This window comes from Heterodontus francisci, chromosome 12, assembly GCF_036365525.1.
Source record: "Heterodontus francisci isolate sHetFra1 chromosome 12, sHetFra1.hap1, whole genome shotgun sequence".
In the NCBI taxonomy this organism is placed as follows: Eukaryota; Metazoa; Chordata; class Chondrichthyes; order Heterodontiformes; family Heterodontidae; genus Heterodontus; species Heterodontus francisci.
In genome coordinates, this window is record NC_090382.1 from 27,450,124 (window position 1) to 27,692,423 (window position 242,300).

At 43.9% G+C, this 242,300-nt stretch overlaps 1 protein-coding gene across 4 annotated transcripts; it reads right to left on the bottom strand.

Moving 5' to 3' along the window:
- Positions 1 to 63,322: 63,322 nt before the first annotated feature.
- LOC137375790 (regulator of G-protein signaling 14-like) lies at positions 63,323 to 189,127 on the bottom strand. Of its 4 annotated transcripts, none has more exons than XM_068043246.1 (15): positions 188,978 to 189,127; positions 160,601 to 160,622; positions 128,018 to 128,187; positions 119,480 to 119,572; positions 112,076 to 112,219; positions 104,801 to 104,980; positions 102,274 to 102,418; positions 99,494 to 99,609; positions 92,594 to 92,785; positions 86,659 to 86,735; positions 82,153 to 82,279; positions 78,828 to 78,921; positions 67,946 to 67,992; positions 66,966 to 67,104; positions 63,323 to 66,335 (listed from the first exon to the last, which is right to left on the bottom strand). In XM_068043246.1, exons 1-15 carry the CDS (start codon positions 189,023 to 189,025, stop codon positions 66,013 to 66,015), a joined length of 1,917 nt encoding a protein of 638 aa, XP_067899347.1. In that variant the 5' UTR covers positions 189,026 to 189,127; the 3' UTR covers positions 63,323 to 66,012. The 4 variants fall into 4 exon arrangements, with proteins under 4 accessions (XP_067899347.1, XP_067899346.1, XP_067899348.1 ...); XM_068043245.1 differs by having other exon boundaries at positions 160,558 to 160,622; positions 188,978 to 189,110; XM_068043247.1 differs by lacking the exon at positions 188,978 to 189,127 and adding an exon at positions 173,885 to 173,888 and having other exon boundaries at positions 160,601 to 160,623.
- Positions 189,128 to 242,300: the final 53,173 nt, after the last annotated feature.

Sequence of the window (242,300 nt, forward strand, 5' to 3'; positions counted from 1 at the left end):
GAGTAAAGCACGTGCGTGCGGTCCGCTATCTTCAAAGGCATAACGGAGACCTGCCTGGTGTGCGTTCAACTCCAGTACTTGAAGGGCCAATCCAAAATGGAATTTTGGAGGAGCTTGTAGTTAGAAGCAACAAAGGAAGAACTCTCAGTATGGAATCACGGTGTTTAATGGCTGCGCCCCCCCCCCCTTTCCCACTACCCACCCCGCTTTAATGTCTTCCTGGAGATGGTGAGGAGTCAGAGAGAGGTATTATTGCCCAGCAATGTGAGGACGAGACGGCTACTTACAATGAGAAGACATGACTGGAGGTGACAGAGGAGGTCAACAGCAGGACTGTAGTGGCACTTTCTTGGAATCAGTACAGGATCCACTCTAATGGCCTAACCAGTTCAGGAAAGGTGAGTACAATTGCACATTCACCTACATTTTTCTGTGCACATCATTCCAATGCCTCATTCTTCCTTCTCAAGCCTATTCAATCCTCACACCCACTCATCACACCCATGCCCACCCATTCTTCTCTTCTTATGAACATCCACACAGCCCCTTCTATCTATCCATCACTCCCACTCCCACTCACCTGCATCCTTATGCAATTTTATGCCTCTTCCTCATTGTCAGCCTTGCCAAAGGCACTCCATCCATCAGGTGAATACATCATTACATTTTCTGTTCTTTTCCTTGTTGCAGGGGAAGAGAGCATAGAAGGCCAGGGCGAGGGAGTGAACTGGAAGTGGCTCTCAATGCATTTTCCAACTTACAAGGACAGAGGAGATGTCATTGAAAATCAACAACAATAACTTGTATTTATATAGCACCTTTAAGGTAATAAAATCTCCCAAGGTGCTTCACAAGGGCATGACAAAATTATCTATAACAAGCTACACAAGGAGATGTTAGGGCAGATGACCAACAGCTTGGTCAAAGATTTTAAGGAGCTCCCTGTAAGAGGAAACAGAGGTAGAAAAACAGGGAGATTTAGGGAGGAAATTCAAGACCTCGGGGGCTAGGCAGCTGAAGGCCACCAATGGTGAAGCAATTAAAATAGGGGATGATAAAGAGGACAGAATTAGAGGAGCAAAGATATCTCAGAGGGTTGTGAAGCTGAAGGAGATTACAGAGATCGGGGGGGGGCAGGGGGTGGATGGTGGGGGCCGATGGGAGCAGGGTCTGTTGCGAGGCCATGGAAAGATTTAAAAATAAGGAGGAGAATTTTAAAATCAGAGAAGCTTTGGCATCTCTGGCCACTGGAGATGGGGAGACGGGAGTTTGCAGCAACCTGGTGATACATTTAAATATAAGCAACCCGCATGACATGCAGCACTCAGTTATGTTGACTTGATTTTAACTGCGGGTGAAAACAACATCTTCATAATGATAACTTGTAACATATTATTATCTTGCCAGGAATAATTCATGTCTTTTATTTCTGATAGGGCATTCGTGCATGCAACAGAAGTCAGTGGAGGTCACTGACAATGATTCCTCAGAGATGCTCAAACCTTCTGAGGGTGCACTGTCACAGGACTCATGTATGCCGTACAGCAGAGACTCACACTTTGGTGGGAATACATCAACAGACAGCTGGGTTTTTACCTGGTGACTCACACTTCACAAGTGATCAAGAACAGATGGTGGGGACAGCAGTGGAGTTTCCATGGCGAGGGGTGCAGCCCACTCCAAGCCCTGCTCAGCTGGACACAGATGCTGTATCCCGGGGGCCATTGATGGAAAGGATAATCATTGAGCAGCAGCAGACAACATGCAATGCACTGACAGACCTCCCAAGCACACTGACCACGATTGCAGAGAGAATGAAAGAGTCTGCCTCAAGCATGAGTGGGTTATTGTAGGATGTTGTATTGCGATAATTTCTTCTTGCATGGAGAGAGCGGCCAGCTCTGGGAGGCATTAAACATGGTTATTAACTGAGTCCATGCAGACCTTGACTCTTGATGACAGCATGTCTGCAACTTTATATAGCATGCCAGGTTCCCTAGCCTTGGTCTTTCAGTGCCCTATTGACCTACAGCAAAGATCTCTCCAGTACTATGGTAGGACTGAAATGCAGCTGGCCCATGAGAGGGATGATGGTGAAAGGGACATGGAAGTGGGAACCCCACTCAAAGAACTTCTCTTCTCACCCACCCCCACCAGTTAGTAGCCCACATGCTGCTTCTTCTCCCAATGCTTGAGTCTGCTCTGCACAGGTACAGGTGGAACAGTCTTTGGAAGTGCCCTCATGGAATTCAAAACCCAGGGGATGTTGGCCAGTAGCATTTCAGCATCAGAGCAGGGATCTGAGCAACCTGCCCCTATCTCCATTCAATCCACAAGGGCTGCACCATGTAGGAGCAGTGGGACAAGAAAGAATAAGGTTTTGGAATTGCACAAGGATAGGCACATGGATATATAAGAAAAATGTTGCGTTATTACGTTTCTGTTCTTTAGTTAGGTCACATAAATAGTATTATTTTATACCCATTTCCTGTCTTGTCCATTCTTGGGTGCTGGGTATTAAGTCACATTTTCACTTGTTTGATGACGAGCGAGAGAACATGAATTGATGAAGACCAATGGGAGGATGTTCAAGGGGTGGTTGGTTGTTCACAGGACTGCTTTGCGTCAGTGTCCTGGGGAGCAGGTGGCGGAAGATTGGCCGTTGCATGTGCTTGTACCACGGGTCCAGTGGTGCACCCAAAGTGAACCTTTCTATGATAAGGGCATTCCTGGAATCCTGGGCAAGCCTCATCACCTTCTTCCTGCTCAGCTTCCCCGACCTCTTTCTCCCCCTTTGAATCATCCAAGGAGGCTCTGGGTTCCACGCCTTGCTCCGCTTGCTGGTCCAAACCTTTGTAAGATTATTAGGTTACTAAAAAGTTACTAACCAGAATACCAATTGCTAAGTTATAGCTGTTATAAACTAACAACTGATTCATTAACATTAATTAACATTTAGCTTTATTAGACGCTTCTTTGTAATATGGTAAAGTAGGAAAACTTAAGAAATAGGGCACAGTATATACAAGATGTCACGGTAGAGGGATTCTGGAAGGTTACGTTAAGTTTTAAAATGCTTACTTTCAGCAAAAAGGTGAGACATTGAGAGCAGACAGTGAAAACAGCTTCTGTGACAACAAAATGTAGATTTGTCTCCCAATGAGATAAGAGACCATGGAATGTAAAGCATGAAGATAAAGTAGTCAACACAACGGGGTTAGCAACAGAGTTAGCAACAAAGAAAGAAGGATTTTGGTTGGTTAAGAAAGACATCCTTTAACACAAGGATAAAGATGATTGGGGGAAGGGAGGGTTAATTGGATAGCAGCCAGGATAAAAGATGTCTGCCTCTCTGTACAGCAGAGAATTTTTGAACAACACAAGAGAGACAAGCCCGACCAAAAAACTTGAAGACCAGAATACAAGAGAAAAGTCATGTGCTCTGCCATCCAGTCTCTAATACGGATAGTATAATCTGTGTTAGACTGTGAATCACTGTCTGAGTTTGTGACTTAAGAGTTTATCTGAAAACTTAATAAACTTGTCCTTCCCTTTATCTCAATAAAGTCGATTCACAGCAAGCCTTTTGCTGCCAAGTCTGTTCCCATCTTGGAAGGAGGCAAAAACCTCAACTACTTTATCTAATCTTACACCTTGCTGCTGCGTAATGTTGTGCAGATTGCAATGCACCACAGCTAGTCTGGAGATCCTGGCTGGTGCATATGAAAGGGCACCTCCCATTCTGTCCAGGCACCTGAACTGCATCTCGAGTGTGCCGATAGCTTGATTGATCACACATCTGGTTGTCATCGGACATTCATTGTAGTGCTGCTGGGGTTCATTGGTCTGGTTTCTGATGATGGGTGTCATCAACCAAATTTAAAATGGGCATCCCCTGTCTCCTCGTAGCCACTTCTTAAGCCTGCTTGCAAGTCTGAAAATAACAGGAGCTTGGACTGTCACAGGACAAAGGCATTATGGCAGCTGCTCAGGATTCTGGGGCACATCTGCAGAGATATCATTTGTGGTTGCACACCAGCTGCATAGCGATGGAGTGGACGAATACTCCTAATTGTGCTATGGGTGCCCAAATTGCGACGTCTGTGCAGTCAACGACGCCCTGCAACTTCGGGAAGCCACCCAGAGACACAAACCTGAGCACCCATTCATTCTGACTGGCATCTTCACAGACAAAGTTGACATAATTCCCAGTTCTGGCAAACAAACCATCAGTCACCTGATGTGATAATCTGAGCCTCCTGACACACTGCTGTTCAAGGAAACTCAGCCTCTGACTGTATACCATATGTCAAGGATAGTGCTGCCTGTGAGCTTCACCCCTCTGCTGCTGCACCCTCCCTGCTGCTGCACCCACTCTGCTGCTGCACCCACTCTGCTGCTGCACCCACTCTGCTGCTACACCCTCCCTGCTGCTGCACCCACTCTGCTGCTGCACCCACTCTGCTGCTACACCCTCCCTGCTGCTGCACCCACTCTGCTGCTGCACCCACTCTGCTGCTGCACCCTCCCTGCTGCTGCACCCACTCTGCTGCTGCTCCACTCTGCTGCTGCACCCTCTCTGCTGCTGATCCACTCTGCTGCTGCACCCTCTCTACTGCTGCACCCACTCTGCTGTTGCTCCACTCTGCTGCTGCACCCTCTCTGCTGCTGCTCCACTCTGCTGCTGCACCCTCTATGCTGCTGCACCCACTCTGCTGCTGCTCCATGCTGCTGCTGCACCCACTCTGCTGCTGCTCCACTCTGCTGCTGCACCCTCTCTGCTGCTGCACCCACTCTGCTGTTGCTCCACTCTGCTGCTGCACCCTCTCTGCTGCTGCTCCACTCTGCTGCTGCACCCTCTCTGCTGCTGCACCCACTCTGCTGCTGCTCCACGCTGCTGCTGCACCCACTCTGCTGCTGCTCCACTCTGCTGCTGCACCCACTGCTGTTGCTCCACTCTGCTGCTGCACCCTCTCTGCTGCTGCTCCACTCTGCTGCCGCTCCACGCTGCTGCTGCACCCATTCTGCTGCTGCTCCACGCTGCTGCTGCACCCACTCTGCTGCTGCTCCACTCTGCTGTTGCACCCTCTCTGCTGCTGCACCCACTCTGCTGTTGCTCCACTCTGCTGCTGCACCCTCTCTGCTGCTGCTCCGCTCTGCTGCTGCACCCTCTCTGCTGCTGCACCCACTCTGCTGCTGCTCCACGCTGCTGCTGCACCCACTCTGCTGCTGCTCCACTCTGCTGCTGCACCCACTCTGCTGCTGCTCCACTCTGCTGCTGCTCCCACTCTGCTGCTGCACCCACTCTGCTGCTGCTCCACTCTGCTGCTGCACCCACTCTGCTGCTGCACCCACTCTGCTGCTGCTCCACTCTGCTGCTGCACCCACTCTGCTGCTGCTCCACGCTGCTGCTGCACCCACTCTGCTGCTGCTCCACTCTGCTGCTGCACCCACTCTGCTGCTGCTCCACTCTGCTGCTGCTCCCACTCTGCTGCTGCACCCACTCTGCTGCTGCTCCACTCTGCTGCTGCACCCACTCTGCTGCTGCTCCACGCTGCTGCTGCACCCACTCTGCTGCTGCACCCACTCTGCTGCTGCTCCACTCTGCTGCTGCACCCTCTCTGCTGCTGCACCCTCTCTGCTGCTGCTCCACTCTGCTGCTGCTCCACTCTGCTGCTGCACCCACTCTGCTGCTGCACCCACTCTGCTGCTGCACCCACTCTGCTGCTGCTCCCACTCTGCTGCTGCACCCACTCTGCTGCTGCTCCACTCTGCTGCTGCACCCACTCTGCTGCTGCACCCACTCTGCTGCTGCTCCACTCTGCTGCTGCTCCACGCTGCTGCTGCACCCACTCTGCTGCTGCTCCCACTCTGCTGCTGCACCCACTCTGCTGCTGCTCCACTCTGCTGCTGCACCCACTCTGCTGCTGCTCCACGCGGCTGCTGCACCCACTCTGCTGCTGCACCCACTCTGCTGCTGCACCCACTCTGCTGCTGCTCCACGCTGCTGCTGCACCCACTCTGCTGCTGCTCCACGCTGCTGCTGCACCCACTCTGCTGCTGCTCCACTCTGCTACTGCCCTCTCTACTGCTCCCCTCTCTGCTCCTCCCCTCTCTGCTTCTTCCCTCTCTGCTGCTTCTCCCTCTGCTGCTCCCAATCAACCCAATCCCAATGTGCTATTTCATATTTGCTAGTTTGCCCTGGAGGTTTGCGAAAGAGCTGTTCTTAGCCCTGTTGCCTCGTTGGTGGATAAATCCTGAATCAGAATTGTTAGCACCAGCAATGTGAGATACCTGGAAGTTAATGAGAACAAGAATTTAAACTCTGTGTGTACCCGCAATACTCTATGGTGTATACCTATGCGGCTTATGAAGCCAACAGCCTTAGGTGCTTCTCTATCATGAGACTCAGCTCACTAAATTTAATCAGAGTCCCACTGTTAACCATTACAACATTTCAGCAAAAGCCTAATTACTGGGATTGTATGAAGTCCACTGAGTAGTGACACGGAGCACTGGGATCTGAGACTGAGGTTTCCTATGCAGTCAGTGCTGATGTCAGTGTTTTATCAAGGGACATAAGTTAGCCAAGCACAGACACCATTTAGATGCAAAGTAGATTAGAGACTGATCTATCACCAACCTTTCTCCCTCACCCACTTTTACACTCAAAGATTGGGGTTGAGAGCAAACCCATGGAACTTCCAGTTTAGTGTACAATAAGGGGTCTTCAATGCCTGATGATATCTGGCCCTCCATATTCATCTGGATTCCACTTACCATTAAATGCAAGGAACTGGATTCTATGGGCTGGTTGCAATCAATTGCAGATCCCCGGCAACATAACAGTCTTGAACCCTTCAGGAACTCTGTGCACTTGAACACTGACATTGCAAAATCCCTTCTGCTCACGATTGACAGCCATACCTTCAACTGTCTGAGCCCTAAGCTCTGGAATTCCTTTACTAAACTTCTAGACCTTTCCATCCTGTCTTCTCTTAAGGCTGTTCTTACTACCCTCCTCTTTAATTAGGTCTTTAGCTGCGCCCTCCTAATATCTTTGACTTTGGCCTGCCGCGATTTTATTCTACACCTCTGATGTGTCTTGGGACTTTTGACTCCATTAAATAGGAAGGTGGAAAGGGCAGAATAGCCTTTCTTCAGTACCCCCCACCACCAGCACAAACCCACAACCCTGACCACCTAGAAGGACAAAGGCAATAGATGCACTCGAACACCACCACCTCAAAATTTCCCAAGAAGCCACACACCATCCCGACTTGGATATATATTGCGGTTAAACCCTGAAAATCCCTACCTAACAGCACTGTGGGAGTACCTTCTTCGTAACGACTACAGCAGTTTGTTACAAAAATGCCTCTATGCTTTGTTAAATATATTTTTTGAGGATTCATTTTTGAAAGATTGAACAAAATTTTAAACTTTGGGGTTTTCAAAGGGGGTCATGTAAAGGCTACTTGACTTTGAGAAACTGTCCCTGGAAATGTTTTATAAAAGGGGCGCTGAAAGATCTTGTGAGGAAAACAAGCCTTTCTGGGAAACTACCTGACTTTCAACAACAACAACAGCAAACCTTTCCAGGAAGCCACCTGACTTCCAGCTCAATAAACATCAGAGAACTTTGGACACCTGGAAAAGTTGTTTACAAAGAAGTAACAGGTCAAGATTGATGGAGGTCAAAAGGTTAACCTCCTGTTGTCAGTTTTGCTATTGAATTGTTTTGAGTTAGGTTTGAGCTATATAAATAGGGAGAAAACTTCCAAGGAGAGAAGGGAATTCCCAAGGAAGGAGAGAAGACCACAACCCAGCTCAGCATTCCAGCACCTCTCTAAAAGACCCTGAGAAGTCCATTGTGTCAACTCATCTCGTTGCCTGTCTTTGAAGAAAAGCCTGCTAAATTAATTTTCAACACCGCCTGAAAAGAAATGTCCTAAAAGATCCCAGTGACCCATCCACGTGTACTCGGAGGCCAGACTCTATGCCAGTTTTGGAACACAACATATCTCATCTGCTGTTTCTTCAAGAATGAGCAAGTATTCAGCCCAAGTGTTTTTTTGTCTGTAATAGAGCTCTAAGAACAAAAATCCCTTTATTTTGCTGGCTAACCATTGTCTGTGTGTATGAGTGTGAGGGGCTAAGGTAAAATGGAAACTTTAATATTTCAATCTGTGCATTTATGCTTTACTTTATTACTGGTTAAGACTTGTTTTATAATAAACTGATAATTTTGTTGTTTATTAAAGAAACCTATTTGGTGTGTTTTATTCTGAGCTAAAAATATGGTCTATGATTGACTGTATCAGTAAGTGCGAAAAAATATAAATCTATGCTGTGACCTGTGAAGAAGTGGAACTCGAATAAACAGTGCACTCCTCCCACCTCGATCGTAACAAGTCCAAAAAGAAGGCAGCTCACCACCACCTTCTCAAGAGAAATTCTGGTTGCCAATAAATGCCAGTTTTGTCAGCGTTGCCTCGATCACAGGAGTAATATTTTGAAAAAAGCACTGGGTAGGATCTCAGAGCGTTCTTGAGATATCAACCTTGGGAATTATTGGCAGGAAGATCAACCCCTAATAATTCTAGCAGCAGCACTGATATCACACAAAAAACATTTCTACTGATTATAATGATGACTATCTAACTATGTGTTTTCCCTCCAACTTTCTCCTTGAGGGAATGATTGCATTTTTATACCACCATTCACAACCTGACAACGTCTCAATGGGCTTTACACCTAATTAAGTACTTTTGAAGTGTAGTCACTGTGAAATGTAGGAAATGTGACAGTCAGTTTGTGCACAACAAGATCCCACAAACAACAATGAAATACATGACCAGATCATCTATTTTAGTAATGCTGGTTGAGTGATAAATATTGGCTGAGGCATGAGAAATCCCCAGCTCTTCTTGCAATATTGCCATGGGATATTTTGCATCCACCCGAAAGGAAAATGGCACTTCAGTTTAACATCTCATCTGAATGACAGAACCTCTGACTGTCGGCTGTACTTAAAGTTGATAAGTCCACCAGGACCGGATCAAATGCATTCAAGGATACTGATGGAAGTAAGGTTGGAAATTGCGGAGGCAGTGGCCACAATCTTCCACACCTCTTTAGATATAGCGCTGGTGCTAGAGGACTGGAGAATGGCAAATGTTACACTATTGTTCAAGAAACGATGTAAGGATAAACCTGGTAACTACAGACCAATAATTTAACCTCAGTGGTGGGAAGGTTTTAGAAACAATAAACCTGGAAAATTGTGGTTAACTAATTTTAGTTTTTCGTTAAAGTAACAGAGAGAGTTGATGAGGGTAATGCAATTGATCTGGTGTACATGGACTTCCAAAAGGCGTTTGATAAAGTGCCACACAACAGGCTTGTCAGAAAAGTTGAAGCCCATGGAATAAAAGGGATAGTGGCAGCATGGATACAAAGGTGACTGAGTGACAGGAAGCAGAAAGTAATGGTGCATGGTTGATTTTCAGATTGGAGGAAGGGGTAGAGCGGGGTTCTCCAGGGGTTGGTATTAGGATCACTGTTTTTCTTCATCTATATTAATGATCTAGACCTGGGTGTACAGGGCACAATTTCAAAATTTTCACATGGCAAAACTTGGAAGTATTGTGAACTATGAGGAGGATAGTGATAGACTTCAAGAGAACTTAGACAGGCTGGTGGAATAGGTGGATATGTGGTAGATGAAATTTAATGCAGAGAAGTGTGAAGTTTTACATTTTGTTAGGAAGAATGAGGAGAGCCAAAATAAAATAAAGGATACAATTCTAAATGGGGTGCAGGAGCAGAGGAACCTGGGGGCATATGTGCACAAATCATTGAAGGTGGCCGGGCAGGTTGAGAAAGCAGCTAATAAGGCCTACAAGATCCTGGGCTTTATAGAGGTATAGAGCACAAAAGCAAGGAAGGGATGGTTAGCGTTTATAAAACACTAGTTCGACCTCAACTGGAGTATTCTGTCCAATTCTGGGCACCACACTTTAGGAAAGATATGAAGGTATTAGAGAGGGTGCAGTAAAGATTTACGAGAGTGATTCCGGGGATGAGAGACTTCAGTTGCGTGGATAGATTGGCAAAGCTGGGGCTGTTCTCCCTAGAAACGAGAAGGTTGAGAGGAGATTTAATAGAGGTATCCAAAATAATGAGGAGTCTGGACAGAGTTGATCGGGAGAAACTGTTCCCATTGGCAGAAGGGTTGAGAACCAGAGGACACTGATTTAAGGTGATTGGCAAATGAACCAGTGATGTGAGGAGTGGTTAGGATCTGGAATGCATTGCCTGAGAGTGTGGTGGAGGCAGATTCTATTTTGGCTTTCAAAAGGGAATTGGATAAGCAAAATTACAAGGCTAGGGAAAAGGCAAAGGAGTGGGACTTGCTGAGTAGCTTCTACAGAGAGTCAGCACAGACATCACAGTCTGAATGGTCTCCTTCTGCTCCTTTACCAGCCTATGATTCATTCCATCAGCATTCTCCATAAGTGTCAGCCTGTATTCAAGGTTCTAAAGTGCTTGAACCTATAACCTTCTGCCTCAGAGGTGAGATTGCTACCACTAAGAATCTGGAGCCATATGTATCTTTCTGATATAAGACAAAGCGACAGCTCATTTTGTGAATGAAAGTCTCACAGCTAGGATTGTTAACAGTTAATGACTCCATGTAGTTATTATTAGTTAGTTAGTTAGATATTAGAGTTAGTCAGAGATTATTAGAGTTAGTTAGTTAGAGATATTAGAGTTCGTTAGAGATATTATTAGAGTTAGTATTACTTGTGTGTCATTGTATTTCAATTGTATTTCATTGTCAAATACTTCATTGGTTGAAAAGTGCTTTAAGGATACTCAGAATGGTGCTATAGAAATGCAAGATTTTTTTCGATAAGACAAGGTCAGACACAACACTAAGTTCCAATAAAAACTTTTATTATATTCAGAACATACCAGGGCAGCCTGCCGAAGGCATTGCGAAATACAATTCCTGTTGGAGCAATGAATTCAATCATGACTTACAAAACATGATTAAGATATGAATCACTGTCAGACAATAATAGGTTTCAGTACTATAAATTCTACTCAGTGCCTGGTGAATCATCTGGTGCACCATTCAGTATTGAGAATTTAGCTGTTTTTGTTTAACAAGAAAAGCTTTTGAGGAAGGCTATCGGCAATTTAGACATGTCGAGTTTTCTGAATGCAAGCACTGAATCAAAAGTCATGAGTTGAATCCTTTGATGACTGGAGCTCCATTTCAAAGCAAATCCTAAATGAGATTGTTTTAAGTTATTAAAAGACAATTAAAATTTGGACTACAGTTCTGTTCATTTATCTGAAACCCAAGCTCTTTCTCGGCCCTTAATTCAACTGGTTTCTTTCATAACTGAACAGATTCAATGGACATTGGAGGTTCAACTGGCCTTTCAGTTGTACCCTGATGATATTAGGGGTAGAAAATACTTCTTGTGCTGTGCAATATTAAATATTTCATATGATCATAAACAATCTCCTAATGCTCAAATTACAATTGTCCATTGACCACCCATTCAAAAAACCCCTGAGCAGAAAATTGTGGGTTAGGGTTAGGATTACGGTCAGCTCACCTTTCAAAGTTTGCAGATGACACGTAACTTGGAAATGTAGTGGACAGTGAGGATAGTAATAACAGACTTCAGGAGGACATAGACTGGTGAAATAGGCAGACACAAGTCAGATGAAATTTAAAATATAGAATTGTGAAGTGATGCAGTTTGGAAAGTGGAATGAGGAGAGGCAATAGCAACTCAATGATTCAATTTTACAGAAGCACAGAGAGCTGGAAGTTCATGTACACAAGTCACTCAAGGTGGCAGAACCAGTTGATAAGGCTGTTAAAAAAAGTAAACAGGACACGGGGCTTTATAGATAGAGGTATAAGTGAACAAATTGGTTTAGGCTGGTTTTCGGGCATGGGGGCTCGCGATTTTTGATTACCCCCACCAAGCCCCTTGAGGCAGGCAGCACGCAAACTTTATGCTTCCCCCTCATTTCAATGATTTCAGCATGAGCCCAGCATGGAACATGTATGAGTTGCTACTGTATGATTGAAGAGAACCCAGCAACGTGCATGGCTAACAGGTGTTTCAGTTAGCTTGCATGGCTTAAAGGCAGCCTGTCCCTCTTAGAGAGGAGCTGCGCTCAATATACAGAAGTTGCTGCGGACTGTGAGAGATTTGGAGAGAAGCCAAAGCATAGAATATGGAGCAAAAGGCAAAAGAGAGGGCTCTCAGATTTTTGAATGTGCTGCCGAAGGCATTAGTAAAGGAGGTGGAAAGGAGGAGAGACACAATGTGCTGGATTTTGAAGTGCTGTCATCGGGAGCGGCGGCCAGTGCAAAACATGGCGCCCATCACACACATGACCCACACATCCATGCTGCCGCGATTAAGTGGCAGCCGCCCCTCCCCAATCATGTGACGGGGGCGGCATTGGCGACTCCATGAACAATGCCACCCATTGTAGGAGCAGATGCTGGCACTATCTTTAAAAGGCTGCCAGCCCCGCATTCACTCTCTCCCTGCATTGTACTGAAGCTCAGTGAAGCAACTGTACTGTACTGTGCCAGAAATTTAAAAGGCAGCAAGTGGCCCCACTGGGCATCCTTCTGGTCATGACAGAGTTCCAAGCAAGGGTGGCCCAACAGTTCAGTGATGCCCTCCTGCTTGTTCTCCTCCAGGCTTCAAGGGAACGACGGGAGGTCCCTTTCCCCTGAGATGGCAAGAAGAGGTCCTCCCGCCTGACCAGGTAAGCCTGGACAGATATCGCAGAGGAGGTTAGTAGCCATGAGGTCACCCGATGAAACTGGGTCCAGTGTCGGAAGAGAGTCAATGACCTTCTGAGTTCAGCAAAGGTAAGTGGCATGTTTCCAAATTGCTTGGTGTGATCTGGTTGTCACAACACAGTATAACACATGGGAGCCACTGCCATTTCAAAGATGGGGAGGTCATGGAGGAATGATGGCAGATGACTGACTGCATAGCTGAATCAAGTCTCCCTCTTTAGTACCCCAGAGCACATCAAACCCATGACAGGTTGAGTCAGTATGCCAGATAAAGCATCCCCCAGGTGTTGATGTCGCGCCCATGTTTGAAGAGCAGTGAGATTGACGTTTGGCAATGTTCATTATCTGCATTCTTGCTCTTTCAGGAGAAGATGGCCCACAACTGTAGGGAGGCATCTAGAATCAGTGGGGGAGAGGTGTGCCCGACCTGAGGCCTCTGTTGCAAGCTGAAGAGGAGGTGCTGGAGTTAGCCGGGAGCCAAGGAGCATGTGGCATATCGGACGTGGAGTCGGGGTCCCAGTTGAACAGAGTGATTATTGCCAAACACAGAATGATTCGCAATTACACCTCCTATGCAGATGCGATGCTGTCATCATTGCAACATGTGTACCATAACACCTAAATGTCTGTTCTTTACATTGTATCGCAAGGCGGCACTCACCAATGCCACCAGAGACCGAGGGAATGACGAGCACCTCTGAGGAAGAGAAACACAGAGGATGCACCAATGATACTCCTGCACCTTTGACCAGTGCAGACAGTCTCACCTTGGTAGGTATCAGTTCGACATTAGATTCGGGGTCACAAGTTGGAGTGAACACCACACACGCACCCGAGCAGCTGGCTGAGGCTGAGACAGCTGAGGCCTCTGACAGCCGGAGGACTGAGGGTGGCCAGACCCATGCTCAGCCCCACACTGATGACCAACCTCTGGTGTTGGCAGCACAGGGCATGCTGGAGCTGCAGGGAGAGGTGAGGCAACATCTAGCGGAGATGCGCAGCCATAAGCGGATGATGGAGAAGTCCATCCATGCCATGACTGCTGCCATGTCCCAGGCATATGAGCGTATAGCTTCATCCATGGAGAGGTTGGCGACCCTCATGGAGATTCACATTCCACAGATGTGCCATGACCTGCAAACCCCGCCTTGGCCATGACCTCAATTCAGTAGTGGCAGGGCGAGAGGAGGACCAGGAGCATGGAGAGTCATCCCGCTCCTGGTCCTTCTCCGGAGAGCAGTGAGGTTTCAACGAGACTTGATTGAGAAGAAGCGAGGCTGCGCTCCACAGATGGGGTCTCACCTGAGGGCAATTCGAGTGCTGACACTGGCTCCTCAGCCTCTCTGCCAGTGAGTCCAGCTCCAGCAGCCACAGCGCCTGAGGACAGTCCTGTATTGGTGCAGGAGGCCTTCAAGCAGCCGGGGCCCTCCAGGCCTCAGGCACCCAGAGGATGACTGTCAAAGTCATCCCAGGCCAAGAGGCACCCTGATTAGCAGCCTGCCTCTAGTCCAGCTGCCAGTGCAGAGGTTACATCATGAAGGAGCACCTGCAAACATATTAAAAAGAGACCTTGACACATATGGGTCTTCATGGCTGAGACTGATATGTCATGTTTACTTTAATTAAATGTTTTGTCCTGCCAGTCATCAGCCTTTATTGTCTGAATAACCCATTCGACCATGGATTGATTATGTGTCTTTCAATTCCATCATAAGCCTTACAGTACTGCCAATGTAAACAGTAACATCATTGTCATGCCAATATGCATGATGTGGCACTGCACGAATGAAGTCACATGGGCAATGGCTCAGTTAGCTGCTGCCAGTCATTCTGGAGAGACTGATGTTACAGGGGGAGAAGACTTCAGACAATGTGCATGATGGTGGGTTCGGTTTTGTGAAATATTTATTGATGTTCAGGAATTCTGGACGTGCTAAATTATCAGTCTTTGCCTTGCCTCCCTTGCTCGCTGCTCGCCACGTCGGCCCTCCATCACTGCTCTCTGATTTCCCATGTGTGCTTGTTCTTGAGTACCCTCTGTGTCCTCATTGCCAGAGGATGTGTCCTGCTCCCATACATCTTCATCTTGCAAGACCTCCCCCTCTCTGTACTGAGATGTTGTGCAGAATGCAGCAGACTACAACGATGTGCCCAACTCTGTCTGGTGCATACTTTAGGGCTCCACCGGACCTACTGAGGTAGCGGAACCACATCTTCAGCTTACCAATGGCCTGCTCGATGGTCACTCGGGTAGAACCATGGAAGGTGGTGTAACGATCTTTAGCATCATTGGTGGGGTTCTTCAGTGGCGTCAGAAGCAATGTTATCAAGGGGTAGCCCTTATCCTCAAGAATCCACCCCTGAAGGTGAGCAGGGAGAGTGAAAATCAGTGGCACCTGGGACTGGTGCAGTATATACGAGTCATGGAAGCTGTCTGGGAAAACAAGAACACGAGAAATAGGAGCAGGAGTAGACCATATGGCCCATTGAGCCTGCTCCACCATTCAACACAACCATAACTGATCTCAGGATTCAATTCCACTTTCCCATCCACTTGCCTTGATTCCCTGAGAGACAAGTGTGCACATACTGTAGGAAGTGCTTTCTGTGGTCACACACTAGTTCAGCATTGATGGAATGAAAGCCCTTTCTGTTTATGAAGGTGGTTGGTTGTTCCATGGCAGCCTTGATGGCCATATGTGTGCAGTCAATCACACCTTGCACCTGTGGGAGTCCCACAATGGCCCCAAATTCAATGGCTCTCCCGAACAGAGCATGAGTAACCTCCTTGCTGCAGCGGTGCATTGCAGATTGAGAGACCGCACACATGGCACTGGTGGATCCCTGGCATGATCCAGAGGTGTAGAAGTTTAGGGCCACAGAAACTTTGAGGGACACAGGCATAGGGTGACCACTAAAGCCCATTGGTTGCAGGTCATTATTCAGCAGTGCACAGAGGTGTGTGACAGCCGCTCTGGTCTTCCGCAGTCATCTCTGACACTGGCGCTCAGACATCTGCAGGTATGTCACCCAAGCCCTATAGACTTGCTGGCATATGTGGGCTACTCTGCGCATTGGTGACTGCTGCTGCATGTGTCTGGGAGGTTCCTCCTGACTCTTAGGCCCACCTCTGGCGGAAATGCCTCATCACAACAAGGGAATCCAGGAAAACAGGGTGAATCATACACATCTCCAAGCTCCTGGTAACTTCGGGTTCCTTCAAAAGGTCAATTACACCTATTTGGACAGAGGTTTGTGTTAATTCCTGCTTCAGCAGTATCCCAGCATGAGCATTATGGTATGGAATCACATTGCCTGCACAATGTGACAGAATACCATTTGAGTTGCCTGTACTGGACCGCTGAGAACAGCAACCTACAAAGTTTCCCAGTTGTGCCCCCCAAACAGTGTATCCACATACAGAGTTGCCCCCTTCCCTCCCCCACTATTGATAGACAAATGCAGAGTTGCCCCCTCTCCCCCTTATCGATAAACAAATGCAGTGCTGACCCCTTCCACCTCCCCCCACCTTATCGTTACACAGATGCAGAGTTCCAACCTCTCCTCACTTCCAGTGATTCAACTTAGTGGCAGCGTCCGAGGTCACAACAAATTTGAAGGATAGCAAGGCCAAACTTGCCTAACCTTTGCAGGCACTGAGGACTTTCACCTCGGTGGCACCAGATTTCCAAGATGGGAAAATGAAGGCAGGTGAGTGCTGTCCATCGAGCACAAGATTGGGAACAGCTGGTAGGATTGCAGCGATTTGCATTAAAATGAATGCAAAAAGGTTCTTAGCATATTTAAAGAATGGGCCTATCGCAGAGTGGCAGAGATGCCGCCACGGAGCTTTGCTGCCTCCGGGAGAATTGGAACCTGGAATTCCAGCATCGAGTTCCGTGGCAGGCGTTACTGCTCCAACTCTCCAGCCACCCCCCACCGCGAAACCCGCCTCTGAGTGAGCAGATTAGATTCAATTTGGTTCCACTCAGCATGGGAACGTTTATTGTAAGTAACAGTTCACGGAAAAGGTACACTTAGAATATCCTGAATCTTTGAGTTACCCTTGCGTGGGAGCGAGATTTGCTGGCCGGTCACTCCACGTTATCCCGTCTCTCTGGGTCTTCAAGTGATTGACCAGATCATTCCTACCCGACTGCAGTACCTGAGGCTTCACGATCATTATATAACAATAAAAACAAAATACTGCAGATGCTGGAAATTTGAAATAAAAACAGAAAGTGCTGGAAATGTCAGGCAACATCTGTTGGAGAGAGAAGCAGAGATAACATTTCAGGTCTGTGACCTTTCAGTCACGCACGTGGTTCTGCAGGCCCCAGTTTTAAACGGTGAGATTTTCCATAACAGTAAAAGGGTGCCACTCTATCGATGCTCAGTTGGTGTTTGATCTCAGCTAAAACACCCTCTCAGTCAATGCCTGCTATCCTGGCAGCAGCCACAAATTGAATCTAATTTGAGTGTGCATCCATCCAAGTCCAGAATAAGGCTCCAAACTTAAAAGTTCAGATGAAAGGTCATAGATCTGAAATGTTAACTCTGCTTCTCTCTCCACAGATGCTGCCTGACCTGCTGAGTATTTCCAGCACTTTCTGTTTTTATTATATGACAATGATTAGTTTAGCGATCCCATGTATTTGAAACAAACAGGTTGCAGCCGATTCATTCATCTACTGTCACATTTGAAAAAAAAAACACAAGTCCACAAAGACATGTCAATTTCAAAAGCTCATTAAACCACGACAGCAGTCTGCCTCTTTTGTAATCTTGCTGTGTCCCCTCTACAAATCATAGAATCATATACGCCAAAACACATTTCAGAGAAACGCACTGATACAAATATAAAACGTACGCAGAAATTAGGCAACAAAGGTTGAAAAGAATGGGTAGTGAGCATTTTGACTTACATCAATGCAAAGAGGATGCAGTCTCCGCTCCTGAGTCTCTGTGACCTCCCGAAGCACTGATGAATGGCAAACTGAACAATGTTACTGACGTCACCTACTGCTGCCTGGAAGAATCCACTGGCATAGAAATTGAGGACAACAGTGATCTTCCTGGCCACAGGCAGCACCACCCTTGCCCTGTTTTGAGGTTATAGATCAGGTTATCGGAGGTGGCATAGTTCAGTCCCCACCTCCTTTCTGAAATGTAGCCACCTCAGATACTATTCCTGGCTGAGGCGGAGGCAGGAGAAGTCTTTCCTTAAGACCCTTGATAAGTAGGGCTTTCTATTGAGAATCCTTCTCCTCTTCCATCTGCACACTGCTTTATGCCATCTGCTACTGGAGTTCCACTTCCACATCACATCACAGCGAAGGAATCACTGCATATATATCGCCCATAACTCCAGCACGCTTTCTCTTGACAGGGCAGAAAACTCCTCTGAACTCACTGTCAGGATGCAGCACCACTCCTTTGAGAACAGAGCACAGTATTTCCACAAACTCTGCACCTCACCTGCAAGTTAGATGGTTGCTCCTTTAAATAAACTTAGTGGGGGTTCCTGTATGCAACTGAACACTAGTTCAGCTGGGAGTGAATGGGAGAGGACATTAACTGAACTTGCACAGTTCAAAATGACAGAACATGCTTCAGATCACCTGAAGAGGCTGGTTGATGTCACAAACCGTCCACTCTGCATACTTCTGGTGCACACACAGAACACCTGTGCCCCTGCCCTGTCAGTGATGGCACATGTGCCAGAGGGGGCTGGAAGCATTCAGGCAGCCATTACTTCTCTTCGGGACTTCCATAGCGTCGGCACCAGTGGGGCGAAGGAGCCCAACTTCATGGCCTTAGAGTACAAAAGCAAGCAAGTTATGCTCAACCTTTCAGAATCTCTGATTAGGCCTCAGCTGAATTAATGCATCTAATTCTGAGCACCACTTTAGGAAGGATGACAAGGCCTTGGAGAATGTGCAAAGGGCATTTACTGGAATGGTACCAAGGATGAAAAACTTCATTTATATTAAGAGACTAGAGAAGCTTGGATTGTTCACCTTAGAAATAGAGAAGTTTCAGGAAATATTTCACAGAGATGGTTAAAATTATGAAGGATTTTGATAGGCTAAGTAAGGAGAACTTTTTCCAATGGCCGTGAGGTCAGTAACCAGAAGACACAGATTTAAGACAATTGGCAAAAGAACCATAGGGGAGACGAGGAGATCTTTTTTGATACATCAAGTTGTTTTGATCTGGATTCCACTGCCTGAAAGGGTGGTGGAAACAGATTTAATATTAACTTTTAAAAAGAAAGTGGATATGTAATTGTAAAGGAGAAATTTCCAGGGTTCTGGGAAAGAGCAGTGGAATGGAATAATTGGAAAGCTTCTACGATTCTGTGACTTTTTCATACATGAGGCAGTACTGTAAAGCACTGGCCCAGGAGGATTAAAGGACATCTCCTGTCTTCAGAACAACTGTACACCTGCTTCTGCCTAGTGACAATAGCTGCAGTAGCCTACCACTCACGCCACACTTGATACTCTGTCAGAGTCCCATTGACGTAATACACTTTGCTGGCTTCCCTCCAATCATCTCTCCATCATGTGCACACATGCCCCTTAATTCCATGCAGCATTATCTTTGCCATAGACTCTCATGGACATAGACAGGTTGGTGGAATGGGCGACATGTGGTCAATGAAATTGAATGCAGCGAAGTGTGAAATGTTACATTTAGAGTCATACAGTCATGGTCATTATGGCACAGAAGGAGACCATTCAGCTCATTGAGTCCATGCCAGCTGTCTATAGAGCAATCCAATCAGTCCCATTCCCCCGGTCTGCCCTCGTTGTACTGCAGGTTTATTTTCCTCAACTGCCCATCCAATTTCTTTTTGAAATCATTCAAAATCTCTGCTTCCACCACCCTCTTAGGCAGCGAGTTCCAGGTCATTACCATTTGCTGTGTAAAGAAGGTCTTCCTCACATATCCCCCTGCATCTCTTGCCCAAACCTTAAATCTATGTCCCCTAGTCCTTGTACCATAATTCTTTGTCTACCTTATCGACAACTGTCAGAATCTTTCACACCTTGATCAAATCGCCCCTCAATCTCCTTTGCTCCAAGGAGAACAACTCCAGTTTCTCCAATCTAACCTTGTATTTAAAATCCCTCATCCCCGAAACCATTCTGGTAAATATCCTCTGCAACCCTCTCAATGACTCCCACATCCTTCCTAAAGTGTGGTGACCAGAAGTGGATGCAATACTCTAGTTGTGGCCTAAGAGCTTTATAAAGGATCAGCATAACTTTCCTGCATTTATGCTCAATACCTCTATGTGTAAAGCTCAAGATCCAATATTCTTTGCTAATTACTCTCCCAATATGTCCTGCCACCTTCAAAGAGCTATCTACATGAACCCCCAGGTCCCTCTGTCCCTGCACACTCTTTAGGATTTTGCCATTTAGTCTGTATTGCCTCTCCATATCCATTCTGCTAAAACACATCACCTCACACTTCTCTGCATTAGATTCCATCTGCCACTGTATGCCCATTCTGCTAGCCTATCTATTTCCCGTTGCAGTTGATTGGTATCATCCTCACTGTTTGCCATTCCTTCAAGTTCAGCATCTTCGGCAAATTTTGAAATATTACTCTGCATTCCAATATCTAAGTCATTTATAAAAAAAAGTAGTGGTCCTAGAAATGAACCTTGGGGAACACAACTGTCTACTATGTTATGACCAGGTGAGAAGGGGTCTAGGGGGTTCCCTCTCAACCTTCACCTGGTTTAACCGTAACAGGGTTTAATTTTTAAACACCGTGTCTTTAGTTCCCCCTCAGTGAATCCTTGTTCACTGCTCCAACTTGTTCCAATGTAGGAGTCTTCACTCTTGAGGTTTATGTGACTTCCGTGGGTCTGATGGCTTGGGAGAAAGTGAGATGGAGGGAGAGAGGCTTCCTTGCTCCAGCTTCAGTTCAAACAGCCTTCTGCCTTTCTCTGTGGCACAGTTCAAAAAACCCCAGGTTGTTCAGCAGTTTAGTCATGTGACTAGCTGGTTTGCCCACTTCTGTTTGTGGATTCTGCCATCTTAACAGTCATCCTAGAATGTGAGCTTTCTCAACTTCTATGTCTGGTGATCACAGTCCATTTTGGGTTAAGTGGACCAGGGAATAGTCCTTTGTATCTCCAAGTAATATCTGTTAGTATGCAAATGTTTTTCCAGCCAAGTGTCTGGTGATTCTTTTTTAACAAGTTCTTTCTTTACTCCAGCAAGTTTAAAATCAATGTTCATATGACAAAATTAATATGCCTCATTCTTGGCAGGTGGGGATCTGCATGATAACTATCCTCCAGTCTGAAAAACAACTATTTACCATGACTTGCTGCTTTCTGTTCTTAAGCTAATTTTTTATCCAAGCTGACACTGACCCTCCTATTGCATGAGCCTCAATTTTGTTAACCAGCTTTTTATGTGGTACTTTTTCAAATGCTTTCTTAAATTCCATATAGACAACATCCATTGCTTTCTGTTCATCAACCTTCTCTGTGACTTCATCAAAAAATCAAGTAAATTAGGCAAACACAATCTGCCTTTTACAAATTTGTACTGGTTCTCTTGAATTAACTGAACCCTTTCCAATTGCTTGTTGATATTTTCCCTGATTATTGTTTCTAAAACCTTACCACTGAAATTAAACTGACCCATTTATATTTGCTAGTTACACCCTTTCATGAATAAGATCACATTTGCCACTCCCCAATCCTCTGGCACCTCTCCCGTGTCTAGGGAAGATTGGAAGATTATGGCAAGGCCTTCTGCTATCTCCACCCCCACTTCCTGTAGCAACCTAGGATGCAAAACATCCGGATTAGGCGACTTATGCACTCTAAGCATGGCCAGTTTTTCCAGTACATCCTTCCTATCAAATTTCACTCCATCCATTGTCTCTACCATCTCCGCTCTTGCTGCTATTTTGTCAGTGTCCTCTTCCTTAGTAAACACCGATACAAAATACTCATTTAGTATTCTAGCCTGGCCCTGCACCTCTAAGTATATATCACCCTCTTTGTCCTTCATAGGCTCCACCCCACCTCTTACTACCCACTTTCTATTTACATGCTGGTGGAAGATTTTTGTGTTCCCCTTTTTGTTAATTGCCATTTTATTCTCATGTTCTCTCTTTGCCAGTATTATTTTCCTCTTCACTTCCCCTTTCAACTTATTATATTTGGCCTTGTTCTCACTTAGAAAATTCACCTGATATGCATCATACGCACACTTTTTTGTTTCATCATATTCTCTATCTCCTTCGTCATCCAAGGAACCCTGGCTTTGCTTCCCTTAACTTTTTCCCTTTTTGGAATGTTCCTAGCATGTACCTGAAATAAATCCTCTCCTATTGTTCCCTTACAGTTTTTCCTGTCTATCTGTGCTTCCATTTTACCCTGGCTAGATCCTTTCTCATCCCATTGAAGTTGGCCCTATTCTAATTTAGAAAATCTACTTTCGATCGCCCCTTGCTCTTCTCTATTACTAATCTAAACCTTATGATGCAATGATCACTGTTACCCAAATGCTCCCCCACAGATACGATCTACTTGGCCCACCTCATTTGCCAGCACCAGATCCAACAATGCATCCTTCCTAGCTGCACCAAGAACATACTGATCAACGGAGTTTTCCTGAACACATTTCAGAAATTCTTCCCCCTGCTTAACCTTTACTCAAACATTATCCCAATTGACATTTGGGTAATAAAAGACCTCGGTATCGTCACTCTATAGTTCTTCCACATCTCTGTGATTTCCCTGCCAATTTGCTCCTCTATATCTCTATCACTATTTGATGTCTTATAGAATATCCCAGTAGCATGATCATATGTTTCTTCCTTCTCAACTCTAGCCAAATAGATTCTGTCTTTGCCCCTTCAAGGACATCCTCTCTTTCCAACACTACAATGTCTTTCCTAATCGGTACTGCCACCCTACCTCCATTTTCTCCTTCTCTATCTTTTCTGAACACTTTGTATCCTTGAATATTAAGCATCCAGTCCTCATCAGTTTTAAGCCACATTTCTATTATTGTCACTACATCATAGTCCCATCCTGCTATTTGTGCTTGTAACTCACCAACCTTATTCACCACACTTTAAGCATTGACATACATGCATTCTAAACCTGTCTTTATATTCCTCATAGTCGTTCTTAGTTTGCTCCTATCTAATATGGTACTACTTCCTTCTCCAGTACTATTTAACACTCTCAGTTCATGCACCTTATTCCTCTTTCCTACTTCTATATGCTGGTGCCAACCCCTGCCAATTTAGTTTAAACCTGTCCTTTTTTGAAGAGGTGCCTCTTGCCCCAGAACTGAAGCTTCCCTCCTGCACCATGCCTCAAGGCTCGCATGGAACCAGACCTCATGAGTGCCCACAAGACAGCAGTGGAGGAAATTGGTGGTGAAAAATTGATACTTCATTTAAAATTAAACATGCAATACTGTGGGAATACCACATTGTTAGGGATGCCATCTCTTAGATGGGATGTTAAACCAAGGCCTCATTTGCTTATTCAGATCCAATAACACTATATGAAGAAGAGTAGGGAGTTCTCCCAGTGCTCTGGCCAACATTTCTACATTACAACAGTGACTGCACTTCATAAGTAATTAATTAGCTCTAAAACAATTTGGGAAATATTGAGGTCATTAAAGGCACTATACAAATGTAAGTCTTTCTTTATAACATTCCTCCCTGAACCTATACCATCCTAAACAGTTTATCTGGTCATTCACTCGCTGTTTGTGGGCCCTTGCTCTGTACAAATTGATTCATGTTTGCCTACATTACAACAGTGACTGCATTTTAAAAGCAATGCATTGTAGTACACTCTGAGTACCTGTCAAGGAAGTATGTAAAAGCAGACACTTTCTTCTTTCTTTCAAAATATACAGAGATTAATTATCATCTGAAGCATTAACCTGCTTTTCATCTCCCAGCTGATGAGTTTACTATGTATTTCAATACTTTCCTGGTGTTATTTCAGATGTTGAATATTTAGGGTTTCTTTCACATTTTCTCTAATGAATTCACTTCAATCTATCAAAATGGTATTTAACTTGAAATGGGGTGTTTCAATGTGACAGCCTTCCAAATAATAACGGCCTAACAGGATCTTAGTTATAATTTTCTCAGCTGGTTTAGTCACTAAGATGCTTCAAAAGTCATAGCAACCTGATGCAAACAATTTAGGCTTTGCCATGCAAAGAAAAACTGAAACAAAGTCAAGAAAGACTTGTGCTTATATAGTGCCCCAGGATGTTCCAAAATACTTTGCAGCCAATGAAGTATTTTTGAAGTGTAGTCACTGTTGTGATGTAGAAAACCAAGCAGCCAATTTATGCACAGTATGCTCCGACAAGCTTAATGAGATAATGGGCTGGACATTGCTGCAGAAATAACAGAGAGGCGAACATTACTCGCCATTATTAAAGAGTAAATGCAACAGAAACTTCTGGCAATCACACATGTGCAGCTAAATGAGGAAATCAGGAAGTTGCTGTCCGATTCGCCCTGCTCGACCACAAGTGAAATTTTGATAGCTTGATATGTCTAAATTACTACCAAACAAATTAAAGATTTACCTTGACATATGTGGAGTTTTGTTCCTTTAGATTGTAATTATTTTTGGACATTTAAAAAAACAAAACATGTAAGATTTTTTTTACTTTTTATTCCTGCCTCTTTTATCTCTCTTTCTCTCTTAATCACATTTTTCTTCTCCTCTCTTTCTGTACCTGATTTAACAATGCATTAAATATTCTAACTTACTCCTGGTTCAGACTCTAACAATTCTTCAATCTGATTGTTTAAGAAGATAGATAGTTGCTTGCCAATTTCACAATGTAACACCCAGGTCCACCCCTGAAAAAAGGGTATAAAAGATGTTGTAAAATGACACTTGGGGATGCAATTGAAGGCAACTTGGTCAGTTGCCAATTAAAGAGCTACATCAAGTCATTGCCAAACTGACCACTCGCTGGTGTTTGTATTATGCACAAGGTTTTAACTTATGGTCATTTGAGCTTTAAGTAAAGGGATAGATCTTTGCCTGCTTATGTCTAATCTGGGATTACTATGTAACAGTACTATTGGATGCTTACTTGTAATCTCCTGCTGATTTTTGTTAAATAAAAATAACATTCTTAAATCTTATTTTGAATTATTTGTTCCACAGTTCCAAATTCAGTGAACTGTTTGACAAGGGAACAGCCTACAGCACAAGTCACAGATGCCCTGTAGAGGGCATCACATTGAAATAGTTTTTTAATTACAGTAAGTTCCCATATAAAATCCCATTGAAAGTCTGTGGACAAATGCAAATGTAATGAACAGCTGGATCTATTTGTTCATCATTGAGAGCAAAATCCAGCCCAAAGTCTTGACAATCTCTTTTAGTGATGATGGTTGAGGGTAAACAATGACCGGGATACCAGGGAGAATTCCACTGCACTTCTTTGAAATTGTGCTATTGATCTTTTATATCCACCTGAGAGGGTACACAGGGCCTCAGCTTAACATCTCACCTGAAAAACAGCACCTCTGATAGTACAGCACTCTCTCAGTACTGCACTAGAATGACAGTCTTGATTCTGTGCTCAAGTCTCTTGGAATCCAACCCACAACATCCTGACTCAAAGGCTAGACTGCAACCACAAAGACACGGTTGACACCCGTGAAGGTGTATCAACTAAGCAGGTAAAGTGCAAAGGGGTATCAGAGTGCAATGAAACTCTCATGATTGGGCATCAAATTTTGAAACACCACTTTAGACAGAACACAAGGAATCCATATAAAATGGTGATATCATCTTAAAATTAGAATTAGTCTAATTAGGAGTGAAATCTGATGAATCTGCATTGCAACCCATTCAAGCTCAATATATCTTTCCTGAGGTGCAGTGCCCAACGTTGAGCCTAGTACTTGAGATGGGGTCTAACCAATGCTCTATACATCAATCATTTCCTCACTTTTGCACTACAAGACCTTTGAGATAAAAGGAAACAACCCATTATCCTTTTAGAGTACTTTCTGTACCTGTGAACTAACTTTTTGTATTTTGTATGCATGGACTCTAAAATCCCTTTGTTCCTCCACAGCTCCTAGTCTCTCACCATTGAAATAATATTCTAATTTGTCTTTCTCAGATCCAAAGCAGACAACCTCACACTTGTACACATTGAGCTCCATCTGCCATAGTTGTAGGACTGAAGTCAGGAAGCACTTTTTCACACAAGTGGTACCAGAAATCTGCAACTCTCTCCCCTAAAAGGCTGGGGATGCTGGGTCAACTGAAATTTTCAAAACTAAGATTGATAGAGTTTTGTTAGGTAGGGATATCCAGGGATATGGAATCAAGGTGGGTAAATAAAGATAAGGTATAGATCAGCCATAATCCAATGAATGGCAGGGATAGACTCTAAGGCCTCCTCCTGTCTTCATTTTTATGAGCTCGCAGTGTTCAGATCAACATTTATCCTTCAATCACCATCACCAAAGGAACAAATTTGTCTCATTGCTATTTGTGGAATCTTGCTGTGTTTAATTGGCTGCTTTTGCTTCATTAACACTAGCTACACTTGAAAGCAATTAAGTGAAACACTTTGGGACGTCCTGAACATGTGAAAGCTGCAAAATAAATGCAAATTCAAGCAAGCAATCAGAGGTAGAAATGGGTTCAATGCCTGAGGCAAATCATTTATGAGGTAATTTTCTGGAAATAATCTTCCCTTTGAGAGCTATCCCACAGTATGTTGCATTGACAAGTGCATAAAAATACTCAGTTCCAATCTAATGGAGCATGATCTAGTTGTAAATAGGAATCTACAGCTTCACACATCGCACATTGTACTTTATATCAAAGCTGATATTTCAGTTTAACAATCATTTTAAAATTTTATGAGCGGATATTCTATTTTTGTTCCAGTTCACTGCCCTTTCCCCATAGGTATGCAATTTTGTTCTGAAACACTCAATACCTTTTCTGAGTACAACAAAAAATGTAATATTAGTGGGTCATTGTGACGTTATAGTTTGATGGAGGCAATACAGCCTCAGAGTGGGCTCAGCAACAACACAAAGAAAACAAAATCAATTTGAAAATAGTGCAATACTGAACCATACAGAGCTGATGGTCTCAGGTTCTATTCATGGATTGTTAGCTGGTCTCAGTCACAATATCAAATGTGGAGGCTACAATTGGCCTGGGGCATTGACCATGGGAGGGGGGAGGAACCTTTTTTATTACTTGTTCGTGTGATGTGGGCGCCGCTGGCTAGGCCAGCATTTATTGCCCATCCCTAATTGCCTTTGAACTGAGTGGCTTGCTAAGCCATTTCAGAGGGCATTTGAGAGTCAATCACATAGCTGTAGGTCTGGAGTCACATGTAGGTCAGACAAGGATGGCAGATTTCCTTCCCTAAAGGATAGTAGTGAACCAGGTGGGTTTTTACAACAATCGACGATGGTTTCATGGTCACCATGAGACTAACTTTTTAATTCCAGATTTATTAATTGAATACAAATTTCACCATCTGCCATGGTGGGATTCGAGGCCATATCCCCAGAGCAATAACCTGGGTCTCTAGGTTACTAGTCCATTGACAATACCACTACGCCACCACCTCCCCTTGCTGGAACCTCAGATATGAAGAATGGCTAAAAGGCAAGGGACCAGTGGCATGTAGAAACAAACCACAGCCAGAGAGAGTGCCTTCAGGAGAGGAATGGAGAATAGGGTGAAAAAGACTGAAACTAGGACCAGTAAAGGGGGAAGGTTCAGTAGATATAATAGTAATTGAAAGGTAAGAAGTAGAAGTGATGAGAGCAATGGCCAGAGTAGAAAAAGAACTAAAAATGACATAAATATTCAGGGGACTGAAAAGATTATATGAAGTAATAAAAATTTGTTAAAATAAGCAAGAGTACTGAACAATAAGAACCATTTTAAATTGCCTGTATAGCAACATACCGCGCAACAGCAGCTATATAGCACATATTCTCATATCTATGCAATTTTCAGCTAATCCTGTCTCCCTCAATCCCTGACTCCCAATGGTCCTCTGACCCTCAATCACTGACTCCAATTGTTCTTTTGGCCCCTAATCCCTGAAACTCATTGGTTCCCTGACCCTCAATCACTGATTCCTATTGGTCTCCTGGCCCTTAATCCCTTACTCCCATTGGTCACCTGGCTCCCAGTCACTAGCTCCTATTGATCTTCTGGCCCTCAATCTCTGATTCCTATTAGTTTGCTGGGTCTCATTCCCTGATTCCCATTTGTTCCCTGGCCTTCCATTCCAGACTTCATTTGTCTCCTGATCCTCAATCCCTGACTCCCATTGGCTTCCTGGCCCTCAGTTTCGGAATTCCATTAGTCTTGTGGACCTCAATCCATAACTCTTATTGGTCTCCTAACCCTAGAAACCCTGATTCTCACTGATTTCCCAATCTCAACCTCTGAGTCCCGGTGGTTTCTGGATGAAGTTGTTTACTGATAATCTCTCAACCCAAAGCCCTGACACCCATTGACTGGATATCCTGAATTCCTGGCTCTCAGTAGTCTCCTGACCTGAAGCATTGACTCCCACTGATCTCCCATCCTGCAGACCAAATTCCTGTGGTCACTTGACCTGATGCTCAGACTCCCGTTGGTTTCCCAGACCTGAAGCCCTGACTTCCGCTGGTGTCCTGACCAGAAACCTTCTATGGCCCTCTGACATGCTGCTGTTTTGCCTCAATGCTAAATATCAGAACTGCATGGATAGTGAACCCTACCAGCTACTGGGTGTCCACATAATATCTATTTATCCTAAAGGATGAAAGACCCAAAGTCTGTGAAATATCAGTTAGAAATGCTGCACGGCACATCTGTTATTTTATGTAAAACTAAATCATGACTTTTGCTGAAAATTGAGATTATTACTATGAAGCTTCCACTGAAGATTTATTAAAAGAAAGAAGTCATTTATATCGTACCTTTTGCAATCTCAGAATGTCCAAAAGAGCTTCACAACCAATAAAGTACTTCAGAAATATTGTCACTGTTGTAATGTAGGAAACACAGCAGCCAATTTGTGCACAATGAAGTCCCAGAAACAGTGATGTGATAATTACCTAGTAATCTGTTTTAGTGATGTTGGTTGGGGCATAAATATTGGCCAGGACAATTTGTTCTACTCTTCTTTGAATAGTGCCCTGGGATCTTTTACTTCCACATGAGAGGACAGTCGGAGCCTCAGTTTAAGGTTTCATTCATAACACAACACCTCTTCCATTTCAGCATTCCCTCAGTATTACACTGAAGTGTCAGTTAGATTTTGTGCTTGAGTTTCTGGAGTAGAGACATTCTGACTCAGAGGTGAAAGTGCTACCACTGAGCCATGACTGACACCCATATGTGCATTTTCCAATCAGGGGAGGGGAGTTTGTGGGGGTTGGGGTGGTCTGGAGAAGAAAACCTGACAGATTGTTCCCCTTCTTTAGCCAAATGGATCTCAACATTTAAACATTTCATTCCTCCAACACACCCTGTAATTCAGAATGCAGTCTGTCAACAATCTAGTCAGGTTTACAATGTGTTGCATTCTCTGGCATGTGATACCTCACAAGGGGGAAGACTATGCCTTGTTATCGACCCAGTCCTTGAACATCATGGAGAAAGGATAAAAAACCTTTAGCTTCAGCCCAGTAATTCTATCACAAAAGCTTTTTCCAACAGTAATATTCTGAACAGAAATAACATTCTTGAATACAAAAAAAGCATACCAAATCTGCTTGAACCTCCTCCTCACCTTCCAGTTCTTTTTCTAAGGACATGAAAAGATGTTTGCTATTTGTAGGTTTACAATGTGTTGCACTCTGGTTGCAATATAAAATCAGGACATGTTCACCTGTTCATATAGCAGACTCCCTATAGAAGAGGACCTTAAATAGTATATATTGAAACATGCACATACTGTTCTCGAAATAGTAAAGATCCTGATTCATAACTTGCTTTACTATCACAAGTCCACATTTACACCTAGTACACTTTAAACACTCAAGAAACTGTTGTTACAGTCCTTTATAATGACCCATAGCAAGTGCAGTCAGCTCTTGTTCATTCAAAGTCATTTTCATGCAAATAAAAATCAAATCACCAGTCATTTTGAATTAAAACAATTTGAATAAACAGTACAGGAGTTTTTTTTTTGCATAATTTCAATTCAACGTAAGTGATACTTCAAATGAAGCAACTTCAAATAAAGAGATTAGCCATCAGCAGAATAAACAAGCTAGGGAAGGAAAAGGTTAAAGATTAAATATTTCAGTTATAGTGAAAGGTTTTCAGCTGCTTGTAATTCATGTACAGTACATAAAACACACACTATCAATAAATAATATTTTACCCTTCTATTCTATGCTATTTTTTTGCTAAAAACTTACATTTTCTTGAAGAAATTATATTGCTCAACCAGATTGTGAGCCCTATGTTTAAGAGGCGTACAAAGCACAGTGAGATGCTCACAGATTCCTTCTCTCCATCCCTTGTAGTTACCTCATAAAGCTCAGTCCCAAATACACAAATGGTTTCATTCATTAGTTCAGAACAATTTTCTGTGCAGCAGCTCCCCAGGTTAATGTCTGGAGAGGCCACGTGAGATGCCGAACAGCCTATCAGACCCCAACCAATACTGGTGGATGGTGTAGAGACATCAGGCACTGAGACATCATGCAGGGTTTCTTGTTTTAATCAGATAGGCATGCCATCTATTGCTTGGACGGTTTTTGCCAAGAAGATGTTATGGATTGCTTGGTCCCTCAGGCAGTCATACAGTGGAATCCTGTAAAACATTTCTGCAGTAAACTTTGATAAAATTATTTTGAAAACCTGTATCTATTCAATGCCTAAGTGAGCTGAATGTTAATTCAAACCTATTCACTTAAAGAAGGCTTACACGAAGCACCCCCAGTCCATCTGGTATAACATAAGCAACAGTTTCTGTAGGTTTTAATGCTTTTAAATCACAGACGCGTTGAACTAGAAAAATCACAGGCATTTTAATTCATATATAGCTTGTAATGCCAGTTATTTACGATTACTCACAGACTCCATTCCCTAGCCATTGACTCCATCCCACTCCCTGGTCACTGTCTGGGGCTGAACCGGACTGTCTGTGCCCTATTTCACCCTGAGCTGAGCTTTAGGCGTAGATCTGCTTCATCACCAAAACCTCCTAATTCCACCTCCGTAGGATCGCCTGTCTCTGCTTCCGGCAGCTTATCTGCTGCTGAAACCCTCATTCAGGTCTTTGTTGCCTCCAAGCTTAACTATTACAACAGTCTTTCAGCCAGCCTTCCAATGTCCACCTTTTCTGTAAATTTCAGCACATCCAAAAATCTGATCCCTATATCCTTGCTCCAAGTCCTGTTTACCCATCTGCCCTGTGCTCACTGATCTATATTGGCTTCCAGGCCAGAAACACCTCTATTTTAAAATTCTGATCTCTGTGTTCAAATCCTTCCATTGCCTTGCCTCTCCCTATCTCTAAAATCTCCTCCAGCCATACAACCTTCCGAGATCTCTGCACTCCTCCAATTCTGGCCTCTTGCACATCCTCTATTTCCATTGTCTTGCCATTGACAGCTTCCCCTTTAGCTGCCGGGCCCTAAGCTCCGGAGTTCCCTCCTCAAACCTCTCTGCATCTTTACCTGTCTCACTTCTTTTAAGTCACTCCTTAAAACTTACTTTTTTGACTAATATTTTGGTCACATGTGTGGCTTGGTGTTAAATGCTGTCTGATTATATTCCTGTGAAGTGCCTTGGTAGGTTTTTACTACTTGAAGGTGCTATATAAATGCAAGTTGTCGTTATTATTTTACTGCATATTATACGATCATGTTCATGACCAGTCCACTTTTTCTGAAAGCATACTTCATATGGAGAAGAACTTTAAATTGGTACATGCAGGTGTATATTAAAAAACATGGATAATGTTCTATAGATAGTAAATGGCCTGAGTCATACCTTCCTTCACTATCACAAGTCAGACTGGTGCCAAGTGCACTTTAATCTATCTTGCATCACTCCAATTCCAGTATATCCCATCTGAGGTGTGTACCCAGAACTGGACGCACTACACTAAATAGTGTTTAACTGGAGCGTTATATAAATGTAACACAGGGCAGAATTTTCCAGCCCAGTTGAGGCAGATTCAGGAAAACCCCAGAAATTTACCTCGTGTTGGGATCCTGCCCTTTTCCGGCTTTCCCCAGCTGGGATTGAAAGCAAGCAGGGAACCCCCTTGGATCCATTGCATAATTTATTAAGAAGTGGTTGAGGTTGTTAACAAACCAATTATTAGCTGTTTTAAACCTGCATCCTGGATTTCCTAGCCAGGGAACATGTTTCCTGGCCGCCAGCAACTCACCAGGGTCATTGAGAAGAGTGCACAGCGCGAAGAGCTTCTTCACTGAAACTGACAATCTGGGAAGCCTTTAATCAGTTACACAGAAGAGTTCCTGACATGACCACTGAGAGGCTGCTGTTCAAAACACTTCTTCTCTTACAGAGTACTTTCACTGCTTGACAGGTGATTGCCAACTTCTTGGAAGGCACTTCACCTGTCTAGCACTTCACTTACCCTGCTGCCAGTCTTCACCATGGCATGGCAGCAGCTTATGCAGCTCCACCTTCCACCTCTGCTGAGGGGTAAGAGGAGGGACCACACCACCACCAACTGCTCCAGCAGCAGCAGGAGCAATACCAGCAGCAGCACCAGCTTCCTCCTCCTCAGCCCCATGCCCCTCCACAGGGCAGATGGGATGAGAACGGAGATCCAGTTGGGAGGAGCCGAGACCCCCATCACAGTTTCTACACTCAGAAGATCATAGGTTCATAGAGTCATAGAGTTATACAGCACAGAAACAGGCCCTTCGGGCCATCATGTCTGTCCCAGCCATCAAGCACCTAACTATTCTAATCCCATTTTCCAGCACTAGGCCTGTAGCCTTGTAGGCGATGGCATTTCAAGTGCTCATCTAAATACTTCTTAAATGTTGTGAGGGTTCCTGCCTCTACCACCTCTTCAGGCAGTGCGTTCCAGATTCCAACCACCCTCTGGGTGAAACATTTTTCCCTTAAATCCCCTCTAAACCTCCTGCACCTTACCTTAAATCTATGCCCCCTGGTTATTGACCCTCCGCTGAGGGGAAAAGTTTCTTCCTATCTAACCTATCAATGCCCCTCATAATTTTGTATACTTTATACTTGTATACTTTAATTGAAAATTCTTCCTTTGGTAGAATGGATGCATCATCCTGCCATCCTCCATAATTGGTTGGGGAGCCCAGAGGCGGGATGACAATTGATGTAGTCTGGTGAAGAACAATGGCTGGGTACAGCATTCAAAGATTCGGGTTCCAAACCCAAAAATGGTCCCAGGGACTGAAGTATGAAGATTCTGCCCATAATGTATTTCTGCCCTTTGTATTCAAGATCCCTTGAGATAAGGGCCAACTGTCTATTAGTCTCTTTGAATATTTATTCTCCCTGCCTATTAGCTTTTTGTGATTTCTGTACATGTTTCTTAAACAACACCTTCCAAACCCGCGACCTCTACCATCTAGACAAACAAGAGCAGCAGATGCATGGGAATACCATTACCTGTAAGTTCTCCTCCAAATCACACACCATCCTGACTTTGTCGTTCCTTCACTGTCGCTGGGTCAAAATCCTGGAACTCCCTACCTAACAGCACTGTGGGGGTACCTACACTACAAAGACACGGTTCAAGAAGGCAGCTCTGTACTGCCTTCTCAAGGTCAATTAGCGATAGGCAATAAACATTGGCCTTACCAGCAGTGCCCATGTCTCTTGAATAAAAATAAAACATAGACCCCTAAACTTTTCTGTTCCTCCACTGTTCTGAGTTTCTCACCATTTAGAAAATGCTATGATCTATGTTTCTTAGGTCCAAAGTGGAAGATCTTAAACTTCTCCATCTGCCACAGCTTCACCCACTTGCTTAATTTATCAATGACCCTTTGCAACTTTCTGTTCCCCATCTACACAATTTTCTCTGCTGCCTAACTTAATGTTGCCACTTAAATTAGTGTTGTCACTTGGATATATTGCTCTCTATTCCTTCATCTAAATAACTCATTAATATATTGAAAAGTTGAGGGCCTAGTACAGACCCTTGTGTGACATCACTAGTCACACTCCACTATCTGGAGTACATACCCACTACCCCTATGCTCTATCTCCTCCGAGATACTAGCCTCCTACACACTTCCTGCCCATGTCCATAGGTTGTGCCCAATTCCATGCCCTCTCATTTTTGCGAACAGTCTCTTTGTCAAATGCCTTCTGGAAATCTGAAAAATGACAGTGGTCAGGATTTTATGAGTCCTGTGGCGTTCCCGACAGTGGGTCCGGAAGTTGGTGTAATTCTGTTTCCGCTGCATTTCCTGTTTCACACTCAATTTTATATGTAAATGAACCGTGCGGCGATGGTCATAGGAGACACGTGGGATCATGTAATGGAGGCGGCCTTTCATTGGTGGAACCCGCCAACACTGGCCCAAGCACCATGATCACCACAGATATAAAATATTCTGTGCTTGCAGCCTCAAGGAGCAGCAGCCATCCTTTCACGTAAGTATCTTCACATTAACCTAAATCGAAGCTTTTACATAAATCAAAATGTTTCTGCCTCCCTTATTTTCACATCATTTATTTTTCCTGCAACAAAAGTGAGTCAGATGTCAGCCAGTAGGCAGAGACCAGCCCTGTGGTTCAGTGATACCTCCCTGCAGGTTCTCCTCCAGGCCATCAGGGAAATGCGGGAGGTCCTCATCCTTGCAGATGGAAGACCCTCCCTCCTCACCAAGGCGGCCTGGATGGAGGCAGCAGAGGAGGTCACTTGTCGAATATGGGTGCAGTGTTGCAAGCGCATCAATGACTTGTTCAGATGAGCGAGGGTAAGTGGTCTGGGTGAAGCAGCTCCATTCTTTTCCTCCTGGGCTCCATGTCTTTAAGGCAGAGGGTACACAAGGAATGCAGTGGAATGTGTGAGCAGTCTTGATGCCATTCACTAAATGATTGTGCTTCAAGATGAAGATTGGCATTGTTTATGCGCTTGGATGTGTCGTATGAAAGCCATGCAGAGTGAGTGATGTTGATGCATTTATGCAATGGTTGTGATGCATCTTTTGCAATGTCATTCAATCTGCACTGTCTCCTGAAGGATAAATGCAGCCACAACCAGTGCAAGTGTACTAAAATGGAAGGACGGGTCCCTGACATCAGGGTGCTGGGCACAGCTGAGGAAGAGGATTCAGAGATCGTGAGAGAGGAGGGAGGCAGGGCGATCGCAGATGGCAAGGCAGGATCCACAAGGCAAAAGGAAATTTTGTGAACACATGTGCATGAGATGCTTAAAGTGAATCTGATTGTGTCTCCACTGCAGGTGCCTGCACTTGAATCATGGAGCACCACATAGCCCTCTGGGGAGGAAGAAGAAGCCAATGCCCCAGAGGGTGCACTGTCACCTGCCTCATCTTCCACCTCCGCCACTGCAGATGCATCCACATGATCTGCGGGGGGTGGGGGGGGGGGGGTGGAGGGTGGTGGTGGTGTGCAGTTTATGATTAGAATCTGGGTCACCAATGGGTGGTCACGACACAGACATGTCCCAGCAACTGAGGGAGCAAGTTCCAGTCAGATCCCCTGACAATCAGAGATCTGCTGGGGACCAGGCCCCTGCTCAGCTCCATGTTCCTGATGATCCCCTGTATGTTGCTACGGGAGATCTGCTGGATGTGCAGCAAAGCCATGCAGAAATTATGTTGGAGATGCCTGAGGTCATGCATGGCTTTGCACATGGCATGGAGGAGTCCATGCAAGCCATGACATCTGCCATGTCCCAGGCATTTGAGCACATGGCTTCCTCAGTTGAGAGTTTGGCGAGTTCCATGACGAGTCTGGTTGAGCACTCGATCTATATCCACTCTGACCTGCACTCCATCGATGTTGCAATGGGCTCCATGTAGCAGAGTCAAGGTGAGAGAGGGACAAGGAAGCTGGACCTCCCTCTGGGTGACCCTTCCCCTCAGGGAGACAGGCAGCTGCCATCGTGCACACAGATGGTGAAGGAGCATGTGCCAGCTGCCCCTGGGCTTCCTCTCAGGACATCCCCAGAGTAAACAACATCGTATTCTCCCCCCAACATTGACCCCCAGCAGGCGATCACACGGGAGATACTCAAGCACCATTGCTGCAGACCCCCAGTGGGATGGAGCCATCGAGGCCCCGTTCCTCCAGAGGACACCCACCACAGTCATGCACAGCAACGGAGCTGCGTACTGAGCAGACTGCCTCCACCTCAGCTGCTAATGTCACCGTAGCACCTAGACATAGTGGGAGAAAAAAAAAATTGAAACAGTTTTGAGCACAAAGGTGGCATGAGTGAAGTGCCTATTGCGTTAATAGTAAAGATTTTTCAATACATCTTTATTGAATTTGAAATTTGACCCACTCTCATAAATCTTTTGCTTGGTTTCAGATGGAAACAAAGATATTTTTTGGAAGCCTATGGCAGGAACACATTCATGCTTGCAAAGCATCTCAGAAACTGTCCAGTGTTCATTTCTCATTGAAATTTGAGCCTTCACTCTTCAATGATGCCTGTTTTCTTATTGATGATTAATAACTTTTTCCACTACTGCCATGCCTTACTTTTGAGTTTCTGCAGTCATAACTTAACTGGCTTACAGTGGTGTGTAATTGCATTCATCATAGCCCGTAGATGATTTCAAATGCCAATCACATGAAAGTGCAGCAATGCTTCGTTAAGATTGCAGAGATGAATAAGACCACAGGCAAAAGGGAATTTCTGTGGGGAATTGTTATGTTTCTCCTCGCAACATTCCTCGATGATGTGGCTTATTGTCCACTGAAACATGCATAAATAAGTTTCTCCCTGATGTCCCTTGCATGTCTCTCCATGGCCCTCATATTGATGACGGCATCATTGACATTGTTGTCCTCCTCCTCATTCTCTTCATAGTCATCCTCAGCTGAGGAGGACTGGTGTTCCTCCTGTTCCTCCACCTGCAGAATGTTGCTGCGTCTAATTGCAAGCATGTGCAATGCACAACAGACAACGATTATTCATGACACCCTTTGTGGCGCGTACTGAAAAGCCCCTCCAGACCAATCAAGGCAACGGAATCGCATTTTCAGCATGCCAATGGTATGTTCAATGATGGCTCTAGTGGATTCAGCAATGCTTTGGAGATGATGTACCGGTGTCATCAACCATGTACGACGGGGGTAACCCTTGTCACCCAGGATTCAGCCGTCCACTTCGGCTGGTTCCTCGAAAACTGCTAGCAGCTGCGAGTTCCTCCAAATGTAGGAGTCATAACAGCTCCTCTGTGTTCACAAACGAGTTGAATGTTTAAAGAATGGAAGCCTTTGTGATTAATGAAGACAGCAGGCTTGTCCCAGGGAGCTCTAATGGCTACATGAGTACAGTCGATCACCCCATGTACTCGAGGGAAGCCAGTGATGGTACTGAAGGCTGCAGACCTTGCTGTCTGTCTGTCCTCATCTGACACATCAAAAAAGGGCATTGGCCACTTCTTGATGCACCTGTCGGTCGCAGACTGTGAGATGCCACATATGTTGCTAGCTGATCCCTTGAAGGCCCCGCTCGCAAAAGAATTGAGTGCAGCAGTCACCTTGAGGTCAACTGACATGGGATTACCACCAAAGCCAAGTGGCTGCAGGTCATGCCGCAGGATCCTACAAATTTCTGTGACCATTTCACGTGACATCCTTACGCGTCTCTGGCATTGCCTGTCTGACATTTGAAGGTAATTTGTCTTTGTCCTGAGGATGCGATGACGTGCCAGTGCCCGTCTTCTATGAAGCCGTTCCTGGACATTATCATTCGGAGCATCCTCACCTTCCTGTTCTGCTTGTTGCTGACATTTAGGCATCATGAGTCGAGGGAAAAGAGCCCTCCTCAGTCTCTCTTTGCTCATCTTCCCGTGGTATTAGATAAATTGGGTGTATGAGACTCATGTCACTGCGGCTTTTCTGAACAATAAATATGAAGAGTATGACAATTCAGCCCTCTGTTGTCAGTGAGCTGAAACATCGAGGCAATGATGGGCTCCCTTATATCTGCCTTCAAATTGCAGACAGGTAGAAGACACACCCACTGTCATTTGTCTCCTCCCACTTTCCATTCTATCCTTGAATGTCTACGTGATTTCTATTATCATTGGAGAAAATGGTTGCACGTAGAATTCAGGGCAAGTCTCCCACCTTCCAACCTCCTCCTGCAACCTTCCAGCTTGAACCCATCACCCTTGACCCACTCAATGTTACTGTTTCCCTTCCCTCTGTTACCATTGAGCCTCCCCCATTACCGTGCACAGTGTAATCATCAATGTATTCATGCCATCCCTCCCCACTGTTCCTACTCCTGTTACTATCGACATGCCGACTCTTACCCTTGATCATTCTCACATCGAACTGACCATTATTGCCGTCCCGTTCCCCTCCATATGAAGCTGTCGAATACCCACCCTACAGAATCCAATTGCCCCCATTAACTGTGACCGTTCCCTCTGCTAGCCAGTACCCTCAATTTGCCCCACAGTTCCCTGATGTTGACAGCACTCATCCCTCCCTTCACACTGTACTGATCTAATCCATCCACCTCCCCCCGCAGCCGACAACATGCAGCTTCAGCATCAATAGCAACCATTCAACAACCTGGATGCTCCACTCCACCCTCCCTTGCTCCTTCAGGTACCTGATCATCCCCATCTTTCCCACCTCGAGTACCCTGCCCTGCTCCTCCATGCACCAGATCAGCCCCACCCTTCCCTCCTCGAGTACCATGTCCTGCTCCCCAATGTAGCCCCCACCCATGCCTTCGCCACCATCTCCTGAGAAGATTCATCCTTGTTGGGGCTGAGCCTGGAGGGAAACATCCATTCCAATGCTGACGTTAGTTTAGCGGATGAATTAAAAAGAGAACAGCACAGCCCTGAGACTCAACTGCACAAATCCGACTGCTGTACGCCATGGTAAAACAATGGCGAACTGGGTGGTACGGGAATAGTGCTCACCATTCAATTAATCTGGCTAGTAGGACTGAATTGTAACTATGCATATGGTAATAAGTATTCATGTTATTTAAATGAATGCAAAGTTGCAATCCACCATCCTGCTGGGGGAGCCCCAAACACCGCAAACCAGCCGCCAACTTAATTTGTCGAAAATATCCTGCCGTCAGGAATCCGAGAAAACACCTCCCTCCTAATTATATCACCCCACAAGCCACCAAATCCACTCTTGCACAGACCATGAAATTCCACCCATCTATCACATTAGTTACTTTCTCAAAAAATTCAACTAGGTTCTTTAGACACAATCTACCCTTTGCAAATTCATGCTAGTTCTCCTTGATCACCTCAAATTTGTCCAAGTGCTCAGTCACTCTGTCCCGAATGACAAATTCTAGTAACTTTCCCAGACCCCATGTTCGACTAATGGACCTATAATTTCCTCATTTATCTTACCTACCCTTCTTAAATAATGGATATCATTGGCAACTTTCCAATCCAAGGTAATGATTCTTTATTCTAGAGTGTTTTGAATGATCTTGACTGAAACATCTGCAATTTCTTCACCTATTACTTATACTATTCTGAGATGGAATCCATCAGATCCTCGAGATTTGTCAATACTCAGTCTCATTATTTTCTCCACTATCTTTTTATTTTCAATATTAAATTGAATAGGTTCCTCCCTTTGATTTATTTTTAGGTTTCCTCACATTTCTGGTACTTTATCCTCTTTTTTTACTTTGAAGGCCAACACAAAGTATTAATTTAACAAGCCTATCATTTTCTTATTTTCATTGACAATATCACCTGCGTCTGTCTTTAAGGAGCCCATATTATTTTTAGCCACCCTCCTTCTTGTAATATACTTATAACAAGCTTTAGTGCTGTCCTCAATATCCCTCACAAATTTTTCCTTTATTCCCTCATGCAGCTCTTACTACTATCTTTGTATCCCTTTGCTGTTCTTTGTAACTCTCCTAGTCCAAGGAGTCTCCATTATTTTTTGAATTTGTATAAACTTTTAGTTTTATGCTATCTCTCACCTCTTTTGTTGGTCAAGATTGTTTAAGTACACAAATGGAGCTTTAGGGATTATGTGGAGTTCTTGTATTCTACCAAATACTTCTTTGAACATCTTCTACTGCTCATCTGTAGATTTACCCATTAACAGTGCCGCCCAATTGACTGTGGACAATTTTTGCCACATTCCTTCAGAATTAGTATTATCTAATTTTAAAACCTTGAATTGTGATGCACCCTTCTCCCACCCAAACCTAACATTGAATCCAATCATGTTATGGTCACGGTTAGCTGGATGTTTCCTTACTGTTAGATTGTTAATTAAATTTGGTTCATGGCTCATCCCTAAATCTAGTATGGCCTGCTCTCTTGTTGGTTCAATAACATATTGTTCGAAAAAATTGTCCTGAGCATGCTCAACAAATTTGCAGTCTTTGGGTCTTGAGCTGTTTTGCTTCTCCCAGTCTGTGTGAAAATTAGTTTCCCATTGTAACCACTCTGCTTTTGCAACAAATTTCTCTGATCTCTGTGTTTATGCTACTTAATCACCACTATCATGAGGCCTTTAGACAACTCCCACCAAAGCCGTACATCTTTTTTCTAATTCTTAATGCGACCCAGAGAGTTTCTACTGCCTGTTCCACCTTACTGATATTCTGTCTTTCGAAGGCTATTATAGTGTCTTTTATCAACACTGCTTCTCACCCTCCTTTTCCAAATGTCCTGTCCTCTCCAAAGACTTTATAAACTGGAATATCAATCTTCCAGTTTTACGTCCAGCTTGCAGTCAGGTCTCAGTGATGGCCACTACTTCATACCAAAAGCATCGATTGTCTGAATTAGGTGGACATTTTAGATATCTAACGGTAGGCCTTTTCAAAATGGAGCCAGCTGCATTGCTAGTGTTAACAGGGCGGTAAGGTTATTGATCTCATTTTGAGACATTTATTGCCCCACTAACACCAGACGAGGCCAGTGCCTCAAAGGTTCTTGACACTTGCTGACTGATGAAAAATAGTCACTTTGGCAAGGGATTGGAGAGCTGCCAGATCTCATAGAACTATAGCCAGTGTAAGTCATCATTTCCAGTTGCTATTTCACTCATCCTGGAGGTTGCCTGAGGAACAGCTCTGTCCGCTGGGACAGGCTTAACACTAACACAAAATTGCCTGCTAAATAATTGATTTGAAGTATTGCTGTGATAATGAAATAAACATGGGACATTTTCAAGGCAGAGAGTGACAGTAGCCTGCTTTTTCTGCTGGGTCCTAGTGCCAGAGGACACTACCACCTGCCCAGTGTGTGCTGCTGTCCCCTGTCTAAATGTCTGGGGTCAGCTAATTCACATGGGCAAGATGTCAACAGAATTATGCTCAGATAGGCAGTCTGTGCCAGAGGGCAAGGAAAGTCCCCATGCAACTGCAGTCAGTTGAAGATAGGCATCCTTCTCCAAAGTGCATAATGTGGAAGCTGGGCAGGTGGGGGGGCGGGGTACTCGTTGATTTTAAGGTGAATTGAAGTCAGCTGTGAGAAATTCCCATTGAACCAGCAAGTTTGGAAGGGAACTTTTTAAAAATAGGAAAATCTATTGAAAAGTACGGAAGACTCAAAAAAGGCAAAGCTTTGCCAAAAAGAAACAAGAGAAGATATAGAATTTGCAGGACTTCCTTTGACACTGGAATACGATAAAAGAGCTCAGTTCCTTTATCCTCATGTCTTTGTGTCAAACCCTGCAGAGTTTATACATGAGGTATAATTTTCAGGGCCACGGGGTTGTGGGGGGAGGGGGGGCTCGGTCGGGGGTGAGTGGATCTAATTGGGATAGCTCTTTTAAACAGCCGGCTCAGGCTCAATGAGCCAAATAGCCTCCTTCTGTGCTGTAGGATTCTATGATTCTGCTAAATTACATGAAGTGCAACTGAGTATGGCAGAAGTAGGGTGTCATGCTGTCTTTTGACCCTGATTTTAATATACCTACTGAAGAAGGGAGCAATTTAATCAGACCTCTACATCCATCATCCTTACTACTAGGCGCAGCATGACCACTGACTGACTTTATCTCTGATGGGTAGGGTTATGTTTCTAGACTAGTAATCCAGAGGTCTGGACTAGTAATCCAGAAAACATGAGCTAAAATTTTGCCACAGTGGTTTGAGAATTTGAATACAGTTTAAAAGTATCAGTAAGAGTGACAGTGAAGCTGTCGAATTTTTATTAAAAAAACAACCTTGGCAGCTATGGTTTAGTTAGTAGCACTCGTGCCTCCGAGTCAGAACAACTGGGGGTTCATGCTCCACTCCAGAGACTTGAGCACAAAATTCTAGGCTGACAATTCAGTGCAGTACTGAGAGATTATTTTTTTCAGATGCGACACTAAACTCCAGACCCCATCTGCTCTTTCAGGTGGACATACAAGATGATCCCATGGCACTATTTCGAAGAAGAGCAGGACAGTTTTCCCCAGTGGCCTGTCCAATATTTATCCCGCAATCAACATCACTAAAACATTTGATCTGGTCATATTCACAATGCTGTGTGTAAAATTGGCTGCCACGTTTCCAACATCACAACAGTGAGTCACTTGAAAAGTACTTCATTGGCTGTAAAGTGCTTTGGAACATCTTGAGGTCATGAAAGGTATTATTTAAATGCAGGTCTTCCTTTCTTTAATTGGCTCACTAATGCCCTTTAGGGAAGGAAACCTGCCGACCTTACCCGGTCCAGCTTGCATGTGACACCAGTCCTATACAATGGTGGTTGATTCTTAACTACCTTCTGAAGTGGTCTAGCAAGTAACTCAGTTGTATCTAATTTTTTGCAGTTGAATAAAAAGGCCTCTCAACCCAGCTTCTCAGGTCAATTGGGGATAGAAAATAAATGCCAGCCTTGCCAGTGATGCCTACATCTCAATAATTAATTCTTTTAAGAAAAATTATCATAAAACCAAACACATGGCATGCGTCCATTTATGTCAGGATACGGTGATGACCTCACGATGGCTGATTCCATTTCACTCTTCACAGCTTTAGCCTGATTCTACAGTTATTATGGAATGAAATCTAAATACTCATTGGGTCCATTTATTTTTTTTACTCCTGGTATTTTCTCAGCTAACAGCACTAATCCATGCCAGAGTCCGATCCCAATAGTGCCAGTGTTTCTCTGCTACCTCAACTAATTTGACTTTTCTAAGAGCCCAATTCCGTGGTCTCTTTTGCTTCCAGCAGGGAAGTTTTCTGGAGAAAAGTCACAGGTGCAGAGCCCCCATTGAGCTCTACTGAGGACTAGGGTTGCCAACCCTCCAGGTTTGCCCTGGAGTCTCCAGGAATTTAACTCGAATCACCAAGACACTGTGGTGAGCAACCCAGGGAAAAATCAGAATGATATTAAAAAGAATTGTGTACTTTACAAAATATTCTTTGAACATTTTGGTTATTAGTTAGAAAAATACCCGAGATAAGAAACAATGTTGTTTGGCTGACTGTCAAAAGTTATCCAATCAGGTAATGAAGCATCTATTCCCTTTTTAATTGGTGTGGGAAGACAGTGCATGCAAATTAGGAGCAGGAGTAGGCCTCTTGGCCCTCGAGCCTGCTCCACCATTCAACAAGATCATGGCTGATCTGATTGTAACCTCAAATCCATATTCCTGCCTATCCCCAATAACCTTCCACCCCCTTGCTTATCAAGAATCTATCTGCATCTGCCTTAAAAATATTCAAAGACTCTGCTTCCACTGCCTTTTGAGGAAGAGAATTCCAAAGACTCACAACCCTCTGAGAGAAAGACATTCTCCTCATCTCTGTCTTGAATGGGCCAGCCTTTATTTTTAAACAGTGACTCCTAGTTCTAGATTTTCCCACAAGAGGAAACATCCTTTCCACATCCACCCTGTCAAGAGCCACAAGGATGATGGATGTGTTGGGCCACCAATGGCAGGAGTGTGTAGATGGGGCAGTCGGACAGAGGTGGTCATGTGATATAACCTTCCAAGAATATATCCAACCAGAGCTGGCAACCCTACTGGGAACTGGGAGCTGGGAGCACAGAATTTGCCCTAATGTAAGATTGGGCAGTGAGGGATGAATTGTCCTCCACTCTCAGATGTGAGAACTGTCGAAAAGTGGGTAAAATGGGCCTACTGCCACCTCATTACCTTCTGTCTGAATTTCTCTTGACCCACACCTTCTGGAATTGCCATTGGCTGTTCCTTTCCCCACCTGTTGCTTGTAAATGGCTGGGAGAGGGGACGGTTGGGGGACAGGATCTGTCCACATGACCCATTACCATCCCATCCCCCAATGAGTTTGTCCTCATGTGTTTCTCCCTGAGAATGAGGCCTTTGGCCAACATTCCAGTCTAGACTTTGTGGCCCCCCCTTTAATGTAGCAACACTGTGATTGTCCATTTACTGGTGGGAATTGTAGCATGACTGCACAATGACTCCCAACCCACTTTCCTGGGCTGAGGCAGGGGTAACTAGCAGAAGTCCTGCCCAACCCTGGATTAGGTAAATCCAGCCCCCGAATGTCTACAAGCCAGTGGACCATGACAGGTGAGGATTGGACGACCCTTCACTACCAAGCCCAATCTTTCCTTCTCCTGCGGCCCACACTCTGGATAGTGGTAATGAGTGGAGGCATTTGTAGGTTTTTCCTCTCCATGGCCCAAGGGGAACTGAGGGAAATTGCGAGGACCCCACCTCCGCCCAAAGTGAGATCAACAAACTTCTTGTAGACAGATATCAAACTGGATCAAGGTGAATGGGAAAAAACTGAAAAGTCCCCCCAGTATTCCTGCTCTTGACCACGATCCAGAATCCACATCACCAAAGACAACTTGCATTTAGATAGTGCTTTAACATATTAAAATGTTCCAAGGCACTTCACAGTTGTCAAACAAAATTTGACACAGATGCTACATGAGGAGATATTGGAACAGATGACCAAAAGCTTGCTCAAAGAAGTATGTTTTAAATATTAAAGGATTAGGAGGTGGATAGGCACAGAGCTTTACGGAGGGAATTCCAGAGCTTAGGCCCTAGACAGCTGAAGGCACTGTTGGAGTAATATATCCCGTCGAGAAGCACTATCTTGACTCGCACTTGAAGCACACAATGGTCATGTCTTCCCAGCAACAGTCAGCACCTTAAGGAGAGGAAAGCAAAAACCAGGGTAAATAAATGACAGTGCAATCAGGTTGAAATGATGCTGGGGCTCCATAATGCATTTTTTTTGGTTCTATTTCTGTAAATGTCAACATATATATTATTTAAAAATGTGATTTCTTCAGTCAGGAAGACACGATATTTTAAAGAAATTAATGAGCAGCCTTCAGATCTTTTCCCTTACTTTGCCCATCTCTTGACTATATAATTAAATCTCTTCAAGGCAGTTCTCTGTGCCAGACAGTACTTGTCTGACTCTGTAAGTGAGGATTAGGGCAGAACGAGTGTTTCTCCATTGTCGTTTCACATTACTTTGAAGACAGTTGAATAAATCTTGTAAAGTTAAGGGTAGCTTTTATTGGTTGTGACCAAGTTTTGTGTAACCCCAGTACTTTGGTTTTCCTATCTTTTCATTGCTGATTTTCTCCCTTGCTCTCCCAAAGGTGATGATCATTCTGGGCTGTTCAACCATGAGAAGCTTCATGGCCTAGCCTGTTATTTTTCTCAGCTGAAGCCTGCCCTTTCTTGCAGGGATAGCAATCGAGCTGGAACTCCAGTTGACGCCACTCACCCTGCTCAGCCCTCGGGTGTTGAGTTCAATATATCGCCCTTTCATTACTCTGGCTCAGCACAGCCTACTCAGTAAAGGCTGTAAGTGAAATCTGGGACCTCTAGTCCATACAGCCCAGTCCCATGCCAGGAAGTGCCTTTACACAACGGGCTGAATTTTATTCGCCCCTCGACGCTGTGGGGGCCGGTAATGTCAAGAAGGGCCCGCCGCTTATTACCGGCAGTGGGGGGACCTCGGTGTGGCGCCCCCCCCACCCCACCACTCGGCAGCGGCACCCTGATTACCATATTCAAAATGGTACTTACCTCTGCAGATTATGCAGTCCGCTGCCTCTCCTGCACCCTTCTGGATTTTACATTGAACGGGTTGATCCATGAAAGCACCCAATGTACCTGTAAACATCAATTCCCTGCCCTGTTAGGAACCTTTGAATAAATGAAAGGTTCAACTTTGTTTATCACATGCAAATAGGAATGGCTCATCCTACATTGTGTGATCCTTCGCTCCTGAGGATCCATATAAGCTGAGGCCACAATCAACCAGCAGGTGTGATCCATGTAGAGGCTCTCGGTCGTGAGCAGCAGCCCCCAAGGGGAGCTCACCATCCAGTCGCCGTGCATCTAAAGGCACCACATGTCAGCCATTGGATGTCAGAGCACCAGTGTCAGAGGCAATTGCACATGTAGAGAGGGTGGTGACACATCTCTGTGCCCTGCTCAAAGATGACCTGCGGCCCATAGGCTTCAGTGGGCATCCAATGCCAGTGGTCCTCATAGTGGCAGCGGTTCTCAAGCTTGCCGCCTATGCAGCTTTTCAAAGGCCATCAGAGACCTTTGTGGGGTCACACAGTCAGCAGTGCCCTGCTGCATGAGGGAGGTCACCGATGCCCTGCACCCGAGGGCCAGTGAATATGTTTACTTCTGAACGGACTCTCACAGCCAGGCCTAGAGGGCCATCAGTTTCAGCACCATTGCCGAAGAACCATAGGTTTTAATGTTCATAGACTGCACCCACGTAGCCATCAGGCCTCCCGGCAGGCTACCACCTACAGTCACCATTAAAGGAATCCTCTCAATCCAGGTGAAGCTGGTATGTGATCACCGGAGATGCTTCTTGCAAATCTGTGCCCGTTTCTCAGGCAGGTGCCATGACTCTTGGGCCCTGCGCCAGTCCCAACTGCCACTGCTGTTCACTGAACTGGCTCAGATGGTGGGGTGTCTTCTTGGAGACAATGGCTATCCCATGCAGACATGGCTCCCGATACCAGTGAGAGATCCCGCTACTGCTGCAGAGGAGAGATACAATACCAGCCATTGAACTACAAGAGCCACCATTGAACAGGTGATCGGCATGCTGAAAAAGCGCTTCCAATGCCTGGATAGATAAGGTGATGCCCTGTACTACGGGCCGAAAAGGCCAGCTCCTTTCTTTGCTGCTCGTGGTACTCTGCACAACTATGCACCCAATAGGGAGCAGGCCTGGCATGATGAGGAGAGACGTCAACAGGATTCTACCTTAGACTATGAGGACGCTGAGGACCTACATTAGGAAAGACGCATGGGAGGGCAGATGGCACCCAGGCTCTGCACGCAGGGCTAGAAGTGAGCTAGGGATGTACGGCAGTGGCTTATCAGACAAAGGCTGTCTGCTGCATAGGAACCGACATGAGCTCTGCAAGCCACACATCACCCTCGCTCACCTGCTGTGCGCCAGTCCACATCTGCAGCATCCCTGTGTAACCCATTATAGGCAGCAGCTGACTGAGCCAATGTCCATATCACTGCATGCGTGGAGACGCTCATGAGTATGGTGGAATGGCAATGATGTTATTGCATACATTGGCTCTCCTGAAGGCTCAACGGTGCAAAAGCTTCATGCTGGCACACATCATTCACTCAGAGAAAAGGACACACATGTTGGTGAAGAACATTTAGTGAAAGACGTATTTACATTCCTGTGACACGTGTGCATTCCCATTTGTGTCAGTGTGTTCTCTGTAAATGCTTGTTAGTGCTCCTTCACGGTGCAACCTCTGCGCTAGCGGCCTGACTGAAAGAAGGCTGCTGATCTGATTGCCCTTTGTCCGTGGATGACTTTGACACTCATACCCTGTGTGCACGAGGCCTAGAGGGCTCCGGCTGGCTGGGGGAATGATCGTTTATCCCCTTCCGGCATTGGACCCTTTGACGACAGATAGCCCCATGGCTGCTCACCTCCTCTGCCATCTCCAGCCAGGCTGCCTTGCTTCTTCTTACAATCACTGGTGAAAAGGACCTCCCGCCTTGCCCGCACAGCCTGGAGGAGAGTGAGTAGGGAGGCTTTGCTGCACTATGGGGCCACCGTACAGAATCCCTTTGTCATCCTCAGTTTTTGGCATGGTGGTCCTTTAAATGCAAAGGTGACTTCACCGTGTAACTGCTTGAACTTCTGGCTGCAAGGTTTGTCTTGCACATGTTTGAAAATCAATGCAGGACTAGTGAGGAAATCTGTGCTATTGTCATGGTTTTTCAACGATTACACATTGGCGCATGTTCATGAACACTTTGCTTCTGCAGCAGCTGATCATAGTTATTAGTGTAATATTTCTAATTGGCAATGCAGCTAGAATATGAACATATTTTCCTGTTTTTTAACAAAGATCATTCAATTGCAGTTACCTGTATTTTCACATAACAGCAGAGAAATTAATGCAGATTCCAAATGCATATTAGTCTGCGGCTTTTCACAGTCAGATAATTAGAAGCCCATAGTATGTAGATATTCTTCAATTATGACTTTATTTCTGCATTTAAGTCTCATGTCCTGGAATGTGCAAAATTAAGATTATTCACCCAGATGCGGTATGCCTACAAGAAGAAATGTAGCACTTGAGTGGAAGAAGAGGATCGCAACTTCACAGGACACTGGGGCACAGCAGAGTAAGTATGTGGCAGCAAAGCAGAAAGTGCTGGGGAAACTCAACAAGTCAGGCAGCATCTGCGGAGAGAGAAGCAGGGTTAACTTTCAGGTCTGTGAACTTGGTCACTTACTGCTTTGCTGCCAGATTGACAGCAGCCCCACTCTTCAACAGTGAGGTAAGTATTTCTTTTGCAGCTGTCAGGAAGCAGGTGCTGCGGAGCTTTAAATAGGGCCCCAGAACCTGCTGCACAACTGTCGAAAGGTTCCTCACTACGTTGAATGTCCCACCTCTCCCCACGTAATATGGTGGGTGGGGGGAGAGGCGGGGTGGTGCAGTTCATTGCAGTGATGCTCTGCGGAGGCACCCAAATAAAATTCAGGCCAACAGATTACCCTTATATTTTGCTTTTATCTTTGCGTGGTACAATTAAATATATATTTTACTGGTTTAAGGGCCTGTTTCAATACAGAAACTAATTTCAAATTTAGCTTTGTGTGCTCTGAACTCAGGATCAGTTTCCTCTGTCTGCACTCTGTACAGGTCTGATGTGAAATCAGTTCAGGCAACCTTAATACAGAGGACTTACAGACTTATCAGGCATGAATTTGATGCTGATTGACAAATTCATTCTGAGACACCACGAAACGTCTGGGTTGTAAATGTAAAAATGTCACACTGGTGCAGTAAGTTGTGGGGGGTGGGGGTGGTGAGCTTTGGGTACGCTTTTTCGAACTTGGGCCTGAACCATATTTTTGGGGTAGAGTAAAGGAAGCTTTCCTCTACATGCAATCCAGGCAATACCTATCCTGGAAGTGCTTGATGCAACAGTGTAAAGGGAGCTTTACTCTTTATGGAGCCTGTGTTGTACTTGACTTGGGAGTGCCTGATGGGTCAGTGTGGAGGGAGCTTCTTTTGTATCTAACTTGTGCTGTACCTGACCTGGCAGTGTTTGAGGCCTGCAAGAACAGTCTGACAATACTCATTGTCTAGGAACATATATACAGGAGTAGGCCATTCAGCCCCTCAAGTCTGTTCCACATTCAGTAAGATCATGGTTGATCTGCACCTCAATCCCATTTTCCTGCATTTGCTCCATATCCCTTGATACCCTCCTCCATTAAGAATAGATAAATCTAGGTCTTGAAAACTCCAATTGACCCAGCATTCAGCCTCTTGGGGACAGCGTTCAGATTGCTATTATCCTTTGTGTGAAACAAGTGCTTCCCCATTTCCCTCCTTCATGGCCTAAACCTATTTTTAAGATTATGTCCTCTTGTTTTGAATTGTGCCACAAGAGGAAATAGTTTTCTCTATTTACGCTATTGATTTATAATCATTTTAAATACCTCAATTATGTCACCCCTCAGTCTTCTCTACTTAAGGGAATAAAATGCAAGTCTATTCGATCTGGCCTCATAATTTAACTGTTTAAGCCCTGATATCATTCTACTGACTCTGCACTGCAGCCCCCCACAAAGTCCATATATCCTTCCTGAGATACAGTGCCCAGAACTGAATGCAATACCCCACCTGGGGACAGGCCAAGGCTCTGTGCAACTGAAACATCACTTCATTTCCTTTGTATTCAAGCCCTTTTTATATAAAGGCCAGCATTCCATTAACCTTTTTGATGACTTGTTGCCTGGGCTCACATATGAAGAGCCACTTGGGCTAAGGTACTGCAGGGAGGGAGCTCACCCCAACAAGAGTTAGCACTTTCAGGAGAGAAGGGACAAAAAAATGGAAAATTTGGAATGGACACTGATTTATGTGTAAATGTTTAAATCCTATTCTATATTTATTTTTCTTAAAGTCACTCATATCAAAAACAGAATAATGCAACCCGAAAGCTCCCAGAAAAAGGAGGGAACGCACATGTTCTGGCAGGTTGAGAATTTGAATTCAGTTTCATAAACTGGAAGCAAAAAATTGGTATCAGTAAAAGTGACCATGAAGCTCATGATTGTTGGAAAAACCCAATTGGTTCACTCTGCCTTGGGGAAGGAAATCTGCTGCTCTGTCGTATATGTGACTACATTCTCACACTACTGGGATTGCTTTTTAACTGCCCTCTGAAGTGACTTAGCAAGTCACGCAATTGGTGTTAAAAAGAATTCCTGCCATCACCATTTCAGTGCAACTAGAGATGGGTCAATAGAGCAGACTCCCTGGGATTGAATATAGTAAAACAAAAATCTGTTTCTCATGTATAATCTTGAAAAATGTAAGTTTGCTTTCAGACAGTGAGAGATGTAATTGTGGGCACTGATATGCCCTTGAACTCAGACAGAAAAGGTCAATCAAAGCTACACCATAGAGACTCAGCATTGCCACAAACCAACTAAGAAAGTGTATGCGGGGAAAAGAAGAAAATGGGTCTCAAGGCTGCCGAACCTATAAAATATAAATTATTGAATTGATGCTCATTGCTGTGAATCACTGAAGGCAGCTTGACAGTTAATTTGCCCAGAGGTCTAGAAGGAACACTCATCAAAAACCTGAGAATTTATGCAAGCAGGAGCATCTACTAAAATGCTTCATTTTCTACTTATCAATTATACAACACAGGAGGTTTAGCCAACTAGGAATTAAGTTGTCAACCATCCTTGTCCCACGTAGGGTTTTGACAGAAGTGGCTGATGAATATAATTGTACTTGAGTCACAATGCTCTGGAGAAATAAATTTTTGCGTGAAGGTTGCCATGGTCACCAATCATCCAATTCCATCAGTGGAATACAGACCAAACCAGTTCAGTGAAGCCATACAGTTGACCCACAATTATTTTCCCTTATCACATTTTCTGCCCCAAGAACTTTTCTGCAGTTGGGCTTTCATTTTTAGAGGTCAGCTCAAATGCTGAGTGTTTTGAACTGAAGTTTACCTTCTCTGGGTTCTTGATCCATGAGGTTAAGTAGTTGTTATCTGGATGGCATGTCTGAGATAGAATACTGGAGAGAGAGGTCAAGTGTGTACATGTGGCAGCACATGGCACTGAGTATGGATCTCAGGATGCGGTGAGAGCAGCAGTCCAAGGGACATTGCATTTCTCGGAGATACCTCTAATTCTATGTGGATTCAAAACATGAAGGATGGAACTTCAGGTGGAATCCACATGGAATAAGTTGGAACCAGAGACAGTCGCTGGGGGAGGTGATGTGGCTATGAAAACGAGTTTTGCTCGACACCTTATCAAACAACAGGAGCGAAGTGGAAAGCAATGAAAGTGAACAAGGTAAAAGAGACAAACGGAAATCCCGTCGGAGAGAAGAGCAGATATCTCTCTCCAGAAGCAACACCTCACCTTATCTCAAAGCTGTTCTGCTGCGCAGTTTCATTTCATCGTTCGTCTAATCCGACGCATTAACAAAAAACGTTTTCTCTTCCTTTCAGGTGTTAAGGAACACAAACTCCAGCAGCTCGTGGGTACCAATGCCTCTCCTGATCCTTCTTCCCCTTCACCTCCCTTTGACCCCATCCCTTCTCTTAATCTGACCCCTTGCCATGTATTTAAAATACCTTCTGGCCCTCCCATCTCTGACACTGAATGATCTGTACTTAACAAAGGACTGAGTTTTATCCCCCTACACCCCCAGCTAATGAATTTCGTGCTCGGCATGACATTTAGCTCTTCTTCCATGGTCTTCGCCTCAGGGCTCAGTTCTTTGACCAGGTGTCCTCCCCCCGACCAGTGGACCCTTTCACCCACCTCCAGTATTCTCCATCCACCTGGACCCCTCCCTCTGGCCTGTTACCCACTCTTGATCTTTTTATGGAGAACTGTCGGCGTGACATCAGCTGTCTCAATTTCTCCATTCCCCTCTCTCACTCTAACTGTCTCCCTCTGAAGTTGTTGCACTCCGTTCTCTCAGATCTAATCCCAACATTGCGATCAAACCTGCAGACAAGGGTGGTGCAGTTGTCTGGTGTACTGACCTCTACTTTGCAGAGGCTGAGCGTTAACTCTCAGACACTTCTTCCTACCTCCCCCGGATCATGACCCCTCCATTGAACATCAAGCCACAGTCTCCAGGACTGTCACTGACCTCATCTCCTCCGAGATCTTCCTTCGACAGCTTCCAACCTCATAGTCCCACAACCCCGAACAGCCCGCTTCTACCTCCTTCCCAAAATCCACAAACAGGACTGTCCTGGTAGCCCCATCGTTTCAGCCTGTTCCTGCCCCACTGAACTTATTTATTCCTATCTTGACTCTATCTTTTCTCCCCGGTCCAGTATCTTCCCACCTACATCCGTGATTCTTCGGACGCCCTGTGCCATTTTGACAATTTCCAGTTTCCTGGCCCTAACCACCTCCTCTTCACTATGGATGTCCAATCTCTCTACACCTCCATCCCCCACCAGAACGGTTTGAGGGCTCTCCGCTTCTTCTTTGAACAGAGGTCTAACCAGTCCCCATCCACCACCACCCTCCTCCGCCTGGCTGAACATGTTCCTACATTGAACAACTTCTCCTTCAACTCCACTCACATCCTTCAAATAAAAGGTTTTGCTACGGGTACCCACATGGGTCCTAGTTATGCCTGTCTTTTTATGGAATATGTCGAATATTCCTTGTTCCAGTCCTACTCAGGCCCCCTCCCTCACCTCTTTTTCCGGCATTGATGACTGTATCGGTGCCACTTCCTGCTCTCGGCCCGAACTGGAAAATTTCATCAACTTTGCTTCCAATTTCCATCCTTCTCTCACCTTTACATGGTCTATTCCGATACTTCCTTTCCCTTCCTCGACTTCTCTGTCTCCATCTCTGGGGATAGGCTAATATTCACTGTAAGCCCTCCGACTCCCAAGGCTACCTTGAACACACTTCCTTACACCTTGTTTCCTGTAAGGACTCCATCCTATTTTCCCAGTTTCCCCGTCTCCGACGTATCTGTTCTGATGATGCAACCTTCCACGACAATGCTTCTGAGATGTCTTCCTTTTTCTTCAACCGAGGATTCCCCCCCACCACTGTGGTTGACAGGGCCCTCAACCGTGTCTGATCCCGTTCCCACACTTCTGCCCTCACCCCTTCACCTCCCTACCAGAATCGTGACAGGGTTCCCCTTGTCCTCACTTTCCACCCCACCAGCATCCACATCCAAAGGATCATCCTCCTCCATTTCTGCCACCTCCAGCGTGAAGCCACCACCAAACACATCTTCCCTTCCCCTCCCCTGTCAGCATTCCGAAAGGATCATTCCCTCTGTGCCACCCTGGTCCACTCCTCCACCACCTCGACACCTCGACCCCTACCCATGGCATCTTCCCATGCAGTCGCAGGAGGTGTAATACCTGCTCTTTTACCTCTTCTCTCTTTACTATTCAAGGCCCCAAGCACTCCTTCTAGGTGAAGCAGCAATTTACTTGTACTTCCTTCAATTTAGTATGCCGTATTCACTGCTCACAATGTGATCGCCCTTATATTGGGGAGATCAAATGCAGATTGGGTGACCACTTTGCAGAACACTTCCGCTCAATCTGAAAGCATGCCCCGGAGCTTCCAGTGGCCTGCCGTTTTATCCCCCACTCCGCACCCCCCACCCCCAACCCCACCGTACTCTCATGCCAACATTTCTGTCTTTGCCTGCTCCAGTGTTCTGGTGAACATCAATGCAAGCTCGAGAAGAAGCATCTAATCTTTCGATTCGGCACTCTACAGTCTTGCGGACTGAACATTGAGTTTAGTAACTTCAGAGCGTGACTGGCCTTTTTAAAATATTTTTATATTTTTTATTTTATTTTATTTTTTAACCATGTGCCTGTTTTTCATGTAGTCAGAGCTGCTCATTATTCTGCCATTAACGCTCTCTCTGGACTAATGCTTTGTCTTTACAAGCATTAACATACGCTTTGCCTTTGTCCCAGGACAGCTTTGTTATTTAATCTCTCCTGCGCTCTGCCCTATCACACACCTCCCTTTTTTGTTCTGTTCCTCACCATCCCCCCACCCCCCCACCCCCTTCACTTGCTTAAAACCTAATTCTCTTCTAACCTTTGCCAGTTCTGATGAAGGGTCACAGACCTGAAATGTTAACTCTGCTTCCCTCTCCACAGATGCTGCCAGACCTGCTGAGTATTTCCAGCACTTTCTGTTTTTATTGCTATCTAGTCGGCATCATCGTTCTATCTGACCTCAATTCCCTTGGTTCTTTTTCTTTGAATTACTGGTGCCAAGGGTAATACAGCTTTTAGAAATGATAGCTCCTGGCTTTCCAATTTTCTTTTCTCAGTATTCTTGTGCAATGAATCACCTTGTGAGGACAATTCATTTTACTTTGATGGATTTTTGTGCCTGTGCTTGAGTAAAAACCAGCTCCCTCTTCATTGTTAAATAATTGAAGGGATGGGGTTGGGGGGAGGGGGGGGGGGGCTGAGCAATTATATGGTTCATTCAATACATGAAATAGGAAGATTCTCACTAATAACCCATTGGTGCGTCATCTTATATGTGTGGTGTCAAAGGTCCCATGCAAAAGTGAAAGGGACAAATTGACGCCACTGTGCTTTTCAAGAACTAAACCATTCTTAACACAAGGGACTAACTACTCGATCAATCATAGCCAGCAAGCCTGATTCACCAGGTTATCATGGACTAATTCCCGACTTGCTCAGCCCAAGCCATTGCTGGAATCAAGTCCCATTCACCATCATCCCTGTTCTCGCTGATCTACATTGACTCCTGGTTTGGCAATGCTTCAATTTTAAAATTACCAGAAAAGCAAAATACTGTAGATGCTGGAAGTTCGGAAAAAAGAACAGAAAATACTGGAAATGCTCAGCAGGTCTGGCAGTATCTGTGGGGAGAGAAACAGAGTTAATGTTTCAGGTTGATGACCTTCCATCAGAACTGGAAAAAATTTAGTTTGCTTTGATGAGCAAATAGAAAAAATTGCAGTGCAGTTTAGAACTAGTTAACAGAAATTATGTAAATAATCACCTTGTGTCTAAGGAGTCTATTTTAAGTTTCTAATTGGATTGTGAAGGTACAGCTGTGACCCATAGCCTGCAATTACTGCATTATGTGGTAACTTCAGGGTGCTTCACGTGTCCCAGAGGCCCATGATTGCAAGAAGTGCCTCCAGCTACTCGAACTCAGGCTGAGATTTTTTGAGCTTCAGGAGAAGCTGGATTCACTGCAGGGCATGCAGATAGCTAAATGTTTCCTGACTGCAGGTTCCAGGAGATGGTCACACAAGGGCAGATAGAGTTCAAAATAGCAAGTAGGCGGCCACTAGGAAACGTATGAAGAGGCAGGCAGTGTAGCAATCCTACAGGCGTAAGGCACTCTCAACCTGTTATGCAATATTGAATACCAATGAGGGTGACAACACCTCAAAGGAGTGCAGTCCCAAGCCCGGCACAATGAGGCAAAATCGGGTACAGCAAAGCATAGGAATGCAGTAGTAATTGGGAATTTGATCATCAGGGGGATAGACAGGCAGTTCTGTTGCCATTGTTGTGAGGTCCCTATGATACATTGTCTCCCTGCTACCAGGGAGACGTCATGGAGAGGATGCAAAACATTCTGTGGACCAGAGGGAGAAAGCCAGAAGCCGTAAGAGCCTAAGAAATAGCAGCAGGAGTAAGCCATTCATCATGGTCCATGTCTGAACCAATGACCATAGAAAGGAAGAGGGTTGAGGTGCTGCAGGCAAAGTTTAAGGAGCTAGAGATGAAGTTAAAAAGTCAGACCTCAAAGATAGCAATCTCGGAAATAGGAGGATATGGCAGGTTAGTGCATGACTAGAGGCACAGTGCAGGAGGGAGGTCTTCAGATTCCTGGGACATTGGAAACAGTTCTGTGGCAGGGGTGCCCTGTTCAAGGTGAATGGGTTCAACCTGAATCGGGCTGAGGCCAATATCCTTGTGGGTAGGTTGACCCACATGCTGAGGGGGAGGGTGTAAACTAATTAGTTGGGCATCAAGATGTAGTATTAAAAAGTGAAAGCAGAGTAAACGAAGGACAGAGAGAAATAATACAGTATTAATACAGTAAGAGTTAGAAATAATACAGAATTAGGTGGGATCATAGAAAATACAAAGAAATTTAATTTAGGTTTGGAGTGCATGTGTGTAAATACATAAAGTGTAGTTAATAAAGTTGGTGAGGTGCAGGCACATATAGCCATGAGAAAATATAATGTAGTGGCAATAATGGAGTCCTGGCTCAAAAATTGGGAGGATTGGATGCTTAATTTCAGAGTACAAGATATTCAGTAAAGACAGGAAAGGAAAAAAACAAGGAAAGGTAGCAGTTCTGATCAAGGAAAAATGATCGAAAGAGGCAATGTCCTTGCAGGGTTAAAGACAGAATCTATTTGGTTGGAGGTAAGAACCAATACAGGAGCTCCAATGTTACTTGGTGCATTTTATAGGCTCCCAAATAGCGGAAAGGAAACAGAGGAGCACATTTGCAAAGAAATAACTGAGAGATGCAGGAACCATGGAGAAATGAAAATGAGAGGCTTTACTTATTCCAATATTTAAGGGGACAGTGATTGTGTTAAGGACAGACAAGGGGACGAATTTTTGAAGTGTTTTCAGGAGGATCTTCTTGATCAGTGTGTTTCTTGCCCATTGAGGAAGGAGGATTGCTGGATTCAGTCCCAGGGAATGAAATGGGTCAAGTGGATAATTTCATAGTCGGGGAGCACCTAGGGAATAGTAATCATAGTATTGTAAGTTTTAGATTAGTTATAGAGAAGGACAAGGAGCAATCTAGAATAAAAATACAACTGCAGGAGTGCTAATTTCAGCGAAATGAGGGAGGGACCGAGTCATAGTAAATTGGATTCACAGATTGACAGGCGGAAATGTAACAATGTAATGTACAGCCTTTAAAGAGGCAATGGTTCATGTTCAGTCTAGGTACATTTCTACAAGTGGGAAAGGGAAGACAACCAAAACCCAGAGCTCATTGGATGACAAAAGTATTAGCGAGTAGGACAAAGCAGAAAAAGGGGGAATATGACAGATGTCAGCTTCATAATACAAGGGAGAATCAGGCTAAATATAGACAGTATGGAGGGGAAGTGAAAAAGGAAGTAAGGGGGCAAAGAGACTACAAGAATAGATTGATAGTTAATACAAAATTAAATCTAAAGGTCTTCTCTAGGCATATTAACAGTAAAATGGTTGACAGAGGAGAAGAGAGGCCGATTAAGGACCAAAATCTAAATCTTTTGATGGGGACAGAAGGCACGGCTGAAATACTAAATGAATACTTTGCATCAGTGTTTAGCAAGAAGGAGAACTTTGCCAAAGCTATGCTAATCAAGGCAGTTTTCTGGATACTGGATGATATAAAAATAAATAGAGGAGGTACGAGGAAGACTGTCAGTTGTCATGCTCACAGGAAGTGCAGCGATGGAAATACAAAATCAACCGAAGAGTTATAAAAACAGAACAATTTAAAAGACTGCTACACTTGCCTTCAAAAAGATGGCGGACAAAGTCACATGACACATACCTTCTTCTACACTGAAATACATATCCATGTCTGCTAGAACTGAAACTCATTAACCCTGTCTGATTTGGAATTAAACAGATCATCACGCATGGGTGTGAGCTATCCACAAAACGAGTTAAAACAAAGGCATTAGTAGACACTCCAACTCCAGCTACAATCACAACAATAATGTGTGAACGTCCATCATCTTATCAAAATGGGCTTAGATCAGAAGCTATTGTATAGCCCCTTAGGAACCGAAAGCCTCAAGTCACTTGGGTGAAACTAACACTTTATGAATGTATCTTTAAAGGTAACCTCTTTGGAGAACTAAGGAAGTCATCAGTCATAAAGTCATCATGACATCAGTCTGGGATCTCCAGCCACAGAGAGAATATTGAAAGCCATCTTGAATTCCAGCACAAGGCTGAAAGAGAGATCATTTCCAGCTAAGACAGTTAGACCATGCTGAGATGAGTTGGCAACCAACTGTAGCAGAGAAATAAGAGACTTCCTGTCGAACAACTCCTCCACATGTGAAAATTGAACTAAGAAATACCAGCACCATCTTTGAACTGACGTGTTTATTGCCAGGAGACTTCAGCAACCCAGCAAGTGCAAGGAAACCAGCAAACAGGCCTGCAACTTTAAAACTTACCATCCAAAAGGATCCCATAGGTTTTTCCTGAAAAAAGCAGACTTTTACACCTTGAACTGTTAGTGCTTATTACCCTTTACCTTCCTTTACCTTTTGTTAAGTGTAGATAAGAGAGTGAATGTGTGCATGTGTAGTGTTGCAAACATTTTGGGCAATTATCATTCAGTAATTATTTAATCTGCTGTTTTAAACTGATGAGAAAACCTGTCACTGTCTGTTTATTTGGCCAACAAAAGACAGGGGATGAAACATTAGTTTAACCAAAACACTATCTGGTTGGTTGGGAGGTGACCAGATGGAAACCAGCCACACCATTTCTCACCTGTCCATATCACAGTACTTAAAATTGATAAGTTACCTGGTACAGATGGGATACACCGTAGGTTGCTGAGGGAAGTAAGGGTAGAAATTATGGATGTACTGGCCACAAACTTCCGGTGGTGGGGAAGCTTTTAGAAATAATAATCCAGAAGAAAATTAACACTCACTAAGACAAGCATGGGCTAATAAAGAAGAGCCATCATGGATTTAATAATGGAAAACTGTGAGCATCCTCTATTTTAATTACTCCACCATTGGCTGCCATGTCTTCAGCTATGAAGACCTTAAGCTCTGGAATTTCCTGCCTACACCTCTCCACCTTTGTACCTCCCTACCTCTCTTTTTTCCTTTAAGACGCTCCTTAAAACCTACTCCTTTGATCAAATTTTGGTCATCTGTCCTAAATTATCCTTCGGTGACTTGAAATGTGTTGGGACATTTCCCTATGATAAAGGCACCATTTAAATTCAAGTTGTTGCTGTTACTGTTATAGTGAAAAGTTCCATCTAATCATCCCCTAACCTTCTAAATTCCAGGGATCACAGCCTTTGTGTAATCTCTCCTCATAATTTATAATTTTTGGAGTCCAGGTATCATTCTGGTAAATTTCCAGTGCACTCCCTCCAAGTGTGGTACCCAGAACTGAACACAGTATTCCAAGTGCAGTCTAACTAGGGCTCTGTATAGCTGCAGCATATCTTTTACCCACTTGTATTCTATTTCTCTAGGTAAAAAGGCAGCATTCCATTTACTTTTTTGATTATTTTCTGTACCACTCCATAATATTTGGACTATCTATGTAAATGGACCCCCACATCTCTTTGAACCTCCACTGTTTCTAGCTTTTCACCATTTAGAATGGATTCTGATCCATCCCTTTTAGATCCATAGTGGATGACCTCACATTTGTTTACATTGAAATCAATTTGCCACATTTTTGCACATTCACTTAATTCATAACTCTGTAATGTTAAACTTGCATTTACACTGCTTACAATGCAACCTATCTTTGTGTGATCAGAAAACTTGGATATGCGTCTTTCGATCCCACCAGCTAAGTCTTTAATAAATACAGTGAATAATTGAGGTCCCTGTGAGACACCAGTAGTCACATCCTGCCAATTAGAGTACCTGTCCATTATCCTGACTGTGTTTTCTTCTGCTCAGCTAATTTCCTAGCCATTTCCTAATCAGGTTAATAATTTGCCTTCAATTCCACAAGTTTCAACTTTGGCTAACAGTCTCGTATGAAGGATTTTATCAAATGCCTTCTGGAAGCCCATATAACTAACATCCAGAGACATTGCCCTGTCTACTCCTTTAGTCATCTCTTTAAAACATTCAGTCAGGATGGTCAGGCAATACAAATCCATGCTGGCTTTCACAATTCAGCTAAATATTTTCATGGTGTTCAGTCACTCTATCTTTAATTATAGACTCTAGTAATTTCCTGACATCAGATGTTAGGCTAACTGGTCTATAATTCCCTGGTTTTCCTCTCTTACCTTTCTTAAATAGCAGAGTGACGTGTGTAATTTTCCAATCTGACAAGGCAAAGAGATAAAGACAGGATCATACAGAGAACAAACAATGAGAGAAACAGCAAGAGGAGAGAGCGAGAGAGAAAGCAAGATACAGCGGGACAGTGTCAGAGAAAGACAGAAGAACATAAAGATACAGATAGAAAGAGGGAGAGACAGAAAAGAGAGAGACAGAGGCTGGAATTTTGCAGGCCCTTTGTCGACGGGCTGGATGGCAGGAAGGCTAGCATAATGTCACGGGAAGGCATTGAAGGGGTGCCCAATGTCCTCCTGCCGCCATGCCTTTTTGCCAGCAGCGGGAAAGTTGGCAGATTGGCCGCCTGCAGTGAGGCCAGTTGAGCCACTTAAGTGGCCAATTAAGGGCCACTTCCCGCCTCCTTGGGCATTCTGCCCACATTGGAGGGCAGGGGGGCCGCGGCATGGGGAGACCACCCAGTGAAACGTGGTAGCCACCCTGCAGGTTCTGGGGGGGGTATACCCTCCTTTATGGGCACTGCATGGTCACTCTTGCGACAACAGTGCTGCTAGCACTCAGTGACACCTCCCTCCTACTCTGATCGTCGGGGTCTGTCTGTCTGGCCCCTGTGTCCCTAACCCCATTTATCTTTTTTTGAGGGAGCCCAGCCAGTGAGGTGCCCTGTCCCTGGTGTTGCAGCCTCAGCAATGACCACCTGTAAGTCATTTGGGTTTCTCTTGTATTTTTTGCTATGCTGTGAGGCATTTGTTAATATCTCCTGCATCCCTGTTCATAAGTAAACTGTAACCAGTTGTGGTGTGGACCAGCATGTGGAGCTCACTGGGTAGTAAGAATATGGAGGCAGAGGACATCGGGATGAAGGGAGAAGAATTCTGGCCGCAGAAAGCATTGCTGGGGTTCATATTGGACTTTTTAAAAATAAAGGACAGCATAATTGAACAAGGATCCCCACATACACACAGATAGACAGACAAGTCAGGATATGCCACTGATGTGGTAGCCTGGGATGTAAAAAAATCAAACAGTCTGTCTACAACCACTCTCATTGACAATGGCCTTTTGAAATATGTGTGAATGGTTTCTTTCTTGTCTTGTCAAGATGCAGATATCACATCCATGGGTGGTATACACCTAAGACCCCCTTGCTGAGAGCAGGATATGACCACGTGCAGGTGGTCTTGCAAAGCCAGGGTGGGATTGATAAGGCACTGAAAACCAATCGGATGACCCAATTCAAAACATAACCTTATATGTCAAGGGACTGGAGTCAGAAAGGGGTACAAGGACATTGTTGCTGCAGCCAGGGTGTGTGACTTGGTCAGTAACAGGAAGTCGTGTGGGAGAAGTCGCTCAGCGAACCTGACCACCCAGGAATGAGCTCCAGTACGCATGTCTACTAAGCAACTGGTATTATAAGTATATACTATTGCTTGATGAGTTAATAAAGGTGTTCCACATAGAGTGGAAATTGTATCCAAAGTCTGTTTCGCGTGATTGATACTCAGTATGGGGTCAGGACCTTAGAGTGAAGTGAGACTCCCTTTATTCCGAGTCTTATATACCTGTTTGGGTTCGCTGTTTGGGGTGGGCCGTCATTCATAATTGGACGGCAGCCCCGGTGGTGGCCATTTAGATTAGATTAGATTAGATTAGAGATACAGCACTGAAACAGGCCCTTCGGCCCACCGAGTCTGTGCCGAACATCAACCACCCATTTATACTAATCCTACACTAATCCCATATTCCTACCAAACATCCCCACCTGTCTCTATATTTCCCTACCACCTACCTATACTAGTGACAATTTATAATGGCCAATTTACCTATCAACCTGCAAGTCTTTTGGCTTGTGGGAGGAAACCGGAGCACCCGGAGAAAACCCACGCAGACACAGGGAGAACTTGCAAACTCCACACAGGCAGTACCCGGAATTGAACCCGGGTCCCTGGAGCTGTGAGGCTGCGGTGCTAACCACTGCGCCACTGTGCCGCCCATTTAGTTGCCTGTCGCCGGCAATATGCCTCCTTGGGTCCCGCCACCGGCTGATGCAGGGTTGCCTCCCACTTTTGGCTCCAGCGGCGGGATTTCTGCCATGTCTACAAAATTCAGCCCAGAAATACAGATAGTGAAATAGGGAGATACAGATAGAGGAGAAGGAGAGAAAAAGAGAGATAGAACAACAAGAAAAGGTAGATTAAGAGAGTCAGAGATACACAGATAGAGAGGGAGACAGAGATACACAGATAGAGAGGGAGCAAGACAGATAGAGAAAGAGAAAGACAAGAAAAGAGACAGAGAGAGAGATAGAGATACAGAGATACAGATAGAGTGAAAAAGGAGATACAGATAGAGGGCAAAGATACAAAAGAAAGACAGACAGAGATACAAATAGAGAGAGCAAGACAGGGAAATATAGATAAAGAGAAAGAGATAAAGACAGTAAGAGAGGCAGATACAGAGAGACAGCAAGATACAGATAGAGAGAGAGATACAAATAGGGAGACAGAGGCAAGAGGAATGAGGGAGAAACAGAGAGCTGCAGATAGAGATCGAGACCAAGACATATATAGATATTGAGAAAGCAAAATACTGACAGATAGAAAGACAGTCACAGCAAAATACTGACTGAGAGAGAGGGGGAAAAGACACAGACATTGATAGAGAAGCAGCAAGAATGTGAGAACCATACACAGAGAGTTTCCTTTATTTGCTAAGAACAGCACAAAAAATTGTGAGACTGGTACTGAAAGAATTTCTAAAAAGTGGGCAGTTAGCTCAGCACACAGATTAATAGTGATCGCAAAATGGTGGACAATTCCGGTTTAATTATATTTTTTGCAACAGAAGATTTCATATTCCGTAATATTGCTTACAATTACAATCATTGAATAATATTTACAACCAATAAAACACTAGGCCGCAAGTATCAAAAGTTACTATTTAGGAAGTTACATCACTTAAGCAGCTCTTCCTCAGCCCTTAAAATAACCAAGGGAATAAATATATTACAGTCAGTGCCACTGTTAGAGGTCCTGCCAAAGCAGATCCACAAAACACACCAACAGGAGGGAAAGGAGAATTGGTTTTATTTCGGCCTGACTGCTGTAACTTCACTTGTCCCATATACTCTGCTTTGAGGTATGTCTTGTGTTCCAGTTTTATCAGGCATCACTGTCACAAACTCCATCCTTAACATGGAACATGTTTTTGACAAGGATACAGAATAGAACTGGAAGAAAATCTGAAAAAGAAAGCTGGCATCAGTAAAATGACTCTGAAGCTATCGAATTGTCGTAAAAACCCAACTGATTCACTGATGTCTTTTGGGGAGGAAACCTGCCGTCCTTACCCAGACTGGTCCATATGTGACTCCAGTCCCACGCCGATATTGTTGACTTTTAACTGCCTACTGAAGAGGCCTGGGGTGAGCCACTCACTTATATTAAAGCACTGAGCAGTATTTGAAGAAGTTCTCAGGGGAGGGCGGAATGGGCAATATGTGCCAACCTTGCCAGTAACAACTACATCCCGAGAATGAACAAAATAACGTCTCATAGTCCTCAAACATAAAAATGCTGGCCAACACAGACACACACACACACACACACACACACGCGCACACACACACACAAAACCATTAGCATACACAAAACAATACACATACTCAGAGACACACGCACACTCAGACACAAAAAATACACATACTCACAGACACACACAGCCACACTCACAGACACACACACACTCAGAGCAACACACAGCCACACTCACAAACAGCTACATGCATACATACACACACATATGTGCAACCACATTCACAGACACACAGACAGAGACACACACATAAACACATACAGGCACATCCACAAACAGATCAACAAATGCAGGCACCCTTAGGCACGAGTTTAAACAAGGGCTTCTATATTTAACCCTCACAACCATTTTTTCACAAACAATCCTGCAGTATTGGGAGCCTTGGCTATTTCTCTCTTGCCCCTTCTGCAGTTCTATGAATGTAGAGACCAGCTGCATTGTGGGCCAGCTGAAATTAGCTAACCTTTGGCTTTCCGGATACATAGAGTTGTGTGCTATCAGCGAGGACGCGTAATCTACACTGAAGTGCAGCCGACACAAACAGTTGCTAAACCAGCCACACAATGTCAACACATCCCTCTCAAACATATTCTCACAAAGTCATACATATAATGAAGTTTGGAATCCAAACAGGTTATTTCTCAGGTTTGACAGCCACGGTGCATATAGAACTAATAGATAATATTTAGTGAATGGATGGCTATCTGGTTTTGATTGTAAATGAACTGGCTTTGGCTTGTGGATATAAAACCAACCCTTTGGATCAGGGACCCCTTCAGCCTGTTTAGTCGCAAGCACCCAGTTGAAATAGCTGCACTGAAACAATAGACAGGTGTTCCTATGAGGGTTTGGGACATTATTTTGTAGCCTATGGATCATATCCACACAGAACCCTCTTGCTGGCATTGGGACTTCTCGTGTGTTTTATACACTACAAAGGTAAAAACTGCAGGTTGCACATAACGTTACTACATCGCCAAATCACTTGCTATAGTTATTGCTTTAACAACTGATGCTGTGCTCTACCATAGCCTGGGAGCTATATATATCTATACCCTGAGACTCACATTCTTCAGTTAGACCAAGAACAAAAAATATACCAACAACAGATATATGTAAACAAAATGGAGAATGAATAAGTGTGCCAATTGATGGTGCTGAAGTCACTTCGGGAATATCCGAGAAATGGTTATAATTAGGATCAGTCAGGCGTCTCCCTCGTTCATCCAGGTATCTGGCAATTTAAGTCTGCCTTCCTGACCAAGTGCACATTTCTCTGAGTGCAAATATGTTCGGAGCAAAATCCGAGCTGGTCTTCTTTGAGATCAACTCATTCAGGTTCATTGCACTCCACAGCATTAACAGGATATTAAAATGGAGATAAATTATTAAGATGAATGTTCCTCATTAGCGGTGACCAATACCAAGAGTGTTGTCCTGGGATCCAATATTCGTTATATTCCAATATTATTTCTTTCACAGCTTGGATTCTGTAAAGTGCCTTGAACCTACAATTCATAGAATTATACAGCACAGAAGCAAGCCATTCGGCCCACCTGGGAGGAAATGCAGTTCCACCACCGCTAGAGTGTCATCATCAGGCACAGTGCTGAAGGAGTTGACAGTGCTGGTTCATTGCGGCTCAACAGGGATTGAGATATCCTGCCCTATCGAGCTTGGCTAATGATCAGTGGCCCTGCTCCCATAATGGGGAAATGGAAAGAGGTGCAGCAGCTGCTCTAAGTGGACACTGCTTTGGATCTCGCTCTGCAGGGCATGACTACACTCTTTCTCCACCATTAGAAGTCTGTTTGCGGGGACATACTCTTCTGGCCCGTTGAATCTTCCTGCTGTGCGGCCTGTGAAGTGGAGACCTTTGGCATTGCTTCCTCACCCGGAGCTCCTGGGCTCTGTTCACTCTCAGTCATACCTTTCTCTGGAGGGGTTTGATTTCTGGCACCCTGTTCTCTCCCAGTGTCCGACTCAGATGGGTGAAGGCAGATGCCGTCCAGTTTTTCAGGAAGCTGCAGAAAGTCTGGAAGCACCAAGTCTTCCTTCTTCAGAAGACCTCGCTGATCATTGGCACGGCAGCTCTGTGCTTTTGACAACATCTCGAACAGTGCTGCAAGAGAAAGGACAAAACTCCAGTTATACCATAGCTCTGTTGGATAGGTGACTTTCTCAACCTCCAATTCTCTCCCTTCCTGAAGGTGAGAGTCAAGAGACAATAATCAGGAATGAATCCCAGAGCTGCTTCCCCTCATCATTCAAGCCGAGGGATGCTGAGTCCAATGATAGCATCTCCACTACTGCCACAGATAAAGTCAGCTAATGCTGCACAGTCCGGGAATTGAACGTAGGAGCTCTTGATTAGTATAACTCAATTTCACATTAGATAGTGTTTGCACCAGCTCAACTGACAACAATTCTTAAAGAACTCTCTCCTCGTCCCTTGCTCCCGCTGCTCCACCATTGTTAGTTTTCTGTTTCTCAATGGTTCTGTCCTTTGAGAGTGGGCTGCTAAGGCTAGTTGGACTGTATGCTGGGAGGTTACATTACATGACCAGTCATTGATCACCTGACTCATCGATCCTTCTGGCAATTGGCCAATAGTGACAGCTACAATGCCCACAATCTTCCCTCTACATTCCAAGCCCTCTCTGTTTCTCCCTTTTGTGCTCTTGTTCTTATAATATAGGGATTTGGCAAGTATTCTTACCCATGAACAGTTAAGTTATCTTTGTTTTTTTACCTTCCACATCGTAAGTCTTGCGGTACAGCTCCTTCCTCGCTTCATATTTTCCTTTAACTCTGCTTCTCCTAGAGGTTTGTGTTGAGAAGGAGGGGCTCTCCCAGGCTTCCTTTATGTCTGTGGAAGACTCCTGCTCCTTCTGTTGGTGAGATAATTGGATAAATCAGGGCACACCTTTGCTATAATGTACTTGACCCCTCTGCCCTTGCAAACCATTGCGCCACCTCCAACCTCACTTGGGGTAAATTCAGTGCTCCTGCACTCCCAGTGAAGAATCCTGCTCCAACAGAGCACAGAATGGTGAGAGTGCTACAACACCAATGCTCCATGCAGGCTTCTGTTGTCTGTAAACTCGTGCTTATCTAAAAGTCTAGTGCCCATATCCTAACTCACACCAAGTCCTGTCCACCTATCACCCTTGTACTTGCTGACCTTATATTGGTTCCTGGTCTGGCAATGTCTCCATTTTAAAATTCTCATCTTTCTTTTCAAACCTCTCCAAGGACTTGCCCCTCCCTATCTCTGTGACTTCCTCCAGTCCCACAACCTTCCAAGATATCTGTGCTCCTGATAATCTAGTCTCTTGTGTATCTCTTACTTTCATCGCTCCACATTGGCAGCCATGCCTTCAGCTGCCAAGGACTTAAGTTCTGGAATTCACTCCCTTTACTTCTACACCTTTCTAGCTCTCTCTCCTCATTTAAGACATCCCTTAAAACCTATCTCATTGACCAAGCTTTTGGTTACCTGTCCTAATATTTATTTATGTGGCTTGGTGTCAAATTTAGCCAGATGACCCTCTGGTGCAATGTCATGGGATGTTTTATTATGTTAAAGTTGGTCTATGAATGCAAGTCGTTGTTGTCTGCAACTGCCTTTGGTCTCCTGATAGTGTGTGTTTAGGGCAGGGCACTCTCTCCTAATGCAATGGTGCCTTTAATAGCGCCTCATTTGAGTATGGAAGATTTTGTTGTACTTACAGGGTCTGAGGATGATTGGCTTGAACTCTTTTTCTCCTGTTGACAACCTATGAACAATGAAAACAAGACTGATGGTTAGAAAGCACTCAGCAAGGCATTGTTTCTCATCCACTGCTCTTAGGTTTACTGGATCATTATGGATGAGGTAGACCTTTCGGCCCATCTTATTTCATCCAGCCAGAATGACCAAAGGTACCTTCCCACTGCAACATTCAATTTGTTCTTAAATGCTTCCAGGTTTCACCTTCAGGGTTTAACATGGAGTCTAACCCATGTGTTGACATCTCTACGTGTGATGTATATCTTTATATCAGTCCTAAATTTGCCTTTAGCTCTTTTTAACCTTTGTCTCCTTGCCCTTTTATCACTGTTCAGTTTGAAGCAATTTTCAGGATTTACTTCTTCCACTCTTTTTACTCTCTGATCTCTCTCTATACGATCACCTCTCAATTGCCTTCTTTCAAGGCTGAAGATCCCAAGTCTCTCCAGTGTTTCCTTGTAACTCAGATGCCTGATGCTAAAGATCAGCCTTGTGGATCTTCTTTGCACTTCCTCTAGTACTTAAATGTTTCTATTGTGTCTCAGTGACAAGAATTATAGGCAGTACACAAGATGTGGTCTGACTAAAGCATTGTTTGATCATGAGACTCTCTGACTAGCATTCCACTGTTTTACTTATGTAGTTCACCAATCGATTGGCTTTGTTAATAATAGCTCTGCATTGCCTGGACCATCGAGTTTACTAGCTTTTCTCGGCCTCCTTCAATTTCACCCTTAGCTATTTTATCGAGACATATAAATAAGACTGGCATGAATTATATGTTCACTGTCCTGATGAGTAACTGCCCTTTGTAGCACTAAGCCAACCAGCTCAGAAGGGCTTATGTTCAATTCTCAGTCTGTGCTGAGGTAACTGATTTCAATCAGGTAGAATTGACCAGGTCGTTCACCCTCCACATCAAATCCTGGAGGTGAAAACGCTGGATGCTTTGAAGAAACAATTGAATGCTGCGATGGGGAGGTACTGTAGGGTCGTTCTGGCTGGGTGAGGTTTTCTCCTATTGATAGCTGTCCATTGACTCCTGCTGGAGAAGGAACAGAGGGTTACTAGCACCTGTGGAATATCAGAGGAACCTGTGGAACCTTATTGTCGTGCAAATTTGGGGAAAAACTGGTTACTGAAGTGAGGCAGAATGCTTAATTTAACCTTAACTAGGCTAATGGTAACTTCCATATTCTTGGGCTAGGAAAGGGGAAGGAAAATTGGCCTACCTATTGCTAAGCATTCACTGCTAGAATGGAAGGGATGATGTCACCCATCATACGATAGCCTACTTAGATTCACTATTTCGCTCACCCCTGAAGAGATAGTCACTCAGGTGAGATAGGTCAATGTTCCTGCATAGGCCAAGGCCTTCAAGAAACTTGGAAAGGCAGAAATTCAAAGGTTTCCAAATGAAAAGCAAATCAATATCAGATGATTTTTTTTGCTAGATCTTTGGTTTATGAATTGAAGTGGGTTTGATTAATAGCTGTCCATTGCACTTTGATTGAACGGGCAATTCATTCCACCAGCAGCAGCCAAAATAAGGCTATTAACTATTTAGATGTGTGGGAGAAAAGTGAAAGTTGTGTTGCAAGAGCTCAACTTGAGAAATCTGAAATAAAAATAGAAAATGCTGGTTAACACTCAAGAGGGCTAGGCAACATCGATGGAAAGTGAAACAGTTCATGTTTAAGGTTGATGACCCTTCAGCAGATAGAAAATGTTGGAGATGAACAACTTTTAAGCAAATACAGAGCCAGAAACAAAGGTGAATGTGAAAGGAAAGGGAAGGTCTGTGATTGAGTAGAACAATGGTTCTCAAAATGTGGTGAGTCGCAAGGGTCCTCCAAGTGGTCCCTGGGCTGGTGCAAAATGCAGGTCACTGACATGCGACACCACAGCCGAGGTCATATGAAAGAACAGGCCAGAACCTACTTGCATGACATCACACAAGCAGACCGGCTCCCGCATGCACAGCCCGAATCATCATAAGTGCAAACACCAACAATGTCCTTTTATAAGTAAGATTTATGTTACGCTTGATTTTGTTTGATTCGTACTTTTTTTTATTCATTCATGGGATGTGGGCATCGCTGGCCAGGCCAGCATTTATTGCCCATCCCTAATTGCCCTTGAGAAGGCGGTGGAGAGCTGCCTTCTTGAACTGCTGCAGTCCATGTAGGGCAGGGATACCCACAGTGCTGTTAGGAAGGGAGTTCCAGGATTTTGACCCAGCGACAGTGAAGGAACGGTGATATATTTCGAAGTCAGGATGGTGTGTGACTTGGAGGGGAACTTGCAGGTGGTGGTGTTCCCATGCATTTGCTGCCCTTGTCCTTCCAGTTGGTAGAGGTCGCGGGTCTGGAAAGTGCTGTCTCAGGAGCCTTGGTGCATTGCTGCAGTGCATCGTGAAGATGGTACACACTGCTGCCACTGTGCATCGGTGGTGGAGAGAGTGAATGTTTGTAGATGGGGTGCCAATCAAGCGGGATGCTTTTCCTGGATGGTGTCGAGCTTCTTGAGTGTTGTTGGAGCTGAACCCATCCAGGCAAGTGGAAAGTATTCCAACACACTCCTGACTTGTGCCTTGTAGATGGTGGACAGGCTTTGGGGAGTCAGGAGGTGAGTTACTCGCCACAGGATTCCTAGCCTCTGACCTGCTCTTGTAACCACGGTATTTATATGGCTACTCCAGTTCAGTTTCTGGTCAATGGTAGCCCCTAGGATGTTGATGGTGGGGGATTCAGCAGTGGTAATGCTATTGAATGTCAAGGGGAGATGGTTAGATTCTCTCTTGTTGGAGATGGTCATTGCCTGGCACTTGTGTGGCGTGAATGTTATTTGCCACTTATCAGCCCAAGCTTGGATATTGTCCAGGTCTTGCTGCATTTCTAGACAGACTGCTTCAATATCTGAGGAGTCACAAATGGTGCTGAACATTGTGCAATCATGAGTGAACATCCCCACTTCTGACCTTAGGATTGAAGGAAGGTCATTGATGAAGCAGCTGAAGATGGTTGGGCCTAGGACACTACCCTGAGGAACTCCTGCAGTGATGTCCTGGAGCTCAGATGATTGACCTGCAACAACCACAACTATCTTACTTTGCGCTAGGTATGACTCCAACCAGCGGAGGGTTTTCCCCCTGATTCCCATTGACCTCAGTTTTGCTAGGGCTCCTTGATGCCATACTCGGTCAAATGCTGCCTTGATGTCAAGGGCAGTCACTCTCACCTCACCTCTTGAGTTCAGCTCTTGTGTCCATGTTTGAACCAAGGCTGCAATGAGGTCAGGAGCTGACTGGCCCTGGCGGAACCCAAACTGAGCGTCACTGAGCAGGTTATTGCTTGGCAAGTGCCGCTTGATGGCACCGTTGATGATACCTTCCATAACTTTACTGATGATTGAGAGTAGGTTGATGGGGCGGTAATTGGCCGGGTTGGACTTGTCCTGCTTTTTGTGTACATGTGAGATAAGTATTAGTTTTTCAGAAGATTATTACGATGATTTTATAATACCAATTAGAATGTTTCAAATAAAGGTGTTCTCTTGTGGTATTAATGTTTATAAAATGTCTTTTGCTTTTGGCATGAATTAATAATTTACTTATGATGTTTAATTAAAAAAATACACATACATTTATTACATGTGGTAGCGAAAAAGCAATTAAATATTTATGGTTTCCTAAGTTCCCATTAATTCTGATGTTTTTTTTTGCAGTGGCAAGCGAAAGCGGGTGGGTAGGACTGGCAGGTAGTCCGTGGGATCTTTTGCCCTGCCTAAGTGGTCTGCGGATGAAAAGGTTTGAGAATGACTGGAGTAGGGGGCAGGAGTGATTACAAAAGGGATGATGGTGCAAGGCAAAATGGGGTGTTAATGGGACAATTAAAGAAGCAAAAGGTGGGTCCAGAGGAGGTACGAATCGTTACAGCAGAATAGCAGAGGTGAAGGGAAGGGTAGAAAATTTGGCAAAGAGAAAAGACTCCTTTAGTCTGGAAATGTGGTGCAGAAAGGAGGATGCAGAGACTAGTCTTACTGTGTACCAATAGGGGATCCCCACCCTCCCCACACACCAGCCCACATCTACAGCACTCCCAGTGTCTCTGCTGAGCCACCCAATTTTACTAGCGCCTGCAGTCCTGGAGCAAAAAAGAACAAAGAAAGGAAGTATCTCTTTCTGGGACAAGGTCACATTGGCCTTGTACTTATAACCCACTGTGCAGCCATGCCAATGATTGAAAAAATAAAGGGATTTTTTTTAGTTACAGTGAACAGAAGGTTAGTCCTGAATGTGTAGTTTATGAGTCAGTCATGCAAAAGATGAATCCATACTTTACATAAGACATCGTAAACTAAAACCCACTGATGTCTGAATGGATAAAGGCTCTGTGAAGCAATAGGCTGTGAAAAAAGAATTCAACAGCTGTGGGACAAGATGAATGTGACAACCTAATATAGTCAATGAGACCTTCTGTGCGATCAGAACTGGCCAGTGAAAGGTCAGCTCTGTGGGAGCTGTATTTACAGTTGGTTTTTTAACATTTAAAGCTGGTTTCTGGTGACTCACACACAATGAGAAGCAGAGAGCGTGTCTCACTACCCAATAATTGCCTGCTCTTTGAGTCTGCTCACAGAAAGACGTGGATTGTTTCTCAAAATGCATAGCCCAACTGCCTGAAATGAACTGCTCAATGTGGTAGTGATTGCTATAAAACAGAGAAGTCCCAGCTCCAACCCTAAGCTTAGCTGTACTGAGTGATCTGACCTCAGCTGGGGAATTGCTGGATTGTGATAATTTTCCTCAGTACCCCTATGCTGGGAAATGGAGAAATTAGCCAGGATTCTGTGATATCTGTGTGCGTATATCTATCCTTGTAGACATATCCTTTGTACAAAAATCCTTGTGTCTTTCAGATGAGACATTAAACCGAACCTGTCAAGAAGGGCGGGGTGGAGGGGAACAGTGGTTATCACCAGTGTCCTGGTCAATATTTATCCCTTAATCAACATCACTAAAACAGATTATCTTGTCATTATCACATTGCTGTTTGTGGGAGATTGCTGTGCGTGAATTGGCTGCTCGCGTTTCCTCCATTACAACAGTGACTATATTTCAAAAGTACTTTCATTAGCTTTAAAGCACTTTGGGACATCCTGTGGTCATGAAAGGTGCTACATAAATGCAAGTCTTTCATTCTTTATATATATCTTTGATAGAGATGTACCAATAAAGAAGCTGCCTGGCACTATCTGATATAGAGGTTGGATCTTTTACTTATTGTGAATGCTTTCTTGAGGAACTGCCCTTCTCATAGTGGGAAGGCTCACAAGCTCCTATGACCCTGAGAGCTATGCTGGTTGGATTATAACTTTTGGTTAAGGCTCCCCAAGCCAGACGCATGAAACGGCAGGCACCAGACTAAAGGCAGTTTACTGCACTCCTGCTAGGGGCTAACCACCTATCCAGGTACAAATGCCTCTCATTATGGAAACAACCCAGGGACAAGTGGGGCCTGAAACCAATAGAAAAATATTAACATCAAGGCCTGGACTTTCCTCGCATTTGTGTCCGTTGGCACATGCAAATTGAACTGTTGAAAGGCCACAGACCTGAAACATTGGACTGAACTTTCCCCATGGAGATGGGAAACAGGAATCAGGATTGTTTTTGGGTCCCGATTCTTCCTCTGGTGGGAAATTGATTAAGCTCACAAAATCACGGGGGTGAGTCCTTAGTTGACATGGAGACAGGTTTCCTGCCTAATCAGAGCCAGTGAGAGCGGGAACGAAAATGGGTCAGATGACGTATGAGACTGATTTAGACACCCCCTCGGACACCATCACTGATTGTCCTAAGGGAGAGATCTGCTGATTGTGCCAAAGCCTCCCACAGCACCAGAGGCAAGCGAGATGTCACAGGAGAGCTGGAGGCCAGGCACCCGGGGCAGGGTTGTCCCTTGTTTCATCAATGCCGACATGGATCTAATGTTGGATGCCATAAGGGAGAGTAGGAAGGTCCTCTTCCTGGAGGGTAACACGCGGAGGCCATCAGCTGGAACCAAACAGCCGTGTTTCAGATTGCTGCCACCATCAGTGGCAGAAGCGAGTTGCAAAGAACCTGGATTCTGTGTGGTAAAAGGTTCAATGACCTCACACGTTCTGGCAAGGTGAGTGCAACACCCAGCCCTCCTGGTAGGTCTCAGATCTTGCACCCTCCAGCAGGCACACCACCTGAGGAGCCTCAGGGCGCATGCTGCTCCTGAGCATGGAAGTGGTGTGTACCCATCCCTCAGCCCAGCTTACAGCCATAGTGGTGCTGAGGATCTGTCACCACTGAGATACAGCTCCTAATACATAGGGGCAGATGATATTGGACACAGAGGCCAGCAGTGCCTTATCTCACTCGCTTTTGTTCTTGAAGGAAAAATGGGAACACAATCTCCAGGACAGGGCCCAGATGGGAGCAGGGGAGTCGTTCTTCTGCTGCATCATCCCAATGTAACAGGCAGCAATGGAGATAGCCAGGATAGTGGAAGAGAGGCAGTTGAGCCTGGTGAATCAGGAGCTCATGGTAGACCTGGTGATTGCAGAGGGCAATGTGGTCATTAAGTAATTACAGTGCACTCTACCATGTCCGATAGTGTGTCGTACACTGAGTAATATTGGGTAGCCTCAGTACTGCAGCAGTTTCTACACTGCTAGGCTAGCTCTCATCATCTCTTCTTGTGTCTCCAACCGGCGCAGATGTCCAACTCACGACAGCCTCTCCCCCTCCCTCCATGGTTCCAAAGCAGCAAGCAGGAGATGAGGGAGCACCGTCAGACTTTATGAGCCCACTGTCCACCAGTGCAGATACACTCACCTCGGTGGATCCTCGCATGTGTGTAGATATGGTGGCACAGGGTGATGATCATGGCATTAGTGGGCAGGAGGAGGTGCCAGAGGCAGAGGGAGCTGTGCACAGTTCCCCTTGGAGGAGGAAGGACAGACACAGCCGTGCTCAGCTGGACAAAGATGCAGGGCCTCAGGAGTCACTGCAAAGGAGGCTCTCCCTTGAGCAGTAGCAGGAGATGTGCTCCCACATGTCGGAGTTCCCTGAGGCAGTGCAGGGTTTTGGGCAGAGGATGGAGGTGTCCGTCCAGCTCATGTGCACCACAATGTCTCAGGGCTATGAGCGCATCAGCTCCTCCAATAAGAGAGTGGCCAACCTCTTGGCAAGCCATATGCGACATCACTCGGAGTGCATGCAGGAACTGCACACTGATGTCCATAGGATGCATGAGACACTATGCAGCCTGGTCCGGTCAGTGGTGCTGGTGGCGCAGAGATGTTTGGAGGGGATGCCAGTTGCGTCCCAGCTGGTGCCTTTCTCCAGCCATCCAGAGCACCCAGCAAGTGCTGAGAATGTCACTGAGGTGGATGAGGGTGCCACCCCTCACGAGCAGCCCTCATCCTATTCAGCATCCTTGGCCCCTCTGATAGTGGTAGCCTCTATGCAGCAGGGTCAAATGACAGAGACAGAGGCAATAATGCAGGTGCAGCAGCCTCTGAAGATGATGCCATGGGCACTTCTATGACAAGGATGACCATGACGTGCATCTCAGCTGCAAGCGAGGCAAGTGAACAAGCTGCCTCTACCTCCTCCAAGGCCGCAAGGTGAGCACAGCATATAAGTGGAAAAGTCTGGAGCCCACTGTGTCACACGGAACATGGAGTAGGTCACTGGGGTGTGTTTTCACTGTCTCTGTCTACTGTTTTCCTCTCTTTGCACGATATAAATGATGGCACTTTAAGCCACACATTTTGGCCTCCTTTTATTGCTGCCATCACAGAAAAAGTGGTATGAGGTGGTGAAAGAGGTAACAGGATCCTCCATGGAGAGGGCAAAGTCTCTGGGAAGTTGTGCTTCCTTCATTGGTGCTAAGTGATGAGATGTTCCAGGCTGCGTCTTCCATGCATGTGTTAGCACAGGTATCTCAGACTCCCTTCCATGTTATGCCCCTCCACCTGGGTTAGAGGGGCTCAGTTGAAATGTTCATGAATCAGGAGATTCCTGAAATCAATGGCACCCTCACGAACCCTTCACAACCTGAGCCATGCCTGGCCACCTCGTGTACAGCAGGGGCATCTCTCTGTTCAGCGTCATCTCCCTCCACCTCCACTTCCTCCTCCTTTTTCACCTCCTGCTCCTCCTCTTCCCCATGATAAACCATCTCCTTCCAGGGCCTCACTGTCCTTAAGTCCACTCCTCTCTGGAGGGCCATGTTATGGAGAATGCAGCAGACCACCAAATAACTGAGACCCTTGCAGCAGGTTATTGGTGAGAACCACCAGATCGGTCAAGGCACCGGAACGGCATCCTCAGAAACCTGATGGCCTGCTCAGTGTTGGTCCTGGTGAGCAGGTGGCATTGGTTGTATCGCCTCTGTGCCTCTGTCTGGGGCTTCCGCATAGAGGTGAGTAGCCATGTCTTCAAGGGTTTTCCCTTGTCCCCGAGGATCCATCCACACATCTTGGGGGTTGGAGTGAAGATCTAAGGCAGCCTGGACAGCAGCCAGGAAAGCAAGCACACACCTGGCAGAAGCTCTTGTGGTCGCAGCTGAATATTAAGGGAGAGGAAGTCCTTCCTGTTGATGAATCTGAGTTGGGGAGGGGCTGGGTGTCATGATGCCCTGCACCTGGGGGAATCCAGCCATGGTGAGAAAAACCAATGCCCTCTGTCTTTGAGGCCATATCTGTCGGGAACTGAATGTACTGTCCAGCTCTGGCAAAGAGGGGATCAGTGACCAGCGAGATGCAGTGCTGTGCAGCTGTTTGTGAGATGCCACTAAGTTCTGCAGCTGATCCTTGAAAGGAGCCAGAAGCGAAGACATTCACGGCCACAGTGACTTTGACGGCTATTGGAAAGGCATAGCGATGCTGTGATGTGCAAGTGCTGTGATGTGCAAGGTCTTTGGCGATGAGGGCACAGATACCTGTGATGATTTGCCTGGAGAGTCGCAGTCTCCTGTGGCACTGGTTCTCAGCCATCTCCATGTAGCTGCATTTTTGGTGATCGATCTTGTCTTCCAGTCCCTCTTTCCTCTCCCATGCCCTCCGTGTGCTTGAGGCTCCGCCCCATCGCCAGAGGGTTCAAAATCTGACAGTCGTGGCTCTATTGCCAGATGAAGCCTTCCTTTCGGACCCGGCGTCCACCCTATTGCGATTGCCCTTGTTCTTCGGCCCCCCACAACACCAGGGGGGTGATAGCCCTGTTCAATGCCAGAGTGCTCACTGCCTAATTTCACACCAAGGGCACCTCTTTTCTGCCCCTGCTGACCCTCAGAGCCAGGAAAATTCCCGGGGGTGGCCATGACTGGCTCCCCACTCTGTACCTGCCTCCATTCAGCTGATCAGAAATGGACAACGCGTGTAACCGATGCGCTCCAGTCAACATTTCTGCCTCTAAAAATGGTATTTTTTCTATTTTTATTTCTGCTGGATGTAAAGCAAGATAATACTCCAATAGGAGAACTGGCAGCTCAGCCATATTGGCAGCGCCACCAGGAGCGGTGGCCACTTCTAGTACTGCAGAGGCCTTGGACCCACACACAGTGCTGGCAACCCAGACCCGAAATAGGTGAAGGATGGGGGGGTGGGGGGGGGGGGGGTCGGTCACCAGGGCCAGTCCAGAAGGCCCCAGTTAGGGGTTGTGGGGGGGTGCTGGTCATGCAGTTCAGGGGGAGAGGAGTCCGGGGGTAAAGTTGTTGTCAGTGGGGTCCTCTGTGGGCCAGACATTGCCCACGAGGGAGAGACCTGCCCCCCGCAAGCCCGCAGGGAGGGCACCTCATGTTGCAAGTCGCCCACTCCGCCCGGCAGAAACATCCCCCCTGTGCAGGTGAGATCCCAGTGACAGCAGGAAGAGACCCTTAATTGGCCATTAATAGGCCACAAGGATCTCAATTGGCATCAGGGAAGGAAGTCCGTCTTCGGCTTATGCCCCCTCCCGGGAAGATCGCTTGGTGACAGGGAGGCTACGAGCCCTCCGCCCTACCATCCCCTCCCCCCCACCTCGCCACCCGTCGTGATACTTTATGCCCTCCCGCCTCCGATCCCACCTCGGTGGGGGTCACATAAAATCCAGCCCTACGTCCATAAACAAAGCTTGTCGATTACCAATGAAACAAATAGATAGGAGCAAGGATCCCAGAGCATTCGTAAAGCAACATTATAAGTGTCTTGGGTATTACAGTTTCCCAATCATATTGGCTATCTAGTCTCTCCTGCTTAAAGTTCCCAACCCTCCAGGATTTTCCTGGAGTCTCCAGCAATTAAAGACTATTCCCCAGGACATTGCTGCAAGCTATGAACAAAGTGTTTTAACTTTCTTTGAGCACTTTTGTTTACTAGTGAATAAAAATTGGACATGTGGAGAAAAGGCTGTTTGACTGACAGACATGAATCATTCAATTGGGTAATAAACAGTCTATTTGCTTTCCAATTGGTGTGGGAAAGTGGTGACCCCCCCCTCCTGAGTCTGGACATGTCAGCTGACCAATGGCGGAAGTGTGGGAGTGGGCTGGTTGGGAGGGGGATGACACCTCTAGGACTATCTCTGACCAGTGTTGGCAACCCTTACTGCCATTGGAAAGTCCGCATGCGCCAGCTATTTCGGGTGAAGAGTGAACAGGCTCCAGCTGTGTAGCCTTCCCTCCCACCCTCACGGTTGATGCTTAGATACAAAGGGAAAGGCACTGAAGAGGTCCCAGGGCCTGCAGAGCGCAAGGCAACAATTGGCACCTTCTGGAAGGGACAGGAGAAAACTGAACAAAAGAAAGATATCTGCAAAATACATACCCTGCTCAGGTTTTGTTTTCTTGTCCAGGATCACTCGCTGATTCTCCAGGCAGGAAACTGTGGCATCCAGTTTCAGAGGCTGGAAGCCTCCACTCTATTTAACATGGATTGAAAGAACCATAATTTACCAGACGCTTCTAATTGCTGCTGGTTAATGCTATTCCACCAGAGCCTGTGGCAACACCGCTTCACAACCAGCTTTCTTTAGGAGGTGCTGTAATAATATAGCAGTTCGGTTATGAAAATTTTGAGACTTTCATTTAATACCTCAAGCAAGAGCTGGACCTGCTTCTGGCTGGGTCAAGAATTACCTCATACAGAAGGTAAGGTCTGCTTAGAATTATCAGCACCAGGGTAATTTCCTGGGCTAGTTTTGATTGACTAGGTGGCGGGTTGGGGGTGGGGTTGTCAGAATGGAATTTCCCTTTTATTCCCAAACTTGCCTGTGTTTTTATCTGGATTTTTCCTCTCCCAGGAGATCACGATTGCAGGTGAGGTAGGGAACGTGCATATTGTGATGCACAAGCTATAACAATTGAGTGGCACAGGCTGGATGGACCAGACAGTCTTTTCCTGTCAATCATTGTCACATTCTCATACCAGTAAATATCTTGGTTTTCAAAGCAGCAACCAGTTAGATGCAGACTGGTGAAGTTCGTCTGCAAGGTGGAGTTTGCAAGCTAGCAGTGAACTGCTGTGTAGAAAGTTATCTCATATTTAGCTCTTTTTCATTCATCATTGTCAACAATATTTAAGAACATAAGAAGATAAGAAATAGGAGCAGGAGTAAGTCATTCAGTCCCTCAAGCCTGCCTTGCCGTTCAATAAGATCATGGCTGATCTGTCCCAGGCCTCAACTCCTCTTTCGGGCCTGCTCTGCCTAACCCTCAACTCTCTGAGATTTCAAAAATCTATCTACCGCCTCCTTAAATACATTTAGTGACCTAGCCTCCACAACTCTCTGAGGTAGAGAATTCCAGACATTCACCACCCTCTGAGAGAAGAAATTCCTTCGCATCTCAGTTTTAAATGTGTGCCCCCTTATTCTGTAATTATGTCCCCTAGTTCGAGATTCCCCCACTAGTGGAAACATATTCTCAACATCTACCCTGTCGAGCCTCCTCAGAATCTTATATGTTGCTATAAGATCACCTCTCATTCTTCTAAACTCCAGTGAATAAAGGCCTAACCTGTTTAGCCGTTCTTGATAAGACAGCCTGTTCATCCCAGGAATCAGCCTCGCAAATTTTTTCTGAACTGCCTCCAATGCTAGTATATCCTTCTTTAAATACAGGGACCAAAACTGTACGCAGTACTCCAGGTGTGGCCTCACCAACACCCTGTACAGTTGTAACAGGACTTCCCTATTTTTAAACTCTAACCCCTCACAATAAAGGCCAAAATTTCATTTGCCTTCCTAATTACTTGCTGCACCTGCATGCTAACTTTTTGTGTTTCATGCACAAGAACACTCAGATCCCTCTGTACTGCAGTATTTTGTAGTCTTTCTCCATCAAAATAATAATCTGCCTTAATAATCTGAACACCATCTGTCAAGTTTTTGCCCACTCACTTAACCTATCCATATCCCTTTTCAGATTCTTTGTGTCCTCATCACTACATGCCTTCCCACCTATTATTGTATCATCAGCAAATTTGGATACACTACACTCTGTCCCTTCCTCTAAGTCATTAATAAGATAGTAAATAGTTGAGGCCCTAGGACTGACCCTTGTGGCACCCCACTAGTTACGGCTTTCCAACCTGAAAAAGACCCATTGATCCCGACTCTCTGCCTTCTGTGTGTTAGCCAATCCTCAATCCATGCCAACACATTACCCCCAATACCCTGAGCTCCTATTTTGTGCAAAAACCTTTTATGTGGCACCTTATCAAACGCCTTCTGAAAATCCAAACACATATCTACTGGTTCATCTTTATCCACTCTGCTTGTTATATCCTCAAAGAACTCTAACAAATTTGTCAAACATGATTTCCCTTTCGTAAAACCATGTTGATTCTGTTTGATTGCATTATGTTTTTCTAAATATCCTGCTATTTCTTTCTTAATAATCGAGTCAAGCATTTTCTCAATAACTGATGTTAAGCTAATTGGTCTATAGTTTCCTGCTTTCTGCTTCCTTCCTTTCTTGAATAGGGGTGTCACATTAGCGGTTTTCCAATCCGCTGGTACCCTACAGGAATCCAGTGAGTTATGGTATATTATGACCAATGCCTCCACTATCTCCGCAGCCACTTCTTTTAAAACCCTTGGGTGCAGGCCATCAGGTTCTGGCGACTTGTCTGCCTTTAGTCCCATCAGTTTGTCTAGCACCTTTTCCCTCGTGATAGTGATTGTTATAAGTTCCTCCCTCCCATTAACACCTTGCTCATCTATTATTGTTGGGATGTTTATAGTGTCCTCTGCTGCAAAGACTGATGCAAAATATTGGTTTCAATTATCTGCCATTTCCCTGTTCCCTGTTACTTGGTGCAAACAGAACAGTGTTCAGCTCCTGCACGGACTGATTATTTCCACATCCTAGTGGCACAGTAGGATGGCCCTCTTCAATGTACTTGAGCAGGAATGTTTGCCAAGAGGATAGATTCAGCCAGAGGCTGCTGAGACAAAAGTTTTCACCTTCAAAAAATGCCAGTGGTTCAATGTCAGCTGTTGGTCTTGGTTCAGTGGTTGCATTCTCACCTCTGAATCAGAAAGTCATGAGTATGAACCCGCTCCTGCAACTTGAGCTTGTAATCTAGGTGAATGCTCCAACGCAGTAATGAGGGAGTGCTGCACAGTCAGTTGTGCCTTCGTTCAGTTAGGATGTTAAACTCGAGGCTGTCTGCCCGCTCAATTGGAAGTAACAGATCCCATAACATCATTTGAAGAAGTAAATTTCCCCCAATGTCTTAACCAATATTTATCTCTCAACCAACATCTAAAACAGACTATCTGCCCTTTTTGGTCATTGAGTATATTCAAGACAGAGATCAGTAGATTTCTAAATTTAAAGATATTAAGGGTTATGGGAATAGTGGGGGAAAATGGCATTGAGGTAGAAGATCAGCCATGATCTAGATGAATGGTGAAGCTGACTCGAGGGGCTGAATGGCCTATTCCTGCTCCTCTTTCCTATGTTCCTATCCCATTGCTGTTTGTGGAACCTTGCTGCTTTCAAATTGGCTGCCACGTTTCCTACGTTACAACAGTGACTACATTTCAAAAATAATGAATTAGTTGTGAAGTGCCTATGGATATCCCAAGGATGTGAAAGGCACAATAGAAAAGCAAGTTCTTTCTTTTTACTGTGTTAATACGTACAATTTTAGCCTCCACCTCCTTGGCATTTAAGTTATATTTGATCAGAAATGGCTGTAAAGCCTCGGACACAGTTTTGGTAGGTTTCGCCATCACCCAAAGTTTTTGATTTACTGGAATGAGTTCCAACCTGAAAGGGAATCAGAATGAAAGATGATGAATGAGTGAAAGTCAACAACCAGGAAATTCCCCCTGAGCTCACGGTTTAAAGCAATTTCACTTTCACCACAGCTTAGAAAACAAACTGGAGAGCAAATTCGCCAATTCCCAACCTCTCTACCTCTACCTGTGGGCCTCGATGGGATCACAGGCCAGAGAAGAGGCATTACAGTCTCATCTCAAGCCGACATTTGCATCAGGTGTGGCTCAGTTGATAAAACTCTTGCTGCTGAGTTAGCAGGTTATAGGTTCAATTCCTGTTGCAGAGAATTGAGCACATCAATCTTGCTTGAAACTCCAGTGCAGTATTGAGGGAGTGCTGCACTTTCAGAGATATTGCTTTCCTTTCAGGTGAGTGGTTGAATCAGATAGATATAAACAATCTCATTGCATTATTTCAAAGAAGAGTAAAGGAGTTATCCCTGATGTCTTGACCAATATTCATCTCTCAAGCAACATCACAAAAAGAAAGTATCTGATTATTGCTATTTGTGGGCACTTGCTGTGTGTAAATTGGCAGCTACATTTCCTATATTACAACAGTGACTACAGTTCAAAAAGTACTTAATTGGCTGTAACGCACATTGAGTTATCCAGTGGTTGTGAAAGATGCTGTATAAATAAAAGCTTTTCATTATTTTCTTCATGTCTTGCAAATGTGGTTTGGTGGAACTACCAGTAACACGGCAGGTGTGGCTAACTCAGTCACTTCACAGCTTCACAAGATCACAAGTGAATTACAGATGAAGAAGGTTGTTTGGCCCAAGGGTAAGTGAAACAGATTCAATATTAACTGTCAAAGGGAACTGGATAAAAAATTTGGGAGAAAACTACAGCACCAAGGGCTGGGGAATGAGACTAATTGGATAGCTCTTTCAAAGACACAGCATGGCATGATGGGCCAAATGGCCTTCATCTGTGCTTTAAGAGTCTGATCTTTGGTCATTAATCCAGAAAGAACCTAAAGTTCCTGCATTCAGTTGGTTCTTAAGTAATTCCAGTATTTTCAAGTCCATTTTTGGTGAGTAAATGTCATGTGTTGACAACTCTTCACATGATGTCAGACTGAAATTTGCCTTTTATTAATTTGAACCTGTGCCCATTTGTCCCACTTACGCTGTGGAGTTTGAAGTATTTTTTCCAGATTTTCCTTTTCCACACAGTTAGCTATCTTATACACAGCTGGAATATCACATTCCAGTAGCCTCCCTTCAAGTCGAGAAGTCTGACCTTTTTCAATCTTTTGTTCAATTTTCACTGTTGATATTGGTAAAGGTTTTGAGTTATGAGAAAAGTTTAATTTTAGTCATTCCATTACTTACAGTTACAGAGATACAGCACTGAAACAGGCCCTTCGGCCCACCGAGTCTGTGCCGACCATCAACCACCCATTTATACTAATCCTACACTAATTCCATATTCCTACCACATCCCCACCTGTCCCTATATTTTCCCTACCACCTACCTATACTAGGAGCAATTTATAATGGCCAATTAACCTATCAACCAGCAAGGCTTTGGCTTGTGGGAGGAAACCGGAGCACCCGGAGGAAACCCACGCCGACACAGGGAGAACTTGCAAACTCCACACAGGCAGTACCCAGAATTGAACCCGGGTCACTGGAGCTGTGAGCATGCGGTGCTAACCACTGCACCACTGTGCCGCCCCTATTATTTTCTGTATCTGTTTATGACATTTTAATGATCTGTGCACCTGGACCCCCAGGTTTCCTTGGATCTGCACTGTTTCTAACTTTTCACCATTTATAAAGTACTTTGTTCCATTCTTTTTAGATCCAAAGTAGATGACCTCACATTTGCTTACACTGAAATCCATTTACCTTAGTTTCGCCCATTCACAATCTATCAATACCTGTTTTAATTTTATGCTTCCATCTCCAACACTTACAATGCCGCATATCTTTGTGTCATCAGCAAACTTGGATGTGTGGCTTTCTATCCCATTATTAATGATTACGGTGAATAGTTAAAGCCCCAATACATTTTCTTGCGTGACCTCACTCGTCACATGCTGTCAATTAGAGTACCTGCCCATTATCCCTACTGTCTGAGTCTTGCCGCTTAGTTAATTTCCTAGGTAGGTCAATAATTTGCCTTCAACTCCATGAGCTCCAACTTTAGCTAACAGCCTCCTATGAGGGACGTTATTGAATACCTTCTGGAAGTCCATATAAATAACATCCAGAGACATTTCCCCATTCACTACTTTAATCAGCTCTTTGAAAAATTCAATCAGGTTCATCAAGCATGACCTACCCATTACAAATCCATGCTGGCTCTGTCTAATCAGCTGAAAATTTTCAAGATGTTCCATCACCCTATCTTTAATTATAGACTCTAATTATTTCCCAACAGATTTTAGGCTAACTGGTCTATAATTCCTTGGTTTCCCTCTTTCACCTTTCTTAAACAGTGGAGTTGACACGCCCAATTTTCCAATCTAAAGGAATTTTTCCTGAATCAAGAGAATCTTGGAAGGGGCAAGGATAAGACAGATGCCAGCTCGCAGGAGGGTGAGGTTTCACACAAGTTCCATTGCAGAGGACTCAGATGAGGACTGTGATGGGCCAGGCTACAGAAAAAGGCTGATGAGTGTACACACTGAAACTGCATTGTGAAAGTTGCCAGAAAGCTTATGTTCAATGTCTAACATTGGAGCACGGAGGAGTCGATGACACCAATTTGGCAAAGAGCTTTGTGCAGACCTTGGAGTCCATTCTTTCTGACATCGCACTGGTAGCTATCTCCAACAGGCTTGTGGACCCAACAATGGTGTAGTATCTGATGGCTGATGTTGCAGCGCAAACAGCTTCCACCAAAGTCTGAGTACTACAGTGGAAACTCAAACTGCTGTCATGCAAGCTCAGCTTTCTGCCTTGCAAACTCAGATTTCTGCCAACATGTCAGATTATAGTGTGTTAAGGGGCTTTGTAGGCCATCACAGTAGTCCTACAATCTGACATCCCGCAAATTACTAGGATTGCTGAAACGCTGCCCCAAGGGAGTGTCATTGGCTCCATAAAGCACAAACCTGCTGTCCCCTCTCAGGATGACAGCATTCATGATCCCACCTCTGCCCCTCAGCCAGTTTTCTTGCTTTTGCCTGTCAGCCAGCCCAGACTACTGCCGCTCATTCTGAGAAGGTGCAGTCTGAAGCTGGGGCTTTTTAGTCCAGAGCTGTTCGTGGTTGTCCTACAAGGCCATCTGTAATCTCCACTGAAAGTCAGCAGCTTTCCACTAACCATGCTGCAACCACTAAGGTAGCGCCTCATTGAAGCACTAGGACAGGCAAAGGTACATGGAAGACAAGCACGAAGGGAATACGCAAGGGTGATTAACTATATTTTGTATGCAATATGGCATTTCATTTATAAATTTGGTTTGGACTACGTATTTTGTGTTGGGTTTTAGTTTTGCATTGGGGCCAATAGAACAGTATGATGGTCAGTGACAAAGGGAAGCTCAGGCAGTGGGACTCTTGGTGAATGGAGAATTGGGGTTGATGGTACTGGTATTGCATTTGAATTATTTCTTCACATACAGCCCAGGCAAAAAGGAACTGTATAGGTCGCAGCCTCCTTTCCCCTTCCACAATATCCTCTTCCTCATTTTCATTCTCCTCTTCCTTCTTCTTCAAGCAGCTTGTCCTGCTTTGCATGCTGCTGATTATTCTCCCAGTCATGCCCCATGCGAAGAGGAAAGTCTACTAGCGTATCCATGCCTGGGAGCAACTGGCTTATGCAGAGGCCTTGAAATCAGCAAAAAGCCCCTCAGCAAGTACCACATCACTCCCTGTAGACCTTTGAAACTTAAAACAACTATGGAAAGCACCAAACACATACTGAATCATAGCAATAGCCATAAGAAATCAATCAGCAACTATAGACTGTAAGTAGTTGATGATCCGTTTTAAATACCACTGGTGGGGGCTTCTTCCTGCTGTTTGACGCATTTTCAGCGGTACGAGGTTAAGAGAGGGCATTGGCTGGAGCGTGGGCTCCAAGATGGCAGCGCTGGTATCAAACCAGCGTTGCATGCTGATTGATGTCACGACCTGCCTGCTCTGCATATTTCCGGCGGAGGTTAAATGCGCATTCACTAATACCCTCACTAATATGGTGTACGGTTTGACCTGCATCAGCGGTGTGAGTGCACACCCTGCAGACATCATTTTGGAATCCTATGGATATTTGTAGTGCCCAAAAAACAGGCGTTACCAAGCCTAATTTTGATGCCCAAATCTTTCCACTGACCAGATCACTGGACAGTTTGATTATTAGAATTCTCTGATACTTTTCTATTAATCTTATTCTAAAATGTACCACTTACTCAAAGAGTATTTTCTTCTCCACGCGAAGCTCCTGGTCACACAAGATCATACTATCCTGATCCAGCACGAGAGGCTTCTGAAATTTAAAGTAAAGTTAAGCCATAAACAATATGTTTCATAAGTCGGAAATGCTTATGTTTGGGCCTCCCCCAAATAAGTGAGGCATACTGACCAGGAAGGCTCTTGGATCAAACCCTGCTGTGGGCTGAGTTGATTGGTCTCAGACAAAGTGGCAGTGAGTGGTGTAACAGTTGGGTCTGGTGCTCTGAGGCTAGGAAAGGTGGGGGAGGGGCAATTAGCTAGGATTTTCACTCCAGATTGCCATTCAGTGGCTGGACAGCACATATATGGACTTCCGGTGAGAATAGAAAACAGGTGGCAGGGTGCTGGGGGAGTGGGGCTGGTGCTAGCTGCAAATTGCCCCTGCTCTCCACATGGCTTGTCAACATTTATTGTTGAGCATACAAGGGACAAGCTGGAGAAAGACAAGTCCATCACAAAGACCAGAGGTTCAATGGCAAACCTCTGAATCCATAAACACAGGAATTTAAACATGAATTGATTTGCACATCCTCTCAGGCTCTCTGCAGCACCTTGTGCTGGAGGGCAGGGTGTTACCCAACCTGTGGCTCTCCCATCAAGCCCTTATAATCTGACTCACGAAGCCCCGGTAAAGCCTTCTTGCACTTATATTTCTCAATCGCTGTTTTGTCCTGTTTAAATTCCGTGGGGCCTCGAGAGTTCTTCATTAGATATTGATGGATACATCCTAAATCAAAACTCTGAGCCCTGTTTGCATCGGCAACTGGAGATATCGGCAGATCAGCAACTTGGAATTAAACTTTTTAAATGGGCCCAAAATTTGGGAGGGACGATCTGACCAAAGTGTTTAATATGAGAAAGGATTCAATAGGGTGGAAACAGAGGCCTAGAAATTATGGAGGGTCCATTTTTGAGTGCTCCCCTTCCCCCAATCACTCAGCAGAGATCAAATAGTCTGCACTAAAATGGAGAGGTCCGAGGAGTCCTGGATCTCGGGCCTTGGACCTCATTATCACGAAGTTGGGGTGGCGGGAGGAGCCCTCGAAAGAAGGAATGAAGATCGGGTCATTTCTTGCGCTTCTGTAGCCTTTGGGTAAATGATGGCTTTGGGTGGGGTGGAAAGGAGGCAGAGGAAGGAGTGTTAGCATCGGGGGATCGTAGGCGCAAGTATGGGGATTGGAAATCAGGGGTGTCGGGGGGATATCAGGGGCCCTGGGAGATCGGGAGAAGGGGGAATGGAAGTGATGACGATTGAGAAAGTCCTTTAACATGGAGCCAGGAGGGTAACACTTTGTTTCTCCTTAACCACTATGGCAGGCAGGTTATCTCTGGTTGGAAGTGTGTCCACTTCTTACCCATCATTGTGAGGGCTTAGGTGTCCACAAAGCACCAATTTTTCAATTCCCAATTCCTAGGCCAGTAAATCTACTTCCTCTGGTGAGGGAATCATCAACTAAGAGACATAATCCTAAAATTCCAGTTTGGCCATTCAAGCATGGAATCAGTGAACATTTTTTCATCCAAAGGATAGCAGAATTCTGGAGTTCTCTCTCCCTCAAGGCTGTGGATACAGGGTCAATTGAAACGTTCAAAACTGAGATGGCCAGATTTTTATCTGGAGTTCAGGATCATGCTGGAATAGCCTTGAAACACTGAATGACCTCCTGTTGCTCCTATTGCTATACTTCTCTGTAGAACACACATTATGTGACGTATGAAACCCTTGTGATAGACCTGCCTGAGAACAAGCATCGATGTATTAAAGTCATGTGAAACTTGGTTTAACAAAAAAATGCCATGTGGTGTTAAAAACGCTCTTGACTTCACTAAATCACTCTTTTAATTACAAAACTGCTTTTACTTCCTATAGTAGTGCAAACTAAGATTGCAACTTTCTCCTTCCCTAGTGGCGAGCATTCACTTCACTATGAAGTGAAAGCATTGTGTTAAAACCAAGACCAAGCACAGAGCCTGACCAAACAGGGTAAATCCTGAAATTACATAGCATTTACAGCACAGAAACAGGTCATTCAACCCAACTGCTCTATGCTGGTATTTATGCTCCACACAAGCCTCAACCCACCTTAACCCATTTAACCCTATCAGCATAATCTTCATTTCCTTTCTCCCTCATGTACTGCCCTAACTTCCCCTTAAATGTATCTTTGCTATTCACCTCAACTACTCCATGGAGTAGTTGTTCCACATTTAACCACACTCTGGGTAAACTGACTTATGTTATAATTTCCAAACTTATCTATATATGCTAGAAAAGTTATTGATTAAATGTAAAATATGTACCATCAGGAGTAGACCGGAATAATTCAGGCCCTATTGTAACCAGTGCTGTTTGTATCATTACTGTATGAATATAGATATGTTTATACATTATTTTAATAGGGAATAAACAGTGAGTGTAACAATTATGATTTAACCACAGATAAATCACTCTGTTGGATGATCTTATCTTCCTAATCCCAGTGACAGCCCAGGACAAAAGTCATAGTTCAGGAGGAGCAATAATAGGAAACACACGTTACTGTGATAACATTGGGACAGGATATTGACCAGGATAAGGCCCTATAACTGTTTGTGTCCAACAAACCGTTCAATGGCCTAATGGTCATAAGACACTTGACCAATTCAAACTCAACAAGAATTAGCCAATGAATGCTTCATTTTTAACATAATGTAAAAACTGATACAAACTTCACTCAGGGAGGAACTTTGGCTACTTTCAAGGAGAACTACTGTGAATGGCCTGAACAAGCAATCACTCATCATTCCTGAGGAAGTCTCTACAACATGGTATTCTTGATGAAGGACAAGAATAACAACAACTTTCATTTATATAGCAGCTTTAATGTAGTAAAATATCCAAGACATTTCACAGGAGCAACAAATTTGACACCAAGCCACTTGAGGAGATATTAGGCAGATGACTAAAAGCTTGGATCAAAGAAATGGGTTTTAGGGAGTGTCTTAAACATGGAGAGAGATGGAGGGGTGGAGAGGTTTAGGAAGGGAAGTTCAGAGCTTAGGGCCTAGACAGCCAAAAGCAAGGCCGCCAATGGTGGAGTGATTAAAATCAGGATTGCTCAAGAGGTAAGAATTGGAGAAGTGCCAAAATCTCGGAGGGATGTAGGCTGGAGGAGGTTACAGAGATAGGGAGGTGCAAGACCATGGAGGGATTTGTAAACAATGATGAGAATTTTAACTCGAAGGTGTTGGTGGTTCAGGAGCCAATAAGTCAGTGAACACAGAGTTGATTGGTGAACAGGATTTGGTGCAAGATAGGATACAGGCAGTAGAGTTTTAGATGAGGTCAAATTTATGAAGGGTGAAAGTTGGCAGGCCAGCCAGGAGAACATTAAAATGATGGAGTCATCAGGTAGGTAACAAAGGCGTGGATGAGGGTTTCAGCAGCAGATAGGACTATATGTACTGCACCGTATGATGATATATAAAACCATAATAAATGAAGTTAATTGTCGGACATATTACTGCCTCTAGCTTTCGTGAACCTGTTGCTACAAGGATAAGGATTATCCTAATAATTACCAGTGAAGGTGTAGACTAAGGCTAGGTTTCTGGATACCCAGATAATCCACTTGTAACTCACCAAAAGGGCTAGCCACCGGGTCTGCACCTAGACACTAGATATTGGCAGGATACTTGACTGTAGGACAGCCAAACCTGTTGTACATCCATAATTCACAGCAGGGATGACTGGGATTAGGAACCTTGGCTGACCATCCCCTTCTCTAGTGCAGATGGACCTGAATCAAGAGTTTTCTACATCCCCACTCCCTGAACCCTCTGTTCCATTCACTTTGGCTTTGTGAAATTTTCTCCTCTCTTGCCCCAATATTAGTGTTTAGAGTTTAGGAACTTTGAAGGAGAAAGTCGATTTAGGCACCCAAAACAAGGGGATACAATCTTAAAGTTAGAGCTCAGCCATCCAGGACTGAAATCAGGAAATAAATTTTTATACAAAAGTTAGTGAAAATCTGGAACTTTCTCCCCCAAAAGGCTGTGGATTCTGCGGGTCAATAGAAGCTTTCAAAACTGAGATTAATAGAGTTTTATTGGATGAGGGTATCAAAGGATATGGATCAAAGGTGAGTAAATGGAGGTAAGGTACAGATCAGCCTCCTGCATTTGGAATCCCCTCCTTTAAAATCTTTCCAACCAAACTGTGGGCCCACCCTGGATAATCTGCCTCCCATTCCTCTGTGTTTATTCTTCATTTGCCTAATTATGAAACATCCTGAGATGTTCTTTATATTAAATCCTTTATGCCTGTGTCAGCCATGGCTCAGTTGGCAGCATTCTCACCTCTGAGTTACAAGGTTTCAAATTCGAGTCCCACTCCGTGACGTGAGCACAAAAACTAAGGCCCACATTCCAATGTAGTATTGAGGGAGTGCTGCACTGTCAGAGGTGCCAACTTTTGGATGAGACGTTAATCCGAGGCCCCACCTGCCCTCTCAGGTAAAAGATCCCATGACACTATTTCAAGGAAGAGCAGGGGAGTTACCCCAGTGTCCTGGTCAATTTTTATCCCTCAATCAACATTACAAAAGCAGATCATCTGGTCATTATCGCATTGGTGTTTGTGGGAGCTTGCTGTGCACAAATTGGCTGCTGTATTTCCTACATTACGACAGTGACTACACTCAAAAGTACATCATTGTTTGGAAAGTGCTTTGAGATGTCCAGTGGTCATGAAAAGTGCGAGATAAACACAAGTTTTTCTTTCTTTCTTTAAAAGCATAATGTTTTCGCCGCAGTATTCCAGATTCTTCCTTGGCCAAGTTTAACTAACTCAGCACAGAATTGGAATCTATATCGATGACTTGGAGGGTTAGACAGTTGTATATCCAGGTTGACAGTTGGCAATAAGTTCAGAGGCACAGTAATTGTGCAGATGGGAACAGGAAATTATAAAGGGGGATGGACAGATTAAATAAGTGAGCAAAACTGTTGGCAGATGGAGTTTAATGTGAGAAGTGCGGGATTATCCACTTTGGGCCAAGAAAGACAAATTGGAATACTTTCTTGATGGGGGAAGAGTTCAGGAACTCTGAAGGAGAAAGTTGATTTAGGCATCCAAAACATAGGGACACAATCTTAAAATTAGAGCTCGGCCATTTAGGACTGAAATCAGGAAATATGTTTTCATACAAAAGTTAGCGAAATTCAGGAGCTCTTCCCCCAAAAGACTGTGGATTCTGGGGGTCAATTGAAGCTTTCAAAACTGAGATTGATAGAGTTTTATTGGATGATGGTATCAAGGAATGTGGGTCAAAGGCGAGTAAATGGAGGTATACAGATATAGATCAGCCGTGATCTAACTGAATGGCGGAGCAGGCTCGAGGGGCCGATTGGTCGAGATCTGTCCAAATGTTAGTTGATGCCAGCTAAAGTAGCTGGTACTGTTGGCCTCAGTGCCCCTGGGATATGAGAGGGAAAATTAAAATCAGCTCCTCACCTGTAGACAAATCTCCTCACCTCCTACCTGAAGGAATGTAGGTGAAGAAACATGTCTGCCACATTGGGAGTCGGAAGCTGGCACAGGGAATTCAGGATTTTGTTAGGGTATCAAGGGGTATGGAGAAAAGGCTGGTAAAGGGAATTGAGCTACAGATCATCCAATTTAATAGAGTGATGGAACAGCCTCGAGTGGCTGAGTGGCCTACTCTAGCCTCCTCCCGCTCCTAATTTGTATGTTCGTATGCATGTATGTATGCATGTATGTATGAATCAACCCAGCCCTTGTGCTCTGTATGAAGCCTACACCAGGTGGTGACTTTACCCATGAGGCCAGAGGGAAAAGCTACCACAAAATTAAATGGTCTGTATATCATAAAGCGCTCAACACCAGCTTACCTTCTCGCTTCCAGCCAGGTAGACACTTGTGGCAGCCAAAGGAATCCCATGTCTTTCACACACACCAGACAGTAAGTCTCGGATGGTCAAACCAGGCCGAACCATTGCTAAGGAGGCAGTTTTGTCAGGGAGGTAAACGCAGCAGTATTTCACTTTTTTTTCTTTTTCTATCTCTGGGCTTGGTCTCTCACTCTGTAACCAAGAGCACAGACTGTGTTTAAAAACCCTCATGGTTCAATCAGTACGTCTCAGTATAGTTTTCTCTCTGATCAACAATGTTTGGAAACCCTTCCCTGCAACTGGAAGGTTCACACCCATCTGTACGGCCCCCTCCCTATCTCTGTAACCTCCTCAAGCCCTACCAGCCTCTAACCCGGGACTCTTTTGCATCCCCCACAGACTTCATCCTAGCCGGCTGGGCCCTAAGCTTTATAATTGCCTCTCCAAGTCCCTCCACTTCTCCATACTATTTTAAGACCTTAATTAAAATTCACCACTTTGTCCAAGCTTTTAGTCACTCCTCCTAATACCTCCTTTTGTGGCTCTGTGTCAGATGCTTTCCTATGTTAAAAGTGTTATGTAAATGCAAGCTGTTGTGGCTGTTGCTTCTGTTTGTCCTTTATATAATGCACACTATCTCCCTATAAGGGCACATCCCACTTACCCAAGTCCAGAGTGCCTAGGTACAGATTGGCAGAGCCAAGTACTAGGGATGCTCTATTGGACACATGGGTCATTCTAGCACTGTGCAGCTTACCAGAGTTGCTTCCAGCATCTTGTTCATTTAGGGACACCCTGCCTGTTGGGGCATTGGCTTGTAGAGTTATCTGGGGCAGAATGAAAAAACATTCCAGCTCCCAATGACAGATCTACCCCCTCTAGGTTTTATTAGGAAGCCAAACTTGCTGATCAATCGTTAACACTAGCATAAGGGACTGAAGACCAGACTGGTTCAGGTATCAGATGAATGAATCTATGACAGACTTGGTTATAAGTTTCGATTACGTTATTCATCTCAGAAGAGCTGAGAATTAAGCAGTGTCTTTTTTGTGAGATGAATAATCACTATCTGGTTCACAGACAGCTGCTGAGTGTAGGGCTGAGCCCCAGTGGATGGATAACAAGCACCAAGAGCTCCTCACAGGTGGCTAGGTAAGCAGCACAACACAGCATAAAATGTGTGAGTGCATTGTCACCATCCTCCTGACACTAAATGGGTGCACATCACTGAATGGTGTTTCCACCAGTTGAATATGTTGCGCTTCAGAAGCATGTGCTTGCTTCTCTGCAAACCCAGTTATAGTAATCAGCAAGTCCATAATACATGAGCATGTGTTCTCACACTCTGCCTCTAGCTAGTATTGTTCAATATGCTCACCATTCGTCACATGTGGCGAATCGGCCACTGACATATGGTGAATTGATGTTGTTTATTTTTACAGCCACACTATGCTGAATTGTTTTAAAGTTGCAGCAGTGGGTATGAGTATGAGTGACACTCGCTAGACTGCTATTTGTTGTCCACCCCTAATTGAGCAAGGAAGAATCAAACATCTTGCTGTTAGACAGGAGTCACATATTGGTCAGACTGCAACTACGTTTATCGGAATATAGTTCAGTTGTCGGGCTTCAAGTGACCTGGAAGTTGAAGGGCCGCTTGCTCAACGGAACAAGAAAAATAGCCCCCCGCTTATTACCTTCTCTGTTCCTGTTCTGTCTGGGTGCCTCTAATGATGATACATTTAGATATGCAGGACCGCTCTGTGATGCTCTGTGAAAGCAGGGACGGGCTTCCGAAGGACAGTAGTCCAACTGCTGTCAAAATTTTCTTGGGAAATCTAGTGGCATAGGGGTTGCTAACTGAAGAGCTTACTTTTGTTTAGCTGCTAGTTGGCAGTTTTCGCAAAACAGTTGATGAGTATGAGTGACAGACAGTGCTGCATGGCTGCCAATAAGGGTTGAAATGTGCAATTTTGGCAAGCTGGGTCAGTGCGGCAACACCCAACTGTGTTTAGCCTTCATCTTAATAGATCTGTTGAAACGAGCAATTGAAAGGAATAGGGTGCTATTGGAGTAAGTGGAGAGATTATAGGAGGTTGACCATAAGCCAAAGGTCAGGCACTGTGTTCAGAAATAGCAGGCGACAGAGTGTAAGCAAGGCCAGAGTCAGAGTGGAGAAGCCAACATGTAGAGATTTGTCAATATTTTTCCCTCCCCAAGTCTCCTAACATAACAATTCTGATAAAATAGAGACAGTTTACTCTTGAAGAAATTTTTTTTAAAAATAAACCAGAGCACATTATCAGAAACAGAATGCTTCTGTTAACAGATTGTCACCACCATTTGAGAGTGCATCCAGCAGGTTTGCTTCGTGGAGCAGTTGGATTGCAAACCCCTTTTGAAGCTGTTCTCCTGGCTCTGGCAGTGAGTCTATCGGTCTTGATTGTTGACAGTTTAAAATTAAAACTCCCTGGAAGAATTGACGTCAAGGAAAAACATGGAGGGTCATAAAGAAGTTCTTATTCCCTATTCCTTGCTGTACACTGTGATCCAATTAAGACAGCACTCAGGAGAGTCTGGTCCATTCATGGACAACTTGTCCAAGTGGCCATTCTTCACATGCAAGCCTGGACAATGAGCATCGACATGTTATTCAATTCTGGCAAGTACCACAGATAAGGCTGATCCTATCTGTGTCTGAAGACCATGTATGCAACTTTCCAACTGATGCCACTGGATATCGACCAAGGAAACGCAGTTGAGTTTCCCCTTTATGGCCCTGAAAATATTGAGGCCAATTGGAGTAGCTCCAACATTATCCCAGCTGAGATTAGCTATCTCAGCAGAGAGTAGGGATGTAATCAAGGGCCTTTCTGGTTTCTATAGCTCCGTTTGCACAGATTGAAGGTGATTAGCAAAAGACCCAGAGGTGACATGAGAAAAAACATTTCTACGTAATGAGCGGTTGGGATTTGGAATGCACTGCCTGACAGGGTGGTGGAAGCAGGTTCAATAATAGCTTTCAAAAGAGAATTGGATAAAAACTTGAAACAAAATGCAGGGATATAGGAAAAGATCCGGGGAGTGAGACTAACTGCATTGCTCTTCGAAAGAGCTGGCTCAGATTTAATAGTCTGAATGGTCTCCTTCTGTGCTGTGCTATTCTATGATTCTATGACACATCAACAGGAGATCTGTTTTCTGATATATGATTTAATTGACTGTAAGGAACTACAACTGCTTTACTGTATTGGCATTAACCTTTGATAAATAACTGAAGAAGTCTTTTACAGGTTGTACATACTGGAAAATACTTGGTTCAATAACTAAGCAATCAAAACTGTTCTTGCAAAACTTTGTCAATCATCTTGACAAATCTGAGATGAGCATTGAAATGAACATCATATATGAAATGCAATACAAGAACCTAATTGAAACAGAATGGGACATCTCTCCTTTGTATTATAATATGATGGAGGTTGTTGCTAGTGTTACAACCGAGGCAGGAGGAGTGCACTGTCTTTCTCTAGTTCCACTGCTCCACAGGTCACAACATATATTTAAGTGTTTACCCAGTTACCGATGCAGCCAATTATATACTTTATTTTTATTTCAGAATAAAATCCACCAGCCAGGCCTCTTCCATAAACAACAAAAGTATCAATTTATTATAAAATAAGATGTATTCAGTAAAGATGCAAAGCATTAACACACAGAATGAAATATAAAAGTTCCCTTCTAACTTAGCCCAACACATACACATCCACACACACACGCACAAACAGACGCACACACACAAACACCAGTTAAAGAGAAAATGAAGAGGTTTTCTCTGCAAAGATCACTTTACAAAAAAAGACAAAAAAATACTTTGGCCAACTACTTGCTAATTCTTGAAGGAAAAGGATAAGATATAGAATGATATCAATTGTCCCTTTTCTGGCATCCTAAATACACATAGACAGCTGCCACTGGGATCTTTTTGAAGCAGTTCTCTTCAGGTGACATTGAGGATTAGTCTGGCAGGCTTTCCAGGAGAAATGCAGTATCGGATTCTCAATTTCTCACATTGGATTCTCAGGGTTTCTCAGAGAAGTGGAGAAAGGATGAACTGGGTGCTTCTCTCAACCAAACTGACTGAAAACAATATTCGAAATGAAACCAACTCTTGACCACCATAAACCCTGACATGTTACTTCTCAGTAAACAATGCCCCTAGTCATCAAGGCTCTTGCTATTTACTTAGCTGAAGACATGTGACTTCCAGTAAGTGTTTCCAAACCAAGTCCCAAAGTCCTTCCAGTGACCTTTTTCAAAAAAAAACAAAGTCCAATATCTATGCAATCTCTTTGCAAAGATTTTTTTGCATAATTTGCAGTCCCAAATGAATCCATTTCTACAATTCTAAAACGGAGTCCTCAAAAAATATTAAAAAGGGAAGCATTGACATAACACTAGGTAGATATGTAAACAGACTGTAAGGATGTGATGTCATGGATTGTACAGATCCTCCTGTGAGCAGTATTGTAATGGCAGCCATGGATGATAGACATTTGTAAATAAACTCCAGTTACCTTAACTCACAGACTACTATCTTTACTCAGTACAAAGAGTGTAGTAACCCAGATATTACATTGTGGCAGCAGAAAAGTGATTGCAGAAGAGAAGAAAATATAACATCGAAAAAACAGAAGAAGATGGAAATTTTCATTGCCCTTTCAAGAGGCCTTCGAGCAGCTAGCAGGTCTGAACCAAGCCGAGGCATGGCCAAAATGGGTCCGGAGGTTTGAGAGGTACTGTTACGGTCAGAAACCAGACAAACAGCAGGTCAGTACATTGTTATACGCCTTGGGGGAGCGTGCAGACAACATTCTCATTACCCAAAGAATCGATGAGCAGCAAACTACTTCTGCTGAAGTCATGAAAGCTACAGAAGGACATTGCAAGATCAAAAAAATTATCGTTGAACATGCAAAATTTAATACAGCGCACCCAGAGAAAAGGGGAAAGAGTTGAATCATTTACTAATGACCTAATTAGATTGTTGAAGATTGCGAGTATGGAATCTTGTGTGAGGAACTGATTTGAGATAGGATCGTAGTCGGCTGTCAGATCCACTACAGTGAAGGGAAGACTTGAGTTTATAAAAAGCCATTCAGCTAAGCAGACAGTGGGAGGTTAGAAAATATAACTGACACGTAGTCTGAGGGGACGGGGAGAGTCTGATCTCGAAGGCAGTAGACTCAGTGGAGTTTGTGGGGAAAAAAAGGAACAGAATGGCGCCAAAAAGCCCGAAAGCTGCGAAAGGCATCAAGAGGTGGCAGCACTTAATGGTAGTAGGTGTGGCTGAGAGAGACATTGGAGGGAAAATTGACCAGTCAGGGAGGAGGAATGTTTCCTAAGTACATTAAAAGGACATTTTCGCAGAAATAAGCAAATGCTGCAGACCAGTAAAGGAACAAATAATTTAGACAAGAGAATAAACGAGGTACAAGATGAGCAAACAATTGAAATTCCTTTCTTAGGAAAAATATAAGTAGAAAATGAAAACTGCTGGACAGCGGATACCATGGTAAGAGAAAATAAAACTAGCTTTAAGTTAGACACAAGAGCAGCGGTTTCTGTTCTATTGGATAAGAAACCATGGCCACAGAAGGGAAGTTTTAGAACAGCAAACAAGAAGCTATATGGGCCTGGTGGCATAGAGCTGAAAGTTATAGGGGTACTGAGAATGACTTTACGATACAAGAATAAAGAGATTCCCGAAATGCTGCATATTATTAAGAATCAAAGTTGCTCATTACTCAACAGGAAGGCTTTCATTGACCTACAACTTATGTGCAGGTTAAAAGAAATTACCGGACAAGAGAACCAACCACGAGATTTTAGGGTTGAATTGCCGAAGCTATTTAGAGGATTGGGAAAATTGAAGACAGAATATCATATAAGTCAGAGAAAAGAGGCAGAGCCTGTGTGTTTATTTACACCGAGAAAGGTCCTACACCCACTACTGGAAAAGGTTAAAAAAGAAATAGAAGCAAGGGAGAACCAAGGGGTGATATCAGCAGTAACTAAACCAACCAGATGGTAATCTGATATGTTTCCAGTAAAGAAACCAAATGGATTCTTAAGAATCTGTGTAGATCTCTCTCGACTGCTTTGTTCATGTCACCCAGATGTTACATCCTAAAGGTTGGCCCATTTGTAACCAATTTGCTATTTATTTATTTGGAGATACAGCACTGAAACAGGCCCTTCAGCCCACCAAGTCTGTGCCGACCATCAACCACCCATTTATACTAATCCGACATTAATCCCATACCTTCCCTTAATTCCCCTACCTATTCTAGGGGCAATTTTACAATGGCTAATTTATCTATCAACCTGCAAGTCTTTGGCTGTGGGAGGAAACCAGAGCACACGGCGAAAACCCACGCAGTCAGAGAGAGAACTTACAAACTCCGCACAGGCAGTACCCAGAATCAAACCCAGGTTGCTGGAGCTGTGAGGCTGCGGTGCTAACCACTGCGCCACTGTGCCACCTGTGGACTGACCCACTAATATAGTGGGAGGCCAAATCCCATTCAAGCATTTTTCTAGGGTGACTGCTGCTGAGTCTCAAATATTGAAATGCTGAGAGACTGAGGAGTTTGCTAAGTCAGGGTAGTGTGCAACAAATTGACTACAAGATTCAGCTCTGCATGCCAGTAGAACCAACACCTCATTCAGCTGGCTTCTCTATTCCTCCTTGACTCAGCAATATTATAGCCCGAATTGACCTAGATGGCCAATTGCACCTATAGTGGAAGCTCTAGCCTATAATTTCTAATGTCTGCTGTAGATTTGTGAAGATTGAATGGTTAACCTCAATCACAGGCATTTTATTTCCCTCTGTCATACCTCAGTCTTGGCTGTGAGAGAGCTGAGGAAACCCAGTTCCACGCTGGCTGTTGAATACACAGACCCCTGGGACCCACGACGAGACAAGAAGAGGCCATTACTCTCTGAAAAGTCCACTGTAAAAGAAAGGGAATTGTTAATTACATTGTAATATGCTTCAATATGACCTAGATCAAGTTATAAAAAGCATGAATTAGCTTCCCTGATGGGTAAGAAGGCGAAGGCACCATCTAGTTTGGCATTAAGTTGCATAGACCAAAAGGTGGATCGATCCTTGATCTGCAACAAACTAGCTAATCTCATCCAAGATAGCAGAAAAGTAGGCTACGAAATAGCTCCTGGTGATTCCCTCCTGGAAAGGGCTCATGTGTGGAGGGGATGGTTGAGGATAAGATCAGTCTAGACTCTGATCCTCTCCACACTCAAATAGCCTGCCAGACACACCTGAAGATTGGTCTTTTGGTTGAGGTACTGGAGTCCAGCAGGGACGTATGGAACTGCACTCCAACATGAGTTGATACTTTCAGAGGATGAGGGGAGAAGGAAAAAGGAAATGATTTGTATTCATATAGTGCCTTTCATGACTTTAGGATGTCCCAAAGCACTTTACAAGCAATGAAGTATTTTGAGGTATAGTCACTGTTGTAATGTAGGAAACACAGCTGCCAATTAACACACAGCAGAAGCCCACAAACAGCAATGAGATACTGATCAGTTTTCTTGATGTTGGTTGGTGGATACATATTGGCCCAGGACACAGGAAGAACTACCCTGCTCTTCTTCGAATAGTCCAGTGTGTTCTTTTAGGTCCGCCCGTGGGGACAGATTGGACCTTGGTTTAATGGCTCATCTGAAGGAGGTACTCCCTCAGTGCTGCACTGGAGTGTCAGCCCAGATTTTGTGTCCAATTCTTAGAAGTGGGGTGAGAGTGCTACTAACTGAACCACAGCCAATATGTTGAGGGTTGAGGGGGTGGGGGGGAAGGATTATTAAAAGTTTGATTGTCATTATAAATAGTTATAATGTTTAGAATTTGAAAACCACAAAGAGAAAAGCTAAACACAAAGAAACTGGGAAATTCCTCTCAGTTAGTTAAATGGGGAGACAATGGCATAGTGGCAATATCACTGAACTGGTAATCTAGAGGCCCTGTTAATGGATTTTAGCAACAATCAATGATACTTTCCAGGTCAGGATTATAGGACTAAGTGGATATTACTTTCAGAGGCCTAGCACCAGTGAGATGGGCAGAATGGTCTGCTTCTATGCTATAAATATCTTGGAGTTTATTGTTCTGCCTATGATGCATTTTTCTTCCTGCTATACCATGAAACTTCGAATTATTGTAAAAATCCATCTGGTTCACTAATGTCCTTTAGGGAAGGAAATCTGCTGTCCTTCCCTGGTCTGGCCTACAAGTGACTGCAGACCCACAGCAATGTGGTTGACTCTTAACTGCCCTCTGAAATGGCCGAGCAAGCCACTCAGTTGTCAAAGGGAATTAGGGATGGACAACAAATGCTGGCCTTGCCAGTGATGCCCACATCCCATGAAAGAATAAAAGAAAATAGGGAGCTGAACTTAAAGTGGGTTGGTAACAGGTAATAGTTTTGTAGCAACATCTCCAACTTGTGCAACCTATGAGTGCAGTACCCCACCAGGAGTGTGGATTTGGAGCATTAACACTATCACCACTGATTGCCCAAAAGTAGCCTGTTGAAACTTCATACTGTCTTCCTCGCAGAAAGTTCAACGGAAATAAGAAATCTTTGATCTTTTAAAAAAATTCAATCTTGTGATTTGGGTCTCACTGACAAGACTGGCATTTATTGCTCATCCCTAGCTGTCCTCGAGAAGGTGATGTCAAGCTGCTTTCCTGAGCCACTGATTAAGGTACTCCCACAGAGCCGTTAGGTAGAGATTTCCAGGATATTTGACCTAGCGACAATGAAGGAGCAGCGATTTATTTCCAAGTCTGAATGGTGTGTGATTTGGATGGGAAGTTGGAGGTGATGGCCTTCCCATGCACCTGCTGCCCTAGCCTTTTTAGGTAGTGAAGGCTGTGGGTTTGGAGGGTACTGTCAAAGAAGACTTGGTGAGATAGTACACACTGCAGGTGGAGGAGGTAGACATTTAAGGCGGTGGGATGGGATGTACTTTGTTTGTTATGGAGGCCATTCCAAGACAGTAACAGAGCTGACAGTTAAGATAGCCCACAGTGCACAACATGGGACTCAAACTGTATTACTAGAAGGATTCAAGCTCAGCTCAGTGTCAGGTAAACACAGGATCAGAATAGGATGTGATGCCTTATAGCCTAATTAGCCTGACAATATTTACTGTCAGGCTTATCTGGGTGGAGTACCAAGGGCAGTTGGTGCCTGTGGAAGTGTAACCCAGCGTAAAGCTACCACGTTCAAGGGAAAATGGGGGACGTAGAAAATTGGGAAAAAATACACACATAGAAATCAGAGTTAGATAGTCCTCTAACATTCCAGGGCTGAGAGGTCATCATATTTGCTTTAAAATGACAAGGCCTGTTAACTAATGAGTAAATGCCTTTTTTACCTATAGCATCTCATGAAACTATATTACACCCCATTATAACTCAAAGCATCCCATTAAATTGCATCGCAAACCATCACATCATTCTAAGCCCATTACAGCCCATTGCAACCCTTTACGATGCATCACAACTCATTACATCATACTGCACCACATTACATTCCATTTATTAGATACTTTTTCAATAGTTTGAGCAGTTCCAGCTGGTGCCTCACCTCCCAGTGAGTCTCTTTTCTCTTTCTTCCGACTTAATTTGCTTGTACTCCTCCGGATCTGTTTTTCCAGGTTTCCTCCTTTTCTATCATAACTGTCCAGTGGAATACTGCTGAATGACTTTCCTGACTTCAGCTTCTTTTTCTGCTACAGGATGTAAGAGATGCATCATTATGGTTATTGCCTGTTCACTAGAAGTGAAAATATTCCAATGCCTTCCAAACTGTCTCTTTTGGGCTCAATGGAATGCATGGCACATGCAAGAGAACAAGGGCCAGATTTTGCTGAATAATAAGGGCCTGAGAATGCCACATACTATTATCAATGTGCAAACCAGCCAGCAGCTTGCAGTGAGGAAGAGGGATCCTGTGAATTGTGAAGCACCACAAGGTTCTGGATGATTTGTGCCAGTCTACGATTGGCCTTACAAAAATGGCACTTCGCATGAAACCCCCTCATGTGTTTCATGAAGGTGTTGCATTTACACACTAATTGCCCATTAAACTCACCACGGAAAGTTAACTCCAGAAACTAAGGGCTGAATTTTATTAGCGCGCTGCGCATCGCGACAGCACACTTTGAAGTCAGTGGCCTACCCGCACTGAGCGGTCGCCCCGAGCCCCCGTGATATTACGCGTGAGGGCTCATTTAAATGGAGGGGGCAGAGCGCCTACCCCAGATGACATAGAGCAGGCAGCCACCACGTCCCCGGCAACGACTTCCAGCGCCACCATGCAGGCGCTGCCGCCATTTTTAAAGGGCTTCATGCCCTCAGATGAAGTTTCATTGTTTAAAGGGATCATTTTGTTAATGCCTTAAAATAAAGGTCTGTTTACACCTGCAATCCCCTCTCCTATCCCTTCAATGAATTAGCAGTCAGTTATTTCCATAACCCCCCCCAAAAAGGGAGTTTTCACTCACAACCTTTTTCCCCCAAACTTTCTTACCTTTTACCCTAAACCCCTTCCCACCAACAGCCAATGTAAAAGGTTTTCCACGCTCATCCCCTCCCTGATAATTCCTCCCTCTCCCCTCTAGTGTCTCGACTTGGAACTCCGTATTGAGTTTCGAAGGCTCACGAGTTGCGGCTGGTGGCCGTAAAGTCGGTGTGGGTCGGCCCGCGGTGGCAGGTAAGTTCATCTGCATTTTAATTACCCTTATATGAATATTTTAATGAAGATCCCGCCGTTTGGCGGGGGGTGGGTGGCCGCACCAAGGCCTCGCTACCACCATTAATATCTGGTGGGGCCTTCTCGGCATTGTGGGTCATGGCGAACCGCTCCCGCTAGCATTTTACGGGCCTCCCCGCCACGACCCATAGTGTCGAGGGGCTGGTAAAATCCAGCCCGAACAGTGCAGGTACCCTTTTAACAACACGATAATTGTTAATGACTGCCAATCAACCTCTCTGGTCCAGAAAGTGAACAATTATAAGTGTGGCCTCTCATTCCTTCAGATTTTGAATAGTTGTTAGAGATTTCAAAAATTTCAAATTTAGAATTTTTTGTTTTTTTCCTTAATTTTATGTCTGTCTCAATTTTTCTCTCTCTAAAATCCAATCTTGCTTTCACTCTCTTTAATTCTCTTTCGGTATCTGATTTGACACAGAATTTACCTACTCTAATTTATACTTCCTTTTCAGTATTTCCTCTATTTCTCAGTCCTTAATTCTCATTCATAAATGTGATACACTGTTTGTCTTCTTATTCATAAAGGTCAGAGATGTCCTGTTGTCCTTGCTGTGCTGTTATCAGCTTCCACCTACAACAAAAATTTTTGAACCTAAGCATGCGTGAACCAAGTCTAACTAATAGGGCATGCTGCGAGATGCTCTGTTCCAGCAAAATCTGGCCCATTTTTTGTTTAAGAGATTCCTCCAAACCACTGCAGGATCTATGTAAGGAAATTGCATTTACCTGATGTAGAGTGTACACTCTCTGTAATTACACACCCGCCCATCATAAAGCTAAGACATATATTGGCAAGAATCGAGGCTTAGGTACATCCAAATGGGGCAGAGTGGAATTTAACCAGTTAAAGTCAACACATTATCATCATTATATCGCATAAAATTAAATAGGAGTACCAAAGATGGTCTCAATGTTGTGTTGCGACCAGGTGAGAAAGAGGTCTAGGGTTCCCTTTCAGCCTTCACCTGGTCTTACTGTAACAGGGTTTAATTTTAAACACACCGTGTTTTCAGCTCTGCCTTGGTGAATCCTTTTTCACCACTTTCCAATTATAAGGCAAAGAAACCAGCACAACAGGTTTTCTCGGGTTCACAGGTGACAAAATTAATGTGCCTCATTCTTGGCAGGTGGGGGCCTAGCAAAACAGTTGCAAGCCAATGAAACATGAGCATTAAAGAGGCTGATGTTTTTGCTGTGTGGCAAACCAATGAAATAAAAGCACTAAATAGGGTGATGTGTTTTCAGTGCTGCAAGCCAATTTAATAGGAATGCCAAAGGGGCTGTAAGTCAGAAGTTGGGTCAGATTCTGCATCATCCCATGTTAGGATTGAAACCTTACCTTCTTGGAGTCAAAGGGGCTCACACCCTCCTTGTCATGTCTGTGTTCTAAGGCTGGACTTGTTTGCCGTGAGTAACTACCAGGAAGTGGTTGACCCTCGACCTCCGCTAACACACACTGCTGGTAAAGTGGGGACTTCACAAATCGTGTGTAGCTATCAAACTTCATCAGGTTAAAGATCTGCAGAGAGGGAAATAAAGTTCAGTGTGATAAATCCAAATTTATTTGCATCAAAGTAGCATAATTCAGAACTTATTACAGAACTAGAAAGGGATCATGTAGTTGAGGGTTCAATTCAGAATCTATTTATTTAGATTTAAGGAACAATAGAGGAGCTATTATTCTACTAGGTTTATATCATGGGCCATTAAATAGTCGGTAGGAGATAGAGGAGCAAACTTACAGGCTAATTATAGTACTATGGAAGCACTTTTGTGATAATGGGGGGCTTAATGATCCTAATATATACTGGGGGAGTAACAGTGTACAGGGCAAGGAGGCAGAAGAATTCCTGAAATGTGTACAAAACATTCCTGATTAGTGTATTTCCAGTCCAATGATGAAGGAAGCAGTGCTGGATCTAGCTCTGGGGAATGAAGTGAGACAAGTGCAGCATATTTCAGTGGAGGGAAATTTGGGGAGCAGTGATCATAATCTTGCCTGGTTTAGAATAGTTATTGAAAAGGACAAGAAACAATCAAACATAAAACTATTTAATGGAGGAGGATTAAGTTCAGTGAGTTAAAAAGGAATCTGGCCCAGATGGATTTGAAACAAAAATTGTTGGACAAAACAGTGAACATTGGGAGCCATTCAGAAAGAAGATATTTCAGGTACAGAATCAACATATTTCCATAAGGGGGAAAGGAAAGACACCCAGACTCGAGCTCTCTGGATGACTAAAGATATATAAATTAAAATGAAACAGAAAAAGGAACTTATGACAGATGTAAGGTTCAAAATATACTAGAGAACTAAGGTGAATATGCAAGTACAGAGAAGATTAAAAAAAGGAATATAAGAAGGAATATAAGGGGCAAAGAAAGAGCATGAGACTAGATTAGCAGCTAATAAAAAAGGGAACCCAAAAGTCTTTTATAAATATATAAATAGTAATAAGGTAGTCAACACAATGGTGAGGGCAGATTAGGGGCCAAAAACAAAATCTTCTTGGGGAAGCAGAGGACATGCTGAGGTACTAAATTAGTATTTTGCATCTGTCTTTATGAGATAAAAAGATGCTGCCAATAAAACAGTAAAAAGAGAACTTGAATCGTATTGGGTAGTCTAGGGGTTCCTCTCAGCCTTCACCTGGTCTTACCATAACAGGGTTTAATTTGAAACACACTGTGTTTTTAGCTCCCCCTTGGTGAATCCTTGTTCACCACTTTCCAATCATAAGGTGAAGAAACCGGCACAAACAGCCTTTCTTAGATTTAAAGAAGAAAAGTTGAAATTTATTAACCTTAAACTTAAATTCTAATTCGGTTAATGCCTATGGATACATCACGGGCCCAACGCTATCATGCATATGCAATACACGCATGCAAATAGAGACAGAAAAGAGAAGAAAAATAACGTGGAAGCGTTTGAGACAATATCTGAAGAGTTGTTGTTAAGGTTCTTTGAGCTCACTGTAGTGTCATTGATTGTAGGTAGATCTTGATTTTCATTGGAGCCCAGTATTCTTCTTAAATCTTGTTCGCTGTAGGAGACTTTTCTCTCTTGGAGTTCATGTGTCTTCAGTGGATTCAGAGGCTTGTGAGAAAGAGATGGGAGCAAACAGCAGAGAGATCTTCTCAGTCCAGGAGCAAACAGATAATCTGAGTTCAAACTCTCTGTGGCCAGTTCAAAAGAAAACCTTGGAACAGCCAGGTGGTCATATGACCAGATGGTCTAACCAATTCTGATCCTTGTGGATTGTATCTTACTTAGTAGGCCCTGGAATGCACTTCCTCACCTTCGATGTCTGTTAGTATGGAAATGTTTTTTTTTTCCCAGCCATGGCTGATCTGTTTAACAAGTCATTTCTTCACTCTAACAACAGTTAAAAATCAATGTTCATGACAAAATTGATGTGCCTCATTTTTGGCAGGTGGGGGCCTAGCATGACACCACCACACCCAGCGGAATGAAATGCGATTTGGGAAAAGCACATTTCATTAAAAGAATCAAGAGAAAATATAAGGTACAGAAAAAACCCATGCATTTCTCTCATTCATTCACAAATCCTAAAGCTTATTAAAATTACCCGCTTTTTTGGCATCTCAATAAACGGGTAGTTCTTTTTTGGGGAAGTTTCTCCTCTGTTTGCCCATTTCCATGGCTGCCTAGGGTTTTTGTTCCTGCTGAGGTAATTTTTTTTCCCAGGAGAGTCAGTAGTGGGCAGGTCTATCCTGAATTCTCCTTCAGTGCTTTGTTGAGTCATGCAAAGGCTTTTGACGTTAGGGGGATGAGTGGTTTTCTTTTTTCTGACTGCGGGGGCAAGATTCTTTGCTAATTTCTCCTTTGTCCTCTGGGATACTCCTGCCTACAGGTATTTGTGCAGACTCTACTGCATGCCCCTGTGGCACTTTGACTAGATGAGGCATCACCCTCATGGTTTCTGTGCCCCCTAGAGTCTTTCTTTGTCTCTGCAGTTTCCTGTAAATGCTGTTAGCAACTCTGGTGTGTTGCTTCTAGTGTCCGCATTTATTTAGGAGCATGTGGGGTCTAACTTTTCACATTTTTCAGGGTTGGCTGACTGGACAGTAGGGGTTTTCGTCGGGGATTCCTCCCCGACTTACTTTAACCTGCCCTCTATGTCACTTTTTCCCCTTCTCTTTCCAACCTTTTGCCAACCTTGTGCCTGCCTGTCCCTTTAGTTCTCAGCGGGGGTCCTGTATAGTTTACCAGCTCTCTGCTGGAGGGTCCTCCTAACACCAGTACAGGACTTAGGGGTGCAGGTTTCACAGTAGGTTGGTGTTTCCTCTCAACCTGGCACATGTGGCAACTCCTGCAGTACTCCACCACATCTTTGTGGAGTTTTGGCTAGTCTTCCTGCTGTCTTATGCAGGCTTTGGTCTTCCATATACCGGCATGTACAGCCACTGTGTCACTTGGGCCCTTCTTAATATTTCTCTCCGGTACCTCTGTGGCACCACTGACTGGTGAACAATTGCCCACTCCTTGGTCTCAGGTTTGTGAGGAGAACTCCATTTCCTCATCAGTACCTCATTCTTTAAAGAGTAGTAATCAGGGATTCCCTCTGCTTCACTTTCAGACAGGGTAGCCTGTGCTAACTCTTACAATATTGGGTCGGCTCGTTGAGCCTCACCCAGGGAAAATCCATTTAATTCATTCCCTGGGTCTCCTAACTTTCCAAAGAAAGACTCAGACAGACAGACCTGGTCAACTGCCTGCATTGCTAATTCAGTCTCCTCTGGAGGAGCTGGTTTGATCATGGCCTGATCCACAAAACATTCAGGGAGACTGTATGGGACCATCTCCTGCCAATGCCCTGTCTCTCTGACCTCCTGCAGTCTTTCTGTCACTACTGGGGGGCTACCACCTTCACCCCCACCAAATCATTAGTTAGGAGCAGGTCAACCCCATCCAGAGACAATCTAGGGAGAATCCCTATGTTCACCAGTCCCAAAACTAGGTCACAATCTAGGTGCACTCAGTGTACAGGTGCAGGCGGACACTGCCCTCCAATGCTGTTTACCACCATTTTGGTGTTCACTGCACTCTCCGGGGGAAAGGTCAGGCCTTTTCCCAGTAAAAGGGATCAAGTGGCCCCTGTGTCCCTGAGAATCACTATGGGCTTGCTTGCCCCGCTAGAGGGTTACTTTCCCTTCAGACACAAAACCCTGATAACCTTCAGGAATCCTATTAAATTTTCCTGCACATGCAGCCTTAAGCTTTCTGGGTCTCACTCTTACTGCAGATAAAGCCACAGCCTGTTCTTCTGGGCTTTCCATCATGTTTCCTCTTCACTGAGCAGGTGTGCCCTGATTAACCTGACAGGTTTTCCCTTTAGTTTCCAGCAGTCAGCTTTTAAGTGCCCTGCTTTATTACAATGGAAGCACACAGGTCTCCGGATCTCACCCTTGCTCACAGCACCTTCCTTTTTGGTTAGAGGAGGGCCCCCTGTGTCTCCTGCTTTCTTTTCTCTCCCAGGACTGCTTGGGCTCCTATCACCTTCCCACCCTTTGTCCTTTTCGGATTTGTGGGGGTGACTAGGAAAGGTTCTCCCCTGGTAAACTGACTTATAAATTAAAGCAAACTCATCAGCATAGATCGGCCGCTGGCGGGCTCTCTGGACTTGCTGCTCCGCTACATGAGTCTTTATGGAGAGTGGGAGAGAGTGTTTAAATTCCTCTAACAGAATTACTTCTCTGAATTTCTCATAGATGATCTGTAGTTTAAGAGCTCTCAACCACTGGTCAAAATCCAGCTGTTTACTTCTTTCAAACTCCAGATAAATTTGATTAGCTTGCTGCTTGAGGGTTCTGAACTTTTTGGCAAAAGGCTTCAGGTACTAATTCATATGCCCCAAGGAAATCAATTTTTGTCAGTTCATAATTTGCTGAACTCTCATCTGGCAACAGGGAATAAACCTCATGGGCTTTTCCAGTTAGCTTGTTTTAAAGTAAAAGAGGCCAGATCTCAGCTGGCCATTTTAGCTGCCTTGCCAGTTTGTCAAAGGACACAAAAAATGTTTCTACATCCTCTTCATTGCATTTTGGGTTTAGTTGAGCGAGTTTTAACAATTCTGTACCAAGCCCTGAATTATGCTCCTCCATACTGGCCATGCTTTCAGTGGGGTTATTCTGTCGCCCCCTACTTAACTCAAGCCGCTTCAGCTATCTTTCTTCACATTCTTTCCGGAATATTCTTTCTCTCTCTCTCTTCTCTCTCTCTCTCTCTCGTTCCTTCTCCTGTCATTAGTTTTCTTCACGTTTCTTTTGGAAGGCTCTTTCTTCCTCCCTCTCTCTTTCCTCAAATTAAAGTTTCCTCTGTTCCAATTGTATCTTTGCTAACAATACCCTGTCGGAGTCTGCTTCGAACCCTGTTTCTGCTTCTTCAGATTCAAGGGAAAAATGGTCATTGGAGTTCAGACTTCCTAGCCTTGCCACGTACAGTGATCCCACACTGCTCAGCCATTTTCCTCAACTCCTCCATAGACAGTGCTTTTAACTCATCCCAAGTTACTTCACCCTGGCTTGGAGAGCTACTAGCTTCAGTCGCAGACCTGTTAGTATTCAAGCACACACAACCACAAGAAAACCTGTCTTGAAATCTTGCTCTTTTTTTGATTGGGGACAATTTGGCTTTCCACTTCCAATTTCTCTCGTTTGTCTGTGGGTAAAATTCAGGATGCTAGCACCCAAATTTCTGTTATGACCAGGTGAGAAATGTGTCTAGGGGTCTCAGCCTTCACCTGGTCTTACCATAACAGGATTAAATTTTAAAACCACTTTTTTTAGCTCTCCTTGGTGAATCCTTGTTCACCGCTTTCCAATTAAAAGGCAAAGAAACCAGCACAAACAGGCTTTCTAAAGTTTAAAGAAGAAAAATTGAAATTTATTGAACTTGAACTTAAACTCTAATTCAGTCAACACTTACGGATACATGACGCGCCCAACGCTATCATGCATACGCGATACATGCATGCAAATAGAGACAGAAAAGAGCAGGAGAAAAAGTGGAAAAGTTTGAGGCAATATCTGAAGAGTTGTTGTTATGGTTCTTTGAGCTCACTGTAGAGTCCTTGATTGTAGGTAGATCTTGATTTTCATTGAGGCCCAGTATTCTTCTTAAACCTTGTTCGCTATAGGAGCCTTCTCTCTCTTGGGGTTCATGTGTCTTCAGTGGATTCAGAGGCTTGTGAAAAAGAGATGGGGGCAGACAGGAGAGAGATCTTCTCAGTCCAGGAGCAAACAGTCCAGACACTCTGTGACCAGTTCAAAAGAAAACCTTGGAACAGCCAGGTAGTCATGTGATCAGCTGGTCTAACCCATTCTGGCCCTTGTGTATTGTATGCTCCATGGCAGGCCCTGGAATGTGCTTCCTCACCTTCGATGTCTGTTAGTATGTAAATGTCTTTTTTCCAGCCACGGCTGATCTGTTTAACAAGTCACTACCTAGCTCCAACAACAGTTAAAAATCAATGTTCATGACAAAATTGATGTGCTTCATTCTTGGCAGGTGGGGGCCTAGCATGACAGTAGAATTAAAATAAAGAGAGGAGATACGTAAAAGGTCGGCAGTACTCTAAGTAGAAAAGACATCTGGTCTGGGTGGGATGAATCATAGGTTGCTAAGGGAAAGAAGGGTGGAAACTGCAAAGGCTCTGGCCACCAACCTTCCAATCCTTCTTGGATATGGTGTTGGTGCCAGAACACTGGATGACTGCAAATGTTACACCCCTGTTTAAAAAATGGGAGAGAGATAAACTTAGTAACTACAGCCCAGTCAGCCTCGCGTTAGTGCTGGGGAAACAAGTAGAGAAATTAATCTGGAAAATTATGGGCTAAAAAAATGAAAGTCAGCACGTAGTTGTTAAAGGAAAATGGTATTTGACTGATTTGATTGAATTCTTTGATGAAGTAATGCTGAGAGTTGATGAGGCTGTTCATCTGAAAGAGCAGAGGTGGCCCAGGATTAGTTCAGCATAAGTAAAATGAAATCATCCAATGCTTTGTTGAGGGAAGGGAGAAATTGAAATAAATATTGTTGTGGGACCACCTTAAGAAGGGACCACCTTATCAGCAGACCATTTTAAGAAGCTGTAAGTGAAGGTCGCTGGAGGAAGTGATGTCCCATCACATGTGACCAGGGAGTTGTGGATGTAACCTGATATAGTAAGACGTGCATTGGTGTGCTCGTGCAGTAACTGTATATATATGTTCTGCTTAAGTTGTAATAAAAAACCACATATTCTTTGGATATTACTTGTGTCCTATGAATCTTACAAAATTTCACATACCAAAGGAACAAGTAATATTACAATATAACTCTAATTGCTCTGTCTTCGCTTGCTCTTGCAATCTTTGCAATCTTCAGGTTCTTCAAACCTTGGGTTGGAAATTCTTCTATGCTCATTTTTCGTTCTCATATGGGTCCGGACACAGCATGCACACTCCAAATAGGAGGCCTGAGGTGCAGTAAAGGTTTCCCAAACAAACACTTCCTGAAGATACTGTGAACTGATACCAGAGGTAACTTAACCTATTGACGGTTTGACATGTAATCATGAGGTGGAATGAGACAAAGACTGGAAGAGGGTACCTGAAGCTGCTGTGCTTTGAACATATCAGACTTGGGGTCATTGAGAACATCCTCCTCCAGTTGTGCTTGTCTGTCGATGTTGATGGGGCTGAGGGAGTTGCTGGACAGATACGTGTCATAGATCTCTGCAGCAATCTTTGAGAGCTTTACATAAAAACAATGAGAAATGGGTCAAAGCAGCACCGTTCTTGTAATGCTGGCAACTACACCTAAGAAATTAGGTGATATATCGAATAGTACAATGAATACACAATATTGATATAGCTTCAATAAGCCCAATAACTCCCACAGCTACCTCGATCACACTTCCTCACATGCCGCTTCCTGGAAGGATGCTATTCCATTCTCCCAATTTTTTATGCTCCATCATATCTGTTCTAACAATGTATGCTTCCAGCAGTGCTTCCGATATGTCCTCCTTTTTCCTCAACTGAGGATTCCTCCCGACAGTGCTTAACAGGGTCCTCGACCGTGCCTGTTCCATTTTCTGCATTTCTTCTCTCACCACTTCTTCCCGCGGCCCCAGAACCACAATCTGGTTTCCCTTGCCCTCACATTCTACCCCACTAGCCTCCACATTCAACAGATCAACCTCACCCATTTCTGCACCAAACCCATCTTCCCCTCCCCTTTCAGCATTCCTAAGGAACTGTTTGGTTGGCGACACCCTGGTCCATTCCTCAATCAACCTCACCATCCTCTCACCTTCCCATGACATCTTTCCATGCAAGCGCAGGTGATGTAACATCTGCCCTTCACCTCCTCCTTTCTCACCGTCCAAGGTCCCAAACATTCCTTCCAAGTGAAACAGCAATTTACATGTACTTCGTTCAATTTAATATACTGTATTCACTGCTCACAATGTGGTCTCCTCTGCATTAGGGAGACCAAAATGCAGATTGGGTGGCCACTTCTTCTGTGCTGGAGTTCCTCTGTTCATGGTTACTTGCTTATGCTTTGCCACCTTTCAGTCCGCAAGTGTGACCCTGAGCTTCCGGTCGCCTAAGTTTTTAATTCTCCATCCCACTCTGACCTCTCCGTCCTCGGCCTCCTACACTATTCCAATGAAGCTCAACATAAACTTAAGGAACAGCTGTCGATTAGGCACTTTACAGCCACAGCCTTTTAAGCTCAATATTGAGTTCAATAATTTCAGATCATAACCTCTGCTCGCTTTGTTGTTTTTTTGTGTTTTCTCTTGTTTTTAGATGGCAGCTGTTCATAATGATTCTGATTTTCCCATTTACACCTCCTCTAGCCCCATCTTTTATCTCTTTACTTGTCCCACTACCATCTTTTATTGCATTGCATCATCATCCCTTTTGTCATTTAATCTCTCGTGTCTTCCACCCTATCAGACCTTCCTTTTTATTCTTCCCCCACCCCGCTCCCCATTTTTCCTGCCTTGCTCAAAACCATCTCTAACTTTTCCCAGTTCTGATGAAAGGTTATCAACCTGAAATGATAACTTTGGGCTGGATTCTGTTCTCCACCAGGCATCGGGTTCCATGGCGGTGGGGGGCGGGGGTGTTGAATTTGGCTCCGGATGATGCCCACTATGTACCTCGATGCCAGGAGGCCTGGCGAGGCTCTGTGGTGGTCCCCCCATAACATATACAAATCAATAAAAATAATACATTCAAATAGACTTAGCTGCAATCTTGAGGGCCTGCCACAACCTTTGGTGTGGCGGCCGGCACTGCCACGCCTTCTGAATGCACGAAGCATTCGGAATAAAATTAATGAGTTAACAGCGCAAATAGAGATGAATTGGTATGATTTAGAGGCGATTACTGAGACGTGGTTGCAGGGAAACCAGGTTTGGGAATTGAATATCCAAGGGTACTCAGTATTTCGGAAGGATAGGCAGGAAGGAAAAGGTGGTGGTGTAGCTTTGTTAGTAAAGGAAGAGATCAGTGCTGTAGTGAGAAATGATATAGGCACTGGAGATCAATGACGTAGAATCAGTTTAGGGAGAAATAAGAAATAGCAAGGGAAAGAAGACCCTGGTGGGAGTAAGCTATAGGTCCCCAAACAGTAGCTCTGCAGTGGGGCACAGTATAAACCAGGAAATACTGGGGGCTTGTAAGAAAGGTACGGCAATCATCATGGGTGATTTTAATATGCGTATAGACAGGATTAATCATATTGGCAAGGGTAGCCTCGAGGGAGAGTTCATTGAACGTACTGGAGATTGTTTTTTGGAGCAATATGTTGTGGAACCAACCAGGGAGTATGCTATTCTAGATTTGGTAGGGTGTAATGAAGTGGGATGAATTAATGATCTCATAGTTAAGGATCCCCTAGGGAAGAGTGATCATAGCATGCTAGAATTTGAAATTCAGTTTGAGGGCGAGAAACTGGAGTCTCACACTAGCATTCTAGAATTAAACAAAGGTAATTACATAGGGATGAGGGCAGATTTGTCCCTAGTGGACTGGGCAGGGAGACTACAAAATAGGACAGTTGATGAACAGTGGCAGATATTTAAGGAGATATTCAATTCCTCCCAACTAAAATATATTCCAGAGAGGAAGAAAGATTGCAAGAGGGGGAAAAACATCCATTGCTAAGCAAGGAAGTTAAGGATACATAAAGACAAAAACTAAGGCATACCATATTGCAAAGGCTAGTGGCAGGCTGGAAGATTGGGAAACTTTTAAAGACCAACGAAGTGTTACTAAAAAAGTAATAAAAATAACAAAGGTAAATAATGAAAGAAAACTAGCACAAAATATAAAAATGGATAGCAAAAGCTTGTATAAGTATATAAAAGGGAAGAGAGTAGCTAAAGTGAATGTTGGTCCCTTGGAGGATGAGACTGGGGAGTTAATTGTGGGGAACACAGAAATGGCAGAGACACTAAATCAGTATTTTGCCTCAGTTTTCATGGTGGAGGACACTAATACCAACCCAATAGTAACAAGTAATGCAGCGGTAATAGAAAGGGAGGAACATAGAACAATCATCATCACTAGGGAAAAATTACTGAGCAAACTATTGGGATTGAAGGTAGACAAGTCCCCAGGGCCTGATGGCCTACATCCTAGGGTCTTAAAGGAAGTGGCAGCGGAGATAGTGGATCCATTGGTTATAATATTCCAATATTCCCTGGATGCGGGAAAGGTTCCAGTGGATTGGAAAAATGCTGATATAAAGTGCTTATTCAAAAAAGGAGGGAGGCAGAAAGTAGGAAACTATAGACCAGTTAGTTTAATATCTGTCATTGGGAAATTGTTAGAATCCATTATTAAGGAAGTAATAACAGGACATTTAGAAATTCAAAACGCAATCCATCAGAGTCAGCATGATTTTATGTTTGACCAATTTGCTAGAGTTCTTCGAAGATGTAACAAGTAAAGTGGATAATGGGGATCCTGTAGATGTTGTATCTCTGGACTTTCAGAGGGCATTTGATAAGGTGCCATACAAAAGGTTAATACACAAGGTAAGATCACATGGGATTAGAGGTAATTTATTAGCTTGGATAGAGGATTGGCTAACCAACAGAAACAGAGAGTAGGGATAAATGGGTCCTTTTCTGTTTGGCAAGATGTAACTAGTGGGGTGCCACAGGGCCCCAACTATTTATAATATGTATTAATGACTTGGATGCAGGGATAGAGGGTACAATAGCCAAATTTGCAGATGACACTAAAATAGGTGGGATAGTAAGTTGCAATGAAGAAATAAGAAATTTACAAATGGATATGAATAGGCAGATGGAGTTTAACGTGGATAAGTGTGAGGTTATCCATTTCGCTCGGTATAATAGAAAGGCAAATTATTATCTAAATGGAGAGAAACTTCAGAGTGCTTTGGTGCAGAGGGATCTGGGTGTCCTCCTGCATGAATTGCAGAAAACTAGTATGCAGGTACAGCAGGTAATAAGGAAGGCAAATGGAATTTCTGCATTTATTGCTAAAGGAATAGAGTATAAAAGTAGGGAAGTGTTGTTGCAACTGTACATGGCATTTGTGAGACTGCACCTGGAGTATTGTGTACAGTTTTTGTCCCCTTACTTGAGGAGGGATGTAGTTGCATTGGAGGCAGTTCAGAGGAGGTTCACTAGATTGATTCCAGGGATGAGGGGTTTATCTTATGAAGAGAGATTGAGCAGTTTAGGCCTTTTCTCTCTCGAGTTTAGAAGAATGAGAGGAGATCTAATTGAGGTATATAAGATGATTAAGGGGATTGACAAAGTAGATGTAGAGAGGATATTTCCTCTGGTGGGGTAATCTGGAACAAGGGGTCATAGTTTTAGGATTAGGGGTATCAGATTTAAAACAGAGATGAAGAGAAATTACTTCTCTCAAAGGGTCGTGAGTCTGTGGAATTTACTACCCCAGAGTGCAGTGGATGCCGGGACATTGAGTAAATTTAAGGAGGAGATAGACAAATATTTAATTAACAATGGATTGAAGGGTTATGGAGAATGGGCAGGAAAGTGGAGTTGAGGCCGAGATGAGATCAGCCAAGATCGTATTAAATGGCGGAGCAGGCTCAAGGGGATGAATTGCCTACTCCTGCTCCTAGATCTTATGTTCTTATGCTCAGCTCCTCATCCAGGGTAACAGGGCACCACGCTGGTTTGGAGGGGGGAACAGGTAAGTTTGTCAGTGTAGGGGGGTGCGTGGATGGGGTCAGATAAACATAATGGATGTAGGGGATGGTGGGAAGGGTTGAACATTAGACTTTATGCAGTTTGGGTGGGGGAATGTCAGATGTAAAAGGTAAGTGTTTTTGGAGGGGGTGTGGAAGGCCAAATAGTTAACGTATTTTTTTTTTTACAGATACAGCACTGAAACAGGCCCTTTGGCCCACCAAGTCTGTGCCGACCATCAACCACCCATTTATACTAATCCTACACTAATCCCACATTCCTACCACATCCCCACCTGTCCCTATATATTTCCCTACCACCTACCTATACTAGGGGCAATTTATAATGGCCAATTAACCTATCAACCTGCAAGTCTTTGGCATGTGGGAGGAAACCGGAGCACCCGGAGGAAACCCACGCAGACACAGGGAGAACTTGCAAACTCCGCACAGGCAGTACCCAGAATCAAACTCGGGTCCCTGGAGCTGTGAGGCTGCGGTGCTAACCACTGCGCCACTGTGCCGCCCACAGGAGGGGGTGGGAAAAGGGCATTATAAATTCATTTATTTAATTTTGGAGGTTACTTCTTTAAATTTTAAATGTGCTGGCAGGGTTGACAGCCCTTTAAAAATGCCTCCAGCGTCTGCACACAAGCAGCTGACACCATTGCCACAGTTAGAAATCCCGCCTCCTCCAAGTGAATGGTTGGGGGGGGGGGGGGGGGGCGCGGGCTGCCCCAACTATATAAATGAGCTTCCGCGCCGGAGATTGTGGCAACTCTTAGCGGGCTGTTATTTTTTGATCTCGCCGCTGAGATCGGCGGCGGGCTCTTAAAATCCAACCCTCTGTTTCTCTCTCCACAGGTGCTGTCTAACAATCTGTTTATTTTGACCATTTTCTGTTAATATTTCAGATTTCCAGCATATGCAGTATTTTGCTTTTGTAGTACTGGTGTTCTGTCTGGTATCCTGGCCAATATTTATGCCTTCACCAAGATCAATGAAAAATCAGATGATCTACTTATTTATAACATTGCAGTTTGTGGGATCTTGTGTACAAATTGATTGCCACATTTCCTACATTGCAACAATGACAACACTTCAGAAGTACTTCAGTGGTTATAAAGTGCTTTGGGACATCCTGAGGTATTGAAAGGCACCATATAAATGTAAGTCTATCTTTCTTCTTTTCTTTCTAAGGTTCCAGATTAAATCCCTTGATCTGCATTGAGTTACTTGATCTCAACCAATATTCTGCAATTGGCCTCAGCATCTCTCAGCTAAAGATGGGCCAGGAGATAACGAATACAAAAAGGGTTCCTGCTCTCATACATGGGTGGATGGTGGCAGAGGAAAGGATTACGCTTCACAGTGATGCCCAAGGTTGAATTGCCTACCGTAAATTTGCTATCCTGTTGTGATGTAAAATGCATCTATATCCAGGTTGGGGTACAATTTGGGATTGAGCCCCATGGCACTGGGTTTTCCCCACTCCCTTCCCTCTCAAGATTTATGCTAAATTTGGAGCAAGTTATATAATACATCTGTCCACATATAATGATAACACACAAATGAGGGAAATATGTCATTTGATATCCTTTGTTGTTTGCGCCTTACCATTGCCACTTTCCAGCAATGCCATAGGCAATTTGTAAAATTTAGAAGACTAGTTTTTGCAGTGCAAGGGCGGCACAGTGGCGCAGTGGTTAGCACCGCAGCCTCACAGCTCCAGCAACCTGGGTTCAATTCTGGGTACTGCCTGTGTGGAGTTTGCAAGTTCTCCCTGTGTCTGCGTGGGTTTCCTCCGGGTGCTCCGGTTTCCTCCCACATGCCAAAGACTTGCAGGTTGATAGGTAAATTGGCCATTATAAATTGCCCCTAGTATAGGTAGGTGGTAGGGGAATATAGGGACAGGTGGGGATGTGGTAGGAATATGGGATTAGTGTAGGATTAGTATAAATGGGTGGTTAATGGTCGGCGCAGACTCGGTGGGCCAAAGGTCCTGTTTCAGTGATGATCTCTAAATCAAATCAAATTGGTTAATGAGCGATTGAATGCGTTATAGAAAGTGCCAACTTTAATTTCAAGATAAACTTTGAAAATCAAAACAAATCAGTGGAAATAATATTTCTGTAAGTGAGTGGTCAATCTGTAGCATAGGTTTCCCATAGAGATCATGGAAGCATTTGGTACTGATTCATTCAAATGCAGATTAAATAGATTTCTTTCAGAAAACAACATTTTGTGATACAGAATATGAGTAATTTGAAACGTGTTAAGTGTCCCGTAGTTCCCAAAGCTCTCCACCACTGGAATTTTCTTCGCATCCTATTTGGGTCTGCTGTAGACTGATTGATAGAGATTTATTGCTTGATTGGTCATTATCATGGTATCATATCAACTGTTAGGGTGGTAGAAGGGGTATGAGATGGACCTTATCTTGTCTATCATTTCCTATGTTCCTATTCTCCCCATCCCAACCAGAGCTGGGAATTTCTGTAAATAGCCTCAGTATGTGCCCAAAATATTGAAATGACCCTCGATCCCAGGGTCTGGGGTTAGAGGTCGGGGACACAGGCAAGGGGCAGGTGAAAGTCCCACTTTATCAAGTATCCTTTAACAATGGGGCAAACAGGAAATTGAGGGCCTCATTATCCACACTTCGATATAATTGATGTTCACTTGGAGAGACCACAGGAAGGCAATCAGCGGATAGATTTTCCTAGCCTCAGCTAGAGGAGAGAAGAAAGTTGGAGACACACAAAATTGCATATGTGGGTAATAGAATCAGCCAACACTTACTTGATCCAAGTCATCTGCTGGGATCTGCTGAAAGCTCTCACAGGCTTGCCAAAATAATATGTTTTCCGCACTGAATTCCTTCTTTAAAAACTCCTAAGGAAAGAGAAAACAACTCAGTCATGTAATCATAGAGAAAGGGGACATAGCCAAACTATCCCACTCCAGTTTCAGAATCAACCTCACCTATCTACCATATCCCTGGACCATTTCTCTCTCCAGAAATGCAACGACTGTAGCTACCACAACAACAACTTGCATTTTTATAGTGCCTTTACTATAGAAAACATCTTTAGATGCTTCACAGAGGCGTAATCAAAAGAAAATATTAAAGATTTGGCTTTTAAGGAGTACTTTATATTCCTACACTATGCAGAGACCTGGAGTGATCCAGATTCATATTTCTATGTTCGACATGCACCCGAAGTGAAACAGATTTATTGTCTGTACTTTTCAGAGACCAGTAGTAAAGCAGATTTATACTCTTTCACTGTACAGAGACCAAGAATTATGCTATTTCACTATGTGGCGTCAAGACATCTTCCCAAAGGATGAGACAAAAATTTATTGGCTGTCGCTCCTAGGCCTCCATCATATGCCATTTGGCTGCCTGGTTAGATGTGTTTTGGGAATTTCTGATTGAGATGAAGTACTACAATACACCATTCTTCCCAATATAGAAGTTGTTTCCACAAATATACAAATTACTTTTCACCACAGAAAAAATACCTTTAGCCCTGTCATATGGCAATGATTGTCAACTCCCTAATTTCATTTCCTTCCAGGTTTGTGCAGATATAGATTTATTTATTGAATTTTCCTCCAATTCGCAACAAACCTACTCATGGGAGGTAGAATTTTAATCCCAAAAAACGAGTGGGTTTGGGTTGCGCTTTCCGACCTCCCCTACCCTAAGCCTCTGACCACCCACCCACCAAGATCCTTCCCCGAGGCCTCTGATCTCCATCCCGCTGAGGCCTCGACCACCCCTTCAGGCCTTTGATCTGCCCCTGTTGCCTCTGAACCCTGAGGCCTCCGATCCACAATCCCCAACCCCCCACTACCCAGGGTCAGCCTAGCCCCCTCCAAACCAGACCAGCAGCCCCTCCCCCCTCCATCCACCAGGATCAGAGTGCCCCCTCCCTGGGTCAGGGATCAGACCTGCCTGGTCCTGTGACCTATTCCCCAGCATTCTCCTCCAGACTGGAAGCCAAACTTGTCAATCAGGCTGACTTCCAGTCAGGAAAACAATTGGTGAGATCACACACACATTGTGGAGTTAAACCTCCACATAGGCAGGGAAACTTCTGGGTTTCCTGTGCACTACCATGTTGGCACCCCCACAACATCACCCCCACCCCAGCTCCCGGCGAATCAGAGTTAAAATTCCTCCCATGAATTCTACAGAACAGAAACAGGCCATTCGGCCCAACTACGCCATTGTTTATGCTCTACATGAGCCTCCTCCTACCCTACTTCATTTAAACTCATCAACATATCCTTTTACTGCACTCTCCCTCGTATCTTTATCTATTTTCTCCTTAAATGTACCTATGCTATTCACCTCACTACTCCTTTTGGTATTGAGTTCCACATTCTAACTACTATCTGGGTAAAGAACTATCTCCTGAATTCCCTACCAGATTTATTGCTTACTGTAATGTATTTGTATATGTTGACATGATGTCATCATGACATGATGATGTAATAACATAAATAAACCCTTCATTGAACTGGCCATCCTTGGTCTATTTTCTCCGTTAGTGAGATTCCAAATATAATATAGAAAATGGCAATCAGAATGAGTTTAAAGTCCATACATATATAGGCAGCAAACAGCAGGGACAGCAGTGAACATAATCAGCCAGCTCCTGGTGACCCACCTGCTCAGATGGTGGAGATTTTGGCTGGATTGTGCGAAGCCTGAGTCTCAGTTGAATAGAATGCAGCAGGGTCCTAACTTGCATGAGATTCAAAGTGCTCATTTGGGTAAGAGAATATTTTCATTCACCGACTAGACTGGTTTTAGGTATCACTGTTACGGACAACCACAGGAAAGTGTTTACTGGGTGACTGTGAATTTGTAAATAGGACAATATGGCTGTGCCCACTGGATACGTCAGAAGACTAGGAACATATGAGAGGGTTTGAGAATCATTCAGTTCGTATATTGAAAGAATGGACATGTTTTTCAGGCCTAATAACATTTTTGAACTTGAAGGTGAAATTGAAGAGGTATCAGAATAAGACAATTCTTGAGCACAAGAAAGCACTTGCTAACAAAAATTGGTCTAGAAGTGTATGGCACGCTAAAAAACCTTCTTGCTCCCAACAAGGCAAAAGATATGCCATTCAAAACAATCACCAAGTTACCGGAACACTTCAAACCTAAGCCACTAGAAAAAGCAGAAAGCTACAAATTTGGAACCAGAATTCAGGAAAGTAGTGAAACAGTTGATGAGCACGTTGTGGCACTGAAGAATTTATCACAACCTTGCAACTTTGGCACATTCTCAGATGATGCATTACAAGACAGATTTGTGTGCCAATTGGTGGGCGAAGGAACCCAGTCAAAGTTACTAAACATACAAAATCTTACATTTGAGCTAACATGTAAGATTGCTCTTTCTATGGAGATCGCATCAAAGAATGCTCGGGAATTTCATCCCATGCCAGTGATGAATTCAATTTCTGTCCACAGTCAGAAGGTTTATGCCAAGCCTATGGAAAGACCTAGTTAGAAGAGTGCTGGCTACAGTTTGATGTCTTGTTATTGCTATCAGGGCAACCACACTGCACAAGCATGTCAGTACAGAAATGCCAAGTGCTTTGATTGCCGAAAGATTGGCCATATTGCAACTGCTTGTCGAGCAAAGGCCAAAACAGGAAGGAGAGCTCATTCCATTGGTAATGGAAAGCAGGGGTGGAGTTCACAATCTGGAAGTGAATCCAGAATGCCTAAGCCAAGAGCAGCTAGGGCTGTACAGCATTTATGCCACTAGCAATCATTCAAATGACAGAGACTTCTGTTCAAAGGTGTTTGTAAATCAACAGTACATCAACATGCACATCGATATGACTGCAGAGTGCTCCATTATAAGTAGAGATACATATGAGAGCAAATTCAGTGACATACCTCTAACTGATAGCACAATTCTAATGTAAATCTACTCTGGGGAGGTATTGGAAACATGTTGACAAATGAAGTGCAATGTCCACCATAAGGCAAGTTCCTCAAGTTACCCATTGTTGTAGCGAGATATGTCAACAAGGACACCTATGAAGGCATAATTGGTGTGAAAGCACACATCTGAATCAGGCCTGGTGCAAAAGCAGTATATTGCAAGGCTAGGCTGGTTCCTTTTGCTCTCAAAATCCAAGTTGAAGAGCAGCTAAAGCAGCCAGAGAGAAAGGGTGAGATAGTGACAACTGACCACAACGATTGTGAAACACTAATTGTAGTGGTGCCCAAGTCAGACAAAACCTTAAGTCAATGTGGGGACTACAAAGTCACAATCAGCCAGGCAGTGGATGATGAGCAGTATCTACTACTGACCTCTCAAGATTTCTATGTGGAGTTAGTGAGATCCAAGTTGTTCATGAAGTTGGATTTGTCCCATGCTTATACACAGCTCAATGTGGATCGAGAGAGTCAGCAGTATCTCACGATAAACACACACATGGGGTTATATTCCTACATGAAGCTGCCCTATGGTGTGAGGTCTTCTCCAAAAATCTTCCAAGCTGCAATCGATAAGATTTTGTAAGGAGTGCCGCATTGCATGTGCAATCAAGATGATGTGCTGATCGCAATTGCAACAGAGTAAGAGAATCTTCATGTGTTGGATGAAGTGTTTTAAAGGCTCAATGAGCACAATCTGAAGTTTAAAAGGAGCAAGTGTGTCTTCGTGCAATCTGAGGTAGCGTACCTTGGCTTGCAAATCAGTGAAAAAGGACAACAGCTAGTGCAAGAGAAAACAGAGGCTATAGCCAACACCCCAAAGCCAGATGTGTCTGAGCTTAGACCTTTTCTAGGCATGGTCCAATACTACTCACAATTTTTGCCTGAGATTACAATGGTATTAACTCCACTATATGGGTTGTTGAAGAAAGATGTGAAATGGGAATGATCTACAGCACAGCAAGATGCTTATGATGCATGTAAGACAATCTTAATCAGTGATGCACTACTCATTCATTACGATGCAAATAATGAACAGAAGCTAGCATGCGATGCTTCACAGTTTGGAGTTGGAGCAGTGATCAGTCATGCCATTTATAATGGTCAAGAGAAGCCCATAGCATTTGTGTCGCATGCCCTGACCAAGAGTGAATGCAACTATGCGCAGATAGAAAAGGAAGCGCTTGGAATCAAAACGTTTCACCAGTTTTTGTTGAGTAGAAGCTTTACGCTAGTAACAGATGATAAACCCCTAAATGCTATTCTGGGACCAAAATCTGAAATACTGATGATGGCAGCATCAAGGATGCAGCAGTGGGCTGTATTTGTCTCACAGTACAACTACAACATTGAATATTGAAGTTCGAAAGAGAACGTTATCACTGATGCACTGTCGCGTTTGCCACATGAGGACTCAGAAGTAGGCTGTGAAGGTGTAATCTTCAGGAGTAGTAGATTATGACTTTCCAATCACTGCAACTGCAATTTGTCTCTGAAATTAAGAAAGAGTCAGTGTTGAGAAGAGTCAATGAATAGACATTGAATGGCTGGACAGAATATGGCCAGTTTACAGACAAGGAACTGAAACCATTCCACAATTGTCGCAATGAGTTGTCATTTGAACAGGGCTGCATTAAGTGGAGTCCTAGAGTGGTGATACCCAGCTCTTCGAGCGATAGGATTCTGGCAGAACATCATACTAAACACATTGGAATAGTCAGTATGATGTCCGTAGCAAGAGGCCTGGTCTAGACATTGACCTAGAATCATTGGTTAGCAAATGTACTATCTGCCAAAAGTGTAGAAATAAGCCACCTACAGCTCCTTTGCATTCATGGTCATGGTCAACCTGATCATTTCAAAGAATCCATGTAGACTTTTGTGAGAAGGAAAATGACAATTTTAATACTCATCGATAGCCACTCAAAGTAATTTGAAATCAAACACATGGGTCAAAACACCAATGCTGAACCAACAATAGACGAGTTACAGTCTATGTTTGCTTGTCATGGACTATCGGAGGAGCTTGTCTCAGATAATGGTCCTCAATTTCGTTCAGCTCTGTTCCAAACTTTTATGAAGCAAAACAGTATCAAACATACCCTCACTCCTCCTGACCATCCGGCATCAAATGGAGCAGCTGAAAGATCCGTTTTGATAGTTAAAGAAGCACTCAAGAAACAAGTGCTGCATGGGTGTTCAAATTTCAGTATGAAACAGCAGTTGGCTAATTTCCAGCTGAGGTATGGAGCAACCCCACAATCCACTACAGGATATATACCTGCTGAGCTTTTGATGAAGAGACGGTTAAGAACACGCTTGAGTCTAGTCCTACCAAACTCGACAGCTAAAGTTGAACGGAAACAGTTCTGTCAAAAATGTCAGTATGACACAAACAAAAGGGAACGCAGTTTCAGGCAAAATCAGCATGTTTGTGCTTTGAGTCCCCCTCACAAGTCACCCAACTGGGATGTGGTAAATATAGTAGAAGTGTGTGGAACCAAAAGATACTTGGTTGAAATTAATGGAAAAGTGAGAAACATCCATGTCGATCTCATGATCCTGGCAAGAGATGAACCATAACATGAGCATGATCCACTTGGTCACGAGCTCATGCCAGAGTTTGAACCAGTTCAGACTTCAGTATCTGAAGTAGCAAGTTCTGAGAAAGAAACAAGATCTTCTTTAAAGTACCGAACCAAAACCAAGCAATCCAAAACCTGACTCGACCATAACCTGTAAGGAGATTAGAAAGACTTCGCAAACCAGTTATTAAACTTGATTTATAAATATAATTTATTGAACAGAAACAAAATGAAAATACTTCTGTTTTGAAAGGGGAAGCAATATTTATATATTATTCTAATGACATGATGGCTTAATTATGTAAATAAACACTTCCTTGAACTGGGCATGCTTGGTGTCCATTTTATCTGCTCGTGTCACCCGAATATATTACAGTTACTATCTTATATTTATGACCACTAGTTGTGCTCTCCCCCACGAGAGAAGACATCTTCTCCGCTTCTACCTTATCATGCTCCTTCATAATTATAAAGACATCAGGTCACCCCACAGCCTTCTCGTTTCTATAGAAAAAATCCTCAACCTGTTCAGCCTCTCCTGTTAAGTATATCCTCTCAGTTCGAGTATCATCTTTCAAGAAAGTTAAAAACAAGAGACCTCAGTGGAGTAGACAGTGGAACAGTGACTGCTACATGACAGCATTACTGTTGATGGGATAATTTCTGTGAACATGATGGTTAACCCTTGAAATACTTCTGACAATTTCACAATACTCACCAAAATACCTCTGAATATTTCTGACGCTATATAACTTAGTCCAACACGCAGTTGTCCTGCTAATGTGGTGGTTAAATTACTAGACTTGGGGGTGAATTTTATGTTGCTGCCACCGTAACCAGAGGCAACCGTAAAAAATGGCGATCTGCACGCATGGGCTTTACTCGGCAGAGCTGCCACGATATTAAACGTGGCGGCTCATTTACATGGCCGGTGCAAACCGCCCACATCGCCACCCCCCCCCCCCAATAATTTTGCGGAGACGGACGGTTCGTCCTCGGCAACGGCATCCAACACCATTCGCAGGTGCTGACGCCATTTTTAAAGGGCTTCAAGCCCTTAACATTTAATTATAAATGTTAAAGAAATAGTCACTAAGAATTTATTCAAAGAAATTAAATAAATGTTTCAAGCCCCTCTCCCACCCCCCCAAAATCCAAAAAATTCATTCCTTGCCCTATACCCCCCCCCAAAATACTTAGCTTGTGCATCTGACCTTCCCCCCTCCCCAAAGTGCACAAACTTTAATCTTTACCCCTTCCCACAACCCCCTTGACGAATTAAATGAGTTCTAATCGCTTCCTCCCCCCCCCCCCCCCACTGAGAAACCTACCTCCTCCCCCCTCTACACCAGTATTCCACCTTACATCAACGCACGGAGATCTGAACGCACGGGAGTGCCGACCACAGGCTCCAATATGGCAATGGAATGGATGGTGAGAGTGGGTAAGTATTTAATTCAGTAATTTGCCTTTTTTTTATATATGTAAATATGTCTCCTGTTGCTGCGGGCAGTAAGGGGCCCTGCCTTCCCAGTGTTGAGGCCCACGGCGGGCTTCCCATGGAGGCATTTTCCAGGCCACCCCCGCCACGACCCCCGATGTTGGGGGAAGCTATAAAATCCAGCCGTTGTAATCCAGAGAATGTGAGTTCTAATATGATCATGGCCATTTCAGAATTTGAAATCAGTTTAAAACAAATCATCTGGTAATTAAAAAGTCAGTGGATCAATAAAAGGGGCATGATACTGTCTTTACTGGCTCACTGATGTCCTTTAGGGAAGAAAGCCTGCCGTCCTTACCTGGTCTGGTCATTCTTACCAATGTAGTTAATGTTTAACATACCTCTGAAGTGGCCTTGCGTGCCGGTCCTTTAAATCAAAATTACTGCCTGCAGTTTAAGAATAATGTCCACCACAACCTTCTCCAGGCAATTCAGGGTGAGCAATAAATGTGGGACTTGCCAGGCATGCCCACACCCCGAGACTACATCAAATTAAAACACCGGTAACCAGGGTCTTCAGAATCACAACATTATCCTCCCTTATCATCAATAGTAGTTCCTGAGCACCTCGAACATCAGAAAATTTCCCACTGTATGCCACACCATTACAAAAATAAGAAGAAAGACTTGCATTTATAGAGTGCCTTTCTTGACCTCCAGGACATCCCAAAGCACTTTACAACTAATGAAGCAAAATGGGAAATGAGCCAAAAGACGGAGATATTAGGTGGGATGACCATACAGGTGGGTTTTAAGGATAGTCTTAAAAGAGGAGGGAATGGTGGAGTTGCAAAGTCGAGGAGGTGTTTAAGGATGGAATTCCACAGCATGAGGATTAGGCAGCTGGAAACATGACCATCAATGTTGAGGTGTAGGTGGGAGGGGGCGCATGAGAGGCCAGAGGCTGTGGAAGGAGGTTGTGGGCCCTGCCAGAGACAGCATAAAGGGTTATGGGAGAGAAGCCTAACAGGGAGAGATAAAGAGACAAAAAGAGAGAAACTGGTTCAGGGTTAGGACAGGGGGAACCTGCAGAGAGATTCAACTTATTGGGAAAGGGGAAAGAAGGGATACAGCAGAGGTTGCTGAATAGGTGGCCTTAATCTTATATGTCTTGGAGGTAAGATTGGGGGAATGGGGAGAGAGGTTTAAGGAGATAGTTGGCAGTAGAGAAAAGAAGCTGGGGCTATCTTTACGTTCCCGGAAGATCCTGGAGGAGAGGCTGTTTGTGGCAGATGCATTTTGGTGCTGAATGGTGAAAAGTGGTGAATACTTACTGTGAAATACTTCACACCAACGGGGTCCTGCAAAAGCCGTTCAAAGGACACGGCCCAGCTGGCCACTGTTCTCTCAGAGTAGCATGCACTGCTCTGAACATTGGGAAGACTAGTATTGCTGTTCAGACTCTGGTCACTCCCACAGCCATCAGCCTCAGCGAAATTCAACTCTGCGGAGATTGGATCATGTTATTATCTTTGGATATCAAAGCACTCAACTGAATAAAAAAAAGTCAACACAATTAATGGACATGGCACTGAATTTGTTCAGCTATATGTTGGATACAGTATCTAAAGAGTTTAGGAAGATCGGAACCATTCATCCCCTCAAACCCCGATGATTCCCAATTAGATCATGGGTGATCTGTATCTTGACTCTATTTATCCACCTTTGCTCCATATCCCTTGAAACCTTTACCCAAAAAAGATATTGATGGACCACGATGGAGACGATGGACTCAATGGCCTTCTTTTGTGCTGTAATAACTCGATGACTCTATGATCTCAGTCATGAAAGTTTGGATTGACTATCAGCACCCACAGTCTTGACTTGTTTATCCCATGGCTATCGTGCAGCAAAAAAACAAGCAAAGAAATAGGTCGCGGCAAATGGAAGCAGACAGATTGCATCAATTGAGGGGTTTAAAATGAGGGGCCATGGATGATCAGATGCTCGAGATTTGGAACAGAGGGAAGGAGAAACTTCTTGACACAGAGAATTGTGAAACTGTGGAATTCATTCAGGGGTTAATGGTTGAGGCAGAACTTATGTCAACACTCAAGATTAGATAGGTTGTGTTTGAAGGAAAAGACAGTAAAGCATTAATGGAACAGGGTAAGTAAGTACTATAAGGACTAGATGCTTGCTTGACTAAATGTGAACAGGGATTGGTTGAGCCGAATGGTCTGTATCTATGTTGTAACTTTATACATCGCCTCCTTATAGTGTCAACACCAAGACTCATTGGGGGCAAAATTCATTTGCAGCACTACAAAAGCCTTTCTGGGTTTCCCATGGGCAGGCTGTGCTGCTGGTCACTATCTGTGAGGCCCGTATGCCATTTTTCAAGGATGTGCAGAAACACTTGATTTGGCGCTATCCTGACATCACACAGCCCAACTGGTTGTTATGGTGCCAGAATCCCAATTTGGACAACACAGGTCTTGGCAACATCTGTGTTGTTCAGTAATGAAAAAAGTGTGAAGTAGCAAGTTGGGCCCTGCAGTAGTATTATTTTAAAGGCTAGTCACCCTGATGGCAGATAAGTTAGATTTTAGGGGTTTTTTCTATTGCAAAGCTTTTGAAAATACTCTGGAGTATTTTTGGAGGTGTTTTGGTAAGTTCCTGCATTTGCTAGTGGGTGTTGTTGCATCCTCACAGGGAGGGCAGAGGAGTAACTGCTCTGTGCACATAAAGGGTTGAATTTAATGATCCGATACCTGTCCCAAATGGGTGCCATTCCCGTCCATCATGTGGACGGCCAATCCACTGTGATCATGTAGCAGACAGCCGTTTTGCATAGTGGAGACGTGCACCCGCTCCCACCCCCCCAACCAATTACATAGCAGAGGCAGGATGCGAGTCACTGCTTATGGTGCCAGATGACTCCAGTGTAGGTCCTGGTGCCATATTTAAAGCCTGCCAGACCTGCATTAACTACTGCCTTCGAGGCATTGTCAGCTTTATGCAACTGAAAACATTGCTGCGCTGATTCATGGACCCCCCTCAAACTCCCTGAGTACGGCAGCACAGGATAGCCGAGGCAAGACGCAGGGTTGCCCCACGGTTCAGTGATGCCTCCCTGCAGATTCTCCTCCAGGCTACAAGGAAAAGTTGGGAGGTTCTCTTCCCCAGTGATGGCAAGAAGATGTTCTCCCGCCTGACCAAGCAAGCCTGGGTGGAGACTACAAAGAAGGTCAGCAGCTGTGGGGTCACCTACCGGAACTGGATGCAGTGCCAAAAGAGAGTCAATGACCTCCTGCATTCGACCAAGGTGAGTGCTCAATACCACTCTCCTTTTTGAGAATTGCATGTGACTACACGGGAGGGTGCATGACATGGGGAGGGTGGCACTACCACGGCGATGGGAGAGAGGCCAGGGTATTACCTCATCCTGACGACGCATGGCTGCATCTCGGCCACAGGCCACCTTCCTTCATAGCTCACCCCCCCCCATTAACTCCCCTAACAGCATGTATCAGCATGAGGGACATCAGATCCCTCAGGAGGGGACAAGGGGCTGACAGTGACAGAACTGTCATGTTGATCTCTCTGCCAATTTTTACTATCTCCATCCTTCCTCTTGCAGCACAAGAGGGCCCACAATATGAGGGAGACGGCCCAGACTGGAGGAGTTCCGGATCTGCGTCCTCTCAACACCGCCGAGGAAGAGGCCTTGGAGCTGGCAGGGACCCAGGCGGTTGCACAATCTCAGACAGAGAATGGATTCTCTGTGCAAGATAGTGAGGATTCATTCAGCAAGATCATGGATGATCTGATTGTAACCTCAACTGCACATTTCTGACTACCCCTGATAACCTTTCACCCCCTTGCTTATCAAGAATCTATCTACCTCTGCCTTAAAAATAGTCAAAGACTCTGCTTCCACCGTCTTTGCAGGAACAGAGTTCCAAAGACTCACGACCCTCTGAGAGAAAAAAAAACTCCTCATCTCTGTCTTAAATGGGTGACCCCTTATTTTTAAGCAGTGACCCCTAATTTTAGATTCTCCCACAAGAGGAAACTTCCTTTCCACATCCACCCTGTCAAAACCCCTCAGGATCTTATATCTTTCAATCAAGTCACCTCTTACTCTTCTAAACTCCAGCGGATACAAGTCTAGCCTGTTCATCCTTTCCTCATAAGACAACCTGCCCATTCCAGGTATTGGTCTAATAAATCTTCTCTAAACTGCTTCCAACGCTTTTACATCCTTTCTTAGATAAGGAGACCAATAATGTACACAGTACTCCAGATGTGGTCTCACCAATGCCCTGCATAACTGAAGTATACTTTTGTATTCAATTCCCCTCACGATAAACGATAACACTATATTAGCTTTCCTAATTACTTGCTGTGCCTACATACTAAACCTTTGTGATTCATGCATTAGGGCACCCAGATCCCTCTGCATCTCAGAGCTCTACAATCACTCTCCATTTAGATAATAGTCTTTTTTATTCTTCCTGCCAAAATGGACAATTTCACAATTTCCCACATTATACTCCATTTGCCAGATCTTTTCCCACTCACTTAACCTATCTATATCCCTTTATAGCCTCTTTCTGTCCTCTTCACAACTTACTTTCCTACCTATCTTTGTGTTATCAGCAAATTTAGCAACCATACCCTCAGTCCCTTCATCCAAGTCATTTATATAAATTGTAAAAAGTTGAGGCCCCAGCACTGATCCCTGTGGCACACCACTCGTTACATCCTGCCAACCAAAAAATGACCCATTTATGCCTACTCTCTGTTTCCTGCTGGCTAGCCAATCTTCTATTTATGCCAATTTGTTACCCCCTACACCATGAGATTTTATTTTCCGCAATAAACTTTGATGTAGCACCTTATCAAATGCCTACTGGAAATGTAAGTACAATACATCCACTGGTTCCCCTTTATCCACAGCAAATATTACTTCTTCAAAGAACTCCAATAAATTGGTTAGACATGATTTTCCTTTCACAAAAACATGTTGACTCTGCCTGATTACCTTGAATTTTTCTAAATGCCCTTCTATAACATCTTTAATAACAGCTTCTAAAATTTTCCCTATGACAGATGTTGAGCTAACTGGCCTGTAGTTTCCTGCTTTCTGCCTCCCTCCCTTTTTGAACAAACCAGTTCCGTGCACTATTTTACAATCGAATGGAACCTTCCCCGAGTCTAAGATGTCACGTCAACTTGCTTTGTTGAATGATAATTTTCTTTACTCAACTGACTGGAGATCTGATTTTTTTTTGTGGAAATTTTAAAAAGAACAGATGAAAAAGATGACTTTGCCACCATCTTTGGATGGCCACCTAATTTGCAACACTGTATCCTACAATGCAAGCACTGTGAGGAGGGAGACAAAATGTCTGCTCGTTTCCCACAATTGCAAGAACCAAGGCCCAGGACGTTTAACGGAACTACCTGTTCTTTTAGCAAAAACAAATACTGCTAATTGCTATGCTTGAATCATTGAGTGACTGTCATGTGACAAATCCCCCCCACCCACTCTCATCTGTGGTTTTAAGCTTGTGTTTCTCTACATTAGCAAGGAGAAGCTTCTGGATTCTGACACGTGTAGACCCAAGTGGGGCTCTCTCTCTCTCTCTCTCTCCATTTCAGTTTACAAGCTTTGAAATCTGCCTGTGGATTGATCACCTTTCCATACTCTGGCTACAATCTGAAACACCATTGGAGGAAATCATTCACATCACTGTCTCCAAGAGACCCTCCGAATCAGTCATCATCCTCTTCAAAATAAAAGCCTCAGGACCACCGAATTCAGCTAGAAGCCAGCCAAATCACCAAATGCCACAGACTGTATGCTCCTTTTTTCTATGGAATCTAACTCAACCAATCTACCTTTTCCCGCTTTGTAACCTATTTCTGTTTGTGTAGACCTCTCGTGTGTGTATGTCTGTGTGTGTAAAAGTTGGTGCATAGTTTATTATTTCCATTAATTCAGTTTAGGCACAATAAAATTAACCTTATTCTTTGTTAAACTCAAGAAAACCTGTCCGATTGGTTCTTGTTATGATCAAAGCCTGTAAGTAATCAAACACCTATTGAATTGGCCAGTACATCCACTTTAAGAAAGAATTAGACCTGTTGTGGTCGAACAAGGAGAGGGAAAAGAGGGAAGCCCTTCGACCCCTCCTCACTTGACCAAAACAGGGAAACTTGGAAAATTAAAATCAACACATCAACTATCTCACTAGCCACTTCTTTTAAGACTCCAGGTTGAAATCCACCAGGACCCAGAGACTTGTCGGTCCACAGCTCCAACAATTTGCTCAGTACCACTTCCCTGGTGATTGTAATTTTCTTGAGTTCTTCTTTCCCTTCCATTTCCTGATTTACAGCAATCTCTGGGATGTTACTTGTATCCTCTATAGTGAAGACCGAAGCAAAATACCTGTTCAATTCATCTGCCTTCTCCTAATTTTACATTATTATTTCCCCAGACTCACTTTCTATAGGACCAACGCTCACTTCTTTAAACCTATTCTTTTTTAAATATCTGTAGAAACTTATAGTATCTGTTTTTATATTTCTAGCTAGCTTTCTCTCATACTCTAATTTTTTCCTCTTTATTTACTTTTTAGTCATTCTTTGCTTTTTTTTTTATATTCTGTCCAATCTTCTGACCTGCCACCCATTTTTGTGTAATTATATCCTTTTTCTTTAAGTTTGATACTATCTTTAACTTTTTTAGTTAACCACGGATGGTGGGTCCTCCCCTTGGAATTTTTCTGCCTCATTGGAATGTATCTATTTTGTGTATTCTGAAATATCCCCTTAAATGTCTGCTACTGCATCTCTATGGACTTATCCCTTAACCTAATTTGCGAGTTCACTTTAACTAGCTCTACTTTCATGCCCTCATAATTACCCTTATTTAAGTTTAAAATACTAGTCTTAAGCCCACTCTTCTCTCCCTCAAACTGAATGTAAAATTCAAACATATTATGATCACTGCTACCTATGGTGCCTTCCCTATAAGGTTACGAATTAATCCTATATTGTTGCACAATACCAGGTCGAGTGTAGCCTGCTCTCTGGTTGGCTCCAAAATGTGCTATTCGAAGAAACTATCCCGATAACACTCTTTGAACTCCTCATTTAGGCTATCTTTGCTCATCTGATTTTTCCAGTCTATATGTAGATTAAAATTCCCCCATGATTTAGCTGTACCTTGTCTGATAAGCTCCCATTATTTCTTCCTATATACCCTGTCCTACCATATGGTTACTGTTAGAGGGCCTGTACACCACTCTCACAAGTGACTTCTTGCCTTTATCATTTCTCATCTCTACCCAAACCACTTCTATATCCTGGTTTCCTGAACTTAGGTCATCCTTCTGAATTGTGCTAATACCATCATTAATTAACAGAGCCACCTCTGCACCTTTTCCGAGCTTCCTGTCCTTCCTAAATGTCATGTACCCTTCAATATTTAGGTCCCAATCTATGTCACCCTGCAGCCATGTCTTTGTAATGGCTATGACAATATAATTGACTCTTAACTGCCTTTTGAAATGGCTGCTCAGTTGTACCAAACCAATACAGAAAAGTAGCACTGTGAGTGTACCTACATCATATGGACTAGTGGTTCAAAAAGGCAGCTTACCACCACCATTCAAGGGCAATTAGGAATGGGCAACAAATACTGGCCTTGTCAGCAACGCGCACATCCCATAGAAAGAGTTGCATTTATATAGCACCTTTCATGATCACCGACATCTCAAAGCACTTTACAGCCAATGAAGTACTCTTTGAAATGTAGTCACTGTTGTGATGCAGGAAATTCAGCAGCCAGTGCGCACACAGCTAACACCCACAAACAGCAATGTGACAATGACCAGATAATCGGTTTTTAGTGATGTTGATTGGGGGATAAATATTGACCAAGGCATCAGGGATAACTCCCCTACTCTTCTTTGAAATAGTGCCATCCACCCAAGCAAGCAGATGGGGCCTTGGTTTAGCATCTCATCCAAAAGATTGCACCTCCGACAGTGCAGTGCTCCCTCAGTACTGCACTGGAGCGTCAGCCTTGATTTTTGTGCTCAAGCCCTGGAGTGGGACAAACCCAGATGTGAGAGTGCTACCAACTGAGCCACAGCTGACATAAATGAATTTTAAAAAAGCCTGAACATCTGCATAATGGGGAAGAGTTCACAATTTAAATAAAAACTGGGGCCATAATGAATGCACACACAGGAGATTTAACTGGTCTCGAGCATCATAGGCACTTCAGGACCAAATGAAGTATATTCCTCAGCCTTGAGTGCTGCTTTATATGGGGAGATAGTACATACTACATCTCCCTACTATGGGAACCAAGCATTTCATTAGATAGACCTCATAGAAAGAGAGAGGATTTTATTGAGATCAAACAAAGAACGTGCATATCATGAATCTAAAGTCCAGCTCTTGTACGAATGAAGGGCAGTGCAGGAGTCTCACTGTCCCTCATATTTATTTTCAGGTGTCTACCTCACATTACCAGACTTACACATCAGCTCATTTAATAATTACATATGAAGGGTTTTTTTTTTCCATTGTCTCAGTCCAGGACAAAGCTGCCTTAATTTGGCACAAATTGGCACAAAATGAACCTGTGTCACTCCTGATCTCTGCATCTGTCAGAGTATAAACCAATTTTACTCAGATATGCCAATTTGGTCGATGCAGGAGATTGAAAAAACTGTCACACTGATGCTGTTCGGAGTGCTCTTTTGAAGTTTGAGCAGTGTGAAGTTTGATACAATGAGCTGTGTTTGATATGGAACATATTGTTAGCCTTGGTTTGATGGTTGTATCCTCTGAGTCATAGGATCATGGGTTCAGGCGCCACTGCCAGGTGAGACAGTAAATGGAGGCGGCATCTGCCCCAAGAAGAGCAGGAACTTTCTCCCTGGAATACTGACCAACATTTATCCATTAGTCAACATCACTAAAATAGTTCAATTAGTCATTTATCTCATTGCTGTTTCTTGCACCTCACTGTGCGGAAATTGGTTTCCACGTTTCTTATGTTACAAGGGTGACCACACATCAGAAGTATTTCTTTGGCGATTAAAGCACTTTGGGATGTCCTGAGGTCATGAAAGGCAGCATATAAATGCAAGTCCCTTCTTTCTTTCTTGTCTTGTTTGGGAGTGTTTGATGTTGACACACGCTTCCACAAAAATAGAATGTGTCCTATTCTCCACCACTAACATCTGTCACCTCAGTGAATAGAATCTATTACAAAGAATGTGAAGACTGGACAGTTAGAAAATAATGGTAGGATTGGGCAGAGTCAACATGGATTTATGAAAGGGAAGTCATGTTTGACAAACCTGTTAGAGTTTTTTGAGGATATAACGAGCAGAATAGTGCATGTGGTATATTTGGATTTTCAGAAGGCTTTCGATAAGGTCCCATAAAAGAGGTTGGTAAACAAAATGGGATTGGCATGGATTGAGAATTGGTTCATGGACAGAAAACAGACTAAAAATAAACAGGTCATTCTCATGTTGGCAGGCTGTGACTAGTGGAGTACTGCAAGGATCAGTGCTTGGGCCCCAGTTATTCATAATCTATATGTATAATCTATATATATAATGCATATGATCTGAATGTGGGGATCAAATTTAATATTTCCAAGTTTGCTGGTGACACAAAACTAGGTGGAATGTGAGTTGTTAAGAGGATGCAAAGAGGCTTCAAGGGGATTTAGACAGGCTCAGTGAATAGGGCAAGAACATGGTGGATGGAATATAATGTGGAAAAATGTGAAGTTATCCACTCTGGTAGAAAAAAAACAACTGCAGAGTATTTCTCAAATGGTGAGAGATTGGGAAGTGTTGATAGCCAAAAAGACCCGGGTGTCCTTGTTCATTGAAAGCTAACTTGCAAGTGCAGCAAGCAATTGGGAAGGCAAAGGGCATTTAAGTGGTCATTGGATAGACATATGGATGAAAATGGAATAGTGTAGGTCAGATGGTTTCACAGGTCGGCGCAACATCGAGGGCCGAAGGGCCTGTACTGCGCTGTAATGTTCTAATTCAAATGGTATGTTGGCCTTTATTACAGGAGAATTTGAGTACAGGAGTGAAGATGTCTTGCTGCAATTGTTGTAGAGCCTTGGTGAGATCACACCTGGAGTATTGTGTACAGTTTTTGTCTCCTCAGCTGTGGAAGGATATACTTGCCATAAAGGGAGTGCAACAAAGATTCACCAGATTAATTCCTGGGATGATGGGATTGTCCTATGAAGAGAGATTGAGAAAACTGGGCCTGTACTCTTTAGAGTTTAGAAGAATGAGAGATGATCTCATTGAAACATTCAAAATTTGTACAGGGTGTGACAGAGTAGATGCAGGCAGGATCTTCCCCCCTGGCTAGTGAGTCTAGAAACAGGGGATACAGTCTCAGAATAAGGGTAAGCCAATTAGGACTGTGATGAGGAGGTATTTATTTCTTCACTCAGAAGGTGGATGAATCTTTGTAATTCTCTACCCCAGAGGGCTGTGGAGGCTCAGTCATTATGTCCAAGACAGAGATCGATAGATTTCTAGATATTAAAGGCATCAGGGGATATAGGGATAGTGTGGGTAGCGAAGTGTTGATCTATGTGTATCAGCCATGATCTAGTTGAATGGCGGAGCAGTCTCAAGGGGCCGAATGGCCTACTCCTGCTCCTATTTCCCACATTCCAATGCTTCTGAGACTCATGCAAAAAAAGTGGTAACTTCCTCCAGTTTCATTTTCTGAGTACTTGGTTTGAGTTACCGTCTGTCACTATTATGCATGTCTCTGCAATGAGATACCTAGGATGAAAACTGGTACATGTTACTTCAGGTTTCTCTTCATGTTTTTGGCCCATAGTACCTTAGTCATTCTCCACACTCCAACCACCCACTCCCCGTTTCATGCTTTTGCTGAAATTCCTATTTTGGTGTTTCAGATCATGAGTGCACTGAGGCATGTCAGAACAGGAACTACCCTGAACACTGCAGCACACAGCAGCAGTCAGGAAGACATCAGACCTTTTATCACCCTGGTGCATTGTTACAATTGGCATATGAATTAAAGAGGCTTGGTAAGGAATAAAATCCAAATTCAGGAAAGACAGAGAATGTTCATGGGTAGTTTGTTGCAGAGTGAACACAAGACACTATCAGGGACCAGTTTTTCTTTATGCTATGTACATTGAATTACATAGAAATTACAACATGAAACCAGGCCATTTGGCCCAGTCAGTCCCTGTCGGTGTTTATCCTTCACCTGAACAGTCATCCTAATCCCATACGCCCACTATGTTTTCTCTATACTTTACTCCCCTCTCCCTTCCATATAACCTATTCTTAAATGTTAACATGGGCTGGATTTTCAAAGTCAGAAGTAGGTGCGCACATGATTTGAAGATCGCGTTCTCGGAGGTCGGCACTGGCTCCCACTGCCTCTGAAATACAAAGCTATTTTTAAAGGGACGCCAGGAGGGAGGGAACAGCAAGCCTTGCACACCTTCAATGCAGTCTGTTGAGCTCACTGTGGGGCTCATTAGCGGGCTTTTCAGCAGCAGTTTGGGATTTTCAATGAAAGGCACAGGGAGAATGCCATGTCTGGAGCATGGTGGGGGATTAGAAGACATGAAGAGTGCAGAGAGCTATAAGGGCTATGGGAAGAGCTGATTAACATGATTCAGAGATCCAAGGTAAAGCTCAGCTGCTCCAAAAGTGCCACAGAGTAGCCATTGCTGGAGTGGTAGGAACTTGCTTTTCTCAGTGGTGAGTGGCAGGAATCCGAAGAGGGACATGATGCCACTGGCATCATTGGAGCAGCTGGGTTTGGTGGGGAAGGCCTAGTGAATACACAAAGCCCAACTGAGGGAGTTCAAATGGGAACAGGCTATTCTGACATTGGACAGAGCAGCCAGGATGAGCTGCAGCAGATGCTGCTGGGATTGCAAGAGGCCAGAGGAGCACAGCAGGGGGCTGCAAGGGGAAGAAGGGGCTACCCAAGACATTGGGTCTACTGCCCAAGTGTCAGCTACCTGCAGATGACAGACCGCCAGTGCCATGTGAGACTGCGCCTATCCAGGCAGATGGTCTTAGATAATTGTGCTCTGATCCACAATGACCTGAGGCCTCCCGTTCCCATGGCAGCACCTTACCTGCAACCATCAAGTTGCCCTGAATTTCAATGCAACCGAGCAGTTCCAGGGATCAGTTGCAGACCAAGGTGGCATCTCACAGCTGGAAGCTCATCATCCCGTCAGGCAGGTCACGAATACCATATTCAAGAGGAAAGGGGACTACATCCACTTTGGCACAGATGAACAGGCACAGAGAGTTTTGCTGGATTTCACCAGGTGCAGGACATCATCGATTGCACTCATGTGGCCATCAAGGCACCCAGCGATCAGTGAGATCTTTCAACAGGAAAGGCTTCCACTTCCTCAATGTCCACCTGGTCTGCAACCACAACAAGAGCTTCCTGCATGTGTGTGCTCGCTTTTCTGGCAGCTGCCATGATTCTTTCATCCTCCGCCAGTCCAGGCTGTCTTGGATCTTTACTCCATCTCCTAAACTGGGTGGATAGATCCAAAGGAAATTCCTTGAGGAGATGGGTACTGACCCCTCTATGGGACAGAGGCACAGAAGCAATAAATCCGATGCCATCTGCTCAACAGGCCACCCATTGAGAAGGCCATCAGGTTTCTGAAGAAGCAATTCCAGTGCTTGGACCGGTTGGGTGGTTCCCTCCCATACACTCCTGCAAGTGTTTTGGTCATTATGGTGCTCTGCTGCTCTCTCCAGAACTCAACCCTCCAGAGGAGTGTGGACCTTGAGGATAGTGAGGCCTTGGAAGGAGACAGCTCATCTGGGGAGGGGCAGGAGCTAAGAGAGGAGGAGGAGGAAGAGGAGGCAAAAGGGGATAACACTGAACAGAGAGGTGTCCCTGCTGCACAACAAGGTGACCTCCTCCTGCCACCTTCCTCTCCCTCACGGCCTACAGCATTAGATTCAGGTTGGTATTGATGAAGCGAGGGTCAGCCCTGTCCCTGGTGCCAGGCCTCCAGCTCCACTGTGACATCTTACTTCCCTCTGGTGCTGTATGAGGCTTTGGCACAAACCACAGATCTCTCCCACGGGACAAACAGCAGCCTCAGGGATGGCTGCTGTGGGGTGTCTGCATGAGTCTCACACATTATTTGGCCCACCTCCATTCCTGGCTCCACTGGCTGTACGTAGACAAGAAACCCATCTCTATATTAATTAAGGGCTTCCCAATTTGAAAACCTGAACCTGAATCTGTTTCCTGACAGAAGTGGGTTTCTGATCCAAAACCAAACCTTGCTCCTGTTTCGGGCTTCCATAATGAAAATCCAGCCCATGGTCTCTGTTTCAGTCATTTAATCCTGCAGTGCTTTCTGCATCCTCACAACCCTCTGGGATAAAAAAAATGTTTCTGCTCTCTGTTGCAAATCGTTTACATTTAATCTTACATCTATTATAATAAAACAAACACTTTCAGCTGATACTCCAGTGCAGTACTTTCAAATGAGACATTAAACCAAAGCACTGTCTCCCACTTCAAGTGAATGTAAAAAATGCAATGGCACAATTTGAAGAAAAGCAGGGGACTATACCAGTGTCCTGAGCAATGTTTATCCCTCAACCAACACCCCAAAACCAGATTCTTTAATCATTTATCTTGGTGATTTTTGTGGGATCTTGCTGTGTGCTACTGTAACAGTCATTGCACTTCAAAGTAAGTCACTCAGTGAATTGCTTTTGCACTCTTCTAAGAGGTAAAGTGAGATGTTGTAGAAATAAAAGATAAAATATTCCAGTTAGGAATAATGTATGGAGACCATGTGAGTTGACAGCATCTAATAGCTCAAGAAGTATTCCGTGAAGCTTCAGTGTGAAGGACAATTCCCATGTTCCTTGAGGCAGAGACCCAAAAACATGAGTTCAAGTTCCTCCATGGCCTCACCCCTTCCTATCTCTGTGACCTTCTCCAACCCTTCCTCTGCATTCCTCCCACTCTGGCCTCTTGTGCATTGCCCACTTCCTTCACTCCATCATTGGCAGATGTGCCTTCAGCTTCCTGGGCCTTAAGTTCTGGAATTCCCTTCCTAAATCTCTCCATCTCTTTCCCTCTTTCTCATCTTTAAGACACTCCTTAAAACCTACCTCTTTGACTAAGCCTTTTTCTAGCCTGTTTGCACATCTCTTTATGTGGCTCAGTATCAAATTCTGTCCGATTACGCTCCTGAGAAGTGCCTTACGATTTTTTTATGTTAAAGGCGCTATAAAAATGCAAGTTGTTGTTGATATTTTGACAGGAAGCAAAATGCTGAACCACCTTTGACCACCAGCCCTAGTACTTTCCAATACGATTTTTACATAAGGCAGAAGAATACAGTTTAGGAAGGCCACTCAGTAAATTATTTTCAATGAAAAGTACTGGATAAGCTTACACCTGGTATTGCAAACAGATAGGGCCCTGCTATACTGGAGGTCTACACTCAGTGCCTGCATCACACCCAAGTGGTTTCAGATGTATAATCTTACCCTTGGACCAAAGGAGATTGAGGGGAGATTTGACAGAGGTGTACAAGCTTATGACAGGTTTAGATAAGGTAGACAAAGAAAAGCTGTTCCCATTTGCTCATGATACAAGGACTAAGGGACACAGATTGAAGGTTTTGAGTAGGAGATACACAGGGGGGGAATATGAGGAAGAAATTTTTTACGCAGTGAGCGGTAATGGCGGAATTAGCCGCCTACGAGGGTGGTGGAAGCAGAGATGGTTCATGATTTCAAAAGAAAATTGGATGGGCACTTGAGGGAAATAAACATGCAGGACTATGGGGATAGAGAGGGGACTGGGACTGACTGGATTGATCTACAGAGAGCTGGCATGGACCAATGGGCTGAATTGCCTCCTTCTGTGCCATAATGACTCGACAATTCAATGGAACCATTTTTATGTCATGTAAAAATAGATTTTATCATTATAATTTATCAAGATAAAATGTTTCTGCTGCAGTGACAGCTAATAACCTTTTTAACAGGTGAGGCAGGCATAACCAAGCCTGCCCAATATCCATGGCAACGAGCGGGCACCATAGTCCAGGATTCAAGCCGTAATTCTGCTGGTGATTTTCAGGTAGTTCTCTTGAAAAAATAGCATTAAAAAAATACTCCACTGGGAGACACATGACTATCATAAGGTGGAATCTATTTCTGGAGACTACATCAATGATTTCCCTCAGGCCAGCTGACCCTATAAGAACTGCTATTGTTCAAATTCCTCTGTAGCAAGCATTTCCAACCCACCCCTGTTCTAATGGTGAGCTTTGAGTGCAGGCAGGAATACCGTTGCCCAAACATGAGCAAATTCACACAGGTCAATGGCAGGCCAAGCCCGATGGACATGAAGCCCACCCACCAGCCAGCCAAGTTGATACCAGGGACCACTCCCACAAAGACTCAGCTCTCTAAGTACCCTTTCTTTCCATCAAGCTTGAGGGTAATAAAATGACCCTTTGGTCCATCAGTTCTCCCCAAACGATAGTAACCACACATCAAACTGGCACTCACCTGAACTTCTAAAACTGTATCGGCCTTTAAAGAATCCTAAACGCTTTAAATTAAACATGTTAATCTCAGCACACGCCAACATGATCATCCAGGGCTTTTCAGAATCCCAAATTACTCCTTCCTCCTTTTCCCCACACAATTCACAGGAAGTGACACTCTAGTTCCCAAATACATTGTGCTCAGTTAGTCTCACTTTTCATTAACTCTTTCACCAGCATTAACACACACTGCATGGTGCTGTTCTATTACAAGTCACTTCCTGCCACGACAGCAGAGGCCAATCAGGCCACTCCCATCTTGCATGGATGATTGGAGAGGCCACATTTAGAACATCAGTCAGAATTTTTCATTGGGTGGGAGGCCCCATTCACAGTTGAAAAGTCGGTGGCAAGCCTGCCTTGCCAGGCCTGGGGAGCCAGACTGGGATTTTTCGCTCCCCAGGCCTTTAACCGGTCTTGGGCGGAACATGCACCTCCTTAAGGCAGGAAGTCCCACTTAATGTAGCTGCTGGCCAATTAGTGGGCCGGCAGCTCTAAGTACCAGCAGCGCCACTGGGAGTGATGGCCACTGCTGGGACTACACCCAGTCATCGCAAGCAAGATAAAAGATGGCCCCAGAACTAAGGTAAGTTTTTAAGGCCTCGCCGGGGACAATTGGTCGGGCTCCGGTGAGGCAAAGGGGCGTCGGTTAGGGGGAGGGGGGAGGTGTTGTTCATTGGGGGCAGTTGGGGCTTGGGTGGAGGCCCTCTGTGGGGCACAGGGTGTCCGATCAGGGTGCACCCCCCACTTGCCCGCAAAAAGCCCGCCTGGTTTCACTTGCGGGCTTTTTGAGGCTTCTGCCGTCCAGCCACTAAGTGTAAAATTCCCTCGGCAGTGGGCAGAGAGCCTTAAGTGCCAGTTAATTGTCCACTCAAATTCACGCTCTCCTCCCCCCACCAGCCCACTCGTTTGGGGGGGGGGGGGCGTAGAATTTGGGCCATTGTTTTAAATTCAGCCCTCCCACATTCCCAGTGGGCAGTGGTTCTTTAACAGAGCATGGATTGTCACTAGTGGTACAACATCAGCTGTCTGTCCCATACTCCCATTGTCTGTAAAATTGAGTTTATCCCAAACACTGCTGTCCATATCTTAATTTGCATCAAGTCCTACTGACCCATCATTCATGTGGTCGTTGACCTACATTAGTTCCCGGTCCAGCCATGCCTCGATTTTAAAATTCTTATCCTCATGTTTTAATCCCAGCATGCCCTCTTGCCTCTCTGTACCTCTGTAACCTCCTCCAGCCCTATAACCCTCCAAGATCTCTGAGGTCCTCCAATTTTGTCTACTTGCCCATTTCAAATTTTAATTGCTCCACCATTGGCAGCTGGGCCTTCAGCTGCCTCGGCCCTAAGCTCTGGAATTCCCTTGCTGAACCTGTCCGCCTCTCTAGCTTGCTCTACTCCTTTAAGATGCTCCTTAAAACCTACCTCTTTCACCAAGCTTTTGGTCACCTGTCTGAATATCTCCTCATGTGGCTGAGGGTCAAATTTTGTCTGATTACACTCCTGTGGAGTGCCTTGAGAGACTTAACACGTTATAAATGCAATATAACTGAAATTTGTTGCTGTTGTTGACAGCATGGACACAGTCATTTGTAAAAATTGAGCAAAGTGTTAAATAGGATAGTGAAGGAAAAATTATGGAATTATTCAAGGATTCCAGAATGATTGATTTAGTCCTTCTCATCAGGAGCATTAATTGTTGGGACAAGAGGCCCCTCTTTCAACACTGCCTCATAGCTGTTGGCCCCAGCTCTGCTATTGCAGAGGGTTGTGGCCTGTAGCAGCCATTTTACACCAACCGGTGTAAGGGTTCCATGGTGTAGGCAGGGACACGGCCAGGAATCTGCCTGAAACATGCAAATTAATCTGTTCTAGGTCAATCAGGTAGTCAGAAGACCCAACCTACAACAACAAATCTGCTGTTGGGGACAATCTAGGCTATAGGAACAGGGGTAGAAAATACAGCCTTTTGAGCCTGATCAGCCATTTTGTTAGCCAAGGCATCTTCATCGAATCATATACCACAGGCAGAAGCCATTTGGCCCAGCTTGCCTACATTGACTTTTTATCTAATTAGTTCCACTCCGACACCACAACAACTCGCCAAGGCTCCTTGGACAGCATCTTCCAATCCCGCAACCTCTACCACCCAGAACAAGTACAGAAGATACATGGGAACACCAGCACTTGCAAACCCCCATCCAAGCCATACACCGTCCTGACTTGGAACTTGTTAACAGTTCCTTCATGGTTACTGAGTCAAGATCCTGGAACTCCCTTCCTAACAGTACTGTGGGTATATCTACACTGCATGGACTGCAGCGGTTTAAGGAGGCAGCTCATCACCACCTTCTCAACGTCAATTAGGGATAGGCTTTAAATATTGGTCTTGCCAGCGAAGCTCACATCCCACAAACAAATTTTAAAAATAACAAACCTCCCCATAGCTCTGCATCATTTTTTTTGCCTTTCAAGTATATTTCCAATTTCCTATTGAATCTGCTTCCACTACCCTTTCAAACAGTGAAGTCCAGATCATACCAACTTGGGTTAAAAAAAAGATTTTCCTCATCTCCTCACGGTTTTTTTTACCAATTACCTAAAATTTGTGTCCCCTGGTTACTGACTTTCCTGCCAGAGGAAACATCTTCGCCTTATTTGCTCTATCAAAACAAGTCATAATTTAGAACACCTCTAATAAATTTCCCATTAACCTTCTCTTCTCTGAGGAGAGTAATTCCAGCTTCTCCCGTCTCCCCACAGAACTGAATTCCCTCGCCTTGGTTCCATTCTGATAAATCGCCTCTCTATTTCATTTTTTTCTGCGTATCCCTCACTTCAAAACTTTCTCGCTTTTAAATCTTTCAATTAGTTTTACATCTTTGGCCTTCCATGACCGCAACATCCCATTCTACACCCTGTATACAATCCTCCCATTCTACACTCTGTATAACATCCTCCCATTCTACACCCTGTGTAACAACCTCCCATTCTACACTCTGTATAACATCCTCCCATTCGACACCCTGTATACAATCCTCCCATTCTACACCCTGTGTAACAACCTCCCATTCTACACTCTGTATAACATCCTCCCATTCTACACCCTGTATACAATCCTCCCATTCTACACCCTGTGTAACAACCTCCCATTCTACAGCCTGTGTAACAACCTTCCATTCTACACCCTGTGTAACAACCTTCCATTCTACACCCTGTGTAACAATGTCCCATTCTACACCCTGTGTAACAACCTCCCATTCTACACCCTGTGTAACAACCTTCCATTCTACACCCTGTGTAACAACGTCCCATTCTACACCCTGTGTAACAAGCTTCCATTCTACACCCTGTGTAATAACCTTCCATTCTACACCCTGTGTAACAACCTCCCATTCTACACTCTGTATAACATCCTCCATTCTACATTCTGTATAACATCCTCCCATTCTACACCCTGTGTAACAACCTTCCATTTTACACCGTGTATAACATCCTCCCATTCTACACCCTGTGTAACAACCTTCCATTCTACACCCTGTGTAACAACCTTCCATTCTAAACCCTGTATAACATCCTCCCATTCCACACCGTGTAAAACATCCTCCCATTCTACACCCTGTGTAACAACCTTCCATTCTACACCCTGTGTAACAACCTTCCATTCTAAACCCTGTATAACAACCTCCCATTCTACACCCTGTGTAACAACCTTCCATTCTGCACCCTGTGTAACAACCTCCCATTCTACACCCTGTGTAACATCCTCCCATTCTACACCCTGTGTAACAACCTTCCATTCTAAACCCTGTATAACATCCTCCCATTCTACACTCTGTATAACATCCTCCCATTCTACATCCTGTGTAACAACCTTCCATTCTACACCCTGTGTAACAACCTTCCATTCTACACTCTGTATAACATCCTCCCATTCTACACCCTGTGTAACAACCTTCCATTTTACACCGTGTATAACATCCTCCCATTCTACACCCTGCATAACATCCTCCCATTCTACACTCTGTATAACATCCTCCCATTCTACATCCTGTGTAACAACCTTCCATTCTACACCCTGTGTAACAACCTTCCATTCTACACTCTGTATAACATCCTCCCATTCTACACCCTGTGTAACAACCTTCCATTTTACACCGTGTATAACATCCTCCCATTCTACACTCTGTATAACATCCTCCATTCTACACCCTGTATAACATCCTCCCATACTACACTCTGTATAACATCCTCCCATTCTACACCCTGTGTGACATCCTCCCATTCTACACCTTGTATAACAACCTCCCATTCTACACCCTGTATAACATCCTCCCATTCTACACCCTGTGTGACATCCTCCCATTCTACACCGTGTATAACATCCTCCCATTCTACACCCTGTATAACATCCTCCCATACTACACTCTGTATAACATCCTCCCATTCTACACCCTGTGTGACATCCTCCCATTCTACACCGTGTATAACATCCTCCCATTCTACACCCTGTATAACATCCTCCCATTCTACACCCTGTATAACATCCTCCCATTCTACACCCTGTGTAACAACCTTCCATTTTACACCGTGTATAACATCCTCCCATTCTACACTCTGTATAACATCCTCCATTCTACACCCTGTATAACATCCTCCCATACTACACTCTGTATAACATCCTCCCATTCTACACCCTGTGTGACATCCTCCCATTCTACACCTTGTATAACAACCTCCCATTCTACACCCTGTATAACATCCTCCATTCTACACCCTGTATAACATCCTCCCATTCTACACCCTGTGTGACATCCTCCCATTCGACACCTTGTATAACAATCTCCCATTATACACCATGAGTAACAATCTCCCATTCTACACCCTGTATAACATCCTCCCATTCTACACCTTGTATAACAATCTCCCATTCTACACCCTGTATAACATCCTCCATTCTACACCCTGTATAACATCCTCCCATTCTACACGTTGTATAACAATCTCTCATTCTAAACCCTGTATAACATCCTCCATTCTACACCCTGTATAACATCCTCCATTCTACACTCTGTATAACATCCTCCCATTCTACACTCTGTATAACATCCTCCCATTCTACACCCTGTATAACATCCTCCCATTCTACACCCTGTGTAACAACCTCCCATTCTACACCCTGTATAACATCCTCCCATTCTACACCCTGTGTAACAACCTCCCATTCTACACCCTGTGTAACAACCTTGCATTCTACACCCTGTATAACATCCTCCCATTCTACACCCTGTGTAACAACCTCCCATTCTACACTCTGTATAACATCCTGCCATTCTACACTCTGTATAACATCCTCCCATTCCACAGCCAGTGTAACAACCTCCCATTCTACACCCTGTATAACATCCTCCCATTCTACACGTTGTATAACAATCTCTCATTCTAAACCCTGTATAACATCCTCCATTCTACACCCTGTATAACATCCTCCATTCTACACCCTGTATAACATCCTCCCATTCTACACCCTGTGTAACAACCTCCCATTCTACACTCTGTATAACATCCTGCCATTCTACACTCTGTATAACATCCTCCCATTCCACAGCCAGTGTAACATCCTCCCAATGTACACCCTATCTCACATCCTTCCATTCTACACCCTGTATAACATCCTCCCATTCTACACCCTATCTCACATCCTTCCATTCTACACCCTGTATAACATCCTCCCATTCTACACCCTGTATAACATCCTCCCATTCTAAACCCTGTATAACATCCTCCCATTCTACACCCTGTATAACATCCTCCCATTCTACACCCTGTATATCATCCTCCCCTTCTACAGCCTGTATAACATCCTCCCATTCTACACCCTGTGTGACATCCTCCCATTCTACCCCTTGTATAACAACCTCCCATTCTACACCTTGTATAACAATCTCCCATTCTAAACCCTGTGCAACATCCTCCCATTCTACACCTTGTTTAACATCCTCCCATTCTACACCCTGTGTAACATCCTCCCATTCTACAGCCTGTGTAGCAACCTCCCATTCTGCACCCTGTGTAACAATCTCCCATTCTACACCCTGTATAACATCCTCCCATTCTACACCTTGTATAACATCCTCCCATTCTCTCGCCTGTGTAACAACCTCCCATTCTACACCCTGTATAACAATCTCCCATTCTGTACCCGGTGTAACATCCTCCCATTCTACACCTTGTTTAACATCCTCCCATTCTACAGCCTGTGTAACAACCTCCCATTCTACACCCCGTATAACAATATCCCATTCTACACCCTGTATAACAACCTCCCATTCTACACCCTGTGCAACAACCTCCCATTCTACACCCTGTGTAACAACCTCCCATTCTACACCCTGTATAACAACCTCCCATTCTACACCATGCATAACAACCTCCCATTCTATTGCCTGTATATTCTACGTGATGTGCAGTTCTAAATATGAGGTGGGTATTGCAAGCTGCTTTGACAGTACACTTTGGGTTCTCAAACTATGGTACTTGGGAAGCAGTTGTCACGATTCTTTAAAGATCTGAAAACGTTAGTCCCCAGCCATGTAAGTTAGTTATTTATTCATTTTTGATTCACTTCAATTATATTAGGATGGCACAGTGGCGCAGTGGTTAGCACTGCTGTCGCACAGCTCCAGCGACCCGGGTTTCTATCCGGGTATTGCCTGTGCGGAGTTAGCAAGTTTTCCCTGTGACCGTGTGGGTTTCTGCTGGGTGCTCTGGTTTCCTCCCACAGCCAAAGACTTACAGGTTGATAGGTAAATTGGCCATTGTAAATTACCCCTAGTGTAGGTAGGTGGTAGGGGAATGGTGGGGATGTGGTCGGGAATATGGGATTAATGTAGGATTAGTATAAATGGGTGGTTGTTGGTCGGCACAGACTTGGTGGGCCGAAGGACCTGTTTCAGTGCTGTATCTCTAAATAAATAAATATTACAATAAAACTGGGCCTAAGTGTTGCGTTTGATTGCTCCGTGACTGATTTCTCTGTGCTGTTTTATAAGACTGTTGACTATACTGTCAGTCAACCCTGAGGGGTTGTGGCTCCAAAAGTGAAACTAAGACAGATCCAGGCAGCCAGCTTGAATAAAGCCTGCACAGACAGAAATCATGAGTCTCATTTCTTCATGCTTGGAGTACGAAACATAAAATTGGCAGGCAAAGAAGGCAAGTAATTAAAATTTACTGGCCCCAGTGCCTTTCCTCTCATCACTGGGACTTCCTCCCATTCTGTGGGACAGATGAATATTCTGTATTTGAACCCTACTTGCTCACTACAGGTATGGATAGTACGGATGCAATAGCGACCCACAAGAAGCCGATACTCGTGCGTTGCCGCGGAGCAAAGGGTATATTTGAGCAGGTAATGGATGACATGTCTATGTTCGATAAGGCAGTAAGCACTCTCAAGAAATACTTATGTCCGAAGAAAAGTGTGATGATTGAATGATACACATTCCGCCAGGGAAATGGGGAGCCCGTAAAACAACATGCCAGTTGGCTTGTACATGAAAATTTGGTGCACTAATTAATGAACTAATTCGTGATCAACTATTTGAAAAAACTTCAATCCCACGAATTAGGGTATGCCTACTCATGGATGACGATGGTTTGATTTTAGAAAAGGCCATGACCTTGGCCGTCCAGATCGAATCCGCCATGTTAGATTTGAATATGTTACACAAAAGTACAACCTCAGGCTCAGGATTGCAGATGTGGCTTGTCCAATCAGCTCCAGTGCAAGGGATACGGACAAAGAGACCTCAGCAGGCTCATCAACACTTGCCCTATCAGGATCAGGCATTCTCAAAAACATGCCTTAATTGTGGGAGTAGCCAGGGATTCAAAACCATGTCCGTCACAAGGAAAAAAAGCGCAACTCATACTCTAGGATGAATTATTTCACAAAGGTATGCAAGTTGAAGAAGATGACTTTGTCAGTTCGACATGTGGAGAAACATGTTTCTGAGAGTGAAATATGGTATGTATATGCTATTGTGGACAGTAAAGCGCCCAGTTCCAGGCATAGGCATCACTTCAAGAATTACACAGTTGCGATCGTGGGCATTTCGGTGTCACTCCTCATCGAAGTAGGTGCGAAAGTACCCATATTGAGTAAAGACCTCTACCATTGTTATTTTTTGCAATTTTCTCTCACTTCTGTGACAGACACTCTTCAAACTTACAATGACACAATTATCCCAATCTTTGGAACGATCACAGTTCCCGTGCGCTACAAAAATGTCAACCTAAACAAGCTCAAGTTCTACGTGGCCAAAGCTGTGGGCCTGTTCAATAAGTTTGGCTTCAAACTTGCAGATGCTACTGGAGTGCACATTATTGTGATCAATGATGCAGACTATGCACAACAGTATCCTTCTTTATTCACCAAATTTGGGGAGATTAAGGGTACTGTCATGCTCCTCATGTCGACACATCGATTAAGCCTGATTCACAAAATTTGAGACAGTTGTCATTTGCAATCAGCATCAAAGTGTCACAGGAGCTGAAATGACTGGAAGCAGATGGCATCATTGAGTGAAGCAACTCATCCCCATGGATATCAAACCTAGTCATTGTGCGACCCAAAAATGGAGAACTGAGGCGTTGACCTTAAGTCAGTCAACAAAGCAATTATTCAGGACAAGTCCACACTCTCAACAGCCCAAGAACTATCGGCATCATTTCATGACTCCACAGACTTCATGAAGCTCGATATGCAATGGAGCTATCTTCAGATACCATTAGTGGAGCAAAGCTAACATCTTACAGCCTTTGTTATACAAGACGGCGTGTTTCTGTAGCGCAGATTGCCCTGTGAACTAAGTTCAGCACCTAGTGCATTCCAGAAGATTGTCTTTTCAGTTTTGTCAGACATCAAGGGGACGCTCAATGTAGAACACGATCGGCGGCTATCCTCAGTGTTTGTTCGACTCACGCAGCATAATTTGACACTCAACAAGGACAAATGCACATTCGCAGCATCCGAGATTGACTTTCTTGGATACAAACTTACAGTAGCTGGAGTAAAGCCTATTTACGACAATGTCAAACATGCACTTCCACCCCAGCTAACGTGAAAGAGTTGGCATCGTTCCTTAGCACTACCAATTTTTATCACAGATTTGTGCCACAGTAGGCAGAGATCCCGGAGCCTGTTCGAAAACTACTGTGCAAAGATACAGAATGGGAATGGACAATCGCACAGCAGATAGCGTTTGACATGTTAAATGCGAAAATAACATCTCCTCCGGTCCTCACGCATTTCAATCCACATGTGAAAATGTATATCACAACAGATGCATCAGGAAATTTGATAGAAGTTGTACTCTCACAGTACATTGGAGAAAGCGAACGACCGATCGTGTACGTGTCATACCCATTGTCAGAAACTGAATGCAAATACTTCACTGGAGAGAGAGAAGCACTAGCCTGCATCTAGGCTTGTGAACATTGGAACGTTTATCTCTATAGTAGGAAGTTCACCCTCTGCACCGATCACAAAGCACGGACTACATTGTTAGACACATCAGGATCTGGTCATCAACCTCAACGCATCAACCAATGGTCTGATCATCTTCATCAGTACAACTTTGAGGTTGAGTATCTCGCAGGTTCACGCAACCAAGTAGCTGACATGCTTAGCTGCACTACTATTGCAGACAGTGTTAATAATAAGAAAGTGTCTTGCAACATCGAAGACTATGTAGTTGTAGTGATTTTGCATGCAACTATGAATCTTGTGACACAAAAGGAGATAAAGGGAGAGTCAGCAGCAGACAGCATACTGAAGAAAGTAAGCCAGAATCTAAAAACTGACTGGCCTCATGAAATAGAGGAAGAATTGGCCCAATACTATCGAGTACGCAATGAGCTCGCATTGTTTGATGACAAATGCATCACAAGTGGAACTCAAGCGGTTATCCTGAAAGTGCTGCATTTCATGGGTGTTGCATTTTACCTATGAAGGTCATTCAGGTCTTGTTAAGATGAAACAACAATCACATGAAGCAGTCTGGTGGCCAGCAATAGATTGCTGCATAGAAGAGTTCAAATGTACCACTCAGTGAAAAATCTGCTGAACCGTGTCCCTCACCTCGACAACCGATCCCATGGCCAACAAAACCATGGCCACAACTCCAAGTAGATATTTTGGGAGAAGTGCATGAGCCCTGAACAATCAATGTTTTTGCATGTTGTTCACGATCGACATAGCAAGTGGCCGGAAATCGCTACAACAAATTCTGGACAATTTGTTTACAAAGTGGGGTTTGCCGGAAACTATCACTACTGACAAAGGACTTCTGTTTGTTTACAGTCAGCTCACGGAGTTCCCAGCAAGCTACAGAATTCACCACCATCTGACATTGCAATACAACCTGCAATCAAATGGTGCCATTGAACATTTCAACAGGGTGATCAAGGACAGTTTGAAAGCTAGCATGTCAGAGGGGAAAACATTTGAACAATCCATTCATACCCTACTTCGCACATATCTATCCACCCCACACTCTCTGACCAGCAAGACACCAGCAACATTTGCACATCACTGACCATTCATCAGCTATCACTGCCATGCAACAAGAATGTCAGAGCAAAAGCAGAAGAAATGGGGAAGTGACAAGGCATAATAAAAGCATACGCCGATAGCGAACACACATAAGAAAGCCACAATTTGCAGTAAGAGATTGGATTCGCATTAAATGTCCAAATTGCAAGCACAAGCTTGTGTCATCTATGTTGCAACCTAAGCAGATCAAGCGGATGCTCAGTACCAATGCTTATCTCTGGGATGACAACACCAAGTGGAACATGAGACGCTTGATTGCGAGCAGACCTGGAGATTTCAACAATCACGACTACGAGGGTACATTTCCTTTTCTGATTAATGATTGTGACGTTGATCACCTACCTCATCAAGATGATTGTGCTGACCCACAACCATGTTTTTGTTGATCTCAGCACTGTCATAGGCAACCGCCATATCTCAAAGGTTCTTTGTGTACTTAAAGGAACAAAAGACTCAATATATACCTGTTTGATACTTATGGAGGTTTAATTCAAAATAAGCTCCTTAATCTTGTGAGGTCATGCCTCACAAGCCTTATTGAATTCTTTGAAGATGTGACAAAACACATTGATGAAGGAAGAGCAGTGGATGTGGTGTATATGGATTTTAGCAAGGCGTTTGATAAGGTTCCCCATGGTAGGCTCATTCAGAAAGTAAGGAGGCATGGGATTCAGGGAAAGCTGGCTGTCTGGATACAAAATTGGCTGGCCCATAGAAGTCAGAGGGTGGTAGTAGATGGAAAGTTTTCAGCATGGAGCTCGGTGACCAGTGGTGTTCCACAGTTCCGATGAAGGGTCACTGACCCGAAACGTTAACTCTGCTTCTCTTTCCACAGATGCTGCCAGACCTGCTGAGTGGGTCCAGCATTTCTTGTTTTTATTTCAGATTTCCAGCATCCGCAGTATTTTGCTTTTATTTTAGTGTTCCACAAGGATCTGTTCTGGGGCCTCTGCTCTTTGTGATTTTTATAAATGACTTGGATGAGGATGTGGAAGGCTGGGTTAACAAGTTTGCTGATGACACGAAGGTTGCTGGAGTTGTGGACAGTGTGGAAGGCTGTTATAGGTTGCAACGGGACATTGACAGGATGCAGAGCTGGGCTGAGAAGTGGCAGATGAAGTTCAACCTGGAAAAGTGTGAAGTGATTCATTTTGGAAGGTCGAATTTGAATGTGGAATAAAGACAGGATTCTTGGTAGTGTGGAGGAACAGAGGGATCCTGGGGTCCATGTCCATAGATCGCTCAAAGTTGCCACCCAAGTTGATAGGGTTGTTAAGAAGGCGTATGGTGTGTTGGCTTTCATTAACAGGGGAATTGAGTTTAAGAGCTGTGAGGTTATGCTGCAGCTCTATAAGGCCCTGGTTCGACCACACTTGGAATATTGTGTTCAGTTCTGGTCGCCTCATTATAGGAAGGATGTGGAAGCTTTAGAGAGGGTGCAGAGGAGATTTACCAGGATGCTGCCTGGACTGGAGGGCATCTCCTATAAAGGAAGATTGAGGGAGCTAGGGCTTTTCTCATTGGAGCGAAGAAGGATGAGAGGTGACTTGATAGAGGGGGACAAGATGATGAGAGGCATAGATAGAGTGGATAGTCAGAGACTTTTTCCCAGGGTGGAAAGGGCTATCACCAGGGGGCATAATTTTAGGGTGATTGGAGGAAGGTTTCAGGGAGATGTCAGAGGTAGGTTCTTTACACAGAGAGTGGTGGGTGCGTGGAATACGCTGCCAGCGGTGGTAGTAGAAGCAGATACATTCGGGGCATTTAAGCGACTCTTGGATAGGTACATGGATGATAGTAGAATGAAGGGTAGGTAGTTACTTAGATCTTAGAGTAGGTTAAAGGTTCGGCACAACATCGTGGGCCGAAGGGCCTGTACTGTGCTGTACTGTTCTATGTTCTATGTTCTATAAGGGGGAAAATGTGTTGTATTTGATTGTTCAGTGATTGATTGCTCTGTGCTGTGTTTGTAAGACTGCTGACTATGCTGTCAGTCAACCCTGAGGAGGTGTGTTCCAAAAGTGAAACTAAGACAGATCTAGGCAGCCTTCTGAATGAAGCCTACACACACAGAAATCTAGTTTGTTCATGCTTGGGGTACAAAACAGAACACTAAGTCTAATTGCCCATAATGTAGTTATATTCAGTAGTCCCAACCTACTGGAAGCCAGGGGTTTATTTTAATCTAACCAACCCCCCAACCCCAACACAGCAGGAAGCAATACTTAGATTAGGCACTTGTTGATAGGTTTAAAATGGAACATCTAATCAGAATCCACCTCGTTCCCCCAGGGTTGATTCAGTTAAAGTATCCCTGTCCGCCTCGAAGAAAAAGCTCCAGTAAAAACCCTTTGTGCAAAATTGTGTTTTAGATGGTCAGCAATGTTCTGTTAATATTACAATAATACAGCAGTTTTCTGTTGTGATATGTCTTTAATTGCTTTAATACTGATTAGCATACTACTGAATATGTAAATAGTTTGGTATACATCATCAGAGGAAGTGATGCAAGTTAACGTGATACAGTAGTTGGAGCAGTGTTAGTCAGCAGGTAGCATATGTATTGGAGAGGTCTCCTAGAATCCTGTTGTTCAATAAAGAATCCCTCATTTAGTTTACCAATCAGTGTTTGGTATGTTTGTATTAAGGGCCAATAACACAGCTGTTTCTGATTGTTAAATAGATTTATTACTGCAATACTGGAGCATGTTTCAGCTACACAGTCCTTCCCCAATTTAGTTAGAGGAAATCAAATTCAAGGGATAGAGCTCACCACCTTGTTCACTGCTCTCCAGTCAGTATCCTTGCTCAAAGATTCTTTCATTCTTCTCCTGGTAATAGGTTCAAGCCCCACTCCAGAGCCTTGAGCACACAATGTAGGCTGACATTCCCAATGGAGTAGTGAGGAAGCACTGCAATATCATAGGTGCTGTCTTTTTAGGTGAGGCATTAAGTTGGAGGCCCATCTGCCTATGCTGAAGGACATTAAAGACGTCTCGGCCTTATCATTGAAAGAATAGAGTACTTCCAGTGTCCTGGTCAACAATCCTCTCTCAATCATCACCACCAAAAGCCAATTAACTAGTTATTAATTTCAGTGCTTTATATGGGATTTTGTTGTATGCAAAATGGTTAGCTAACAGCAATCACTTCAAACTAATTTTTGTATTGAACCACTTTTATGATATGATGCTCTGTAAATGCTCATCTTTCACCCTCCTTCGAGCACTGGTCACTTGGACACGAAAGCTGACACACTTTTGTTGTCACTTGTACAAGCTTGCCAAATGTTTGCAGCTGGAAGGATGAATTAGCAATTCTCACTGACCTAATGTAACCACAACTATCCACTCCCTCCCCCTGCCAAAGCCCCCCCTCCTTCTTCTTGGTAGGAACCCTGATTGAGCTTCTTCTCCCTAGACCAGTCTTGTCCAATATATTATCCACTAGCCGCATGTGGTTAATTGGAATTGGACATCATCGTTGGGCCTGTGATCTCAGTAATCATATTTGCATAGCATCTGCAAGTGAACTTTAACCTTTTTGTGCATTTGTAGGGAAAATGTTAAGATGACAAACAGTGTGCAAGTGTTTTACTTCTGTGAGAAACGTAGCCCACTTAATAATAATTTACACCAAGTCAAACTCTGAAGCTGAATGGTGGGAGATGTTTCACCTGTATTGTGCAAGGCATTTTCCACTAAAATTACTGCCTGTTGTCATAACAACATCTGTGGCTAGCCTGCAATTTCTATTAGATAGCACTGCTGTAGACAGGGGCTAAGGCCCATTTATTCAACTCAAAATGCTTGTTTCTTTTTGAAACCAGTACTATGAATGTTGTGTAGCAACTGAAACTGTCTAATCTACTTCCTCTCAAACCTGTGTCTGAGCCACACCTAAAAAGACTTTGAATCACCACAGAAATTCTAGACAAACACAATTGCCTAGTCCTGCTGCAGTTTCACCATCCTCTTACCAATGCCCAAATACTGAGGCTTTTAGCCTCGTGGTTGTTACTGGGTGAGTAATCAAGCAGAATGTGAGTTCAAATCTCGCTCTGACAGTTTCAGAATTTGAACTCAGTTTGAAACAATAAATTGGAAGTAAAAAGCTGGTATCAATAAAAGTGACTTATAAAAATACACTATCATTAACTAACGTTCTTTACAGAAGGAAACCTACTGTTCTTACTTGTTTTGACCTATATGTGATTCCAGTCCCACGTCAGTCTTAACTGATCCTTTGAAGTGGTCTAGCAAGACACCCAGTTATATCATAAGCAACTAGGGATGAGCAATACAATGCCAGCCTTACCAGTGATGGCACATCCCAAAGATAGGCATTTTTAAAATATCATCACTCCCACAGTTAATGTGTTCCATTGATTACCTAAAAATTCTATAATCATATTTGCCAGGGTAACCATTCATTTGATCCCATATTAGATGGTTTAGGTGCGAGAGGAGCTGCCAGGTCATTGGGAGGATTGAATAACAGAGGGAATTGCTTGGCTTTCCCTTGCGGCTTTTGAGGAAGATTCCGTGCCCCCTGCCCCGCAGATTCAACCGCAAAGCTGTGTTGTTGTTGCTCATTTCCCTATTGTGGTAATCCTGAGGAGCTGGGCTATGGGAAGGTGGAGCTGTGGCTCCTTCAATCTTGAGGTAGGAGATGATCAGGGAGAAGGAAAACTCCAGAAGCTTATGGGGGAGGAGAGAGGTCAAAGTTGAAGTGTTGTTGTGTCCTGATCAGCTTATCATTCAGAGCATTGAAAAGTAGAATTGGGTCGAGTGTAAAGCGATGGCCGATTTGATTCCACCAGTTTCATGGTGGATGGGTTAAGCTAAAATAACCCCACTCCATACCATATACTATTGTATTCTATGCCCCATTTACCTGGTGCTGAATGTGGGTCTCTACAATGTAATCTTCTACCCATTTCACTTGTGCCTGACCCTTTGTGGTTTATCAGCCAAATAACATGCAGCCATCCTCCCCTATCGCACTCCATAAATCAAAGCACCAACTGATCCTTAGTCAAAACTACTAAACTCTCGGGCACACTGACCATGAACAAGGCTTTTTCAAAGAATCCAAAACCTAATTACTTTGCATCATGATTTAACCCTTAGATTGCTCACAGATTCAGGGAATTTCAGGCTTCAAGGGCTGACCATTTGAAAATATATATACATTTGCTTAATTCACACACTCCAGCAGACAAATAATCCTCGACCAATCAGAGTTAACTTGCCAACCAATCAGCACCTTTTTTTATGCAGTATAAATTGGCGCTCCCTTTGAAATTTGGCATTCTTGTGTCTGTCCTGATGAGTGCAGGATGAAAAGCTTCGACAGCATGTCTCTTTTATCAGCAATACTCAAAAAAGCTTCTGACATTTCAGTAATAAAACTACCTCAATGCCAAGGACAGCTTTCCTTCTGTGACATTAACTTTATATTGGTAAAATAAACAATTATATTTTAATTACCTCTGTACTGCTCCTTATTCTATCTTCTCTGTTCTCTAATCACACTTGCATTATAAGAACTCCAGTTTCACCTCATTATGTAGGAACCTCTATGGTGAGTGCCAGTGGGCTATTCCACTTTGATGGGCCTCGCAGCTGACCATGATTCCTTCCAGACCTGGAGTTCTTGCACCCCCAGGTGGATTACTGGATAACGATCAGGTGCTGGACTCCCGGTTTCCTTCCCCCCTCACTAACCTAGTGCTGCTGAGGACATTTCTGTCCCATCCCCCATTACAACATCAAATTTCTTATTTTTTCAGACACACATCACTGACTTATGAGCAGGGTTAATATATTTAGACTGACTGGCTACATGACAGCCTGAGGGACAATTCCTGCGCTCAGGCCCTGTCCTCCCTGCTGCACTCACTCTGTATGAATCTCATATAGTGCTTGAATTAAATGCATAATGGTAGCAAAAGCAGCTGAAAGAAAATGACTGCATATGACACACTAATTCTCTGATGCAAATTTTATTTGGTTTAAAGCCTGTGATATACTAAGTGTGAAGGGTAGATATTTGCCAAGACTCACTTGTGCATCAGGCATCATCTGCGTGGAGCACGCACAGGAAAATCTGCACAGTACACTGGGAACACAACCCACCCGATAAAATAATGGGAAAGAAATCTGGCAAGTTTTGGACCTTTTCTTCCTGTAACTTCTTTGTTTCTGCAAGTGAAAATTGTCTTGGGTGGCAACTTAAAACAGGCACCAATGCATTGCCAGCCTGTTTACGTGCTACCCCATTTAAAGGGTGAGCTAATCCATTAACACTTGTTTTGTGCTACTGCCCAAGAATGTCAATTCCATAGTTTCTGCTTATTTTTTCATTGAGTTTCTTGCTGTCTCTAGAACTTTATCATTCTTCTTCTTTTGGTCTCTTTCTTCTTTTCTCTCTCCCTCTCTCTCACTCATTAAGAAAGGAGGTTCTGTAAAGGGTCCACAATTCTCCTCATGCCTGACTTTCCTTCCTGCGTTTTACCAGAATGCAGAGGCAGGAAAGGCAAAAATCTACCCTGCAGTGGCTCAGTAGTAGCACGCTTGCTTGTTGTTCAGAAGGCTGTGGGTTCAAGTCCTACTCTAAAGATTGAGCACAAAAGCTAGGCTGACAGTCTAGTGCAATGCTGAGGGAGATCTGCATTGTCTGAGGTGCCATCTTTTGAATGAAATGTTCAACCTCTCAGGTGGAGGTAAACGATCCCAAAACACTGTACACTACTCAAAGAAGAGCAAGGGAATGTGCCCTGGCTGTTATTTATCCCTCAACATTGCTAAAACTGATTGTCTAGTTATCATCTCAATATTGTTTGTGGGATATTGCTGTGGGAAAATTTGCTACCACATTTCCTGCATTACAATAGTGACTACACTTACTCAGTGCTGCACTGGAGTGTCAGCCTGGATTACGTATCGAAGCCTCTGGAGTGGGACTCATAGGAACCCAGCTCCATCTACTGGATACTCCAGCACTGCAGTTATCACATAGCAAGATCTATCGTGGATTCCATTAAACCAAGCACACCTTATATGACATCTCTAAGAGGCTTCCCTGTCCTGGCCAATGTGGTGCAAAGAAACACAAACATAGTGCCATCCCCTTGCTGGGAAGAATTAAGAGCAAGGATTTAGGAGTGAAATCAGGAAGCACATTTTCAGGAAGGGTTATGGAAACCTACAGCTCATTTCCCAGTAAACTGTGGATGCTGTGGACCAATTGAAATTTTCAAGGCTGAGATCAATAGATTGTTAAGAGTGCTGGGAAAGGAATAATAAAAATCAGCTATTCTGCAGACAAATCTCCTGACTTCTCTTATCCTACCTAAAGGACCACACTTCAGGAAACTTGCTTCTCACAATGGGAGTTGGGAGTTGGCACAAGAGATTTATGATCCAGTCAGAGAGATCCAGACACCTGTATGGGGTATAATATGTCATCTAAACCAGTATAGTTGGACCTGTTTCTAACAGACTTTCTCCCTTAACCCCACAATGACCTGACACCCAACTTTCTCAATCCTACCACAAGTGTCGTCCATTGCTTGTCTCCATCCAAGTATACTAACCTCCGTCTGAAATGGCCATAGCCTAGAAAAGAGCATAGAAAGAGTGAGAGATTTCATTCACAATGCTGAAGCAGATTAAAACACAGTTTTACTTCACAATATTCAAGTCTATGTGAGTATTTGGCAATACCAACACTCACTCACTCACAACTGCTACCCCATCCCTAAGTACTACTTATAAACATCAGCACTAATTTCCTGGGTGTCGTAATATAATACTAACTGTCACAAGTCATGTAAATATAATTGGTGTTAGGGTGAGTGCCCCCTGGTCTGATGGTCTTTTTCTCAATTTCCTTTTCTTGTACAGAAAGCTCACATAATTCCACCTCCCTAATATTGCCTATCACTTTTCTTTCCACATTAAAGGCACTATATAAATGGAAGTTTGACTTTCCTTGCTATTTCTTAAAATAACTGACAGGTCCCTGTGGGCTTGCTGCCTGAATGTGGTACCAAGCTGAACAGAGCAGGAAGGTCTAGGGTTTCACCTCTGGTCTCTATTATTTATTTATTTTTTTTATTTAGAGATACAGCACTGAAACAGGCCCTTCGGCCCACCGAGTCTGTGCTGACCATCAACCACCCATTTATACTAATCCTACACTAATTCCATATTCCTACCACATCCCCACCTGTCCCTATATTTCCCTACCACCTACCTATACTAGGGGCAATTTATAATGGCCAATTTACCTATCAACCTGCAAGTCTTTGGCATGTGGGAGGAAACCGGAGCACCCGGAGGAAATCCACGCAGACACAGGGAGAACTTGCAAACTCCACACAGGCAGTACCCAGAATTGAACCCGGGTCGCTGGAGCTGTGAGGCTGCGGTGCTAACCACTGTGCCACTGTGTAAACTAATCTCATTGAGAGTAGCAGTAGCAGTGCTTGATAAACCTTGTAGAATTCTTTGAGGAGGAAACAGACATGGTAGATGGAGGAAATGCAATGGCGTATACATGGACTTTAGGAAAGCCTTTGACAAGGTAACACATGGGAGATTAGTGGAGAAGATTAAATTGTATGAAATTAGGTAGAGGACAGCAAACTGGATAAAAATCCATTATAAGGGAGAAAACAGAGAGTAGGAGTTAAGGAAGGTTTTTCAGAGCGATGCAAGTGGGTAGTGGTGTCCCGCAAGATTTACTTCTGCCACCACTTCTGTACGCTGTGGTAATCAATGATTTGGATATAGGCCAAGAGAGAGTGGTGTTGACATTTGCAGGTGACACCAAAATATGAGATATAGGTAATTTTTTTAAAGAGCAAAGGAAGCTCCAAAGGGATATTGATAAGATGGGAGAGTGGGCTAAAAGTTGCAGATAAAATTCAATATTAATAAGTTTGAAGTGATAAATTTTGGTAAAAATGTACAGCAGTAATTATGCACAGAATACAAGTAAGGTTGATGGTGTGAAAGAGCAGAGGGATTTGGAGGTACAGGTTCACAGGACATTAAAGGCAGCCTCAGGTTGATAAGGCTATAAACCAAAAAGCTGATGGAATTCTAGGTTTTATTTTGAGATAGATACGTCGGTGTAAGCATATGTCTGTAAGAAAAAATTAAACAGACAAGGGCTCTTTTCTCCAGAAAAGAGAAGACTAAGGGGGTGCCCTGACAAAAGTCTCTAAGCTTATGAAAGGATTTGGCAGGGCAGACATAGAGAAGATATTTCCACTTGTGCAGGAAACCAAAACCAGGGGCTACAAATATGATTGTCACTAATAATTTTAACAGGGAATTCAGGAGAAATGTCTTTACCCAGAGAGTGGTTAGAATAAGGAACCTGCTATCACAGGGGTAGTTGAGGTGAATAGCAAAGATACATTTAAAGGGAAGCTAGATTAAAATATTAGGGAGAAAGAAATAGAAGATTATGCAGATAGGGTTAGATGAAGAGGGATGGGAGGAGGTTCGTGTGGAACATAAACATTGGCATGGACCAGATGGGCCAAATGGCCTGTTTCTGTGCTGCAAGTTCTATTTAATTCTATGTAATATAAAAGCAAAAGTTAATGGTCAGACTATTTAAAATGTAGTAAGATTTCCAGACTATAGAAAAGATATTGCGTCTGCAGAGAAGGTTACAACATAACAATAGGATGGTGGCTGGTATGAGCAAATACAAGTATAAAGAAAGACTTGAAAAATTGGAGTTTCATTGTCAGATCATTACAACATCAACAACTTGCATTTACATAGCACCATTAGCACAGTAAAACTTCACAAGGCAATTCACAGCAGCATGATCAATCAAAATTTGACACCTAATCACATAAGGAATTATTAGGGCAGATGGCCTGGGAAAAGAGGTAGGTTTTAAAGAGCATCTTAAAGGAGACAGGTAGAGAGGCAAACAAGTTAGGGTGGGAATTCCAGAGCTTTAGCGTCACAGCAGCTGAAAGTACAGCCAGCAAAAGTGGAGTGATCAGAATTGGGCATATAGAGATCTTAGAGGGTCATAGGGCTGAAGAAGGTTACAGAGCTAGAGAGGGGCATGGCCATGGAGGGATTTGAAACTAAAGATGAGAATTTTAAAATTGAGGCATTGCCAGACTGGGAGCCAATGTAGATCAGCAAGCAAAGGGGCGATGGATGAGCAAGACAGAGCAATTTAAGATACAGGCAACAGAGTTTTGGATGAGCACAATTTTATGCATGGTAGACATAGGAAGGCTGTCCAAGACAGCAGTCAAGTCCAGAGGTAACAAAAGTACGGATGAGGGTTTTGGCGGCAGATGAGCTGAGGCAAGGTTAGAGTCGGGCAATGTTACAAGGGTGGAAGAAGCAATCTTCGTGTTGGAAGCTCATCTTGGAGTCAAACACAACACCAAGGTTGCGCACGGTCTGGCTCAGCTTCAGACAGTGCCAGGTGGAGGGATGGAGTCAGTGGTTAGGGAACAAAGTTTGTGGCCGTAGAAGCCAACGTGTTATTCACTTTTAACTACGTAACTGTTCCTTTATTTTATTTTGTATTAATGAAGGTAGACCAGTTCTGGTGGAATTCTGTGTGTGTGGAATCTGTCTCATGGTGGCAACAAGGAGCATTGAAGTACCCAGACCGAAGATATCTAATGAATTGTATTGTGGGCCTGAAGCGCAAGGCAGGATGGTCAACTTTGGTCATGACAGAGCCTTGCCAAAATTAGCAAGGACTGCAAAATTAATTAAACTGCAATAGTTACTTTCCTACCTATACAAACATGCAAATTAGGAGCAGGAGTAGGCCACTCGACCCCTCGAACCTGTTCCGCCATTCAATACGTTCATGGCTGAACTGATTACTCCACATTTCCACCTACCCCCGATTACCTTCCACCCCTTTGCATATCAAGACCTTTCTACCTCTACCTTAAAAATGTTCAAAGACTCTGCTTCCACTGCATTTTGAGGAAGAGAATTCCAAAGACTCACAACCCTCTGAGAGAAAAAGATTTCTCCTCATCGCTGTCTTAAATGGGCGACCCCTTATTTTTAAACAGTGACCCCTAGTTCAAGATTCTCCCAAAAGGGGAAACATCCTTTCCATATCCACCCTGTCAAGACCCCTCAGGATCTTATATGTTTCAATCAAGTCACCTCTTACTCTTCTAAATTCCAGTGGATACAATATAATAAAAGCAAAATACTGCGGATGCTGGAAATCTGAAACAAAAACAAGAAATGCTGGAATCACTCAGCAGGTCTGGCAGCATCTGTGGAAAGAGAAGCAGAGTTAACGTTTCGGGTCAGCGACCCTTCTTCGGAACTGATACAAGCCTAGCCTGTCCAATCTTTCCTCGTAAGTGCTAGCATCCAAGAAGAGATCCAGGCCTTGCTGATTAAGAGCTGACAAAAACATCATTCTGTACCAGTCTGCAGAACAATTGGTAATGGTGGTGGAAAAAATGAAGCAGAGAAACTGTCTTGTTATCTGAAGAACTGGGCCTTGAAATTTCCACATGAAGCCCAAGTTGGCCAGCACCTGAAGAGGTAATTGTCTTGTTTTGAAAAGAACACTGAGGTAATTGCAGATCAATTGAAGAAGTTAAAGATAGGTTTTACCTTATATGAAACAGGGCCATAGTAAAAAAAGCCTAAAGAAAGAGTCCACAGAAGCATCTTTGCTGCAGTGGTTAGAGTGGCACGGTCAGCCATCTGGAAGTCATGCACGGAAGATTCTTCAGTGGATTGACCACCGAGATGGACTCCGGCTCACAGGGCTGCCAAACAACCGGTATTATCATGAGTGTGTACTACTGATTAGTGGTATAATAAGGATTTACCACATCTAGTGGAACAGTATCCAAGTTGTTGTGTTTCACCGATACCCAAAGTAAAGGCGAGAAGCTTTAGACCAGAGAAAGAGTCTGATAACCAGGACTAAAGACAATGGCTTTGGTCTTTCCAATATTGACAATATTGACTGGCATTCGCCAGAGCTGGCGGGCAGCCATAAAGACAGGGCTAAATTGTGGCGAGTCGAAGAGACTTAGTAGTTGGCAGGAAAAAAGACAGAGGCGCAAGGGGAGAGCCAACTGTGCAACAGCCCCAACAAACAAATTTCTCTGCAGCACCTGTGGAAGAGCCTGTCACTCCAGAATTGGCCTTTATAGCCACTCCAGGCGCTGCTTCACAAACCACTGACCACCTCCAGGCGCGTATCCATTGTCTCTCGAGATAAGGAGGCCCAAAAGAAGAAGAATATTGACTTAAGGAAATTTCTTCCCATGCAGTACTGGATGTTGGACAAGAAGTGTCACAAATCGGAGACAGTCGAAAGAGGTGGTGCCATACTAAAGCTAGGTATTGCCAGCTTACGTGTGGAACCTGATGTTTTCAGATGACGACGCTGAGCCGGAGCATGTAGATGAGAAATGGGGGGGGGGCTAAGATAGATCCTTGGACATCTCCAGAGGTAAAGGTTGAGGAGTGAAAAGAGAAGCTATTGCAGGTGATTCCTGGCTATGATTGGGTTGATAAGAATGAACCAGGTGAGTGCAGCTAGATTACGGAGGAGAGGTGCTGGAGGAGGATGGTGTGGTCAACTGTGTTGAAGGCTGCAGACAGGTCAGGAAGGACAAGGAGTGATAGTTTGCCATGGTCACAGTCACACAGAATGTCATTTGTGACTTTAATAAGGGCTGTTTCAGTACTGTGGCAGAGGCAGAAAGTTGATTGGAGGGAATCAAATCTGGAATTCCAGGAAGGATTTTGGAGAGGAAAAGGAGGTTGGAAATGGGGTGGTGGTTTGCAAGGACAGAGGAGACAAGGGTGTGTTTTTTGAAGAGTGGGATGATGATGGTAGATTTGAAGGGGCAGGGACAGCAGCTGAGGAGAGGGAACTATTAGCAATGACAGCTAATGTGGGTCAGGAAGGAATTTGGGTGGTCAGCAGTTTAGTGGGAATAGGGTTGAGAGAGTAGGTCTGATGGACAAGATGAGCTCAGAGAGTCCACAATGGATTATAGGATAGAATCTAGAAAATATGTGAGTTCAGGGCTAGGACTGTGGTGAACATCAGGGGATGTTTAACCTGGTGGTTTAGGGGAAGGGAGAGAAGCAGCAGAGGCAGCTGAATGGATGATGTCAACCTCTGTGACAAAAAAAGTCCATGAACTCCTTGCACTTGTTATTAGGAGTGAGGGTAGAGGAGGCTTGGGAGAGTGGTTTAAACAGATGGTTTGTGGTAGGGAAGAGAAGGTGGGGGGGTTATCTTTACAGTCCAGGATGATCTTTGAAAATGAGCAATTTTGGCCAAGGAGTGCTTTATTTGGTCCAAACACATCTGGAGATAGATGGCTAAGTCAGTTGTCTGCCATTGACTTTCATACCTGCATTCCTTGGACTTAAAGAAACAGATATGAGGTCCTTACCAGTGAGAACAACTAGGGTGAGAGTAATGGTTTTAACGGGGATGAGGGCATCAAAGGTGGAAGGGAGGGGTGATTGAGCAGATTGACAGCCACAGTAATGGCATGATGAATGGAGAACCAAAGGTTAGACAGTTGGGAATTTGCAAGTGCAGTGGTTAGTGAGTTCAGGGAGAGTTTTTTCCAGAAGTGGACACAGAAGGAAGTGGGATTGGGAGAAGGATGGGGGATGTGGGTGGAGAGTAACACAAGGACGTGATCAGAGGTGGCCTTATCTGTGATAGACACAATAGGAGTAGCAAGGCCATGTAAGATGGCAATGTTGAAGGGGTGGCCATGAATAGGGTAGAGGAATTTATGTAGAGGAAGAAATTTAGGTTAAATAGGGGGGCAGTGACCTCAGAGGAGAGAGAGCATGATGAATTGAGATGGAGATTGAAATCACCGAGGATGAGAAATCATCAGTGCAAAGGTTGAGGGAGGAAAGCAGTGAAGATACCTAATTGAGAAACCTCACATGATACATGGCTGTAGGCAGTAGAGAACAAGAATTATAAATGAAAGGCATGAGGGGTGGGACAAGGTGAGATGTTCATTGGAAGAGAATTTACCAGAGGATTAGAGAGAAAGATAAAGTTTTGACTTAGAGATAAGGGCTACACTGCCACTTATCACCTCTTAGCCAGGTCTCCGACAAAGTGATGATGTCATTGTGATTGTCCATATTAAGCTCATGGATGGCAAGGGCCTTGTTTACAAGTGACTGGATATTCTGGAGGGAGATGCAGAGAGGGGCAGGATCCACAGGCAGAGTCCAATGAATAGGCACAGGGTGGGACAAGAAAGAGGATGGCAAGATTAGCCCCCAGCAGGCACACTGGATGGGAAGGTCAGAAAGAGAGTAGGATGGGGCATTTGGGGCTGCTGCTCATAAGGATGAGCGCCTTGAGGGGCCCTTTGGAGGATGCCAGAAGAGACACAGAGGAGAGTTGTAGGATTATTTAAGAGGGAGTCAAGTCTGGGACAGCAGCAAGAGAGTAGCAAAGACAAGGAATGCTGAAAAATTGGGATTTGTGAGGGCAGAGGACTTGAAGGTGGAGAAGCAAAAGGAGGTATGATGATAGAAAAGAGGGGCCTAGAAGGGACAAAGAGAAAAGAAGAAAAAATGGAGTGAACAGAGGAAATAAAATTGATGGGCTTAGGTCCAGAGCGGCAGCCAAAATGTGCACACCAATGGATACAGGGAAACTAAGCTACACAGGCATAGTTACATGCAAGATCAAGAGAGATATGCTCTGAAATAAATGAAGGTTAGTGAGGAGGCAACATGAGTGAAACTAGAGTTAGAGTCAGAGGTCTGAGAAAGTTGATGTAGGTTAGGTGGAATCAACGATGAACTGATGTCCAGGTGCCGAGACAGGTAAGTGAGTGCAGAAGCTACTTGAAAGGCAGAGCTCTGAAGTATGTAGTGAAATGAAATTAAATATTTCCTGTGGCCATATTGAAACAGCTGTTACTGGTGCAAAGACTTCTACACGTAGAAGCATCAGTAGCACACCAGACAGCCACTGGTGCCTGTGGAACGATTCCTCAAGAATCATTGCCAATAAATCTAAAAGTTGCAACAACAAAGCACCACTCCGGCCGTCATTGTTCGAACTGTCAAATTGAGAATCAAGAAGCTTTTTAGTGATACATGTGCGAGAATTTTCTATTAATTTTAAAAGCCTGTGAGTTGTAGGGTTTTAGATTAATTCCCCATGAGTATTGGGCGATGTGAAAAGAGTGTTCAAAGTTCTGAAGAAGTGAGACAAGGTAAATAGAAGTGAACAGCTCTCAGTAGTTGAGGGTCAAAAATGAGAGAGCACAGCTCTAAGAGTAAATGTGAAAGATGTAGAACAGAGAGCAGGAGAAACTAATTTACACAGAGAGTTGAGAGACTGTGGAATTCACTTCCAGGGTTAATGGTTGAGGCAGAAACTATATCAACATTCAGGAATTAGATTGGAAAGGTGGATGAAGGATAAACAGATGAAGACATATGGGAATAGCATATGGAAATATAGTGAGCATTATTTGCATGGGTGGAGTGTAAATGCCAACATCGACTGGTTGGGCCAAATGGCCTGTTTCCCTGTCGTGACTTCCGTGGATCACAGTGATCCTAAGGTAGGGAGGGAAAGAATTATAATGAGCCAGTGTTCCTGGCCTTCCTGGGGGTTGGAATACAAATGGGAGGAAGATATGCTTCAGTTATTTAGAGCCTTTGTCAGACTGTGTTCGGTTTTGTGCACCACACTTCAGGACGCATATATTGGGGGTGCAGCGCAGATTCACTAGAATGATACCAGGTCTTTAAGGGTTGATTTATGAGGCCGTGGTGTAGACCTTAGTGCCTAGATGGCTGAAGGCATGGCTACTAATGGTGGGGTGAAGGAAGTGGGTGCAAGAGACAAGAGTTGGAGGAATGTAGAGTTCTCAGAGAGTTGTAAGGTGAAGGAGGTTACAAAGATAGGGGGTGTGGGGCACGGAGGTATTTGAAAATGAAGATAAGAATTTTAAAATTAAGGCATTGTTGGACAGGGTGCCAATGTAAGTCAACGAGCACAGGGGTGATGGGTGAATGGGAATTGGTATGAACTAGGATATGGGCAGATATGAGCACTGCATTAGCCGAGTCTGGAGGTAACAAAACTATGGATGAGGCATTTAGCAGTGGGTGGACAGAAGCAAGTGCAGAAACAGAAAATATTACCAGAGGTGTAAGTAGACAATCTTTGTGATGGAGGGAATATGGGATTTGAAACAGCATCTCTGGATCAAATGGGACGCCAATGTTGTGAACAATGTGGTTCATCCTGAGACTCTCCCCTAAAAGGTTAGGGATGTTGGGTCAATTGAAGCTTTCAAATCTGAGATGGATTTTTGTGAACTAACAAAGGATATCAGGGGACATGGACCCAAGGGGAGGAAATGGAGTTGAGGTGTAGATCAGCCATGCTTTAATTGAATGGCGGAACAGGCTCGACGGACTAAATCCTGTTCCTAATGCTCCTAATATTCCTATGTTTATTGCCATGGACTGACTCCCACGAGAATGTGACTTGTCTGGATGCTGACATGCACTGTTCCAGCTTACAGCCTGATAAATGGCCAATGTAGTGAGACACAGGAGGGTTTTTTAGCCTATTGAAGCAAACCCACTCACATTGCTGTTTTTAAGAGGGGAAGGCACAAAAAGGACACAAAACAGAGAAAATAGAAACTAAATCAAGCTGATGATTCTGTCTCCGACATTACACATTTCCTCTTTTTTTTTAAAGATCCTGTTAAGAAAATAGGAACTTGTAAATACTGTGCTTTTTTAAGCTGTGAATTAGTTTGAACCTAACAGACAGCAATTTTGAATTTGGTCAATAGAGTAAAACAAGCAATATTGGATCAGCTACCCATCCTACATCTCTTCTGATTTTCATGCCCATTCACTTCAATTGGCAGAGATGTATAATGGGTAACTGTCTGCTCAGTTTACACTCTCGCCAGGAAGCAGAAATTAACCCAAGATTTATGGGAACACAAAATCAAAATACTGCAGATTCTGGTAATGTGAACTAGAAACAGAAAGTGCTGGAAATACTCAGCAGGTCTGGCAGAATCTGCGGAGGGAGAAACAGAGTTGATGTTTCAGGTCTGTGACCTTTCATCAGAACTGAGAAAAGTTAAAAATGTAATAGGTTTTGAGCAAGTGAAAGGGGGCTGGGGGGGTGGGGTGTGGGGGGGGGGAAGAAGAACAAAACAGAAGATCTGTCATTGGGTGGAGGGCAGGAGAGATTAAATGACAAAAGGTTACATGGTGCAAAGCCAAAGGGAGTGGTAATGGGAGAAGTAAAGAAATAAAAGGTCTGTCTGGATGAGGTGTAAATGGCAGGATAACAGCCTTCTGAATGAAAAGTGCAAAGTTTTTAGGATTAAGAAAGAAACAAAAGAAAAAAGCTAAGCAGGAAAAGAACACAAAATAAAATGGGGGCAGAGATTATGATCTAAAATGGTTGAACTCAATGTTGAGTCAAGCAGGCTGTTAAATGCCCAGTCGAAGGATGAGATGCTGTTCCTTGAGCTTGTGTTGAGCTTCATTGGAACAATGCAGCTGGTCAAAGACAGGTCAGAGTGGGAGCAAGGTGGAAAATTAAAATGGCAGGCGACTGGAAGTTCAGGGTCACACTTGCGACCTGAAAGGAGGTATACTGCAAAGTGGTCACCCAGTCTGTGTTTGGTCTCCCCAATGTAGAGCAGTGAACACAGTATATTAAATTGAAAGAAGTACAAGTAAATCATTGTTTCACTTGGAAGGAGAGTCTGGAGCCTTGGACAGTGAGAAGGGAGGAAGTAAAAGGGCAGGTGTTGCATCTCCTGTGCTTGTATGGAAAAGTAACTTAGGAAAGGGAGAGGGTGACTGAGGAGTGGACCAGATTGTTTCAGAGGAAATGGTCCCTTCAGAATGTTGAAAGAGGATGGGAGGGGAAGATGTGTTTAGTGTTGGCATCACGCTGGAGGTGGTAGAAATGGTGGAGGATGATCCGTTGAATATGGAGGCTGGTGGAGTGGAAGGTGAGGACAAGAGGAATCCGATCATGGTTCTGGGAGGGAGGGGAAGGGGTGAAAACAGAAATGCATGAAGTAGATCGGACATGGTCAAGGGCCCTGTCAAACATGGTGGTGGGGGGTGAGAGCAATTGCCAGTTTCCTGGCCCTCACCAGCTACTTTTCACTATGGATGTCCAATCACTCTACATCAACCTTGCTTCCGATTTCTACCCTTCTCTCACCTTTATCATCCATATCCAATTCTTCCCTGTCCTTCCTCGACTTCTCTGACTCCATTTCTGGGGATACTATCAATCAACATTCAATATAAGCCCACAGTTACCTGGACTATAGTTCCTCAACCCCGCTTTCATTAAGGACTCTATTCCATTCTCCCAATTTCTTCATCTCTGTCACACATGTTCTGAAGATGCAACCTTTCATACCAGTGCTTCCTTTATCCTCTGAGGATTTCCCTCCACCCCCACTGTGTTAGACAGGGCATTTATATGGCATCTTTCACAGCCTCAGGATGCTCCAAAGTGCTTCACAGTCAATGAAGTACTATTAAAGTGTAGTTGCTGTTGGAATGTAGGAAATGCAGCAGCCAATTTGCACACAGTAAGGTCCCATAAATAGCAATGTGATAACAACTAGATGATTTGTTTTAGTAGTGTTGGTTGAAGGATAAATATTGACTAAGATACCAGCACAGTGCCCCTGCCACTGGGGGGCAATCCCTCACTCTGGCAATGAGTTTTATCAGCCCTATGGAGGTGGGAAAGGTCGCAAAATGACACGGGAAGCAACAGGTGGTGAGCCAGACATCTTCCCGCCACCATGCCATTTTGCCAGTGGAGAGAAAAATGGCAGACCAGCCGCCCACCTGGAGCCCAATTGCACCACTTAAGTAGCCAATTAAGACCCACTTCCCGACTCCACAAGCATTTTGCCAGCGGCTGAAGGGGCCCGAACCCACATGGGGAGACCGTGTAGTGGAACCTGACAGCCTTCCAGCAGGGTCCGGGGTGGGGGCCTCCTTCTTGGGCATTCTCTGGCCCTATCTTCTCCATTGGCAATGGCCGCTCCTGGGACAACAGCACCCCTGTCCACTGAGACACGCACCATCCACCCTACCCTGCACCCCAATCGCCGAAACCTGCCTGCCAGGCCCTGGCTATCCCCAACACCACATACCCCTCTTACAGGGTTACCGGTCGTCAATGCGCCCTCATTCTGCAGCTGCATCCTCATCATGGGCCATCTCTAGGGGTGGCACTGCTGAGGTTGCTGAGCAGCCGACCCTCTAATTGGGCCAGCAGCTCTTGGGGCCAGGCCACCATCCTTAAAAGGGACGGCAGCCCTGGCAGCAACCACTTAATTGGCTGCTGCCAGCAAAATGTGGCCCGAGGTCCCACAGCCCGCCCCCACTTTCGGCCCAGACGGCAGGACTGCTGCCTCCAACAAAACATTCTGTCCAGTGTCACACCACCTCATTGAAATAAAATGGGAAGAATAATACAAGCGAACAGTTATAACTAACATTTTTTGTGTGCATTTTTAACACTGCTAATCACGTCACACAAGTGGAATTACCAAACAAAATCCAAAAATGTCAGCCTTGTCTCAACTGGGAGCACTCTTGAATCACAAAGCTGTGAATTCAAGCCATGTTCCAGAAAATTGAGAATGTAATCCAGGCTGATATTTCAGTGCAAAATTCTGAAGGACTGCTGCACTGTCAAAGGTGCCATTTTTCAGATGAAATGTGAAACTGAGGCTCCACCTGCCTGCTTCGGCAGATGTAAAAAATCCCAAGGCACTTTTTGAAGAAGGACAGGGAAGTTCGTAGCTCATACCGCAAAAGGTTTCCATTCAACCCATCATGTCTGTGCTGACTCTTTGAAAGAGCTTTCCAATTAGTCCCACTCCCGAACATTTTTCCATGTCATATATAAATCCAATTCCCTTTTGAAAAATACGATTGAATCTGCTTTCATCACCCTTGTATTCCAGATCATAACAACTTACTGCATAAAAAAATCTCCTCATCTCCCCTCTGGTTCTTTCGCCAAATATTTTAAATCTGTTTCCTTTGGTTACCGACTGTTATGCCAGCGAAAAGAGTATTTCTTTATTTACAAAGACTTGCAGGTTGGTAGGTAAATTGGCCATTATAAATTGTCACTAGTATAGGTAGGTGGTAGGGAAATATAGAGACAGGTGGGGATGTGGTAGGAATATGGGATTAGTGTAGGATTAGTATAAATGGGTGGTTGATGGTCGGCACAGACTCGGTGGGCCGAAGGGCCTGTTTCAGTGCTGTATCTCTAAATAAATAAATAAAAATAAATACTCTATCAAAATCCTTTATTTGGTCTCCCCTTAGCCTTCCCTGCTGTAAGGAGGACAATCCCAGCTTTTCCAGTTTCTTATCCCTGGTATCATTCTATTACCTTCCTCTGAAGCCTATCCAGGTTTTCCTGGTGTGCTGACCAACACTCTCTCTCTCTACTAACATTCCCAAAAACAGATTGACTGGCCATATATCTCATACTGTTTGTGGGATCTTGCTGTACACATTTTGACTATTGCATTGGCCTACAAAACAATGAATTCAATTCAAACGTGCTTTAGGATGTTCTGAGGGTGCAATTTATTTTAGAACTGCCTAGATTTTGTGGCTATAACACAAAGAAAACAGCTATTTAGGGGATCATTACCCTGAATTATACACGTTTTTGGCCAGGACTGAGATGCTTGGGCAAGGGTCTGGATTAATAGAGATTCAATTGTACTATTGGCTGGATGCTTCGAGTCATAAGAAGGTCATTTAACCTAATTCGTCCAGTGGGGATATGTTGTTGTAAACCCTGCCTGGTATTATTCTCGACTGACTGCAATGGAAATAAAATCAGGCGTTGTGTTAAGCCACAAAGCAGCTCCTACTTGAGTCATTATTTTAATTTATATTGTATATCATGGGACTTCCCCACAGAAGTGGGGAGGGAAATCTGAACATTCATTCATTCTTTCTAAATAGCACTCATGACAAAGGAAAGGCAGCTGCCAATCTCTGACTTTACTATAGACCTTCCTTCTCTGACTACCTCCTTTCCACATCTGAGTTCAAATCCCACTCCAGAGACTTAAGCACAAAATTGAGCCGGGATTTTCACTGCAGTACTGAGGGAGTGCTGCACGGTCAGAGGTGTTGGCTTTTGGATGAAATGTTAAATGAGGCCCCGTCTGCCCTCTCTGGTGGACATGTGAGATCCCATGGCTCTATTTCAAAGAAGAGTGGGGGAGTTCTCCCTAGTGGCCTGGATAATATTTATCTCTCAACCAACATCACGAAAACAAATTGTCTGTTCATTTAATTGTGGGGTCTCGCTGTGTTTAATTGGCTGTAGTGCTTTCCTACATTATAACACTTCAAAAGAACTTCACTGGCTACAAAGCCAAGTTGTTTCTTCTATTCGTTACATGTCAGATCAATTTAATCAGAGGACTTAGTTAAGTGCAGAACTTTTAAGATTGCTCATCGTGCTGTTACCTATTCATTCATTGCCTGTGTGGACGAGAGCAGGGCTGCAGGGAGAATGAGCAAACTGACCACAGCACTGTGGTACAGAAGGTCATTCAAGTTGGGGGAGTAAATAGGAACGTAGTAGTGATAGCTAGGGGAATAGATACTGTTCTCTGCAGCTGAGAATGTGAGCCCCGTAGGCTGTGCTGCCTGCCCGGTGCAAAGTTTAAGGACATCTCCTTGGAGCTGGAGAGGAACTTGGAGTGGGAGAGGAAAGATCCAGTTGTCATGGTCCACGTAGGTTCCAATGACAAAAGTCACACTAAGAGAGAGGTTCTGCTGAGGGAGTATGAGCAGCTAAGGGCTAAATTAAAAAGTAGAACCACAATCTCTGGATTACGACCTGAGCCACAAGCAAATTGACATAGGATAAATGAGAAACAAAAACAAGAAATGCTGGATTCACTCAGCAGGTCTGGCAGCATCTGTGGAAAGAGAAGCAGAGTTAACGTTTCGGGTCAGTGACCCTTCTTCGGAACTGACAAATATTAGAAAAGTCACAGATTATAAACAAGTGAGGTGGGGGTTGGGCAAGAGATAACAAAGGAGAAGGTGCAGATTGGACCAGGCCACATAGCTGACCAAAAGGTCACGGAGCAAAGGCAAACAATATGTTAATGGTGTGTTGAAAGACAAAGCATTAGTACAGATTAGGTGTGAATATACTGAATATTGAACATCAGCAAGTGCAAACCTGAAGAAAAACAACCTGAAAAAAACAGTGGGTAAGCAAACTGAACAAACTAAGATGAAATGAAATAAATGCAAAAAAAGATTGTAAAAAATGTAAAAAGGAATGCAAAAAAAAGGAAGAAAAAATAACTAAAAATAACTAAAAATGAAAGTAAAGTGGGGGGCTGTCATGCTCTGAAATTATTGAACTCAATGTTCAGTCCGGCAGGCTGTAGTGTGCCTAATCGGTAGATGAGATGCTGTTCCTCGAGCTTGCGTTGATGTTCACTGGAACACTGCAGCAATCCCAGGACAGAGATGTGAGCATGAGAGCAGGGGGGAGTGTTGAAATGGCAAGCAACCGGAAGCTCAGGGTCCTGCTTGCGGACTGAGCGGAGATGTTCCGCAAAGCGGTCACCCAGTCTGCGCTTGGTCTCCCCAATGTAGAGGAGACCACACTGTGAGCAGCGAATACAGTATACTACATTGAAAGAAGTACAAGTAAATCGCTGCTTCACCTGAAAGGAGTGTTTGGGGCCTGGGATAGTGAGGAGAGAGGAGGTAAATGGGCAGGTATTACACCTCCTGCGATTGCAAGGGAAGGTGCCCTGGGACGGGGACGAGGTGGTGGGGGTAATGGAGGAGTGGACCAGGGTGTCGCGGAGGGAACGATCCCTTCGGAATAGGATAAATGAGATCAGGTGTGAATGCATGGCTCACAGATTGGTGTGGGAGTAGGTGTTTCAATTCATGGGGCACTGGCACCATTACTGGAGAAAGAGGGAGCTGTAACATTGGGGCATGCTTCACTTGAACCATGCTGGGACCATTGTCTTGGCAAATCGAATAACTGGGGCCATAGAGAGGGCTTTAAACCAAATAGCGTGGAGGAGAGGGCTCAGGTGAGGGGAAATTTAGAAAGTTAAAGAGAAAGGATAAGGCAATAGTGCAGGGTAGCGATACAAGTAATGATAACCAGAGTATGACAGGGAGGGACAGAGCATACAAACATAAGTGTGCACAAGGAAATAGGGTTAGAGTAGGGGAAAATGGCAGAAAGTCAAAATTAAAGGCTTTTTATCTGAATCATGTAGCATTCGTAACAAGATAGATGAATTGATGGCACAAATCAAAATAAATGAGTATGATCTGATAGCCATTAGAAAGATGTGGTTGCAAGTGACTTTCACTGGGAACTGAATATTCAGGGGTACTTGACATTTTGGAAGGATAGGGGGAAAGGTAAAGGAGGTGGGGTTGCTCTGTTAATAAAGGAAGATATCTGTACAGTATTGAGAAATGATCTTGGCTCAGACGATCAAGATGTAAAATCAGTTAGGGTGGAGCTAAGAATTAGCAAGGGAAAGAATTCAACAGGCCCTGTAACAGTAGCTATGCTGTAGGACAAAGTATATATCAGGAAATAATGGGGGCTTGTAAGAAAGATAATGCAATAATCGTGAGTGATTTTAATCTTCATATAGATTGAACAAATCAAATTGTCAAATAAAATAGAAAATGCTGGAAATACTCAGCAGTTCAGGCAGCATTTGTGGAGAGAGAAACAGAGTTAATGTTCCAGGCTGATGACCTTCCATCAGATTTCTACAGATGCTGCCTGACCTGTTGAGTATTTCCAGCATTTTCTGTTTTTATTTCAGCTTTCCAGCATCTGCAGTATTTTGGTTTTGTCAAATTGGCAAAGGTAGCCTTGAGGAAAAGTTCGTAGAGTGTATTTGGGACAATTTCTTACAGCAATAACTTATGGAATCAAACAAGCTATTTTAGATCTGGTAATGTTTAATGAGACAGGATTAATTAATGCTCTCATAGTAAAGGATCCTCTCAGGAAGAGTGATCATAACATGATAGAATTTAACACTCAGTTTGAGAGTGAGAAACCTGGGTCTGAAACTAGTGTCTTAAACATAAATAAAGGCAATTACAAAGGCTGAAGATAGAGTTGGCTAAAGTGGTCTGGAAAAATAGATTAAAAGGTAAGATAAGCACTGGAAAACATTTAAGGAGATATTTCATTATTCTTAACAAAGATATATTTCATTCAGAAAGACTCTACGGCAAGGATGAACCATCTTGGTGAACTAAGGAAGTTAAGAATGGTTTCAAATTGAAAGAAAAGGTGCACAATGCTGTGACGATTAGTGGTAGGCCAGAAGATTGGGAAAATATTAGAAAACAGCAACAGATTTGCTGGTGGACAAAAAAAAGGGTGAAAATAGTTTATGAGAATAAACTAGCAAGAAATATATAAACAGACAGTAAGAGCTTCTATGCGTATATAAAAATGAAGAGAGTAGCTAAAGTAAACGTTGGTCCCTTAGACGATGTGATTGGAGAATTAATAATGGAAACAAGGAAATGGCAAAGACTTTGAACTCATATTTTGTATCTGTCTTTACAGCTGAAGACACTCAAAGTGTCTCAATAATAGTAGAAAGGTGAGAGACTATAAACTATAAACTTGTCATTGGGAAAATGCTGAAATCCATTATTAAGAAAATAGCAGCAGGACATTTAGAAAATCATAATACAATGAAGCAGAGTCAACATGGTTTTATAAAATGAAAATTGTGTTTGGCAAATTTATTAGAGTGCTTTAAGGACATAACAAGCAGGGTAGATAAAGGGGAACCAGTAAATGTAGTGTCTTTGGAATTTCAAAAGGCATTTAGTAAGGTGTCACATAAAAGGTTATTACACAAGACAAGAGCTCACAGTGTTGGGGGTAATATATTAGAATGGATAGAGGACTGGATAACTAATAGGAAACAGACAGTCAAGATAAATGAAGCATTTTCAGGTTGGTAATCTGTAACTAGTGGAGTGCCACAGGAATCTTTGTCGCGAATTTGCTGTTGATACAAAATTAGGTGGGAAAGCAAGTTGTGAGGAGAACACAATGGAATGGATTTTAAAAGTAAGTCAGGGTCGGGATTGGAGGAGGTTGTCCCAGTTCAGCGCCATGATCCTGACCCCGAGCCATTTTTGGAGAGGCTGCATCAGGGTCGGAGCAGCTACCTGCCCACAAGCAGTGGGCAGCCAATTGAGGGCAATTAGGGCCAATTACAGGTCCCATGAGGGCTCCATTCCTGTGCCAACTGGGATTTCCAGTTGGCAATGCGGGCAAGGAAATTAGCCTGGACCACAGCCAGGTATCCATGGTGGGCTCATGTAGGGAAAGGAAGGGTGGGCTACACTTCATCCCACGAGGCACCATGCTCACCTGCACCAGTCATGGCTACCAGGCCACAGTTGATGCCGCTGGCCGTCCAAGGAAGGGATTACCCCTCCATGATCATGTTCACGCAGCTGCGGCATTTTTAACTTGGGAAAAAACTGACCTCTTCTTCAGAGGAGAGGAGCCCTCTCACCAACACGAATCGGAGGTTCCCACCTCGGCCGGTGAGGCTGCCAATGTGTCAGTGTTGGATGGCCTCCCATTGGCCATCCTTAATTGGACAGCGAGCCCTCTCCCTGCTATTACTTGGTCTGGTCTTTTAAAATTCTAGTTGGCCATGTCTGCCGCACACCATGCTGGGTCAGGACCCAGAACTGGTCCCGACTTCCAGTTTGCGACCCCAGACTGATAATCCAGCCCAAATAGTCTGCAAAGGGATGTAGATAGTGAGTGAGCAAAAATTTAGCAGATGGCGTATAATGTAGGAAAATGTGAAGTTATCCACTTTGGTGGGAAGAATAGAAATGCAAAATATTATTTAAATGGAGAGATACTGCAGAATGCTGCAGTACAGAGGGATCTGGGTGTCCTCATGCATGAATCACAAAAATCAACATGCAGGTACAGCAAGTAATTAGGAAGTCAAATGGAATGTTGGCTTTATTGCAAGGGATATGTCTTGCTACAACTGTATAGGGCATTGGTGAGATCACATTTGCTCTATACAGCTTGGTCTCTTTATTTAAGGAGGGATATACTTACATTGGAAGCAGTTCGCAGAAGGTTCATTAGTCTGATTCCTGGGATGAAGGGGTTGTCTTATGAGGAAAGGTTGAGAAGATTGAGCCTCTACTCAGAGGAGTCTTAAAGGAATGAGAGATGATCTTATTGAAAACTATAAAATTCTGAGTGGGCTTCACAGGGTTGAGTGGATATTCCCCTCGTGGGGGAATCGAGAACTAGGGGGCACAGTTTCAGAATAAGGCGTTACCCATTTATGATGAAGGTGAGGAGGAATTTCTTCTCTCAGAGGGTCTACCACAGAGAGCAGTGGAGGTTGAGTTATTGTATATATTCCAGGCTGCTAGACAGATTCTTGATCTATAAGGGAGTCAAGGATTATAGGGAACAGGCAGGGAAGTGGAGTTGAGGCCAAGATCAGATGAGCCATGATCTTATTGAATGACGGAGCTGGCTCAAGGGGCCAAATGGCCTACTCCTACTCCTATTTCTCATGTTCTTTATTGATCATATCTGAATGTTTAAATCCTACTTTACTAGAATCTGGAACTGTGTCTCAAAATATGTTCAGAAAACGTTTTATGGTTTATGCCAGTTGCTGAAAGCAAGCGTTCAGGTACAGCAAGCAGTTAGGAAGGCAAATGGTATGTTAGCCTTCATTGCAAGAGGATTTGAGTACAGGAGCAAGGATGTCTTACTACAGTTATACGGAGCATTGGTGAGACCACATCTGGAGTATTGCGTGCAGTTTTGATCGTCTTATCTGAGGAAGGAAATTCTTACCATTTAGCGAGTGCAAAGAAGATTTACTAGGCTGATTCCTGGGATGGTGGGATTTACGTATGAGGAGAGATTGGGTCGATTAGGCCTATATTCACCAGAGTCTAGAAGAATGAGAGGGGATCTCATAGAAACCTATAAAATTGTAACAGGACTAGACAGGCTAGATGCAGGTAGGATGTTCCCAATGGCTGGGAACTCCAAAACCAGGGGTCACAGTCTCAGGATATGGGGAATGCCATTTAGAACCGAGATGAGGAGAAGTTTCTTCACTCAGAGGGTGGCGAACCTGTGGAATTCTCTACCACAGAAGACAGTGGAGGCCAGGTCATTTAATAGATTCAAGCAGGAGATAGATATATTTCTTAATGCCAAAGGGGATACTGAATTAGACGATCAGCCATGATCTTTTTTGAATGGCGGAGCTGGCCCGAAGGGCCGAATGGCCTACTGCTGCTCCTATTTTCTATATTTCTATGTTTTAACTGGAAGAAACAGATGAAATACAATAATTAGAAAGTTGCTCTTTTTCATTGATGAAGCTGCTCAGGCTGCCTCTGAGGTTGTTATACTGCATTTAGTCCAACAGTGTGCAGCATTGCTGATAAGTACCCACCCCACATGCACATAGACACAGACATACACATAGACACAGACATGCATACAGACAAAAACACACAGTTACACACACACACATGCACAGACATGCAAACACATGCACATAGGCACACATACATTCAGGCACAAACAAAAACAAACACAAAATCATGTATACACATAGACACACTGACATGCACAGACACATGCACACGTGCACACAGGTACACACGCACTCAGACACATACAAACACTGACATAAAAAGGCACACAGACATACACAGACACGCACAGAAACAAAATCAGAAATTTGTTTCCACTTTATGTGGTATGGGGGATGTGTCATAACAGAAGATAAACCCTCAATCAGTCAGAAATGTAGAAATTTCCAAAAGCACAGAACATAGACAAAGAATAGAAGTCAGTGCTAAAAGGTCAGATGTTCCTACTCACCCACATAGATTACAATGACTGAGAGATATAGACAATCTTGAGCAATAATTTGTTGTGATGGAATTTTTTTTTACATTTGGGAATCCCCTCAATTCAATGTATATGCATGGTCATTTCCCATATTTAACACATAACAAAAAAAGTGTCAACCTCGGGTTTATATTGAGTTTAATTATTCTTGTTTTTGATGACATTCTGTACACATTTCAGCCCAAGCAGAAAATGATTACTTCACTGGAATTTACAACTGCATCTAGTTGATTGAGGAAATGCACCCATTTCACTAGCCTATCATATCACACCATAACCTTGGCTTTTCTTGATTGGCAATTCATCTGCCGAAAAATTGATTCATGCTCAATGTTTGGGGGAAAATAATTACAAGCACTTCCCTCATGCTTCTGGATAAGAGACTCAGAGGAGATTTACCAAAATTTATCAAGGGTTCAGGACTTTTGTTACGTAGAGAGGCTAGAGAAGCTGGGATAGTTTACCTTAGAGCAGATAGGGTTAAGGGGAGATGTAATAGAGCTATTCAAAATTATGAAGGGTTTTGATGGAGTAAATAAGGAAAAGCTGTTACCACTGGCAGGAGAATTGGCAACCAGAGGACACAGATTTAAGATAATTGGTGAAAGAACCAGAGGGAAGATGAGGAGAATTTTTAGTGTATGCTGTGAGTTGTTATAGTCTGGAATGCACTACTGGAAGGGTGATGAAAGCAGATTCTGTAGTATAAGGGTTTGAAAGGGTTAATGTTTGAGACAGTGTGAGTAATACGTCCCCTATGATGATGTAAAAGATCACATGAGAGAGAGACTTAAAGGAGAAGCAGGATGGCATCGGTGGAGTTAACTTGTCTAAAGCTTTATATAGTTCTCTAATATGGAGTAAACTTGTTATTGGTAAACTTACCGAAGACTCAGTAATCTCTCTTAGCTAAACCAGCCAAACAAACAACAGATGCATCAGTAACTTTCAAAGTGAATGCATATATCCTTGGAAAGGAGAAATCTGAGAGGCTATGGAGAAAGAGTGGGTTGGATTAATTAGATAGATCTTTCAAAGAGCCTGCACAGGTATGATGGACCGAATGGCCTCCTTCTGTACTGTAAGAATCGATCATTTTATGATCTGTCTGCATACCCGACAGCCCAGGACAGTACTAGTCTCCCTGCAGTTCTGTGTCTTTTGTAGCCTCAGGTTCCCTGTACAGTGCCCTGTTCGAAAAAGTCCAACAGCCAATTCCGCAGACTCACATGCTAAGCGGGTGGCCTCTGGGTCACAAGATTTTGCATTGCTGGCCACCAACTTCCTGCCCAATATAACCCACAGCATTTAAATGATGCCCGGGAGTTAAAATACCCGAGCGAAATCTGTGTGTGTGTATGTGTGTGTATCTGGTTTGTTATGACCGATGCTCTAGGATTGCACTGTTTATTCCAGTTTCACTTCTACATGGGTCACAGCATATATTTAAATGTTTTCCCCACTTACTGATATGGTCAATCATAGATACTATTTTTATCCCAGAATAAAACACATCAATCTTTAAAAAAACAACAAATTTATCAGTTTATTATAAAACAAATCTTAACCAGTAATGAAGTAATGCACAAACACACAGATTGAAATATTAAAGTTCCTTTTTTACCTTAGCCACTCACACTCATACACACACATACACTGATTAAATGGAAAAATAAAGGGATTTTTTTGTTTTTAGAGCTCTGTTATAGACAAAAAGCACTTGGGCTGAATACTTGCTCATTCTTGATGAAAACACAGATGAGAAATGTTGTGTTGCAAAACTAGCAGACAGTCTAGCCTCCAAGTACGCATAGACGGGTCACTGGGATCTTTCAGAATAGTCTTTTTCAGGCGGCGTTGAGAATTAATTTAGCAGGCTTTTCTTCAAAGACAGGAGATGAGATGAGTTGACACAGTGGACTTCTCAAGGTCTTTTAGAGAGGTGCTGGAAAGCTGAGCTGAGTTGTGGTCTTTTCTCCTTCCTTGGGAATTCTCTTCTCTCCTTGGAAGTTCTCTTCTCTCCTTGGAAGTTCTCTCCCTTTTTATACAGTTCATCTCCAACACAGAACAATTCAAAAGTGAACCCGATAGCAGGAGGTCAACCTGTTGACCTCCATCAATCTTGACCTGTCACTTCTTTGGAAGCAACTTCTCCACTTGTCCCAAGTTCTCTGTTGTTTATTGAGCTAGAAGTCAGGTGGTTTCCCGGAACGGCTTGCTGTTGTTGCTGGAAGTCAGGTGGTCTCCGAGAAAGGCTGTTTTCCTCACAAGACCTCAGTGCCTCTTTTAAAAAAACATTTCCAAGAATGGTTTTTTAAAGTCAAGTGGTCTTTACATAACCCCATTTGAAAACCCCAAAGTTTAACATTTCTGCAATCTTCCAAAAATGAATCCTCAAAAAATATATTTAACAAAACACAGAGGCACCTTTGTAACAGATTAAAGGTGTCTGACATACTCTTTCTCCTCATTGTATCAAAATCCAGGTTCATCATATTGTCGCCTACTTGAACTCACCAAGACCTCAGAACTGGGGTACTCCTCAATCTTTATTTCTTCATACATCTCTTTAAACATAAGCTTGGTGTCACTAAAGCATTACTTTCTGATCAACCTCTGCCTCTTCTACACTTCTCAAGCTAATTGATACAATTTTAAAGCAGCTGCAAGAAGAGAGAGGCCTGGGGTGTTTGTGCACAATCTTTGAAGGTGGCAGGACAGGTTAACAAACCAGTTAACAAAGCATATGGAATGCTAGCCTTTATAAATGGAGGCATATAGCAGAATTTCACTGATCCCCAGTTGGCAAGTTGTGAGTGGGTTGAGTTGTGCCAGTAAAATAGCGGGCAGCCATGCCGAGATAGCACCCCGACCCAGTCCCACAACCGGGAAAGTTTCCTAGTGGCAGGCTACGAGGAGGATCAGCTGCCTGCTCCAAGGAGGCGGGCAGAGATTTGCATAATAAGAGGCCCTGTTTAGAGCCATTTTATGGGGCCACCGGCTTCATGGAGGCAGCCTCACTGTGGCCACCCAGGGGGCCATCACAGCCAGAAACTCTATGGCCCAAAGCAGGGGCCACAGGCAGGGAAGGCAGGTCCTGCAGCTCCAACGATCCCCCCTGGAGGCGTTTTCTCTCTGACCACCTGCCCCCTGACCTTTTTATTTTTTAACTTACTTACCTGTCCATCTCCCAAGGACTCCTGCATTGCCTCAATAGTGCCCACCTCTCCCGGTCAGCAGGCCGCTTGCGGTAAAATAGCTGAGCTGGTCCCACCATATGGGTGATGGCTTTTGTTCCAAAGTCAGAGTCCCAAAGCTCGCATTAAACTTCAGCCCACAGTATACAAAAGCCAGGAAGTTATTCTAAACCTATAAAAAACAATAGTTTGATCCCAGAAGAGTATCGTCTCCAATTCTGGGCTCTGCACTTTAGGAAGGATGTGAAGGCTTTGGAGGGGGTACAAACGATATTTACTAAAACGGTTCCAGGGATGAGGGATTACAGTACATGGATACAGTTACTAGAGAAGCCGGGGTTGTTCTCCTTCGAGCAGATAAGGCTAAGAGGAGTTTTGCTTGGGGGAGTTTAAAATCATGAAAGGTTTCGAGCCTTGGTGAGACCGCACCTGGAGTATAGTGTACAGTTTTGGTTTCCTTATCTAAGGAAGGATATACTTGCCATAGAGGGAGTGCAACGAAGGTTCACCAGACTAATCTCTGGGATGGCGGGATTGTCTGATGAGGAGAGATTGCAGAAACTAAGGCTGTATTCTCTAGAGTTTCAAAGAATGAGAGGTGATCCCATTGAAACTTATAAGATTCTTACAGGGCGTGACAGGGTAGATGTGGATAGGATGTTTCCCCTGGCTGCTGAGTCTAGAACCAGGGGACACAGTCTCAGAATAAGGGGTAGGCCATTTAAGACTGAGATGAGGAGGAATTTCTTTACTCAGAGGGTGGTGAATCTTTGGAATTCTCTACCCCGAAGCGCTGTGGAAGCTCATCATTGAGCATGTTCGATAGATTTCTGGATACTAATGACATCAAGAGATATGGGAATAGTGGGGGAAAAAAATGGCATAAAGGTAGATGATCAGCCATGATCTGTTTGAACGATGGAGCAGACTCGACGGGCTGAATGGCCTACTCCTGCTCCTATTTCCTATGCTCCTATGTTTGTAAAGTTGATAAAAAGAAACTGTTTCGACAGGCAGGAGGGCCAATATCTAGAAAACACATATTTAAGGCATTTGGAGGAAGAATATGAGGAAAAACATTTTTACACAAATTATTAGGTTTTGGAATGCACTGTCTGATACGGTGATGGATACAGATTCAGTTGTAGCCTTCAAAAGGGATAAATACTTGAAGGGGAAAAAATTGCAGAGATATGGGGAAGAGCCAGTTAGTCAGACTAACTGGATTGATTTTTGAAAGAGCTGGCACAGACTCCATGGGCCAAATGGCCTCCTTCTGTGCTGTAGTATTCTATGGTTCTATAATTCTCAACCTTGGTGGTGTCCTATAATATGGGCCTCAGCCTTTCACTTAGGTTTCTCAATCTATATGTATCGTTATCTATTGATACTTCTCTCTCCCTCCCTCACTATCAATCTTTATTTATCCATCTTTCTACACATGTGTTTTCTATCCTTTTTTTTCATTCATGGGTGTGAGTGTTACTGGCTAGGACAGCATTTATCGCCCATCCCTAATTTCCCTTGAGAAGGTGGTGGTGAGCTGCCTTCTTGAACCGCTGCAGTCTATCTGGTGCGGATACACCAACAGTGCTGTTAGGGAGGGCGTTCCAAGATTTAGATCCAGCGACAGTAAAGGAATGGCAATATATTTCCAAGTCAAGATGGTGTGTGACTTGGAAGGGAACTTGGAGGTGGTGGTGTTTCCACAAACCTGCTACCCCTGTCCTTCTAGGTGTTAGAGGTCGCGGGTTTGTAAGGTGCTGTCGAAGGAGACTTGGTGAGTTGCTGCGGTGCATCTTGTAGATGGTACACACTGCTGTCACTGTGCATCGGAGGTGGAAGGAGTGAATTTAGAAGGTGGTGGATGGAGTGACGATCAAGAAGGCTGCTTTGTCCTGGATGGTGTCGAGCTTCCTGAGTATTGTTGGAGCAACATCCATCCAGACAAGTGGAGACTATTCTATCACACTCCTGGTTTGTGCCTTGTAGATGGCTTTGGGGAATCAGGAGGTGGGTTACTCGCCACAAAATGCCCAGCCTCTGATGGTAGTGCCGTTGAATGTCAAGGGGAGATGGTTAGATTCTATCCTTTTGGAGATTGTTATTGCCTGGCACTTATGTGACGTGAATGTTATTTGCCACTTATCAGCCCAAGACTAAATGTTGTACAAGGCTTGCTGCAAATGGACACATGATATCACATTTGTTTGTCATATTTAATTAAAGGTCATCTTATTCCAGGCAAATTTCTCACAATAATCATTCAATCAAAGCTTCCATGTATTTTGTAAGTGTACAAAACAACTCCTTCAACAACATTGAATTCCTTACTAACATTAGATACAGAATGTACTTTGTGAAATAAATAAATAGCCGTAGTGATCACATTTCTTAAAGATATCAAGGGTTATGGGGATGGTGCGGGAAAATGGCATTGAGGTAGAAGATCAGCCATGATCGAGTTGAATGACGGAGCAGGCTCGAGGGGCTGAATGGCCTAATCCTGTTCCTATTTCCTATGTTCCTATGACCTAACTGCAATCCTGAATGCCTCCATCAGGTCGCCATTTAAACTTCTCAGTTCTAACTTCTCAAGTCTCTCTTCATAACTGCAACTTTGGGAACATCTTCACAAATCAAAGGGACCGGTTGTATAAATTTGGCTCGGTTTCCCTTCAGTTTTCTTTAAAATGATAAAGGGATTTGATAGGGTAAATAGAGAGAACCTATTTCCTCTGGTGGGGAAATATGCACGCACCTTCTTAGTCACATAATCCTGTCACTAGCAGCAAACATGCTCTGAGACTTTTCATTCACAAGCTTCAACCGCATCCTGTTTAGAGGGTTAAGCAGCCACACGAGCAGCTGACAGCCCATTTGATGCACTGCAGACTCTCGATGCCCCACCTCTTGGATAGTGCTATGACCAGGTGAGAAAGGTGTCTAGGGGTCTTTTACTGTCTTCACCTGGTCTTATTGTAACAGGATTTATGTTTTAACACATTGCATTTTGAGATCCCCCTTTGTGAATGCTTGTTCACCACTTTCCAATTATAAGGCAAAGAAATGAGCATAAACAGACTTTCTTAGGTTTAAAGAAGAAAAGTGACATTTTATTAAAACTCAAAGTTAAACTCGAATTCAGTCAACGCCTACGGATACACGCCATACCCCATGCTAGCATGCATTGTGATCCGCACATGCAAATATGGACAGAAAAGAGCAGAAGAAAAATAAAATGGAGAGGTTTGAGGCAATATCAGAAGAGTTTCTAGTTTACTGTGCTTCAAGCTCACTGTAGTCCATGTTTGCCTTTGCTCCATGACCTCTTGGTCAGCTATGTGGCCTTGTCCAATCTACACCTTCTCCTTTGTTATCTCTTGCCCCACCCTCGGCTCATTTGCTTATAACCTTTGACATTTCTAATATTTGCGGGTTCCGAAGAAGGGTCACTGACCCGAAACGTTAACTCTGCTTCTCTTTCCACAGATGCTGCCAGACCTGCTGAGTGGTTCCAGCATTTCTTGTTTTTATTATAGTTAAAAATCAATGTTCATGTGGTGAAATTAATCTTCCCTCATTCTTGGCAGGTGGGGAGGCTTGCCTGACAATAGATAATGGTCATGTCACATTACATGCTTCAGTGCTATTAGAAAACCTTAATCTCCTGGCAATTACACAGGAGCAAAACTAAACTTCTAAAAGCGGAAATCATCTTGTCATGAGGAATAAAAATATATTTTAAAAACTGGTACAGGTATGTCTGTCAAATACACACAGTCTTGCACTAATATTTTCATACTGTGTCTATCTTTTTCAGGATCTACCCCATGATTTAAATTAGGTCATCTCTACAGCAGTGAGCAGGGTGTTGCAGAAGTGCTTCCCAATGTGATTCTGAAATAAATATATGACACCATGCTCCACAAGTAGTAAACTCCAGGCCTCCAACTCCCATATCAAGGATCAGAACTCTATGAAGGATTATGGAGATGTAATGCAAAGCTGAGCTGTTCTTAGAAGGCAAGCAAGAGAGGATCAATAGGAGTGCCAGCTTTAGGTGGTCTCATTTACCTTGTGTTTTTAGAATAGCCTTGGGCAATTTCAATGATAACAAAGAAAAGATTGGTTGATGGGATAGAACGTTTAATGTTCTCAGTGATTTTCACCCTAAAATTGCCAGTAGGAGGAATTTTGCCCTCATATTGGTTTGAGTTGTGCTGTGCGATATTCTTGATTTGCTGGAGTATTGGGAAGAGGAATTGTATTTGGGAGTGTTATCATTCCATTACCATACTCCAAAATTACAACCCACAGTCTTGAGATCTGTGGCTATCATATTCTGGAGGTTAGGTAAATCTATCCTTGCCAACAACCCCTCTCCAAAAAAAAACTGTCCGGTTATGGAGAGTTTTGCAATCAACACAGATGCATTTTCATTTAAGTGACTATCTACTATTACAGGTTGTACCAACTTCACTGTCTGATTTAAGATGCACGTAAGGAAAGAAAATTAATGTCCAAGTAGACTTAAGCCTAGCATAGATAAAGATCAGTGAGAGGCATACTCAGTCTTTTAAAATATGTGCATAAGAGAACATGTAGTCCAGCAAACTCATACACTTCAAAAACAAACACACTGCAAACCATCCAACATGTCAGAAGCTACTCACCATTCGTCCATTGAGGGCAAGTTTTGTTTTACCGGCCATGTCTTTCATCTAGAACATTTGATAGTTTCAACAGAGACTTGTTGGAAGGAGAGAGGCAGTCCTACGACCGGTATATTTCTCTAACGATTCCTTCGCACACAGATTATTGCTGCCACTCTTCCTCAGGAAGGGCTGTCATAGTAACAGACCACAGGAGGAAGTGATGATCTCACCCCAATGAGCCACCCTTATTTCATTTTACGTGAAAAGGGATGGATGCTTGCACTGCATTAACAGCAGTGATACGCTCCCTGAATAAGATATATACAAAACTAATCATGGAATATTCGGAGATTGGGTTTCAATGGGAGCAGTGGGCGATTGGGGTCAGGTAGGATGCACACAAGTGCCAGAGTGAGCAGCAAACATGGGAGGTCTGTGGATGTGGACATCAGGGTGCCTCAATGAATAAATTTTCTCTGGCTCACAGCCAAACTGAGCCAGATCCATTAACTGGCTGGCGAGTGGGAGCAGGAATACAACTGCAGGAAGTCCCAGCTGAGAGCTATGGAAATGTTCCCAGGTAGCCAGCTGAAGGTTGGGGTGGCAGTGGTGCTGAATGTGAGGGTGGGAATTTGGAGGCAATCAGAGAGAGGGGTGGGTTTGACTCTGATCTGGAGGAGAGGGGGTCCAAGGCCCCTGCCCATAAGGAAACCTAAAATACCATTTTGCATATTTACCTGCTGGGACAGAATCACCCTTCCCACAGTTCTTGCCCAATGGGGAAGTCATCATTGCTCCTACACACAGGCCTCCAATTAATATTGCATTCAGGTCCCAATGATGACATTAAGCCTGATCTGCATATATAAAGAGGGACCACGCTGCCTTCCTTCGGGTGTCCTGCTCACTTGCTCAAAAGTGGAATCATAGAGTGCAGGTGACTGGCTTCATTTTAACTGCCTCCCCCCCCCACCCTCCCCATCTCCTACCAGGCAGGAAGAGTTAAAATCAGGGACTTAGAATGGAATGACTGGCATGGGAGTCTTCAACAGCATTGCCAATCCAAGACTAGTGCCTGCAGAGTACCAAATGCGGTGGTTCTGCCTGACCTGTACTGTAGCCTGTGAATTGCACTCTACTTGCAGGCCTTCACATCTGTGTAAACATGTCGGTTCGTTTTAATATCAAGTGGTCAAGAAGAGTGTCTACTTTCACATAACATTAATACAAATACTTTTGTCAGTCATGGCTCGTTGGGAAACACTTTCACCTGAGTCAGAAGATTTAGGTTTCAAGTTTTGCTCCAAGACTTAACCAGGTCATCTAACTGAGCACTACAGTGGAATACTGGGGGAGCGCCATCATTCAAATGAGATATTACACCGAGGCACCATCTGCCTGTTCAGGTAGATAGTAAAAATCCACAGCATTATTCTATGAAGAGCAAGGGAGGGGATCGGCCCCAAAAACAAGAACGGGGATCACGATGTGCGGTTAACCAGCAAACATCGTACTGCCTGCTCATTACCATAAGAACATTAGAAATAGGAGCAGGAGTAGACTAAACGGTCCATTGAGGCTGACCCACCATTCAATACGACCATGGCTGATCTTCAGTTTCAACTCCTCTCTCCTGCACACTCCCCATATCCCTTGATTCCCTGATAGACCAAAAAATCTGTCTATCTCAGCCTTAAATGTATGAAATGATGAGGCATCCACAGCCCCCTGGCGTAGAGAATTCCAAACATTCATAATCCTTTGAGTGAAGAAATTTCTCCTCGTCTCAATCATAAATGATCGGCCCCTTATCCTGAGGCTGTGCCCCCGTGTTCTAGATTCCCCACCCAGGGGAAACAACCCTGTCAAGCCCCTCAGAATATTGTATGTTTCAATGAGATAATCTCTCATTCTTCTAAACTCCTGAGAATATAGGCCCAACTTACACCGCCTCTCATCATAGAACAAGCCTCTGATCCCAGGGACCAATCTAGTGAACCTTCGCTGCATTGCCTCCAGTGCAAGTATATCCTTCCTTAAATATAGAGACCAAAACTGCACACAGTATTTCAAGTGTGATCTCACCAAATTCCTGCACAATTAGAGCAAGACCTCTTTATTCTTGTACTCCAATTCCCTTGCAATAAAGACCGATATGCCACTTGCCTTCTGAATTGCTTGGTGTACCTGCATACTAACTTTCTGTGTTCTTTGTGCAAGTGCACCCAAGTCCCTCTGAATATCAATATTTACAAGTTTCACGCCTTTTAAAAAATATTCTGCTTTTCTATTATTATGACCAAAATGAATAACTTCACATTTGCACACATTATACTCTATCTGCCATCTTGTTGCCCATTCACTTAACCTGTCTATATCTATTTGCAGCCTCCCAGCTTGCATTCTCACCTAGCTTTTTATTGTCAGTAAAATTAGATATGTTACCCTTTGTCTCTGTCGAAGTCATTAATATAGATTGTAAATAGTTGAGGCCCCAGGACCGATCATTGCGGGACTCCACTAACTACAGCCTGCCAACTTGAAAATGCCCCATTTATCCCTACTGTTTGTTCCCTGTCTATCAACCAGTCCTCTATCCATGCTAATTGTAGTGATATAGTGTTTTGAAATTGTAATTGCATTGTGCATTGTATTCTCAAGAGGCTGCTGTAGAACACACATGCCAGCAAAGGAAAAGTGAAAATAAAACAGAAAAAAGAAGTCTTGATGTCCAACAGCCTTCAGTCTCTGCCTCAAATCTTACACTAAACTCAGCTGAACCTTACTCCAGTCCCGAGGACATGACAATGGCGATCTGATAAATAGCAAAGGATGGTGAAAAACCGAAAGCATTATTTTCAGGTATGAAAATTTTGGAAGTTTTTGTCTACTTTTACGTGCAGCATTTTAAGTTGGAGAAGCTTGTACACTGTATACTCACACACTCATCTCTTCAAAATAACCATACAATCAAAAAAATATATATTCTTGGATCCTTTGAAAAGGAACACGAACCCGGATCCCTGATCACTCATTATAATTGTGTTGCTAATCAGTATGGTATTATCTATGTCTAATCCACCACCTTTTGATGTGCGTTCAAAGCCATCATCCATATTCTTATTTTGCCAAAAGTGGCTGCGGTGTCTCGACGGCACGATGGCAGGTTTCACAATCACAGATGACACAAGAAAAAAGGCCTTGCTTCTACACTATGGAGGTAAAGAATTAGAAGATATTTTTCAGGCCCTTACACCTGAGCAAAATGACTACGATCCAGCAAAAAATACACTCATGAAGGAATATAAGTACAATAGGCTTGATTAAGTAGAATTTGGAAATAGTTACTGTATTATGCCTTTAGAGTTAAAGATTGAATAAATGATTAGTTTTCAGAACTCACTGAAGTTCCCCTTTAAGAAGTTAAATATTTTAAGGTCTCTCTTAGAATCGAATTGCTGTTCGCAGGGGCTTGAAAGATAAACACACACATCGAAATATCCTGTGTGTCCTCAGTAAGAGGTATCAATAAAACTTAATTGGTTTATGGGGTTCTTGTTCAGACAGGTCGGCTCTGGAGGTTGTTTTGGAGTGCCATGGAAAGGGTAATTAACAATAAATGGAATGTACTCACAGGAACAAGAGAGGTCAAATAAACACAATTATAAACATTTTGACTAGATAAAAGTTCACAAACTTCAAATTCCACTAAAACATTAAATTAAAGATATAGATTTTAAAGAGAACACAGGAAGGTCACATCTAATGCAAAAGTCATATGACACCTTAGAAATAGTATGAAAAATACAAGGTTCTGAAGCAAACACTTAGGGGTGTTGAATCCTCAACAACACTTCTCATCCCATGCCTTATTCAGGGATTTAAGGTACAAGTTTACTTCAAATTTTGATGGATATTCTGGATATTCTAAGATAATTTTGCTGTAACATTAGCAAGGTTAAACTTTTGGACTCTATGTTAGAAATCAGAATATGTGTTACATCTCTCAGTAATATTTGATATTGTGATATACTTATCCACTTAAGAAGTTTATTGCATGTTAAATTATTTAATAAATATATAAAAGTTAATAAACTGTATCATGTAGTATTCTGTATACAACTACAAGAACCCCATCTCCATGTCTCTTTAAGTGGAGAGATACATATTGAAGAGAGTTCCCCAGACCCTTATAGTATCTGGGATATTTATGACTTAGCCACACAAATATTAGAAATAGGCTATTCTAAAGATGGTAAAATTCTTTGTTGGTTTTCGTTCTTTGAGGGAAAGCTAGTGCAATTCTTTGGACCCAAATAAGTGTCTGGTTTGAACTTGATTAAAGGAGATTTGTGGGGATGTGCTGCTGATTTGGTTTAGTCCTCACAAGGGGTTAAAGTTATAAATCACTTCAGTTAGCGCACAAAAACATGGTCTTCTTGTTAATAGAATCCTGTACTTATATGTTAGTTTTTAATGTATATTTTAGATTTGTAAGTACGGAAGGAATGTTTTCTGTCCGTGGTATTAAGACCCTGATTTAAGAATCTAGAGATGGTAAACTCTTGATCAAGGTTTGTGGATCTTAAATCAGAACTCCCTCATTCTACTTTTGAGGTTTTCAAATTTCCTTTAAAGTTCACTTTAAATCCTACTTGAGATTAGGTCCTGGCATATTTTAATTCCTACGTCAGGTTCCGTTCCGATATAATGGCTAATGCAGAAGGAATTGGCTTAATTTTTCCATTGGGTGATCCAACAACTTGTTTTAGTAGATTACAGAATCCCATTCCACTGCCACAGGCAAATCAGGTCGTCTTTGAGATGAATGATTTTGATGCCGATGGTTCAGTTAGAGCTCATGGTACTATTGTGACTGACCCCCAGGAGGAAGGGATACAACATATTCAGTGGGATAATCAGACTGATACCCCAGACCCACAACATTCTTCAATGATAAAGTACATGCCTGCACAATTGGGTGGCTTAATGACTGGTGCACGACAGGGTAGGGGGTATCCATGGTAGAAGTGTAGGTCCTGGGTCTCCCTATGCACATGGTGGCCATAGGTTTCGGATTAGATAGCTTCCTCACAATGAGGTTCATGATAAGAATTTGCGGGAGGATTATAGACAGCTCCTGATATATTACCTTCAAATGAAATAGGCACTTCTTCAGGTTTTAGCTACTGCTGGTGCTGGAGGCTTTCCTCTGTCTGAGGGGCAGCCAGCGCAGTCTCAAATTACACCCCCCTAGGTAATGTGAATCTTAACTCTACTATATACGCCATGTTTGGCAAGACTGGTTCCAGTAATCAAGATAAAACAAGGTGGATTTTAAATAACCTTGATAGACTTGACACTTGTTGTCAAGGCTGGAGTGCTGCATATTTACGGCAACTCCTCTCCACGATGTTAAACTCTGATCTCGTCCCCACAATTGGTAAGTGCAACAGCTGGATACAAATATATTCGCACCTCCTAAATACAACTCAGGGAGGGCATGTAATGGGCTCAATCAAAGAAATCCTTCAATATACTGTTAAGTCAAATGATTTGGTAGCCACCTATCGATTAGGTAAGGACCTTACACATGGCAATTAGGAAATTGTTCCTGGTTGTCTGGCACTTAGACTAGCCTGTGAAGGGGCATTGTCTGCTTATCCTGACGATCAACAGATGTAGGATAATGTTGAATGCATTATCTGCTCAAACCACGCCTTGCTGGGTCTGCCCCATACTCAGCTTGTGGTCCTTCCGGACCCTAAGGTTAAAAATAATACGGACAGTGTCTCTGTTTCATATAGACAGGGACAGAATAGGACATGGACTCCTTCTCGTTCCAGTCGCCCGCAGCCTCGTTCCTTTGGGCGCCCAGACGGGCGCTCTGGTCGATCTATGCTGCCATCTCGCCAGGAGTGCAAGCAGCATATTTCCCCAGAACGGTGGGAACAGTCTAGCATTACACCTCGTAGAGATAGCAGGGTCATCTGGGATCCCTATGGGGATGAATTTTACACTGGCCATTCCTATCATAGAGTAATGGGAGGTTCCAGGGCTGACAGAGGCAGGAATCAGAAAGACTCCAAACAGGATCGGCATCCACACCAAGGGGGCGATAGTCGTGACTTTAAGCCCCTTCTGATAGACCACCTAAGGGATCGGGAAAGCATGAGACTCCTAAGAGGGAGGGGCAGACTTCAGTTAAAGTCATCCAAAATCAAGGCAGGGCTGTTAGTCAGGACTCAGAAGCATCTGACTCTCCACAGTGAAGGGCTGGCACCAAGCCAGGGCCTCTCAAATTCCCCTATGCCCTGGCAACACTGCCCACTGCTGAACAGGTACAGGCACACTTTGATACAGGAGCTGATTACTCAGTCATGGATCCTGTATGTATAAAACCTCAGTGGTCAGATTTGGGAAGCCCGCTATATCAGTTATCTTTAGGGGGATTTACACAGTGTAAGGCACAGTGGATTGCCTTTTATGCAATTCTTGTTACTAGTTATGGTATTACAGCCACCCTGGAGGCAGGTTTAGTATCTGATTTGGTTTCCTCTCTTATTATAGGACAGCCTGATATTAAATACTTCCTTAAGATCACGTCCAGTCCTGTGGAAGCGTCCACGGACCAGGATGACTGACAGAAATATATTCAGGCACAGCTAGACCGCACCTGCCGAGAGGGGGGAGATAAGGGTCTTTTGGAACAGCTCCTATATAAGTATCTATCTACAGCATCATCTGAATCAATGTGGCAAGGGAGATATAGAACCTCACTCTCTTGATGCAGGCTGGCACAAGCCCAGGAAACAGTGGTCTTTTCAGGATCATAAAGAGAAATTAGATACAATTCAATACTGAACTTTGAAACATTTGCAGGAAAGTTTAGGACTCCTGAACTTTGCTAGATCATTTACACTGACCTTTTCTGAGCACTCAGCAACTCTGTATACTAGAGTGGGCGAGACAGTAAAAAACCATTGATTTCTTCTCCAGATGATTACTTGAAATTGCAACAACTGTGCCATGATGTACTGAAGGTTATAGATTTGGAGCAAAGGGACTTGCAGGTCCCACTTAATCTTCATGTTAAAACATTTCCTAAAGTAGCAGTGAATTTTTTTACAATGAAAATCGAATTGTGCTGGTTCAGTTTCAGTCTTATAATTTTCCAATGTTGAAAGATGGTACAATAAAAAGGAAAGGGTTCTGACAATGATAGTTCAGTGCCTCATTAAAGCACGACCCCTTCAAGGGATACACCCCATTACAATTTATACTGAAATACCAGATTTGAGATCAGTTTTGCGAATGGCCTCTGATGAGAGAAGAGCCACTCAAATCTGATACAACAAATGAACCTCCTTTTTGAATGATCCCATGCTCATTTTTAAATTTCTATTCTCAGACATGGACTTAGAACACCTCCCTGTTATGGAAGATGATGATACTGAGGAGGGACTTAAGCAAATACCTCTGAAACCACTTATAGATTATCATCAAGTTATTTACTGTGATGGGTCATCAATGATCATTAAAAAAGGAATATCCCAACAATCTTCAGCTGGGATGGGGATAGTAATAGGTACCTTTCAGGATTCTTATTCTTTCTATCCAGAAGAATTACCGTCCATACCCCTTGGCCAATGTACAGCACAGTATGCTGAAGCTACAACATTATGGTATGCTTTTGAAAAGGCAGACCCTATTAAGCTTGCATTAATTTGTACAGATAGTGACTATTGTAAACAGACTTACAACCAAGACCTAGTGGTCTGGGAGCAAACAGGTTTTAACAATCATAAAGGTAAACCCATAAAATACAAATCGTTGTGGGAAGATAGTCTCCATTTGTGAAAGGAGAAACGTAATTGTCAGGTAATTCATGTCCCTGGGCATACCACTGGTTCAGTACATTCAAAGGGCAACAGTCCTGCCGATGGACAGTCTGCATGACACCCCCTCCAGAGGGGCCTGTCATAATTAATGTAATCACCAGGGCAGAATGGGCAGCTAATCAGGATGAGGAACTGATTCAGCTATTAGACCCAACGAAAGAGAATCCAAAAGAATATCCATCAAAGTACTTCTATTTGGAGACCCTGATTGGTATTGTACCAATTAAGATGTCCAAGAGTGTCCGGCAGGTACCCCCGAGTCACAAACGAGAACAGCTTGTAAAAGAAGCGCATGAAGGTATAGGTCAGGCACATAGTGGTGCCAGAACAACATTCTGTAAATTAACTCCTTTATATTGGTGGCCAGGCATGCTTAAAGCCTGTAAAACATATGTGGCAAATTGTGAGCCATGTAATTTGATCAACAAATCATCACGTATTAAACCGCCACCGTTGGCTCCTGTGAAGCTGAATAAATCAATGGAGAAAATTTTTGTTGATTTCATTGGACCACTACCCCCATCAATGGGGAATAAACATGTTCCTGTTTGTGTTGATGGCTGCACTTCTTTCTGCTGGCTGGTCCCCACAAAAACTGTTTCGGAAAATGCACTTGTCAATGCTATTACTGACATTATTATTGTAACTGGTGCACCCAAAATCCTACACTCTGATCAAGGCGGAGCCTTTGTTTCCAAGGTTTTCAAAGATTATTGTGTGCAAAGGGGGATTGGGTTAGAGCACAGCACACCACATCATTGATGGCAAACACGAGGGGACATAGCTTTAAGTTGAGGGGTGATAGATATAGGACAGATGTCAGAGGTAGTTTCTTTGCTCAGAGAGTAGTAGGGGCGTGGAACGCCCTGCCTGCAACAGTAGTAGACTCGCCAACTTTAAGGGCATTTAAGTGGTCATTGGATAGACATATGGATGAAAATGGAATAGTGTAGGTCAGATGGTTTCACAGGTCGGCGCAACATCGAGGGCCGAAGGGCCTGTACTGCGCTGTAATGTTCTAATTCTAATTCTAAATCCACAGTCAGTGGGACTGGTGGAACATAAAAACCAGAAAGTAAAAAAAAATTGATCAAACTGTTGTGAATCAGAGGGAATAAGTGGGCCACCATCATTTCAGAAGTACAGTTATCACTAAATAATGTGACCATGTGCGCATCAGGGAGTGTTCCCTAGAACACCGTATTATTTAATGTATGGTGTTGAAATGCATACACCACTTACTCACAGTTCTTTTATTGCCTCTACGCTTTCTGACACCTTGACTCGACAGCAACAATTAGATTTGAGACATGAAATAACAGATCAAATCCATAAAATTGATCAGAGGGTCAGAGAGAAGAATAGACAAAAACAGGGCACTAACAAAGCTTGGCAACCTGTAACCAGGAAGTGGGTTCAGGAATGAAAGTTTGAACAGAAATAAAAACAAGAAATGCTGGAAATATTCAGCAGGTCTGGCAGCATCTGTGGAAAGAGAAGCAGAGTTAACATTTCAGGTCAGTGACCCTTCATCAGAACTGACAAATGTTAGAAATATAAAAGGTTTTAAGCAAGTAAAGCAGGGGGTGGGGCAAGAGATAACAAAAGAGAAGGTGTTGATAGGCAAGGTCACAGAGAATAACTGACCAGAAGGTCATGGAACAAAGGCAAACAGTATGTTAATGGTGAGGTGAAAGACAAAGTGTTAGTACAGAAAGGGTGTGAATAGACTGTAAAATGAACAGCCCTGGCTACAAGACAAACATACTGTTTGCCTTTGTTCCATGACCTTCTGGTCAGTTATTCTCTGTGACCTTGTCCGAATAACACCTTCTCTTTTGTTATCTCTTGCCCCTACCCCGCTTTACTTGCTTAAAACTGTTTACATTTCTAATATTTGTCAGTTCTGATGAAGGGTCACTGACCTGTAACGTTCACTCTGCTTCTCTCTCCACAGATGCTGCCAGACCTGCTGAGTGTTTGCAGCATTTCTTGTTTTTATTTCAGATTTTCAGCATCTGCAGTATTTTGCTTTTATTTAAGTTTGAACAGAAACCTGGTTTGAGACCTAAGTGGAAGAAACCTGTTCAAATACATTCTGTTATTAATGAAAGAACTGTTAAAATATTTGCCAACCAGCCGAATGACAAGCACTCTTTTAAAATTGTCTATGTAGACAACCTGAAGAGGTGTCCTGAAGGGTACAGGCATGGGAAGAACAGTACAGATTGCAGTCGTACACTGTCGTTCAGCATCCAGCCTGGAGGATGGCATCAGAAACGGCGCTAATCGAACTGAAACCAACTGCATCAATAAATGTTCCTCACCCACGCAGAACCTCAAAGTGCCTCAAAGGTTGGTTTCACAGGGAATCGCACTTGACGCAATGAACAATAGTCAAGTCACAATGACAGAAGAAGGAAACACTGTGGGAATGGAACGACGTACTACAGACTCTCAGTGATGAGACATGCTCTTGCATAAAACAAGGATTAAGGTGCTGCTAGATTCTTTTGTTAAAGATCTTCTGGATGCAAGCAATGCATGTGACATGTCAGGGATGTCTTACTGCTTGAACACCTTACCCTATGCGATTTCTTGCAGAGAAGCAGGAATAAAACATTTTACTGCATTTGCCCTGAATGACGTTTGAAGGCAAGGTAATACAAGTGATGTTCTTATTCATCGTAACATTGGAAGAGTGTGATAGTACTAAGGAGAACATGGCGGAATTGATTTTATTTGTATCACCAAGTTGGCTTCTGACGGAAAGTACACCTGTTATACAGATACTCAGCTTCTGAATAACACTTCTATCCAGGTGACATCAGAATTCCCTGCTGTTAAACTCTTTTCATTTTATTCCTGGTATGAGGACATTGGCTGGAATGTGACTGACAATAGACTAAAGTACAATTTAGTTTATCTCAACGGGATTTTCTTGGGTTCAAGATCAAACGGCAGCTATCTATGTAATTTCATCGATCATTGATGTGCAACATGTCGAGCTACGGTCATTTATTGAACATTTTACGACCTCAGATCGTGGATGCTTCGCATAGTTTTATTCTGAACTTTGTACTGGAATTACAAGAAATATTTTTGGAAAATTCAGATGATCCATGTAAAAATGCAGACTATGATTGTTGTCAATGTACTCTTTTGGTTTATTGCCCTGTTTCACGTAATAGATTATGACATTTTATTGAATGTTTATATTTTAGGCATTGTTTAGTCAAACAACCTATTTTTGTTGTTCGCCTTTATCTGGGTCAAGAGGGGTGTGTGAAGGAATATAGGTATAATAGACTGGATTAAATAGAATTTGGAAATAGTTGGTGTATTATGCCTTTAGAGTTAAAGATTGAATAAGTGGTTAGTTTTTACAACTCACTGAAGTTCCCCTTTGAGAAGTTAAACATTTCAAGGTCTCTGTTAGAATAGAATTGTTGTTACCAGGGGCTTGGAAGATAAACACACACATTGAAATATCCTGTGTGTCCTCAGTAAGAGGTAGCAATAAAACTTAATTGGTTTATGGGGTTCTTGTTCAGACAGGTCGGCTCTGGAGGTTGCTTTGGAGTGCCATGGAAAGGGTAATTAACAATAAATGGAATGTACTCATAGCAACAAGAGAGGTCAAATAAACACAATTATTAACATTTTGACTAGATGAAAGTTCACAAACTTCAAATTCCACTAAAACATTAAATTAAAGATATAGATTTTAAAAGGGAACACTGGAAGGTCACATCTAATGCAAAAGTCATATGACACCTTAGAAATAGTATGAAAAATACAAGGTTCTGAAGCAAACACTTAGGGGTGTTGAATCCTCAACAACACTTCTCATCCCATGCCTTATTCAGGGATTTAAGGTATAAATTTACTTTAAATTTTGATGTATATTCTGGATATTCTCAGATAATGTTGTTGTAACATTAGCAAGGTTAAACTTTTGGATTCTGTGTTAGAAATCAGAATATGTGTTACACCTCTCAGTAATATTTGTTATTGTGATATATTTATCCACTTAAGAAGTTTATTGCATGTTAAATTCTTCAATAAATATATAAGTTAATAAATTGTCCCCTGTAGTACTCTGTATACAACTACAAGAACCCCCTCTCTATGTCTCTTTGAGTGGAGAGATACATATTGAAGGGAGTTTCCCAGACCCTTATAGTATCTGGGATATTTATGACTGAGCCTTAAAAATATTAGAAATAGGCTATCCGAAAGATGGTCAAATTCTCTGTTGGTTTTCTTTCTTTGAGGGAAAGCTAGTGCAATTCTTTGGACCCAAATAAGTGTCTGAGAATTTGTCTGGTTTGAAATTGATTAAAGGAGATTCATGGGGATGTACTCCTGATTTGGTTTAGTCCCTACAAGGGTTTAAAGTTAAAAATCATTTCACACTGCCAACCTGCTTCATATCCAAGAAAAATACCACATATGAAACCATTGTATTTCGACTCACTAAGCAAAAAGCAAATGAGACAATTGACCAATATTGCACATGATTGAAGCAACTAGCAATTAGATGTGACTTCGGTGATGTTGAATATGCTGTATGGAAAATTGAAACACAAATAGTCAAAGGCTGTCTCTCCGGTCAACTATGTCAAAAAGCACTTAAGAAAGGCAGTAAGCTAGCAGAGCTGTTGGAGTTTATGAGATCCCTATTGCTGTCAGAATTGAGGCTGCTCACGGTAACTGCAATACTCCAAATACAATTCCTGTGAACACTATTCATCACTCCTGTGCCAGGAAACCACCTGTGAAACAACAACAGCCGTCCCACAAACAGAGTTGTGACTTATCCAAAGAATGCTTCCACAGTGGCGGTGCTTACCCACAGCGAACAGAATGTCCTGCTACTGGTAAGCAGTGCGAAGCCTCTGGAAAACTGAACCAAATTGCTCCTGTTTGTCGTTCATCAGTAAAATCAACTAGGAAGACTAATACCAACAGAAGCGTGCCACATACTTGTACCACAGCAAAAAGGATGAGAGAATTTACCTAATGTAGAGATGGATGACACGGACACATTTTTGAGCTCTTTCTCAGACACAGCAAACAGCCACATGTGACAGTGACCATTGGCTGCTCAGATGCAGATGCTCTCATAGACACAGGAGCATCTGTCGATGTCATAGGAGACAAATCATTCAATAAACTTCAGGATTGCCCTATTCTCTGCAAACCAGGGAATACAAAAATTTTCCCTTACAACAGTGACAAACCGCTGAAAGCTCTCAGAACTTCTGAAATGCCAGTCTCATTCAAAGATATTGGAACAAATGCTGTATCCTATGTCTGGAGAATGTGACATGCTTATCAGTTTGCACACAGCAACAGATCTGCACATGATTGCAGTCACATACCCGATTCCTATGCATAACAAAAACATTCTCGAACTGTATGCTGATCACTTCACTGGTATTGGAAAACTGAAAGGTGCTACATGCAAGCTGCATTTGGACCTGAATGTGCTCCGAGTTGCGCATCAACACGACAAATACCATTTCATGTCAGGAAACAGACAGAGAAGGAGCTTCAATGCCTACTTGACCTTGACATCATTGAGAAAGTTGGGAATGAGCCTACACCTTGGGTTTCACCCGTACAAGTCGTCAAGAAATCCAAGAGTGAGAACCAGATTTGAATCTACGTTGAAATGTGATCACCAAACCAAGCCATACAACGGAAAAACACTTGACACCGACAATCAATACCATCATAGAGAAAGTGAAAGGTGCTAAACTTGACCTCAATGCAGGCTATCATCAAATCAAGCTTGCAGAAGAATCGGAATATCTTACTGTATTCTCTACTCACATCAGTTTTTTCCAGTACAAGAGGCTCAACTTTGCAGTCAGCTCAGCAGCTGAATTATTTCAGCACTTGATTCAGTCTGCACTTCGAGGACTTGAAGGCACACTGAACACCAGTGATGACATTCTCATCTATGGCTGCACTAAAAAGGAACTCGAGACATGCCTACATGAATGCCTATGTCTCAGAGAATGTAACCTCACCTTGAACAAAGACAAGAGCTTGTTCACTGAAAGCAGAATTAATTTTTTTGGTCATGTGTTCAGCGGTGAGGGAGTATCACCAGATCCACTAAAAGTTGAAGCCATTGCAAACACTGCAGATCCTACAAATGTGCAGGAATTTCAGAGTCTGCTAGGACTTGTCACATATTACAGTTGTTTCATCCCTGACCTCACTGCACTATCATCCCCCTGCATGATCTGACAAACGAGACGACCAAATAGGAATGGACTAAATCACAGAAACAGGCGGTATACCAGATCAAACGACATTTGTCAGCAAGTTGCACAAATGCCTATTTCGAGCCTGAGAAAACCACCCAGCTAGTTGTGGATAGAAGCCTGGCTAGCATAGGTGCAGTTCTCATACAGAAAAACAAGACAGGTAACCAATCAAACGTCACGATGGCAAGCAACTCATTAAAGTCCGTTCACAGCAATGTTATTCGCATACAGTGAAGCGCTCTCAATCACATGAAGTATATTACACTTTCATCTCTACTTATATGGAAGTGAGTTTAAAGTAATAACTGATCATAGACCACTAGTGAGCTTGTTCAACAAAACACATAGCAAACCACCCACTTGAATAGAATGTTGGGTACACAAACTACAAGAATACAAGTTCCAGCTTAAGTATCAGCCAGGCAAGCTCAACCCAGCAGACTACCTTTTGCAACATCAGTTGCTGACAGTTGGTCCTACTAGTCATGAGGAAAAGGTTGCTGCACAACATCTTAATCTTCTTCTTCCTTGGCCCCCTTGTCTCGGGAGACAATGGGTAAGCGCCTGGGGGTGGTCAGTGGTTTGTGGAGCAGCGCCTGGAGTGGCTATAAAGGCCAATTCTAGAGTGGCAGACTCTTCCACAGGTGCTGCATTTAGAATTGGTTGTCGGGGCTGTTACACAGTTGGCTCTCCCCTTGCGCTTCTGACTTTTTTCCTGCCAACTGCTAAGTCTCTTCAACTCGCCATGCTTTAGCCCCGCCTTTATGGCTGCCCACCAGCTCTGGCGATCGCTGGCAACTGACTCCCACGACTTGTGATCACTGTTCATAAAGCTGCAATAAAGAGCTTGAGAGTGAACTGATCCCCATTTTGGGGATGCATATATTATATAAGTTATGATAAAGTTCAAATTGACCTCAAAACTGTACAGCTCCTTCCCTCTCTCGCTTTTCTTTTCTCTTCTACAACACACTATCAAAAAAAAACCCCATCTTTGGCAGGGTAGCTCAGGAAGACCTGTGTGCATAGTATGTGCAAAGATAGTGTAGCTGGAGGTTTTCCAGTGGTTGAGTGAGATGTCATCTGTAATTATGAAGGAAGTGATATTGCACTTGTTTCCATGATTTGTTCTCATTTGTAGCTGTCTGTATCACCTCTTTCAAAGTTCGTATAAATCTTCCAACGTCTCCATTAGCTCTTGGCCAATGGGGTGTAAATTTCCTATGAGTGAACCCTAAGTGGTCATGAATTTGCTGAACTCATCGCTGTTGAATAGGTGTCCATTGTCACTGCTTACCATTTGAGGTATTCCAAATAAGGCAAAGATCTGGTCAAGCTTAGGGATGACTGCTTTCGTTGAAGTTGACATAACTAATTCCACAATTGGGAATCTGCTGTAGTCGTCAGTCACAACAAGTAGGTGTTCACCTGTGGGCAAACCTGTGAAATGAATGCTGACTTCAATCCATGGTCCTGGAGGTAGTTCAGACATGTTGAGAGGATCATGAAGATATGACATTGTGGTTGCCTGACATGGCAAACACTGATTGATTTTTGTGCTCTATCGTGCGGTCAATTCCTGGGACCCATACCTTTTCCGTACGGAGTTATTTGGTCTTGACTATGTCCTCCATGTGCTATATCGACAACACATTTCCTGAATGAATGTAGAATGACAATACAGTTGTTGTGTAATACGAGATCAGATGTGATTGTAATGGTGAGCTCATTTCGAACATTGTGAAGACCTTGTAGTTGTGAACGATTTTGTTTGTTGATGCTTTCTCGATCACATCATTCCAGTTTTGTGATTCCATAGCCTTCATACATAGCTGCAAAGCCTCATCTTGTTTTGTTGCTGTTTTGATGTTGGTTGGTTTTAGCAACTTTGGCACCACATTTATGCTTGCATCATTAAGATGTTGGAAACATCAGAGGAATGCATGATGGCATTAAGAGAGCTTTTGGGCCAACCATCAAGAAGATCGCCCCCCTCAAATCTAAATCAGGGGACACAATCACTGACCAACGCAAGCAAATGGACCGCTGGGTGGAGCACTACCTAGAACTGTACTCCAGAGAGAATGTTGTCCCTGAGACCGCCCTCAATGCAGCCCAGTCTCTGCCAGTCATGGATGAGCTGGACGTAAAGCCAACAAAATCGGAACTTAGTGATGCCATTGATTCTCTAGCCAGCGGAAAAGCCCCTGGGAAGGACGGCATTACCCCTGAAATAATCAAGAGTGCCAAGCCTGCTATACTTTCAGCGCTCTACGAACTGCTTTGCCTGTGCTGGGACGAGGGAGCAGTACCACAGGACATGCACAATGCCAATATCATCACCTTCAATAAAAACAAAGGTGACCGCGGTGACTGCAACAACTACTGTGGAATCTCCCTGCTCAGCATAGTGGGGAAAGTCTTCACTCGAGTCGCTTTAAACAGGCTCCAGAAGCTGGCCGTGTGTGTCTACCCTGAGGCACAGTGTGGCTTTCGAGCAGAGAGATCAACCATTGACATGCTGTTCTTCCTCCGTCAGCTACAGGAGAAATGCCGCGAACAGATGCCCCTCTACGTTGCTTTAATTGATCTTACCAAAGCCTTTGACCTCGTCAGCAGACGTGGTCTCTTCAGACTACTAGAAAAGATCGGATGTCCTCCAAAGCTGCTAAGTATCATCACCTCATGCCATGACAATATCAAAGGCACAATTCAGCATAGTGGAGCCTCATCAGACCCCTTTCCTATCCCGAGCAACCTGAAACAGGGCTGTGTTCTCGCACCTACACTGTTTGGGATTTTCTTCTCCCTGCTGCTCTCACGCGTTCAAGTCTTCAGAAGAAGGAATTTTCCTCCACACAAGATCAGGTGGCAGGTTGTTCAACCTTGCCCACCTAAGAGCGAAGACCAAAGTACAGAAAGTCCTCATCAGGGAACTCCTCTTTGCTAAAGATGCTGCATTAACATCTTACACTGAAGAGTGTCTGCAGAGTCTCATTGAAAGGATTGCGGCTGCCTGCAACAAATGTGGCCTAACCATCAGCCTCAAGAAAACGAACATCATGGGACAGGACGTCATAAATGCTCCATCCATCAATATCGGCGACTACGCTCTGGAAGTGGTTCAAGAGTTCACCTACCTAGGCTCAACTATCACCAGTAACCTGTCTCTCGATGCAGAAATCAACAAGCGCATGAGAAAGGCTTCCACTGCTATGTCCAGCTGGCCAAGAGAGTGTGGGAAAATGGCGCACTAACACGGAACACAAAAGTCCGAGTGTATCAAGCCTGTGTCCTCAGTACCTTGCTCTACGGCAGCGAGGCCTGGACAACGTATGTCAGCCAAGAGCGACGTCTCAATTCATTCCATCTTCGCTGCCTCTGGAGAATCCTTGGCATCAGGTGGCAGAACCGTATCTCCAACACAGAAGTCCTCGAGGCGGCCAACATCCCCAGCTTATACACACTACTGAGTCAGCGGCGCTTGAGATGGCTTGGCCATGTGAGCCGCATGGAAGATGGCAGGACCCCTAAGGACACATTGTACAGCGAGCTCGCCACTGGTATCAGACCTACCGGCCGTCCATGTCTCCGCTTTAAAGACGTCTGCAAACGCGACATGAAGTCCTGTAACATTGATCACAAGTCGTGGGAGTCAGTTGCCAGCAATCGCCAGAGCTGGTGGGCAGCCATAAAGGCGGGGCTAAAGCATGGCGAGTTGAAGAGACTTAGCAGTTGGCAGGAAAAATGTCAGAAGCGCAAGGGGAGAGCCAACTGTGTAACAGCCCCGACAACCAATTCTAAATGCAGCACCTGTGGAAGAGTCTGCCACTCTAGAACTGGCCTTTATAGCCACTCCAGGCGCTGCTTCACAAACCACTGACCACCTCTGGACGCTTACCCATTGTCTCTCGAGACAAGGAGGCCAAAGAAGAATGAACAATGGCATTATCAAAAATTTGTGATCTGAATGTGGGTGACATTAGAACATAAGAACTAAGAGCAGGAGTAGGCAATTCAGCCCCTCAAGCCTGCTCCGCCATTCAATACGATCATGGCTGATCTCATCTCGGCCTCAACTCCACTTTCCTGCCCGTTCTCCATAACCCTCCAACCCATTTCTAATTAAACATCTGTCTATCTCCTCCTTAAATTTACCCAATGTCCCAGCATCCACCGCACTCTGGGGTAGTGAATTCCACAGACTCACGACCCTTTGAGAGAAGTAATTTCTCCTCATCTCCGTTTTAAACCTGCTACCCCTAATCCTAAAACTATGACCTCTCATTCTAGATTGCCCCACCAGAGAAAACATCCTCTCTAGTCTACTTTGTCAATCACCTTAATCATCTTATATATCTCAATTAGATCTCCTCTCATTCTTCTAAACTCCAGAGAGTAAAGGCCTAAACTGCTCAATCTCTCTTCATAAGACAAACCCCCCAATCTCTGGAATCAATCTAATGAACCTCCTCTGAACTGCCTCCAATGCAACTACATCCTTTCTCAAGTGAGGGGACCAAAATTGTACACAATACTCCAGGTGTGGTCTCATTAATGCCTTGTACAATTGCAGCAACACTTCCCTACTTTTATACTCTATTCCTTTCGTAATAAATGCCAAAATTCCATTTGCCTTCCTTATTACCTGCTGTACCTGCATACTAGTTTTCTGTGATTCATGCACAAGGATATCCAGATCCCTCTGCACCGAAGCACTCTGAAGTTTCTCTCCATTTAGATAATAATTTGCTTTTCTATTCTTCTAACCAAAAATAGATAACCTCACACTTATCCACGTTAAAATCCATCTGCCAAATTTTGGCCCATTTATCTAATCCATCCATAACCATTTGTAAATTTCTTATTTCTTTATTGCAACTTATTGTCCAAATATTTTAGTGTCATCTGCAAATTTGGCTATAGTACCTTTTATCCCTGCATCCAAGTCATTAATATAGATTGTAAATAGTTAGGACCCGAGGACCAAACCCTGTGGCACCCCACTAGTTACATCTTGCCAACCAGAAAAAGACCCATTTATCCCGACTCTCTGTTTTCGGTTCGGTAGCTAATCCTCTATCCAAGCTAATAAATTGCCCCTAACCCCATGTGAACTTGCCTTGTGACACTATATGGTCATATTTATTACCCAACCTATGCTGCTGTCAGAGCATTAAATGCACACTTGTTGTTGTTTCGATTAATAGTAAGATAAATTTTTAATGCCTTTGTCTTTCTGAAATTGTCTCACCAGCCCATCATGTAAGACAAAAATTGTAATGTGTCCCCCCCAAATGAAAAGATTGGACAACCCTATTGGAGAGGGAGCTTTACTCTGTATCTAACCTGTACTGTACCTGCTCTGGGAATGTTTGTTGGGACAGTGCAGAGGGAACATTACATTGTATTAGTGGTGAAAGTGGGTGTTTGAACTTGAGGGAGCTCAATCCTCAGCACCACCAACCCTCCCTTTGATGAGCATAAGACTGACAAAAAAAAATAAAAATGTTGCTTGGTTAAATTAGCAATGGTTTGAAGTAAACGATTGAGTGGTGATGCTCTTTGATGAGTTTAATTGATACTATTGATTGCTACAGTACTCCTTGTAGCAAAATTTAAAAATGCATGAACTGTGTCTGTGGGCTTCTGTGGTGAAGTCACATCCTGCTGATATTCTCAATAACAGACACTGCCATTATTCTATTGAACCTGACCTCAAATGTACCGTTAAGACGTTTGACACAAATTACTCAGCATCTGAATAATTCTTGTTGGTAGTTTTATATAACAGTCTCCTGAAAGATCAGTTGCTAGTGTAGCCAAGGGGAGCCAGAGTCACCCAAGAGTGGCTCATCGCACGTTCTTGGGTTGTTCTGTTGTTAAATTGTTAAATTCTTTTCCTCATCATCAATTGAAGTTCCAATTCTGATTCAGTTTGACACTCAGGGCTGGAATTTTCAGCAAGGCCGGAGGTACAGGCAGCAGCATCAGAGGCAAGTGCTACCTCCGCTTGGGCATTTAATAGCCGGCCACACACAGCTCATGGCAACCTCCCAACTAATTCACGGGAGGTGCAGGGACGTCCAATTGAAATGCAGACATGGGAAGTTAGGTGGTGACGTTGGCATCAGCTGATGCTGTGGTAGGTGCTGACATCATATTTAAAGGGCTGCCAGCCCTGGACTCACTACTGTTTCCAAACTATAATGTTCTGTTTGACTACTTTTTCCAAACTGTAGTGTTTTTTTTTATTACTGTTTCCAAACTACAGTGTTCTGTTTGACTACTTTTTCCAAACTGCAGTGTTCTGTTTGACTACTGTTTCCAAACTATAGTGATCTGTTTGACTACTGTTTCCAAACTACTGTTCCTTGCTTGACTACTGCTTTCAAACTACAGTTGTCAAGCCAATGTGTTTTATTGAATGATAATTTTCTTTAATCCATTGACTGGAGATTTGAATTTATTTTTTAAAAGACATTTTAAAAAGACAAGATGCCAGCAAAGTCATCCTTTCAGTTTATGATGATCACCTAGTTTGCTACCCTGTATCTGACATTGCAAAGGACTGGGAGGAAGGAGACAAAATGTCTGCTCAGTCCCCAGCAAGAACCAAGATCCAGGAAGTTTAAAGGAACTACCTGTTCTTTAGCATGCAGAGAAATAATGCTAACCGCTATATTTGAATGACTGAGTGAAAGCCATGTGCCAAGCACCTACCCATCTGTGGTTTTAGCTGGTGTTTTTCTCTGCAGCAGAGGAGAAGCAACTGGAGTCTGACATAGAACATATATAGAACATTACAGCGCAGTACAGGCCCTTCGGCCCTCGATGTTGCGCCGACCTGTGAAACCATCTGACCTACACTATTCCATTTTCATTCATATGTCTATCCAATGACCACTTAAATGCCCTTAAAGTTGGCGAGTCTACTACTGTTGCATGAACAGACCCTAAGTGGGGGTCCCTCTCTCTCTCTCCATTCCAGCTTGAAAGCTTTCAAATCCTTCTTGTTGACTGACCACCTTTACATACTTCAGTTACAATCAGAAACCCTTTGGAGGAAATCATCAGCATCGCTATCTTCAAGAGACTTACCGAAACAGTCATCTATCTACCTCTTCAGACTAAAAGCCTCAGGACCACTGAATTCAGCTAGAAGCCAGCCAAATCATCAGACTCTGCAGACTGTATCCTTTTTTATAGACTCTAATGCAACCAATCTACCTTTCCCCACTCTGTAACCTATTTATGTGGGTGTAAATCTGTAGTGTGTGTGCGAGAGTGAAAGTTGGTGTGTAGTTTATTATTTTATTAGTTTGGTTTAGGTACAATATAGTTAACCTCTTTCTTGGTTATCTCAAGAAAACGTGTCCAATTGGTTCTTGTTCTGATCATATCAAGTAAGTAATCAAACACCTTCTGAAATGGCCAGTGCATCCACTTTAAACTTGTTGTGGTCAAACAAGGAGAGGGAAAAGAGGGAAGCCCTTCAACCCCTCCTCACTTGACCGTAACACAGTGCTCTACTTGACTGCTGACTCCAACTTGTTGCACCATGGACATTTGACAAAATTATTGACACAGCCACAGATATGGGGCAATTAATCTGTGTATAAAGTGTTTAGCTAACCTAATGCCATTAAAACACACTCTGATTTATAACACATTTCTCCCTATTTAGTGAGATATCTGACATTGTTTTTGATTGCACAAATAATCAAAGTCAGTCTGCACACTTAATGTAGCAGGAGTGATCATGATCTCTCTCTCCCACGGTCTTTGTGTTTTTCCCCCTCTCCCCCCACCCATGTCCATCCCTCTCTCCCTCTGTGTGTCCATCCCCCTCTCACAAACATCAGTGTCCATTCCCACCCTATGTCCATCCCCCTCTCCTTCTACCCCATGTGCATCCACCTCTCTCCACTATGTGTCAATTCCCCTCTCCCCAACTTTGTCCAACCCCTCTCCCCCACCCCCCCCCCCCCTCCCACCATGTCCCTGGGCCAGTGTTTGTTTAAAGAGCTGCCTGACTCTCAGTGTACACCCTCCACTCTGCCCTGCATCTCTGGCTGTGTGCTGGCCCACTTCCTGCACTCCCCTAAGCCTCTCTCCTTGTCCCCTTCAGCAGCCATTCTTGCTCAATCCCCGAAAACAGCAGATGCAGCCAATCTAAGTGTGCCTGCACTACAAAAGGCCAATAACAGCTCATCCCACCCAGGCAGCCATCTGTCAGTCACAGACAGTGAACAATCACAGACAGGAGGGACGCTATCAGTCACAAACAATGAACAATCACAGACAGGAACTCTGTGAGTACAGCAGGCAATTGCCAGGAGATCGGAGCTTTCAACTAATCTGGCAGGGGGTTGAAAAATTTGAAAAGCAGCAGCTGAAGCCATTACTGATTAAGTTTTCCCTTTTTTTTGCTTTGTGGCCAGGGCATAAGCTGAAAAGAGCAGGTAGAGCTCAACAGCACCACTGGAGGTCCAGCACAAAGTAAAAGTCTGGCTATGGTAGTTGCTGGTACTGCAGGATGCAATGCCCACCATAGAAAAACAAACTTTCAGTTTAAAAATAACTCAGTTAATAAAACGGACAAACAGTGTAAACAAAGACAGTTGTAATAATCTCACTCTTAAAAGGGGCAGGCGTGCAAAATACAAACCTGTCTGAAAAAAGGAAACAGAAAGCTATACGTGTGAGACAGAAGACCTGTAATGCAGAGAGCCTGTAAAAGAAGTGTGCCTGCGAAAACAGAAACCTTTAAAAAGTCCTATATTTATAAAAAATCAGGATCATCCAGAAAATGGTTTTCAGGTATGCAATCATCGATTGGAAGGCATCGGACATAGCGTCTGAATTTAAATTGTTTCGACAAAGCATGGAAATGTGTTTCCTGGATCAATAATGGGCGAACCAGAGAAACACGCTGTTAGAATCAAGATCACACTGGGCAATGAGGGCCTGCAATGGATCAACACATTAAGATTGTCAGCTGAGAATCAGAAGGACGCTAGCAAGTTATGGACATTCAGGAGGAGCAACTCAATGTGAAGGTCAATTTCCAAGTACATAGGCTTGAGCTTATGACCTATCAGTAAAGGCAAGATGAGTATGCTGACAAGTGGTGCCGAGACAAGAATGTGACTTTGCAGATAGCGAATTGTCAGAACGGATTATAGAGCTAGTAATCCCATCTACCCCAATAAAGGCCTTTAAAAAGACCTTCTAGAAAAGAGGAAAGGGCACACCATAGATGTACTACTAAATGATGGAAGAAAATTTAAAGCCGTTATGGCTGGGTGCCAACAGTCAGAAGCATTGGGGGCTGCAATAACAGTTGGTATGGTAACCACGACTCAGAAGTCTGCTAAGCCTTGTGGCAAATGTGGCCTGACTCACCCAATTCACAGTTGTACAAACTGTGTACAGGACCAGGACCAGTGCACAGCTTATGGCATGTGAGGATGTTGGAAAAGGCAGTGCAGAAGGCCGAGCTCCGATACTGCACGCAGGACTGGTGGCAGATCACATGCAGACAGAAAGTCTGCAAGATAGGATGGCAAACGCAACAAACCATATGCCAACACACAACAAAAGTCCAAACAGGTACATCAGGTCAGCCGAGAGACAGAGTGATAGGAGGACATGCACTCGTGCGAACAGCAAGTAACCATTTCACACAGTTAACTTGCATCAACATGTCAATGGTATTACCCAATCAAAGGCATTTACCATGATTGAGATTATATGTCTACAGATGAGTGAAAATTGACACTGGAGCAAGTGTAAATATTCTGCCCATCTGTATACTGAAGAACATGTACTTCAAGAAATAGGAACCTATGGTACGACCCACCACAGCTAGGCTGACTGCCTAAATTGGTTTTCCACCAAATGGATTGGAACGATAACCTTGCAGTGAAGCTATGAGAGCTCCAAATGGCTACCCCAAATACTTTATATTATAGACACAACTGGACCAGCTGAAACGCATCAAAGATGGCAGAAAATATCCATGTCGGCTGTAGAGGGTTGGTCCATGTAAAGGACGACACAAAGGCTGGGAGTCTTGACATGAGGAGGCAATACGATTGGGAGTCTCTCCTCGGGCTTCAATTTGTTGCAGCAAGTACCCAGAGGCCAGAGGGATTGCCAGTGATTGATGATGTAGCCAGTCATCATTTTTGTAAGCTTTCTAAACAAGGGAAGACGAAGGCATCATATGATGGGCAAGCAGGACCAGAATTAGCATAATTGTGAGTAGGACAGAAGGTCAGAGTCCTCAATCATGTATTGGGAACTTGATATCCTGCAGAGGTTTCAAGAATGTGCGACCAGCCCAGATCAAACGACGTGCAGACACCCAATAGTGTGATTCTCAGACGGAACAAAAGTCAACTCAGAGTTGGACGACAACACTACATGTTAAAGGTCTGCTACCTGACCCGAACCCAATGGGACCCGACGACGTGTGTTGGGTTTAGGTCGGGTTGGGTCCAACTTCAGAGTACTGCTTTCAGGCTCGGGTCGGGTCGGGTCAGGCCAAACACACACGGTAAGTGCTCTGCTGGTAAGTATTTAAATTTTAAAACTCATCTGAGCTGGGAGTCTGGGACGGAACTGAGTCTGTGCAGTGAGCGAGTGACGTCATTTTGACGTCATCAGGCTTGTGCTGCAGCTTCGTGGAGCTTCCCAGTCGGAAGGTAAGCAAAGGGATGGTCGGGTCGGGCTCAGGTCGGGCCGGGTCAGGGTGGATTTGGGTCAGATTGGGTTTGGGGCAAAATTGGAAGGACTCAGGCCGGGTCGGGCTCGGGTCCACTGTGGGTCAGTCGGGTTCATTTTTCCCGACCTGAGACGGCCTCTACTACATGTGACAATCCAGTGGCATCGCGGGCCCATTCAAAGACAAAGTCTGAAGATGAACATACAGAGGCTACAAGCACAGAGGAAGAACATGCTAACCAGATTTCTGAGTCACCAGAGTCTAAGAGGGGTTGTCAAGATGAGCTCAGCTCTGGGAAGAGTTTTACGATAACAAGGTTGGGATGAATAAGCAAACCTTCTCTACATTTTAAAGAGTGTTTAACTTGCTTTCTGGTAAATAACGTTTTATTTTAATCATGCATAGTTAGTCTGAACCGCAGCATCATTGTATATTGTACATCTGTTTTTAATCCTTGGAAAAAAGATGGATGTTGTGAGAGACCTGAAGAGGACCACCTCTTAAGATCACCACAGGAAATGATGTTGCATCACACATGACTAGGGAGGTGTGGGTGTAGCCTGACAGAGTGAGGTGTGTGTTGGTGTGCCCTTATATGTTCTAGTTAAGTTATAATAAAGGCCCATGTTGTCTTTGAATATTACTTGGAGTTCTGTGAATCTTACAATAGTTCACATACCAAAGGAACAAGTAATATTACAATTAATGTATCTAAGTTTTCTGATGATACAAAGGTAGGTGGAAATGCAAGCTGTGAGGAGAACACAGATAGGCTGCAAAGAAATATAGGCAAGCTAAGTGAGTGGGCATCAAGGTGGCAAATGGAGTATAATGTGGGGGAGTGTGAGTTTATTCATTTTGGTCGTAGGAATAGAAAAACACAATATTTCTTAAAGGCATGAACTTGTAAATATTGATGTTCAAAGAGACTTGGCTGTGCTCGTACAAGGAACACAAAGTTAGCATGCAGGTACAACAAGCAATTAGGATAGCAAAAGGCATGTTGGCAATTATTGCAAGGGAATTGGAATACAAGAATAAAGATGCCTTGCTACAATTGTACATGGCTTTGGTTAGACCACACAGTTTTGGTCTCCAAATTTAAGTAAGGAAATGCTTGCACTGGAAGCAGTACACCGAAGTTTCATTAGATTGGTCCTGGGATGAAAGGGTTGTCCTATGATGAGAGGCTGAGTAAATTGGGTCTATATTCTCTGAAGTTCAGAATAATGAGAGGTGATCTCATTGAAATTTGCAAGATTCTGAAGTGGCTTGACAGGGTAGACACTGGGAGGTTGTCTGGGCTGGGGAATCTAAAACACAGCGGCACAGTCTCAAGATAAGGGGCCGATGATTTAGGACTGAGATGAGAAATCTTTTCACTCAAAGGGTTGTGAATCTTTGGAATTCTCCACCTCAGGAGGGTAAATATTCATCGTTCAGTATATTTAAGGCTGGAATAGACAGATTTTTGGTCTCGCAGGCAATCAAGGGATGGTAAAAGGGTGGGAAAGTGCAGAATTCCCAGATCAGTCATGATCATATTGAATGGCGGAGCAGGCTCGATGGTCCCTATGATCTACTAATGCTCCTATTTCTTATGTTCTTACGTTATTAAATCTCTCAAAGCTGGTGGCAGGTACAAAATATAATTTAAAAGGCTAATGTAATGTTGGCTTTTATCTCAAGAAGGACTATAAAGAGGTGGAAGTTATGTTTCAGCTGTGCAGCGCTCTGAGGTAGACCCCATTTAAAGATGAATACCAAAAACTCCCTGATCTCAGCGACATGACACTTGGACAATTTTAACTCCCAGTCCTCATTGGGCAATCCCAACCCAATTTCTTGCTAGAATTCCACTCCTGGGAATGTAGTGAGTGCCCTGTTTTACCGATTGAGGGAATGTAGGCCTGCCACCTAAAATTGCCCACTAAGTAAGCTGCCATGGTGAAACTTTCCCTTTAATCATGAACAGCACTCTTAGCCATGGATGGTGATCGAAATGCACACAGAGCAACATTTGCTGAGATAACAAATGAAGGGCAGTCAACCTTCCTGTAACCCCAGATCTGCTCCATGTATCATTGGGACAACCAAAAGTTATTTCTAGGTGGAGTTGGGGTTATCTGTCAAAAGGAGACAGGTGGAGCTGAAAGTTATTTAATTGTCAATTATTTGGAGTTTAGTGTTCATCAATACTCACCTCGGACTTGTCACAGTAAACTTTGCTTCTTCCAGGCTTCTTCCGACATGAGGGCCGCTGGAGATGTTGGCCAAACCTCTTTGGAAGATCCTTGAACTGCACACTCCTCTGTCAGAGAGAAAGCACCAAGTTTAAAACCATGGTATACATTAAAACCAGAAGAGAGGAGGGTTAGGCCAATATACTCTCCTGAAGGTGGACTGATCACGACATCACCAACTAGCCGCTCTTCATGAGTGAGGCATTGAGCATTGGCAGGCTATCGAAACATGGGGCCATCACCCCCAAGGTTGTGTAGTGGGTGCTGACTCTCTGCATGCCTTCAAGAGGGAGCTGGACCAGTTCTTCCCTGGGGCACAGATCACATCATCTAGAGGTAAGTGGCTTTAGAGATCATACTTGGTCCATGTGATCTCCTGGACTGGTTTCAATTGACTGAGGGGGTCCAAGAGGAAATTTATGGAATACGTTTTTCCCTTTTTCCGTTCTGGGTTATTCTCTATTTTTTGCTTCTTCCAGTGTCTAGTTGTGATGCTCCAGCCATTATGAGTGTGCGGTAGGTTTGGTGGACCAGCTGGTCTTTTCCTGTGCATCAATTTTGTGTGTTTATAAGATCAATCCCGTCATACCTTCCCTCCACTTACATGTACCTTCCACCAGAGCAAACTGGATAATAATAAAGAATATAACAGCTGATTTTTTTTTAACTCTCCTCCCTAGCTCAGGGACACTGATGTCATTTGTAGCAACCCTATTGCCACTCAAACTGATGTCAACTAAGCCAGCACATTCTGGGAGTCATATGTGAAATCAGTTTGCGAAACCTCAATCCAATTCCTAGTGGGCATAGGCCCACAACATAAAGCTATTCCTAATTTGGCACCAGTTGGCAAGCTCACTCAGCAAGGTCACAGGACAGTATGCATGGGATAGGGAAAATGTCACACTGGTCCAGTAGGGGATGCTCTTTTGAGGTTGGGACTGAGGCACGTCAGTGGACAAGTGCAGAGGGTATTTTACTCTATATCTAACTGCACTTTAACTGATCTGGGAATACATGGTTATCTAGTCATTTACCTCATCACTGTTTGAGGGATCTTTCTGTGCATATATTACAAAAGTGACTGCACCACAAAAGGACTTCACTGGCTGCAAAACACTTCGGGACATCCTGAGATCCTGAAAGATGTTATATAGATGTGTGAATTCTTTATTTCTTTGATGAGACTGTAGAGGGAGATTTACACTGATCTAACCCATGCTATACCTGCCCTGGGAGTGTTTGATGGGAGAGTGTAGAGGGAGCTTTATTCGGGCTTGGGCATGCATGATACTGATTTTAAGTGTATGAAATAGAAAAGTACCTAGCACCAACATCCCTCAATTTGATTAACGGTGTCAGCTAATTAGATAAGCAGTTCCAGGTGGATTAGGTGTTTATTCCACAAAACAGCCATCTGGTGTATAGGCTGAGTAATTATCTGTACTTTTGTGTGCATGATCCATTGTGACAGCTGGCGAGCAGGTAACTGACAATATATATCTTTATAGTATCTTCAGTGTAAACCAAGGCAGTTCACATAGGGGGAAAATTAAATAAAAGGAATGAGTGCGAGGGTTAGGTGACCAAAAGTTTGGTTGAAAAGATAAGTTGATAATGTTTTTAAAGTTGGAGCTCGAAGTGGAAAGTCTGAGGATTTAAGGGAGGGAGTTCCAGAGAGTAGGCAACTGAAAGCGAGAGTGAGGCAAAGAAGTACAAGAAATAAAGATACATATATGCAGCACCGTTCATGACTTTAGGACATTCCAAAATGCTTTAAATCCAATGAAGCATTTTTGAAGATGTAAAATGGGAAACACGGCAGTCAAACTGTGTGCAACAAGATCCCACAAACAGCAATGAACTAACGACCAGATTGGCAAAGACAACTGGGAGAACTCTCCTGCATTTCTCAAATTGGTGAAATGAATTTTCTTTGTATCCCCAGGAGGGCAAATGTGGCCTCAGTTTAACTTCTCAGATAACCACGGCAGTGCAACACTCCCTCAGTACAGTTAATCTAGACTATGCACTAAATCCCTGGAGTGAGACTATGAATCCATGACCTTCTGACCCAGAGGTGAGAGTTCTACCACTGAAATACTGCGAACTCATGTGTGAATAAATACTGATGTTAGTGGGGTCTTAACGAACTGCTTTTATTTCCAGAACCTCTAGAACATTCCTTCAAAGTTTAACAAAAGTAACACGAGAGAGACCTGACAATATAATTACTACAATGTGCTTACTCCCATCAATGGGGCCATCTAGTCTTCAGTGCAAGTATTACACATATTAAAACGCTCTGGATTTTTTTGTTGTTTTATACTTGAAAGTTGTCTGTTGGCTAAAATTATTTTTTTAAATCAATCTTCCCCTTTTCCTCCCTGAAGAGGCTGACCCCTGCTAGGGTATAGGGTACCACAGCTGGCCATTGCTCTCCCGTACCTTGCTGGTGGTTTTAGCTAACCCACATAATAAAGGTGGCCTAGTTAGCTTAACATCTGTCTTAGGGAAAATGTTCGAAGTTATTATTAAAGATGTTATAGCAGGGCACTTAGAAAAATTCAAGGTAATCAGGCAGAGCCAACATGGTTTTGTGAAAGGGAAATCACGTTTAACCAACTTATTGGAGTTCTGTAAAGAAGTAACATGCACTGTGGATAAAAGAGAACCAGTGGATGTATTGTTCTTAGATTTCCACAAGGGGGCATCTGATAAGGTGCCACATCAAAGGTTATTGCAGAAAATAAAAGCTCATGGTGGAGGGGGTAATATATTGGCATGGCTAGAAAATTGGCTAGATAACAGGAAACAGAGAGTAGACATAAATGGGTCATTTTCTGGTTGGCAAGATGTAACGAGTGGTGTGCCACAGGAATCAGTGCTGGGGCCTCAACTTTTTACAATTTATATAAATGACTTGGATGAAGAGACTGAAGGTATGGTTGATAAATTTGATGATAACACAAAGATAGGTGGGAACGTAAGTTGTGAAGAGGATATAAGGAGGCTAAAAGGAATATAGATAGGTTAAGTGAGTGGGCAAAGATCTGGCAAATAGAGTATAATGTGGAAAAATGTGAAATTGTCCATTTTAGCAGGAAGAATAAAAGAGCAGCATATTATCTAAATGGTGAGAGATTGCAGAGCTCTGAGATGCAGAGGGATCTGGGTGTCCTAGTGCATGAATTGCAAAAGGTTAGTATGCAGGTACAGCCCGTAATTAGGAAAGCTAATAGAATGTTATCGTTTATTGTGAGGGGAATTGAATATAAAAGTAGAGAGGTTATGCTTCCATTATACAGGGCATTGGTGAGACCACATCTGAAGTACTGAGTGCAGTATTCATCTCCTTATTTAAGTAAGGATGTAAATGCACTGGAAGCAGTTCACAGAAGGTTTACTAGACAAATACCTGGAATGGACTGATTGTCTTATGGGGTAAGGTTGGACAGGCTAGGCTTGTATCCGCGGGAGTTTAGGAGAGTAAGAGGTGACTTGATAGAAACGTATAAGATCCTGAGGGCTCTTGACTGGGTGGATGTGGAAAGGATGTTTCCTCTTGTGGGAGAATCTAGAACTAGAGGTTACTATTTAAAATTATGGGGTCACCCATTTAAGACAGAGATGAGGAGAATATTTTTTCTCTGAGTGGGTCGTGAGTCTTTAGAACTCTCTTCCTCAAAAGGCAGTGGAAGCAGGCTCTTTAAATATTTTTTAAGACAGAGGTAGATAGATTCTTGATTAGCAAGGGGGTGAAAGGTTACCAGTTGTAGGCAAGAAGGTGAAGTCGAGGTTACATCTGATCAGCCATGATCTTATTGAATGGTGGAGCAAGCTCAAGGGGCCGAGGGGCCTATTCCTGCTCCGAATTCATATGTTTATATGTAATCTGGTGCAGTCACCTTGCCAATGCTTACAAATCATTCCTCACAACCAAACCAGATTAACGTATGTTAACACACAAATCTGATATTGACAGTGGAATTTTTTTTTGCATGCTAAGTGCTTGTTCAGCACCAATTAAAGGTGAAGTTGCTTACTTGGCCATGCTTATCCATTCTGTGTTAAAGACAGTCATTATAAAGCTGTATTTATGGGACCATAGACTCAGCATGGCCCAGTGCCAGGCCATCTGATGCAATCACTGTGCCATCAAAGGGGTCTCCTCCCAAGTTTTTTTGTCTACCTCAAATTCAAAGGATTATGTCACAATTTGACACTTGTCAGCATTAAAGAGAAAGAAAATAGATTCAATATTCCTGTTCCCTAGTGTCTGTAAATTGGGGAGGGGAGCTGTGGGGGTGGGGGAAGGAGGAAAAGCCGTATTAAAAAGTGTGGATTATATGGTTTCTCTTTCTGGGCTTTCATTCCTCAGGGCCATGCTATTGCTGTCGGTGACAGCTGTGAATGTGAGAACTCTCCCCAGTTTATGCAAACACTTAGCATTTTAAGGGCAATGTCTGCTTGCCAATATTTCCAGATGAAATTCATAGAAACATAGGAACAAGATTAGGCCATTCAGCCCCTCAAGACTGTTTCATCATTCAATTAGATCATGGCTGATCTGTACTTCAACTACCTTTATCCAGCTTAGGTCCCAATCCAACAACAACTTGTATCCCTTGATACTTTTACCCAACGAAAATCTATCCGTCTCAGTCTTAAACAGTTGAATTGACCCCTAAGACCCACAGGCTTTACCTGGAGAGAATTCTCGATCTTCCACGACCCTTTGAGGGAAGAAGTGCTTCCTGATTTCACTCTTGAATGACCTAGATCTAACTTTAAGTTTGTACAGCTTTGTTCTGTATTCTGCAGCCAAAAGACATTGTTCTAGCCATATTTCAAAAAGGACCATAGGCATCTCTCCCCATTAGATAAGGACAGTCAATAATGTACAGCTTGAGGGTCACCACTCTACAAGCATGGGGCAAGGCAAGGAGACAGGCTTTCATAAACTACCACAGTTAATACAGGGAGTGAACCCATGCTGTCAGGTATCTTATCAATTACACTTTAGCTGTCTATCCAGCTGAGCTAACCAACCCCACTGGCCCTGCTCTCTGCTCCACCTCTCAGCCCAGCTCTCAGCTACAACCCTCAGTCCCGTTCTCAACTGGTGTTAGTCATGGCTCAGTGGGCAGCATTACCACCTCTGAATCAGAAAGTCCCCCTCCAGAAAGTACCCCTCCAGAAACTTGAGCATAAAAATTTAGGCTGACTCTCAATGCAGTACTGAGAGAGTACTACAATGTAGGAGGTGTCATTTATTGGATGAGGCATTAAATCAAAGTCCCATCTGCCCTCTCAGGTAGATGTGAAAGATCCCAAGACACTATTTTAAAGAAGAACAGGGGGATTTCCCCAGTCTGTTGGCTGATCCATCAATCAACTTCACTAAAACAGATTATCTGGTCATTAGCTCATTGCTGTTTGTGGGACTTTGCTGTGCCCAAATTGCCTGCCTCAATATCTACATTACAACAGTGGCTACATTTCAAAAGGACTTCATTGCCTGTAAAGTAATTTGGGACATCCTGAGGATGTGAAAAGCACTATATAAAGTCAAATCTCTTTTTCTCAGTTTCTTCACAGTGCCAATTCTAATTCAAAAGATCATGTGTGCAGTGACAGCAAGTGGAATTACAGAGGAGTGGCATGGGAGAAAGATCCAAGAGGAGAGACAGCGAGGAATGGCCTCCATGGATTAAGTTGATAGAGGGAGAAATTTGCTTGCAGGAATGGTGGAGGGGGGGGCGGGTGCTGTAGAGGAGCTGGTACCTGTAATTGGGGGTTTGAGGGGCAAGTAAATGTGAGTGAGTTTTTAAGAGGAGAAGGACGGTGAGTGAGTACTTGAGGGGAGAGTGAGTGAAAGTGTTTGAGAGGTAAGTGACTGTGAGCAAGGGCTTGAAGAGAGATTGGCTGTGAGTGAGGGTTTTAAATTCAAGTGCTCATGTTCAAACCCCTCTAAGGACTTGCCCCTCCCTAACTCTGCAAGCTCCTCCAGAACTACAAACCTCTGAGATCGCTGCACTCCAATTTTGGCCTCTTGCACATCCCCTATTTCCTTTCCTCCATCGTTTGCAGCCATGCCTTCGGTTTTCTGGGCTCTAAGGTCTGGCATTACCTCCTAAATCATTCTGCCTCTCTACTTTCTCACTCTCGCCTTCTTTAAGATGTTCCTTCTTTAACCAAGCATTTGGTCAACTGTCCTAATATCTCCTTATGTGGTTTGGTGTTAAATTTTGTTTGATAATTACTCCTGTGAAGTGTTTTGGGGTGTTTGGCTACATTAAAGACACTATATAAATGCTGTCATTTGTAGTGCAATAAAAGTGGGGCTTGGGACTCTGTTTGTTGCTGTAAATCTCCAATCAAAGATGACTCATTCACTGCAAATAATCTTATTTTTATTTGCTGGCCAGGCTGGGATTGGCATATGAGAAAACTATCACCATGTTCAAGAGCCTTCACATCAAGCTCCTTTCAATCAGGTCAAACCCATTATGTAAGTTGTGAGGAAGATGCAAAGCAGCTTCAGGGGGATTTGGACAGACCTAGTGAGTGGGCAAGAATGTGGCAGATGGAATATAGTGTGGAAAAATGTGAGGTTATCAATTTTGGTAGGAGGAATAGATGTGCAGAGTATTTCTTAAATGGCAAGAGATTAAAAAGTGTAGATGTACAAAGAGACCTGGGTGTCCTCATCAATAAGTCACTGAAAGCTAACATGCAGGTGCAACAAGCAATTGGGAAGGCTAATGGTATGTTAGCCTTTATCGCAAGAGGATTTGAGTACAGGAGTAGTAAAGTCTTGTTTCAATTGTATAGAACCTTAGTTAGACCGCACCTGGAGTACTGTGTGCAGTTTTGGCCCCCTAACCTTAGGAAGGATATTATTGCAATAGAAGGAGTGCAATGAAGGTTCACCAGACTTATTCTCAGGATGGCGGGACTGCCCTATGAAGAGAGATTGGAGAAACTAGGCCTGTAGTCTCTTGAGATTCAAAGAATGAGAGGTGATCGCATTGAAACCTATAAAATACTGAAAGGGATAGACAGGGTAGATGCAGGTAAGACGTTTCCCCTGGTTGGGGAGCCTAGAATCAAGGGACACAATTTCAAAATAAGGAGGAAGTCACTTAGGACAGAGATGATAAATTTCTTTCCTCAGAGGGTTGTGAATCTTTGGAATTCTCTACCCCAGAGGGCTCTGGAAGCTCAGTCATTGAGTATGTTTAAAGTAGAGATTGAAAGATTTCTAAATACCATGACATAAAGGGATATGGGGTAGTGTGGGAAAAAGGCATTGAAGTGGATGTTCAGCCATGATCGTATTGAATGGTGAGTAGGCTCGATGGGCTGAATGGCCTACTCCTGCTCCTATGTTCCTGTGTTACTGTAACAATCACAGATGGTGCCACCCCTGATTGATTAACACTGAGCATTGGGTAACAGACAAGCGACCTGGTTATCTCCAGAAAAAGCCAATGGTCTCGAATGAATGAGCACCTGGACAGGGGCTGAGTAGCATCCCAGATGGATAAGATTGTATTAAAAGGTGTGCAAGCTAATCGTAGCACCAGCCAACTGTGTCCACAGCCTACAAACTGTGACCCAGCTGCGATTCTGACAAAGTCAATGAAAGAGCAACCACGGACAGTCCAAAAGCTGTGATGCCTGCTCACAATTGCATAGCCTGCCAGCCCTGAATGTCAAAACCTTGTATCCACCAAATCCTACCCTACCCTCAGGCCATGCACTCAGTGTTGTCACTTGTTAAAGGAGCACAGTTGGCGAATGACATAGGGCAGTTACAGTATAAATGATAATGTTGGCAGTTGGATATCACTTCCTAGTTATTTTGCTGTTTACACTGCATAGTCTTACTCTCAGTTAACAGGCCATGTATATGCGTCATATTCAGAATTTTGTGTGCAGCAAGCAAGTTAAGGGATGATATCATGTTTAAGTAGACTGGCTACCATCAAAATAGTCTACAATGTTTTCCACTATGATGGTAACACAAATTACAAAAAGCATGCTGTATGGTCAACAACCAGACCAATTAGGTCATTGGATGTTTACATGGTTTGGTTTCTATGACAATCATCTAACCCCCACGTCAAAGAACAGTGCTATTAATCTGAGTCCCACCATTATCTGTGTAACTAGGGAACTAGTTCTGGAAGAAATTGTATTTATTTAAAGCCTGCATATACAGATGACAGAATAAATTAGGAAACATAAAGATTTTCCACTGTTTGGACAAATACACTTCTTACTTTAACCACACTCAACTCTTTATTATGATATTGAGTTGTTCTTGGCTGGCTGCTGCAGCACCGATTTCCAGATCTCTCAGCTCCTATTCCAACAGTTCCCAGGTCTCTCAGCCTCTATGCATCAGATCCCAGGTCTCCTATTCTCTATATACAAGATCCCTAGTCTCCCAGTCTCTATACACCAGATCCTAGGCCTTCCATGTTGTATTCCAGAAAGCCAGTTTATGAAAGATAGAACTGGAGACAATTTTTATACCCTTTTATAAGCATTTATTTAGGGTAACACATTACAATTATATACCGCCTAATCCAACAAGGATAGTTTCAGTATGTGTCTATTAATAGGGGCTCAAGTGAACCCCCTGTTAATATCCACCACCTAAATAAAATTAAACACTATTAATATATATTTCACATCCCAGCTCTAATACCAACAGATTCCAGGTCTCTAGGGCTCCCACCATATACAACCAGATCACAGGCCTTCCAACTCCAACTCCACCAAATTCTAGGTCTTCCAGCATATACCACCAAACCTGGGACTCCCAGTCCAATATAACCAGATCCCAGGTCTCCCAGTTCAATACCACCAGATTCCAGGTCTCCCAGCTCCAGTACAGCCAAATCCAAGGTCTCCCAGCTCTAATATCACCAGATCCCAAATCTCCAAGCATATGCCACCAGACTCCATGCCTCCAGTATCGTGCACCACCAGATCCCAGATCTCCCAACTCTGACACCACTGGATCCTTTCTCCCATACCACCAGATCTCATCCCCTTTAACACCAGCTCCCAGCTCCCATTCCATCAGGCCCCAGGTCACTCAATTCCTGTACCATTGTCCCAGGTCTCCCAGCTCCCATTGTGCTAGCTCCTGGGTCTTGTTATTCCCATGGTGCAGATTCCCATATCTCCCAGCTCTGACAATAGCTCCATAGCACTGGCTCTTGGATCTCACACTGCCACAATATGACCCTAACGGATATTCTTAGACCAGCGGTGGCTATCTGGCTACTGCTGATCTTAGTAGGGCTGATAAACATCCTCATTAAATCACACACTATCCCGAATTAGATTTATATTGCCATTCTTTCATCATCACTGGGTCAAAATTCTGGAACTCCTAACCTAACTCAAGAGCCTGTCTGCAAGTTAACAGTAACTGGAACCTAACAGCATGGTAACACCTGGTAGTACTGCTGCTGCCACACACAAAAAAAGTTTCCTTCTAATTGGATAGTCCCATTGAAAATCAAAACTGCTCCAAGATAAGTGAAGGGAGAATGTGTTGCACCACCTGGACCAGTCTGATTCCTGCTTCACCAAAGCACATGTGAAATGATGAGGGACTCATTCAAAGTAGATTGTGGGAGTGGCATCAATAAGCTCCTGGTGTGTCCACGGTTTAATTTGGCTCCCCCATCCCTACAAAAGAATCATAGGCTCTTGGTAAACCGATCCCTCCACGAAAAGAAAAAGATGGACATTGCAATGCAATTGCCAGCCTTCTAAAATCTGAATAACACCCATAAGACACCTCAAGATGCTGAGGAATCCTGACTGTCATTCCAACATCATTCCACAGTCTGATGAAAATAATCCGTGTGGAAAAGCAAGCACTTTTTTTCTCCCTTACCAACTTTGTACAGGAGTGTTATAAATGAAAATTGACACCAAAGGAAGAGATATTAGGAGGAGTGACTAAAATCTTGGCTAAAGATGTGGGTTTTATGGAGAGTCTTAAGGAAAGTAATGTGAACAGGAAGTGAAAACATGGTTTACATTTGCATTATGTCAAAGCAGCACTGATACCGAATGATTTATCCTCTCTCCCTTTCTTTTATATTCCTCTTTACAGCCTGTGTAACACTGGGATTGTTCAGCTGTTCCCTTTTGCTTTCCAGCAGATCAATCATGAAGGACAATTTATTTCAGTATCTATTGCACAATTGAAAGCCTGCTATTAAGACGACAGGGATCAAATTGAACTTCAGGCCACACTCTGTGTTGATTTTTCCCTTCTCCTAGCTATGGAACACTAAGGACAATTGTGGTTCCGCAGGCCAGATGAGCTAACTCATCACAGACCGGGAATGAAACCTGATACATTGGGTGGGGTTAATTTTCACTTGGTTACCTGCCATTAACAGAGCAGTAATAGCCTCAAAATAGAGTTACTACCCTCACCAGCTCATTAACAAAGGAGAACAGGCCAGCGATATTTTAAAAGGGGCCCAAAGTGCCCATCTTTCTCAGATCATAAGCCCTTTTCACTATGTAAATCAGGGTTCTAGATTGCCATTTTAATTCGGAACTGATCAGATCATGCACATTCCTAACAGTTCCACAGGTGATGGAACCAAAGAAGTCCATCAAAAATAATCTAGACCTCTGCTCAGCTGAGAACCTCAAACACCCTTGACTGAGATCATCTACCCCCCAACCCTCCGGTGACCTCACTGGTGGCCAGGGTGACTGGATATTGGGAGGTCTCATTCCAACATGCACATTTGGTGCCCCACATCTCACCAGCCTGATGTTAATGAGACCACACATCAAAATGATGGCCACCTCTTTTCTGAAGCTATGGGTAATCAGTCACCGAATGGCCAAAATCCACCCTATGGTCTGTTAAACTCAGCTCCATGCTGGGCATTGCTCTGACCATTGTAGCCGACCAGGGGAGCTCAGGCACTGCAGCGTAATTTACACCTTCATGATAGGACAGTAGTCAGGCAGAGAGGGTAACTTACCTGGTATAGATCCCACCCTATATTTATGATGAAAATTCAGATGGACGGAAATGCCATCTGATTTGCAGGTTTACTGCCCAAAACAGTGAAGGTGCAAATTACCCCAGTACTTTTTTTAACAGCTGAGTAAATAAAAGTGATAAGAAGGCTCACAAATAACATTCAGCCAAAGCGATGCTGACCAAACAAATCTGTCAGAAGATAAGAAAAGACTTGCATTTCTGTTGCACTTTTTATGACTTCAGGACATCCCAAAGCAATCTACAGCCAATGAAGTACTTTTTTGTAATGTAGTTACTGTTGTCATGTAGGAAACATAGCAGTTAATTTGTGAACACCAAGCTCCCAAAACAAAGCAATGTGATAAAGACCAGATAATCAGTTTTAGCGATGTTGAATGAGAGATAAATATTGGCTGAGACATCAGGGATAACCCCCCTGCTCTTCTTCAGAATATTCCACCTGAGAAAGCACACATGTGCTCGGGTTAACATTTCATCCGAAAGACAGCACATCCGAGAGTGAAGCACTGCCTCAGTACTAAACTGGAGTGTTAGCCTACATTCTGGGCTCAAGTCTCTGGAGTGAGACTTGATTCCACAACTTTCTGACTGAGAGGTGAAGCACTACCAGCTGAGCCACGGTTGACAGAAAACGCTGCTCACATGCTCAAAAGTATCAGGACATCACACTTACATGACAGCAGTGAGATTCTCTACCTAGAGAGCACACATCTGCACATTTTATTTGTTACCTGCATAGTGTTTTCTGTCGACTCAAAAAGCATCTTCACTGAGACAGAACCTGATGGAAGGTCGTTTAAATGCTGAATGGCTGTGGTGCGGGAGGGTTCGGGGGTGGAGGTGGTGGTGGTTGCGTTGGCTGCACCTCAATTTACAGCACAGGACAAACAGTGCAGTGACGTTATCGTAGGAGGTGTGTGCAGTGAAGAGAGCACACAGAGCAAACAAGCTGTGCTGATAAACCTCTTTCCTATTATTGCAAACAGGGTCAGGTACATACCATTTTAACTAAGCAATCATCCCGGCTGCCACCAATGCTGCTTCCATTAAGCAACTCCATCAAGAAGCAACACATCAGCACCAGAGTGTGTTGGAACCGTTTGGATTCCTAAATCCAGCTGATGAAATAAAGAATGCAAGCGAGAAACAGAGACAGAGAGAAAAACAGAGAAGGAGAAAAGACTGCAAGAAAAAAAGAGAGACAGGTAGAGAAAAAGGAAGTGAGAAAGGGAAGGAAAGAAAGAAAAAAAGGGTTAGAAATGAAAAGAGAGAGAGAGGGGGAGGGAAAGAAAGGTCACTTTAACATCTCATCTGAATGTCGATACTTCTGACATTGCAGCACTCCCTCAGTACTGTACTACAGTGTCAGTCTAGATTACGTGCTCAAAGTCTCTGGAATGGGTCTTAAACATATAGCTTTTTGACTCAGAGGCAAGAGTGACAACACACAGCTAAGGCCAACATCATTTTTGATATTCTGTAAATGCAACCTAAATCAGGGTCTGAACTTGACACTAGAGTGCAAAGTGCAGGAGAGAGTTTGGCTTCAGAATGAGTTTGTGCCTTAACACCTGGTTGGAATGATGCAAAACCAAATCCACACTACACGAATGATAAATCTGTGGTGTGAATGCAATGCTTGGAGAGGGATTGGGAGCAACAGGGTTGCCAACCCTCCAGGATTGCCCCGGAGTCCCCAGGAGTTGAAGACTAATCCTAATACCAGGAGATGCCAATCCTTTCAGCCCTCCTTCACTTGATGTTCTTCTTTCATTTGGTCAAAGTTCTCCATGTTCCTTGGCTCTTACTCTAGCGCTTCCTCCTGCAGTACTCTCATGCTTACAGGTTTTCCAATATCTTACTGGAAAACAAGATTAGAATAACTCATTGGAAGCAAAATGCACAGATTAAAGAATACTTCAAGAAAAGCCAAAGTACAGGACAAAACTCAACTTAACAACAAAAACTATAGAGTGGTGATATTGGGGGACTTTAATTTCCCAAATATTGATTGGGATAATGTTAAGAGTAAAGTGTAAGGAGGGGGAAGAATTTCTGAAATGTGTTCAGTCCAACTAGAAAGGAGGCATTGCTGGATCTGGAGCTGGGAAGTGAGGTGAGCCAAGTGGACCAAGTGTCTGTCAGGGAGCACTTGGGTAAGGGTCATTGTCATATCACAAGGTTTAGATTAGTAGTGCAGAAAAGCAAGGAACAAAATAAGTTATAACATCTAGATTGGAAGAGGGCTAATTTCAACACAATGAGAAAGGATCCAGCCAGGGTAAAATGGAACCAAAGACTGACAGGAAAAGCTGTATCAGAACAATGGGTTATCTCTGAGGAAGAGATGCTCTAAGTACAGGCTAGATATATTCCAACAAGTGATAAAGGTAGGGAAACCAAAGCCAGGGCTCCTAGGATGATGAGGGAGATAGAGATTGTATGAAACAAAAAAGAGGGTGTATGATGAATGTCAGGTGACTTCTTGAAGTGAGAACCACGACATTTACAATCAGTTGAGAGGGGAGGTGAAGAGGAAAACAAGACTGGCAAGAGAGAATGTGAGAATAGAATGGCAGTCAACATAAAAGGGAACCCAAAAGTCTTCTACTGGCATGTAAATAGTAAGCGGGTAGTAACAGGTGATGTGGGGCCTATTAGGGACAAAGGGGATAATATATGCTTGGAGGCGCAGGGCACATTGAGAATGAATACTTTGTATCGGTGTTTATGAAGGAAGAGGAATCTGACAAAATATCAGTAGAAGCAGAGAGAGTAGAGGCAATGGATAGGATAAAAATTGAGAGGGGGGAGGTACTGAAAAGGTTGGCTAAGCTTAGGGTAGATAAGTCACCTTGTCTGGATGGCTTGCATCCCAGGTTTCTATAGAAAGTGGGGTGGAGATAGTGGAAAGGCTTTCCATAATCTTTCAATCTTCCCTGGATATGGAGGAGGTACCAGAAGATTGGGGAGTTGCAAATGTTAACCCCTTATTCAAGAAAGGATGTAGGGATAGTCCTAGCAACTATAGTCCAATTAGTTTAATATCAGTGGTGGGTAATGCTTTAAAAACAATAATCAGGGAAAAATCAACAGGCACTTATTTTTATTTATTTATTTAGAGCAGTGAAACAGGCCCTTCGGCCCACCGAGTTTGTGCCGACCAACAACCACCCATTTATACTAATCCTACATTAACCCCATATTCCCTACCACATCCACACCTTTCTCCTACCACCTAACTACACTAGGGGCAATTTATAATGGCCAATTTACCTATCAACCTGAAAGTCTTTGGCTATGGGAGGAAACCGGAGCACCCGGCGGAAACACACGCGGTCACAGGGAGAACTTGCAAACTCCGCACAGGCAGTACCCAGAACGGAACCCAGGTCGCTAATGACTGCGCCACTGTGCCGCCCACTTAGAGAGGTTTGAGTTAATTAAGGAGAGCCAGCACGGATTTGTAAAAGAGAGATCATGCTTGACTAAACTAATTGAATTTTTTGATTAAATACCAGAGAAGATTGATGAAGGGAATGTGGTGGATGTTGTTTATATGGAATTTTAAGAAAGTGTTTGCTAATGTACCACACAAAAGGCTGGTAAACAAAATTGAGACTCATGGAATGGGAGGGTCCGTGTCCAATTGGAAAAGAAAAAGCTTAAAGACCAAAAACAGCGAGTCGTGGTATATGTTTACTTTTCAGACTGGAGGATGGTAGACAGTGCTGTTCTCCAAGGGTCAGTTCTAGGACCACTGCTTTGTTTGCTATATATACATGACTTGAATGTTGGAATACAGAGAGGAATTTCAAAATTTGTCAATGACACAAGATGGTGCTTTTTTTTTTGTTGAGGACTTATATTTAAATTGTGAAGATTTTATAAATGCTGGACTTTGTGTGTTTTTTTTTAAAGAGATCATCGGAAGGTCTTTTGAACTTGGTTTGTAAACAACCCGTACTAGAAGTCACCTGTCCTCAGCTAAGTACCCAGCGGGGACTTTTTGATGTGGGAAAGATATTTACAGAGAAGTGACAGGTCAAGATTTATAGGGATCAAGAGGCTTGACTCTTGAGATATTGTTTTGGTTTGTTTTGGATAGTAAGTTGGAGTATGGACAGTACTTTGAAAAAGAGTTTAAAAATCAATCTGAAGGACAAAACCCCAGCTCAACCTGTTCCATCTCTTTGAGAAGCTCTTAGAAGCGACTGTAATCAATACAGAAATTGATGCTGAATTTCACCTGTGACACTGAAACAACCTGCTGGATAAATCCTCGATGTCGCCTGAATGAATTGCTCCAGAAAAGGATCCCAGCAACCTATCACCATATACCCGGACGCCAGACAAAACATAAGGGACATCTGACACCTTTTCATATCTTCTCTTTTTTCTTCAAGAATTAGCAAGTGTTTGGCCAAAGTATTTTTTGTCTTTTTTTGTAACAGAGCTCTAAGGAGAAAATCTCTTTATTTTTCAGTTAGCCAGTGTGTGTGTGTGTGTGTAGGGTAAAAAGGGAACTTTCATATTTCAGTCTGTGTGTTAATGCTTTGCTTCATTACTGATTAAGTCTTGTTTTATAATAAACTGATAATTTTGTTGTTTATTAAAGAGACCTGGTTGGTGTATTTTATTCAGGGATAAAAAGTAGAGTATATGACTGACAGCATCAGAATCCGGGTAAACATTTAACTATGTACTGTGACCTGTGGAGAAGTGGACCTAGAAAAGACAGTGCATTCCTCCCACCTTGGTCAAACTTGGAGGTGTGGCAAATAGTGAGAATGATATGAACCGCCTGCAAAAGGACATAGATAGGTTAGCAGAATGGGCTGACAGGTGGTAGATAGAATTTAATACTGTCAAGTATGCGGTGATGCATTTTGGCAGAAGGAATAGGGAGAGGCAATATATACTTAATGGCACAGTTCTAAAGAGTGTGCAGGGACAGAGGGACTAGGGGTGCATGTGCATCGATCTTTGAAGGTGGCAGGACATATTGAGAGAGTGGTTAGTAAAGCATATGTTATCTTGGGCTTCATAAAGAGAGGCATTGAGTACAAAAGCAGGAAGGTTATGCTGAACCTTTATAATGCACTGGTTAGGCCCCAGCTGTAGTATTGCATTCAGTTCTGGTCACCACACTTTAGGAAGGATGTGAGGATCCTTGAGGGGGTGCAGAGGAGATTTACCAGAATGGTTCCATGGATGGGAGATTTTAGTTACAAGGTAGGTTGGAAAAGCTGTGATTGTTCTCCTTAGAGCAAAAGAGATCAAGGGGAGATTTGTACAAGATTATGTTAGACTTAGATAAATTAAACAAGGAATAGCTGTTCCCATTAACTAATGGTACAAGGACTAGGGGACGCAGATTGACGATTTTGGGCAAGAGATGTGCGGGTGGTAATGACCTAGAAATCACTGCCCACGAAAGCAGTGGAAGCGAAGACAATCAGTGATTTCAAAAGGAAATTGGATGGCCACTTAAAGGAAATAAACTTTCAGGGCTACAGGGATCCAGCAGGAGAGTGGGACAGACTGGGTTGCTCCGCAGAGACCCAGCATGGATTCGATGGGATGAATGGCCTCCTTCTAAGCCATAAATGGCACTCTGACTCTGTAACGGAAAATGCTCATAGTACCAGACACATTTTGACCAAAATAATAATTTATTTTTCATATTTTCCAACACCAGTCATGGCAAATCATACAGATTGCTTGTGAATCTTTCTGTTGCCCACCAGCCTTTGACTCCAATCAAAATATTCATTATTGTACAGATTCCAAAATTAGTAAGTTTTACAATGTTCATGATATTTAATTCAATATGAAACGTAGCCTGATCACTGCTGAAATAAGTCCATAAACTTGCCATGGTTGCCTTTAATACTTCAAAGTGTTAAGACCCAGTGAGAGAGGTATCTAGGGCTCCCTCTCAGCCTTCACCTGCTCTTACAGTAACAGGGTTTTATTTTTTAAACACACTGGGCTGAATTTTACTGGCCCCTCGACACCACAGGTCGTGGCACGGGGGCCGGTAAAATGCTGCAGGGAGAGGCCCGCCACGACCCGCGACGTCAAGAAGGGCCCGCCGCATATTACCGGCGGCGGCGGGACCTCTGTGCAGTCCCGCTGCCGCACGGCGGTGGCACCACAAGAGTACGTTACCTTTGCTGATTATGCAGCCCACCGCCTCTCCACTGACACTTTTGGATTTTTCGCTGAATGGGCGGCCGTCACGTGCCGACCAGTTCACAATTTGGAAAGCTGGCAGGTCCTCGCAAGTTGTCGCCAGCGAAGGTAAGTTCTGTTATTCAGGGGTTTCACTCTGCATTCTGGAAGGGAGGAGGAAGGGGGAGATATTTGGGGGTCTAACTGCATTCCTGAAGGGAGGAGGGAGGGGGGGATATACAGGGGTCTAAATCTGCATTCTGAAAGGGAGGGGGTCTGGGATTACTGGAGGAAAAGCTGTGCTGGCATGAAGGGAGGTACTGGGTACCATCCCTCCGTTAACAGTGGATGCTCTGTGTTTGTGAGGGGACAATGGCACACTAGGCACCCTATGTATGGGGAGGGTGCCAGAAAGGGCAGGAGCATTAAGGTTATATGGATGGTGGGGGCAATTGATTCAGCTGGTAGGATCTTGATGTGGTCGTGCTGTGCCACTCTGAGTGTTGTCCAAGATGGGCAATGCCATGGCACGCCACATAGTTGATCCAGGAAAGCAGCTGATGTACCTGTCAACATCAATCCCTGCCCTGTTAGGAACCTTTGAATACATGCAGGGTTCAACTTTCTTTATCACATGGAAATAGGTATGGCTCATCCTACATTGTGTGATCCTCTGCACGTGAGGATCCGTATGCGCCAGAGGCAATACCAACAGGCAGGTGCGATCCACGTAGAGGCACCCGGTCGTGAGCAGCAGCCCCCAAGGGGAGCCTGCCATTATGTTTGCCATGCATCTACAGGCCCCACATGACATGCCATCGGATGTCAGAGGAGATTGCGCATATAGAGAGGGTGGTGACACGTCTCTGTGCCCTGCTCGAGGATGACCTGCAGCCCTTGGGCTCCGGTGGACATCCCATGCTTTTGTTCCTCATAGTGGCAGCGGTTCTCAAGCCTACTGACTCTGCAGCCATTTAGGGGCCCACCAGAGACCTTTGTGGGGTCACACAGTCAGCAGTGCACCACTACATCAGGGAGGTCACCAATGCCCTGCACCAGAGGGCCAGTGAGGATGTCTGTTTCAGGATGGACTCTCACAGCCAAGCCCAGAGGGCCATAGGTTCTGGCACAATTGCTGGAGAACCATAGGTTGTAATGTTCATAGACTGCACTCGTGGACAGCAGGCCTCCCGCCAGTCTACCACCAGCAGACGTCACATTAAAGGAGCCCTCTCAATCTAGGTGAAGCTGGTATGTGAACACCGCAGATGCTTGCAGTGAATGTCTGACCGCTTCTCAGGCAGCTGCCATGACACCTGGGTCTTGCGCCAGTCCCGGCTGCCACCACTGTTTACTGAACTGGCTGAGATGGAGGGGTGGCTTCTTGGAGATAAGGGCTATCCTTTGCAGACATGGCTCCCGACACCAGTGAGAGACTCCACCACTGCTGCAAAGGCAAGATACAACGCCAGCCACTGAGCTACATGAGCCACCATTGAGCAGGAGATCAACATGCTGAAAGAGCACCTCCAATGCCTGTATGGATAGGGTGATGCCCTGTACTACGGGCCGAAAAGGCCAGCTCCTTTCTTTGCTGCTCTGCACAACTACTCACCCAATAGGGGCCAGGCCTGGCATGATGAAGGGAGACATCAACAGGATTTCTCCTCGGACTGTAAGGACGCTGGGGACCTACAACATGAAAGATGCATGGGAGGGCAGATGGTACCCAGGCTCTGCACGCAGTGCTAGCAGTGAGGTAGGAATGTACGGAAGTGGCTTATCAGACAAAGGCTCTCTGCTCCATAGGAACCGACATGAGCTCTGCAAGCCACACATCACCCTCACTCACCTGCTGTGCACCAGTCCACATCTGCAGCATCCCTGTGTAAACCATTAGAGGCAGCAGCTGACTGAGCCAATGTCCATGTCACTGCATCCATGGAGACGCTCATGAGTAATGGTGGCATGGCAATGATGTTATTGAAGGGCCAACGGTGTAAAGGGATGTGACATTGGCACTACATGCTGGCACACATCATTCACACAGAGAAAAGGACACACATGTTGGTGAGGAACATTTAGTGAAAGACGTATTTACATTACTGTGACACTCATGCATTCCCATTTGTTTCAGTGTGTTCTCTGTAAACCTCTGTGATATGTTTTATGGTCTATTTACGTCTCACGTCCTGGAATGTGCAAATGTATGATTATTCACCCAGGTGCGCATGCCTACAAGAAGGAATGTTACACTTGAGTGGGAGAAAAGGATCACAACTTCACAGGATACTGAGACACAGCAGGGTAAATATGTGGCAGCTTTGCTGCCAGATTGACAGCAGTGCCACTCTTCAGCAGTCAGATAAGTATTTCTTTGACAGCTGTCAGGAAGCAGGTGCTGGGGCGCTTAAAATAGGGCCCCAGCACCTGCTGCACAGCTGTCAAAACTCACTGCGCCAAATGTCCCGCCTCTCCCCACGTAATATGGGGCAGGGCGGCAAACGGCCTCTATAGAAATGAGCCCCCGTGAGTAATATCGTGGGGGCTCGGCGGCGGCTGGCGAATGCGGGCACACCGCAGAGTTCAAAGGGCGTCTCCTCAGAGCACGGGGACCCAATAAAATTCAGCCCACTATGTTTTTAGCTCCCCCAGTGGCACTTCTAGGATGATGCCCTGTACTACGAGCCAAATTTCTGTTACAACCCGGTGAGAAAGGTGTCTAGGTGTCCCTCCCAACCTTCATCTTGTCTTATCGTAACAGAGTTTTATTTTTTAAACACACTGTTTTTATCTCCCCCTTGGTGAATCCTTGTTCACCGCTTTCCAATTATAAGGTAAAGAAACCAGCACAAACAGCCTTTCTTAGGTTTAAAGAAGAAAAGTTGAAATTTATTAAACTTGAACTTAAACTCTAATTTGATTGACATCTACGGTTACACAACACGCCCACACTAGCATGCACACGCGATACACACATGCAAACAGAGACAGAAAAGAGCAGAAGAAAAATAAAGTGGGAAAGTTTGAGGCAATAGCTGAAGAGTTTTTGTTACAGTTCTTCGAGCTCACTGTAGAGTCCTTGATTGTCGGTAGATCTTGCTTTTCATTGGGGCCCAGTATTCTTCTTAAACCTTGTTCACTGCAGGAGACTTTTCTCTCTTGGGGTTCATGTGTCTTCAGTGGATTTGGAGTTCCATAAGAAAGAGATGGGAGCAGACAGGAGTGATCTTCTCAGTTCAGGAGCAAACAGTCTTTCTGAGTTCAAATTCTCTGGGGACAGGTCAAAAAATAAAACCCTGGAACAGCCTGTTAGTCATGTGACCAGCTGGTCACATGAGTCCTGGCCCTTGTGGATTATATTTTCCTTAGCAGGCCCTGGAATGCGCTTCCTTACCTTCGATGTCTGTTAGTATGTAAATATTTTTTTCCAACCACGGCTAATCTGTTTAACAAGTCATTTCCTCACTCCAGTAACAACGAAAAATCAATGTTCATATGACAAAAAACAATGTGCCTCATTCTTGGCAGATGAGGGTCTGCATGACACCTCCACACCCAGCGGAATTAAATGTGATTTGAGAAAAGTGCATTTCACGAAAAGGATCAAGAGAAAATATGATACAGAAAAAAACATGCATTCCTCTCTTTCATTCACTAATCCTAAAACATATTAAAATCACCCCTTTTTAGCATCCCAATAAGCATGTCGTTCTTTTTTGGAGAAGTTTGTCTTCTGTTTGCCCATTTCCATGGCTGCCTAGGGTCTTTGTTCCTGCTGAGGTCATTTTTTTTTCAGGAGAGTCAGTAATGGGCAAGTCTATCCTGAACTCTCAGTGTTTTGCTGAGTCATGCAAAGGCTTTTGACTTTGGTGGATGGGTAGTTCTGTTTGGTTCTGACAGTGGGGGAGGATTCTTTGCTAATCTCCCCTTTGTCCCAGAGGACACACCTGCCTGCAGGTATTTGTGCAGACTCTAATGCTCTCCCTTGTGGCACTTCGACTTGGTGAGGCATCAGCCTCACAGTTTCTCTGCCCCCTAGAAGTCTTTCTTTGTCCCTGCAGGTTCCTATAAATGCTGTTTGTAACTCTTGTGGGGTGGTTCTAGTGTCTGCATTTACGTAGAAGGATGTGGGGTCTAACTTTTTACATTTTTAAAGATTGGCTGACCAGTCAGTAGGGGTTTCCATCCGGGATTCCCCCCAGACTTCCTTTAACCTGCCTTCTTGGTCACTTTTACCCCTTCCCTGTCTAACATTTTACCAGCCTTGTGCCTGCCTGTCCGCTTTTTGTTCTCTGCAGGTGTCCCTTACAGTTCACCAGCTCTCTGCTGGAGACTCCTCCTAACACCGGTACAGGACTTAGAGGTGCAGGTTTCACTGTAGGTTGGGGTTTCCCCTCAACCTGGCACATGTGGCTACTCCTGCAGTACTCCACCACATCTTTGTGGAGTTTTGGTCAGTCAAACTGCTGTCTTCTGCAGGCTTTGGTCTTTTGTATACCGGCATGTACAGCCACTGTAACCTTGTGGACGCTTCTTAATATTTCTCTCCAGTACCTCTGAAGCACCACTTCCCATTTCCTCATCAGTACCTCATTCTTTAAATAGTAGCAATCAGGGACTCCCTCTGCTTCAATTTCAGACTGAGCAGCCTGTGTTAACTCTCTCAATACTGGGTTGGCTCGCTGAGCCTCAGCTAGAGAAAATCCATTTAATTCATTACCTGAGTCTCCTACCTTTCCAAAGAAAGTATCAGACAGACAGACCTGGTCATCAGCCTGCAGTGCCAATTTGAGCATGGCATGATCCACTACACATTCAAGGAAACTGCAGGGGTCCGTCTCCTGCCACTGCCCTGTCTCTCTGATCTCCTGCAGTCTTTCTTTCACTATTGGGGGGGCTATCACCTTCACCCCTGCCAGATCGTTACTTAGGAGCAGGTCAACCCTATCCACAGGCAAACTAGGGACAATCCCTATGGTCACCGGTCCGGAAACTAGGTCGCACTCCAGGTGCACCAGGTGTACAGGTACAGGAATACACTGCCCTCCAATACCATTCACCACCATTCTTGTGTTCACTGCACTGTCTGGGGGAAAGGTCAGGCCTTTTCCCAGTAAAAGGATCTGTTGCCCCCTGTGTCCCTGAGGATTACTATGGGCTTGCTTGCCCCACTCGAGGGTATGGGGTTACTCTCCTTTCAGACACAAAACTCTGATAAATTTCAGGAACCCTATGAGACTTTCCTGCACTTGCAGCAGTAGACCTCCTGTGTCTCACTCTTATTGCAGTTAAAGCCACAGCTTGTTCTGCTGTGCTTTCCATCAGGGTCCCTTCTCCTTCACTGAGCGGGTGTGCCCTGAATAACCCTACCAGTTTTCCCTTTAATTTCCAGCAGTCAGCTTTCAAATGCCCTGCTTTATTACAATGAAAGCACACAGTTCTCCGGATCTCACTCTTACTGCTCACAGCACCTTCCCTTTTGACTAGCGGAGGACCCCCTGTGTCTCCTACTTTTCTTTCTCTCCCAGGACTGCTTGGATTCCTATCACCTTCTCACCCTTTGTCCTTTTTGGATTTGTGGGGGTGACTAGGAAAGGTTCTCCCCTGGGAAATCGACTTATAAATTAAAGCAAACTCATTGGCCAGACGGCCGCTTGCCAGGCTCTCTGAACCTGTTGCTCCTCTACATGGGTCTTTATGGAGAGTGGGAGAGAGTGTTTAAATTCCTCTAACAGAATTACTTCTCTGAGATTCTCATAGCTGAGCTGTACTTTAAGAGCCCTCAGCCACTGGTCAAAATCCAACTGCTTATTTCTTTCAAACTCCAGATAAGTTTGAGTAGCTTGCTTCATGAGGGTTCTAAACTTTTGGCGATAGGTTTCGGGTACTAATCCACGTGCCCCGAGGATAGCATTTTTGGTCAGTTCATTATTTGATGAACTCTCATCTGGCAACAGGAAATAAATCTCATGCGCTTTTCCAGTTAGCTTGCTTTGTAGTAAAAGAGACCAGGGCCTGGATTTCATGTTGGGCAGACGCGAGCCGGCCACCGATCAAAAAAGTCAATGGTGAACCTGTTTCCGCCTCGCCTGGGGATCCAACCTGCATTTTATGGGTCCCCACACTTTAACTGTTTCGAGGCGGGACTTCCACCCGCTTGAGGGAGGAAGTCCCGCCTCATTGAGCTGCTGGCTAATCAGTGGGCCAGCAGCTCTTAGTCCCAGCAGCGCTACCGGGAGCAATGGCCACTGCTGGGACTGCAGCCCAGCCAACCGCAGAGGAAGACATGGAGCCGGGAGTCCAGGTAACTTTTGGTTGCCTCACCAGGGGTAATCAGTCACGCCCCAGCGAGGCAAGGGTGGTCATTCTGGGGAAGTGGGGCTTGCTGTGGCTTGGGGGTGGTTGGAGTAGCAGGGGTGGCTCTCCATCAGGCACCCTGCTTTTCCCAGGCGGCTTTTCCCGGCTCCAGGACGCTTGCTTGCCATGCGTAAAATCCATGTGGAGGCGGTTGAAAGCCATTAAGTGGCCGTTAAGTGGCCACTAAAGAGCCTTGATTGGTCTGGGGCAGGTAGGACATTTTTTGCACCCCCCCCCCCACTCCTACGTAAAGGGGGGCGGAGGCGGGAGCAGATTCGGGAAAGCCTCTTGGAACCTACCCCTCCATTTTACGCCACCCCCTCCGCCACCATTCAGCTCGTTGGGGTGACGTAAAATTCCAGTCCAGGTCTCAGCTGACCATTTTAGCTGCTTTGCCAGTTTCTCAAAGGACACCAAAAAATGCTTCCATATCTTGCTCATTGAATTTCAGGATTTGTTGAACTCGTTTTAACAATTTTGTACCCAGCCCTGAATTACGCTCCTCCACACTGACCATGCTTTCACCGAGGTTACTCTGTTGCCCCCTAGTTAACTCAAGTCACTTCAGCTCTCTTTCTTTGCGTTCTTTCCAGAATATTCTTTCTCTCTCCTCTCTTTCTGTCCCTTCTCCTGTCTTTGTCTCTCCTCACGTTCCTTCTGGAAGGCTCTTTCGTTCTCCCTCTCCTGCCTGTCTCTCTCTCTTTCCCTTTCCTCAAATTCAAGTTTCCTCTGTTCTAACTCTATCTTTGCTAACAATTTCCTGTTGGAGTCTGCTTCTAACCCTGTTTCTGCTTCTTCAGAGTCAAGGGACAAATGGTTGGCCACTAGCTTTTGGAGTTCAGACTTCCTAGCCTTGCTATGTACAGTGATCCCACACTGCTCAGCCATTTTCCTCAACTCCTCCATAGACAGTGCTTTTAACTCATCCCAAGTTACTTCACCCTGGCTTGGAGAGCTACTAGCTTCAGTCGCAGACATGCTAGTGTTCAAGCACACACAACCACAAGAAAACATGGGCGGCACAGTGGCGCAGTGGTTAGCACCGCAGCCTCACAGCTCCAGGGACCCGGGTTCGATTCCGGGTACTGCCTGTGTGGAGTTTGCAAGTTCTCCCTGTGTCTGCGTGGGTTTTCTCCGGGTGCTCCGGTTTCCTCCCACAAGCCAAAAGACTTGCAGGTTGATAGGTAAATTGGCCATTATAAATTGTCACTAGTATAGGTAGGTGGTAGGGAAATATAGGAATAGGTGGGGATGTTTGGTAGGAATATGGGATTAGTGTAGGATTAGTATAAATGGGTGGTTGATGTTCGGCACAGACTCGGTGGGCCGAAGGGCCTGTTTCAGTGCTGTATCTCTAATCGAAATCTTGCTCTTTCTTTTGATTGGGAACAATCTGGCCTCCCACTTCCAATTTCTCTCGTTTGTCTGTGGGTTAATTCCAGAAGCTAGCACCCAAATTTCTGTTACGTCCCAATGAGAAAGGTGGCTAGGGGTCCCTCCCAACTATCACCTGGTCTTACTGTAACGGGGTTTTATTTTTTAAACACACTGTGTTTTTATCTCCCTCTTGGTGAATCCTTTTTCACTGCTTTTCAATTATAAGGTAAAGAAACCAGCACAAACAGATTTCCTTAGGTTTAAAGAAGAAAAGTTGAAATTTATTAAACTTGAACTTAAACTCTAATTCGGTTGACACCTACAGATACACAAAGTGCCCATGCTGGCTTGCATACGCAATACACATATGCAAAAAGAGACAGAAAGGAGCAAAAGAAAAATAAAGTGGAAAGCTTTGAGGCAATATCTGAAGAGATTTTGTTACGGTTCGTCGAGCTCACTGTAGCATCCTTGATTGTAAGTAGATCTTGCTTTTCTTTGGGGCCCAGTATTCTTCTTATACCTTGTTTACTGTAGGAGATTTTTCTCTGTTGGGGTTCATGCGTCTTCAGTGGATTTGGAGTTCCGTAAGAAAGAGATGGGAGCAGACAGGAGAGATCTTCCCAGTCCAGGAGTAAACAGACACTCTGGCCAGGAATTCACGCTGGGCAGAGGGGAGCTGGCCACCGACTGAAAAGTCATTGGTGAACCCGCTTCAGCCTCGCCTGAGGATCCAACCTGCATTTTATGGGTCCCCAGGCTTTAATTGTTCCAAGTCAGGACTCCACCCGCTTGAGGGAGGAAGTCCCGCCTCATTGAGCTGCCGGCCAATCAGCGGGCCGGCAGCTCTTAGTCCCAGCAGCGCTACTGGGCGCGGTGGCCACTGCTGGGACTGCAGCCCAGCCGACCGCAGAGGAAGACATGGAGCCAGGAGTCCAGGTACGTTTTGGTTTCCTCCCCGACGATAATCAGTCAGGCCCCAGCGAGGTAAGGTAAGGGTGGTCGTTTGGGGAGAAGGGGGGTGTGTTGGGTCTTGGGGGGTGGATGGGGTAGCGAGTGCGGCCTCCATCGGGCACCCTGTGCCTGATAAGCAGGCCCATCCCGCCCCCACCTCCCCCCGAAATGATCGGATGCCACCTGCGTTTCCCAGGCGGCTTTTCCCATTCCAGGACGCCCGCTTGCCACAAGTAAAATCCGCA

Excerpts from the sequence above, each read along its gene's own strand:
- LOC137375790 (XM_068043244.1), bottom strand. The coding sequence starts at position 142,427 with ATGATCATGTTGGCGTGTGCTGAGATTAACATGTTTAATTTAAAGCGT. Across the intron at positions 67,993-78,827 it reads GAAAACAAAACCTGAGCAGG|GTTGTCAACAGGAGAAAAAG; the intron begins GTATGTATTTTG and ends CATTGTTCATAG. Across the intron at positions 67,105-67,945 it reads GCCAATCATCCTCAGACCCT|AAGGAGCAGGAGTCTTCCAC; the intron begins GTAAGTACAACA and ends TCTCACCAACAG.